Consider the following 266,387-nt stretch of genomic DNA (forward strand, 5'->3'; position numbering starts at 1 on the left):
ACGAATTGCCATGAAGCTAATTCTTGTTGCAGCTATTTTGGCAATAACAGCCTTTGAAACCGATGCCTATCTTTGTGGGTTTTGCTTGAAACAATGGTGGAGTGGATGTCCATATGGATATTACTGCATAGCTCCATATTATTATTACCCTTCTTACTTTAAACCATGTGGAAAATGCTTTGTGAGTCATCATATTACATTATAGTCCCCTGTGTGATATTCAGTTTTGAATCTATAGTAGCCAATATTTGACAAAACTATGGCTTTATATTTTATACATAAAAAAAATGAATTGAGTAGAGATTGCTTTGAAAAGGAAATTATTCATCCATTGGTTCACAATTAAATATTGAAATGTATTTGGGTATCTCTTTTCATTATATATCAACTAATACTAAAATAGCAAAGTTATGAAAAAATTAAACAATTTGTTCTTTTATAATTAATGCATAACATTTCATATTCGTGAATTTCAGCCATCCACGACGACTTCTACAAGTGCACAGACATCGCCAACAACATCTCCAACGACCGCAAGCACCTACTATCCATCCAGTCCCGATACAGAGATTCCCGATTATCGTAAAAAGTGATTAAAGCTGTCTACGGCGATATTGACAATATATATTCTTGAATGAAAATATATATGAAGAAATAGGTAGAAGAGTGAATTTTGTTTTTTTGCTGATATTGAAAATGTGATTTCTTGTAATAAACGACACATTGTAACCAATTTGGTCTGAATAATATTGTCTTGCTGGTAGGCAACTTCTTCAGGTAATGAGAGGACTGTCGGTCAATTTGGAAGTAATAAACTCAACCACCTTGTTATCTCAATGCTCTACTTCCGTATTGTGACTGTCTTAGTGCGGCGGCAGCAGATTTCTGTAGAGTTTAAACGAGGCAAACAATATCATTATTATACGACCGGCTCATACCAAATTCAAAATTCTTTCTGAGTTGAGGAAAAAAAAAACTAAATAACTAATATTAATTAAGGGTCTCAACACGTCGGATTCATTTAACCTTTTTAATTGATAGGGTTGTAACTATATTTGAGTCAGATTTTCTAGAACCGCTACAAATAAAAGTGATTTTGGTACCGTGTTTCCCGGCTAATAAGTTGGTCGGTATTCGAAGCCCCAAATTTTTAGTCTGGGGGGGGGAGGGCTTCATTTTCAGAAAGTCGAGTACTGTCTTGGGGTGTTCTTGTTATTCAATTCGGACCATAAATATCTTCCGCGAAAAACCCTCAATACGTATTCCAGATTCTAGTCCATTCGTGGTTTCTTACAGGATGCTATGAATGTCCATTATCTGATCTCGTAACTGCATGACAAATATAAAATCATGCCGGTCCGTGTTATACACGAAATTGGATCAAGATCACAAAACGAGTGGAGTGGAGTGTGGACAAAAAAAAAGCGCATAGTATGAAGATTTAAATTCTTAGTATTTAGTGACAACTTTACAATATCCAAGAAAGTGGTGAAAATAGAACTTTGAGCAATGGTCGAGATTCATTGTTGACATATAATTCTTGTTTCAAATGATATATGAAAATACAGGTGGTATATGATTGTGTTCCTTAGTTAATTAGGCTTTATACATTGAATTGAAAACTTTGATTGAAAAGTTATGAGCATTCTCGCAAATATGCTGCATAAATGTATTTTATTTATGGTAAAATATGAGATAAACTATTTTTCTGGTTTCCGGTCAAAACAATACAGAACAAATGACCCCTGCGTAATTTCCGTGTAGGAAACTTAATTTCACTATCATGCGTTCTATGTGATATAATACGTCACGTAATTTACAGTATTCAAAAACACTGCAAAACATTTGGAAATTCAAATAGGTATTATTTATCATATTTAAACTACTTTAAATTTACAAATATTTTTGCACGCTTTGTTTAATATTCAACTCTACTGTTTATTTGTTCGGATTAGGCACAAATTTCATTGACAGGATATTTTACCTATAAGGTGGACCTAAACCTAAAGAATGACATTTAAAATAATGACAATGTAGGGGGCTCCCGAAGTATGCGAACCAAGATGGCGGACATCGGAATGTAATATGTGTACTAGGTTAGGGTTAGGCCATAATTTTAGGTATAAATACTACGGGAGGCTCTTGGCTAGTCTTCGAACTAATAATAGGACTAAAATAGGAAAATTGGAAAAAAATTATCGCCTAACCCTAACCTGTTACCCATGTTACGTTCCGATGTCCGCCATCTTGGTTTGCATACTTCGGGAGCACCCAATGTAGTCTTCTAATACTTATTGATGAGTGAATCTATAAATGAATAAACAAGGTATTCAAGATACCGAACCTAATATCCGATAGAATAATATTTTAATATATTATGTAAAATATATTAGTGCAAATATATATATATATATATGTGAGTATATATTTCAAATAATTCATGGGACAATAGAGAATTTTTTTTTAAAACTTTCAGCATTCGAAATATGATTTAAATATTTTTGTACCACGCAGGTACATTAGCATACGACGGAGCCGATGACGCGTTTCCTGTCCGGATCTGTTTATATTTATAAGATTTAAGACACACAGAGGCAGTTCAGTTTGAATAAAAGGTGTATCTTGTCTATTATAAGTTTAACTCAATTCCACTTACTTTCTACCGCTTTAGTAATTTTGGAAAAAGTCAACATTTTATGGTCAAAAATGAATGCTTTGATAAATAAATTACAATTGAAATACATATTCAATGTTTTAAATGGCTACAAAAATTTATTCCATTAGAACGTAGAGCTATTTCCTAATCAAAATTAAACTAATGTTAACTACACAATTTGCAGCAATTTATCGTTCATAAATGGGTAACAGAAAACGAAGTTCAAGTAAGAAATTCTTTGGATTAAATCTTAATTTGACAAGAATGTTTACGGTGACATACTTGCCCGCCTTTTCGCTTTCAGCAAATTAAAAAGTGAAAGTCATCGTGATTCTAGAGAAATTAGGTCATTGAGTACTAATTGGTTAACGGTTGTCAATTGATTTTTGATAATTCGATGAAACAGGTTTTAAGGCATAAATTAATTGAATGCGCTCTGGGAGTTCCAGGAATTTCTCAGAGATACATTCTTCAGTAGAAATATGCTTTTATTCATAAGTTAAAGATTCGACGTATGTCATGTTACTATTTTAAATATGTTATGATATTACCAACAAACAATTACCCATTCAAATCGATGATTTATAACAATGTGATACAAAGGAAGTGCATCTTTCACGAGAAATAATTATAATTTTGTAATTCACGTTCCTATTTTTATCGAAAAATGAAAACACACCATGACAAAATCATTCGAGTTTACATAAATAAATCGTAAATTCTGCATCGTTTCGCATTAAACGTTTTAAAATTGGTCAGAATATTACAAATATGTCAACAAAACTAAACATCAATCAATGTTAATGTATTTAATAATAGATAATTAATTTTAAATATTTTATCGTGTTTTTTATGTATTTATTACCTGTCATAAAATGGCATATCGTGGTAAAAAGCAATATTTCCGAAACTAGACCTCACGTTCAAGAAACGCAGAAAAAAATGACTTAATTAAAGTTTCGGTTTTCAGATGCATTGCATTGTATTTATTAACGTACTTGACGATGCAAATTTGAATTATTGCTTTTAGTTTTGTTTTATTTCGAAGGTTAGCATTGTGATGGAGGTAGAGAATTTATACGTAGTTGGGATATTTTTATGACGTAAAAAAGTTTCACAAATTTATGGTACTGAGTTAGGAAGAATAGATTTATTTGTTCTGTCTGTCATATATGGTATATGATAAGAACCCAATAGTTATCTTTATCTTATACGTCGAGATAGTTTATAAATAGATATACTACAGTAAAAGAAGATGCAGATGGGCATGCAGATGGACTAGAGCAAATTGAATCTCCCCGCTTACAAGACACCGGTGCAAATGTTAAATCTTATTTCCAGAACCCAGAATTTTAATTTTTTAATTTTTGACAAAATTATTGTCATCACTTTTTACGCTTTGATTTAAATTTGAAAATTGTAAAAAATTAGTCAAGGTCAGAAATGATATTATACAATATACATTTAGTATACTATCACTTGGAATATTCAAATTTATCCATATTTGAATTTGAATTTTATAAATCTTTGGAATGTGATGTAGGAAATTTTGATGAAACACGACTATAAACATCAGCTTCTACCTGAAGGTATAGAACACCAGCATGCAGGGAAGCTCTTATTATTCATAGCAAGATCGCAATGAAAATAGTACTAAAAATGAGTCTGAACGTTTTATAAGAAAATTTTGCGTTTTAGATCTTTATACTGTAAAAGCCTAATTTAATCTAATATGAAGATTTTGATCATTCTTGCTCTATATCTGTCATTACTCACTGCTTGCCATGCTGTTGGACAAATGTGCGGTTGGTGCGTCACCAACATTCCACCATACTATGCTTACTTTGGATGCCGAAACGGAGAAGAGTGTTTTCCTGATTATGAATTTTATTGTGGGACTTGCATTGTAAGTAAAATATCAATGTGCAATAAAATCTGAGTTGAAAATAGAATACCAGATGGACATCGCTAAACCTAATACTAAATATTAGTGAATTTCAAAAATGCAATACATATTCTTTTCTTTTCAACACTGTGGTAATATTTCAAAATATTGTTTCAACTTTTTCAGGCAGTAAAGTAACTAGAGGAGGAATATCGCAAGTCAAGTCAGCAATAACAACAATTGAAAGCATTGCGTATTCCCATGTGTACATGAAACATGTATTTGTACAAATACTGACCAGTTTTAACTCTCTAGTTAGTTATATAACCTAGCCTTTTTAATGACCCGACTAAAGAAGTTGATTTAAAATTAAACATTTAATACTGGAATACTTTGCAAATTGTAATATAAAATTGAAATATTTATGGGTATAATTCAACTTTTTATTCGTACTATGTTTCAGGGGGTAAATCAAGTCCCTATGTGTAAATTACCTTATTTAAATACAACTTATTTCGATATTCTTTCGAGTCAATAAAAAGGTATTCTGAATCACATTCTGTTGACGCATGGTTGTGCAATCTTTAATATAAGAGGGCCAGATACAAATAACAGGGTGTAGCCTCGGGCCGCACTTTTATTTAACATGAACTTTCTAGTAGTTGCAGGCGCAACTATTTTGGTTATTGATCTTATGACGTGCGTTGTTCGTTTCGCACAAGCTAGCTGTTGGGCATTGTAACGTCATATAGGCATAGATAATAAATTAGACTCAGTATGGGCTTTGCAACGCAAAGGGGTTGGAACTACTGGCATGTATCAGATTGAACCAACCTAAAAACTCATTTCGCGAGCCGCACGTCATTAAAAATTGGCACTTCTCCACAGGGCAGCACAATATTACCTTGTGGACTGCATTTGGCTCTTGGGCTGCTGGTTGCACACCCCTGTGCTAACGGCCGAGAGTTCAAAATTCTAGTACTTCAATATTGCCACATTAATTTCGGCTGTCAGGCGGAGAGCACCTGTATTACGACTTACGAGGGGTAGTTATTTGAAATCCAGTCCTTATTGAAGAAGCATACTAAAAATATGGACTACAGTAGTGACACTATTGGAGTTTAAACTATACTAGTGGCATTTTGATGAAATTATATTGAAATATTTTAGTATGATCAGTGCAGAATGTCTCGAAGGTATTTAAGAAAAATTTATAGAATTAAAAAATTAAATCCTTTTGCGAAAGATAGATTTCATGCTCACGACATTTTGATGAGTTTAAATGGTATTATTTCAGTATGTTCAATGAAGGATTTCCTGACGCCATTATAGAAGAATTTGTAGAATTAAAAATGATTCTTTTGCAAAAAATGAATTTCATGCTCACGACTTCTATGCCAAGATGATAACATATTTATAAAATTCGGTGTCTTCGGCGTGTTTACTGTCTGGTTCTGTTTTTATAATTTGAGACGCATCGACAAATGGAGGCAATTAAGTTCGGCCCCCTTTTCGTCTATATTTTTAATTATAAATTTCTATTTACCAGAAGTGGGGGAAAGACTTATTCCAGCCTAACCATCCACATGAGAATTTTTAGATATTTCAAGCCGTAACGGTAAAAACACGAATGCATTATGCAATAATTTGCAATAGTAATTTACAAACGTTACATTAAAGCTGGTACAAACTTGTTTGGGCATATTCATACTAATATTTGTCACATAATTTGCAGCAATTTGTTGCTCATAAATTGGTAAGGAAAACGAGTGGCGATTCTTGGATTTGTTAAAGCTTTGACAAGACTGTTTGTTTTCACATACTTGCCCGCCCTTTCGCTTTCGGCAAATTAAAAAGTGAAAGTCATCGTGATTATCCAGTGATTACGTCATTAGGTTATAATTTAGTAACGATTGTCAACACCCAAATGTAGAGAAAATTTATATAGTAACCATTTTACATAAAATGGTATTGAAATTCCGTAACAATTTATTTTATATCGGTTTAGAATTAGATTATGCAGTTTTCCGTCGCAGTGAAAGCACTGCGTGCACTCTATATGAAAAAGGGTTTCACGTGAAAAGGGTTTCACGTTTAATGTGACCGTTAAATAGTTAAATATTCTGAATCAAATATTATAATTTCGAAAATTTGAAATATATTGGAACAGGATTTCGGCAAAAATTGCGGTGAAATGTGTCTTTCAGAAGTATTTTTATAGTGGATAATTTAAGAGTGATTTGCTTGGAACTGATTACTGCCCTACATAAATTATTGTCCAATGCTTTGTCAGAAAGCGTTGTTACGCATCTCCTGTACATAATCATGTTTAATATTTTTAGGTTGCAAAATTCTAGACAGCAAATACTTAAAATGTCCGTCTCGTTGAAGTACATAATTGTTGCCATTATTTTAGTAACTTGTATGGATGTTGCTGCAAGCCTTGTTTGTGGAATATGCCCTTGCTATGCCGGTGCACTTCAGCAGTGCTATTTCAGTTGTCCATCACATTTGTCTTGCTACAGACCTGGTTGGTTGTGCGGAACTTGTGTGCTGGTAAGATATTCTATTGGTTTATTTGGCATAAATATCTGAAGAGCATAACTGAGCAATGAGTTTGCTGAAAAATCGTCAAAAAGGTCCATCCATATAGGCCCACATCTTGTCGAAATCTAATGTTGCCGGCAATGTTTAAGTTTCAATAAAGGGCGGCAATACCACAAATCCAAAAAATTGTATTTCAGCACACATTTTCACTATAAATTAATTGTACGTATAATTTTTTTATTTTTTTTGTTTTGCAGTCCTGACTCCGTGGGAGAAAAGTTGGTGAATTATTCTGATCATCGTAAAAACAACGAAAAGCTCAAGTATATCTACATTTGCAATAACACTTTTTAATACGGAGAACTTTGCTGAACACTTTCTATTGTTATTCCATAAAAAGAAACCTAATAAATTATACAGTATCTTTATTGTGTCAATTTATTCAGTTATTGAGTATTTGATAGCTAAAAAATCGGGCAGTTAGAATTAGTAACATGGTCACTACAACAATAAAGAGCTTTTTGGGCGAGTACCAACCAAACCAGTGTCTCCGTTTGAGGTAAAAGATCAGTTTAAAGTGTTACTTCGCCTGCATTAATGCATATAAGCCATTCGTAGAAAGCAGTCGAGATTGAAGAAAACATTTTCATTCTATTCAATTAAAGATGGGAAACAAGAAGAAAAATTGATTAATTTTGGGCAGTACTGCTCGAGAACTATCTCAAAGTCACGCGCACTCACTCGGCAAGAAAAGAAACTCAGCTCAAAACAAAGTTATGATTAAATGCCACCGGACACTGAATCATACAAAATTATGGTTGCGCATTACGCACAACTTATTAACAGTCAACGGAAGACTCAAAATGCTAATTTCTGAAAAGGCTGTTTGGGATTCATGCGCAGATAACCTGTATTGCATATTTGATTTGTTATTAGCAATATCTCAACCATTCATGTGTTTTGATCGTGTTTTAAACAAAGAAATCAAGTGTTAGCGTCATCAAATATACGGAGTTTATAGTTACAACTTTTGGTCCTAATTTAAATGAATCATTCGATTTTAACGGCGAAAACCTAAATTTTTTTAGAATTACCTCGCTGTTTCCCTCAGATTGCGAGATCGGCCGCCACTCTATATTTGTATCCATGCGCATCCCCATTTTGTTGTTTTCAATCGTTTATCATTTTGCAGTTGATCATCCCCATGAATTGCGACGTTGTCTAAGTAAACGAGGGTGCCTTTACAATTTTCACACTCGATGAAAGAGTCCATGTATCTCTAAAATACCGCCAATCCACTATTCACCCCAGAGGAAACCCTGCAAAATTGATATAAAGAGCCAGCAGCTTCGAACCCAGTGCGAGGACCGTCGAGGTCAGATATAGGAATTTGGTGATAAGCTGAACGTAAATCAATAGTACTGAGGATCTTTCCTTTAGCAACCTTGTTAAGTGTAACTATTTTTTGTTTGTGAATAGTCAATGACAAGACGTTTTTTATGTCTTCGGTCTTTTGTGACCAATACTTGAGCGCGCCATGGCGACTTTGACCGTTCTATAATGCCTTCCTGTTAAAAACGAGCAATCTCATCAGGGCCATGGGAAGGTAACAGGCCACAGGTGCAAACAACATCATATATTTTTAATTCCGAATCCAGAATTATAGACTTCAATCTGCTCTTCTACAATGAATGAGTTCTAGTAGAAATCCGCCACTTACTTGGAGGTAACGAAAGATGGTCAGATATTCACGGTAGCCTGTAAGGCACCAAAGATAAAGAATTGCCGTGACAAGTAATAGAATAATAGCATTCAACGTCACAATACACCGCGCCACTCACCCAGAAGAACCACTGATATAGACAAATAAATGAACTTGGGCCTAGGTAAAACATTTCATTCGCGCATGTAAATCGGTTTATAATTGATATAAACAAATTACCAGCTATTCAGCAAGGTTTCAATTTTGGTTTAGCTTTACAGTTTCACGCTACTCCGATTGCAACAGCGTTTACATCCGACTGCTGAAATATGAGATAGTATTGATTGTCTCACCAATAATTGAAAATGCAAGAAGTATACTGAAACTGATGAAGCAAGCTTACAGTCTCTTTGAGAACATAGACTCCGTTAACATATTGTTCATTGTTCTTGTTGTTTTCGTTCAATTGAGATGCTTGCTTTCATTTGGCAAGGTAGTGTGTTTTTGGTAGCGCCTACTAATTCTGCCAGACCGTAGATCATTGTCGTCCGACCCGTTGCCCGTCGTAGGTTTCCGAGTGGCCGGCGCGGTATAATTCGCAGCCTGGTATCTTTCATAAATCTGAGCCACTATTGAAAAATTATTCCTCGTTCAAACGCGCAAGAAGCACCACTCATCTGTCGAAAGCTTTTAAGTATCTTTGCGAGCGTTATTGCTGGAGAGAGATATTTGAATTTATTTTTATCGTCTGCCGTGTATTTCAATCTGCTTTCCTGTTTTTTTTTTCTGTGAAGCTAGAAGAGGCAGTTTCCGTGACCTCAATATTTGAAAGCACTTTTTTTTACGGATGAACCATGTCGAATCCCCCGTGAGATCACTAATTCTGACAGTCATATGAAAAATTCGCTTCGCATTCCTACATCGCCCATCGCATCGAATATTGACAAACTTGTTGGATAAAAGCAGTGCCATACGTCACATTGAAATATCTATGTGATATAAAAAAAAATTGTTTTTTCATTAACCTGTAGTTGGTGTAGTGAAAACTAGAACATAATTACCATGTCAAGTGACCCGCGCAGTCATTCGTAAACTACATGCGGACCGTCGGCCATAAAGGTTGGACAACTCTGCCGTAGATGATCTACGGGGGTAAAGTATTTCCCTTCTTCGCTATTCTTCCACTTTTACTGCATATTTCAATTAGAATCTGTATCAATACTCGTTGTTATCTGAAAATACAAAAACAACGTTTTCACATTGCCGCAATTGCTACAAAATATTTCTGTTTTCACAATCTTAATTTTTTATTTCCTCAAGTACACCAAACTAAAATTAGGATGCACTTTGTATCTACTTCAATTTTGTATATTTATTTCATTTGATATAGATAATAACAACGAATGCTCGAAATAAATTTGACCACATCAGCCTAAACCGAACCTCAGAGGCACAATAAAAATTTTTACCTACCTGATCAGAAACTAGGGCATTTCACGAATAAGTTGTGTAATATAACACAAGTTGAAGGTGTACTATGTCTTGCTTCCATCAGTGTAGTGTTATACCTCTAAAAGTTTAAAAGTTGATATTTGAGTTCAACGACATTTAAATACTTGTAGCTGAAGATCATATTGGGTTCTATTTCCCAACAGCTCCTCATTTCCTGACGACGTCGCATTCACGACGATATTGTCCTGGATACAATGCTTCTAATGTGTGATTAATATAGGCGCGTCTCTACTGAACAGTGGATTCTGTTTTCAAGAGTATCTATATAAAACAAACATAACACATCAAATACATCCTAAGACAATATGAAGTAGGTTGTAGACAAATTTTAAACCTGATTAAACTCCGGCTGAAAATACCTAGTAATAATCCATAAATTTGGTTAGTCTTGTCTATCACCAAAGTACATATTTTCGGCTACATGCGATTGGAAATTGTTTGATTCCGTCTACAACTGAGCGACGGTCTGCTTAGTCTTACAAGCGTTATTCAATATCAACTCAACATTAAACGGAGTCGCAGCAAACAACCTAATGTTGCGTAAACAAAAACTACACCACCCAAGCGGCAAATTAACTAATTATCCACCCGCACATAATTGAGAGCATTGTGGCGCTCGCCAATTTTTTCTATTCCTGATTAATTACAAACGTTGATTGCAGGCGTTAGCGAGGCAACACTTGTGATGATCCCACACGATAAGAAGTTACTACACTTTCAAGTATCTATTTTCTATCATATGTTAATTGACAATTTCTTGCAGACCTAGTATCAAAATACGGACATGTGTGATAAATGTCGGAAATCAGAATTTAGATAGCAAGCCGGAAGACTGTACAATTTCAACTTAAATCTTCAACCGAGGCAGGATGAATCATGCCTTTATATCATTAATATAATTTAACAGATCGGGTTATTAAGTGAAGTTACCACAGGCAAAGTACAACTATCTTTTTGGATTATTTCTTATAATATTTTTGACATGAAATTACATTTCTTTTTTTTCGTATATTAAATTATGAAAATATTCTCATTACAAACGTAAGGCAGCGGTTCCCAAACTTTTTGCTCATGCGGCGCTGAATCATCAGGAAAAATATCACCGCAAGATTTCGCGAAAAAATATTGCTGCCTTGAAATTGAACTCAATTTTGTGATTGTTGATGTGTATTTTATGCTTTTTAAAATTTGTAAACTTGTATGCCTAAAGAACAAAGTCATTGTTAACAATATAACGTCATAAAATATACACTTATTTATCTAATGCAGAGGTGACGAACCTGCGGCCCGCCAAGAACTTCGTGCGCCCACGAAGCATTCGGGCAATTCAGTGTATGTTTGGCGTAAAGTCACAAACCTCCAAAAACTGTACAGAGAGAACGGGAGCGCAAGTGTTACCGTATTCATATTACTGGCAACAACACTATTTCCAACACATCTATTTTTTTGGATCATCGATACCTCTAACAATGGATCAAAATGACCATTGTCGTAGCATAGTTACGCTCTCTTATCGGCAAACGCATACGGTTTAATAGAGGAGTAATCACACTCTATGAAAATGTGATATTTTTGTGCACGATACACGTGATATTTGAAAGTAATAAAAAGTTTTATAACTTCTGCTCAATGATTAAAACAATGGTAAATCTCAAAAAATGCCTACGTTTTAAAATTCAGTTAATTGTGATTAGAAGAATTCGTTTACAATTTTTGTATCCGAAGGCCTGCGAAATTTACAAATTTATTATTTATAATTTACATTCAATTTTGAGCGGAGGCGGTGTTTTTTTAATCTTTGTACAAAGGGTCCCGAAATACTTTTCTGAGGCATTATCAGCCAGAATTTTGCATATTAACGCGACACAAAATGGCATGAAGGAAGATTTGATAATGCGTAGGTTGATATTACCATTGGGGGAAAGGGTAAATCGTAACGAATCCTAAAATTTTTATGCAACTGTCGACGCAATTAGGCAGGCCACTCGTGAAAAGAGCCCATCACTTTCTCGACGGATAATGTTTTTTACTGTTATGTTATGTTGTCGTTTAGCGATTTTGCAGTTGTGCAAAGTATTTCATTGGCGACCATTAGGAGTCTATTTTTAATTTATTGCTTTCTAACTTTAATTCTGTGTTTAATGTAACATGCGGCTGCGTCTACAAATTGAGAACATTACTATGATGAAATATCACATCAATCCATGGCCATAAAAAGTGTTTCCAACTATACCCGATTATATTTAGTTTTGATTCATATTTTTGCGATGTCACGAATTAGTTATACAAATATGATGTTCTTGCATCACTGACTGTCTCTATCACTAGATATTTATATCAACATCCGAGAAATCCCTAGACCTGCTATAAAATATCAAAGACTACAATTTATTTTAATCAGTACATTCTGAATTAATTTTGCATTAATACGCAGGTAGTAGATTCAAACTTTCGTGTTAAAATTGCTGTGGTATTCGAATGGAAATTCGGATCTCGAACATTCGAGCCGAGCGTTTATATTGCATTATATAATTGAACAACATCAGCTGTATGGATGCCGTTGTTCGTTTTGTAGATGAAAATCAACAGGTATCATAGGTGGTCTAAGGCATTTGTATAACAGCAAACAAACACACCTTAAATGACAAAATTGCCTGAAACGCCTCCATAGGCGTGTTCCAACAAAATGTTTGCTTGTATAACATAAACCAATTTACCTATAACTTTTATTCAATTGTGTTCAAATAGGACACAAATAACGGGAAATGCGTACGTAGGAAGGATACAACGGAACAAGAGTTCGCGCTTCTCATATATTTACTCATCTTATCAATGTAAGTTCTCGTGCGTAAGCGGAATTGCCATTCGTATTTTGCTATTGCATTAATCGACCATATAAAACTAAGTGAATGAGGGCCAAAGTGCTTTCTAGTGAAAGTGTCCCGTTGTGTAGTTGCGATGTTTTCACTTTGGTTTGTATTGGTGTTTTTGATTAGAATTGGTCTTGTTAAACCTCAATCAGGTGATGATGAAATAACGACAATGTTCGACGATGATATTCATACACCATCAGGTAATATTTTGATGTACTATACTCGGATTATATATAGTTTAAAAGTAAGAATACCTCCATCCAACATTTATTTAGTAGATGCAAATAATTTATGAATATATGACTTGTCTCAACAACAAAGAGAATATTCTCATTGTGGAAATCGACAAATGGTTTTAATATTTTAGAACATTGTCTGAACTCATTTCTAGATTTTTTGCGTCGCAATCTAAATACGTCAAACTCATTTTTCTTCTAGTGCCAATCACAATCGGACTAATGCCACATTGGTTTTGTTATATAATATTTTCAGCCGACGAAAATTCAAATTCTGCATCAAAGCCGAATCCATATGAGTGGCTTCCTCCTGCGCCTGTTCCCGGACCAAAATTTAGAGCCGATAAAATACAGATATATGGTAATTTGTGTAGCTTTTGGTGCCTATTATTTTATTTGCATGTTGCATCGAATTGAAACCGATCACTCAATTGCCCATACATTACTAGTGCTTCGGTGTTATTTTTTTTTTATTTGATTTCATAAATATTGATTTGTTACAATAAACGACTGTACATATGAACATAGTTTTACAGGCCCAGGCGAGCCTGTCTTCGGCAATGCAGTTTACTAGAACATTCAATGACAGACTTGCTATTGCAACATCTAATCATAAAAAAAAATATTCAAGTGAGACGGTATTATTGCATTCTCTGCCGGAACGAGGTTACATGTTTCTATATCTTACAATACATCTTTTCTGCTTTATTTGTTTGCAAAGAAGATACCTTACCTTTCACACCTTCCTACAAATTTTTTTTTTGAAACTCTGTGTTCTATATATCTGTCTCATTTTTGGTTGACACATTACTAGACCCAAAGCATCAAAATAAATAGAATGCATGGAAACATCTATGACAGAAGGTCACTGCTTTGTTTCACTGATTTGCAGTATAGTATTTATAGTTTACATAACAAGGTAATTAGTTTAATTACCATTTTGCATTCAGATTTAATGACTCAAATCAACAGACTACAACACAACAATTTGGTGTACCCTTAATCTTATTATATTCTCAATGGCATCCTGAATATGTAAAAAATGAAATACCACTAAAGAATATAATTAGCGACATTACAAAACCAAACACGAGAAAAGATACCGAAAATACCACGATATTTCTCGGGAAGCAATTTTAAAATAACTAAAGGCTTTATAAAGTTTTCTGCAAAAACTGATTAGAACGATAAACTCTCATTCTTAAATATATTCAAATTGAGTAAACTCGCGATGTTTCGATCACTTTTGGGTTTTCTCCGACTGCGCCCGCGAGACATCCTCAAAAGTTTTTACGGCTCGCCAACCTTGCAACCTTGGACCAACCACCCTGTATCAAAGTATTTGCATATCAACTGAAATCCGATAGAATTGTTATTTTTGAAATGCCAGGATGGAAAAAGGAATATTTTGTGCGCATCAGGAACGGACACCCACTCCATCTACTTGGCAAAATTTCCAAAGTCAAATTATATGCGATTGCGGATCAAATAAATACTATTCATGAACATAGAATCAAGTTTCAATAAAGTACGAGAGACAATGACATATTGTCCCAATAGTTTAACGCGGTGGATATCATGATATATATATATATATATAATGAGTCATGTTACCTTCCTACTTTTGTGCTTAATAAGCACACGCGTAAGATATTGTAATAATTTATACAATAAATTCAAAAATATACATTATGTACAATGCAAACTGTAATTTATATTCAGATAATTTTTATTCCCAACACGAAGTTTTTGATAGTTTCCGTTTTAAGCAACTGCTTGAATTTGAAATATTTTATGAAGAATTTTATGATTTGCAATAGGAAGTAATACTCCTTCCGAAAGCCTGAAGATATCACATGAAGACAAAAAAGCATTGTCAATCCTTTTAGAAGAAATCCAGAACTTTTTAACACTTAAGTACACCGTAGAGAGTCAAACACATCCAGGTGTGATATGCAAGTATTTTTATTTTCAATATTCCTAAAGTTCTTTTTTTGAGCGCTTATTACATCAGCATTGTGCAATTCCGCAATTTTTCGTAGGTCCACATTAATTTGATGGCTTCTGACGGACAATTAGCAAGCCATAAATATAGTTTGCAACATAACATATTGATAGCGATATGAGTGAATATAATTAAGATATTTTTCACTACTTTAGAGCACAGTATTTTTTATTTTAACACACATTGAACAACTGCTTGTACTTGATCCAACATCGAGCACGAACTATTAATTTCACTCATACTTGGGCTGGAAACAACCTTTCTTTGTCCGATAGTTGTCGGTTGCACCAATTGAATATTATTTTTAAATTATGCCAATTGTGATCTTTTATTCATTTCCAGGAAATCTAAAATACAACATGAATATAAAGTTATACAATCTGTTGTTTCAATCTCAAGAACTGCTTTGTCCGTATAATGTTTGCGAGTTCGGAAATTGTGAGCTTAGGGATATAGACTCGGTATCTCCAACAAATATTCCCGAAATTGCAGGAGACATGGTCATCGAATGGAACACGATGCTGTTACAACCGATGATGTTTTTCGGTATTAGGAACGAAAATATTGCAGTACTTGAAGATAACACTAATGAAGGAGATGATATTATTCACAATACAATAATGCAGGGATCCCTAGCCAAAAGGATTCCGCAAATTGATGATGGACCAGCAAAGTTTATTTTTTCCCCAGAACAAATAAACTTCCTGCAAATTTTAACTGAAACCTTGAATTCTTTGATATATAGTGATTTAGTGAACGTCAATGCCTTAGAAAAAATTGTTCGATGTGTATGTTGGGATGGATTTTTTGGAGACTACTGTGATTACTGCCTTATAGGCAACACACCGCCTCAACTTTGGGATTCAGGATTGAATTATTGACGAACAGCGAACGCAAAAATAGCAATGGCACTTCATGAAAAAAAAACTAATTTTGTCATCTTATGTTGAATATAGTAAGACATATAAACCATATCAGTAAAAACTTGCCCAATATCAAAAAATTTGTTTTATTTTTATTTGGGGATACATAAAAAACAAAAACGGAAGCAACAGAAATCTAAGAAAAAATATCAATTTGAACGCAAAATCTTGTTAGAATATGTGAACTTTCCAATAGATAGTTGCAATACGTTACGAGTCTTAGGGTTCTGATCAAGCGTGAGTTCGACCATAACATACAAACACTTAGTCCAAATTATTTGTCCAAGTGATTTGTTGCATAACAGATCTTCAACCCATTATTCCGCGTTATTTCAGTAATATATTTATTTGTTTTATTGGATAAATTTATTATTGTATCAATGGCTGTTTTACTTTTAACGCGTTCTCAAAAATGTATGCTGTATTTTATGGTTTGAACGACGGTCAGAAAGTGAGTACAAAAACAATTCTTTTCAGAATTACATTAATTAGTTAAAATATGGTGTTATATTCATCACGTAAGGATTGCATAATCGCATCATTTCGTCAGTTTAACTCGGTATATCAACGCATTTATCAAAAATAACTTTGAATACTGGCCTATATGTCTGGGACAGCTTTACTTTTCATTCAGTTTGCATTGAAACTTTGTTTTCTATGTTATATCAATACAAAATTATCTCTGGAAATACATGTCAAATCGTCTATTCGAAAATAAATCTCAACTCCGGTTGATTAAAAAGTCTGTAGTGTCTGTTTAATTTTTTGAACTTTCAGAAACGAGAAAATTTGGAATGAAGTTTTTTTCTTGTAAATAATTATTTATGGCCCACGTTATCTTTCGAATTCATTTATTTATATCCATTTTCGTCGGCTGTATAAATAAAATAAGATGCAATTTACACACTCAATACCGCTTTAATTGCCTGTTGAAAATCTCGTTAACCTCATTTCAGTCGTAATGTTGGCTCTCAAGTATTAACGAACTGAATTCAGCGACAAAGTAGAACCAATGTAAGTAGTTATGAAGAACCACTCTCCTTTTTCAATTGAACCATTCCATGAACCGACCTTAAAAAATATTACAGATTTTATCAAAAGCGTTATCTGGAAGTAGATATTTTAATTTGGATAAAAATGCAAATTGCCTGCCCACAGCAATTCACGATTAGAAGGGGTGAACAACTCAAAAATGAAGTTTATCACGAAAGTCATCGTATAAAAGTCGAATATTTTCACAAATTATTCTCATCAGACTGGTTCAAAGCAATAGAATAAGAAACACTTTGATCTTGGCACTGTATTTCCAAGAGTAATTACATATCAAACGCACAAGAGCAATAACGAGTTAAATATAGGTATATAGCGTAACTATCATACAATAGCCTTTTATAAATAAAATCTGAACACAAAACCGATTTATAAATTACGAAACTCGTTTTACTAATCTTTCGTTTATTGTGATTTAAGAGTTGTTTGTATTTCCACATAAAGTGAACACAATCGGAGTGTTTCGATAACTAGGTATTCTCATTCGATCGGTGTTGATTTGTCTATTTTTTCCTGATATTGAAACACTTATATCCTTATTTTTCATAAAAGCTTTTGTCTTTTTCATGAACTTTTCGTTTGTTGTTGAAATGGACTTGTTCAATTTCAAGACCATTTCCCTTTTTTGAATAATCATTTGATTCAGTTTTGCTTCCAATTCAAGATCAGCTTTTCGGTTCCTTGCTCTTGTGTAATTGCGCTCTTCGCTATATCGACCAACATGATCTTCGATTGTAGTCACGTACAACTGTCGAAGGCTCATATGAGGTGGTAGAGTTTTTTCCTAAACTGTTTTATTATATTAGGCAACTTTTATTCTAAATACAGAATTATATAAAATCAATGAGTTTTCTAGTTTGATCTTAACATAACTTTAAAGAATGCATGAAAGAATATTTCTTGGTTTTTATTTATTTACTTCTTCTCTCCACGTGTCATTTCTACATTATGAACACTCCGCACAGTTTTTGACGTTTTTGTATTTCCTTCATCGGAGTTTTTCGTTTTGTTTTTGTTTTTATTTTATTTTTGTCATCGAGAGTCGAATCATTGAATTCAATGAGGTAAAGGATCTTCTAATGTAAGTGTACATGAAGTACCACTTTTACGATTGAAGATGCTTATTGTGAAATAGATAAATATGCCTTTCGAGTTATACATGCTCATTGCAAAATGAAATTTAGGTGTCGAATGAGAAAACTATAATATCAAAAGCGGAATACATTTTAAATACACGTGTAAATAGCAACATATATTTTTGACGAACGCATATGAATAAAAGGGAAATGACATTCAAGATATCTATGTACCAGGATGTACTCGTTTTTGAGATTTCTACATTGTAGATTTGTAAAATATCAAATATCAAAACTTTGTTTACGAACATCGAAAATGGATTTATTTGTAAATTTACTGAAATTTGGGGGTTTTGTAATTGCCTAATAAATCTCAGCTCACCAGATGATAACCAGACATGACAGCTTCACCAAGATGTCGCAATATACATAAAATCATGACATATTTACCTACTGCATCAACCCACTGTATGAATATTATAAATTAATAAAAAATCTTGCATCAATGGTATTTTTTCAAAGGTAAACTGGACATATGTAGACAAAGCAAAATAATATTGACATTTTAAATTAATAAGACTTCGAAATAGGTGAAATACGTGGAATGACTGATTTGAAATATTTTTGCATATTTACATTGTTAAAGGTACAAGTTGTCTCCGAAAAATTTGCAACTGAATGTTAACGTTGAGCATAAAATTAGATGCGCAAAGGAATCAAATGTTAAATAATAATTATAATTCTATAATAATGTAATAATTTTAACATATGAATTTTCAGATTATGCTGTTGTTCTAAATCTAAACCAAACGCAAAGAAAGCGGGAATTTATGCTATCACAAAAAAGTATGTTCAAAATGTCAACCCTATTAGTCACGAGTGAGTTGTCTCGATACGAGTGAGTTGTCTCGACATTAGACACGAGTGAGTTGTCTCTCACTCCCCATTTCTAAATTTATTTCACACAGTCCGTAAAAATAGAAAATCACCTAATACCAAATAAAACATGTATTATCCAGAGACATGATACCACAGAAACTTTCAGTCAATTACTAAACAAGAAATCTGAATTTCTCATTGAAATCTCATTGCAATACCCATAACAACACAAAACAGAGATAAAAGACCTTCGGATGAAAAGCCGCTACGTGTTACACATGTTTTAATCGCGGTATTAATACACTTATGCTTTTTAATTTAAACCACCATGCTTGTCATTTTGCCTCATTTTCATACTATTGCACACTATGCAAAATTCTGTCCATCCTATCTTTCTGTATTTTGTGCACGAGGTGTGACAACGCTATCTTCTGTTGTCAACAAAGAAAACCACATTTTACATTCACCTTGTAGTCAAACTTTATTTACACGTTTTACACATTTTTATACCAATCATGCTGCGTAATTTTTCATTCCTAACTAAAAAACTGCATCTGATAGTTTTAGTTCTCGAAAAACGCTGGAGGCTGTGGTATATCAGAACTTCTGGATGGCACAGACTGATACAAACAAACATTACAATTAACGAAGGCCAAGCCAATTTAGGCTCTAGCTATGCATAGTTTATTGCGGGAAGTTTAGTTAACACGCATTGCTAGAAAAATTCCATGCCCGAAGGTGTTTCTATGCATAGAAGCTTGCAAAAAGTATTAAGATGAATCAGTAGTAGTGACATAGCTCATAAGCGATATATGAAAGGTCGTAGTGGTGAACGCAGAACGTGAAACGATATTTATTAGGTACTTTTAGTGAACGTTCACCCAAGTTCAGTGAGATTAGATTGCTTAAATACGGTAATATCAATTATAAACTAATGCTTTTTGTTATAGCCGGGAATAGACCTTAATCATTTTAAATCCATCCCACGCGCACTGAATTAGGTGGCATAAACAAACAAATCCAATCGCATCTTGTTGGCGAACAGATTTGTAAATTTTATTTAGTTCATGTCTTTTTTTGTGTTTTAGATCATGCAAATAGAAATCAAGTCAATTTCCCGTCAATATTCACGAAATTGAATTAATAGTAGCGGTTTCGCGGTGTGGCGCATTGTGCTAAAAGTTAGGATTAGGCTCGCCACCGCACCGCTGATTCCCCTACGGCGGTTCGCAGATTCGAATCTCGTGGGGAATAAATATGTGCGAGAGGATTACTGGACTCCTCGACGCCGTAGGGTGGCCCACGTAACCACTGGACGGTTACGGTTTTCTACACCAACAAATCCATGGATAACATGCGTAACAAACCAGACTAACTGAAACTACGGAAATATATAAATTTATCTCCCTGGTGACCACATTCCAGATAAAACCTATATTATGAATTGTTTGTTCATGCAATTTTATTTATTTCCGCGTGGGAAGGTTTTTAAATAACTACGGTGAGTTTGTGGTAGCCCCGGGGAAACTTGACAACGTATTCATTGATATACACTGCAGTGTGCTGCAATATATTTACCTATGCGCAAAAATCGCCGTCAATTTTTTATTTTACAGGGTGAAGTTCTAGTTTCTACATGTTCATGAAGCGTATTTTGAACGTTAAAATAACTGCATTCCTAAAATTATGTCTGCCTCATATACCATTCATGGTACAAATGTCTAAGGAACACATAGTTTTGTACCTCTCAAAATGGAAGAAACGTATTTAAGCACAATACAAAACAATATTTTTTTCGTCTTTCATGGCGATGTGATAAACGTTAGTCATACTTGATATTGTGACTGAAATCAGTAAAATAATGAATTTTATTTTTTTTCAAAAAATTATTTGCTTAGTCAATACTTCAACTGTGTATATGGGCATATTTCAGATAAAAGGAAAAGAAGTAAAAACGTTTGCCAGTAAGTTTGAACGCCGCATTCGAACATCGTTTACAATTGAAACTACTTTTTACTGTGTTTTACAGAATAGCGAGTATTGTTGATAAATATGCATCTTTGCAGTCATGTATCTGCAGTGAGTGTACTTTGTCTCATGCTGTCTAGACAAGTCATTGCACGTAAGCAAATGTATTTGTTTTGGTTCGCGCTAATCTTGCGCGCCATAAGTGCTTTATTCGTGTGTGCTATGTTTTAAAATGTTAAATTTTCGTGATTTATAAAGCAACACTTCTTACAATATGCAGTTGTTTGTGATCACAGTCCTAATGTCAACAATGATGCATGATAACTACGAATATTTCAACTCCACTGCAACCAATAAAAAAACAGACATCTGAATCTAATGAACGACATTCAGATAATAAAACATCTTGCTCTCCTAATTCGTTCTTCATCAGGTCTAAATTTTTTCAGTTACATGGACCAACGTCACAGAATGTAGTAAGACTTGTGGAACAGGAAAACAAATCAGACGAGGTTGTGGACAACTTAGCTTCTTTAAGACGGGATGCGAAAATTTTCATAAATATTGCAACAGACATGAATGTCCAAAAGGTATTACCAAATATATACCTAGAATTTAGAGATTTTTATAGAATTCGACTGACCAATTCCTACGCAACTATCGATTTATTTCACCACATTAAGTTTGCATTATTATACTTGCGTAGAATACACTGCCAAAGAACATAACCAATATCAAAATTTACTTTGTGTGTATTCCAACATTTTCTCCTAAAGATAGTTCATGAATTGTATACTGATTTTTACTCAACTCAATTGATAGTTTTTATTAGACAATCGATCAAGTCGATCCTTTAACAAAAGAATATAAATAGTTTACCACTGAAGTGATAAAAGATGTTTGTGGGTATATATCAGGGGATAGAAGTCGGCACGATAACAGGTGGAAATTTTCGATATGCATATAACTACTACTTTTTGATCTGCTTTACAACTGGAGAAGCAAAATATTTAAACGAATTACCTATAATACCTCTCAAATAGCTGATAATATTATTCCATCAATGATGAAAGATGATCCAATAGCAACGACTAACATACCGTCCAATAGTGAAGATAGTTTTAAAAGAAAGAAAGGGTAGCAATTGGAGTCCAGAGAGTCCTGTCATTGGTTCACCCAACCGTTAAACAAAGCCAGTCCACTTCCAGAAAGTTCCAGATGACGTTGTTTATTAATTGCAAATGAGATTATCTGGGAAGTCATTGGTGAATATTAAGAGCAATGAGGTCTGAGAATTGTCGCTGTGGAACTCCAAAAAAGATTGAGTATGCCCGAGAGCGCTGACAATCAAAAACAGCGTTAATTTTGCGATCAAAGAGAAACGATTTGATGTCAAAAATCTGACCCGATTGTACAAAAGGATCGAATTGTGCAAAGGAGTCCGGCATGCCAAACAACGCAATTGATTTAGCTTCACCGATTCGATCCAATTCGCGTATATTCATTCTGTCATAACCGTTAACAAATCGGCGGTATAACGTTCCCGACAAAAACTGTATTGTTCTTCAGTTTGAACCCATGCGGTTCTAGTTGACGCTTATTTATTGCAACTTATTCAAATACTTTGTTTTTGATTGGCAAAAAACTAATATGACAATCTTTAATAGGATTCATTTGGTCACTGCTGTTTTTCAAAGCGATACGTTTAGAAAACTTTGGAAGATTATTCTGATTTGGACCAAGACTGCAAAACAATTTAGCAAACAGTTCCGCTCTCCTATTTTTTTCGTTTTAAAAAGAATATTTTGAATATTGGGAATGCATTGCGCTGATTGCAGTCTATTTCGTTCCGCCAACGCCGCAGCACATTCCGAAGAATACCAGGAGGCAGAATGTGACTTCTACTGTCTATAGGAGATAAACTGTTCAATAGCAGTTCGAAGCCAATCTGCGATGTCATGCCATCCACCATGCCATGTCCATCTCATATTACGAATAAGTTTTCTAAATGAGTCCCAGTCACCTTCCTTATAAATGAAAGAGGTTCAAGTAAGGCTCATGACATGAATTTTTTCCAAATAAAGCTGTAAAAAGCATGGTCAAAATTACCGACAGAAGATTAAAAAGAGAATGTGGAGACAAAGGAAGAATGCGACACGATGCACAGAAAATTGCAGACAAATATAATTGGGTTATCCTGATATCGAGTTGAAACTGTTACAATTTAAAATACAAATAGAGAAATTATGTGTTGCTGTGCAACCAAATTTTCAAATATTACAAATTGACAGATGGACAGGAAATGAAGGTCGGAAATTTTAGCAATAACTAAACAGTCTTGATGAATCTTCCGTGGAATCGTAAGCATATGTACGAACTGATAGGAGCCCACTCCGAGCAAGAATATCAGGCATATTTGGCAGAAGTCTGAACAAATTTGTATTCAGAACCGTGACGTTCTTAACCCTCTCCCCATTTAAGGGGTGCATATGTCTGAGAGCAAGTGCATTTAGATGATTTATGGACTAAATAATATGAGAGGGAAACAGGTTCCAGAAACTACTCTCTAAACGGGAAAAAACTGACAACCACAATTACAGAATGCATTAAGTGCTACACTATAAACGAGTATGAGAACTCCATTTCACCATCACCATTTCTTTATTACAGTGTGGTTGCCAAGCTCTGCTGAAACCACAGAGATGCTTTTTGGCAGAAATTTTCCTGCATCATTACCCAACCTGCGGGGTGATCCACGTGAATCCACTGGCCTAGCACAAGACTGTCCTACCCGCGGCCCTCCAGGCCCTTTACCGTGGCCTGCGCTGTAAATGAGTTTCTATGTAGATTATTTGAATTATCAATATTTTATATGTTTTTCGTGACGTCTGTGTCTGTTAGCAAAAGGTGTGGGTAGATTCTTGTGTGTTTGTCAGAAATCCAAAGGCGCGTTGTGCAATCCAAGCATTTGGTGCGCAAGTGTCAGCATTTGCCTGTTATTCAAGTTTGATGAAAACGTTTGCGGGTCGCAATGAATTTACTATGTAAAAGTGGTCTGGCCTAGCAGGCTGCAAAGTTTGGTACCCATCGTTTTGATTTCAACGGGAAACAGATTGTGCTGGGTGTCCATTAAGTCTGGACACGTAGGATAATTAAATATTTTTTGTATGCAATGACAATTATTACCATTATCAGCAGTCATTCCTATTCAAATAACAAATTCAGATCTCCATGTCTAAAAAGCGTTTCAAGCTAGGAAGCTATGTATACTATATTACTATGTTTAATACAGAAACATGCTTTTCATTTTTCTACATTTCCCAAAAAAAGAGGGGGGGGGTCTGACCCCAACACTGCCCCCCATGGCTACGCCCCTGCTCCATATTTTTATTTCTAACTTTAGTTGTTTTCATGAACTCGATGCAATAAATATAAATTGACATCAATTTTGGTACATTCACTTTTTATTCGTTGAGTCAAGCGTACCAAATCTGACACCACTTGACATTTAAACAAGTTTAATTACATACTGAAATTATCATTTTTATGGACACGGTGTGCTCACAGCTTTTCATCATAGCAGTAGCACATCGACCTCACCCTTGATTTCTTAGTCATAAATTTTAACTAATTGCTGATTTACAACAATTTCAGTTACAGTTACACCGGCAAAAATGTTTTTCCTGAAAGTGTACGATTCTTCTCAATATGTTACAATTGATACCAAATCTCGCGTGGTTTGTTCAACATTGAAGAAAAAAATATCAACTTATGAATTTGTTCTTCAAAACGGAACCGTCTATAGTGGAAAATTACCATGGTGGATATTAGAATTTAAATCCTCATTGGAGTATTTCAAGCCCACCAGGACTTCTTCGGTACGTTTTCTGTAATTTTTGGAAATTCCTGTTGTTTTTTGCCTTTTCAAAATGACGTGTCGACAAAAGAATATTGTAGACGTCTCTAGCTACAGACAATGCCCATTATAACTATGTTTGTCGATCGATTGCAGAAGATATTTATTAATAATAGTTATTATAAAAATTAAGATTGGTTTTTTGAATATAAGGATCAATGGGGCAGCTAACTTGGCAAAAAGATTTTTTTTCATTTCCGCACTGATAAAACGCGATAAACTATCAATTTTTTGAGAAGCATTGGGTTCATCAAGCAAAAAATCTTTCGTTTTGTGTGGGACAGGATAACTCGAAGTAGTTAATTTTTGTTACAATACAGTAACAATGTTGGCTATTTAACATGACGTGCACAAAGTTGATTTTAACCAGTCTCTTTGTTCCCAACTTGAAATAAATATATAAAAATCGAATTCAGTTTTGGACTACATTTCCCACACATTAGGTATTTGATTTATTTAGGTGCATGTAACTGCCTAATTTTTTTTTAAAATATAATATTTTCTTAAAAAGTTCGATGGATGATGCCTTCACGAATCCTTGCGTTAAAATTCATGTTCTCTGGTGATTGGCTCGATTTTTAGCTGATCAACGTACCTTCAGTAGTTTTCGTGTTAAACAAATAAAAAATGTACATATTTGGAATAAACTAAACATGCAGTGCAAAGTTGCAACATAAATGCCAATAAAATTGAAATTAAAAAAAGTATAACATATTAATATTTACCAATCATATATTTTTATTTTCTATAAATCTAATTGAAGACGGTAAGGTTGATATCTACAAAGAGGTCGGATTACGGTCTTGTCTGTAAAGGTGGAAAACTCACAGTTCAAAAAGGAGGTCAAAAATTTGTGGTTTTACATGGTAAGAATAGCCTATGCAAGTATTAGTTTTTTGTCATTACTTGTTTTTAAACGTTCTCTTTCCTCTTGAATAATTTCTGTGTTCTGTATGTCAACTGAATCAATGTTTGAACCAATCATATTGAGGAGGAAATTTAAAGATAGCTACAGTGATATCCAACAGATATATCAATTATAACAAAAAGTGTGGGGAAACGTCAACATGTTCATACTTCTGAGTTCTGATTATGTGATATTGTGCTGTCTCTTGTGCAGTCTATAAATATGCCCATATTTACGCATTGCGTTCAAGCTCGGGAAAACTTACGGCAAAATCCTAAACTTTGTTAATATAAATACTTATATATTTGCATCTGCTGTAGGAAAATAAACAATTCTTTGCTGATGATACATAGTATTAGAAAATAGGGCTATGTGATTGAACTGTTTTAGTTTTAGAAAAAATCAGCATTCAGCACCACCTTGTTTAGCGGTTACTAAACGAGCTTTGTAGTCTGGAAACCAAATGTTATGTCCGAAAACCCGACAAGTTGTTTATGTCCAAATGGCAACATTTCTGGCCCGAAAAACATACTTCTTGTGAAACAAAACACTTTGGTATTCGCAAATATTTTTCAGGTCTGAGTGCTGCTTTTTGAATTTTTGCTATAATAACATGCAGTTTCGCATATTTCTATCCTGTCATATTCCAAAAGCAAATAACGACAGTCCTATTCCGCTAGGCAAACGTTGCAGTGATGTTGATCCTGCAGATTTGGTAGTACTTCCCGTGATGAGGGAATTTCGTTAAAATTCTCTGTGGTCGCATTACAGACTGGTAAAACAATATAATTTGGGAGTGAGAGATAGTCCACTCTCGCCAAAAAGCAGATACCACTCAATGTAGCCTACACTACAGAGATTTGGCCTATTCTTGTTATTATCTGCTTATAATGTAGTTGCTATGTTTGAAATTCACAATACAAAGAAAAAGCCAGAAGCCAGTAGTCAAAAAAGACAGGCGTGCAAAAAATCCCGTAGTTGAGATAATATAAGATGTTTCCCACAAGTTCAAGTCCATTACGGATAAACCATCAACTCTATTGAGTCATTTTTTCAAAAAAATTTTCGTAAAATTCATCTGAATTGTTTCTATGGTTATATGGTTATCATTCCAACAAATGTCCTGCAAATATTTCTTTAGACGAAATGTACCTCTCACAGTATTGACTTGAACTATCCTAATATTTATTAGATATGTGTGATCCTAATCCATGCAAAAATGGTGGTAAATGCGCATCAGATGAAAAGACTTTTAAATGTTCTTGCAAATCGGGATATATGGACAAGGATTGTTCAAAAAAAGGTATGTTTTTCTAAGGGTAAACTCAACAAAAGAAAAAAATAGCAAAACACTTTCATCTAGTAAATATAATTTTTTACACAATTTTGTTTTCACCTTTATTCAGAAATTTTGATAGCTCGTTGGTTCATAAAACCGTTCATATGTATAACATAATATCATGTACCTAAATAGTGTGAAATTAAAATAGTGTATACTACACATAAGATTAGTTATGGTGCATCAATTCAACGCTTTATAGGAAAAACCATTACCAGAAGTTTGAGAACTGAGAAAGTTTTCTAATAATTTGTAATTTTAGCAAAACTTTCTCGCGCTGCCAACTTGCAAACTGTGATACTCAAATGCGATAACTTTCTCTATTTTTATCTGACGGAGCCAAGTCAATTTTTCTCACCAGAATAAGACTCTCACTCCCTTGGCTTTCAAATGAGGTTCCTTAGCATCCTAGATTTGACTAATACAGTCCATAATATCCGTAAGTTTCCATTCAGGTCTCAGAGTCTACATTATTATGTATATAAATACTGTTTATCTATAATTGAATACCTATTATTAGGCTTGACACAATTATTAAACTTGTTACCCTTTGGAGATCATTCTATTTTCCTAGTACTAGTTTTTTTTTATATATATATATAGTTTATTTTATACAATTCAAACAATAAAAGAAAATTAAAAAACCATCAATTTGCTATGCACTTCATATACGCTGAAAAGCTCAACACAATAAAATATTTCTTATTGCAAAATCACTTCAAAAAATTATGAAGTTTTTTGAAACTTAAAATTTGACTAATGTTAAATTATTTCATATGCATGGATTTTATGTGAATAATCTTATTTGCAATACGGAAATAATAAAATTTCAAATTTCTTGAAGTTGAAATGTCTTCCATTTCTCGGTTGGAGAACAAGTGCTAAACCTCTAATATTGCAATATGTATCAAATCCAGGAATTCCAGGTAGTAATAATGTGACAGGTTTGTGCTCAACAAAAACTAGACATCTATTTATCCATCGTAGTCAAAAATAAAACCCAATCATCATCGACAAATTCATTAATTGCCCGTCCGATGTCAGAGTGTAGAAGATATTCGATCAATTCGTTCCAACTAAATTTAGTCCTTACTATTTTGAGTGATATACCATGGAATTAATATATATATATATATATGCGTTTAGTTTCATGAAATTTCAAACGAAACATAAATATTTTTGTATTTATATATTGTTATAGTTCAAACCGTGTAAACATATTCTTCACCTGAAAACGTTTCCTTGCATTCAATACAAAGGCCAAACAAACACTCTACTAGAGTCTACTTTACTGGATGTTGCTGATCCGCTCGACAAAATTTATTAACAATAAAAAAAAATATTAATGGAAAACTAAATTTATGTTTGGATTTTTTCTTTAGGCGAAATGTGCCTCTATCTATACAGTATTGACTTGAATTTTCTTTATATTTATTAGATATGTGTGATCCCAATCCATGCAAAAATGGTGGTAAATGCACATTAGATGGAACGACTTTTAAATGTTCTTGCAAATTAGGATATATGGACAAGGATTGTTCAAAAAGAGGTATGTTTTTTGGGGGTAAACTCAACAAAATATAAAATAGCAAAACAATTTCATCTAGTGCATTCTATTGGTGAACAATTATGCTGTTAACTTATTCAGAAATTGTGGTAAATCTTTGTTTGATGCTGCATCAATTCAACGGTTTATTGGAAATACTATTTCCAGAAATTTGAGAATTGATAAATGAATCCTGAAAAATTATCTTGAAAAGTCGTAATTTTAGCAATTCCCTTATTATCAATTGATATATTATAGAATGAATGCATGTGTATACTGTATGCGTTCATTGTCATGAAATTTTAAATAAAATTCAAATCTTCGTGTTTTATATATTGTTTTAGAGCTCGTAAATACATTTTTCACCTGAAAACGTTGCAATGGGTATTGAGGTCATACTACTAAAGTCTGGAGTTTATTGGATGTTTCTTATCCGCTAGAAGAAATTTAATAGTAGTACAAATAATATTGGGGAAAAATTTGATTCATATATGGAATGTTTTTCTTTAGGAAAAATGTGCTTCTACATTTTTGACCTGAATTTTTTTAAAAAACGATTGCGATATTTCTATTTGGATTTGTTCCATTTTTAGTTAAGGGCTCCGGGATCTTGTCCTGGGAACACTTGCATTAAAATGTTGGGGGAATTATTGTGACCGTCTGTTTCATTACTTTCATCAAGCATCAAGAAATATAAAGTGGCACACTGTAATATTTTCTTTATATTTATTAGATATGTGTAATCCCAACCCATGCAAAAATGATGGTAAATGCACATCTTATGAAAAGACTTTTAAATGTTCTTGCAAATCGGGATATATGGGCAAGGACTGTTCGAAAAGAGGTATGTTTATTGGGGGTAAACTCGACAAAAGATAAAAATAGCAAAACAATTTTATCTAGTAAATAATTTTGGGGAACAATTATGTTGTTAACTTATTTAGAAATGTTGGTAGATATTTGTTTGATAAAACCGTTCACATGTAAAACATAAGATCAGTTATGTTGCATCAACTCAACGCTTTATTGGAAATACTATTTCCAGAATTTGAGAATTGATAAATGTGGATCCTGAAAAAATATCTTAAAAAGTCGTAATTTTCTCAATTCCCCTATTATCAATTGGCATAACATTTCGTGAGCAATACATTGTGATAGAGCAAAAAAATATACTCAACTACATTTAGTTCTTACTATTGTAAGTGATATACCATAGAACAGTGGTTCTTAAACTGGGTTCAATCGAACCCCAGGGGTTCGATGAGTCAGTATCAGGGGTTCAGCGGAGAGGAAACACCTTTGTTATAGAATTCCCGCCCTGACGTTATCTGATTGTGCAATCGGCGCTGTTTTTAAAAAAGCGTCTGTTTTGTCTTTGTAAGTAATTTCGTTGTGTAAGCGTAGTTTTCTTTTGTTCAGAGTTAGTTGTGAAATATTACTTGATTAAAGCCTTATTAGGTTTTTAATGAGTCTGCATATTGAGTGAGTCTACTACAACAATGATCAGCATTGTTTTAATTGAAAACATCATTTTGTAGGGTTAGGATTAGTTTTAATTTCAGACATTAATATTTTTTATAATATTCTGTCGAAGAAAATAAGGAAGTGGTCAGATGAATATGTACAATATGGATTTACGTATATCACAGAACCTGATGGAAATCAGCGTCCTCAGTGCACTATTTGCGACGCCAAGTTGAGCAATTCTAGCTTAGCACCGGCAACACCAAAGGATCACTTTCTAAAGATGCATGGCAATGGAAAATACAAGAACACAACGCTCGCTGAATTTAAAATAAAAAGAGCCAGATATGATGAAAAGGCTACTCTGCTGTTTTCGGCTTTGTTCCCATCGACAAGCCGATCCTCACAGCATCGTACGAAGTTACATACCTGATTGCCAGACAAGTCAAACCACACACCATTGGGGAAAAACTCGTAAAACCAGCTGCGTTGAAGATGGCGAATATCATGCTTGGAAAAGCAGCTGAAAATAAATTATCTTAAATTCCTCTTTCGAATGACACCATCAGCAAAAGAATTGATAAGATGAGCGATGACATTTTGGCTCAAATAATTTCAGACTCGATTTTGAGCCCGCCAAAATTTAGTCTCCAACTTGACGAGACCACCGACGTTGCCAGTCTAAGCCAGCTTGCTGTATTCGTGCGCTATGTGAAAGAAGACGTGATAAAGGAAGATTTTTTATTTTGTCAGCCTCTAACAACATCAACTAAAGCTATTGACGTTAAGAAACTTGTGGATAATTTCTTCAGAAACAACGATCTTTCGTGGGATATGGTTTGTGCAATTTGTTCGGACGGAGCCCCAGCCATGTTAGAGCGAAAATCTGGTTTTGGTGCGCTAGTGAAAGCCGATGCACCACACATAAGTGTAACGCATTGTCTTCTGCACAGGCATGCGTTAGCAACAAAAACCTTCTCTCCAAAATTGGCAGAAGTATTAACAATTGTGGTGAATGTATGAACTATGTGCGAAATAGTGCTTTGAAGCACTGCATATTCAAGGACCTGTGCAATGAAATGGGCTCTGAATTCGAGGTACTTCTGTACTATTCTAACGTTCGGTGGTTATCCCGAGGAAAAGTGCTGAACCGTGTTTTCGCCTTGCGTGTGGAATTAGCCGTGTTTTTGCGAGAGCACCAACACTGTCATGCAGATTGTTTTGAAAATTCTGAGTTCATTCTCGTTTTGGCATACATGGCCGATATCTTCGGAGCTCTCAACCATCTCAACAAACAGATGCAGGGTGGTGGAGTCAACGTTATCGAAGCGGAAGAACATCTGAAGGCTTTTCAAAAAAAAAATCGAACTATGGAAACGACGAACAGAGAATGATAACTTCGCTAATTTTTCTCTGTTGGATGACTGTATAAGTGAGATCGAAGATGTGTTCGGAAATGGGAACATTTCCGTACCCACAGAACTGAAACAAGCAATTTCCTTGCACTTAGATGAGATCACAAAGTCTCTCGACGGATACTTCCCGAACAGAGAGTCATATCCAGCATGGGTAAGACAGCCGTTCACGTTTAGTGTTGATAAAGCAGATGTTAATGATAAATACCTTGATGAAATCATTGAACTTCAGCAGAGCCAGGTTCAACAGCAACTCTTCAGAACAACAACGCTCTCAAAGTTTTGGTGTCACCAAATCGTAGCTTACCCTCTTCTTGCTAAGAAAGCCCTTGAGATACTTATACCGCTTGTTACAACGTATCTTTGCGAGAAGTCATTTTCTACGATGGTAGACATAACAACTAAAAAAAGGAACAGACTTTGTTGCGAAAATGACATGAGAGTGGCACTTTCCAAGGTCAAGCCACGCATTTCTAGAATTGTTTCTGAAATGCAACAGCATAAAACGCATTGATTTGTAGTAAATATTTATTGAGTTGTGTTTTTCTGTGGAATTCATGTTTTGTTCGTTTTCTTTCTTTGAATAATAAGATCTTATGTGCAACAGATGCATAGTTCACTTTAGGCTCAAGTTTGTTAACAGATATATTTTGAATTTCAACGAAGGGTTCGGTGAATGCCCGCATAAAACTTGCGGGGTTCGGTTCCTCCAAAAGTTTAAGAACCAATGCCATAGAATGAATTCACGTGTATCCTGTATGCGTTCATTGTCACGAAATTCTAAATAAAACTCAAATCTTCGTGTTTTATATATTGTTTTAGACCGTGTAAATACATTTTTCAATTGAAACCTTTGGTACACTGTCATATTTTCTTTATATTCATTAGATATGTGTAATCCTAATCCATGCAAAAATGATGGTAAATGCACAGCTTATGGGAAGACTTTTAAATGTATTTGCAAATCGGGATATATGGACCAGGATTGTTCAAAAAGAGGTATGTTTATTAAGGTAAACTAAACGAAAGATATAAATAGCAAAACAATTTCATCTAGTAAATATCTTTTTTGAACTATTTTGTTGTTAACTTATTCAAAATTGTGATAGATAAAACTGTATTTATATTATTGAAACAAATTGTCATTATTTTTAATCAAACGTTGCCAGTTTATAACAGGTTACAGCTTGACTATTATTTATTGATATAGTCAAATTATCTATTTTTTTTTTATAACATAACTACTATTAGAAAGAAACCCGTGCCATCCAAATCCATGTAATGCGTTCAGTGGAGAATGCAAGAAAGTGGGAAAATCATACGAATGCAAATGCAAGTTTGGTTATACAGGCATTAAGTGTGATATACGTAAGTAAACTTTTTCAAATGCTATAACACAGTAAATCAATTGTGAAATACCTCAAATCCAGTGGTGGGATTCGAATTTTTTGTCAGCCGGTTCCAACATCAAAGTCATATTTTTCAGCCGGTTTCGTTACACAAAGTCATGTTTTTTTTTCAGTAATGCTAACCGGTTCGCTGATCTCATAAAATTCCGTAAGACCCGTCTATAGAACCGGTGCGAACCGGCTGAATCCCACCACTGCTCACATCAGTAATGCCATTTGAGAACAACTTATGGGTAAAATTTATAATTCATTGACATATTTTCAACATTTACTTACTTTCTTTGTAGATCCCTGTCGCCCTAATCCTTGTCTAAACGGTGGTCAATGCAAATTACGTTCTTCTTCTACAATATATTGTAGCTGTTCGAGGGGATACGAAGGGCAGTATTGTCACAGGAAAAGTATGTTGTTGTCAATTTAATAACCGTTTATCGATTAGGATTCACGGTTCCAGAATTCAGCACAAGGCATTGACTAGATGAGTTATTCAAGCACCACAGTTGTCCCACACGATGGTATATAGACGAGAACTTCATTATCAAAAAAATTAGGCTAGACCTCATCTAAACGTTGTAAAAATCAAGATTATGACTGGGATTGCATTCTATGGGTTGAAAATTTTTCGTCAGTCATAGCTGTTCCACCGCATGCACGATAGAAGGGTGTGTAAGACAACAACATTTGCGTACTTTTTTTAACTCCAACTTTGACTAAAAGCAACAGTGAATGAATACCAATGCAAAAAATGTAAAAGAGTATGCTTATATACAATAATATTTCTACGAATAATCATATAAATAGATTGATAGACAAATTACGTCTGAGGTTTTTAACAGTATTAGGGGCATTTTGAGGCTGATATGTTGATCGTTTTGGGAAGTCATCTACAACAAAAATTGATTATCCAATCGAATCAATACTACAATAACAATGTGTGCATATGTTTCAAACGTATTTCAATAACACAATATTAATTTTAATAAGCGGAGTGCTTGGGTTACTTTCTATGTGGTACATGTTTTGTTTAATATAAGCAATTAAGTTAGAATTTATACAATTAAGTAAGTTGCCATGGTGCTAGGAAACTTATAAATGTTACTTTCCAAAATATAGCAAGCATTCTAACAATCGAAGCTTATTTATTTTCCATTTCATTTTTATTGTTTTGTTTTTTCATTTCTTTTTACCGTACTTTACAACAAAAAATTCACGTTCCTACGTTGGACTTTCGACGTTCATATATCTAATGATTGATGTCACATATTCATTGTAAACATATAGAAATTTAATTAGGACAACATGACCTGATAAATATATTTCACCCTAACTTTGCAGTGCTGAATCCGTGTTCAAAAAACTTATGTGAAAATGGAAACTGCATAAATAGTGGACTTTCGTATAAATGTGTGTGTCGAGATGGATATACGGGACAATATTGCGACAAAGGTAAATGAAAAAAAATAAAAAATTATTCATGGAAGGTTTCATTATATAATGTAGAATTGAATTGAACATATATAAGTCTACTAACAAACATGTATATGAATTGGTAACATAAAAAATGGTATCTATTCAAGTAGAAAGCCAAATCAAGCAAATATGGTTCGACTTGATTTTTATTGAGAAAATTCAAAGAATTTTGATTTTTGCAAGAGATCGCCACTTGTGGGGTATGCTATCGTTATTTTGATCATTTTCTTTAAAGAATTTTATGTCACGAACAATTAAACTCAAGTCGAAAAGGACGATATTCGTTAAAATGGAAAAACCAAGTAAAGCAACACACCGTTCCATATTGCATTTCGGGCCTTCATTTGGGCAAAATTATATAAGACCTTCTATATAAAAAATATTTTTTTCGCTTCCTTTAGCATTGCACCCATGCAAGCAGAGTAAATGTGCAAATGGCGGAATTTGTAAAACAACAGAAGATGGTCAGTCGTATACGTGTAAATGCAAAAGGGGTTTCAGGGGGGAGTTTTGCGACTACCCAGGTAAGAGAAAGAGACAACTATAAGTTGTGTATGTAGCTTATCTGTCGTCCATATTTCTAAGAATGAATAGTAGTTCATATCAACAGTTGTATGTTTTCTCCCATTTGAAATATTTATTATTTTTTCATATTCCAAGGTAAAACTAGATTTGCATGTTTACAATTGTGAATTTAATCAACATTCGATATTATAGAATCTAGTCCATGCCCCTGCGATAATGGAAAATGCGTATGGACTGCAAATGCATATCGATGCGAGTGTTACCTTGGCTCATATGGCCCACGGTGCGATAAAGGTATTTATATTAAAACTATTGTCTTGCTCATAATACATTTACATATAAGTAACCCTTACAGGTCGTCCTCTACATCAGGGGTGTCAAACTCGTGAGTTTTCAAGGGCCGCATTGTATTTTGGGTATTGTTCAAATATATGGCCACAAATAGTTTTTGATATATTTTGGCAATGTATACTTGAAACCTATTTTTAGATAGGTATAGTTTGTGACATATATTGTGATGCAATTAAACAGACGAATGAAATTTTGGTATCTTCTCGAAATTCAAATGCCATTTACCTATTGATTTTTGCATTTCAATAATATTGCAATTTACTGTATTTATACAAAAAATCATAAATTTTTATTTACAACTATCCAAAACATTTTTGAACAAAGTTTTGATAAAAAAAAAATATTACATACACTAAAAATACTTAATTTAAATATAGAATGAAGAATTTGTTTTCATTACATATGCCCTGACGTTTGGCATCTCTTTTGTGCCACCAGTTAACTAATATCGGGCTGAAATGATTTTACAGTGCCAACTCTAATTAAAGAGGTCACATGAACATCGGTTATTCTGGATCGTTGAGAATGTTTGATTCACTTCAGTAATACAAAAATATTACGTTTATCATTGCATGTATAGATCGGTAAACAAACAAATAACTGACTTTTCGCACTAGACATTTCCTACCATTACGTGGCATACGTGGACCGATTGAGTTATGATTGATATTGATTTTCAGTAACTAGGTAGCCTTATACTTATGATAATATACAAACACATAAAAATCAAACAATGTGCTTTAGAATTTTGAGAAATGTAAAAATATTCCAACTCCCATTCTTCTTCAAGAATAACACCTTATTCATGTACTTTTATTTAATCCTTGAAGTGTTTTTTTAAAGTTATCCTCTGCTAGCTTGAAGTGTATCCAATTGGGTCCAATTGCAAACAAAAAAAATTGAATTTTTCAAAACTACTTTCAGTAAATTGTGGTTTTCTGTGTGAATAATCGATTTCAATTTAAAAGGTTTGAAAAATGTATTACATTTAGGTAAAAAAAAACAAAATATTACAAATATTGTTAAGCGTTCGAGGGCCGCACTGGAAGTGCTTTGGGGCCGCATGCGGCCGCCTTTTTGACACTCCTGCTCTACATCATTATTCTCCTTACTATCAGTGAAAAATAAGTTTTTGTTTTTAACATTATGCCCAGATTATGCCCATTATGTCTTTTGCATTAATAAAGAAATTGAAGTGGTTGAAGAATTGAAGGTCAACGAAGTAATTCAAAATAATGTCACGACAGGAGTTTTTTTACATGTATAATATGTATAACATACATGTGTAATAAATTTATGTTATGCGATATTAATCTTGACATTTATTCCTAATTTTTTAAATAGATCGTTGTCGACCGAATCCTTGTAAAAACAGCGGTACTTGCAGACTTCCTTTACTCTGGGTATTTAGCACCTCGGTTGAATGCGACTGTTTGGAAGGATTTGTGGGAGATTTCTGCCAAATAAGTAGGTAGCAAGAATTGCTACAAAAAGTGTTACATTTTTGTTAAAGTAGTAAAGTAGTTTTCCCCAAGCGATATACTTTTCGATGACTAATCAAACCTCGCATACAAACACGTGGCGAAGGCTTAACTGAATTTAATTTTTTCTGAATGCTTCAAAGTACAGACCCTGTAGTGTTTTTGCTCACACCGTCAACACGCTCGCTTAAATGCTCACCGATAAAGCACACCATCTCAATACTGGTATATATATATAATATAGCCTACAGATATTGGAAATTGCTCAGTGACGCAGAGTGCCTTCAGTGGTGTTGCATTCGATAGCTTTAGAGCTTCTTCTCCAATGGTCAAAAATTATAACTTTTTTAATAAATTGCGTTTTTTTTAGTAGTTTGTGGTTAATATTTCAAAATTCAATTCAACAATTTCGGTTATACTTCATAGCGAAAGCGCACTGGACCTATGGATAGTTTTGCTGAAATGTTCGCGTTTTTCTTGTTATTGTTCAATTAGGAAAATACTTATTGATGGATCAATCGATTTTAATTTTTTAGTGCCCAAAGAAGGACTTTAAATCTTTTAAACTTTCTTCGAGTTTTTTGTGACCCGTTATTTCATGCAGAATTTTCTGTTTCATCTTATCAGAAACGACCTCTTTTTCACCACGTTCGACCTCGTCCTCCACTTTTGTCCGCCTATCTTTTGAACAAACTATTGAAAACTGATATGAATCGCTAATTTACTGATTGCGTTTTTTTATTTCTGATTTCAAATCACGGTTATGGAGGCTTTTTCAGATCTCGTTGAAGATCTAGTGATAGCGTTTGTGTACATGTACCTTACTATTAATAATATAAAAAAGCACGTTATGAAATAAACAATATTCTGAGTTTAGTATGAATTAGAGCTGTAAGGATACCAGTATTTTCGACGATACCGGTACTAATGAGAAGCCGCCGATACTGGGGCGCCATTCGCCAAACTTCTTTATCGTTTAACGTGATAGTAAAGCACCCACTTTTTTCGTAAAAGGCAAAAATGGTATTCTCGAAGTATCGTTTTAATATTCGAAGGAATTTTTGCGCGCCAAAACAGCCGTCTCGTAAAGTGCCTTCTTCTCTCATTTTACCGAGAATCGGTATTCACTAAAGTTCTTTAACGCGCCGGAGTGCTCGCAAACTAACTGGGGGGGGGGAAGGGGGGGGGGAATTTTACTCCTTAACAGTACTTCGGCCTGTTTTTAGCATGAATTCAAGTTAAAATGTATGTGTGTTTATTTATAACACTATCTACATAATAATTAAACGGTATGACTAAGACGGGATACATGTTCAATACCTTACTGGCCTAAGACAAGTATGTGCGACATGCACCCCAACAAATGCTGTGGTGTTTGCATACAAAAACTGGTATCGAAAATCTTTAAATGTCTAACTTAGGTAAGAGTGACGTAGCTATAAAACCACCTATATAGGCCATCTAACAGCGTACCAACATCAAATATGGGATTACATATTCATCTATTTTGTTGTCTGTTACAGAAGTAGTTTAACAATATGTATCTCAGAATTTATTTCATTCATTCATAGATTACAGCAATATTCTTTAACTTTAAATCACAGGCTGCAAAAAGTAAAACAGAGATCATTGCAAAATGGGCTTATCCGCGCCGGGCGGCAGAGAGTGATAGGTTGAGTGATCATGCAGTGGTTTTTGTTCGACGACGACCGTGCGTAAGATTTCGAGAGAACTTGCGTGACCGTACGTAAAGTTTTTACCAGATGTTTCGTGAATCGCACTTAACGAGATTTAGTAACTGCGTTTTTGAGAGACACGGTTACCTCCTCGTAAACTCGACTTTTTACGAAGTTTGGCGAATGGGGCCCCTGATATGCTGATATTTGAAATTGTCGATATTCAAATAATATGTTATTAACATCAATGTATATTTGATTTTCATAAGTGAACGAGACGGACGGGATGAAATGATAAAATATTTGTCTGCAAACTCTATTTGAAATGAACAAACCGTATTTCGTTCTGCACCGGCGAACGAGGAAACAGATAATTAAAATTTTTGAACAACTGCTATTCTAGGACACAATTATTACGCTTCATTGTGTGTGAATAATGCTGCGTGCATATAATAATAATTTATATTTCAAAGCATTCTAGGAGCTGAATATATAAAAAATATCGACCATTTTTCGCTAATTTCAATACTATTATCAATATCGAAAAAATTGCCGATATTGCCGATAACGATACCTTTCTGAAGATAAGAAATGAAAATATTCGTTTTAGTAACAAAAAAGTGTGTTTGCAATTTGCAAAAAGTTAACAAACTGACCCTGTCCACAATATCAGGACTGCTGACAACAAAAATACCCACTTCCTTGTTTATATCTCCACATCTTTCACTAAGACATACTTCTAAACATGATTGTAAACATTGACATTGAAAGTACGAATCAGAACTGAGCCGCGGCCTTTTCCTTCTATAATGTTTTAGTTTAGATTTAGTATTGAAAAATGTCCACGGAAATACGAGATAGATTGGGCTCTTAAAATTATCTGGTGGTACTTCATAATTTTAGTGCCATGAGCAATTAGGGAACATTATAACCAGATACCCGGGTAAACCAGATTTCACGCACCAGCTTGCGAAAATATTCTCATAATAAACATTAGAAATTATACAATAATGAACCATTGGAAAACTTTTTCATCATATAACAAACAAGTTTATTAACTTCAGAACTTGACCCGTGCCGGTCGAGTCGTTGCATTCACGGAAACTGCATACCAAGTGCGAACTCCTATAGATGCGATTGCTGGTCTGGCTACTCCGGGAAATATTGTGAGAGAGGTACTATCTTGCTTGCCCTTTTATCATCTATTACCAAGTTTAATCCAATTAAAAAAAAAAATCCAATAAAAAAAAAGCTTCGTCATTAATTAAAACAAAATTAATATAAAATGAATAAAAAACAAAAATTGGCACACTTTATATATTTTTGCTAGTATATTTGTAAGCTCGGGATTTCAAGAATAGCTTTTATGATAATAATAATATGATCAGTAAAAATTTGGTTATCTCGGGATTTGCATCTGGATTTTTATTATTTAATCAACAGATTTTATTCTTGCTGGTAGTGCCACAATTTCAGCTATTAATTTTGATGTTTCTGCTAGCGTGTAGAGTAGACTGTAAGCTGAATGATAAATTATTAAACTAGTGAATTATTCAGAATTTGATCCCTGTCAATTGCTACCTTGCAAACACGGACAATGCATTGAAACCGGAAATTTTCATCAATGTGATTGCTTGGCTGGCTACTCCGGACAACATTGTGACATAGGTATGTATGTTATTCAAATTCCCGTCTATGTTGTATGTATTTTTGAACTTTTACTTTAATTGATTAACATTCAAAATTACAGAAATCAATCCATGTGTACCGAACCCTTGCAATAAAGGATATTGCTCAAGAGATGTAATTCCTTATAGATGTAACTGTTGGACAGGTTACACTGGCGAACATTGTGACAGAGGTACCACTAAATATGCATTTTGATCAATAATACTAGACTACGAACTCGTAGCCAGTGGTTGTAACAGATAAGGCACTCATAACTTAATATGGCACATGCAAAACTCAAACAGAACAATGAAATATTACTTTAAACTATCAGTGTCTGACAAACCAAACTCAGATCTGAATCATGCACATTTCTAAGCAATGAATTCCGGATTGTATTGAACTCCAAATATTTAAATAGTAATACTAGTATGAAATATAAAATAGGAATTTATGAGAGACCTGTACAGCAACCTGCTGAATTACCAGTCAAGTGTATACGATTTACAAATTGAAACGGCAAATTCAGCTAATTTCAGACATAATAAAATTCCAGACCTACTTGCTGCATTCTACTCTAAATCATAAACTTTTACATGTCTGTAACTTCATATTTTTATTGTTGCTATATTGTTCTTGGTACCCCAATCAAATAATCTCGGGTTTATTTTGTCATGTTTTTCTTGGTCGTATGTTAAGCGTTGTTTTGCCACAGTAAAACGCGTATTGTGACTGCTCTGAAGCGACACAGAACTGGATTATTTCTCTGTCCTTAAGTTGTGTATTCTTTCCATTCATATTTACAACTTGTACTTGTTCCTTAGGTTATATATAAATCAACCAACATTCATTTATCACAGAAAGTGATCCATGCTTACCGAGTCCTTGCAATAAAGGAGAATGCGTTCGATATGGAAATTCATATCGATGCAACTGTTATACTGGATACACTGGCCAACATTGTGACACAGGTACCACCGATATACAATATTGTCATTTAGTATATTAACAAGTAAAAGTATGGTATACTCGGCACTACTTTAGTATTGCATGTATTCAAAAAATGTTAGTGTGCACCAAAATAATGTAGCCTTTCGAACTTTCCAAGATACATTAATTTTATTCGAAAATCAAAATTGGAAAAAAGGTCGGTTTCATCAATATTTCACATAAGTGCAAATTTGGGCATGTTTTGAAGGGACCGAAAGATAAAATTGAAACAGCGATCGAACGGTCACGACGGGAGATAGCTTTTCAAACAAAAATGAACGATTCATCTCGATCTTTGGAACAGAAAATAAAGGATGATTACATAACAAAGAATCTCATTACATCTACTTTCATTTGTTATATGTAATTTTTATTATTCCAATCAGAAACTGTTTTGTGACCTACAGTCTTTTTTCATAATAAAAATATAAGTTTTGATCAATTTAATAAAACATTTGATCCTCCTTGCTCTATATGTATATTGAGTTTGCTGTATATGCATATGGTAGTGGTTGTATTTGTAGAGTCAGATGTATATGTTTAAAAATTAGCTGTATATTTATGGAACGTTACCTAACCTCGCGGAAACTGTTGGATTCTTCTTTACAATTTTGTTATACCCTGTCGTAACTCAGATTTCAGCTAAGCTATACACTATATATTCGTATAGTTTACAAAATATTCTGTAAATAAAAATATAAAGACGGAAGTATATATTCGTTTTTTATCTTTTCAATTTGAATTTTAATCCCAGAAACTCAATAATAATTTATTTTAGCTGCAGAAGTCTATGTTTGCTGGCCAAACCCTTGCAAGAATGGTGGTACTTGTGCAATGGTGGACGATCGCAATTTTATATGCATTTGCCCAGAAGGTTATGCCGGAACATATTGTGAACTTACTGTTTCACCAAGTAATTTTTTTTCTTGATTTTGGTACGATATTTCAATGTCTTTCGGTATGAAAATTTTAGTTGAAATAACACGAAATTCTAAATACAACTTCAATATCGAACCGTTTTCGAACAGGAACAAATTTTTGTTCGGTAATTCAATGCCAAAACGGTGGAATATGTGACGGAATTGCACAAATATGCACATGCTTGCCAGGATACAGCGGAAACCTATGCCAAATACATACTAACAACTTGAAAATGGGTTTGTACTTATTGTCTTTTAATTCACTAAGTGATGTTACGCACTGATTGACTCTAAACTTCAATGTCTGTTCTCACAATGGCATTGAAATTTATTTAAACAATACATTTGTAAATGACAGTGAATGAAATAATATACCGCGCACTAGATCGATGCAAAGAAATCAAGTCAAATAATTGCATACGATATTTCAAAAGCTTTGATGAAGCCGGGCACACACCAGCACAAAATTCGATCCTCGTTATATTTCTTTCTTTCATTCGAATGTTTGTGTGCTATGTAATTTGTAGGTAATACTTGACGATATCACAATAAAATTCATTGATATCGGTATCTGCTGAGTATGTTTGCTGACCGTGGACGATATTTTTTTTAACCAATATTTTTATATTTTTATATTTTTTCTTCAGCAAATTTTCGATTTTTTTGTTAATTTTATAAGATTTGATTATTTTTTATATCATTCGAATACTTTTCATTTATATATATTTTCTTCTCAGAAGCAAGTTCAATTTGTTCGCCAAATCCCTGTTTGCACGGGGAATGTAAGGAGACGAATAACAATTATAGATGTTATTGTTCAATTGGATATTACGGAGATACTTGTCAATTGAGTGAGAAAAATGTTATTATATTAATAATTAATTGTAATAGTTGATGGCTGAATATTTTCTTTCTATATATTAGTGAATGTTTCATGAGAAAAGTTGTCCGCTGTTCATTTGGTGGCTATCCATCGTTGCACCAAAGTTGATGGCGTCAGATCATCTTACGCGTTCTTTCCTTTACTATGTTGTTTACGTTAATGCAGGCTTATACCCCTTACAATGGACACCATGTACGAGGACATGCGGTGGTGGCACGAGATATAGGAGTGAATTGTGTAAATTTGGAAATGTAGTGGATTGTCCGCGAGTCTATGAAGATTGTAACACGCATGATTGTCCTAAAAGTAGGTAGCATATATTTGATTATGCTTGGTTATTACCTGACACTAACATATTTCCGGCTTCATTCCGTGTGTTGAGATATCTTCAAAATTCATGTGTTACATATGATGTCAGAGCGCTCTGCACAAAAAGATAATAAGCAGTTTGTGATGGCGATGATAAGGCACCAGCGTGATTCTGAAAGAAGAAGTAAATAAACTGTATGAAAATAATAACTCCAATACATAACTGATGACACCTAAAGAGACTGTAGCCGCCAGTAACAAAATGTTTGTTAGCAAATTATAATTTTGAATGATATAATAATTTCAATTGTTCTATATAAATTCCGAAATTGAATCTCAGTAACCTGTCCTTGGAACTCCAAACATCGCTTCAATTCCACATCGGAATGTTGTAGTAAAACAAATGGTAAAAATTGCATAAAGACGACTGATGATAACAATATGTTTACTCATCTTATCATTGGAGGAGTAACATCAAAACCAAAGGATTGGCCGTGGATGGTAGGTTCAATCGTTAGATACCTTAAATAGGTAATATCCATTTATCTTAATAGGCGTTTTGTCTGAAATGTTGCCGAACTCGAGATCAAATGTTATCCCCTGGTCTCTTTCCTATTTTCCATTTTGCTGTGAACAGTTTTTTATACCAATTTTCACTTGATAACTTACAAATTCTAATTTAAATTTGCAGGCAGCGTTGTATCTCCAAAACAAGGGAAAATTTGTATGCGGTGGATCAATAGTGGGAAAGAGTTGGGTATTGACGGCAGCTCATTGTGTTGAGTAAAGTTTTTGCACTGTTTCTATCTTTACTCTTTTACGTATAATACATTTATTAAAAAAAAGTATTATCATAGTAAAAAAGAATTTAAAATTGAATGATTTGACCACAACGAATACTAACATTTTAAACCAAACGGTATAATGAGTTCATGTGCAAAATGACGAACAAAGCAATTTTTGTTGATACAAATATTTTACGTGGAATATTACATTTTTTGCATAATTCACTGCTTTTTAGGTAAATTAGTTCAATTTGAATGCGACTATTAATAAGTACGGAGGGACCGAATGATGTTAAACTTAGCGGGGCCCTAAATCGAAATATCTTGTGGTAACATATTTGAGCAATTTCACTCATCATTCGAAATAGTACAAAGAATATTCCAAGATGAAAAGCCAACTACGCTGCTAAATATTTGGTATCTAATCATTATTAATAATTAGATGGCTGTATTTTTTGTTGGAAAACCTAATTCGACAACTTTTATTCTCTGTAATTGCAATATTGATGAATTTCCTTGAAACTCAATATCAAAAGTCACCGTTTTAATTTGTCTTTACAAACCCCCTTGTCTCTAACTTTAATTAGAAACACAAGCATAAATTAATCCTCGATCATTCAGTAAGCAGAATCCATCCAATGTACTAGTTCTCGTCGGATCCCGACATCACACTCAGCTTGATGCAGGGCATAGATGGATTGGTGCAAGTAGAATTTTTCTACATCCTACTTATGATGGTACTATTGGCGATGTAGCTTTAATAAAGGTATGATGATTTAAAAATTGACTTCGTTATTTTCATTTATATATAAAAATATTTATGCTCATATAGCTGGTAATATTCAGACTTAATATTATAAATATAGCTCGATAAATAACATTGAGAAATAGAATGAACATATGCACCAATCTCAAATCCCATATATATATGAATTTTGTCCAATCTGAAGTTTCAATGATATATCAGCAACCGCTTTCTGGGCCTATTCAAATAAAGAATAGTATTTCTTTGTTGTGTCTCTAGAATATATGTCAAGTATCACAGGTTTGACTAAAATTAGAATTACAATCGGTGATTGTTTAAATTTGCAGCTTCACTTTCAACTTGAATATACTGACAATATCCGACCGATATGTCTACCAAATGGAGAAAAAGTTGAGACTGATACTAAATGCTTTGCACCTGGATGGGGAATAGGTAATACAATTGCAAAATTCGACAAGTAATTTGATGTACAATTAGACACGTCAATTAGTGTATAACCCCTCACGATAAGCATACAGATAGAACGTCTCTCGTTGTGTGTATTATTATTATTTATTATGTTGAACTGTGTATGTCTTATTTTAAAAATGTGTTTGAAAATTGAAGGTTTTGCTATGGATATTAATTCAAAACAAGAAAGGAAATCCCCCCGAAGAATACTAAACTAACTGCATTCAGTGAAAAACGAATACATTCATTACGTAAAATAAAGAGTACCGAAATAAGTGCCATGTTTCAAGCAAAATGTTTGCCGCGTCATTCATATTCAATTTTCGTCAGCGAGAGAATCTATTGTCATATTATAAATCTTTTTCCTTCATTTCTAATCTCAAATTATTTCCTGATACTTCATGCACATTATATGATATTTCCCAATTTTAATTTCCAGCTAACAGAGAAGATATCCCAATAGAAAAGTCGTCCGCAAGTCTCCAACATGCCGGTCTACGGATTCTTCCTCGCGATGTATGTGCACAAGGATATAAAAACTCCCCATACTACAGAGCAGTAACAGATAATGTCATTTGTTCTGGATTACTAAGTGGAAATAAAGACACATGCCTGGTGAGAATTCTTCGATCGTTAATCTGCAGTTTCTTCCAGCCATAGATAAAATTCTGAACGTAAGCTTCCATTTCGAATTTTAGGGTGACAGTGGTGGACCACTAGCTTGTCAAAGAAAGGCATCATGCGACTGGTATATTGCTGGAGTGACGTCATTTGGTGCAGTAGAATGCGGTTCGAAAAATGTACCTACTGGATTTATGGACATTGTGCACTATGAGGCATGGATAAAGCAAACAATATATAAAAATTAATAAACTTATTGTTGAGGTTCAGTCATCGTTGAAGAACAACTTTAAACGAAGTTAGACACCTTTATCTTCGTGTTCATATGTTTGAGCATTGCTCCCCTGTTTGTCTTCGAAACAAAACACAAGTTCCCACAAGTTCGTTACAAACAATAAAACATGGCACCATTGTTACGCCCCACATTTAACATGTTCCTAAGAATTAAATCCACCAAAATGAAGCACCTTAAGTGGCTATGGAAGTTTTAGAAATATGAATTCCATTTATCAGATATGATACATACATGATAATAATATATAAACAACAAAGCAAAACGCTGACAATAAACGAAATTTTATGATGATATGATCAAAGTTATAATTGCCTCAGATAGTCTCCATAAGATCCATTGACTGAAGATACTTCAGCTCGTCGATTTCAATTCCATTCCAAGATACTTGTTGTGCTCAAAGCAAGTTGTACATACTTTGATATTCAGTTACCTTACTACATGAACAATTGACTCAGTCAATTTGTAGATTGTAAGATGTTTACATTGGAACATTTATTGCAATGCGTTGTGACATCCTTTTACAGGGTTTGTTGTTTTGTGGCCTAAGTCATCAATTCAATTTTTCCAGAATAGTTCCACAATCAGGGGAGAAACATTGCTTCTCTTAAACGTGAACTAACTTGAGTTTCGACGAATGTATGTAGATTTAAAAATTGCAAAAATTTATTTTATTCTGCAATTAAGCAAAGTGAAGACTTCGACAACCTCGGTATTGGGAACAAAAGCCAAGACTGTGCTTAGTGTCTCCGATTGGGTTTCTCTTAGAGCTAGAGTATTTGGCCGTTGTTTGCCCATGCCAGGTATATGGTGAAAGTGGAATTTTTTCTTAATTATAACCTTTTTTGAAACGATTTTTAAAACCTCAATGGTCGTAGTGTTTCCAATGGTTTCCGTTACTGGTTACAGCATGGTATTGTACCAACGACTTGCAAAAAAGTCAACAAAAATACTTGCGGCGCGATTACACGAATAATTTGCTGCCTCCATGAATAAAACTCATTTTCGTGATCGTTATTGTGTACTTTATGCCTTCCAAAGTTTGTGTAAACAATTAGGCATAAAGAAAAAAGGCAAATAGACAGTCAGCCCAGCAATCCTGTTTCCTATCATCATCCTCCACGGGATTCGAACCTGCGAACCGCGCAGGGTAATAAGAGATGTGGTGGTAAGCGCATTCCTCAATCTTGACACATTTAATGGCATTCATAATTTTCACCGACTTTCGTATTTGCTTAGAAAAATAGTTGGCGCCTGCGATATCCAGATTTTACTCTGAACGTTTACCCGCCTAGGTACTGAACGGTGTTTCGCAGCGGTATTTATAGAAATACTTTTGAATTGTTTTAGAAGAGTAATTTACTTATGTGAATACATGATGCTATAATGATTTTCGATCACTAAACATGAATATACTGATAGAGGTAGCTCAAAAAATATGTTGCAAAAAGGTTACACTATTGGTTTCTTAAAATTTATAAGGTAAGATTTCGAATATTCATTCTTGTTTACATGCAATGACACAAACGATATGCATATGCGAAAAGAACCCCTTTTTTAATGCAAATTGGCGGCATTTGCAATAAGACATAAATCCCTACGCTATTTCCAACACCATATTGCTCTATTCCTAAACGATTTAATGAAAATCAGGCGTTTCCTGGCTTGCTTGCTACCAATACCCTATTCAACGAATGAACCAAACGAGATAGATGAAAACGCGCGCTTATATGCATCGGTTAACTTCGATAGCAGTCTCACAGTGGCTACTTTTATTTGGCTTTGTTCGGAGCAAAAGGCACGAGCAATGCGTACAAGTTTAGCATGTAAATTGGAAATATAGCACGATACTAGTGTCTCTGTGAATGCCCAAGAGGAAGTTCAAGAGAACAAGAGATTTAACAAATTTCAGATTTCAAATTACTCTGGCGGTTATTTGTGAGGTACTGAGTGTGGGAGAGTAAAGAAGTATTACCACACTAATGTACACTAAATTCACTATTACACATTACCTAACCTGTGTTTACTGTGGAATTGTTTACGCATTGTGTTTGTGAAGAACACAAGAAAAAACTACTATTACTGTTTTTGTATTTATGCAAGTTTTAGGCAAATAATAAATTATACCCCACACACAACTTAAGTTGAGTAAAATTCAATAACGTATCCCATAGTTTCACTGAGAATGGCGTCCATGGTAGTTGTGAATATTATTCCTGAAACTATGACAACACAGTGGTTTTGTTATCTGCACCTTCAAAAACATTAAAAACAATTACAAGGTATTGGCGTAATCCAACGGTGCACAACCTGCGGCCGTTGCGAAAAAAAAATGCGGCCGTCCACATACAAAATCCTATGAAAAAAAAGTTCAAAATATAGGATTTGGCGGCTATGCTGGCGTATATTTAAGCAAAACAGAAGCACTGCAAAAAAGTCAGACGACACGATGCGTCACAATCTAGATGGTGTATTTGCTGCCAGTTACCTGACTTTGCAAGTTTATCTGCCCACATGCAAGACCAAAGGAGTCATTAAATTGCTACAATTCTTTGCAAACTTTTATAGAATAAATTCATAAAAATATCTGACATTTTATAATACTTTTGGGGACAAAAAAATGGGGGCGACCGCCCCTCCCCGACTTTCGATTTTTTTCAAAATTGTGCAACCATTATGCAACTTGCAGAATATATCTGCTCTAGAATAGGTCCACCGAAAAAAAAAATCCTTTTAAAATGCGAATATTATACTTCCAAGTAGTCCTACATACTCATAATTGGGCAGAGTGCACCTCGCACGGGTCAAATACGCGGTGATGACGTCATAAAGCCAAAAATTTCGCAAACCTTATTAACCTCCTGGCGGCCGTATTGTATAAAAATAAATGCAATGTGGCCGCCAATAGCAAAAAGGTTGTGCACCCCTGGCGTAATCTATATCCGAATGAAACAATGCTTCATGTCCTCCATCTATTGCATATAGTCGGCATAGCAAGAGTCTATATTTGGGCACAAACTGCTGATTGTGAATTCTCATGACTGAAAGGAAGGTTACCAGCAATCAGATACAAATCTTCTGTTCCTCAGTGAAGTGCCAAACTCGAGAGAATCGCAAGCGTCTAAATTATTTTTTGAACTTGTATCTTTCGGCTTTATGTTGTCTATGGTTATGGAGAACAAATATAAAATCAAGATTAGAGCTTGCCTCCGGGAGAAGCAGGAGTCGTCGTCGAGAAAATAGCTTATTGAAAAAGATAGCAAGTGTGATTGAGTCCTTGTGGTTCCAATGTTCCGAATTTGTTGATGTAGTATGCTTCTACTGTTTGGCGATAGCCCTGGTCTCTGAATAGTTTTTTTATTCCAGTTACTGAAAAGTCACTTATTGAATGTCCCAGTTTGTTGAAGTGTTCTCCCACTACTAAATCATATTTCCTTTTCGTAATACTTCTCAGATGTTCTGTTATACGATATTTTAACGACCTTCCGGTCTCGCCGATATACTGCATCCCACATTTCTTACAGTTTATTAGATAAATAACATTTTTTGATTTACAACTTATTCTTTCGTTAATGTTTATATGGACTCCCGTCACGTTCCCGGTACTTATTTTTGTTTCTTCGGAATATTTACAGGTGGTGCATGCTTTTCTATTACATTTATAAAAACCAGATTGTACTTTCTGTGATATTACTGGTTGTAGTTTAGCTCTAACCAGTCTATCGCGTAATGTAGGGCACTTTCTATATGCAATTTTCGGAGGTTGAGGGAAAATCTCTTTTAGTCGTGCATTGTTGTCAAGAATATATTGGTAGTCCGAAAATATTTTTCTAAAGTGCGGTTGGTTTGGGTGGTAGTTGGTAATAAATGGCAATAGTTGCTGACCTTGTTTTGTACTTCTCGGTGTTAAAAGGTAATCTCTGTTCATTTCTTTTACCAATTTTATTGTTTTGTCAATAGAAGTCTCTTCGTAATTTCGTTGCATGAGATAGCGTTTCATAATTCCTGCATGCTTGTCAAAAAATTCGACATTTGAGCACGATCTTCTTATTCTTATGAAGAGTCCCTTTGGAATGTTTGCAGTAATATGTTTGGGGTGGCATGAGGAGGGTAAAAGATATTGGTGAGAGTCCGTGTCTTTAGTGTAAATTTCCGTTTCCAATTTGTTGTCCATGATATGGACTTTTACGTCTAAAAATGTAATGTTTTCCGTTGAGTATTCGAATGTGAACTTGATAGAAGGGTGTATTGAATTCGCATGGTTTATAAAAGATATAAGCTCGGTTTCGCCGTGTGTCCAGATCAGAAAACAGTCATCGATGTATCTATAGTAGTATTGTGGCCTAATCTTGGCTGTTTCTAGAATCTCAGACTCTAAGTCTGCCATAAATATTATGAATTAATATTATATTTTAACGCTATTTAAGATCAAAATTCAGCAATAACTTTAAACCTTATTTAATTTTGAAATTGGTCCTCACCAGACTAAGCCTTGATTTATGTTTAAATGTTGGTTTACTTCCTCGTGGTTCTTTAAGTGCCCATAATTTCAATTACATTTAGTTACCCATCATTTTCGTAAATGCAATAATAAAACTTTTACATTCAATTACATCTAAAATGAGCTCCACTGATATTTGTGGTTCTAATCTTTCCATCATTACTTCTACGGCTAAATGCAAATTACATGTTTATGCATTGTTACGTCATACTTGATTTGATATTTCAAATTCATTTAGCAAATTTATTTCTTGCCATTGTTGTAAACTGCTTGTCTGAGGAAGTCTGACTCTGGTCGGACGAAACGTTACAGAAATACATTTGTGTTAGTGTGCAGCTGGACTCTTTAATTGAATAGATTAGACGGACTTGGTTGGTATTTGATGATGGCACTAAGCTTGCTCACGTTGCAAGTTTTTAAATTACTCAATATAACAATTTGTAATAAAATGAGTGTCGCAAGAAAGGTGACATAAGGAAAAACACAGCGGAAACGTATTTTCTTGTTCATCACACAGTGTCTGGTTTGATTTCAAGTAATGTCTGTCACGAAAGAATATAATTTGAAGCGACATTAAACGCGAGATGCGCAAAATACAACGGTAATTTCCGGGAATTAACTTTAAAATAACTGAAGGCTTTATATATCTTCTTTAAAAGAACGCCACCCATGCAACATAATAATAGTCTGATTGGAACGGTAAACTCTCGTTGTTTATTATTAAATTTAAAGTATGTAAACTCGCGATATTGCGATCACTTTTGGGTTTTCTCCGACTTGCGGCCCGCGAGACCTTCTCAAAAGTTTTTGCAGTCCTTCAACCTAGCAACCTTGAACCACCCTAAGGTAGACTACTGGGTACCGGTAAAATTTCAAACTACAGTTGTGACTTGTATACTTTTGGTATTTCGATTCACGTTGAGACTGGGGGCATGGATTTTTATTGTCACACTCCCTCGGGATTAGAGCTCAACCGATATATTGGCCCGATATTGCGTGTTTTTCGATATATCATATTGGCAGTGAATGGCCGATATATATATATAGATTATTATAATTCATCGCATACAACAATCTGTTTTTTAAAAGTACCGGTAAAGAATTTTGGCCTAGTCTATCACAGCTATTTCTACATTAATTTTTTATAACTGCAATTAAATTAAAACTCCTAGGAAGACAGAGTGATCATTGAATCATCTGATTTATATTTACGGTAAGTTTCCGAAACACAACTAAAAACTAACGAATAGAGTTTAAAAACACGAAAACGAGATAATGTTTACGACCACGCTTGAAAATCTGCCTGAGTGAGAAAAGTGTCTGAGCGGATACGAAGAGTGAACATTGTAACGTCACCTTTTGTATCTTGCTGATTGGCCAATGTCGCGAAGTAAACAAGGAAGTCGATGCTCAGGGAAAAGTCCATAGTAGACACACTCTATAGAAGGCAGAAGTGCTCGACGTGTACCCCTTCTCCTGCCTCCCTAATATTTTCGTTATTTTTCTTTGAGTGCAAAACTGGCTATTAATGATTTAGACTTGATTAGTAAGTGTTAAATATCATATACTTTTAGTCCTAATATATATATTGATAAGATTGAGTCGGATGTACAAAATCGAACATACAAAAATATTATATATATTTACCATGTCGCGCTCTTTATCCATTAAAATGATTTGGTACAGGTATATATGCAGCGTTAAATTCAACTTTACTTCAGAAAACAACAATACATTGATGTTAGTTTGTGACTAAAGTAATATTATATAAGACTATATGATAAAAAAATTTCATGATACATGATAAAAAGTTTCACTACGTAAATTACATTAACATTTATAACATGCTCTACTAATACAAAAAAGTTTTGGTTTTAGCATAGCGCTATAGAAGTAAGCTGAAGTACACATCGCATTTAATGTCTGAAGCAAAAACAAGGAAGGTTTGCTGATTATCGCGGCTTTCCATGAAACTGGTTCGCACGAACATGTGTGAATCCGACGGATTCTAATTACTGTAGATAAGACTACAATTCCTGAATGACATTTGAGAAAACCAATTAGAGTAGCAATTAAGGGAATGAGGACAACAAGGCTATTTATTGTGTGGTCCTAGATGAAGCAATTTCCAGAGACAAAGCAGTGAAGTGTTTCTTGCACAGGTAAGAATCGTTGGGATCAGATAAATGTCGTTAATCGCAATGTGGCGCAGTTCAAACAAAATTATCTATTTAGTTTTAGTCGTAATTGAACTAAACAAACAGCAACAATATAACAACAAAACGATGCGTAGGTCTACTTAGCATCCAACAAGTCAGTAGTACTGCCAGAAAACATCTTGTTTATTAATTTCAAAATCGTTTTTATTCGTTTTCTCATTGTTGATCTATGGGGTCGACAGCATGACCTGGTCAAGCAATATATGCATTGCCGCCTATTTCCACGTCACCATAAAACTGAAACGGAAGAAAAAAAATGTTATTTTATTTATTTTCAGGGTGTCCATGACTTATGGAGAAATTGAATATTGTTTGTACTACATATATTCTGTTATTTTTCTTTGAATGCAAAACTGGCTATTAATGATTTAGACTTGATTAGTAAGTGTTAAATATCATATACTTTTAGTCCTAATATATATATTGATAAGATTGAGTCGGATGTACAAAATCGAACATACAAAAATATTATATATATTTACCATGTCGCGCTCTTTATCCATTAAAATGATTTGGTACAGGTATATATGCAGCGTTAAATTCAACTTTACTTCAGAAAACAACAATACATTGATGTTAGTTTGTGACTAAAGTAATATTATATAAGACTATATGATAAAAAAATTTCATGATACATGATAAAAAGTTTCACTACGTAAATTACATTAACATTTATAACATGCTCTACTAATACAAAAAAGTTTTGGTTTTAGCATAGCGCTATAGAAGTAAGCTGAAGTACACATCGCATTTAATGTCTGAAGCAAAAACAAGGAAGGTTTGCTGATTATCGCGGCTTTCCATGAATTTGGTTCGCACGAACATGTGTGAATCCGACGGATTCTAATTACTGTAGATAAGACTACAATTCCTGAATGACATTTGAGAAAACCAATTAGAGTAGCAATTAAGGGAATGAGGACAACAAGGCTATTTATTGTGTGGTCGTAGATGAAGCAATTTCCAGAGACAAAACAGTGAAGTGTTTCTTGCACAGGTAAGAATCGTTGGGATCAGATAAATGTCGTTAATCGCAATGTGGCGCAGTTCAAACAAAATTATCTATTTAGTTTTAGTCGTAATTGAACTAAACAAACAGCAACAATATAACAACAAAACGATGCGTAGGTCTACTTAGCATCCAACAAGTCAGTAGTACTGCCAGAAAACATCTTGTTTATTAATTTCAAAATCGTTTTTATTCGTTTTCTCATTGTTGATCTATGGGGTCGACAGCATGACCTGGTCAAGGAATATATGCATTGCCGCCTATTTCCACGTCACCATAAAACTGAAACGGAAGAAAAAAAATGTTATTTTATTTATTTTCAGGGTGTCCATGACTTATGGAGAAATTGAATATCGTTTGTACTACATATATTCTGTTTTATCCTACAAAATAAAAGGTGTTGAGAAAAAGGAAGATTCTAAAATATTTTACTAACTAACCTGTACCGGTCGCGTTTCTGGCCTTTGTACTTCAATATCTATCAAAATAATAGCATAACATAAATAAACGGCAACTATTCTGCAAATCTAATCCTGTCTTAGATGCGGATATGATTTTCTGCAAGTTACTGCTTATGCTTCCCAAGTCCAGAGATAAAATCAATATATAATACTGAAAGCAGTGTTCACCCAGGTGCGCACCTGTTCTGCTTATCTCTCTTAGTAATGTACAATAAAATATATGATAGTTAACAATAATACTTTGTACAGTTCTCTGGATACAGACAAAATCAACAACATTGGTAAAATATATCAATTTCACTCACCCGTTGGCCAATCTACCACAAGTAGATATTTATCAAGTTCCTCTCGTGTTTCCATACTTGTCATTTTGTACGACAACATAATTTTCTACTGTGGAACATCGAGATTATCAGGAGTAAAATATAACTTGTAATCGTCGCTAGTTACTTTTGATACAGGAAATGTTTGGTATTCACCCTGAATAAATTGAAAAACCGCGTTTTGCTGGTCGCATTGTAAATCCAACCGAAGTGTATCCGACGTATTTGCTTCTATGTGATTGAGTGGTTGGATTTCTGAATGTTTTTCGAACTTTTTCTTTATCATATTTTCCAGCGTAATATTTTTTCTGCAAAAAGCCGCAGCAAAATGAGTACCACCCTTACGAAAAATGAATGGCTGAATTTTGAGTTTATAATTCATAAAAAAGCTCAAAGGCCAGAGCAACACTGCAATAATTGAACAGAAGTGGTCAGTTGTGAATTCAATTTTGCCGTCGACACCAAATCTTCCTTTGCACAATTCCATCCATGTATTATCTTTTGTCGATTTTCGCATTATTATCACTTGCATATTTTCATCACTTGGTACTATCCACGTTGTTAGCTTGACATGCACTGGATGCTCAAATTTCTTGAAGCCATCAACCCGGCAAGTGAGCATTGGCGAAGCACCGACAGAATTGTTTGGCCAATTCGATGAACTTGGGTCTACACTCGCAAAAGCTTCAACTCTTTTTGTAACGGCACCGCGTGGAAATTCAATTGATATGTCGTCAATTTCTAAAACATCACCGTCAGGATTCAATTCTTAAAATAAGAATTTGTTTTATCCAATTAAATATTGTAAAAAGGTACAAATCCTTTGCATCAAAGAGTATAATATACATATTCTAACCTTTAGTCACAAAAACTGTTGCGTTTTGAGGTTTTTCGAACTCGGTTTCATTGCGTTGTAAATTGTAGTCATCCAACACTAATTTCAAACTCTAAAAAAGGGAGATTGTATTGTTTTAAGTGTACACTTGTATACTTATAGCCTACATCAAATGTATTATTTTACAACGAAACTCTAAAATAATAGGTTTACAAATTTTTCAATAGGAATTTTGGTGAAGAAATTTATATCACAAAATTAGAAAAACTTTTTCTGTGTGATTTGATTAAAAAAATTACTGTTGGCTTTAGTTTCTCCAGTTCGTCTTGTAATATTTTTCTCTCTTCTGATTTTATCTGCCAATCCAATAAATACACTTGTCCTGATATATTTCGTAAGAGATTTTTAACTCCAATAACGTCGTCGTAAGTTGCAACTCTTTTCTCCACAAGACTGAGGTATTGGAACTGTCGGGTGGAATAATAATTTAGGATTTACATAACTCCAATACCCTACAGGCTTACAAGTTCAATTTATTGTGTATAAACATATAATTCGAGATGTCCTTGAAGTTGAAAAATGCATAATTACTTTTTATGGCATTGACAGCTTTAAAACGACAACTCGAATCGGGCCTGCACAACCTTGCTAAGTTTTCGTAGTGATATTTTCTATTTAGCCATGTTTTATTAAAGAAGTCAAACGATTTGAACGAATAGGTACAAAAGCAGAAAAAAAATAGAATCGTATTGTTATCTCACTTTTTTACTTCCCAAAGTCGATTGCAAAGATTCAAAATGACTCTTGTTCAATCCACAAAGTCCAATGCCCAACTTTTCAACGTTTAGATTCACACATAGTTGTCCAACAATTTTTAATCCATCAACACCCATATTCGGGTTTCTGCTTAACCATAGTTCAGACACCTGAAAATTATTAATATAATTGCAACTCAATTGTTAATTGGCTACACAAAGGAGCAAATGAAAAATATTGATGAAAACATTGAACAAAATACGAGTCATGCTTTCCATGTTTAATATTTAACTGTGATTGTTCACAAAATATATATATCTCTTGTCAATAAATATGCAAAAGGCGCAACAATCAAAAATAAAACAATTAATGAATATATATACATTTTATTAAATAAAACAATTCTGAATCCATTTGAGCATCTTGAATATTTTGCCGAATTTGCGCGACAGGTAAATTCTGGCCTACTAACATAAACCAATATGAGGAATACACATATTTGTTGCATAACAAATTATGGTACAAATTAATAAGATTGAATATTGATGTTTAACCAAAATACTTCATAACTTCTTTTTTTCTATTTAATGACATTTCAAACTAGTAACAAAAAGTGAAAGAAAAGTTGTGTTACACTTACATTAAGTGCACTTCCTTCTAGTAAAAGTGATAAAACTTTCATCGATTGAAGTTCTAAATTGCAACTGTGAAAGATAAGTCGTTTCAAGTAGATGGAACGGGAAATCACAGTTCCAATCACGTGCATGTCGCTCATAGTTAGGGAGAGACCATGCAGTTCCACATCATTCAAAGATGATTTTGCAATATTATCCATCCCGTTCTTAGCTTCGTACAGCGAATAAAGTATCTCCAGGAGATCTGTACTGTCGTAAATGCTTTGCAACAAATCGTGAAAATTTTTGTGTAAAATTGCTTTTTTTTCGTCGATGTCCACGATCATTCCTGTTAAATAAGAAAAACATAACATTTAAATCGATTAGTTTGTTGTTACATGTGAACTGGATACACTACACAAATATATTGAAGTCGTTTTATCAAAAATAAACACATTTATAACCAGATTTCACCTTGAAAAATTGAAAAAAAAAATTAAAAATAATTTAACCTTGAAACAAGCCATTTAAAACTGTATAAACTTCTTCATCAAGAACCACGCCATAAAGAAGTCTCCTGATTACCGACATTTGAGGAGTGTTAAGCACATTTACGACAGTTTTCCGAAATGATGCTACATTCATTTTAGCGATATAAAAGGCTGCAAGTAGTTCTTGAATGCTTTGATGAGGGAAAAACATAACGTTATCTTTCGATGCGAGACTGTACTGACATTTTTCAGGTGCAAAAATTACTAAATCTGAAGCATCTGTTGGATCCAATCCCACTGACTTTATTTCCTCATTCGTGAAAAGAACACGTCCTTCCATTGTTCCCGTGTACGACAGTTCCATTAGCTTTTCAGTGACTTCTAGTACATTCTCCTGGTGCGTATGAGGAGAGCGTAAAATATTTAGCAGCACTAATGTCATGATTCCTGTCATTGTGGTCGGTTTGTAGGTGGATTCCGTTTTTAAACCAATGAGGGTATAAACAAGAACAACGGGAATGCTACAGAGAGCAAGTTGAGCTGGAGATTCCGTCTGCAAATACTGCATGGTTTCTTGAGCGTCATCTGCGCCTAAATAGCCTTCCATGATTTCCATGATAGATTCTGTTGTTAAGCCCATAAGCGCTACAACTTTCTTGGGGCGAACTTTTGGTGAATAGTTTCTTATAGAATGTTCGCGACTCGACGTGATTAACTTGGATCCCGGAAAAAGATCACCAGCTAACAGACTTTTGACTATTTTCTGTGGACTTGCCTTCTCTTCAGCACCCACGGGTGTGTAGTCATTTCCAGCAAGTGTGAAAGGTACTGTATCCAGAGAATCCAAACAAAACAAGAACTGTTCAGGGTGCTTATTCAGGTGTTCTAATAAACTCTTTATTTCGTCACTTGTTAATATTTCGTCATTAGCATTCAACAGATATTGGAGAGCAGTCATGGGTTTTGTTTGCTGTAAGTCTTTTCCATGAAGAAAAATCACTATCTGTACATGCTTGAGGTTTTCGAAATCTCCTTCCAAGACTCTCCGTGCCAATGCTTTCATGAGAGTCGTTTTTCCGCTACCCGCTGGCCCAACAAAACATATGTTGCCATTGTTAAAATTCTTTAACAAGTGTGGTAGATCTATTTGTGATCTTACTTTTAATTTTCTATTCTGTACCAATTCTCTGCGAGACTTTGAAGTATCCGGATTGTAACTCTGCTCTGGTGGTCTTTGTCCACTGTAGAAGTTTATTTCTTCTAGGAGAGGTGTGACATGCACCTGAAGCTTATTAAATATTCCATGAGATTCGGCAAGATCGTAAAATTTAGTAAGCGATTCAGTCTTTTTGTTCAGCTTTTGTTTGATTTTGTCAATAGACATTTTGATTAAAACCCGATAAAAGCTATAAATGTATTAGCATAAATTGAAGAAAGTTAGCGTAGTGTTTTTAGCTATTGAAAATGAAAATCGGTGGACATGTTACATAATGACTTTTATAATTTCAATTTGGACCCCATTCGAATTCCATGAACATACAAGCAATTGCAAGCACAACATAGGCATGGTGGATCTAATCTAATTGAATAGATCCTCTGTTTCTAAGTCTGACATTTGAATAACTTTAAAACTTATTCATATGCGAGTACTTTTAGAAAGTAACATGGAATACCCGGATTAGCTTATTTTTTCATTTCCAGTGTATATCAGCTTTACTTTCTTTTTCAAAGTGATTACATATATTTTAGGTAAAATCGGTGGTAAATAATGCATGAAAATAATAACGTCTCGAAAATACATCTGACATATATGATAAAGATATCATACTTTGTCAAATTTGGTTTATTTTTGTTTTATATAAATATATAAATTTTGTCCCGAATGTCGAAGTTTTGAATGCCATATAAACATTCCTATTTTTCATCATTTCCTCGTAAATACAACTCCAAATGCGAAGTGCGAATATGACCATCACTCATAGAACACTTTCGTATTTCAGTACCAAAAAGGGAAACATTTATAATAATCGTTCGTAGCATAGAAATTGCTTTTTTAGAAACATTCACAAAAATACCCGAGAATAATTTGCCTAATTAAATAAGTTTTTTTTTACAGTAGACTGAACTGGATTGTACCAACTTTCAATATTAACGGATATGTGTTAATATTTAAGGACACATATTTATCCGTTTTGTCGACTACATGCGGTATTTTTCATGGTGATTTAAAAAAGGGATAAAATCCCTAAAATTATCGAGCAACTAATAACTAGTTTGGAAAATTCCTTATTTTTGATTATCTTTATATTGCCGGCTAGGTTAAATAAATAGCTTAACTCCCTAACTATGAACACATGAAGCGAAGACAGCGTTTCTGTCAGCTGCTACTTCTGCCACTAAATGCGTATCTGCTCAAGCTTAACAATGGTTATAAAACCTATTTAAAAGTAGATTGAAATTTCAATATTGCGTCGCCGCTTTTAAATTTGATTTCAATATCATATGCCAACTATGCCGCTATTCAGTAATTTGCCTGTGTTATTCATTCCACGTACTTTTTAATAATACACGTCATGTTTAGGCTCCTCGGAAATATTTTTCTTCCCCATTGTATCGAAGCAGCGATGCGAATATGCCAACTGTCGTTTGGTTGAGAAGCTTTCAAGGTCTTTTGGGCGTAAAATATCAGGGCTTTTTGAAAAAGAAAACTAGTAGACCGTAGCTCACATTGGTTTGTTGAATTTCCTGATAAAAATACGTGTGAGACATTGTGTGACTGATATTTATCGTATTGAAATATTTAAGAACCCAAACGTTCTTTTCACTTTGAACTCGGAATTTTACACAGAGAAAAATATTCTCGTCTTGCATATGATCAATAATATCTCATTAAATGGTTTTATTGGCCTAATCGCTGACATTTGATCTCGTCGTAATTTGAGTAATTCATTTTCAAAACGTTCTGCTCTGTTTTTTGCTCTTTGGTTACATATGAATGTTTTTCATATCATTGTTTTAAACTGCTAGTTTGCTTTTGAACCATTCAATATAAGTGAGTATTCCTGCTACAGTATCTCATGTTGTCGTATCTACACAGATACGAGGACAAAAAAGGGAGCGTAGTTCCTATAGTTAGGTACGCGATACGCTGATCAACCGTTAATATTATTATATATATCAGTTAACGCAGGAGTTCGGGAGACTTACTCTTATATATATATATAGGTTATTATCAGTAGGCTTCTTTGGTTTATTAAAAAGGGTTTTGCCGAACCATTCTTTGTTTAGGCCTACTGCTGACGCTGTATTACCAATTGTCGCTAAGTTTATTAACTATCGCGAAGTTGTAATATAGCAACTAACTTCCAACTGTACCCCATTTCATGTTGAAATCCTCAAAACAAAGTTAATTTTTCCCAAAATTTGAACAAAGACTTTCGCAGGAATCAAATTACACCAGTTTTAAGAACATAACATGTTCCACCCAGTCATTATCAAATTAAAATTTATATTCTCACCTTTGGCACTGATTGAAATAATTATATCTAAGTTCCCATCCGTACGATGTACATGATTACCCTTATTGAGATAATAGGAGTTTCTGTTTATAACGTGAATCACGAGCTCTCGTTTACAGTATTTAATTAGATGTATGATCGACGTATAAATACGACTCCGATATCTTTCGATAAGGACTATGTAAACCATGAAAAGCCAGTCTGGATTAATGTTTTAAGATTTGTATTCTGTGTGTCGTGGAAATTTACGAATAAAAACATATATATAGAGATTTTTAGCGTATCTTCATTCGCATGGGGGTTGAAGCTGAAGGGTGAACGGGCGACTGGCAGTTCTGAGACGGTCTAGGAAATAGCAATATACGGTAACATCACATTCATTTGCCAATTATATGTGCTATAGTAACATTCGCTCATAATATCTACAACAGGTTGCGTGTATGCAACAAAGTAAGCCTACGTGACGGCGTAGAGCTTGAATTGGACAAGAACATATTTATATTTGGGACTGTATAATTCTTTAATAAAAAAACGCTATGTAGTATGTTTATGTTGATTGCAAAAATATTTTGATATTTTTATATTGTGTTGACAAAAATGAAGCTTGACTGTATAATTTTTTCATCAAGATGTGTATGTAGTATGTAAATTTTTTCATTTTTTCCAATAAATACTTCCTCGAGCCTCGAAATAGTTTGGTTAGGTTCTGCTTCTGTTATCGAGGGGCTTGACTATAACGTAAAAAATTTTTGTCCGCTTCACACTTGTAGGGTATTCATATAATGTATACCGTGGGCCTACTGTATTTGAACCACTAAAAACAGGAACCATGCTCTGATTTCAGTAAGTTCTTGTAATGAAAGAAGTGTGCAATCTGGCAAGCCGCCAGTTTCTAGCATCAATATCCAATATCCAACGAGAAAAGCCTATATGCAGGATTGCACAGGAAAGTGGTCCGGAATTATCACGAAACCTGCCTGTTTGAAAAGGTTGTCTGCATGTATCAAAAACGACGGAAGCACCAATTGAATATTTCAAAAATTGCTTTGACTAATGTTATTCGGAGGTTGCGGAAACTTCCAACAGTGGAAAAATGTCTTTCTTTGTCTACTCAGATCGCTAATGGGTTGAGGTGGAGAAAGATACGTTAACTATGTCACCGATGCAATGACCTGTGCCCATTGAGAATTCATAATAAATATGGTTCATTTCAATATATATCAAAGTTTTATTTTGTAGCATTTTGATTTGGAACGATCATAAGCGATTGTTCAAAATACGACTGCCAGGTTTAGGTGCGTTTTGATGAGTTTTTAATATATGGGTAAGTTTTAGTAAGTTATTGCAAAATTTTGGCCACTGCTTCGAAACAATTTTATATAAAAAAATAACCGGATTAGGGCGTTTACGTAAATACTAAGGCCGAAACAATATCTTCCCCAAAAGCCTCACAAATGCGTACTTACGATTTTTATGTTGTGTGGTGGTTTGGTACACAACATGGAAATATTTACTGGAATGAAACAACTTGTTTCGGGTTATCACAATCTCGGCGCTCGTGCCAACATAGTCATCCAACTGAACGATAGCGTAGCGAACAATTTGAATCACATTTTATAAAGACGAGAAGGGACAATAAGTATTCGATCGACTACTTGAGGATATTCTTCAACATTGTTGATTTTTATCTTAAATAGCTGGGTCTCGTTGCAACCTGGTTCAAAAATCGACTCCGCTCAATTCACGCCCTCATATACATACATTTTGCACGATAAACTATCCTCGAGTTCAACTGATTGTGACACAGATATATATATATATAATCTATCTATACTATTCCTTTTAAATACTTCTCGTGGTTTCTGTGGCAAGTAATTGATTGCTTTTAAAATACTATGGACGAAACGGTTCGCCACTGTATAATGTGTGTATGTTCTGCGCCCTCTGCTACATTTTGATAACCAGACTTTGATGAATTTTTTTCGAATCTGTTGTTGTTACGAACAGACAGTTGTGCGAGGTAAGGCTATATATGGGTTGGTGTGGCAACAGGTAGGCCTAATTGTCCAACATGCTACATTAACAACAATAACACAAAGCTTTGTCTTTTTTGATATCTGCATTTATATTTGTTTCGACATAAATCTGAAAATTGATCCATCTCTAGTAATTACAGCTGATGTATTGGCGAAAATGATGGGCTTCTGCTGAACACCATTCAGATAAATAAATCAAATACAAGCACAACTATGAAATAACTGCTGATCGGTACGAACTCTGGCGAAACAGGTTCCCAAACAGACTGCTCTACTTAAAACACCAAAGAAAAGTCGTCCACGCAATAAGCAATCATGCATGTTAAAACATACTGGATGCTGGCTGAACTCTTGAAAATTAGATTAGTGAAGTATGATTGAACATCGATATTTATTGTCTGGAAATATCAAATTTAGCAATTCTGTGACATACACAAACCAATAAAGAAAATAGAATTAATCAGCGTCTCACAAACCACAAGTAGATATGTTCAAACTATGGTTCACTAGCAGTTCATGTAGAGAGGATAGGAATATCCTAACCCTAAATCATGGGTAAAGATAACTCTGGCAGTCAACACTTATAACTTATATACAAATAATAAATAAACACAAACAGCAACTCAATATTACTCCTAGTCCTCTGTGAATTAGAATCAGTAGCATTGCACTATCAAAATATTATTTAACCCACTGACCACACATTCTATGAAATATTGTTGTCTTAGCAGTTAATGAAAATCATAGGCAGGAAATGGAAGCGCAAATTTACATCATATAAAAATACTAAATACCATTGCTTGCCAAAAGTTTTGAATATTAAATGTTTCACAAATGTTAACCAGTTATTTCGCCTCCAATGAGACAGACTGAAAATGCAATGAAATACTCCACTACGATACAACACATACATAAACAAAAATCCTTCCACTGTGTATTAAGCTTTACAAGACATATTACATTAACTGGATCAGGATTCGAAATTTCATGTTCGTTTTTTGCCAAAACTGTTAAAGTACAAAATATACATTTTCCTTCAAATTTGTGCATTCTTGTGCGTTCCATATATAGCCAATGCTAAAAATATGTCTTCTTCATCTTCTGTTCCGAAGTCTTCGCATCATTCTTGCCGGAGTTTCTCCGACTCCGTGAGATGTGGCCATATCTCGAATATGTTCAGGCGAAGGTGTAGCTTCAAGAGGGAGAGAAATATCTTCAGGATGAAGTTTAACCATTCTTCTAGATTTCTTTTGCTTAATAGAATATAAATAAAGATGAAATTTAAATATTGTACCAACTTCATACAAGAACACTCTATATATTGCAAGTGAATATGCTATATTATATTATACTTTCTCAACACTGTATACTTAAACAGGAATTTTGGAGAATAGTTTGAACATTCATAAAATTTGTACAATATTTATGACTGATTAGGGACTATTTTGCATGTGCTGCTTAGATTACAGCGTGGTAAATACAAAATTGGCATAAGGTGATCAAAACTTGAGAGACCAAATTTTAAATCTAGGATAGCAACATAACACTATATTGTAAAAGTTACATTGCAGCAATATGTGATAGATGAAATAAGCGAAGCAATAGAAAGCAAATGATAGAGAATCTCTGGTACTCCTGTAGTATGTGTACCATAATTTTATTCCAATTTTTCCTACTTTAGTTCTATTATGAGTCAGGGATTGTCTGTGTTAGCCAAGTGGATATACCCCCTGCTCATAAGTTTCAGTCCCTTCACACAACTTGACATAAAATAGGCGAACAAAATAATGTAACTTCATATTGGTACACATATTTCTGGAGTGCCGAAAGTATTATAGTGTATTAGATCAATAAAATAGCAGAATAGTTCAGAACTATATACAACACATTCTTCTTCCTTCAAACATTAAGCATACAATACAGAATCCCTTAAGTGCATGCTGATATGATACCTGTTCTTCTGGTTGTTTTTTAGCTTTCTTAGGTGACTTGGTGGCAGGACCAATTGCATCTTTAGCAGCTTTCAAAGCTGAAAAAGATAAATAAAAATCAGAAATGCTTAATTGACAGAAAAATTAGAGTCTATTTCTAATGCTACATGGAACAGTAAGCGATAAAATAAATGAAACCCATTTTAAACTACCTGCTACTAAAATAGACAACAGAGAAGTAAACAATTATTGACACAGCAATATTTTGGGAATATATTCTAACTTCACATGTAAATTATTGAGTTTATATGGTAATAGTTACGAAGGTGTTGTCACAAGTTAATAATTCCAGGAAAAACTTGTTGTTTTTGTGCTATCGTACGCAACCAACTTCAAGGTTTCCCAACCTGTGACGAGTTTTGCGAGAGGAATTTTGCTTTGTATTCGCTGTAGTATTACTAGTATTCTTTAGTATTTACACTCTTGCTACAGCATCCTTGCGTAATACGCATACGGATCCACCTGCGCAAAGGCATAGAGAGCAAGGAAAGGTAGTTAGTTTCACGCAACCTCGACTGTTAGTCACGAATTCTTTAGTCAATTATTATTATTACTACTATAATAATAATAATACTTATTTATATTCACACAATAAACTATTTGAGCTGTGCAAAAACAGGAGTGCTACTTGCGCATAACACTAGTAAAGTATCTATTAAAGATTGAATAAATGAAGTATTTATGCATAGGGATTACCTTGAGCCACTGGTGAATTTTTCAGCATATCTCCAACTTTGGTAAAATTTTTAGATGCCGTAAGAGATAAAACTGATGCTGTGTCTTCATCCGATGTTTTAGAATTATTTGAATTATTAGCATTATTTGTACCACGAGTTTTTGCTCGCAGCGACCTTCCTGTCTTTAATGTTCCTGGTCCTGCATCCTCCTGAATTGAAAAATACTTTTTTAACAAATATAAATAAAAAATCAGAATACGTATTTTTTTTTCATGAAACTTCATTCAAATTACTAAGACTAAAAAGAAAATTAGAGTTTGTAAATGGAGTGTTAGTATTACAATTTCAATCATTCATGATGTTAAGATAATTAGACAGTAATGATTGTTTTTCTATTGATGCACTCGGTGTAATAATGCTGGTGATAATACTGCTGATCGTATAAGATTTGTATATTTAGTTTCAAGTTTCAACTATTGTTTGTTACAGTTGACACACTGTATGTATAATACTCTGGATTATGGAATTTCATTCTTTGCATTGCTGTTAGTTACATAGTTTTGCACAAAAATATCTGAAACCTAGTAAATCTAAATACATTATAAGATAATATTTTTAATTATCAATTTATAATTATAAAGATTGATCTTTGCAGATCAAAGATATTGAGATCAACCCCGCTAAGATTGCATCAGAAGTCAAAATGATAATGTACTTGGTCTGAATATCTGATATGTCAGAACATCACTCATTTCGAATGAATTTGAATATTGTAATAGTTTCAATAATTCTTATTCCATGCATAACTAATTTCCATATTTGTTTTTGCAATAGTTACAAAATTTTCTTCGTAACTTTTTATGAAAAGGAAATCTTTTTTTTTCAATATTAGTCAGAGATGTAGAAGAAATAGCAGAGAAAAATCAATGAAATACTAGCATAGTCTCTAATGCTTAATAATTGCTTGCTTGAATTGAAATGAATGAACATAATTTATTCACATAAAAATATCTAAGCTTGCTTGATTCATTGCTTATCCCTACGAGTGTAAAATGAGCAAATTAGTTTTAATTAAACAATATTAAATAATCTACTTGCAATATGCATCACGACTGTGGTGTCAGAAGATATGCTATTTCAGTCACAGACTGAGCCATACAAAGTATCTATTCTAGTTACGATCAAAAATTGCGAAGAATTCGATTTTTATAAGTCTGAAATTTTCAGTAAATCAGTAACTGCAAAAAATGGCTACACTCTTGATTCCACTGACCTGAGCTGTTGACTTCATATATTAAGTTGTTATTTATAGACAACAGACTGACAGAACAAAAGAGCAGAAAAGAAACGTTTAGTGGAAGATTAGAAATCTAATGAATTAAGTTCCACCAAGTACATAATACGGAAGGCTACTAGTATTATATAGTTCGAACTTTGAAGGCTGAAGCGTATGAGCTTATTATATATTGTACGAACTACCAAACACTACATGCTCATGCGTCTAAACATATGCCTTACATCATTACTGATAAATTTCTCAAAAAATTTGAATCGTTTCGAGAATGGAGATTCTTCTCGTGTTGCAGGCTGTAACAATTAAATCAGAAAGATTTTCGCATTTATTGAATTGAAATTTCTCTCATTTTTAACAATGCTCTAATAAGATTTCTACAGATTCAGCAAAGGAAAGCCCAATCAAAAGAAGTCAAGTCAAGAGTCCAAACTGTCGTTGAAAACTAGACTTAAACAAAACTTTAAAGTGTGAATGATTTCATAGAGCTAACAGACCATTATGGACATTGACATTAGTAATAACCAAGTTCCCAAAATGATAGACCTAATAAATCTTAGCAAGTCACAATACTTAAAATTAGAAATACATTCCATATCTATCATTCCATAATTTCATGCACATCTGGGTTTTTTTCAGAAAATTACTGCTTTTTATAAAAATTTAGACTATAGATTTCTATACCATGAAATAATTATGTGAAGATGGATGCCATCCTATGGCAATCCTGATATCACAATGTACCTTTTGGAATATTAAAAAAAAAAACAGTAATATCATTCTTACTGAATCATGCTCTTGGTCATCCTTTTTTGTTCCTCCTCGCTTTCTTGCTTTCTTCGTTTTTTTAACTTGTGGAGTGACATCTAGTTCTATTGTGGGTTGGGGAAAATGACGAGAATTACCTGAAATGTAATGTAAAAATTGAATGCAAAAAAAAAAACAGATGAATTCTCATTATTTGAATAATATAAATAAAATTGATTTTCAAGAGATATAAGATGACGTAACGTAAGAAGCTGATTAAATTACTAAACATTATTATTACAACTTACAAGTTATTTCCTGAAAGTTCCTAAATAATTGATTCAACATTTTTTCCAAAGTTAATATGAAGCTAAATAGTTTGCAACATCAAAAAATAATGTCAAAGATTTGAATAATTCTGAATAAAAACTAACCAGTTTCTCTCATCAATTCAGAATCATCCAGGACACCTTGTTCTTCCACCGCTTCTGCCTAAAAAAATGAAATATATATTTTCAATGATTACGTAAATTTAAACACGCAAATATTCACACACAAATTCATGTTTGGCTATAATTTACTATCAATCATTATTTAAAATTGAGAATCTATCACCTTTATATTGGTTTTTCTGGTTGTTTGACGTTTTTTCTTTGAAGATGAAGCTGCCCAATCATCATCATCATCATCATCGTCATCATCCTCCGCTATAAGTTAACAAAAATGGAAATTTGTTTTTTATTTTGTTCCACATTGTTTTTTCACTTGAATTATTCGACACGGCATTGATTATGACATTTAAAGAAACATATGAATAGCTGGATGCTAGTGAGACGCAAACGCATGTTATATTTGAACAATTGAAATATTTTATGCACAATTAAAAGGCGAAATACATCCAAATTGAAAAGAGGTGTATATCATAACCTGATTTGATCACTTCCAGTACCTATTTAGACTATTGATCTTAACCAGAGGTGTGAGCACCTTCAATGGATGCAAAAACTGTTCCTGGAAGTTCGAGAATGCTGAGTCATGAAGTTTAGTTAAAACTACAAGGCCATGAAAAACATGGAGCATTGGAAAAAATTCGTCACATGTTTTACTGCTATCCAATTTATTACACCCTTGGTCGAAAAGACTTCTAAAGTTTCTGATAACAACGCCAACGGCACATACATATACAAGGTAAGGCTAAAAAGAAACGGGACTGACATCACAGATTGCGCAACACGATTAACCATCGATAATCAACACTTTTGCAGTGTGGCGTACAATGTGTTCTTTGTTTAACAGCTGTTTTGACACAATATCGCAATTATTTTTGCTTTTCAGGATCCATAAGTGAATGTGATAAATTTCTTGTTGAAAAAAAAATGCTGTGCGAGGTCTGTTTGAGTTTTTTGGCGATAGGGGGTTCAATTAAAGACTGACGACTGAGCAAAGAATTAACATTAAATTTTATTATATAATTTACAAATGGCTTTTTGAGTGAATTCAAAATGAATACAAATAACCTGGTAAAGCCTCAGGTAATGGTGTAGCAGGCCTTCCAGTAACTCGTTTGGTTTTTCTCGAACTTGCTCGAGTTCCCACATTACTGCCTCCTCTTTTTCTTCCTCTTGTACTACTATTCTTTCTGCTCCCTGTATTAATTGAAGATATGGCTAATACAAATAAATTACATATCATAATATATAAATAACTGTCAGAAAATGACAGCAGAACATGCATAAATCCTACAACAGAAAAAAATAAGGAAATTACCTGCTGAGGTGCGAGTTGGAACTGTGACTTCGGCTTCTGATGCCCCAGAATGTGATTCTCCACCACTGCTGCCTTTCACAGGTGACAGTGTGTCAGCACGACGTTTCATTGCAGAAACAACTTGTTCCTAAATTGATTTCAATGCTTAAAAGTCGGTAGTTGAAATTAAGTTATAACATCAGTAAGTGAACTTGAAATATTACAAAATCAAAACTTAACGAAAGCGAGCTTATTCCAACATTCAGAATTTTGTGTTTAAAATATCCACTGTTTGAAATGACCACTATAGCAGTAACGTTCTTTTCAGTATTACAAGTATATTGTGAAGTTGATTCTTCTTGGATATCACACATATATATGTAAAAAAAGGCTATAATAACCATAGGAAAGTATTAATTATAAAAATGGAAATCATGATATCAGCGAACCTGATGCTGTGGAGACATAGGTTCTCTTTTGACGGCAACAATACTATCGGTATTAACAACCGCAGATGTTGATGCACTCTTGTTCTAAAAAATGAAACAAAATAAGTTCAGATATGCATCCGGACTGAAGTTTTTAAAATTCAATTCAAAATCAAAAATGAAATTCAACAGATGATAAAAAAAACAGTGGCAGAGCTGAATACCATATACATTTAGAGATAATATATAACATACTAAAGTTGAATATTAGAATTAGAATACAAAAGGGTTGGTATTTTATAAACTAGTGCTTTTTTGAATTTTCTGAATATGAAGAACCTATACCTATATAACCTAACCTATATGAAGAATTCGATACTAAACTAATCCATGTGGTAATACTGCTAAAAAAATTGAAATAATGATAATCAACTTCTGAACAACTATCATGCTGTGTGTGTAGTGTGCATGTATGTGAGTGGGTCTAAATTAATTTAATACTTTTAGTTGAGTGTTTACTTTTCTGATTCTGTAATCATTTTTAATTTATTTGTTTTCATCAATTATTTTATCGTCTTAACCATACTTCACAAACATGAACAGAAAAACCGGTTGAGAATTTCTACATAAAAACTAACCAATGACTGTTTTCGTGAGTTAGCTGACTTTTTCTCCAGTTGTTTTTTCAAATCTGTACTTTGGGCCAACACCGCAGCATTTTGACTTTTCAGTTGGACAACTTCCGCCATCTGTTCATCGAGATTAGCCTAAAAACGGGAGAGTAACCCAAATTACAAATTTGCAATATATTCTTCCATAAATCAATCGTTAAGTTCATAGAGTCCGAAGTAGAATATGAAGTGAGATTCATGATTAAATTCAATACTAATTATTATTAAAGAAGTTTTCTTGTAAAAACGAAGAATGTTCGTGCTATGCTCTAAATATCCAAATACAAAAAAAATTTTGTCAGTAAATCTCATGAATTATCACACCAATTTGAGCGTAAACAATGATACAGGAAACAAACCTTTAATAACTCATTTGTTGATTTGTCATTTTTAATCTGAACTTCGAGAGCAGCAACAATTCTATCTCTATTTTCACGGAATTGTGTCAGTTCTTTGTCTTTACTTTCAATCGCTTTTGTTAACTAAATAAAACATATTTAAAAACTTCATGGGCAGGTGTGAGCTATCGACAGAGAATATGTATTACAATTCCGAAGGATCAACTAAATTGAACCATTCAATTGATGTTCTAACTGAATTATTCTTTCACCAATATCAAATCAGCAACAGAAATATTTCTAAAATATTGAATCAGCTCATCAACAATTTTTGGTGCTCCAGAAGTATATGTACCAATATGGAGGTAAGTAGTTTTGTTCGCCTACTTCACATCAAGTTGTGTAAAGGGACTGAAACCTATGGGCAGGGGGTATATTCCCTTGGCTAACACAGACAGCCCCTAAACTCGTCATAGAACTAAAATAAGGAAAATCGGAATCAAATTAAGGCCTAACCCTAACATGGTACACATACTACGAGAGTATCCAATTTTTTGGACAACAGATTACAAAATTCAACAACATTAAAAAGGAATCACTTAGGATTGTTATCTCTACTCTTGCTACAGCATCCTTGCAATATATGCACACGAATCCACCGGTACAAAAGCATAGAAGAAGGATAAGTAGTTTATCTCGCAGAAACCAAATAATTAAAAAGGAACATGCAATATTGCTGCCCACTGTTATTTGACAAGCAAATCTTAAAAATAAATAGAGAATTAATGGAAGAAGCTGTTGTAACAGCATTCCTTTAAATAATCCCCAAAATAACTAGTTATATGAAAATAACTATATATTATGTTCTCCTACTCAAAGATATGACTGAAAACAAATTACCAACCTTAGTTTCCAATTGTTTCAATTCTTTCTTGTGTGTAGCTTTATCACTCGAAATCTCATTTTGTAATTTCTTTTTCATTGCTTCCATCTCTTGTCCAGATTTCTTTTTAAAATTTTCGAACTCCTTTTCTAATTTATGAAATTGGTCCTGCTTATTCTCCAGTTCTTCTGTTAGTTTTGCATTTGTTTCTTCTGCAGCTGATTTTGTTTTCGAATCCTAAGAATTGGGACAAATATGTTCAAAAAAATGTTAAAATTTAATGAATATTTCTCTATCCATACCTGTTTTTCATGTTGTTTCAACTCTCTTTCATAAAAATCTTTTTCCTTTTTCATCTGACTTTCGAATTCCTGCTTCAATTTTTTTATCTCCTCGTCAGAATTCACTTTATAAACTTCAAAATCTTTTTCTAAATTATTCAATTCACTTTGTTTTTCTTTAACTTGTTCAGTCAATTTTGTATTGGATTCCTCAGTTTCAGTTTTTGACTTGGAATTCTGTCCAAAAAAACAGAGATGTTTAACATGATACAGTTATAACCAAACGTGTATTAATGAATTACTGACTATTTTTTGCAATCTATTTAAAACTAGTGCTATCAATTGGGTTTCCACAAGACTAACTACTTATTCTTTTCCTATGCTTTGCGCTGGTGAACATTGACACTGTATTGTTGCTGTATTATATATATATTATATACTATCCTAAGTGATTGAAGAGTCTTGCTGCGTCCTAACAAAAATATATTTTTGTAATGATTTGTCTGACCGAAGTCTATCGTGGTCAGTTGAAAGATACAGAATCTTGAATCACTTATAAGCAACTAAAAAAGGTCACGTTTTTATCACCCATAGTAAGCAACACTCACCCTTTCACTCTCTGTCTCCAATTTTTTAATCTTCTGTTCCAATAATGATATGTTTTTCTGGAATTGTTTGCATTCTTTGCTAAGTTTATCACTTTCTGAATTTGTCTTCTTTAATTCTTCTTGAATATTCTTTGTGTAAAATTATAATAAACAACATTAAAAGTTGAAACAATTATTAGTTTCGAAATTGGAGATCAGCACGAGTTTACACTTGATATTAACGAAACAAATTGGAATTATTTTGCATTTTGGGAGTGGAAAAAAAGCCTCGTCACTTTCAAAAAATGGAACATTACTTTTACCTTATTAACATTTTCTATTGATTTCTTTTCCTTTTCCTTCTCATCCAAAATCTTCTTCAAATCACTTAGCTCATTTGTCATGTTGTCATGCTCAGTTCTAAGATTGTCAACATTCTGAAATCAAAGATAAAATTATGTAATAAGACAGTAGTATGTGTGGGAATCTTTATGTTGGCTGCAAAAGTACAGGGTGACCCCCAGAAATAAATAAAACCCATAAATTTATTAATTATTACAGGAATAAAAAAAAAATTATTTGACACTTGCACTTTCGATTGTGTATGACTGTACCCAAAAGTTTCAGTAACCTGGGATGCTTTGTGTAAAAGTTATTCTCTCTAGAATATGTTCCAAATGACCTCAGTTCTTTTTGGAGGGGGTTACGCTGTAATTGGTAAAACTTCATATTTTATGAAGAAACATGATGTTATCATGTCTAAAACTAATTAGATTATATTTCATGCTGTAATCTATGGGTCCAAGTCCAGCGTGTATATATCATACTTCCATCGTATAGATTTTTACTTAATTGTAATCGCTAAATACATCTCACTTGGTCTGTTCGTTTTTATTTAAAACTTGATGAGAAAGTTGCTATGAACTTGAAATTAGTCAGAGACTTTTTATAAAATATCTCAAAAACAAAAATAAACTAATAGTGTGTATTTTGATGTATTTCAATCAAAATTTGAAATAAAAACGCCACCGACTTGCTGTAATTTATCTGATTGATTCCCGCGTTCTTCCAGGTCTAATTCTAACTTGCTTTTCGATTTTTTAACATCTTCAATTTCTCTTTGTAGTTTTTCATTTTCCTTGAAAGTGAGAGAACAAATACACGAGATGGAAACATGCTCAAAATCAATGGTATATTAACATCGAATTACAAAAAAAATATAAGCAGTATGTTTTTTTAGGAGGATGATCTTGAACACAAATTTATTTTCAATATGTTATGTTTGAACATGAAATTATAATTTACAATTATTATTCGTCATAGCCCAAATGCATATTATTATTGACTAAACTGATGAGAATGAAAAACTGTACAAAATGTACCATTTTCATCCCTTTTTGTGTATCATCAACTTTTCTTTGAAAGCTAGCCATTTCTTCCTCCAAACTTGTGAATTTTGTTGACAATTCATGTTTTTCCGAATCTAGTCTTTGTATTGAAGCCTCTTTTTCTGCTACTGTGTTTTTCAGGACAGATAACTCAGTATTAAGTTGTACTGTAGTGGTATTGGCAAGGTTTTCCTTAATGCAAAAAAATTTATGCTATACTTTTAAGTGTAAGGTGCGTGCTATCATTTACTTATTTATATATATAGAAATTTTGACATGATGTGGCTTAATTCAGCAATCAGCATAAGCTCAATTCCTGATAATTGATGAAACAAATTATAGAAGATCTGGAAATCCCATAATACTCTGATTTATTCGTATTATTTAAAATAGTGCACCACGACCATGAATATAAGCAAACGTCCTAAAAATTTATGTGTAAAATTATCAAATATTTTTCAGAGATAATTAATTTGATAATTTGAAAATCTTACTCTCAACTCTTCCTCGAGTGTCTGCTTCTCCTTTTTAGAATCAGCGAGATGTTTTTGTAAATCCTCAACACGAGTCAGCAAATCATTTCTATCTTGGGTTAATATAGCAACATCCTGAATAAGATTTAACAGTAATTTAGGTACTTTGGGTACTTTAGGTACTTAAATTTTGGTGATCATATTGTGAACATGTGGCAAGCTTTGTGATAGAAATAATAGAAGTTGCATGTTTAGCGATATAGGTTTTGACAACCTACCCAAAATTGTGATTAACTTCATTATTCACACTCAAATTCCAAAAATATAGCTAAAATCTGACAAATAGCATGCAAAACCATGAAAACAAGGTAATGCTTACCAAAACCATGCCTTAAAATTTGTTAGAGTGACAATAATGTCTGAACATCTGCCAAAATTTCTATTGTAATACCACTTTTTGCATCCGGCTCATTAGCCAATGTCACGGAAGTAAACAAGGAAGTAGATGCTCTGGGAACCATCCATTTTATTGATTATAGAGTCGATGCATTGATAGGGTAATTCAATAACAGAATTGCTACCAAATTTTTATATACTAGCTAGATTATATAGATATATATATATACTTGATTTTATAGACTATATATTACCGGTAAATGAAAACCGAAAGTCACAATTTGAGCTGTAGTACATGACAAAGCAGAGAGAATTAATAATATGACTTCAAAATGCAATATTGTGACAAACACAAACTTGTTTTAACTCTGAAGCATCAGAAGTTCTTTTCATTGAATTTTGCTTAACTTCAGAGTTCTCTTTCTTTAATTTCTTCACTTCTGCATGAAGGCGATCAGTTTCCTAAACGAGATATTGAAACAAATCAAAAATCAATAGATCAGATATATTATTCAGGTACTTGAAGTTACCACCTCCCAATTTTAAATCATAACAGAAAAGACCACATCCATCTACCTAAAGTGGAAAATTAATTTATATACATGTACGCCGGTAAAAATATGAACTGAAATAATAATGTTGTCTTGCAGATTATCCCTAGCAGTTTCATAATAGAAGCATACAAAAACTACGTAGCACAGTGGAAACGAATCCCATTGACGCTATCCTGATAAGTTATATTTGAAAAATGGGTGGACCTAACATCCCTTTGAAGACTGTTATCGACTTGGAAGAAATCTTCCTAAGGCTGTATAGTGTATATATACCAATGGACAATGGTGTCAGCCCCTTCACACTCAGTCGATATTCATCTCTTGGATTCACACAGAATATGTTGTAGCCTATACCCTACATTAATGAGGCATAAGAATAACTGATGGTGAAAATATCACAAATCATGAAAATTCCTAATTCTATTATGAAAAAGACAAGATTATGTTATCATAATTATTACCTTCATAAGTTGTTGTTCAAATTTCTTTGATTCAAGGGATTCATTTTCCAACTCAGTGATTTTCTTCTTTGCATCAGAATATGCTGACAAATCACTTTCTGCTTTCTAAAAAGAAACAGAATACAAATGAATATGGGATTTTGACCTGCCATTTTAATTTGAACTGCTTTTAATGCCCAGGAGCCAGGACAAAACTACTTTTTTTGAAAATGCACAACTATATAAGTTTTTTGATATCTGATATTGCACTATATAATATTTAGATCAGGGGGTAATCAAAAACTTTTTCCATTGGCACTATAGGTAGTAGTTTTCAACTGGGGTTCTGCAGCATTCTAGGTTTCCACCAGTACAGTTCAGGGATTCTGCAAGTTTAAATTTCAAATCCGCGAGCCCATATTATTAACAAACTTTGTTTAACCCTTTCCATGCGATTTTTATTTTTTATTAAATAATCGTATTTGCTACGCCGATTTTATGCATTTGTACCCCCACAACTAATCGATCGACTAACGAAAAACTAATGATCCTCTGCTGCCCACTGACGGCTTGTTGGAAAGCTTATTTAAAGAGCTTGCAATTGGCGATTAAAAAAAAAGTTTTTTTTAAAAGTGGTGGTTTGAGTCACAAACCGGACAGAAAAAAGGCATTTTTTTTCTTGGGAGTTGAAACTTCAAACCGTGATAAAAAATAGAAATATTCGCTAAATCCTTTATTGTTACCGCTTCGTGGTTGGCAAACAATAGCATAATATTGTTGTAGCAATTTCGTGATCTAACTCAAAATACTTTGGTAGATGGAAGGGATAATATGTCTTCTATTACCACCCAAAAAACACCTAAATTTGCATAAATTTCAAAAACACTCACTCGTTCCGCCGCAAATAAAATTCCCGTCGAAAACCAAAGCGAGATTTACCGTCGCTTATGTTAATCTCGAAGAAGACTTCTTATCAATAAACTAAAACCCGGAAAAACTAGACCAACAGTTTGCGACCAATTGCTAAATAAAACATTGAAGTACATCAACGTACCCGCCGCAATATAGTGACTTTTGTCGTTGGTACGTATACGCGCCCACCGCACGGAAAGGGTTAAATATAATTAAATGCTAATCAGATCTGCCAATATTATTGTTAATCTTGCTATGCTACACTTAAAATTGTTTTCTTTTACCAATACTAGGTTTGGTTTTATTTAGAAGTTTACACAATTACATTTTATTATTAAAATGATGTTTTTGAGTTAAGACATTAAAACTATTGCACAGGGGTTCCTCTAGCATTTGGAATGTTTATTGAGATTTTGCTCTAAAAAAAAGGTTGAAAAACACTACTACAGGAAAACGAATATTCATTTGAATATTCCATTTTTTTTGTCCGAACGATAATTTCTTCTACAGTTTGACAAACACCACATGCATCTAAACACATTCAAAACATGATGCGCAATAGGCACCACCAGGTTTGAAACTGTCTATTTGATTTACAAAATATAATTAACAGTTTTGTTTTCTAATAGTTGTTATGATAAATTATTTTGCATCAATTCAAATTGGAATATTAGGCTATATACTCACATTCAACTTTTCTTCCAAACTTTCAATTTTCGACTGAAATTCATCTTTTGCCAATTTCATTTCGTTCTCTGTTTTTTGCATTTCTTCACAATGAACAACTTCTATTTGTTCTTTCTGTTTGGTGAAATCAGCTTTGATCTGTTCCATTTGCTTAACATAATCATCATGTTCGACAACTTTTTGAGCAAGTTGGTCATGGAGGGATTCAGTCTAAAAAATAATAGGACTAAAAGTTAGAGCAGATAAATTTACTTGAATAAATATTGATTGGAATAGAAAATATTGAAACATAAATTTCATTCAACTTAACATTCCTATGCTATTCTATAAAGACAAAGCTTGAAATTTGTTTTCAATCTTTGTACTGAAAAAAGTGAACATTTTGATAAATCTATCAATAAGGTTCCTGGGAGATATATGATACACAACCAAGCAAAGAATCTGAGATAAAAATCTATACCACCACTTACAGCGGGGAGGAACGGGGGTCGTAAACTAGTTAACTAGTGAATGTTTGGAATCATAAATGCATGACACTCTCTGACTGACGCCAGACTAGTATTGACAACATACCAAGCAGTATTTAGCTCTTCAATTCTGGGATGCCTATGACTTACGAATAGCACAGTCAACGCACTGTTTTATATTATTGTAACCTGCCTTGTTAAAAAAAAACTGGCTGCACCCGATCTACATACGAAACATAATAGTAGTTCGCATTATAGTCAGTTATATTTCCTAACCATTATCACACTACTAAAAAAAACTTGACCTACCGTACATAACATGGCAATAAATAAACACCAGCAAACCTGCAATTTCTCAGCTTTTTCCGACTCTACTTCAGATGTTAAATGTGAAATTGTTTCTTGCTTACTATCCATCCATTCAGGTAATTGTTTAAGTAAGTATTCAGTGTTCTGTGTAAATATAAAGTGAGATTAAAAGCTTGTTACAACTTGGAACATCATTATCACTATCAGAATGATATTTATTATTTACCCCAAGCACATTGTCTTCAGCAGCCGATTCATTCCTAAGTTCCAATTTCGTACAAAGTTGCACAGATTTTTCTTCCAAAACGACCATTTTTTCCTGAAGACTTTGGTGTTCTTTTCTCAACCTAGAATTAATCATATGTAAATAGAAACAGAAAAGTGAACTTATACAAATATCATATATAAAAGCACCAAAATAAACTTTGGTCAGACTCAGAGTAAACCCAGTACAACAAAAAGAAACTAATAATATTCTACCATCATCAATTTACATATTCAGTTAAAAAAATCCATATATTTTATCAGCAACGTTTGACAAATGACTTTGAAAATCTAGTGGTAATTTACAAGATTGAAGTGTAAATTGAAAATACATGATTGATTCAACTAATTGAGGATTTGAGATTACAATGTATCAAAATCATATTCTAATCCTGGAAGCGAATAGTTTGTAGATCTAATACACATTCATTACTTGATACATAAAAATTATTTAAAAACATAAAAACCATGATTTCTGTCTAAAGACTGAATGAATCATACCTCTCAAGTTCTCCTGTATCTATATCACTTCCTTTTGATTCTTGATCTTGACTAAGTAATTGCTCAATTTTCTGAAATAAAAAACAAAGTTTGAATTAAGGGTAGTTTGCTTATTAAGGTAAAACAAAAAGAATGCTTATCCAGTGTCTCAGACATTATGTTATTGTTGTTGTAATTAGTAGATTATCCTATACCATCGCTAGCCCTTTGACCGTTTTCGTTTTTCAATATATTCAAGAGTTAATTTCCACAATTCAAGAATCAATCAGTGTAAACTATGCAACAGATTTAAAAGTGTACAAAGACAGGTAACCAAAAGGGAGAAAACGTACAAGTGACCCATAGCAAACGACGAAAGCTAGCAAATGACTATGGGGTTAGATCAGTGACACCTATTTGTCGAGTTTACGAACAGATAGAGCAAAATTTACAAAAAACCTAATATCAACTTTAAAAAATTTCACAACTACGCAGAATGATCAAGTAATCAAAAGCAAATACTGAGTTTGAAGGTTATCTATTTATACCACCCTGTTAATTAAATGTGGTTTGTAATGGTATTTCATTAACTTCACATTAGCAAGATTTATCAGTACCGTAGGAAATATCAACAATTACTCATTTTATTCAGACAATTATTCTCACATTGCTTCAGCAAGAATAATTGATAATTATTTATGTAACCTTGTGGTGTAGATAGTCCCATCAAACATAGTCATTAAACAAATGTATAATCTAATATATATAAGAACATTGGTTGATAAACCTTGCATCTAGTAGGGTCCTATATTGCCTACTTGACATGTTGGCATATTACTACGAATATTACTCCAGAAAGAAAAAGCTATACTTGAAACCTTGTTTGCCGCTTTTAAACTTTCATTCAATTTGTTATTCTCTTCCTGTTCCTCCTCTACTTTTGATCTATGCTCATCCACTTCCTCCATGAGTTGCTTTATGAGAAATCGACCTTCAAAAATAAATATTCTGATGAGTCTGTTCAAATCATGTGTCGACAAAGACAAAACAACAACTAGACAACGAGAATATCGGTCAGAGACCAAAGACTTATCGATCGAAAGTTAGGGGATCCCCCAAAACAGAAACTGCGATTTCGATTCATCCGCTCTTACTCCATAGCAAGACCGTGTGCCCCATCACTAATTAATTGATAACTCGCTAATTAGACGACATAATTCATCTAAAATCAATAGGCTTCTGGTCCGAGATATGATGAATGCACATGCAAAATTTGGAGCAGATACAACCTCGCCTTCGTGAGATATCGCTTGCATCTAACAGACAAACAAACAGACAGACAGACAAATACCTATCAACATACTTATCATCGAGATCGATAAGTAACAAACCTTCTTCGTTTTCTTTCTCTAGATCCAAAATAAATTGTTCTTTATCCATTGACGAGTAGCGACTTGAACTTCTACGGTGACGATTTTTAAGTGTCACAATTTCTGAAAACAAATGTAGGCTTACATGTAACTGATTTACAAAAAGTTTGCTAATTAAACCGAATAAGAAACCTGAAATTCCTGCAAAAACAATATCAGACAATAGCTGCTATTTTATACCTTTTTCCTTTTTCTCCAAATCCATCTGCAACATGTTGATTTGCAAATCAGTTGCTGTTACCTTGTCTTCAACACTCTGGAGCTCAGTGGTTTTCGATTTTAGCTGTTCTTTGCATTCCTGGTAAATTGAAGGTAAAACTTTATAATTTACAAGAAGTGTCAGAAAAAGTGATTATTGAAAGCAATGTCAGATTTTCGAAATTCAATACTAACAATAATTGATATATATTTATTTATTCTAAAATAAAAGTTTCGCCAAATAAGTTTTAAAGTATTATATGACCTTTCATAAAGAGGTGTTATGTAGTCTATATTTACTTTGTGTTGTGACTGCAAAGGCGCATGTACAAGATATAAAATGAGGTGTCCCCAAACTAGGAACCTAATATGGATAGTAAACAAAAACAGAGTGAAATAAAAATATTATTTTTCAGAGTTAAGATTATGAAGAAAAAACGTCTGTGTTAGACCTACACCATAAAAATTTAAATCCCACATTGGCTATAAAGAAAATATTTGCATAGATATGGTATTCTATATGATGTAATGGAACATCATAAAATCAATTAATGTGAACATCAAATTTTAAGGATTACCGCTAGTTCTTGTTCCATATTGGTATTTTTTGCAACGACATCCCAATACTTTTTATCTAATCTTTCTTTTAATTTCCTGATATCTTCTGTCACTACATCTTTCACAATTCCAAGTCTCTTTTCTTGTTCCACCTGTAGAAGACTTATAGTATCTTCAATTTGTTCTCTAAAATCAGAATTTTGCTTCAATTAGAAAATATATAATGGAATGCTATAATATTTGAATTGATATTAAATAGAACTATGTAAAGGATCCACATTTTTCACAATTTCATAACTATCAGCAAATTAAAATTTCACAAAAGATTATCCGGCATACTACTAAAGATATTAGTAAAAATTATTCCGACCAATGTTCCCTCTAATTTCTTGTAGTATGTGTGCGCAGCAATTTTGGTGTGTGCGCACTTTTATAGAAATGGCTAATATTTGTGCAAAAACCAATGAAGAAATTTTGGCGTTCTAAACGGGTAATGAGTGGGCCAACAACAAACTTTCTCAACCTGCCAACCGAGAAAATTGTTACATTACATCGAAATACGTCTGTGCACAGTGAATCTATGCGTGTGCGCAGCCTCTAAAAGCTGTGTGCACGCGCACACCTTAGAGGGAACACTGATTCCGACATACTCATGACTGTTTTCAATTTGAACAATCTGATTTTGCATTTGTTGAACGACGTGTCTTCGTATTTCAGCTTCTCTCTTTTTACTGTTCTTTTGTTCCTGACTCACAGCTTTCTTCATCATTTCAATCAATTCAATGAACTTTTTCTACAATGGCAAATGATCAATTTTAAATGTCAATGACTCCAGGTGGAATAGCAATCATGTTTTATAAGTTCAAAGCTATTTATTGGTGGTTCGTATTCCTAATGCTTAGCATGATGCACCACATATCTAGCAGATTGATGCAGGCATATTCGATACAGACATACTTGTTTCATCAATAATTTTGAGTACTCCATGCAAGCATGAAAATTATTACACTGTGTACACCGGATCCCGATGACGGATTCCTTCTGTATTCAAATAATTTAGAACACACCTCTCTATTTTTCCAATAAGCTACATCTCTTTCTTCTTTATTATCTTCATCTTCAGAATCAGATTCATAATCTTCAGATTCTTCATATATTTCATCTTCTTCCTCTTCTTCTTCTTCTTCTTCTTCGGGATTCTCATTGAGATCTGAAACAATATTGTCAAAATAAATTTGATGAATGAATATTATTGCATGCATCATATGGACTCGCAGTGTTCACTATTAGCGCACTTTTTTGCGAAAATTGCGAAACACTTTCGCAACTTTTTTTAGGGACTGCGAAATAGCACTTTTTTCCGATTTTGAAGAGAAAAAGCACTTTTTTCCGATTTTGAATGGAATAAAAAATTCAAAGTTAACAAATATTTTCGAGTATTAAGTTGACAAATAAGTAACATACTAGTACTTTTGTAACTCAATTCTGCATATCATAACGATATTTATCGGAATTCTAACCTATGAGATGCAGACAAAGGAGATAAAGCTTTTGCATTAACGGCAAAATTCTTGTTTATAATATGATTATTATACAAGCACACCGATTCCGCTTCTCCCGCAAAAAACGCTCCCGGGTGTTTGGAACCAGATGTTGGAATACTAGGCAGTGCGTTTCTTTGAAGGTCATGTGACTATCAATGATATCGATGAATTCAAAATGACTATAAAAGTGTTAGTAACGTGTTATAGTCACTTTGGATGAATTGTGACCAAACTGCACGATTTTCAAATCAGACGAAACTTTTAGCAGCATGTCACAGATTTGCAAAATCACCAAATTCACAAAATACCATTAAGTGCCATTTTATTGTAATCACAATGTTGAAAGGACATGGCATTTTCCGGAATTTTGCGATATTTACACAACTATTCCTCATTGATATGCGAGGACTGGTGGGCAAAATTCAATATTTTTTTGAATCGAATATTTTTGAGGAGTACCGAATAAACGTGGTGGAAACATTAAAAAATCGGCAATAAAGCCTTTTTACTGGTTAATTCCGTTGTAATGGCTAATTGTTCTTGTCACCGATCGTTTTGGCGGCGATATCCAGGTTTTGGGTAATCTATATTCCCGCCCTCTCCTTTTTACAAATATGAATTCTTGTGGGTCGGCGGTCATCAAAGTTTTATATTTCGGGTTTACCCGTTCGTTCACATCGGCAACAGCCGTTGAAGACATTGAGGACTCAAATTAACATTTGCGTTGGCTTTAATATTACCTATCAAGATTTGTAAATTTACCGTCCCAATTTTATGGGAATGGTAATATTATTGTCCATACCGTGATGCAGATATTTATTAAGACGATAATTAACTTTGTCATGTATTTCTATGGTGATAAACTTCGCGAACCTGAAATTGTGCCAATCCTGAATGTTGATTTAAAATAGTGATTGAATAATTCGGCAATAAAGGCATTTCTGCGTGGTCATAAGACGAGATGGCGTTAATGAACAGCACTTCTTTTACAGGATATTTTACGTATGCGACTTAATGCTAAAAAGATTGGGCTCGAGTGCTTTTTTTTTCGAGTGCTCGAGTGCCTAATAGGGGTCAGGCGCTAATTGTAACTAATTCCCTCAAGTTTCAACGTGTTTTCAACAAAACAATACCCCGGCGATAATTATAGCTAAAATGTTACGGAGCAATTCACAATTTTATTTATGGAATTTGCAAATTCACCAGTTTCTTGACGATTTTGATATTGTCATGCCCTAAGTATTAGTGCAAAAAATACTCCCATTCTTCCGCGGCGGTTTGACGGGTTCTTTGTTCTATTCTTCAGAAAGTTCTGACACGGGGATATAGAATACTGAATCCGGAGGGTTGAATCCCTGTCCACTTACTGGTGATTTTCCGTTTTGAAATGCGTGAAACATTCTTTATTTTAAATTAAATGACGTTTCGCGGGCTAGAGTTCTCCCCGAAAATGATGTGTTCCAGACGTTAGTTAGACGATAGATAAAACATTAGATTATTAATTTTCGTGACGCCCCGTTTTCGAAAATACAAAGTTATATCGCAAAAAAGCGTTATGATACATTTGGAATGAAACATTATTTACCGTTAATTCAGATCATATTTTACTCTTCATGACACCCGGTATCCGAAAATACAGTTGTATCTCGAAAAATGTGTTTTGTTACATTTAAAATAAAACATTTTTGCGATTAATTTAGATCATATTTTACTTTTCAGGACACCCGTTTTCGAAAATACAAGGTTATATCGCAAAATGTGTTTTGTTACATTTAAAATAAAACATTTTTGCGATTAATTTAGATCAAATTTTTCCTTTCACGGCAACCCGTTTCCGGAAATACAAAGTTATATCACAAAAAATGCGTTTTGTTACATTTATTTTGCATTCCCAATAAAATACATAATTTCCCTAATTAAGGTCGTCGATGAATCTGTTCCTGTCGTTCAAGCTCGATACACGTTTGGACGAGTGTGGGGGCTTTTTTTTACGATTTTATTATACGATATATTACGATTAAGATTTTATGATAGAAGTGAATTTGTCTCAAGATGGTATTTTACGATTCCTGCCCACAGAAAATAAACACGCTGACAGGCTTGGTTATAATTGATATTCGTTAAATTTTTTTTTACACTATTAATAAACGCACCACACCAATTGCGACCATATAAATTGCAGTCGCATCGGTATGGACTGTATGTTTTTGGCGCTCTCACATTAATAATAATTTTCAACAAAACAATACCCCGACGGTCATTAAAGCTGAATTCGTTACCGAATAATTCACAATTTTATTTACGGAATTTGCAATTTCAAGATCTCACTTGACGATTTTGATGATGTCATGCCCTAATTATTTCTGCTTAAATGCCTCAAAATACAACAAATGTAATCATTTTCGACGATAACAGGCGCAACAATTCGTAAACGAGCCGTTATAACGAAATTCGCGATTGATTTTACCTCTCTCTTGTTTACAATTTTAACATCCCGCCGGCCATGTATGGTCGAATAAAATGTTCACATATTCGAAACATGACTTGGCCAAGGATGGAAGGGATCACTAAAGAGCTAATAGAAAGTACATACGCGAGGGTATGATATTAATATCGAGAATATTTGTGAGCATATCACAGGACTGAAATATTTTGCACCCGGCTGTTTGTTTGTTGGCAGAACAACGATACGCTAAAGTTAATTGATCGAATACAGGGAAGTATTTATTTATCATCTCACTTGCGAACATCGAGGTTTTGGCGGAATTGTACGATCATGTTGTCTTTCTTAAATAATAACTTTTTCAATAAATGTTCATTTTACTTTTGCGTCTTTATTATATGTCGGGTTTTCATTTATTTTAAATTCGAAATTGTCCGAAATACTCCCAACAGGTGTATAAGTACAATAATATTAGTACTTACCAAAGTACTTACCAGGGAAGTTTAATACACACGATGTGTAAAGGGCGTCGTAACTCCCGTTTATTAATTATAAATTATTTTTCATTCTGCTTAAAAATCAACGGCAGCATCTCACGTAACTCTCGCGACCAAATCTCTTTTGTTTTGTATGGCATCGTCTTGGCGATGAATTTATTGCCGACTGAATTTTAATTGTGTTTTGGAATAAGTTATTTTCTGTTTGTTGGTTTCTAAATTTCACAAACTTGGGTAGCAATTACTATTAATGTGAGATTTGTGCATATGAACGATTGAATATCGCGACTGGATGTCCGATATCTGAGAATGCGTAATTCTCTTTCAACATTAATTTTCAGAATATCAGCGTTCATGTGGTCGAATAAAAATTATTTATCAAATGGATTGGTATTTCGAGACACTGTCAAAATTATTTGGGATCCACTATCATATCATTCGTTTATTTTTTTTATTCATGTTTTTCTCAAGAATCACCCTCCTTATATTTAGTGTACCTTCGCAAAAGAAAACTCTTTGGTGTCATCGTTCCTATTAGTGTAATTGAAATATATGGAAACCTCGCAAGTGGCGTTGTGATGCGAATATTTGATACTAGGTCAGCAGCATTACAAAGAGTGCTATTTATGAATGTTGAAAGTACATGACATTACTGAACATTTTGCCAATATATGATGTTTTCTGCTCGATTTAAACTAACTCGCACGCAAACCAAGGCATGTCGACATTTAAAAATTACTTGTCTTTGGGTAAGCTCTGACATAGTATAATATAAATGTAAATGAGGAATTAGGTCACGCTAGCTCACGAAACGGGAGGATTTTCAAAGTGATCTTGTGTAATATTTCGGAGAAAAAAGTTTGAAAGGAAAGTAGGTCAACCTATCTCCTAAAACAGGGGAGTATCCTGCGTAATATTTCGGAGGGAACGTAGGTTAACCTATCTTTTGAAACAGGGGGTGGCGACTTTCAAAGTGGTTCAAAATCAAAAATTAATAATTATCAGATAAGGTTTAGGGATAAATCGAAAAGTTGAATATCCAGCGCACCTAACCCTAGTTAGGCTATTTATATTTGGGGGATTATTTTGCAGGGATATGTACAAACGATCCACCCTGTAACTAATATGGTTTCCAGCCTGCCTCGTGTCTGTTAGATGGAAGGAGTAACAAATGTGAAAGTCTTTGCTGCTTAGGCGAGTAAGCAACTGACACCGTGATACATTGCATGAAAGTTTTGTCCGCGGCAGGTGTTAGCAGATATTATTTCGTTGCCGATGAATTCGATTGTTTTAATTAAACATGAATTCGCTTAAAGGGAACTCGGTTAACGAAAAGGCTTCTCTTTAATTCATAATATTAACCGGAGGAGCGCTTTTTCGAGTATCTATGCCGTTTTAAATGGGTTATATGAAAGGCTAGGGCACATAACTTGTGAAAATCGGCAAAAGCACTTTCGCACTTTTTTTTTCGATTGCGAAGCACTTTCGCACTCATAATTTGCTTAGAGTTAACACTGATATGGAGTGAATAACTACTTTTTTTTTCCTTGGTTGTTTCAGTTAGTAGATCCGTATGCACTGACAATAGATAAAGTAAATACATCTGAAAAAATATAACTGGTGAAATAAAAATGAGCATATCCGGCATGGACTGGTAACCGGCTGACAGTTCATGAATCACCATATAATTCACCCTGGTAATAGTGTTGATGTACTCTGTAAGACAAGATTTTCATTTTCATTCAGGAAAGCCGATAAGCCGATAAGGCTTTCCTCCAACCAAATTTGAAATGAAAAGCTTGTCCTACAGAGTACATCAACACTATTACCAGAATTGTAAATACCAGACTGGTGTTTGTCAACTAACCAATCGACTCAGGGATGGCCAATATCGAATAGTTCACTATTTCGAATACATTCGAAATTAGTTTTTTCGAATATGAAATTTCGAATACTTCGAAAATAAAATCCACTAATTGAAGCTTATCTAAATGTATGTAGGAATTTCCATATAATAAGCAATGGAATAACTGCTATATACAAGTTACAACCTAGATATATTACCATGCATTTCATATTTGCAGATTATTGCAGTATATATTTTATATACCACGAGTCATGTTAACAGAATTAAATTAATACGGCAATAGTGGTATCGATGATGGATTTGGATATTTGCGTAACACAAAATCATCCTAGTAAAACGCCCATACTTTTAAATACCAACCATTATTCAAATTATTTGCCTAAAAGTGGGATAAAGTATGAGTTATTTTTCCGACTTGTGACAACTTTTTCGTGAGTACAAAAATACGAATCAAAAATTAATTAAATTCGGGAACTTTACCACACATTTTAAGTCCGCAGATCGCCGTTGTATGTTTGAGTAATAATACTTTTATTATTTTATAAATATGAAAATAGGAATCAAAAACTATTTATAATTGGGTAGTTTACCACACATTCTAAGTCCACAGATCGCCGTTGTATTTTGTAAATACGAAAATAGGAATCAAAAATTAATATTAATCGCGAGTTTGCCACACAATTTATGTCCACAGATTGCCGTGATATTGTGCCGAATATAATTAGTTTTTGATTCCTATTTTACGAAAATTTGTCACAAGACGGAAAAAGAATTTATACTTTACCCGCTCTTGGGAACTAATTTGGATAATGGTTGCCATTGGTTTGTATTTAAAAGTATGGACTTTTTACTAGGATGATTTTGTGCTGCGCAAAATATTCGAATCCATGACCGATACCACTATTTAAAATGCCTGATCCTGTTAATTTAATTCTATTATCATAACTCAAATGTCAAATCGGGCAATTTACCACACATTTTAAGGCCACAGATCGCCGTTGCATTTTAGAATTATAATAGTTTTATTATTTTGTAAATACGAATCCGAAATTATTTATAATTGGGCAGTTTACCACGTATTTCATGTCCACAAATATCCGTGGTATTTGGTATTAATACTTCCATTATTTTATCAATATAAAAATGGGAATCAATATTTAGTAATATCGGTCAGTTTACCACACATTTTATGTCCACAGATTGTCGAAACAACCATGAGTTACATTGAACAGAATTAAATTAATACGGCATGACATTTTAAATGCTGGTACCAGTCATGGATTGGATTATTTTGCGCAACAAAAAATCATCCTGCTAGGATCGATACTTTTAACTATCGTTAGGCTATCAGAATTATTTGCCAGAAATTATTTTCTAATAAATGACTTGTTTTTACAACTTGTGACAATTTATTGGATATCGTAACAATGACGGCTATAAATACCGTATTTCCCGGCTAATAAGTCCACATGGCAAATAGAACGATGTCTATTTTTAGCACTCAAAAAAGGGGTTTTTCCATACAGGCCTCCAATAAGACGGGTAGAAAAATTGTGTCCCTGTTGTTCAGTTATGCTGATATGCGCTAATAATTTTATATGTTTAGAACCAGATCATGTTAGTTTGGTAGAATCATACTTACAGAATTAACTATTTTTAACAGTTGAGCGGTAAATTTAAGTTGTAAAACGGCAATCATTTTGGACAACCTATTAACACGAATGTTGAAATAATTTTGGAATGTGATAAGTAATACACTGTATGTCCACGGGTTATTTCACAGCTGTGTTTTCCTGTCCCTGTCGTGTTCTGCTGAATCGGCAAAACGAAAGGGTCACAAATCACTTTATCTCGGTGGCCGTGTTTCTCTTTATTAAAGTAACGATAACCGGTCTGCGATTAAATATCATGATTGGCAGACCCTAGGACCCAAATATAAGGTTACACAAATCATGCTTGAGAAGACTCATGCGAATAAAAACAGACCACATAGAACTACATACTTTCTCAATTAGACGCCCCCCATAGAAAAGCGACTTATGGCCGGGAAATACGGTAATTGTCAATTTTTCGACGTAATGGAAATGAATTTGTAAATTAAAAGCCTCGTAGACGAATGTCGGCAATGTCCAGCCACGCAAACGTGCAAATGTGTCGCAACACTATGCGACGTACGGTCGCACAGAATATAAACAATCAAAGTGCCGATCGTCATTACAATATGTGAGACAGCGTAAAAAGTCGTTTGAAGATTCCCATAAAACGAAACACCACGATTACGGCGAGAAGTGGCTACTATTCGGAATTATTCGAAAAACAGCCGAAAAGGTATTCGAATACTTTGATATTCGAATACATTCGAATATTCGATTCGTTTTGGACAACCCTGCCAATCGTAATAACAAAGATTTTACCCAACTACAGGAACATACTTTGACTATTAAAATGAAAAGAATATTAAGAAAAGAACTACCTTTGACAGGAGTAAGTTTTCTTTCCCAGGCAATTGTATTTCGAGGTCTCTTAACCGCTTCCATTGCAGATTCGAACTTCTCCTCAAACAATGTAGCTCTAGACTTTATTTTTGGTTTTGGTTTGTTTATTATTTGAACCTGTCAAAAACAGATAAAATTACAACAGCTTGAAACAAGAATTCAATTTAATTATTTCCACTCCAGACCATGATGAAGATAAATGCAAATAGGGCGCTCCAGAAGTATGTGTACCAATATGGAGGTAACTAATTTTGTTCGCCTACTTTACATCAATTTGTGTAAATGGACTGAAGCCTACAGGCAGGTGGTATATTCTCTTGGTTAACACAGACAGTCCCCACACTCTCAACTAAAATAAGGAAAATCGAAATAAAATCATGGCCTAACCCTAACCTGGTACACACACTACAGGAGTACCCAAAATAGATCTAAGATAAAATATTAATTCGTGAAGCAATACGAATGTAGAACATAGCATCAATGCTTATTAAAGTACAAAAGTTTAATTAAATGTATGTTCAGTATAGCAAGTCAATTTTAAGCAACTTTAGTAGAATTCGTTTAGAGAGAATCTTCACACCACTCATAATTCAGAATGTTATTGTTTTCCATAAATGGACAAAAATTCCAAATATTTACCTCTTTAGCTATGGCAGAAAACTTGAGCACATGAGCAGTTTCATCAAATCCAGATGCACACATATTGGCATTAACTATCATGCATGCACGGCCTTCTCCCAAAAGATAACTTCGGAATAATCTTGTAAGCTTGGAATCACGAAATGAAACAGCTCTCTGTTTTTCTGCAAGTTCATAAATGAAAAAAAAGATAAGGCATAATACATAAATATATTTTGTTGTTTTTGAGAAAGAAATACAGATATATTACTTTGCATTTGCATGTAATTTCACTAATGTTACGTAGTTATTTAGTGTTATTGTAATTTGTAATACAAATTCATGGACACATTATTAAAAACCATACAAACTACGCATAAACCAGAGTTGTACGCAGTGAGATATTCGAATACATTTGGAAATGGTTATATTTAATTTAGTAAATTCTTGACTTTAGAAATAAATAGATGAGCATTTATCCTTTTTATGATAGACAAAAAATTATTTAACTTTTGACAGAATAAAATAGAGAATACTGATTAAAACAATGTTAATAACCTCAATTATTCTGCATAAACAAATTTAATTTCTACAAATTCACAATAGTCTTGAGAGAATTTCTCTTGTAGAACTGACCCATTTCAGGATATATTCACTATTTTATATCCAAAAATGTTATTTTAGAATGTATTCGGAATAATAAATTATTTGGTTTTGACCATCCCTGGATAGGCATCACCAGCCTAGGATCATTCAAAAATTTAGCAAATAGCGAAAACATAGTTTTTGTGCATAATGAGGGAAGAATAAAGGAATAAATAAATTGTCTTATTAAGCAAAGAAAAATATAAAATAGGTTAAGCCACCTACCAACCTTGCCAGGATGAAATATACAACAATATTACTATCCAAACAACTCACGTTTATCGTCTTTATATTGTTGATTATGCCTCAAAGCTTCAATACACATTCCCAGTTTCATAAGTGATGTGTTAATTTTTCCAGCTTCTTTCAATCTGTCACCAACTTCTTTTGTTTTGTTAGCTCGCTCCGAACCAGCAAGATCGCAAAAAGAAATCCTTCATTCGTGAAAATGAAAAAATAAGTTTACCTTATTAAAATATAATATTCGATTCATGAACTTTGCAAGAAAAAATAACTAAACCAACACTAATGCAGGGCTGAAGTGCATGATGAATATTATTGTAAAATTTTTTTTTTATATTTAGCTCAGAAGAGAGCAAAGTTGATGATGGAAAAAGCCATAACCGACCAGCGGATAAGTAAACCACTCAAGACTACAACAAGTTCAACAATCCTCTCGAACATAATTATCCCCCATTAGATCCAAACCTGCAAATCCGCAGGAGATACCTGGCGCTTAGCAAATATGTGAGCCCACGGAGCCGAAAGTCTAAAATGATACCACAAGAAACACCACTATACAAGGCCGATCTGTAGCAAATATCAAACAAAATAAGAACCTTACTTGGACACTCTGCCTCCAGTAGGATCTGGAATATCCATAACTTGTACTAATGTTATAGTGAATATACAATGGCTGAAAATGAAATATCAGATTAATATTGCTTCGGTTTAAAATACAGACAGGTCGAGACAGAAAACCAAATAAACTATCCATTTTAAGAAAATAAATAGAATATGTCATACAAACACTGTAGAACAAAGTTAAGAAAGAAGTATGATATATATTTATGATATATATCACCTGTATTCTAGCAATTCTTACCTTCTACTGGAGTCCTTATTCAAGTTGGTAGCTGCAACATGAAGATTTCTTTGTCCAACTTCTAATATCTTCATAACTTCTTCCGGTGAATTCACCTGTAAAGAAAATATAGATTGTGGTCAAATATTAAATATTAAAGTTCCCAATCTATTTAACATAATAATACGTAGAGATTAACAAAAAACAAATACTGGACTCTCATGCAGGGCTGGGGAACTAGTTTGAATCACAATGGCTCGATTGCAGTCCCGGAGTCCAAACAGTCCCTCCAGCTACGAAACTTTTTTTTTTATCTCTGAGCTGGGCTCCCGAGTACCACATCCATTGAGATTCCTTCGTATAACCACAACCATGAAACATCAGCCCAAATGCAGTTAAACATAAGTTGGAGTTAAAACTCAAATTTAAGGGTTCCTAGTTTTGAAATTGAACATTATTAAATTCAAATATACAGATTGAACTTGAAACTTTTGAATTAATATATGAGATGAAAATGCAGAAAAAAATAATAAAACGGAAAGGATTATTATCCGTATGAGGTACTAAAAAATTATAAATTGAGAAATTATAAATTGAGTTGAAAATAGATAGTTTGAGTTACTAAAATTTCTGGTAGCTCCAACTCCATTTATTATGGTAAGCTTCCAATCTACAAAAAATATAAGGAAGAAAATATAACCACGGTCTAATTTCCTGTACATCATGTACCTAATTAAAAAATTAAATAAACAAAACTCTTCATTAAAACTAAGTATTAGAATAGAACCAACTTGAATTTCTCTCATTCCCTTTACATAAGAAGCTCCTTTTCCATCATCAGAAATGACAAGTACAGGCCTCGTTTGTTTCTTCTCTTTTGGATATGCAGTGAGAAGATCGTATGTTAACTCCCTGTAAACTTCCACGAATGATACAAAAATTGCATACCTAGAAATATATCATAATCAGACGAGAATAAAATGAAATCAACATTAGTAACTAAACAAGAAATCATTGCAGGTATATGATGACATAGCCTACGCTATTTCGTGATGATATCAAGGTTTCACACCTAATCTCCACAAATGAGCCTGACATGTTTCTAATGAATAACAATTTCAAAACATATCATGACTTCATTCCCAATGAATGAATTCATCAACATCCATTTTATTGTGGTTGAAAGTATGTTCAGGCTGGAGTGAAAACTTTAACTTAGCCAATATTTATGCGTAGATCATTCTTTGCAGAATGGTATAATGAAAGTTTCCGTATTCAGTAATTTATTTATTTATCATTTGATATTGTTATTGGCATGCGATTACAGTAGAGAAAAAATGTGCACTAAAATACTGTAAAGGAAACCGCTTGAAAACGATTCAATGTTTATCAGATAATTACAAGCTTTTATTAAGATGAAGATGGGGATAAATTTTACAGATTATTAAACTAATAATGGTATTCAGAATGCATAAACAAAACCAGAAAAAATAAGAGTAATTACTACAATTACGTACTTTACAGGCCCATGGATTTGTTCTGATGGTATTGTAGATGAGCCTTCCATACTTGGATACCTGCAGATTAATTTGTATTAGATTTATAAAGATTTGGAAAGTCTGTTAAATCTGAATGCACCACCAAGTGGAGATACTAGTGATATGTAACTTGCCAAAAAGGCGATGCTAGGCGATCGACATCAAGCCAAGTGTTTCCCAACCAAAGAGGAATTTCCTTCCCATGAAGGAATTTCAGGAGGAAATTTGGAAAACATTACTTTGTAGTTGGTGTAGTTTGTTATTGTGATGCCTATTTACAGACAGCCAGTGTGCAAGTTGTGTGAAACACTAGCTAAAGCTCCTATAAAAATTAAACAAATAAGGGAAACCAAGATTTAATGCATAGTCAGGAAGTAGAATAGTTTTAAAGGGGGCAGTATAGTGAAAGAGAGTTGGGAAACGCTGCATTAAGTCAATATATGTATGTTGTTGTAGAAATCAACATGTCTATAAAGATGAATAAAAATAGTAGTATATGTTGCCAGACCACATATATAGGAAGTAAATCAGTAATATTCCATGTCCGAAATAGCTAAACCATTAAATTAGAAATCATCAATAAGGAACTCAACATGCTCTGTTATGGAAACAATCCTTTTTTAAACGACTGAACTTAAAACATTGAAGAAAATTTCTCCTACAAGTTAGATTCTACAAATTCATTCGTTCCCAGTATTCATTTTGTGTCATGTAAACAAATCATGCAATACCTTGATGTACTCAACAAAGTTTCTTCCGCAGATGTATCTGTCATTTCTGTTGCTGCTGATGATTCCAAACTATCTTGACCAAAAGAAGCTCTCGACTGCAAAAGAGTAAATGTAAATTAATAACATATTTTATCTGGTATTTGATTTTTTTCATTAGCGAATAAATATCCCAATATTTGGAGATTTTAAAAATTTTGCTTCAGTTTTACGTAGTGCAAATTAATCATATTGTGTATAGACACCAATAAAATTTATATGGATGTGTGTATTTCTTCCCTAACTTGATACTTACCAATTTATATGAAGTTTGTTCAATCAGAACATCGTTAAGTGTTACCCACAATGAACCACTGTCAAACTATCATGCACAACTCCAGCATTTATTTGCGACAATCTTTCGGCGGTGTCAATGACCGTTGCCAGAATAAAATCCTGGAATAGTCTCAATATTCCATAGATGTGACACACATCGAAAGATTAGTGATTGATATCTGTTTTTTTTTCATATTTATTACAGTTCTTATCAAAAAAGTAATACAATCCTTGGCTTGTCGGGCGATACTGAAATTCCGATATCCCCGGTATTTCTTGACCGTTTTTTTATAAACTTGGTTTGTTTTCTTATTTTCACTCAGATCTATCCACTGGCGCAGTTTTTTTTTTAAATCGAATGAACTTTTATTTTTTTGTAACATACCAACCATGAATATCCGCATTTAAGCAGTACAAAAATTAGTGTAACTTGTGAAATTGAAGCAGTACGCAAGGGATTACAGTACCGTTAGCGCAAAATGCACATTCAACGTTCATTTTAGCACAAGAAACAAACAGTTTCGTCGAAAGTGTCTGAGCAGATGTGAAAAGGCCTATTATCATGTCACTTTTTTGGATCTTGCTGATTGGTCAATGTTACGAAATAAGTAAGGATGACGATGGTCGGGAAAATCTCCCCTGGGAAAAAAATTAGCCATTTTTACGTGTTATTGGGGGCCCGGATGAAATCACGTCGCGGGCCGTAGTTTGGTCAACTTTGGTGACCCCTGAAGATTTATTAGATTTATATTTTTAAAATGAACATAGATAAGTATCTAATAGAGCAGGAACACAGACTACTTAGCCATCCATGGTAGTGGTGATGTTACAACGCTTCATATTCTAATGACAATGAGTACACATGGAAATAATTGTTGTTAACCCTTACCGGTGCGGTGGGCACGTATACGTACCAACGACAAAACTAGCTAGATCGCGGCGGGTACTTTAAGTTACCCATTGTTTTATTTAGCAATCTGTCTAGAAATTGCTACAGCAACATTATGCTGTTGTTTGCCAACCACGAAGCGGTAACAGTAAAGGATTTAGCAAATATTTCTATTTTTTATCACGGTTTGAAGTTTCAACTCCCAAGAAAAAAAATGCCTTTTTTCTATCCGGTTTGTGACTCAGACGACCACTTTTAAAAAAAACTTTTTTTTTTAATCGCCAATTGCAAGCTCTTTAAATAAGCTTTCCAACGAGCCGTCAGTGGGCAGCAGAGGATCATTAGTTTTTCACTAGTCGATCGATTAGTTGTAGGGGTACAAATGCATAAAATCGGCGTAGCAAATACGATTATTTAATAAAAAATAAAAATCGCATGGAAAGGGTTAAACGTACGTACAACTGTACCCAGCTAGCTATGCTTATAAAACAACACTTATCATTTTTTAATGCAATTTTGACAATCCAATTCTGCAGTCATGATGGAAAGATATGCAACGCCGTTGCCAAAATGAGAAAAGCAAATCAAAGCCTCCCAATTGAAAAGACCAACCTTTCTGTAAACTATAATTACAATCACCTCAGCAGCCATAGACAAAACTTCTTCTTTAATTTTATTTTGTGAAACCTGGTCTTCTTCAGTTAGAAAGCGTAGATTGTGAGCCATTTTTGGTTTAAATTTAACATCCTATAATGTAAAAGAGAAAAGAAAAATTCGGAATTAAAACATAAAGTGCCATATCATGTCCAAAACAGTGTTCTTGATGCATGATTCTACAAACTAATGTAAAATATCAAAATTTAGCCTCACATACAACAGAAAACTGTGAACACCCTAGTTTTGGGACTCAATACAAGCTCTACATTCCTCACCAAAATGGTCAAAACCCCAGCTTGGAAATCATGACAAATAATACAGAACTAATAATAACAGCTGCTTTCATGCAAAGGCAGCCACATGATAAAAAGGTTGAAGATATGTAAAAAGCAACAAATTGGCTTCACAATATCCATATCATACCTTCATAATTTTATCTCCTACATTATTGAACAAGACATCAATAGCTTGCGGGATGATTCCTTCATTTCCTTGTGACCCCTGTAGTGTGTAGGTTTTACCTGGATAATGAAAAAAAAGAATGAATATTAAAGTGGAAATTGTTATTGAATAAAAAAAGTTTCATACAAACGAAATGAACTTTTTTTACTTCCATTTTCAAATTTAAGCAGAGCAATGCAAGCACTATGGCAAAGTGAAGTCATTGAAGCGTTAGACGCAACTGTAATGGGACCGCAAGTTAAACTCTTGGGTTCAAATCTAATGCCTGCCCCCTGATCCAAGGCGTTATGAATTGAATAACCAGTGCCTTTTCAAACTATATTAGATCTAACTTGGCAGTAGCTGCGTGTGCCGAGCCTTGTTCACAGTGGAAGAGGCATAAATCACCTCATATATTGAAATCCCTGCTAAGCATGGAATGTTATTAGTTATTACTCAATAAAGCAACATTGTCAAAAGCCTTATTCCCTTTTTGCACGAGATACTGCAGTAAGATAGGCTGGTTGCACAACAGGAAACATGTTTCATTATTTGCTTGTTAAAAAACACTTAACTGCACTTAATATAATTTTCTTTCAACAGAGAGAAAATTAGTTGAGTCAATATAGTATAGTCGATATACGTACTAATAGTAATAAACTTATCACAGAAAATCACTAACCAGCATTGGTTACTCCATATGTAAATATCAGTGCATTATTGCCATCAATGAAATCCTGAACAAGTGGATGTGATGTCTCCCTGTAGAATTCCTTTTGACTGGAAATTGGGAATGAATTCTATTAGCGTATTTTCATAGGATGCATAGTTAAGTAAAAATTGAAAATAAAAATATAATAATAATAAGAAAGTACTCGAGAAAAGAAAAAGTCAAAATGCACCTTGTGGCTTGATCAAATATCTTTGTGAAAGTGAAATGTCTGACAGGTTCACCAATACCTCTGCTGCTTGTTTTAAATGTTTTGGAATCTTTTGGTGCCATTGCCGTAAGAACATGTCGGTCATCAGAAATCCGCATAGTTCTCTATAAAATTAACACAAACATGCTATTTAAAGTAATTGCTTTTGTTCCAAAGAACCTTGCTTCTCAATTTGAGAAGCTTGCCTAGTGTTTAACACCTTATTTCCAAATTTTTCTCATATTTACCTGGTCTTCATTTTCTTTCAATTCTTTTTCTGTGAAAGGTCGAAGCCGAAGGAAAACTTTCATATATTCCACTGGCAGTTGCTGAAAATTCTGGCTGAGGCGAGATATTCTTTTCTTAACAACGACAGGTGTATCAAATGCACTTTGCAGATTCTGAAAATTATTAGGCTAATTAAAAGATAATGATTCTCAAATATAGATTACATTAAATGAGTAGTGGACAACAATATCAGAATCTAGTGCATATTTCCAAATAACAAAAAAAATTTGTTACAAAACCCAGCTAAATTCCTATTCATGCACAGTTGAACATCATTATCAACAATTGTAATTTATGAAATGCAATCTACAGATCTATGTGATATAAGACAGTAAGAGTTCAGCTGCCCAATGACACAAATGCATTTTTGTAACTTTTACTCTGAGAGATGGCAGAATTTTCATTACAAGCAGACATCAATTACTGAACAAAAGAAAAGACTACAACATATATCAAGTCTGATTATCACATATTTATGAAATTGAAAAAAAATTAGACGGATGGGAGCTGGAGCCACTCAAATTTATGGTGACTTGACTCCATACTTTGTACATCTGCTGCATTATCGCAACATTGATTGAATCCTTAATGCAGTAATGGGGCACCAATATCATAATACTGTAATATTGAAAATAGGATACTGGGATAGGATAGGATTTGCATATTTATCATATATTATTATAAATAGCTTAATATACTTTTTTGACAGATGACTCTTGTAATAAATCCTCATCTTCTTCTACAACATCCAGTCTGGATACAGCAGGAGGAGGACAAGCAGTCATCTTTTCTCACAATATCCGAATGCAGGAATGATATGATTGAGAAAATCTGAAAATGGTGTCCTATCAGTCTGTCAGTGTATCACGTCGATAGATACCGTACTTTCTATTTCAGTATTTAACTCATCAACTCTGCAACTAGACCTACTGCCTAGACTACTGAACTATGTCTTATACGGTATTAATCAGTCTGTCAGTAGTAATGAATTACCGTAAATAAATTCCTGCAGTCATGTGTGACATCAGTTAATCAACATGTTAACCATTCAAAACTCACCAAAAAAATATAAAATGAACAATAATAAGGGTCTGGGGCTCTGGTGTAGTGTCGAACCACAAGTACGGTACCGTACGGTACCGTACTTTTTGTCGGCGTAGAATACCGATTCCCGGATACCTAAAATTGTTATCCCTGGCCGACCCCCACCTACAAACCTGATTACAGCTCTGTGGACCAATGACATTAAACAACATGATGCGCAACTCCGGCATTTTTGTCCGAAGATCGTATTCGATAGCACGCTCCAATGCACATACTTGACGAGACGAAAACGATCGGATGTGTGCTGCTTTCGAGGCGTAGTACGAATGGTGTTCGTGCCTGCTTTGACAGTTGTTGTCGATTTTAATGATATTTTTGAAAGTTGGAGTAAAAAGAAATCGGTAAAAGGTAAGGTGAATACTATTGTTGTATATCACACCCGGGCATCGCACTGTTAAGTACATGTGGGAAAGCCAGCCTTTGTCAAATACTACGAAGTTATTAATTCAGTACGGTACGTAGTTGCCTATTTGCCGAAATTACATATTTACTTACCCCTTATGGTTTCAAACAGTTCATGCACCTCCAGTTAGATTTTTTTAATCAGTGAAGATATATACTCATTGATTGCTGCTCATTGTAACATACTATTGCGCATTCACTTTTATTTGCGTATTGAATCAAAGTGTTAACAAGTTCACCTAACATTTCACTCATACCGGTCTATATTGTATAGTCTGATTTCTCAAGTATTTGGAGCCACGAATGCTTGTAATTTTCTGACTAAACCCTTTTATTAGTTGGTTTATATACCAAATTCAGTAAAATATTTTTTACATAAAACATGAGATATTGGATTTATAAGCTTTTCCATTCTAAATCATATAGACTGCTTCATTTATTCTTAACGAAAATTAATAAATCTCCTCTCTTTCTTCAGATGTGAAAGTTGTGGACAAACCTGTCTAAGCATTGTGAGACTCTTGCAGTACAAGAGGCAATAGCAGAAATAGTAAGTATATCAATCAAGAAATAAAGCCGACACAAAGCAAAACTTTCAACTATTCGTCTAATCTCAATTTCCTATTATTTATTCACAGGACAACTATAGCAGACGGGGAGATATCAGAAGTCTGGCGACATATCAGTGACAGTGTGATTCCAAGAAATATGTTTGCAATACAAAAACAACCTATGGAGGCATGCAAAGACATTTGACCCTCCGGTAGAGTTGTTTATGGCCCCCACATCCTGCAGGGCTTGAGGAAATAACTAAAAATTCCAAAGCGTAAGATTGCATAAGCGGTCTTATTTGTAAAAAGGCACAAAACACGCCAGACATACTTAAAACAGCTTTGGAAATGAGGATTACGGGTACCTCACTGCACCTGTGTTATATTTGGTTCATCAACTTTTGGTAGTACTATAGAAGAAATTCCGGAAGGGGTATAATCATCATTCATGATAAAATACTATCATATATTTTTTGAACAACTTCAATCTAGACCAGGGATCTCAAACTCGCGGCCCCAAAGAACTTCCAGTGCGGCCCTCGAACGCTTAACAATAATTGTAATAGTATTTTGGAAGTTTTTTTTTTATCTAAATGTAATAGATTTTTCAAACCTTCTAAAGTGAAATTGATTATTCACACAGAAAACAATTTACTGAAAGTAGTTTTGGAATATTAATTTTTTTTGTCCACATTTTGACCCAATTAAGAATACACATCAAGCTAGCAAAAGAATACTTGAATAAAACACTTGAGTGATTAAATTAAACGCAAAGTACATGAAGAAGGTGGCATTTTTGAAGAAAATGGGAGTTGTAACATTTCTGCTCTTCACAAAATTCTGAAGCACATTGTTTAATTTGTCATATTTCCATCAATACAATCAAAAAACACAATAGGCTCAGCAGTCAATATGACAAATTCGAAGACCAACTTCGAACAGAAAATTTCCATGTGTTTGTATATTAATATAATTATACAACGACTTAGTTACTAAATATCAATATCAATAATAATTCAAGCAATCCTATGCCACGCAATGTAGTGCGAAATGTCTTGTCGAAAAAATCTGTCATCTGTTTTTTTACTGATCTATACATGAAATGATAAAAGTAACTTTTTTACATTACTGGAATTGATTAAACATTCGTAAAGATCCAGATAAACCCATGATCATGTGGCCTCGTTAGTTAGAGTTGGTACTATAAAATCATTTCAGACTGGCCTTAGTATGCTGGTGACACAAAAAAGATGCCAAACGCCAGGACAAATGTAATTATTAAAACATTGAGTTTATACTGTAGTATTTTTGTTAATTTCAGGTTCATATATTTAGATTAAGTTATTTTTAGTGTATGTATTATTCTTTCCTTATTCAAAGCTTGTTCAAAAATGATTTTGATGGTTGTACATAGAATTTTACGATTTTTTATAATAAATACTGTAACTTGCAAATGTTGCAATAATAGTGGAATGCAAATATTAATATGTAATTGCATTTGAAATTGAAGAAAATAATAAAACTTAATCCAACTGTTTAGTTGCATCACAATATATGTCACAAACTAAAACTATCTTAAAAATATCTTTTAAGTATACATTATCAAAAACTGTTTGCGGCTCTTTTTACAATTTTCAAAATGCAATGCGGCTCTCGAAAACCCATGAGTTTGACACCACTGATCTATTCTAGACGATTCAAGCATTGCTTTGGGAAATTATATCACTTCAATTAAATTGAAATAATCTCGCTATATTAAATACAAAATCGTTGCTATCATAAAGGTAAACCAATTCAGCCACTCGAAATATATTGGCCTTCACAAAGCAATGGAGGCAAAATTGAGAGTTCATGAGCTATGAACATTTGTTCTTTTCTTTGTCTTGAACTTTTCATACTCCACAGCCCCTATTAATTTTTTTAATTTTAATTACCATGTGATGGTCATACATATCTTTAACTTGTATTTTCTGTCATGATGTATTATCTCAATGTGCCAAACTATTAATTAGTGTGCATATTCTGCTTCCAGATGACATAAATGTATTGTCATGTTTATTACCTCAGCTTGGAGTATTGACAAGAAAAAGGTGCCAGTAAATAAGGTAAAAAAATTTTCAACTCATTGTTATAATCAGAATTCACAATCAATAGGAATTATAAACAGCCAACAATCAGTGAGAATTATATGCGAAATCCCTCAGAATAAATTTGTCTAAAATCGGAGGAAGGCAAAAAATATAGGTAGTTTCCATCCACACAAGCATTTCAAGAAGACTTGCTCGAGCCAAACTAAATGAGCATCGTCAGGTGATCGGTAAGGCTGCAAGTTGAATTCAGCCCCGCAACCCCCTGCATAGAAGATAATATTAATTAGTGGGCTATGAGCTAAATTCCTAAATTTAAACAAACCTATCTACGATGCATTATGTACCAGCAATGTTACCTACGATTAACTGAATATGTAATATGTCTAATAAATTTACCTACAAAAGCAAGTTCGATAGGTGCAAACTTTGTGTTATGGAATTGTATCGCAGCACAGTTTTGTATGACACCCTCTTTAAATGAAATTTCAATGATTAAGCGCAAACATTAAAATTACTAACTTTGAACTTTGTCATTATCTGCACAATGTTCCACACAAATCTTTCCGCTTTCGCGTTTGTAATCTTCTCTGATAAAAAAAAACGTCTATGATGTCCAGAATTGCTCTTTACAGCTTGCCTGTTATTCCAGCTTTCCAAGGAAGCAAAACTTCTTAGATATAGAGATTATTTTGTTTCGTTACAGGCGCAAAAAGACAGGTACTACACGTAAAAAAGACGCCGAGTAGCAAAAGCGAGCGGAAAACGGACGCGAAAGGCGACGAGAAATATGTGCATTGGTGCGTATCATGAAATATAATGTTTCGCCTGTAGTCTTATGGAGTGACGTCAGAGTTGCCTATCATGTTGTTTAATGTCATTGTGTGGACCAATGAGCATATATACAATGAGTGGAAACTTGCAAAGATTTGCTCATTTTGGTATTGTTCCCTGCATTTTTACGTCGTCCAGCTAAATGGTTCGTTGCATATTAAGAAAACGCATTCTTCAGCCGAGTCGGGTGCGAAATTGGCCGTATTGAGGTCTGTAATTCTTCAATACATATTTGGTTTTGGGTTTCGAAGTATGGTACGCTGAAAGCATACAACTATGAGCATATGCTTATTGGGAATGCATATCTATTAGGCAGAAAACGTCTACAGAACAGAATATGAACCAGTCGCCGAGAGGGGTGCGGTTATTTATGTATTTATTCATTGATATAACATGGGATTTACATATTTATCCATGGGAGAGGAAAGCCGAGAAGAATGCCTAAATATACCACGGCCTCTCACAATCATAGCTCTGTCCTTCATATGAATCACATGGCTCTGCGAGCTATTCGTTTACTTATTAAAAATACTGATTTTAACTATAAATTACTCTGGGATATCTTGCCTTTGAAAACAAAAGCCAGAAATTGGAAGAAAATCAGGGAATGAAATGTGTGTATTATGTAATGAAGAACCTGAGTTTGTTTCACATATTTTCATGTATTGTAAATTACAAATAATATTTATGAAGAATTTGTTTTATTAGAATACATTTTGTTATCAATATGATTCTTGCATATCATTTTATTTTAACGATCCTTTATATAGTCTGATACTGTTGATTTGGATGCAACTATACTTTTGTTATCAATAGTGAGAAATATACTGCTATTAACTATGTGAGCTATTTTTTCTGCAATGCAAAATACATCTTGCGTCTGCTATTTACTATGTGAATTAATTTTTCTGTAATGTAAAGTATTTCCATAACTGCTTTTACTATGTGGGCTGTTTTTTCGGTACTCTTGTAGTATGTGTACCAGGTTAGGTTACGATTCTCCTTATTTTTGTTCTATTAAAAGTTCGGGAATTATCTGTGTTACACAAGTGAATATCCCCTACCGATAGAATTTAGTCCATTTACACAACTTGATATAAAATAGGCGAACAAAATTGGTTACCTTCATATTGGTACACATACTTCTGGAGCACCATTTTTTTTGTGATGTAAAATATTTAATATGTGAACTAATTTTTTTGGAATGCAAAATATTTTCTACAGCTTCTGTATTTTTTATATGTCACTTTTCATTTCATCGATAATACACATGGTCTGGCACATTGTTCATTCTTTGTGGAGATTTTGGTAAATTTACAGATGGAATAAGACCGACATTCAGCTTTTTTCTGTTTTACCACTGTAATTCAAATTGAAGTATGTAAACCCAGTTGGTAGACACCGGAACCATGTGTACCAGGTTAGGGTCTACTACATACAAACATTCCCAAACTTTTCAAGCCGCACCCCCTTTTTAGAATTTGTGAAGTCTTGCGCCCCACCTCAAAATAGTTAGCTAACAATAATAAGCTACAAATAACAGTAGTAACAGTAAGGCATAAGTACGTTTTATTGGAAAAACAGTTGAAAATGCATGGATGGAACGAAATAAATGACAAGTTTTGATATGCAAATATTTACAAGTTTTGATATGTATAAAATTAGCCAAGTCCAGAAGACAGTATTTTAAACTAATAGAGAGAGAGAGTTTATTTCGTTCGTCAAACCATGAACATATATAAATTATAATAAAAAAAAACAGATGCTCAGGTGTTTGACTGGGAGACAACGTTACAACATTTGGGGTCATTTAACAGGTTCGGTGTTAAATTCTTTAATAGCTCTCATATACCGTATTCACCATATACATTATTCACAAGAATTATTGATTTGGAAAGTACTAATTAATCATGTTTTGTCCTAAGATCATCATTTATTCAGCTGATAAGTTGACATGTATTGCATATCAACTGCATAAAAATGGGTTAGCAAGGATACCTATTATTTGGAAAATTTGTCTACTAAAAATGAATGTGATAGGACATGGTTTTTTATGAGCAAAGATGAGGAAAATTCTATTATTATAGCACTTTAATTATAAACATTTTAATAATAGTAATGAAATCATGAGTATATTTCTTTATACACTATAATTTGAACACATCAAATTATAATACTTGATTATGACTGGCAAGTGATTTGGAGGATAGTGACAAACAATAATACATGATCAGGATTTGACCCTTCTCCAGCAGATATATATATGAAATAAAGTGCTCATGTACCTATCTATATTCGGCTACAGAGCACGTATCATAGAATGAATTTTAAGGCGAAATATTGATAATATACTGAAATAGCAATGATAAACAATAGGTTATTTTTAAATAAGTATTACCGGTACTAAAAAATAAATAAAGTGCTCATATACATATAGATATTTGGATACAGAGCAAGTATCATAGAATAAAATTCAAGGCAAAAAACTGATTAAATACCAGAATAGCAAGTATAATAAACATTAAGATACTTTTAAATGAAGTATTACTAAAAAATAAATAATGTGGTCATGTACATATTTATTTGGATACAGAGAAAGTGTCATAGAATTTAGGGCGAAATATGGATGCAAGTATGATAAACAATTTGATATTTTTATAAAAAGTGTTACTAACAAATAAAATAATAGATTATGGAGTTCCAGCAAGTGTGCTCATAACAAATAAAAAGATAGCAATTCATTTACCGCAGTGAATTAAATTCATTACACATTACTACTTGCTATAACACGGCGGGCACATGATACTCATCGTGTTTTAAACTTTTTTAAAGGTTTTGCTCGCTCTCCAGAACTCTCCATTTTTTATTTGTTTGTATTGTCAGATTGTGAATACAATATCCCAGGTCACCACTTGGCTGGTTCATATTCTGTTCTGTAGTTAAGTTTTCTGCCTAATAGATGGTATGTATTCCCAATAAGCATTACAGTATGCTCATTCGTTCACTCAATGAGTGATTTTAATTACAGTTAATATAAAAAATTATATATAATATAAATAAGTTCATATTCCATTTTGCATCCATGATTCAGTATTTATTTTGTTCAATTCCAGTAGTAATCCATACCATAATTAGGTTATTTTAATAAATGCATTGATATAAAACAATAAAAATGAAATTAGTAAATATAAAATACATATCATAAACATATAATTTTCTTTTTGAAATAACGCTTTACATAAATTTTTCAATTCCCTCTCAAATGGGTTGTTTATTCTATAATTCTCTATATTTTTCTACATATTATGGCCATTTTTATCTGCTTTTTGAGAAAGGCAAAATGGGGTGTTTTATTTTCGAATATAATAGAATTTCTCATGGTCAAAATTTTATATCTCACTATTGATTACAAAAGTATAATTGCATCCAAATCAACAGTATCTATATGACTATATAAAGGATCGTTGAAATTAAATAATATGCAAGAATCATATTGATAACAAAATGTATTCTAATCAATTTTAATATATTTAAAACTAAATCTTCATAAATATTTTTTGTAAATTTACAATACATGAAAATATGTGAAACAAACTCAGGTTCTCCATTACATAATACACACATTTCATTCTCTGCTATTCTTCCAATTTCTGGCTTTTGTTTTCAATGGCAAGATATCCCAGAGAAATAGTTAAAATCAGTATTTTTAATAAGTAAACGAATAGCTCGCAGAGCCATGTGATTCATATGGAGCACAGAGCTATGATTGAGAGAGGCCGTGGTTTGCCATATGTTTAGGCATTCTTCTCGGCTTTCCTCTCCCATTGGATAAATATGTAAATCCCATGCGCGGCGGTGTGACTCAACGGGCTAAGCGTTAGGAATACGCTCGCCACCGCACCTCTAATTACTCTGCATGGGTCCGCAGGTTCGAATCCCATGCAGGGATGGTTATGTGCAAGAGGATTGCTGGACTCCTCGCCGCCATTGGGTGATTCACGTAACCGCTGGTCGGTTACGGCTTCCTCCACCACCAAGTCCATGCATCCGAAAACAAAGAATATAACTAATCCCATACCCGACTTGGAATGGTAACCGGACGAGAGGCCGTGGTTCGCCATATGGATAAGTCATCTTATTGGCTTTCCTTTCCCCCGGGATAAATATGTAAATCCTTATCCTTATCCTCATTATCCTAATAAATACATAAATAACCGCACCCCACTGGGCGACTGGTTCATATTCTGTACTGTAGCTACGTTTTCTGTCTAATAGATATGCATTCCCAATAAGCATATGCTCATAGTTGTATGCTTCCAGCGTACCATACTTCGAAACCCAAAACCAAATATGTATTGAAGAATTTAAAGACCTCAATACGGCCAATTTCGCACCCGACTCGGCTGAAGCAAGGGATTTTGGCAGCGAGCAATGCGTTTTCTTAATAGGCAACGAACCATTTAGCCGGACGACGTAAAAAATGCAGGGAACAATACCAAAATGAGCAAATCTTTGCAAGTTTCCACTCATTGTATATATGCTCATTGTGTGGACTAAGTAAGCTCTATGAAATAATTTCAAAATGATCCACTAGAGGGCGATAAAACTATTGTTTCGTAATTTAGGGATAGGATAGGATTTACACATTTATCCCGGGGGAGAGGAAAGCCGATAAGACGGCTTATCCATATGGCGAACCACGGCCTCTCGTCCGGTTACCATTCCAAGTCGGGTGTGGGATTAGTTTTACTGTATCGTTTGTTTTTCGGAAGCATGGACTTGGAATTTGGGTTCGATCCACAGAGATATAGATTATAGAGCAGCGGTTCCTAACCTTTTTTGCATACTTTACCCCTTTATCAAACAAGTGTACATAATTTACCCCCAATAGAGTCATTGATGATTCTTTATGAAAACTCGACTTATTTTAAAAGTGTTGGTTATAATTCCGGTGAAAATATAGGCCTGCTGATAATAATACTCTAATACTGATTTCATAAAACTTACCAATAACACAACGTTTCTCGCAACAAAACAGGAATTATTGTTTACCATTCTAAATCTTTTTTCCACAATAACAAAATTTACCCCTAAGAATGGAAAAATTTACCCCCATGGGTAAATTTACCCCAGGTTAAGAAATGCTGTTATAGAGTGTGCTTCTCTCCCATTTCCGCGAGATCATTTGAAGGCTCTCTCGTTTTGACGATATGCTTTCAACTTTCCCGAGGTGCGTAATGCATTTCTTTTAGGGGATTTGACAGAAATAAATCATTTGCTTCAGTTTTTCTTGCATATTCGCCTGGTCTTGAATCGTTTCCTATTATCAAGTATGAAGTGCTAATATATCTCAATCCACCATATGTTGGTGATTTTAACTGTTTTATCAATTTGCGTAAGTCGTGGATGATAATATGGCGAACGTATCAGTCAAAAGCAAACAATAACGACCACAGAACATTAGCCAAGATGGCTATCGGAATCGCTTCCCCATTTACATGTATTTGGCGATATTTTTTCGCCTGGCTCTATATTTTGCGTGATGATTTCGATTCTCAATATAATTGCGTGGCCTGGCTCTGTGGTATTAGAGCTATACATATAAATAGAACTAAAGTGCGCATCGCCCTCGTTTTGCGCGATCAATCGGAGTCTTTGCTAAAATCTTTCCCGCAGAAGTTATTGCATTTTTATGATATCAGTCTAAAATAATTGTATTTGACTTGTATAACGCGCAAATTTGAAATCGTATTTGAATATCACGAAAGTGTCGCATGTACCATTACAGATGGTCAGTCTTATCAACCCCGTGTAACTTCCGATATTTGGTCCCTTTGTTGGATTCGCCGTCACGCCCGACTAGGCGCAGACAGATTATTGCTTCCGAAAGCATCGTGCGTTTTCCTGTGTTCTTACGGCGTTGTCTCACGACAAGATTAAGTGAGTGGCTCTATAAATATTCAAATTAGTAGAGGGAAGGCCCTAGAACCGGTCCTAGCACTTGAAAGCATGTTGACAAATGACAGTAAGATCTGAAGATTTTAAATTCACTATAAGGCTCCAATGAGTAGATGTAGTAGAGAATCACTTTGTGCTACGATTATTCAGCATAAAAAGAGTAAGTTGTGAATGTCCTAGGTAGCCAATACAGTAATGATTTGTCAAGGAATGTAAGATCAAGATATTATGTAACCTATTATGTATATTTTCAGGAAGAAAAGGATCATAAAAAAGTTGCAGTGTGAGGATTTATGCTGTGTAGCAGTAAGCAAGGATATAAATTGACTAATAGATGATGATTTATCTCAAAAATTATAATCAATTTACCCAATACTGCCATATCAATGAAAATTTTTGATTGAGGAACCAAAACTTTCGGCAAAAGATATGTGGTGAACGATACCACCCTGAAATTGTAAGGTCGGTATGAAAACATAAATTGAACACGCATATTTTAACTTCAAATAATGAGTGTTTTATGATGGATTTTTTCCATTTATTCTGTCATTGTATACAAAGTCACCAGCTGCATATGACAACATAAGAGGTGCTTTACGTTTGCCATGTGAATCCATTTTGCTTGATTTCAGGCTGGTACTAATACCCTTATTCACATAAATTGGATACCTATCATTGCTATTATCTAAACATGGCTTCAACATATATATATTTATAATTTTAAATATGCCAAAAAAATTTCGCATTATTTTGTCGAGTGTTTTTAAATTATTGATTTGTAATAAATAGCAATAATTTTTTTGCTACTGCAAAATCCATCACATTCATTGAATGCATGAATATTTTTCCTGGAACCGTTACATTTTATTAATTCCAATTTGTTTTATGCGGTATTCACATTTTTGTTTCAAATAACACTTTGTCAAAGTGGCTGTTATACTTATATATATAAAACACACATGCTTAGATGGTGAACAAGGCCCAAGCTCCAATTGTTGTAGGCAATTTATTTCAAAATATCGTAACTAAAATATAAATTTTTGCAGACTGCTGGAAACTCACTTTTGAAGAATGATTTGCTGTCACCAGATCGGGGTTTTGGCATGGAAACACATCTAGAGGGAATTTATGAAGATATGTCTAAAAAACATTTGAAACAGCCATGTAAACTAACAGACCAACATGTTTAACTCAATAGCTTGACAAAAATGTCTGTTAAATATTCAGCACAGGTATAGCACAGAGTATTGTTTTAGATATTAATTTATTGGATCTGTCTTCTATTCAGCATTGAAATACTTGTAGCATGATTATTAATTCTAAAATTACCAGCATTATCCAGGTCATTAATAACAGATGAACCATGGAAATTTTTCTTTCTAGGTTCTTCCTGCATCTGTTGCTGAGATTTTGGAAATGTCTGAATTTGAAGCAACTGCCAAGTATTGCAAACTGCAGAATACCTTTCTTGGCATATGCAGCAGCACTACAAACGTGGCCTACCTTAAAAACGGAAATATACTCCCTCTGAAACATCTGAAAACAAAAGACTGCAGTGGATCAGCCAAAATTTCATAAATTATTTTACACACTGGAAGTCTACAACGGGTGATTAGCCCGAGGATTTTTTTTACAAAATAAATGCTATACAGCTGCATATGCAACTCATTTTGTACTCATATGTTTCTGTTATAGGATAAAAAACAATAACATTTCATTGCTTCTCCAACGTTGAAGGGCTCCAAATATACCATATTAGACCAAACATCTGTCAGACCACCCCTGACGTGGTATACACACTACGTTCCGGTGTCCTCAATTCTTAGTACGCATACTTCAGGAGTACAGAAACTTGACTGTAATCACATATATCTTAACCTTCGTTTTAGCTGCTGTTTTTCTTTAATTGTTTTCTTATTTCACGAATCCTATTGTCCATCTTGTTGCTATTATTTTGGCTGCAGTACTTTGCTTATACATTTGCTCTAATTGTTTGAATACTTTTTCAAGTAGTGTTGTTACATCTTGACATTCAGTTACATTAATTATTACATTGAGGTATTCGCTCATGAATGATTTGAGAATGTTTTTCGTTTTTATCAAGTGTCAGATGTTCAATGATGCGATGATGGAAATAAATTCCAGCTGCTTGCATGTGTTGAGATAGCCATTCCAATGTTCCCCATAAGCATGTCTTGTTGTGAAATCTTTTCTTTCTGTCACTCTCGTAAGCATAATTTTCTTAACAATATGAGTTTAAGACTAGCTGAAATTCCTTGACTGGGATAAATTTTTCTAATAACATATCCTGCTATGTAATCTAAAATTTCGATGTGAGACTGTGATATTGGTGGTTATTACGTTTTTAGATTTAGTATAATAGGCAGTGCTGCCATCGATATGAATCCCCAAATAAGGACTGGGAAACAGTAGGCCTAATAAGATAACAACGAATGAAATGTAATAAACAGAATGTATTCATGCAGCGCGACCCTTGTATAATCATTGACTCTTGGTTTGATTCAATTTCTTGAGCAGAGTCCTTGTGCTTCTGCCTTCTGGGTTGCATTGTGAGCAGAAATTGCTGCTTTACCGTAATATGGATTCCAGGTTAATGTCACATTTACGAAAGCTGCAGTGCGCAAATCACTGGCCCTTCGTTTGGTTTGACGCCGCTTAATTTTTTCTCATAATCATCCCGACAAATGTTTTTACGTTTACTCATTTTATATCTTATGAAGTTCCAGATCTAAACCAAATTCAAAGTTTAATTTACCGGTATATTCATTCATTAAGACACATGTCAAAATAAGGACGTTTGTTAAAAATAAGGACAAAAATATTTTCTAAACAAAGGCCTTCAAAATAAGGACAAATCTTAGAAATAAGGACGTTATGGCAGCCCTGATTATAGATCAAGTGGAGAGAAAACTTCTGTAAAAGGTACAATACTCGAGATAGATTGAGACCAAAACGCTATGCTGCTAATTATTTTTTTTTTTATATAAGGTGCAAAGTATTCATTTTCGTCACCACCTTACCTACATCTGATTGACATTTTTTACTATGCATCGCAATTTTGATGCCTTGCTTTCTTTCAAAAGAAAGTTGTCACATCATCCTGGTAATTTGCTAGACAGACTGTGTCTTCATTTTCACAATTATTTGTTCATTTTCATCAAATTCCACGTCCTTCAGCAAATATTTCGATCAGTCATCAACGAACAGGGCGAGTTTGCGAGCTCTAATGCAGGAGCGTAGTCGTCGTCAAGCACCTAGTCTGAACCTACCGACCGTGACGCCCGCCACATGGAGGTGCAACATCGCCTTTGTTTGTTTATTTTAGGGCGAGCGGAATTGGACATCTAGTAGTAGTATATATTTACGGTCTTATACATAATAGCAAAATAGTTACCACTCTCTAAATATGAGAAACACTTCCTTAAAATCTGAAGCTGACGAATATACTGCTTTTGTATAGTATAAGCAGTTGATGATTATAAAAATTTAAAATATAAATGTCCCAAACGAAATATTTAATTCAATCATCATCATAATCTCGCTAACTGTGCGTACTTTGCACTTATATATTATATTATCGCCACATACACCACATGATTGAGTGTAGGCCTACCTATGAATGATAGCGTTTTTTCTGCTTTCTGCTGAAGGATTTAAAATATCTTGGGTATGATTAGCTCCAGGATATTTAGCTGAACATTTGCGTGGCTCAACTTATTCACCACCTACTAATAAAATGTAGCAAGTTCACGGGCAAATTGAAAGGAGGATGTAACCTTGCGTGAATAAATATGAAATCAGAGTGAATTCATGGCAAAGAATATTTCATGCCAGAGCTTTGCTTAAAATTATAATCACCCTCAGGTGTTATTGTTTTGTTTTCATTAAAATTGACGTTTCTATCAAGTTATATGGAGTGGAAAACGTGAGTTAGCTAGCAGAAAAATACGTTGCTGTAGTAAACAGTATGGTGGACTAGGACAGTGGTCGGTAACCACCGGGCCGCGGCCTGTCGCCGGTCCGTGGAAAGGTTACTACCGGTCCTCAGAAAGGTGACACAAAAACAGACAGGGGCCGAATAACACCTCTACAATCCAATCACAAACCATATGACTAAAAACAGCAAACCAGACAAACACAGCGCATTAGTTATTGCTAAACCAACATCAAGCAATGCCCAGATATAGATTCAGAATCTGTTACCTTCCACAGCATCATATCCATTTGAGGCCGGGTTTTCAATATTGACAACTACAGAAAAGAAATATCGAAGTAGGCTGTATGTAAGAAACACGTACTTTATTACAGAGGCTTAGTCCATTTGTATAAAGGCGGTCCGCCAAAAATTTGATTAGGATATACCAGTCCGTCACTTAAAAAAGGTTGCCGACCACTGGACTAGGATGTATTGATATGGAGACACAAATTAAAAATATGCAAATTAAATGGATATTTTGGTTAGGTAGTGGAGCCTCATGGGCATCCAGAGCAAGAGTATTTAAAAATAATCATGACAGACCGCTGTTAACCTCAAATTTAGAAACGCTTCATTTTTTTTATTCATAATTATAAAAACAGTAAAATACCTAAATTTTAAACAACAATCGTTAATCATTTTAAAAGTTTGAGCTTTTCAAAAAAGTTATTTTTGATAAAAAACAAATAGTGAAAGAAATTTTATGGTGGAATCATCTTATCCCATTGTCTATTCACTCAGAACAGGTAAGCAATTGGATAAAAGGAAATATCATTTTTGTTAGTATCATTTTTCAAAATAATTGTGTTAATATTAAGGCTAGTGATGTTGGTCATGCTAAAGGGAACTCATTGTCTATTGATAGTAAAAAATGTATGAGAGAAGAATTTCCGATGCCATATTATATATATATATATATAGTAGAGGTTTTACCGGTAGAATGGAAATTGTTATTATTGCAAACAGATTCTCATAATAATGTAGAAAATGATATTCTCAATCTTTTTGATTTTGAAGAAATTCATACAACAAAAGAATCGCATATAACGTATGAGAAAGATACGTTAATATTAACGGAAGATAAGATAATATTATTTACAAGAGAGCGATGCTCAAATATATGAACAAGTAGACCAGAGCAAATCACTCCTTACCGGTACTTTTGAGGCTACCGGTACCCTCAAAAGAGTTCCGGATTTCCAGTAGCAAGAACTTTGCAGAATCAAAACGTACAGCCAGTCATCGCGCGGACTAAAATCCGTGTTCGCACAGATAAAAAATAATTCAGCGAAATTTTGGACGAAATATCAAATTTCATAGAATTCATGCAAAATTTAGAAATAAATAGAAGTAATAGCCTTCTGGAGAAAAATTCCATCTTCAACCACTGAAAATTTTGAGGCAATTGGTTCAATAATCGAAAAGAAAAGCGACTTTTTAATAACTATGTCAAAGAACAAGAACAAGCATACGAACAACAACAAAAATACCAAAACAGTCGTTATGTCCACTACGTGTCCAATAAGAAAGTATTGCATATTGCTCAGAGGTATAACATAACCGTAGACGATATAAAATGGATAGATATCTGAAATCAGTATATTCTTTAGGATGGAAAATAGTACATATGGCATTGGAAACGGGGGATAAAATCCGGTATTAGGTAGATAATGAAGATGGGTATTGTCAGCTTTGTAACAACAATATATAATTAGAAACATGTAAACATTTATTTTTTGAATGCGTTTTTGTTGGACAAATTTTGGGAATGGTGTAACATCGCACCTCTCCATCACAATATCAAAACTATAATTTTTCTACAAAGTGTAAGACCAATATTAGGACTAATTATTGCATCTGGAAAAGGGGCGAAATTTCCGAAATTATATTATATTTGAAGAAGGGGATACTTACCAATCAACCTTGCGAACAATGTTCCAATACAAGCTGGAAACTGCAATCAAATATATGGGGGAAGGAACAAAATTAAAAATAATAAGCGATGAATCCATTGATGTGTTATTTGATAAATCTGTTATGCTTTAAATATATGTACAGTTTTATTTCATTTAAATTTTGAAGGTATCTATTTATTGTGGATCATTGACAAAAAAGAGAATATGAATATACATGGAGAATTCCCTGTGGAAATATTTGCATAACTTAGACAGCAAAAAAGAAAATCCTAGTACCATGATAGGTTTTCGAATTTTCTGTCTAATTTTTTGAAATCTCCTTTTTTCATGCTAATATAAAATAAATATATATGTACATTATAATTCTATGCTTCTGATGGAATGTGGACAATGTTCAATACAAATGAATATATGACGAATACTGGATTATCAACATGGTATGTCATATGTATAATTAATTGTTTATACAACTGTTTTATTTTTCTTCAATTAATTGGAACTCAATACATGCAATTGTTTTCCAACAAAAAATTGTATAAAACAAAAACTGACACTTTAATTAGCTTAAAAAAATATAAATAAAAAATTCCATATTGGCTCTGAAAATTTAGTTTGGCACAAACACAGAATATACACAGCCTAATAGGATACGAATTTCACATCTACGTCAAGGCTGCGTTGATCTCAGAAGTTAAGCAACGTCGAGCTAAGTTAGAACTTTCATGGAATACAAGCTGGGATCCTGGTTGTCTTAGGCTTTTCTTATTTGCATAACATAATATTCATTTGTGCTGTTTGATTACTTAAATCCAATTAATTATTTTTTGGTCAACAATTACAAGAACTTCACACAAAAGCATAAATTAGATTAGAACATGGTACCTTACTGATTTATTATTAAAAAAATACTTGTTAACGGCTCCCCTATATTCTGCTTGACTTGCATGTCCCACACTCAACCTTTTTGTATCACAGTTGTACTCTTCAATAACCCAAATTTGTCCTGCTTATCTAACACTCTTTATTCTTCGTTCACACTTGGCCAGTTTATCCACACTTGTGTGCATAGTCCACCACTTGTAATGTTTGTGTCAAACTTGTCCACATTGTCCCACACTTGTTCTGCTTTTTATAATTTGTCTTGATAATCTCTAATGCTGGTCTAAAACTTCCCGCTTGCCCCACACCTATTATGCTTGTCTCGCACTTGTCAGGCTCGCCTCAAACTTTTCTTATTTGTGCTTTTCACAATTGCTCTGCTTGTCCCTCTCCCATATTATTCTTGAAACCAAGCGAAAATATCACAAAGTTGTTTCACTTATGTACTATTTCCACTTGTGCGATATTTTGAGAATTTATTCTGAATTAACTTTGTTTACAAGGTTACGCTTGGTAGGTTTCAACTTTTCAAAGCTGCTTCTTAAATATATAATATTAGATAGTGTTAGATAAGCAGGACAAATTTGAGATAGAGAGTACAACTGTGATACAAGAAGGATGTGTGTAGGACCTGCAACCGAAGCAGAAAATGGGGGAGCCGTTAAAAGTATTTCTTTAATACTAAATCAGTTGGGTACCATATTCTGATCTAGATTCAGATATTTTATAATCCAATTTATGCTTTTTTGTAAAGTACTTGTAATTGTTGACCAAAAGATAAATAATTGGATTTAAATAATCAAACAGCACAAATTATTATGCTATGCAAATAAAAAAAAGCCTAGGACAACCACGATCCCAGCTGGACTCCCATGAAAGTTCTAACTTAGCTCGACGATGCTTAACTTCTGAGATCAAACGAGATCAACACCGTCTTGACGTAGATGTGAAATTCGCTTTCTATTAAGCTGTGTATATTTAATGGAGTAGCTTTCAAAAAGTAGAAACCGCTCAAGCGTAACTTTGTAAACAACGTTATTTAAGAAGAAAATTCTCAAAAATATCGTTTTAAGTGGAAATAATAGATAAGTAAAACATCTTTGTGATATTTTCGCTCAGTTTCAAAAACAATGAAGGCGAGCGACAAGCAGAGCAATTGTGAGATCTAAGAAAAATTGGATTCAATCAGTACATTAGTCAGTCAAGCCTGACAAATATCGTGAATAGCAGGACAAGTGAGGAAAAAGCAAAACAATTATCGGATAAACAGTACCAGTGTTATGCAAACAGGACAAGTGTGAGACAATCAAGGCAAGTTTGTTTTAATCAGGACGTGCGTGAGAAAAATCGAGCAAATGTGAACCAAGCAGGACAAGCGTGGGACAAGCATTACAAGAGGTGGACTATCCGCAGAAGTGTTGAAGAAAACGGGACAATGGTGAACTAAACATGGCAGGTGTTACATAAAAAGAGAAAATGTGGAACAAGCAGGACATCTGGGATAGAAGCAGGACAAGTTTGGGACAGGGACGGTCTTAGATGACAAATGCGCTTTCGATGACAAGTGAAAATGTGGAATAAGCAGGACGGCTGGGATAGAAGCAGGACAAGTGTGAAACAATCAGAATATCGGGGTGCCCTTAAAAAGTATTTGTTCTAAATTAAATATGTAAGGAACATAATATAGCGTAATTGAAGGCTTTCAAAATTCCTGTAATTGCTGACAAAAAAATATTTAATTAGATTGAAATATTCAAAGGGCACAAACTAGTGTGAGACAGGCAGAATAAGTGTGGGACAAACGCGCAAGTTTGAGACAAGCTTGGGACTATCAGAACACATGTGGGGAAAGCATAAAAATTGTGGAACCTTCAGGACAAGTGTCAGACAAGCAGAACTATTTCGAAACAAGCGTGAAGGTTTGGGACTTTTAGTTGGACAAGCACCATATGCGTGGTAAAAGCTAGACACATGTAATGTGAGACATGCATAGCAATCAATCAGGACGAGTGTGAAACAATCTGGACAAATATGGAACAATCAGAAAAAGTAAAAATATCGTATAACTGACAAATCCGGTACATATCACCTTTATACTGTACAATTTAAGAAAATTATTACTTCATCGCAAATTTATCTCCACAGCGTTAAATTCAGAAGAATGTCACTAATTTTATTGGTAAGCATCAAGAAATGTGAAAAAATAATTAAAGTGCTAATATGTATATATGGCCGATTATGAAAATTTGACAATGATAAGTTCAGAATCAGTTTTGAGTCAGAATATATTATTTACGATTTTATTGCAAGATTCAATGTCATTCAACAAGTGCGCATTCTGTCACAGGAACTATTAGCATAGGTGACCGTACATTTGAACCCATGTACATTTGAACCCATGCGTATATCCACGGGTTCAATCTATATGCGGGTGCTAAAACCCATGGGTTAGGGTTAGTATGGGTTTAACTATCCGTGAAACAAAAAAAAAATCCATAGGTGCAATTGTTGCGCTCGATTCTATGTAGCCTGGTTACTTCTCACGCACATTAAGAGATTGGAGACTTCAAAAACGCGTCCCAATACCCCAGTCCTGACCCCAAACCTATATCGGTTAATTGTTACAACTAGTCCGTGCTTTCAAGCAATTAACGTCTGTAAACAGCGGTTAAAGTGCCGCCAGATCCTTCTGTGCCTTTCAAATGCTGCCCCAATATAATTCAACTTGAAATCGGTGAATATCTTTAATAACAATCAACAGACACTTCAAATCAAATCTCGAAACATGAATCAGGAAAATAGAACTTGCCGGGTACCGGAAACGGAACGTTGTTAATGGAACGTAACGTAAATCTTGATACCGGGTATGAGGAACGTAAAGGAACGTTGTTAATGGGACGGTTTTCTGCCAAAATAATAGATAAAACTAAATAGCTTATATGGCACAATTAATCAAATATAACAGCATTACCATTTTTACAAGCAATAACAATTCACATCAATTAGCAGATAACCATTTGTCACAATTATGTACGGATTAAATCACATAGGATAAAATAGTATGCACAATACTAAAATACAGAATAAATCATACAAGATAAAACAATATTTACATACCGAATGTTTAGGATCTCCAGGCAACTCAATTCAACAATTTATAATCCAAAGTAAATACAACTTAACTTACGTGACTAAATACAAGAAACAGCATTTATCATTCTATTTGGACTATAATACAACCCTAACCTGTATCCCTACATTATATTACAACTCCAGTATAAACCGTTGATTTTAAACCCAATTAATAACTTCAATTCGAATCGTTTATCCTAACCGCGAATAGTAAACCCAATATTAAACACGATAAACAACTCCTAGCGCAATAGATTACACTGTATACAAGGACAGAAGGTCAGGCCAACTCGTCGAAGCAGCGTGGCGATAATTTAGAATTCCCGGGATTAATCGAGAAACAGGACTCTGTCGCAATAATGCTGCGTCGATACGTTTGCAACGTCTGCGTAACAACGTAAAACGTCATCAAATTAGAAACACGTTATGATTCTCGCTAACATTCCCCGCCCCAGATGTAGGAACGAAGAGAATACATCTTACAATTCAAAAAGAAAAAGTGAGAATCATCACAAATAAGTAATACAACTAACAATGAATTACTCATCAGCTCTCTGAATCATACAAAGTTTTGCTATTGGTCTTCTTAAAAACCCATGAGAAGTTTTGACAGTCACTTGTCTGACAGCTCCAAATTTGTCTGGTATAACTTCCATAATTCTGCCTGTCAGCCACTTCCTTCTTGGTATTGTGTTGTCAACCAGTAACACAAGATCATTGACTTTGAAATTGTCTTCCTTCTTCAACCATTTATGTCGAGCTTGTAGATTGACGAGTACTTCTCTGGACCATCTTATCCAGAATTGGTCAGCCAAATATTGTATTTGACGCCATCTTCTTCTCGCATAACAATCTTTCTTGTCAAATATTCCTGGTGGTAAATTTGCTTTATGCTTCAGCAACAATAAATGATTTGGTGAAAGTGGTTCTTCATCCAAAGGATCCATACTAATAGGTGTAAGTGGTCTTGAATTCAATTGACTTTCAACTTCACAAAATATAGTAGACAATGCTTCATCAGTAACTAATTGATCATGCAATAACGCAGTCAATATCTTCCTTGTTGACCTGATGAGTCTTTCATAGAAACCTCCAAAGTGTGAAGCTGTGGGAGGATTGAACTTGAATATGATATCACTTTGTCTGCAAAATTCTCCCATTTTACTGGAATTCCAAATTTGAATTTCTTTCTTCAATACTTTATTTCCAGCTGTAAAATTGCTCCCATTATCACATATAATGGTTGACATCTTGCCTCTTCTGGCAATGAATCTTCTTAATCCATTAATAAATGAATTGACATCCATACTATGCACAATTTCCAAATGCACTGCTCTAGTTGTTGCACAGGTTATTATCAAGCCACATCTCTTCACAGAACTTCTTCCTTGCTTCACCAACAACGGTCCGAAGTTCCAACACATGTGAATGGTGGTTGATCTGGTGTCACACGCTCTTTAGGTAGGTCAGCCATAAATTGCTTACCCATCGAAGCATTTCTCCTTTTGCAAAAAATGCAATTACGAATATTTCGCTTTACAACAACAGCTCCATTGATAATCCAGAACTTCTGTCTCAGCAAATTCCATGTATGACTTGCTCCACAATGATGTGAACTTTTATGGTATTCTCTGACAATCAACTGTGTGATATGATGGTTACTTGGCAGTATTATTGGATGTTTAAAATCAAATTCTATGGGTGCGTTTTGCAATCTTCCACCCACTCTCAATATTCCATTAATTAAAATAAAACAGGATTCAACTTTTGCATTGAAGGTGCAATTTTCAAATTTCTAAGCACACTTTTCCCTTGTACATCAGAATTTTGTAACTTTGCAATAACTTTATTCAACTCACGATTTTGTAAATACTTTATCAGCTCATTTTCGGATCTTCTCAACTCTTCTGTTTGCAATTCACCTTTTTGAACAGTTGGTTTAGCTTGTAAATAAATTTTGAATCTGATAATCCATGCCGTAGCTTTCTTCAACTTATACCATGAAGAATAATAGTTGATGAACTTGTCCAAAGGTTCATTCTCTGTCACTAGATTCACTAGAACGTTAATTGGCTTCTTCAGAATAAATTCCAATGGTAAATGTGGTAATTTAACTGGCATTTGTGGCCAGTTCTCTTCATTCTGGTAGAGAAATTCTGGTCCTTGTAACCATGATTTCTTTGCAATCAATTTCTTTGCTGTCATTCCACGGGATGCATAATCCGCTGGGTTCAATTCACTTGGAACATAACGCCATTGATGTGGCTCTGAACCTTCTTCAATTTTTGCTAATCGGATAGCTATGAAAGTAGGAAATCTTTTCGACGAATTGTAAATTGATTGGATAGTAGCTGTGCTATCACTCCAGAATATAGACTTAACATTTTTCTCAAATTTTAATTGACGTCTTAAAAACATATCCACTCGCACACAAAGGGCAGCAGCTGTAATTTCCAGCCGTGGAAGTGAACATATTGTCTTGATAGGACACAATCTTGATTTTCCAAGTAAAAATGAACAGTGTATCTGACCGTTTTCATCTGATAACCTCAAATATGAAACTGATCCATAGGCAACTTGTGATGCATCGCCAAAATGATGTAATTCTTGTGAAACAATAACCCCAAATGAATTCGGTTTAATGTATCTTGGTAATTTGACTTCTGATAATTCTGGAATTGCTTTAGTCCAGCTTTCCCATGCTATTTGTTCATTTTCTCCGATAGTTTCATCCCATCCCAATTGTTGACGACATAACTCTTGGAATATAAGTCTTGCTTGCAATATCACAGGTGATACAATACCCATGGGATCAAATACGGAACTAAGAATTGCTAGAACTCCTCTTTTCGTAGCAGGTTTTGTCTTCAGCTTTGTATTAAATCCAAAGCAATCTTCTATCACGAACCACACAACTCCCAAAACTCGTTCAAAACGATTTGGGTCTAAATTTACGTTTGCTTCAATTTGTGCTCTATCCTTTTCTGGAACACAAGAAATAATTTCCTCTGAATTACTCCTCCATTTGTTTAAATGAAAACCTCCACATTCAGTAAGTTTTGAGGTTTGCTTGACAATTCTCCTCCCTTCAGATATACTATCTGCTCCAAGTAGGAAGTCATCTATATATGAATTATCTTTAATATTGTCACTTATATCTGATGGGAAGTCTTTTACAAAATCTTCTGCAGTTCTCCTTAAACAGTAATTTGCACAAAATGGACTTGATGTATTTCCAAAACAATGCACTAACATCTGATGATCGACAGGAGTTTTTGTCAAATCTCCATCAGGCCAAAATAGGAATCTCAATGCATCAACATCCCTAGGCGTTACACGAGCTTGTAAGAACATAGCTTCTATATCTGCAGTTATACCATATTTGTACATTCTGAAACGTAGCAAAACAGATAACAATCCATTTGCCATATCTGGACCTTGCAGTAATTGATCATTCAGTGATGTGTTCAAATATCTTGCACCTGCATCAAATACCAGGCGTACTTTACCAGGTTTCTGTTCTGATGTAACGAGTTGATGAGGAAGATACCACGCTTTACCAATGGGTGCTTCAAATTCAGCAGCAGGAATTTTCCATGCCCATCCTTTCTTTATAAATTCAGCCATGGTACTGCAATATTTGTCCCTTAAAACATCATTCCTCAACAAGCGTTTTCCCAAATTGTTGGTTCTTCTCATAACTGCATCACGATTATTAGGAAATTCAGGACATCCCGGTTTTCATGGTAACGGAGATTGGTAATGTCCATCCACCAATTTTATATTATCTTCCATCAGTTGTAATGCATACTCATCTTCTCTTGACAATGTTGGTGTGGGAGTCAATGATATATCTTTGAAATCCGTTTCCCACATCTCTCGAATTTGTTGTTGAAGATCTTCACTTTTCACTTCAACATGATTAACATGTACATAAAAACTTTCATTCCCAGAAGCTTTATTAAAGGCAGGCCCGACCAGTGACCAACCAAGAATACTTCTTTTTGCAACTGGTTCATTTGTAGTACCACGTCTTTCATCCTTTACCCAGAATACTTCAGGTACATTCACGCCAATCATGAGCATCACTCTTTCATCTGGTAATTTTGGAAATTCAATACCCTCGAGATATTCATGCCTTTGTAATTCAATCCTTTTAGGTAATTTATTCGGTACTGTCGGAATTTCATCCACAGTGAGCACACGATGTAATGTCACACAACCTTCCCCTTTCAGTGGTTTAACAGTTAAGTCAAGAGCGAATCCATCTTGTTTCTGTGGATTCGGTGTGTTTACAGTAGTAATGGAATAACTCATTGGTTCACCATCCATCTCTAAAAGTTCCATCAATCTTTTATCACATAGACAAGAGGTACTTCCCTCGTCTAGGAAACAGTATACTTCAATTTCTCTACCTTGAGGTGAGGATACTTTCACTGGAACTATATTCAAGTATACTCCAGCTGAATTCCTGGTATAGTTCGTTAAGGTTGATCCCGATGTAGCAGTTTGAGTAGCGGAACTTGTACTTTGCTCTTTTCGCTTAGTATCTGCAACATTTCGATGAAGCATCCTATGATGTCTGCCACCACATCCTCTCTCAGTACATGCAGGATTCTTACGACATTGCCGTGCCATATGACCAATGTATAAACAGTTTCTGCAAATATGAAATTCACGAATTGTAGCCTCGCGTTCACTTGCAGATTTTCTTTCAAACTCTGGACAATGAATAAGAAAATGATCTTTTGAACAGATAACACATCTGTATCTATTTCTCACAAATGTACCTTCTCTCTCGGTAGATTGTTCAGGTTTGCCATCACCACTTGTTGAAGTGGAATTTGCATAAATTCTTTTCTTTTGGGGGTGTTTCGCCTTTTCCCTCTCTTTATGAGCTCTCATAGCTTTGCCCATCGATGATTGTGCCGTAATTGCTGCTTTCTTGACAAACTTTAAAAGATGTTCAAATTTTAGTTCAATGTTTCTATTCTCATAATCTGCTGCCTCTTCTTCCCATTTATTATGGTACTTCAGGGGTAATCTACATGAAAGTTGAGCAATATTGTCAAAATTATTCAGATCTGAATATTGCTTCCAATGCGACAGCGTTAGGTAACATTCTTCCATTTTATGAGAAAGATCCAGAAGACTATCTCGATCATCTGGTTTCAACATTGGACCATGTACCAACTCTTCCATATAAGTTCTGGCAATCAACAATGGTCGTCCGTAAGCTTCTCTTAGAAGTCTCTTCGCTAAAGGCAATCCTTCTGTAGGAGGATATACAGAACATTGACGAATCAATTCTCTTGCTTTACCTTTGCAAAATTGTTGCAAGTAAGTCAATCTCAGATTGTCATCTGAAATCTTGTTCTCAATATTTATCTTGAAACTATTCATGAATCTTGTATATTCTTCATGAGAACCATGAAACGAAAGTAATTCGGGTTTAGGTAAATCTACCATGTCACGCATTGTAGATGTCATAGTAGCAAGAATTGAGCCAACATCTTGTGATGGCATATTAGGTACTGCTACAGGACTCGCCAAATTGGCTTGTCTCGTTCCACCTTGTCTAGTTCGAAATTCTTGATTAACCGGATTCATCACTTCCGCAACCACTTCCTGGACCGGGTCCAGGGATAATCTAACTTGTGGCTCTCTAGGAGGCACAATACAATTGGTTTGACCCACTTGAGGTGTGTTTACTTCAGCCCGTGCTGCTTCACATTCTACCAATTGTGCTATAGGTGGTCCAGATTCTATTTCTTGAAACTGGACTTCTTCATTGCGATTAGAGCTTCTTTCCCACACTTCAGCCTCTACACATGCGGCTTGATATTCGTGTATAGCTTGTAATCGCCTTATTTCTCTCTCTGATGCTGATTTTATTTCTTGAGTATTTCGTTCAGCCTGTTCCAACTCTGACAGTTGCTTCATTTTCAATTTTGCAAGTTCTCTGACAGCTATTGCCTCAGTTCTCTTGTAACTGGAACTTGTACTTTTGTAACTCGATGCTGTCCTTGCAGATCGAGGTCTTGACATATTAGATGATTTTCTACTAGCTATAGATTGTGGTTTTGATGGAGGATTCTCAACGATTTGTGTGCTTTCTTGTCTGGAAAGCCACTCTTCAACATGTGCATTGAACTCTTCATATCCATAACTTTCTCTCTGGAAAGATTCTTTAGCTACTCTTTGAGCCTCTTCATCGACTGGCAGTTCTGCAACATGTATTTCATAAGCTTTAGAATACTCCACAAACATTGCATCTATTTCTTTCACTTGTGATTGTAGAATCTCCTTATTTCTTGGATTCAACATCAATTCTTCTGCTGATCTATACTGACCATTCAGATCAGCCAATAAACGTTCCAGTTCTTCTTGTGAAACTGGTTTTGCAGCCATTTCGACTTTTAAGTGACTTTCTTCACTCAATCTAGGATCAATTGAAAAGTTTTGATATCTTTCAATTGCTGCTTACAATACTCTGGTTTGATTTCGAAATAGAAAACTTCAGTTTTCCTGCATTCGAAAACTTTAATGTTGCGCTCGATTCTATGTAGCCTGGTTACTTCTCACGCACATTAAGAGATTGGAGACTTCAAAAACGCGTCCCAATACCCCAGTCCTGACCCCAAACCTATATCGGTTAATTGTTACAACTAGTCCGTGCTTTCAAGCAATTAACGTCTGTAAACAGCGGTTAAAGTGCCGCCAGATCCTTCTGTGCCTTTCAAATGCTGCCCCAATATAATTCAACTTGAAATCGGTGAATATCTTTAATAACAATCAACAGACACTTCAAATCAAATCTCGAAACATGAATCAGGAAAATAGAACTTGCCGGGTACCGGAAACGGAACGTTGTTAATGGAACGTAACGTAAATCTTGATACCGGGTATGAGGAACGTAAAGGAACGTTGTTAATGGGACGGTTTTCTGCCAAAATAATAGATAAAACTAAATAGCTTATATGGCACAATTAATCAAATATAACAGCATTACCATTTTTACAAGCAATAACAATTCACATCAATTAGCAGATAACCATATGTCACAATTATGTACGGATTAAATCACATAGGATAAAATAGTATTCACAATACTAAAATACAGAATAAATCATACAAGATAAAACAATATTTACATACCGAATGTTTAGGATCTCCAGGCAACTCAATTCAACAATTTATAATCCAAAGTAAATACAACTTAACTTATGTGACTAAATACAAGAAACAGCATTTATCATTCTATTTGGACTATAATACAACCCTAACCTGTATCCCTACATTATATTACAACTCCAGTATAAACCGTTGATTTTAAATCCAATTAATAACTTCAATTCGAATCGTTTATCCTAACCGCGAATAGTAAACCCAATATTAAACACGATAAACAACTCCTAGCGCAATAGATTACACTGTATACAAGGACAGAAGGTGCCAACTCATCGAAGCAGCGTGGCGATAATTTAGAATTCCCGGGATTAATCGAGAAACAGGACTCTGTCGCAATAATGCTGCGTCGATACGTTTGCAACGTCTGCGTAACAACGTAAAACGTCATCAAATTAGAAACACGTTATGATTCTCGCTAACAGCAATAGCATACAGGTGCAATTGTCATGGGTTCAAATGTACGTGGGTTCAAATGTAATGGAACCATTAGCATATTGACATTTTTGAGAAGTAGGCAGGAAGTTTGATGCATATCGCTCGCAGTAGAGTGACTATGAAACTACACGTGAAATTGCTTTGGAACCATTGTGACGTAACGAGCGTAAAATATACGTCAAACTTATTATGTCAAACGTCACGTTAACGTTCGGTTAAAGAGTTTTACCTGAAATTCCCAGCCCTCATACCGGGGAAAATTGTTCAACTGGTACAGATTTCAAACCATTTTAAATTTAAATTATATTTAGGTATTCAGTATTTACTACATAAAATTCCAAAATACTGCAATTTTGGACAAAAAAGCTGTTTCAATTCATGTAAGAATGTCTACACTCTACAACATACCTCTAAAAACAAAGTTAGCTGTCCTTAATTTAAAAGTAAGCACAAAGAATAGCTTCCGTAAACAGGCATATCAATTTGTTCAGTAATAACGTTGACTTAATTAAGCCAGTTTACTGAAACCGAAGTGAATCCTATGGATCGTTTTGTTGAATTGTTTTTGTTTTCATGACCGAAATCGTTTTTGTCAACTGCTGAATCAATCTCTGCCATATTTCAACTGATTAGGAATTGAAGTATTCCATGAAAATCTATTGTTGGCTGTTGCTTTGTTTATATTACGCTCTTATTTTATATCATTGCGCTACTGCATGAGCTTCAATATGATCTATTCCCACAACGGATGTTCTAATACTAACGCAGTATGGTCAAGTATCTTGGTGCTCAACTCCATTGATGACAGTCTGTCTGCACATGACATATCCGGCATATCATTGAATGTTACAAAACAAATAAGGCGAATATTTTTCACATGTTTTAAACCAGGTGTGTACAACCTTTAATATGTGAGTGATAGATAGAGATAACTAGGTGAGACCACAAGCCGCACTTTTATTTAACATAGGCTATCTAGTAGTCGCAGGCACAAAATTGTTGCTTAGTTCACACAAGTTAGCTGTTAAGGCATTGTAAAGTCATAGGCATAAGTAAACATAAGGTTTAGGCTGTTGATTGGCGCCAGATGCTTCAAGTCACTTCTTTGCTCTTTCTTTATTGGCCTTAGCTGCTGCCTTGGTTTCTTTCACATTGCCGTAAGTAATAAATTGGACTCCGGTAGGAGTTTCGCAACGCAAAGGGATTGGAATTGCTCGCACGTACCAAATTAAATTAAATTGGAAATTCGTATCGCGGGCCGCACACCATTCAAAATTGGCACTTCTCCGCACGCCTGTTTTTAACAATCAAGAAGGCAATTAAAGCAAAATATCTTAGTATTAAAAGACCTAGTAAGTTCGTAACTCACAATTCAACTTTCTAACGTTAAATGTGTATAAGAGAACAAAAATTCATCAAATAAACAGATGGATGTTAGTTGATGGAAACAGCTTTAACTTTTACTAAGTCTCCAGTTGGTAATATGTACTCAAAAGACTGACAATAAATTAAAGCTATAAGAATACAAGGATTAACATTTTTAATATTTTTAACGCGGCTGATGTGTTTTATACAATCGGAGGTTACCTGCCGTGAGTGATTTGACGCAGCATAATTTGTGATGCTGGCTGACAAAGCCCGACAAATCAATATATTTATATTAATATGTTTTACGTAAAATCCAAACTGCATTCAATCATTGTAAATGTATTATCGTATGTAATTATTTGAATATAAAACATTCTTTAAAAAATAATCTGGTATCTAGCAATTGTAAAATCCACACCTTTCCCATAGATGCAATAAATAGCACTTAATAGAGAACAAAGAAAAAATGGTACATATTGCCAAATCCACACGCAACAATAAATTAGGATATTTTTGATTCGAGTGTTATATTTTTTATGACGAGCTATCTCAAATTTTACAACTTCTAATTTATAGCCTCTCAAATAGTTGAACATATAATGTTAATCAATAGTGCCAATTTTTAGAAAACAACAGAACAAACAATAGATGTTTGATACTGAGCTACGGTTTCCCAAATAAAGTTTTAGTACGAAACTTGTCACTAGCTTGAGTTTGGAACAAAATAGATCATGACTGACAAGTAAGTGTACTCATTAAAAAATGGTCAATTAAATTATGCTACATAGATGATTATTTACTCATAAACACTGAGAATTTAACTGAATCAAACGTTCTAGCTGACATTTCTTGACTACAAAATCATAACGATTTCATTCCAAATTTAAACCATGCAACAAGCTCCCTTTGTCTTTCACATTCTTCGATGTAGTTTTCATGTACAATAGGAAACTGAAAAACAATAAAATAAATTAGAGATATACATTTATTGTTTAGTGGATTAGACTTAGCTAAACATAAAATGATGGAATGGTCAGTATACAAATGAATAATGGGGTCACCGCAACTGACTGAAATTGTAAATATATTGCTACTGCCGGCCCATTCAAAAAATTGAAATTTATAAAGTGGCAATAACGTACATTTTTTTACGTATATCTGCCTATTACAGTGTGAATTGGAGATACTGATTTATGAATAAAGTATACACGAATTCCTATTTATTACTCCTTTTTGTTGGGCTTCCTCAAGTATGTGTCTGTTGCGAGGACCGTCTTTTGCGCAAATCACGTATACTCTTCGTCCTTTGCTGCTTTTTAGTGAATTCGCTTCAAGATAAAGAAAAGAATGGTTTTCTTTTTATTCGGCACAAAAATATTGTTTTGAACACATAACTACTTAAATAGTCTTGAACAATAGTTTAAACACTGCTCAACATAGAATAGGTTATTTTGGAAGATTCATGAAAACATTTTAAAATGTAAAATGGAATTTACTTTACAATAGTTGTTCTGCATTAAAAAAAACACTATTTCAATATTAAGATCGTTATATGTCGGTCAAAAAAGAGACTTTATATATGCATTCGTGATAACGTTTATGATCAATAAAAAAGTGTCTCTCGAGAGTCTGACGAGAGATACGCATTACTAGATAACATTTTGCAACCACATAAAACTTGCACCTCCTTTTACGTGACGGTTTTGTGGACGTCAGTTAGATTTTGTGTCTATATAGGTGCTGAATACATGACACACTGATGGCTGTGAATGATCTATTGGCATGATATAGAAGTATAAAACTATGTTCATAACTATACCTGAAGTTCCACCCAAGTTATGAATTTTGCTTTCCAATTCAGTCTTATTTGCATAAGACTCAGCAAGTACAAAATGAATGTTTTCAAATATCCTGCGTTTTTAAACATATTGTGGGTAATATTTGGTGGATAGGAAACACAACATCGTGGTTACAATATAAGACCAATTGAGATTTAATTTGAAATTGTAGAGATATTCTACTGAAGTCTTCAGAATAAGTTTTGGAATAACAAAATTGATTGGAAAATTCCTACATTTGTGATGTTTATCGCAAAAAGCAAAAAAGAAAAATAAACAACTTGATGAGTTTCCTATGCAGTAACTGACAAAATATAATATAAGCTATACAGTGAAATTTGCAAACGTGGCGTTTACAGCGATATATATCTTTACATTGTAGTGAGATTTCATTGAATGTTTCATGAAGAGTTATATAATCAGAATAAAAAGGAAACTTCAGGAAATAGATTTGAACCGACCAATTGCTTTAAAAACCTATACAAACCTAAATAACTAAAGTTAGTAATAGTTTCACGAAACATTTACCTACCACGTTGGTACGTTATCATCCTGCAAAATAAACAAAATGAAGTATTACATATAAATAAACTCACAAAAATGCCATAAAAAAATCATTACATACATACCTCTAATAATTCCATCTGTATTTCCTCATCGCGTTCTCCGTAAATTGCATTGAGAACTTCCGCCATACGTGCATAGTTTTGGGTCCTAGAGAATATTTCGTATAGATAATGAATATTAATAAAATAATTAATACACCCACGCATCAAAAAAACAGGCTGACAGAGAAGAAATAATCTAACTCCTATTTTCACAGTCACCAGTGAAACTAAACGGACTTAAAAATACATCAAAAGTATGATATATATTCTAAATAAAGATGTGAGATAGCTTGGTGATAGATTGATGCAAGGTGCAGGTTTCTGAACTAATTTTAATCCTAATGAATTATTGAAAATTCCGAAAAATGGAAGGTTATTTGAAAAGAAAAATATAAAAATGAAATAGGAAAATTCCCTAGTGCGGTGTTAATATAGACATAGAAATTAGCCCACTCACCTCGCGATTAGAAACGAGTACTATGAAGTCACTTCCTCTAGTAATACCATGAAATCGTAATACAACTCTGATGAGGTTTTTACTTGATTTTGAATACGAGGTATTACCAAATGTATTTGATCCTATGACTATACAACTGCGTATTTTTCATAAATGTAACATCTATTTATGTCCTTATACGACTGGATTTTATGAGAGGCCGATAAGACTGGACAGCCAATTTTCGTGCAAATAGAAATACAAAGATTACATTATCTTGTCATATAACAATTTAATGACACCTCCCTCCCAAAAAAATTCCTGCACACTCTACCGGATAGAGTAGACGGACTTGAGTAAACATATTTTTCTGGATTGAGTCGCCCTCAACCCGTATTTTTGTTTTGTGACAAGTCGAGAAGCAACTCAAATGTTTATTTTATCACAATATTCAAAATCTAAAGTAAGAAATGTAAGTGCAATAACGAATTTTGTGTACCCTTTGGTTAGCGATGTTTTACGAAGACGGGCTTTTGCGTCGATGAATACCTGAAATTTAAAGAAATTAAAATCAAATAAGTAACTTGATTTACATTTTCTTCATTAGGTTCGTTATTCCTCACTATACAACGTAACATTATTATACTGTATTATATGGTTATTTCTTAGGTGGCATAAATTGCATTTGAGTTTTCTCTTGAATAGGCGTTTTCACGCAAATTTTCGTCTGGTCCATATGTTTTAGTTTGGTAAACTTTGGTTGGAGTTTACCTATGGTTGTATCATCATTATGCAAGTTATAAACACTATATATACCTTAGTTATTTCAAATCAGTTCGTCGCGGCAAAAAAATATAGTGGCATAAATAAACCATTTTTAACAGTACGAGCAATTATGTTACCACAGCATTATTTGTTGTTTTTGGTCAAAGAATGTCTTCGTTGTTGGGCAGATTGGCGAAGTTTGATTAAGTATTTTTAATATAATAAGGCATTGAATTCGTCTTTATTTGAGGTTTAGTAGTTCTGTCAATGTCCAGGGAGTAGTTTCATAGTTCCTATGGTATTAAAATGGAATGTCGGCATGAGTCTTCCGTTGTTTATGCAGCGGTATAGATGGTTCAGAGTTGCAGAGAGTTACTATAGTTGGTTAAGATCGCCTTACTTCGGGATATTTTTTTTAATATAGAATAAATTTCAAAATCCCTATACATTTATACATACATACTACAATTCTTTATAGTCTATGTTTTACATAACTGTTCGTCCGTAAATATATACTACTGTTCGTCACTGTTCCACCATTCTCGTCAGTAACGCCATTGCCGCAACATACCAATATAGCTTGTACAGTGTACATGGGCATAACCAGAGTAGAAAACTTTTAAATTAAGAACTCAAGCGAAAGTGCCATGCATCCGGTTTTGAAAACTTGGTGCACAAAATTTTGCCTCTTATTTATATTACCAGAAATCAAAAAAAAATACTCAAACAATCTTAACATTAAGCCTAAAAACAAGCCGTTATCCGACAAATATTGAAAGTAATGTGATTTTATACTCCCTTGACCATATATCCCACGGCACCTATTGTTCATATATTGTTTATGTTTTTCAGCGTTTAGGATGGGTTTAAAATGACCAAAGCCTACTATTTACGCCGCGCTTATTGTTATGAGTAGAATATGCTTTGTCAAATATTGTCTTTATTGTTAATATTACTGTATTACTTCTCTCATAGATCAATCTCCCATATTTCTGAGTGAGTGCTCATGACCTGCAATTACTTTATGTAGAATATGTATTATGTTACTCACCTGCCGTAAATCGTTTAATTCATCGTAGATGTTGTGCTTTTCTCTTAAGCCCGATACTCCGCCGGTACCAGGACACTCATTTTTCAATGCTGAAGAGATTGCAGCAAGTTGAGAAAAGTTGTCTCTAGATAAACAAATATTTGTTGTGGAGATAATATATGCCGACAAATTTTAATTCATGTTGTATAAAAAAAAGTATGATAATGTGTCATACTCAGATTTCAGACATAGTGGTTATATTTCAAAACATCACAATTTTTGGATGAATCATGCATGAAACCCGAATATATATATATATATAATTAGCTGGATTGTTCATGGGACATATTAACCTGTCCCATTCCCATTCCATGAGATTCCCATTGGAATAAAATTTAATAAAACTTAGGTTAAATCTGGGTTTAGCGTCTACTAAATAGTACTACATTTACAAAGAGACATGCAAAACAACAAAATTTACGGACTCTGTCAACTTTATATTCATAACTATTATAAATGTGTCCATCAGCCCCTTCACGAAGTATTTTGTTAATGCTAAATACATTTTGCTCTTTATAACTATTAAGAGAGTTATGCTCAAATATATGGAATCGAAGTCCATAACAAATTGTTTTACCATCATTTTCTCCAAAATCATACGGTTTTCGTGTCCCACTTGTCCTATGGGAAATACAAATGTGTGTTGTCCCATGGGACGTTCCCATGGGACGTTCCCATAGGAATTTCATCCACATAGACAAGCCTGATATATACGGTAGGCATCTAAGCTTGCAAAATGCCTTTGCTTTCGAAACACCAAAATGTTCCGAGGTCATTTTGTCCAGGACAATTAAAATACTTGAAATACAAACAACCGTGGGAAAGTTAAAAATGCTAGATCGCTTTGTATTATGCAAAGTTCGGAAATTCAGTTTATGTATGTGTACATGGTAAAGGTAGCTTTTGGGCACAAAACAACAAAACAAAATGTACAGACAGACTTTTATTACATTATGATGGCATGGATGTATATGCCGGTGTTATCATATTAGACAGCAGGTAAAATGGATAACCTTGAACCGACGAATATTTTGAAAACAATGAATTTCTACAAGTAAGTATTTATACAGATCGAAACCCAAACAATGAAAAACTCCAATGTGAGTAACTTTTTGTGATATTTTTACTTGTCACATACCCGCTTTTGACTAGCACTGCCTGTCTTGCTGTCTCCAAGTGAGATTTGAGTTTATGCAAGTATTCATTCATACTATACAGCGCAATTTTGTCACCGCATACAAGTTTTTCAAATTGTTCTGATGCATGTTCAATTGACTGCAGCTTGTCCACAGCTATTTTGTTAACATTGTTGCTGCAACCGTAATGCAGCATTTTAAATAAAATGTGTTTAAACAAATATAAGAAACAGTAAATTAAGATAATATAAAATTGTTTTGAAAAAAATTATTCATGGTTTCTCTCACCAAGTTTGATTTTGTGCTTCTTGAATGACATCAATCGTATAATTCATGCAAGTCATTTGCACATTTTTTACCAATGCTTGTTTAGCCTGCTGCCAAGAATCTTCGGTCTGACTGTTTTTGGATGTAAAGAAATAACTAGACTCAGCATAAGCTTGCGTTTCAGACCCGATTGCTTCAATGACAAAATAGAACAATTTTCAATAAAAACAATGTGTAATTAACGAATATATATATATAGTATTGCTGTATTATAATGTTCAGTAAACTCGTTGCCTTTTAACGTAAATGCCAAATACCGTGTAGATTTTATAAATTTTCACGAATTATATATCTGCTCGACTGCCCGATATAGGTATATGTAAACTAAATATTAGATTTCGTACTGGATCAAATAACGAGCTTCCCAGCAGATTTAAAACCGGTACGAATATCGTTTGAGTTGATCGAAAATATTTGGCCAAATTTTTTTATTTATATGCCCAAATTAATTTACATACTACTATATTTCATAAACGATGTTGTTTCCATATAGTTCGGTTTTGGGCCACTGCGGATAAAAAATACTACGGCATGTATTCTATAAATATGTAGCATTTTTCTTGATAACAATTTTTATCGGGTTGTTATGAGTAATCACATTGTTGGAATTATTTCATTTGTGATTCAAAGTACCCAAAAATCTCAAATGAAAAAATCGATCGTATAACATTCGCATTATAAGTAATATTTTCTTACCTTGAATTTCACACGAAGGAAGAGTTTTAGACATAATTTCATACAAAGTTGAATGGGAGAATGTAATAGTGTCCTGAAACTCCACATTTGCTAAGTTTTCATCCAAGTAAGAAATATGCGCATTCAAAATAATTTGTCCGTGCAGCATCTGCATAAAGTGTTTAATTCATTTTTTTTAAATTTCTTCATTGAAGGGTATTGGACTGTTGCACAAAAATTTGATTTTGACCGTGTGACAAATACCGAAGGAATTGGGATATTGTTATCCTAGACTTCACCAGAATGAGTTTAACAAAATAATTAAAGCTTTGATATACGGGAAACACAGAGATAACAGATACAACTTTTATTTGCGTATCAATTTGAGTGTCTATCGGAAGCCGCAGAAATCGCAGAAATTCGAGACCCGCTTTGGTGCTTTGAATAACTTAGCCTTCGTGCAAAATTAAATTTTTTTATAAGATTTTATCATCACAAATTCGTCCATGTCTTCGTCAACGACACCTGTCATTTTCTACAAGCGATAAATTGTCAATAATCAAAGGCTTATGCAAAAACATGATCTCGTTAGATATACAAACTACTCATGTTTAGCTGATGTGATCTAATTCGATAGTTTTAATCAATATTTTTTATTGTGACTGAAGTACATTTATGAAGTTATAGATATGTTTACTCATACCGATAGCAATACCCCAGATCGAATCTCGAGATGTATCGGTATCGTTTTTGGCATATCATCCGGAAGAGAATGTAAAAAATATTCCAGATTGTGCATAGTTTGCCCCTGAAATAGAATATTTATAAAAATGAGATGATGTGGTAGATATTCATACTTACAAAATTTACGTTACAATCGCTCGAATCAAATATGTCATTTCATATGTCGTTTTTGAATCGTTATTTTAATATTATTTATGGGAAATTTATGATCGATATAGTTTCAAGTTGATGGCTCAAACTAATTTATATTATACTGGCATTGTATATAAAAGAGGAAAACACATGCAGCTAGTTTGGCCAGTCGGCCACCATTGGTAACAACACTTTATTTTATGTTCATTGAAAATAATCGAATTTTCCCCCTCTTTCATGTTTTAGAATTTTTGTCAATTTTCCAACAGCAAAACTAGTCCTTTGCCTTGGTGATGTATGTCTAAATTCATTTTATCCACAATGGTTTAAAAACGTTATGCAATGTATTTTCTCACCTCTACCAGGTGATCTTTTGAAGTTCGTGTTGGACTGAAGAAAACCTCATTATTTGATTGTAACCTTACACAAACATCGCTCACATGTGTCTTTTTCCTATTATTTGTAGAAATCAAAAACGTTTGAATCTAAAATCTATATTTGGAACCGCATAATTGAGAATCTTACGTCAATGTCTTTCTTGCATGTCTAGATAATGCTTGATATAACGATTAAAAAAGAATCGCATAACTATATGTCTATCGTTTCAGAGGGGCAGGTGACAAGAATCTGTATTGCCACCATGAACAATACTCGGAGTTTTTGTACTTGTCATTTACTTTTCAGATAATAAACTTCAACAAAATTTGAGCGATGCGATATTTTTAAATGTAATCTTCTCTTTTACCGCGCAAACCAAACAGTCATTCACTAAATGCTCAGAGTGTCTTGTGACGTACTTTAGTAAAAACGGAATCATCATTTCAACTTCAAAATCCTGATTTTCATCCAACCAATAGAATGCTTCATTGCTGAGATTCGATGCAATCTACAGGAAACATTTCAAATTTCAATTTATTCATCTGTCGTCTTTGATTTTCGTACCAAATCTATATATGAAATTCTCACTGATACAATAAGCTATATATATTTTTATGTGATAATTAGTGAAAAATATACAAAAATATATTTACCTCTGCAAGAACTTCAGATCTGTAATTGCCGATGGTAAACGCTGACAACGAAATACGATCTACATCTGGCATTGACGATTCAATTAATTTGTACTTGCTAATAATTCCTTCGGCATCTATTATTCCGCAAGTTGGTACTCCGTCAGTAAAAAGAATAATACTGGATCTTATATTGCTCTGTTGTAAAACATGTTCTTTTGCCCTGAAATGTACGAAAGTGTGTTTAATAATTCTTCTAAAACCACAATACTTCGGACATCAGCTCATATCGTCAAATAGGTTGCAGAAGAAACGGAAACATATTTTAGTTGAGATACGGAGGCTAAAAAAAGATGGCTATATTCGTCGTATTGTGATTTGCTGGGGATATATTAAATTACTTGTGTACAAAGCACAAACCTCTGGATTTCCTCGAGTGCTTTTGTCAAACCAGACTCTAAATTTGTTAAACCTCTCAGTTGAAGATGCAGTAAAGTTTTCTTCGCTGAATCCTACAAAATATTTTTAATACTACAAAATAGAATTTTTTTTACATCAAATAGGTATATGAACGTTATGCATTTTTCTATTTTCAATTGTAGGTTTGCCAAGCCAATATACCAAGTCAATATATATATTTGGGTTTCACAAAGTTGCTGGAATGTTTATAAACGTATAGAAAATTTGTCGCTTTATTGCACTACTCCAAGAATGTAACATTGTACCCCGATAAAATCTCAAGGAGTATTACGTCACATGAAAAGTACATTACCTTTCCATTCTCATCCATTTTTGTTATACCCATATCAAGTGTTGCATCTTTAGCGAAAGAAATTATTGCTAAATAGTCATCACTAGATAAGTATTGAATCATCATATGAGCAAACATCTATAAAAAAAACACAGTTTTGTGTTAAACTATATCCTTGTTTAATAAACTTTAAAAGTAATTGAATACAATATTAAGTTTTATACAACGCAATAACGCATATATAAAATGAAATATGGCCTATAGCCCCAGACGCGACCATTTAAAATCTTTAAATTAGAAGCAAGCGCATTATTTACAGTTTACGGTTTACTTACACATTTTTAGTAACATTTTTAGAAACAACTGACCTTCACTCTATCAAAAAGTGTGATGCTTTCACTTCCGACTGGTGCATCCATGCTAGCACTCACGTCAATAACAAGAACAAAACAGAGAGGAGTTTTGATGACATAGCGGGAAGGTGATTTGAGTTCGAGCGATATATTGATCTGAGCAGAGAAAAATTTACTAGGTATAGATATACTCAACCCTCAAAATGAAAATTGGGCAATTTTTAAAGCAGATTTTACAAACTTAAGGGATACGACCGTTGGTATGTAACAGCACGTCTTGTTATATCTTCTGGAATATCGAACAATAAACAGAAAAACTAATATCTTGCACCATTTACTAAAATCAATGAATATACAAATATACCTCATTATCTGAAGCTTGGCAGAAATATTTTGATTCCACTTTAGGGGATTTGTCATTCGATGTCGAAGGCAAAACTCTATGACGCTGAAACGAATTCATTGTGTGTCGGTTGCTCGAAAATTTCGTTTGCAAATAATATTACAGTATCAATAGGTGTTCCTTTATATGTAAAGTTTTTTCAACACCAAAGATAAATAATCAAGGTGCAATAGCTTTTCTAATACTCATCCATACCAAGCAGTGCAAGCACAGTGTAAATATTATAGTTCAGATGGCAGTACAGGGCAGAGATTCGAGTGAAGTACGTGAATCTAATACATAACTTGCCGTTTTACTTTAAATAACTTAACTTCAAACCAACGTTGATCAACGATTTTGTGGACGTTCTAATTCGGGACATTTGCTATCACGCTGACGACGACATATATGGAAAAATCTTTCAAATGCCCGAAGTCTATCAACCATTACGTTTAGATTAATATAACGGAACGGAAAAGCGGTCGCCCAAAACAACGGTACAGGACGCATTAGTATTAGTTCACCCTTTCGCAGCATGTCAAAACTTCAGCACTGTAATAATATTAAGTAGCATCGAATATCTTTGCTGCCCGTGTTCACTTAAGCGCTTCTATTAATGTTTACACAGATTTCGAAAAATATTGACAGGTTTTCGGTTCATGGAAAGCCAGTGGTCTTATGAGGTATATTCTTTCTCTTCTGTGTTGGTTTACGCAACTTCACAGTAAATATTTGAATAAATCATTTTAATTACATGAAAAAATGTGAGTGGTCGGTGTATTTACCCATCAAAATTGGGTGTTCCTCCTTCCTCGTATGATGTTTATTCTTTGAAATCACTTTCACTTTAATAAAAATCTCTCACGCATACAATGGTTCATGCAATACAGATAAAATACTTTCTCTTAACATATATATGTTATCAAAGTTGTACGAATGTTACTATATTCAAAACCATATTTATATGACGCGCACTGGGACAAACAAAATGCCTGTTGTGGTATATGATAACCATGCTGATATGACCAAACTAACCAGAAAATTTTTGGTCAAAGACGTCAAATGCATATTTGTTTTTATGAACGCAAAATTTATTATCATACACATTATCATTGAACATTTCTTGCTAGAATTTAGGAAGAGTTGGGCCCTATTTTTTGCGTGTTCTTTCCCCAATACTATTAAAGGTACTTTAGAGGAGTAAACCCACACTGACCCATTTAGAGGTCAAATAAGCACAGAGAGAGAGAGTGTTGCCCAATGTTCGTATAATGTAACGTTTCACAATCGAATTGAATTGAACCAAATACAGATAGAATGAAATATACACTGAAACCATAATACAAGTGTATTGCTGCAATCCCAAATTAGAACTGGAACTCAAGGAACATGAAAAACACTAATATTCCTAATTTTCGTAGAGGCAGGAATTCAATTTTCTCAACATACAGTGCGGCACTACATAACGTCTTATCGCGAACAAATCAACATTAGGGAAACAGGCTAAAATAACCTAGTTTTTATTCATTTAAAATACAAATAACACAAAGGTTTAAATGACAATAAAATTCAACATTCGCTGCAATGCAAAACATTCATTATTCTAATGAAACCATCCCAAGAATACAGCGCGCATCGCATAACGTCTTTTTGCGAATAAATCAATATCAGGGAAACATGCTAAAATAACCTAGTTTCTATTCATTTAAAATACTAATAACACAAAGGTTCAAATGACATTAAATTGCAACATTTGCTACAAAAGAAAACATTCATTTTCCTAAAGTAACCATACCAAGAATACAGCGCGCCTCTATACAGCACTCCCTGTTAGCGACGTTAAAGCATTAGCAACAATGTTTGTTGTTTAGTCATTAAACAAATATATTTACCAAACAAAATCCAATGGGGTATTTGACAAATCAAATGCATCGTTTTAAAACCATAGACTCGATAAGTTAAATAGTCTTTCAGATGTTCAATTTACAGCTTGAAGTTTATATGATATAAAAAACTAATTCGAAAACATTTTTTCAAGCCAAAAGAACACCAAGTACAACGCTCCATTCTTTGAATCCCAATTAGCAGTGCTCCATGATAGATTGTCACAGCTCGAGACAAAATAATTGATCGAACACCAAATTTCGGACTTGGTTATCATATTTATTTTGCACGATACAAATTCTAATACAGATTCTCGCGATATCTGAAATTCTGCTGGGTAATAAAAACTGGTTACTAATGGTATATTGGACAAACAGAGAAAGTGTGAGACATGCAAGGCAAGTTCTATTCAATCAAGAACATGAGTGAGATAAGTTGGAAAAGTGCAGAACAAGTGAAGAACTATTAATGCAATTGTGGGGGAAAAAGGAGAATTACTGGCCGCAGTTTGCTCAACAAACTAGAAAGAAACTAGATTGCACGGAAATTAGGTGAAAAATACGCTGTTAACTTTGCGAAAGAAATCACGATTGCTAATTTTACCACCATGCAAAAGCTTCCTAGAACTGCTTCTCATTCACCATTCACCATGCGTTTTGGCTCAAGTAAGGTTCCCTATGATAATGTGTTGCTTCGCTGAACTCACTACGGTTTCGCACGTTGATAAGAATTATGCTGTGATGGCCAATCGCAAAATTGTTTTATTATTAATTATTTTATAGCAAAATTTTGTTATTATTGCGCTTTTCATCTTTACTATTTTAAGTTGCTTTGCTCAAATATTTATATATAATTTGGATATGTCTAGTTAGCTGCGTTTTCGAGCACGTGTCTTCCAAGAATTGGTTTCCAGGGTAAAGCATTCAGGTTGTTGGATCTCCAGCGCCAATAGTGTCTATTTCTTTATAGCTGAACGTGTTGCACCTTTCCGTTTTTGGTAACGTCACAAACTTGCATTCCTCGCATATATGTTTTTTTTTTTATTATCTCTAGACCGAGCCGAGAAGGTTTCTGTCTAGTGAAATTTGCGTGTTTACATCGTTGTTGTATCGCCTCGCGTTAGGGCCGAAATTGTAAAATGTGCACAGCTAGTTTGCTGTTGCAATGCGTTTTTATACGGTATTTAGTATTAGGATGAGCTGTATCATATTAATTACAGTGGGCTAATTATGAATTCTTTCTTTCTTACATGCTTATTACTTATCGATCTTAAGATCGGTAAGTATGGTGATAGGTATTTGTCTGTTTGTCTGTTAGACACTTTCTTTCGTATGTTACTCGATATCTCACGAAAGCGAAGTTGAATTTTCTCTAAATTTTGCATGTGCATTCATCATATCTCGGACCAAAAGCCGATTGATTTGAAGCCGATTGGATGAATTATGTCGTATAATTAGCGAGATATTAATTAATAGGTGACGGGACACACGGTGTCACTATGGAGTAATTGCGCATAATTCGATCGATATGTCTTTGGTCTCCGACCGATATTCTCGTTTAACTTATTGATAGTTTAATATATTTGCTGCATTAAACTCTGGATTATTGAACTTCAGTTTGTGAATCTGTCCTGCATTTTGATTGTTTTGTGAAATATTCTTGGTGAGTTTTCTCTATTTCATTGCGTCATACTTGTAGTCTTATTTGGATGTAATACTCTTGGTATTATATTTATTGCCACAATTATTTCTGTGGGGTTCAGTACTGTTGCTGTATTCCTTATTTGTTCGTGTTTATTTCACTGTTCTGCAGTTACCTAAAAGATTCGATTTATTGTTGACCTTGGCTAAAAACAGTCGGTAAGCGGTATAATTTGATTGCATGTTGGTTATTTACGCGGCAAATTCATAGTATTTTAAGTGTATTCATATGCTGATAATATGGTGTGAGTAGACTTCAAAACTGCTTCTCGGAGCGGACGAGGTTGAACTGACTTTTTAAAAAATACTTATTTCACAACAGAAGATGGAATATTGATTTCTGCAAAATGCTTTCAATGTAGACATTTTTTAGTCTGCACTCTCGACGAGCTTAATTGTCGTGATTAAAATATGTGATTGCTATGCACGTCTCTTAAAATGAAAAGTATTCTCATTTCGACAATCCCAAATTATGCCAAAATGCCAATACATGAACTTGAAATCCATATTATAGCGTCATAAAATATTAGTTGTGGCGCTGCATTGAACTCTGGATTATTGAACTGCAGTTTGTGAATCTGTCCTGCATTTTGATTGTTTTGTGAAATATTCTTGGTGAGTTTTCTCTATTTCATTGCGTCATACGTGTAGTCTTATTTGGATGTAATACTCTTGGTATTATATTTATTGCCACAATTAATTCTGTGGGGTTCAGTACTGTTGCTGTATTCCTTATTTGTTCGTGTTTATTTCACTGTTCTGCAGTTACCTAAAAGATTCGATTCATTGTTGACCTTGGCTAAAAACAGTCGGTAAGCGATATAATTTGATTGCATGTTGGTTATTTACGCGGCAAATTCATAGTATTTTAAGTGTATTCATATGCTGATAATATGGTGTGAGTAGACTTCAAAACTGCTTCTCGGAGCGGACGAGGTTGAACTGACTTTTTGAAAAAATACTTATTTCACAACAGAAGATGGAATATTGATTTCTGCAAAATGCTTTCAATGTAAACATTTTTTAGTCTGCACTCTCGACGAGCTTAATTGTCGTGATTAAAATATGTGATTGCTATGCACGTCTCTTAAAATGAAAAGTATTCTCATTTCGACAATCCCAAATTATGCCAAAATGCCAATACATGAACTTGAAATCCATATTATAGCGTCATAAAATATTAGTTGTGGCGTCTTTGCATCAGTCGACTCTTACAATTAGCATAGGTTATGCTAGGGTTGCGTCTCATCGTTTATATATATCAGTAGATTGCCGCCGATGTAACCATATTCTTCATTACCTCAACCCACTCGTTTTGCCGAAGGCTGCCCTTGATCTAATTGCTTTTGTAGTAGGCTAAGTTTCATGATTTTTCTTACTCAAAACGTCTCTCTGATATCTCTGATAAAAATTCCGGTCAAAATTTTATGACTTTGGTGGAGATACAAAAGTGGCGATAAATTTACGCAATAGAAGTAAAATAAAAGTCCAAATAATAATTTTTACTTACATTTTTTGAATTATAATTCCGGCTGCGTGTGCAGCTGCCAGAATGAAACGTTTTGGCGTAGTTTCGCGGCGATGCAAGGGGTATTTCAATAAAAAATACAAAAAATACAGAAAAAAATTTAGGCCTTGTTTTAAAACACGATGTTTTTATAGAATTGATAAAAAACAAAACCCTATCTGGAAGTGATGTCAGAACGATCGATAAAATAAATGCAAAAATACAAACAACTTTCATTTTAAATGCAACAGCATAGTCTAGAATTATCATTCGAGTTTGCAACAGCGACCGATACTCCTATAGGAAATATTCCTGTCAAACCTAAAATGACTAACCTGCTGGCGATATCAATTGCCGTACTTGCAGTAGCAATACCCAGTAAAGTGGAAAGTAAATCATGCATCGCGCCACGAGCACATATAGATATCGACTGGACCAAGGTAAGTTCTGAACTCTTATATTTATTCATCTCAATCAAACATGTGCGACGTCAGTGCTTTGATGAAATGGCTAAAAACTTTTTAGTTGCACTTTCAGTTGCATGGATTCTGCTTTTATTTCGTACACGACAAATGTAATTTTTCGATAACTAAGCAAAAATTTGTTTTTTATAGGTTCAGGACATGCTCCCGCTTTACGACGTTATTGATGTTCCATCTCCAATATATCCCATGGGATGTTGGAAGTTTATTAACTTTACTGAAACCGAAAATACTATTACGGCGACAATTGAAAACTACGTGGCTGCGTGAGTATCCAAATTATGAAGAGTTGACTGGCACAATTTCGAAACAAATTTGAAAATTTTCTAGTTTAAAAAACTAAAACAGTTATAATTTTAGAAAATCATACATCAACAAAATTTATTACGTGAGACAAGAACAAACGGGAAAATATCTACTAAATTCAAAGGACGGTGAGAGCAGATAAAATTTAGGATATTCGAATAAATTTGCTACTGGTTTGTTGGAACGCTCATATACCGGACGCATGAAACTTTCAATGCTATAATTCAATACTATATCCAATTTAGAATCATTTTTCACTCAAATATTCACGGAATATGAAGAAGGAAAACATGTTCAGAACCCTGATGAAGGTGAATATAGCGCATAGTTGGAATCATATTCGACACCCAAAACAAACAAGTATCACATGTACATAAACGTCTTAAAAATCTTTCCTAGGTTTATATTTTATAGAAGTTTTCGTATAACTTAAATATTTTTTGTCACAAAAATGTCACTGTCATTTGCATAAAGTTTCTGACTTTTTGTTGTTTTTGTTTGGTATTTATTGTATCATAACGTTTTTTTTTCATAGAGATAAAAAAAGGTGTGCTGGATCACATGTCAGCAGGAGTCAGCTTTCTCACTGATTATGAGAACTTTTTTATATTAGTCTTTCGTCGTGAATCAGGTATTGACATTTTATTCTTATTTTGAAATCACATGGTTAACAATATATATCATGTCCAATAAAAAACTAAATCTCGATATTTATATTTCATTTAGATTGGAGCGCTTTTGTAAAAGCGAAAACCCCTCAAATCAATGTTGATCAACTTCAGTTGATTTCTGAAGCATTGATTGAAAATGGTCTTCAATCTCCTGTCATGACATTAAAGAATGAATGTGCAATCCCATACGTTGGAGGAAAAAATCAGGCCACCGTTGTTGTTGCTTAAATAAAATATCGAGGAAACAAATATTTATTCAGATATAAAATTATTTTACTAGTCAGTGTATCGTATAACTCATAACAATATTATGAATTACTAACTTAAATGTAGCCTACCACTAACATCGCGAAAAATGTATTGAAATGGTAACAACTTCGTTAGATTAACAGTTATTGAATTAAAACAATAACTATTAAATCTTCATAACGTTAACCGTTTTATTCTGAAAAAGAAAAAATAGTAAAACAAATTCATTAGATGCAAAGTAACAAAATGCCCTTCACTATATATACCGCCAGTATCACAGCGTCAAAAAAACATGAATTATGTTCTTAAAATTAAAAAAAATATATATTTTTTTCGTTTATATACAGAATAAAACGTATAACGGATAATATTTTTGTGAAACTGTGTTATTTTAAGTTAAAGTTGAGCATCGAGGACAGATTTTAACAAAGTCTCATTTGCGGAATGCAGACAAAACTTTATGGTGACATACGACAAGTCAATCAATCAGTTCACAGTGTTAACGATTGTTCAGTTGCATAGAACCCATAGATTACATATATGGCGATAGTCACCCAAGAGTTCCCAATTTCTTAGTTGTCATTTGTAAGGATTTTTATTATTCTTTTTCGTGACATGAAATGAATGGACTCTGTGTATGTGGACGGTCGGGAACGGTGCGCAATTTGCCTAACAAAGTGTTGCGCTCGATTCTATGTAGCCTGGTTACTTCTCACGCACATTAAGAGATTGGAGACTTCAAAAACGCGTCCCAATACCCCAGTCCTGACCACAAACCTATATCGGTTAATTGTTACAACTAGTCCGTGCTTTCAAGCAATTAAAGTCTGTAAACAGCGGTTAAAGTGCCGCCAGATTCTTCTGTGCCTTTCAAGTGCTGCCCCAATATAATTCAACTTGAAATCGGTGAATATCTTTAATACCAATCAACAGACACTTCAAATCAAATCTCAAACATGAATCAGGAAAATAGAACTTGCCGGGTACCGGAAACGGAACGTTGTTAATGGAACGTAACGTAAATCTTGATACCGGGTATGAGGAACGTTGTTAATGGAACGGTTTTCTGCCAAAATAATAGATAAAACTAAATAGCTTATATGGCACATTTAATCAAATATAACAGAATTACCATTTTTACAAGCAATAACAATTCACATCAATTAGCAGATAACCATATGTCACAATTATGTACAGATTAAATCACATAGGATAAAATAGTATTCACAATACTAAAATACAGAATAAATCATACAAGATAAAACAATATTTACATACCGAATGTTTAGGATCTCCAGGCAACTCAATTCAACAATTTATAATCCAAAGTAAATACAACTTAACTTATGTGACTAAATATAAAGAACAACAGGTATTATTCTATTTGGGCTATAATACAACCCTAGCCTGTATCCCTACATTATATTACAACTCCAGTATGAACCCTTGATTTTAACCCAATTAATAATTTCAACCCGAATCGTTTATCCTATCCGCAAATAGTAAACCCAATATTAAACACGATAAACAACTCCTAGCGCAATAGATTACACTGGATACAAGACAGAAGGTGCCAACTCATCGAAGCAGCGTGGGGATAATTTAGAATTCCCGGGATTAATCGAGAAACAGGACTATGTCGCAATAATGCTGCGTCGATACGTTTGCAACGTCTGCGTAACAACGTAAAACGTCATCAAATTAGAAACACGTTATGATTCTCGCTAACATTCCCCGCCCCAGATGTAGGAACGAAGAGAATACATCTTACAATTCAAAAAAGAAAAAGTGAGAATCGTCACAAATAAGTAATACGACTAACAATGAATTACTCATCAGCTCGCTGAATCATACAAAGTTTTGCTATTGGTCTTCTTAAAAACCCATGAGAAGTTTTGACAGTCACTTGTCTGACAGCTCCAAATTTGTCTGGTATAACTTCCATAATTCTGCCAGTCAACCACTTCCCTCTTGGTATTGTGTTGTCAACCAGTAACACAAGATCATTGACTTTGAAATTGTCTTCCTTCTTCAACCATTTATGTCGAGCTTGTAGATTGACAAGTACTTCTCTGGACCATCTTATCCAGAATTGGTCAGCCAAATATTGTATTTGACGCCATCTTCTTCTCGCATAACAATCTTTCTTGTCAAATATTCCTGGTGGTAAATTTGCTTTATGCTTCAGCAACAATAAATGATTTGGTGAAAGTGGTTCTTCATCCAAAGGATCCATACTAATAGGTGTAAGTGGTCTTGAATTCAATTGACTTTCAACTTCACAAAATATAGTAGACAACGCTTCATCAGTAACCAATTGATCATGCAATAAAGCAGTCAATATCTTCCTTGTTGATCTGATGAGTCTTTCATAGAAACCTCCAAAGTGTGAAGCTGTGGGAGGATTGAACTTGAATATGATATCACTTTGTCTGCAAAATTCTCCCATTTTACTGGAATTCCAAATTTGAATTTCTTTCTTCAACACTTTATTTCCAGCTGTAAAATTGCTCCCATTATCACAAATAATGGTTGACATCTTGCCTCTTCTGGCAATGAATCTTCTTAATCCATTAATAAATGAATTGACATCCATACTATGCACAATTTCCAAATGCACTGCTCTAGTTGTTGCACAGGTTATTATCAAGCCCCATCTCTTCACAGAACTTCTTCCTTGCTTCACCAACAACGGTCCGAAGTTGTCAACTCCAACACATGTGAATGGTGGTTGATCTGGTGTCACACGCTCTTTAGGTAGGTCAGCCATAAATTGCTTACCCATCGAAGCATTTCTCTTTTTGCAAAAAAATGCAATTACAAATATTTCGCTTTACAACAACAGCTCCATTGATAATCCAGAACTTCTGTCTCAGCAAATTCCATGTATGACTTGCTCCACAATGATGTGAACTTTTATGGTATTCTCTGACAATCAACTGTGTGATATGATGGTTACTTGGCAGTATTATTGGATGTTTCAAATCGAATTCTATGGGTGCGTTTTGCAATCTTCCACCCACTCTCAATATTCCATTAATTAAAACAGGATTCAACTTTTGCATTGAAGGTGCAATTTTCAAATTTCTAAGCACACTTTTTCCTTGTACATCAGAATTTTGTAACTTTGCAATAACTTTATTCAACTCACTATTTTGTAAATAATTTATCAGCTCATTTTCGGATCTTCCGAACTCTTCTGTTTGCAATTTACCTTTTTGAACAGTTGGTTTAGCTTGTAAATAAATTTTGAATCTGATAATCCATGCCGTAGCTTTCTTCAACTTATACCATGAAGAATAATAGTTGATGAACTTGTCCAATGGTTCATTCTCTGTCACTAGATTAATTAGGACATTCATTGGCTTTTTCTGAATAAATTCCAATGGTAAATGTGGTAATTTAACTGGCATTTGTGGCCAGTTCTCTTCATTCTGGTAGAGAAATTCTGGTCCTTGTAACCATGATTTCTTTGCAATCAATTTCTTTGCTGTCATTCCACGGGATGCATAATCCGCTGGGTTCAATTCACTTGGAACATAATGCCATTGATGTGGCTCTGAACCTTCTTCAATTTTTGCTAATCGGTTAGCTATGAAAGTAGGAAATCTTTTCGACGAATTGTAAAGTGATTGGATAGTAGCTGTGCTATCACTCCAGAATATAGACTTCTTCTCAAATTTTAATTGACGTCTTAAAAACATATCCACTCGCACACAAAGCGCAGCAGCAGTAATTTCCAGCCGTGGAAGTGAACATATTGTCTTGATAGGACACAATCTTGATTTTCCAAGTAAAAATGAACAGTGTATTTGACCGTTTTCATCTGATAACCTCAAATATGAAACTAATCCATAGGCCAGGGTTGTCCAAAACGAATCGAATATTCGAAATTATTCGAATATCAAAGTATTCGAATACCTTTTCGGCTCATTTCCGAATAATTACGAATAGTAGTCACTTTTCGCCGTAAACACGGTGTTTCATTTTACCGGAATCTTCAAACGACTTTTTACGCTTTCTCACGTATTGTAATGACGATGAAATAGAATCGGCATTTTGATTGTTTATATTCAGCGCGAATGTACGTCGCATAGTGTTGCGACACATTTGCACGTTTGCGTTGGTGGACATTGCCGACATTCGTCTTTTAATTCACAAAATCATTTCCATTAGTCGAAAAATCGACAATCACCGTATTTCCCGGCTAATAAGTCGCTTTTTTAGACCCAATTTGGGCTTGATTTTTGGGGGGGAGGGGCGCCTTATTGAGAAAGTATGTTTATTTTATTTCTATGTGGCCTGCTTATTTTTCGCATTAGTCTTCTCAAGCATAATTTGTGTTAACCTTATATTTGGTTCCTATGGGTCTGCCAATCATGATATTTAATCGTAGGCCGGTTATCGTTACTTAAAAGAGAAAACACGGCCACAGAGATAAAGTAAGTGATTTACGACCCTTTGGTTTTGCCGATTCAGCAGAAAACGACAGGGACATGAAACACAGCTGTGAAATAACCCGTGGACGTAATAAATTATTTCCTAATTCTTTTATTTTTCGCGTGGTACTTATCACATTCCAAAATTATTTCAACATTCGGGTTGATAGGTTGTCCAAAATGATTGCCGCTTTATAATTTAAATTTACCGCTTCATTGTTGAGAATAGATAATTCCGTGAGTATGGTTCTACCAAACAAACACGATCTGGTTCTGTTCTGACCCAATAAAATTATAGATTGTTCAAAATGATTGTGATTTTTAACTTAAAATTACCGCTTTATTGTTAAAAATAGTTAATTCTGTGAGTATGATTCTACTAAACGAACGTGATCTGGTTCTAAACATTATTATTAGCGCATATTAGCATAACTGAACAACAGGGAACAATTTTTCTACCCGTCTTCTTGGAGGCCTATATGGAAAACCCCCTTTTTTTGAGTGCTAAAAATATACATCGTCCTATTTGCCATGTAGACTTATTAGCCGGGAAATACGGTATTCATAGCCGTAATTGTTACGATATCCAATAAATTGTCACAAGTTGGGAAACAAGTTGATTTATCAGAAAAATACTTTCACCCGCTTTCTGGCAAATAATTTTGATAATGATGGTCAAAAGTATCGATAATGAAAGTATTAATACCAAATACCACGGGTATTTGTGGGCATGAAATGTGTGGTAAACTGCCCAATTATAATTAATTTCGGATTCGTATTTACAAAATATTAAAACTATTATAACTCAAAAATACAACGGCGATTTGTGGACTTGAATGTATTATAAAGTATAAATTATTTTTCCGACTTTGCGACTTCCGACAATTTTGGGCGTTTTACTAGGATGATTTTGTGTTGCGCAAGCATTCAAATCCATCACCGATACCACTATCTAAAGTGCCTTGTCGTATTATTTTAATTCTGTTAATTAATAACACGACTCATGTTATATAAAATATATATCGCAATAATCTGCAAACATGAAATGCCTGGTAATATAGCCAGGTTGTAGATAGAAGTTATTCCATTGTTTATTGTATGAAAATTCCTTCATACACTTGGATTCTATTACTGGATTTTATTTTCGAAGTATTCGAAATTTCATATTCGAAAATAATAATTTCGAATGTATTCGAAATAGTGAACTATTCGGTATTGGCCATCCCTGCCATAGGCAACTTGTGATGCATCGCCAAAATGATGTAATTCTTGTGAAACAATAACCCCAAATAAATTCGGTTTATTGTATCTTGGTAATTTGACTTCTGATAATTCTGGAATTGCTTTAGTCCAGCTTTCCCATGCTATTTGTTCATTTTCTCCGATAGTTTCATCCCATCCCAATTGTCGACGACATAACTCTTGGAATATAAGTCTTGCTTGCAATATCACAGGTGATACAATACCCATCGGATCAAATACGGAACTAAGAATTGCTAGAACTCCTCTTTTCGTAGCAGGTTTTGTCTTCAGCTTGGTATTAAATCCAAAGCAATCTTCTATCACGAACCACACAACTCCCAAAACTCGTTCAAAACGATTTGGGTCTAAATTTACGTTTGCTTGAATTTGTGCTCTATCCTTTTTTGGAACACAAGAAATAATTTCTTCTGAATTACTCCTCCATTTGTTTAAATGAAAACCTCCACATTCAGTAAGTTCTGAGGTTTGCTTGACAATTCTCTTCCCTTCGGATATACAATCTGCTCCAAGTAGGAAGTCATCTATATATGAATTATCTTTAATATTGTCACTTATATCTGATGGAAAGTCTTTTCCAAAATCCTCTGCAGTTCTCCTTAAACAGTAATTTGCACAAAATGGACTTGATGTATTTCCAAAACAATGCACTAACATCTGATGATCGACAGGAGTTTTTGTCAAATCTCCATCAGGCCAAAATAGGAATCTCAATACATCAACATCCCTAGGCGTTACACAAGCTTGTAAGAACATAGCTTCTATATCTGCAGTTATACCATATTTGTACATTCTGAAACGTAGCAAAACAGATAACAATCCATTTATCTGGACCTTGCAGTAATTGATCATTCAGTGACGTGTTCAAATATCTTGCACCTGCATCAAATACCAGGCGTACTTTACCAGGTTTATGTTCTGATGTAACGGGTTGATGAGGAAGATACCACGCCTTACCAATGGGTGCTTCAAATTCAGCAGCAGGAATTTTCCTTGCCCATCCTTTCTTTATAAATTCAGCAATGGTACTGCAATATTTGTCCCTTAAAACATCATTCCTCAACAAGCGTTTTCCCAAATTGTTGGTTCTTCTCATAACTGTATCAAGATTATTAGGAAATTCAGGACATCCCGGTTTCCATGGTAACGGAGATTGGTAATGTCCATCCACCATCTTTATATTATCTTCCATCAGTTGTAATGCATACTTATCTTCTCTTGACAATGTTGGTGTGGGAGTCAATGATATATATTTGAAATCTGTTTCCCACATCTCTCTAATTTGTCGTTGATCTTCTCTTTTCACTTCAGCAAGATTTACTTGTACATGAAAACTTTCATTCCGAGAAGCTTTATTAAAGGCAGGCCCAACCAGTGACCAACCAAGAATACTTCTTTTTGCAACTGGTTCATTTGTAGTACCACGCCTTTCATCTTTTACCCAGAATACTTCAGGTACATTCACGCCAATCATGAGCATCACTCTTTCATCTGGTAATTTTGGAAATTAAATACCCTCGAGATATTCATGCCTTTGTAATTCAATCCTTTTAGGTAATTTATTCGGTACTGTCGGAATTTCATCCACAGTGAGCACACGATGTAATGTCACACAACCTTCCCCTTTCAGTGGTTTAACAGGTAAGTCAAGAGCGAATCCATCTTGTTTCTGTGGATTCGGTGTGTTTACAGTAGTAATGGAATAACTCATTGGTTCACCATCCATCTCTAAAAGTTCCATCAATCTTTTATCACATAGACAAAAACAGTATACTTCAATTTCTCTACCTTGAGGTGAGGATACTTTCACTGGAACTATATTCAAGAAGACTCCAGCTGAATTTCTGGTATAGTTCGTTAAGGTTGATCCCGATGTAGCAGTTTGAGTAGCGGAACTTGTACTTTGCTCTTTTCGCTTAGTATCTGCAACACTTCGATGAAGCATTCTATGATGTCTGCCACCACATCCTCTCTCAGTACATGCAGGATTCTTACGACATTGCCGTGCCATATGACCAATGTATAAACAGTTTCTGCAAATATGAAATTCACGAATTGTAGCCTCGCGTTCAACTGAGATTTTCTTTCAAACTCTGGACAACGAATAAGAAAATGATCTTTTAAACAGATAACACATCTGTATCTATTTCTCACAAATGTACCTTCTCTCTCGGTAGATTGTTCAGGTTTGCCATCACCACTTGTTGAAGTGGAATTTGCATGAATTCTCTTCTTTTGAGGGTGTTTAGCCTTTTCCCTCTCTTTATGGGCTCTCATAGCTTTGCCCATCGATGATTGTGCCGTAATTGCTGCTTTCTTGACAAACTTTAAAAGATGTTCAAATTTTAGTTCAATGTTACTATTCTCATAATCTGCTGCCTCTTCTTCCCATTTATTATGGTACTTCAGGGGTAATCTACATGAAAGTTGAGCAATATTGTCAAAATTATTTAGATCCGAATATTGCTTCCAATGCGACAGTGTTAGGTAACATTCTTCCATTTTATGAGAAAGATCCAGAAGACTATCTCGATCATCTGGTTTCAATATTGAACCATGTACCAACTCTTCCATATAAGTTCTGGCAATCAACAATGGTCTTCCGTAAGCTTCTCTTAGAAGTCTCTTTGCTAAAGTCAATCCTTCTGTAGGAATACAGAACATTGACGAATCAATTCTCTTGCTTTACCTTTGCAAAACTGTTGCAAGTAAGTCAATCTCAGATTGTCATCTGAAATCTTGTTCTCAATATTTATCTTGAAACTATTCATGAATCTTGTATATTCTTCATGAGAACCATGAAACGAAAGTAATTCTGGTTTAGGTAAATCTACCATGTCACGCATTGTAGATGTCATAGTAGCAAGAATTGAGCCAACATCTTGTGGTGGCATATTATGTAATTCAACAGGACTCACCAAATTGACCTGTCTCATTTCACCTTGTCTAGGTTGAGATTGTTGATTAACGGGATTCAACTCTTCCGTAATCACTTCCTGAACCGGATCCAGGGTTAATCTAATTTGTGGCTCTCTAGGAGGCACGATACAATTGGTTTGACCAACTTGGGATGTGTCTACTTCAGCTTGTGCTGCTTCACATTCTACCAATTGTGCTATCGGTGGTCAAGATTCTATTTATTGAAACTGGACTTCTTCATTGCGATTAGAGCTTCTTTCCCACACTTCAGCCTCTACACATGCGGCTTGATATTCGTGTATAGCTTGTAATCGCCTTATTTCTCTCTCTGATGCTGATTTTATTTCTTGAGCTTTTCGCTTCTTTTCTTCAGCTCGCTGATTCATTTCCTCAGCTTGCTGGTTTATTTCTTCAGTATTTCGTTCAGCCTGTTCCAACTCTGACAGTTGCTTCATTTTCAATTTTGCAAGTTCTCTGACAGCTATTGCCTCAGTTCTCTTGTAACTGGAACTTGTACTTTTATAACTCGATGCTGTCCTTGCAGATCGAGGTCTTGACATATTAGATGATTTTCTACTAGCTATAGATTGTGGTTTTGATGAGGATTCTCAACGATTTGTGTGCTTTCTTGTCTGGAAAGCCACTCTTCAACATGTGCTTTGAACTCTTCATATCCATAACTTTCTCTCTGGAAAGATTCTTTAGCTACTCTTTGAGCCTCTTCATCTTCTGGCAGTTCTGCAACATGTATTTCATAAGCTTTAGAATACTCCTCAAACATTGCATCTATTTCTTTTACTTGGGAGTGTAGAATCTCCTTATTTCTTGGATTCAACATCAATTCTTCTGCTGATCTATACTGACCATTCAGATCAGCCAATAAACGTTCCAGTTCTTCTTGTGAAACTGGTTTTGAAGCCATTTCGATATTTAAGTGACTTTCTTCACTCACTCTAGGATCAATTGAAAAGTTTGATATCTTTCAATTGCTGCTTACAATACTCTGGTTTGATTTCGAAATAGAAAACTTCAGTTTTCCTACATTCGAAAACTTTAATGTTGCGCTCGATTCTATGTAGCCTGGTTACTTCTCACACACATTAAGAGATTGGAGACTTCAAAAACGCGTCCCAATACCCCAGTCCTGACCACAAACCTATATCGGTTAATTGTTACAACTAGTCCGTGCTTTCAAGCAATTAAAGTCTGTAAACAGCGGTTAAAGTGCCGCCAGATTCTTCTGTGCCTTTCAAGTGCTGCCCCAATATAATTCAACTTGAAATCGGTGAATATCTTTAATACCAATCAACAGACACTTCAAATCAAATCTCAAACATGAATCAGGAAAATAGAACTTGCCGGGTACCGGAAACGGAACGTTGTTAATGGAACGTAACGTAAATCTTGATACCGGGTATGAAGAACGTAAAGGAACGTTGTTAATGGAACGGTTTTCTGCCAGAATAATAGATGAAACTAAATAGCTTATATGGCACAATTAATCAAATATAACAGCATTACCATTTTTACAAGCAATAACAATTCACATCAATTAGCAGATAACCATATGTCACAATTATGTACAGATTGAATCACATAGGATAAAATAGTATTCACAATACTAAAATACAGAATAAATCATACAAGATAAAACAATATTTACATACCGAATGTTTAGGATCTCCAGGCAACCCAATTCAACAATTTATAATCCAAAGTAAATACAACTTAACTTATGTGACTAAATATAAAGAACAACAGTTATTATTCTATTTGGACTATAATACAACCCTAGCCTGTATCCCTACATTATATTACAACTCCAGTATGAACCCTTGATTTTAAACCCAATTAATAATTTCAACCCGAATCGTTTATCCTATCCGCAAATAGTAAACCCAATATTAAACACGATAAACAACTCCTAGCGCAATAGATTACACTGGATACAAGACAGAAGGTGCCAACTCATCGAAGCAGCGTGGCGATAATTTAGAATTCCCGGTATTAATCGAGAAACAGGACTATGTCGCAATAATGCTGCGTCGATACGTTTGCAACGTCTGCGTAACAACGTAAAACGCCATCAAATTAGAAACACGTTATGATTCTCACTAACACAAAGTACAATAAGCGCACTTAGCAAAGACAAAATTAGAAACAAACTCGAAAATCCTAGATTATGCAGAAATCACAGTAAAAGATTACGCATTTAACTATGCAATAGAAATCACCAAAGCTGGTTTCAAAGCATTGCAAAAGCTTTTATTTGCTCCTAGTGCGATGCGTTTTTCCTAAGCGAAATATTGTGTTGATATTGTGTAACATGACTGAACTCATTAATCATTGATAAATATGATGCTGCGACTGCCAATCGAGAAAGTTAGAAGTTTGTTATTATTGCGCACAATTACCCTTCCACTTAAGCTGCTATACTCAAATAATTGGAAAGGCTGCGATTTATCTTGTGAGCTGCGTTCGCGAGCCTGCGTGTTTCAATAATTCGAGTCCTGGTCAAAGTACTTAGGTGAAATATATTTTCATAAGTCTGTTAAGAGATAAAATTTATTATTTGCGCATACTGAACTTGCTCAATAGATCATCGTTTTATTTAGGTGTTTCATCAGTTGCTTTCTTTAGTAATTCAGGTAAGAATCGTATCTAATCTAATTGTTGAGAATGCGTAAAATTTGCCAGGGTGACCTCCTAATTTCCTTTGTCATGTAACACAGAGGACGTGCTGAAACATTTGGCTCATAAATCCCATTAGGGCGACCGTCAACAATTCTGATTACATTATTTATTGTGTCGCATTCTGGAATGCAATGCTACAAATTTTCTCTAATTCCACATTTTTTCATGAATATTGTATTTGTCTTAGAAATATTCTGATTCAAAATAATTTAATACTGCTATATGTAGGATTGAGTTTAAATCAAATATCAATCATGTACATTCATATATAACGACGTATATCATTCACGTCGTTGATTATAGAACCCATAATTCATGAGGGTATCAAGCATATTCAGGTGCGCGTGTGCAGATACCGGTCCTAGCAGGGGCGGACTAAGCCCCTTTGGTGCCCTAAGCACTGGAGGCTTTGGTGCCCCCATATGTGTCTTTTAAAATACATATAATTAAGTGTATTAACCATCAAAAATACTCACAACCAACAGTAAAAAAATACAACTTCTACGAACATTTTTAGGTTTTCTTACGATTTTTTGACTGTGAAATTTTGCTCATATTCCCAAAACCAATCTTATTCTTACATTATACATCTTTTACATTAAATAATGAACAACACAAAATTTTGAAAAGATGAAGTTGAAATAAAACAATACCAACAGTCAGGAAGCAAACGATGTTTTTCGGTACATTTATTTGAATTTGATTCTGATAAATTTTCTCATATTATCAAAACAAGTCTCTCTCCATACTAGATACTACGCCACTGACATTACAAAGGCACCACTAACATTTGAAAAGACAGAAGTCTTTCACTTACTTTCAAAAAGTTTTTTCCTAATTTTTTCAGCTGCAAAGTCTTTGATTAGATACTCAAAACTAAGCTTATGTAGCACATCTGCCTCCATACTCAACAGAGATAAAGCATCTAGTATTCTAGTCTGTCTTGTTTCATAGTTGTTCTGTAGGGGTTTTTAATATACTTCAGCTAAGAAAATGAACGTTCTGCTGAACAATTTGTGATCATTAATGTTAAAAATATTCGAAAGCTAGTGTCTACATTTGGAAAGGCGCACTCAATGTTATATTCTACAAGAATTTTGTAAAGTTCAGCATGACTGAATCTTGATTTTTTTTCCTGTGTCATTGAATTTATGGAGCACATATAAATGAAACTGCTGAAGCTCAGCTGAGAAATTACTGTTGAAATCTTCTGTATAAGCATCAATAAGCTTTTGACAACCCTGCGAATACCTTTCCTTCTCAGCAGATGAAGAGACATTTGGTTGCAGTGGTAGCGTGAGCGCTTCATAGCGTTCAAATTCATCTCGTGGAATGCACAGCTGGCCTCGTAATGATGCATACAGATGCGCGCATGTTTGTAAGTCTACATTCTCACTTTGCAGAACTTGACTTACTCTGTGAAAATTCTGTAAAAGTTCATTCCAAAACAATAACATAAAACGAATTCCAGCTCTTGCATTTTATCTGCAATATAAGTAGTCTAGCTGCCTAGGTTTGCATCAACTGGCTTAGCAGAATATGATTTCCATATATTCTGGGAATTGTCACGATTAAGACTCATGCGTCAAGTCTCAACGTGAATCGAAATACCAGATGAACCGAGTACAAACTGCAGTTTAAAATTTTACCAGTACTTATTAGTCTAGTCTACCTTACCAGAAAACTCCCCAACTTCGCTGACCTCTAGATTGCTGAAATGCGATCGCGGAACCGCCACATAGTGCGCCATTTTTAATTTTGATGATGTCGCTACACCAAACTTTCGACAAGTAAGTTTCAGCGTTCATCACTAATGTACCTTTCCCCGAGCATCAACCTCCTTGTTGGCTTCGAGTAATTGGCCAATCAACAAGATGCAAAAAATGACGTAACAATGCACTCTTTTCGCATCCGCTCAGACACTTATCTCACTCAGACAGATTTTCAGGCATGGTTGTAAACATTATCTCGTTTTCGCGTTTTTATCTCTATTCGTTAGTTTTCAGTTGTGTTTCGTGAATTTGAGTATAAATCAGATAATTAAATGATCACCATGTCTTTTTATAAGTCTTAATTAAATTGCAGTAAATGAAAAATTGGTGTAAAAATAGCTGTGTTAGACTAGGCTAAAATTCCTTACCGGTACTTATAAAAAGGTGATTATTGTACGCCATGAAACATAATGATGGTCTCAACAAATACCCCATTTTACAGGGGCCAACTCGCGAAACCACTCTTAAAATAAGCCCCGAGAATTTTGCAATTGTAAAGTATAGGAAGAATTTTTCGGGGGTCAAAGGTCGGGGAAAGGTCCATTGATGTACACGATTTTTTAAAGATAGTTCGCAAACCTCCAAACATTGATCGAGAAGCTTAATATGATGCTCGAGGAAAAGAAAATACGAACAAGTCTGAGTTGTCTTTTCAACTCGTAATATTTTATTAAATACCGATGAACTATTGAAAATTCTGTTATAAAAATTTTTTGTGGTGCCCCCCTTTGCTTGGTGCCCTAAGCACGTGCTTATATTGTTTACTGGTTAATCCGCCCCTGGGTCCTAGTGATAAGCCGGGTATATTGTTTACTGAATCTTCTTTCTTGGTTTAATCTCATCGATGTGTATCGTCGGTGTTATTACTGATTTTCCGTAATTTTCAGATTATTTGAATGAGATCGAAATCAATTTTGTTTACACTTGTTATTTAACAACCAACGATCACTCTTGTCGCGTCACCCGGTTCGCATCCAACATGATCTATGCATGACTTGTTTGTGAATGTATACTGGAATGCTTATTTTAATGATGCAGTGAAGCGGTTGATGATCCATCCATCTACATTTAACGCAATTCAATGCAGATAAGCTGCGTTAACTTGACTCTAGCGAAGTATACATATATATTGATCGTTTTTTTTTAAATGTTTTAAAGGTGACATTTTAAATGCTATCACGGAAGTGATGAGGTGAAGAATGTTCATTAAATCAAACGTTACAATATTACAATATTAAAATGTATCTGAAAATTGAGATTACAACGTATCTAAAATCATTGTCAGATCAGCATGAACATCTACAATATTGGTTTCCACCGTTGATCTTTCACTAAAATGATGGATGGGATGTGAGTATAGAATATTTTCAGTTCGCTGTCTAAAATCACCAGGGCTTTTATCACGTCGAACGTGGTTGATATCGAAGCTGATCGAACATATTATTCCTTAAACAGGAAGATTTTCACGTATGGCGGTCATCTTGAATTTCATGATGTAATCTATAGTTGTAGCTAAAATATAGTGCTTACAATTATTTTTTATAACGAATTCACCAATTACTAAAATCAATGAATATACAAATATACCTCATTATCTGAAGCTTGGCAGAAATATTTTGATTCCACTTTAGGAGATTTGTCATTCGATGTCGAGGGCAAAACTCTATGACGCTGAAACGAATTCACTGTGTGTCGGTTGCTCGAAAATTTTGTTTGCAAATAATATTACAGTATCAATGGATGTTCATTTATATGTAAAGTATTTTCAACACCGAAGATAAATAATTAAAGTGCAATAGCTCTTCTATTACTCATCCATACCAAGCACAGTGTAAATATTATAGTACAGATGGCAGTACAGGACAGAGATTCGAGAGAAGTACGTGAATCTAATACATAACTTGCCGTTTTACTTTAAATAACTTAACTTCAAACCAACGTTGATCAACGATTTTGTGGACGTTCTAATTCGGGACATTTGCTATCACGCTGACGACGATATATATGGAAAAATCTTTCAACTGATGCAAGAGCTGCTTTTTAATTGTCAAAATTAAGATCAAAATTTTCAGAACCCGAAGTCTATCAACCATTACGTTTAGATTAATATAACGGAACGGAAAAGCGATCGCCCAAAACAACGGTACAGGACGCATTAGTATTGGTTCACTCTTTCGCAGCATGTCAAAACTTCAGCACTGTAATAATATTAGGTAGCATCAAATATCTTTGCTGTCCGTGTTCACTTAAGCGCTTTTATTAATATTTAAACAGATTTCGAAAAATATTGACAGGTTTGTTTTCGGTTCATGGAAATGCAGTGGTCTTATGAGGTATATTCTTTCTCTTCTGTGTTGGTTTATGCAACTTCACTGTAACTATTTGGATAAATCATTTTTAATTACATGAAAAAATGTGAGTGGTCGGTGTATTTACCCATCAAAATTGGGTGTTTCTTGTATGATGTTTATTCGATGCTCCCGAAGTATGCGAACCAAGATGGCGGACATCGGAACGTGACCTGGGTAACAGGTTAGGGTTAGGCGATAATTTTTTTCCAATTTTCCTTATTTTAGTCCTATTATCAGTTCGAAAACTAGCCAAGAGCCTCCCGTAGTATTTATAGCTAAAATTATGGCCTAACCCTAACCTAGTACACATATTACATTCCGATGTCCGCCATCTTGGTTCGCATACTTCGGGATCCCCGTTTATTCTTTGAAATCACTTTCACTTTAATGAAAATCTCTCACGCATACAATGGTTCATGCAATACAGATGAAATTCTTTCTCTTAACATATATATGTTATCAAATATTTATCAAAGTTGTACGAATGTTACTATATTCAAAACCATATTTATATGACGCGCACTGGGACAAACAAAATGCCTGTTGTGGTATATGATAACCATGCTGATATGACCAAACTAACCAGAAAATTTTTGGTCAAAGACGTCAACTGCATGTTTGTTTTTATGAACGCAAAATTTAATATCATACACATTATCATTCAACATTTCTTGCTGGAATCGAGGGAAAGTTGGGCCCTATTTTCTGTGTGTTCTTTCCCCAATACTATTAAAGGTAATTTAGAGGAGCAAACCCCGACTGACCTATTTAGAGGTCAAATAAGCACACAGAGAGAGTGTTGCCTAATGTTCGTATAATGTGAAGTTTCACAGTCGAATTGAATTGATCCAAATACAAATATAAAGAAATATGCACTGAAACCATAATACAAGTGTATTGTTGCAATCCCAAATCAGAACCGGAGCTCAAGAAACATGAAAAACACTATTATTCCTAATTCTCGTAGAGGCAGGAATTCAATTTTTTCAACATACAGTGCGGCACTGCATAACGTCTCTCCGCGAATGAATCAACATTAGGGACACATGCTAAAATAACCTAGTTTCTATTCATTTAAAATACTAATAACACAAAGGTTCAAATGACATTAAATTCCAACATTCGCTACAAAAGATAACATTCATTTTCCTAAAGTATCATACCAAGAATACAGCGCGGCTCTATACAGCACTCCATGTTGGCGACGTTAAAACATTAGCAACAATGTTTGTTGTTTAGCCATTAAACAAATATACTTACCAAACAAAAGTCAATGGGAGTATTTGACAAATCAAATGCATCGTTTTAAAACTATACACTCTATAAGTTAATATAGGCTTTCGGATGTTCAAGTTACAGCTTGAAGCTGATATGAGATGAAACCTAATTCAAAAACATTTTCTCAAGCCAAAAGAACACCAAGTACAACGCTCCATTCTTTGAATCGCAATTAACAGTGCTCCATGATAGAAATTGTCACAGCTCGAGACAAAATAATTGATCGAACACCAAATTTCGGACTTAATTATCATATTTATTTTGCATGATACAAATCCTAATACAGACTGAAACTATTAGCAGTCAGTAACATTATTCATCATTATTACTCTATTTGCTCCAACCATTGGGAAATGGAAACGCGGACTCTGACAGTATTAAAAAATACATTTCCAGTGCTGATTCTAACGGTATCTGAAATTCAGTAGGCTAGAAAAAAATGGTTACTAATGTTATTTTTTCGGGAAACAAAGAGAAAATCGATTTTCTATAACGCGATCCCTACTTTAGGGTAACAGAAAGTGACAGAACAAACTATAATTAGCAGATCAAAAAATCTACTATACCAAATAATAATATAATGTGACGTAAAACTGAGGATGTAGAACACATTGCAAGGCGATTCGTGTGAAAATTGTCAGCTTGTACAACAGGATCTTATTATCGTGGATGAGAAATGTAAAAGACGTTGCAGACAAAGCATGTTGTAATTCACATTTTCCATCTCATATTATGATTCGAAAGATTACTATGTTGAACAACGCAAACACAAACCGTATTTATACATATTTTTGAACTTTTGTATACTTAGTAACTCCTCACCTACATACAATCTCATCTTCCCTTCTCGCTTCATACGGTAAAATTCCCAGTAGCTGCCAACAAGACTTTATTATGAAGTCAACTGTAAGATTATTCACTCACATTTATATTTGTTTAAATACCGTCAGAGCAACGTCTAAGCTGAGGTAATTCACGGTAAACAGGCATCAGTACATTGACTGTGTAATAAACACATTTTTGTTGTCAAATAATAAGATATAATACCACTGAATACAATTTTTGCAAATGTTGATATTATTAACATTCTTATATCGATCAATGCAATTCGTGGGTTGTTAAGACAAAATTTCGAAGTACATGACTTAATTACTCAGTTATTCTAGAATTCAGCCATCCAAAAAAATCTGGGTCTTGTCCTATAGCCATTGATAATGATTATAATCAGTTTCAGAATTTTGATTGTTAAAATTCAGCCAACTTCCTCTTCTAAGCAAGTAGACTAGTTGCTGAATTGCCACCGCTTCCAATAAGAGATTTTTGCAATAAAATCGATACATGTCCGTGCATGGGGGCCAAATTGGGATTTCGGCGTGGTCGACCAAGTATTGATAGTGATCACCTATAAACACCAAAAAGAGCTGCCATTAGTCCTCTTCCATCGCTGGATGCTCATTTCGATAAATTCGGGCATTGACCTCTTGTTTGAGCCAATAGAATGCGTAACGGAAAAATGGGATGTTAGATGAAAATCAGTATATAAAGCGTGCAAAATGTGGTGTATATCAAAACTGTTTTGGGAAATTTCATCAATAGAATTCACTTCGTGATTATTATTTTCAATTTCTTCTAATTTCTGATATTCAAATCGTATTGCATTATCAATTTTAGATTATTTTCGATCAACGTATTGCTGAAAATATCGTTTTGAAATAATTTCAATTACTTTTGAATCTTGTTTGGACATTTTAGGCAAGACAAAATGTACAAAAGTGGTTTTTAATGATCATGATTGTTTATTTTATACTTAATACATGTTTCGCTTGACATTGCTGCCTAAGAGAAGATTTTTTTTATAATACAAGCATTTTAGAGATATTGTGTCATTTTCCGTGACTGCAACGAGGGTCAAATAGGGTACATGAAAAATTTACCTCTCCCCATGGCAGTAGTTAGCAAAAGGAAAAAAATAAAATTGTTTTCTTGAATATCACACCCCATGCTACCACTAGTAATTTTTTTGAAAGGCTTCTATCTACAACGTGGTGTGGTGATATATATACAGAGAAGCACTTTATAAATATAGTTACTAAGTTGATTGACCTTCATTCTTATGTCGTTCTGAATAATTGTCCAACATAATTGAATATCCATCTCAATGTTAATAATTTGAGTTCGCTATCAGAACTCTCACTCGCCAGTGCTAATATTGCACCTGGGTGCGTCACTCGTGTATCAGACGGACTAATCGGAAACGATCAATAATTACGTAATTACAACATCTGTTGATATTAGGATGTAAATAACAGATCAATTCAAACCAATTTGGACATTCAAAAGACAGAACTGGAATAAATTTAGCCAACTTTTCAATACTTATATGTCAGATGGAATAATATCTAAAGACGTTGAAGAGTTTTGTGAGAAATTCGCTTGTTACGGTAGCTAATGTCTATGCTCAAAACGAAACCATATTTAAAGCCATAAACCCATTGGTGGAATAATGAATACTCCAAACTTATAAGACTGAAACAAATCGATTACAATAGGATAAAAAGCATTAGCTTGCTGAATCGCTATTTACATATTCCGTATTCCATTTTCTCGAGCCAATGTATTATAATAAGATTTTGCTTCTGAGGCGGAAAGTGGGAGCATTGCGTCAGTGGGGAAGGTGTGTTGATTGCTGCTTTCGCCAGATTATCCACTATTTCGTTTCCAACAATTCCTACGTGAGGTGGTGACTATAGGGATGTTTGGAAGCCGCCGGAAATCAAAACTGGTTATCGAGCAGCGACACCCAAGGTTTTAACATCTAATTTTACGGATTGGGGAGGAGAGTTTCAAGTGATAAATATCATATGAATTTTGCAAATTAGCCAACTAATATCAATTGTTATAGGTTAATGGAGATATATTCATTTTGTCATTACTTCATAGGGGAAAATAACAAAAACATGAAAAAGTTGATCAAAATTTAGGCTGGAACAAATAAGCATTTGTCGCTACTAACTTGTTTTTAAATGCGGAATAGTTGAGAAGCGATGAAAAGGTATTGAGACAATCCGTTATGGCGTTATTATCAATACGCGTGATAGATTTCCATAACGTTGACGATACCAGAAAGCCGTTCGAGCATTGGATCTTTGATTTCTGTAGTTGGCGTTGTAAACTCTGCCTCTGCTAAATGATAACTGACAAGTTTGCATATGGGCTGTCATGGTTGTTACTTATCGATCTTAAGATCGGTAAGTATATTGATAGGTATTTGTCTGTATGTGTGTATGTCTGTCTGTTAGATGCATGTGATATTTCACGAAGGCGTGGTTGAATCTGCTCGAAATTTTGCATGTGCATTCATCATATCTCGGACCAGAAGCCTATTGATTTTGGATGAATTATGTCGTATAATTAGCGAGTTATTAATTAATTAGTGATGAAGAGATCTGGATTTTCACAAATCGAGAGATTTTCGAGACGCGCTGAATGTGTGTGTGCGTATCAGATGCGCAAGTTTTCACGCTAGTGAGTCAGAGCGAAGAATACACACCGCTAGATCGTATCTCGTGATTAATCTTTGAGCCTTGTCTATATCTCTCTTGTAACTTTGACGTCGTCGCGATGCGCAAGTTTCCTTCGAGAAATTTTCCACACTATTGAGTCAGAGCGAAGGATACACGCCGCGAGATCGTATCTCGTTACTTATAATTACTCCTTAAAGTTTAAGCAATGTCCATATCCCTAAATCAGGTTCGGGGTTGCAGAATTCCTCACCAAAATATCGCTAGGCTGTGTTTGAATAGCCGTCGCAACCTGGGTTAGCGCCGTTGTATTTAACACAAACTATAGGATTGGTAAATACAGAAATAGGCTATTGGCTGGAAACTAATCGAAACAATCCAGTTCGGATTTGCAGAATTCTTCATAAAAGTATTTCCTCGAGTAGTATTTCGACGACATGGGGAGTTGGCTATTGTTTCCTACATTTCTGATATTGGCTGAAAACTAATCAAAACAATCTACACGCCGCGAGATCGTATCTCGTTACTTATAATTACTCCTTAAAGTTTAAGCAATGTTCATATCCCTAAATCAGGTTCGGGGTTGCAGAATTCCTCACCAAAATATCGCTAGGCTGTGTTTGAATAGCCGTCGCAACCTGGGTTAGCGCCGTTGTATTTAACACAAACTATAGGATTGGTAAATACAGAAATAGGCTATTGGCTGGAAACTAATCGAAACAATCCAGTTCGGATTTGCAGAATTCTTCATAAAAGTATTTCCTCGAGTAGTATTTCGACGACATGGGGAGTTGGCTATTGTTTCCTACATTTCTGATATTGGCTGAAAACTAATCAAAACAATCCAGTTCGGGTTTGCAGAATTTTTCGAATCGAAACCGCAGTTTCTGTTTTGGGGGATCCCCTAACTTTCGATCGATAAGTCTTCGGTCTCTGACCGATATTCTCGTTTATTATATTCTTCCATTAAAACGATAACGGTAAAATCGATATAGAAGTTCCAGTAAACGTAGGTATGACAGTAAAAGACTTAACTTAGTTTGAAGCAGAAGCTTGCTGTTGCAGTTTAGATGCGTGTCGCGAGAGATCCCCAGTCGAGTGCAATCTAGTAAACACGGCCAAAATCGAAACACGTTAACACGTCACTCGACCAATCAACGGTCGACGAGACCCGGACCTAGGTGTAGCTATAGAAGTATTGTTGGTGAACATGTTTTATCACGAATCGTTAATATGTGAATATGTTGTACATTTGTAATATGATATGCTTGTTTTGGATTTTATTTTTATGAAATCATTAAAAAAAAGAGCTTCTACACCAGGGTGGTCCAAACCCAGGCCCACGGGCCACTTGTGGCCCGCCGCTTCAATATATGTGGCCCGCGTCGCATTTGCACGAGGGTAAACAAAAAACAATTTAGTGTTGGTTTGTCATAAAAATAACCAGAAAACTCTTTGACACATTGATACATCACTAATATCACTGAATTGACTCGTGTTATGACTAGCTGAGGCAATTAGCGAAGATGAATATTGTGATTAGTTAGTCTAAATTATCAACTGGCTTTTCATTTTTGGTCGGAGATATATGCCAACAAAATATGCTTCATAGAAAACTAAAAGTTGAATGAAGAATCTATTGGCATGGGTTGGCTATGCCTGATAACTAAATAATAATGTAATGGCCGAACAATATAATTCCTGCTGTTTTTTTTGCAACCAGACTAAGCTGTCTATGGCAAATGTCAGAAAATATAGTAATTACCCTCCTGTATCTCAAACTTAATAAAATTCACTAATCAATCATTCTGCGGGTATTTGTAAGTTATTTTTTAAAAATGACTTGAAAATAAGACTGACTAATTCAAACATATTTTTGACTGAATATGGGAGTGGAAATACTACAATGCTTGCTTAATATGTCTGCGAGTTTTGTCAGTGACAATCGAAAACGGCATTTTTTCCTTAGGGCACTTTCTCCGTTATGAAGAGTTTGGAGTCTTACACTAAATATAGATATAGTGAGATTTTTGCACGTTTTAGTGAGTTTTTTGGCTGTTTTTGCATGTTTTAGCTTGATAAATGACGAATAATGATCAATGTGTTTGGACAATAAAACTGTTTGTTTTGTATTACACGGTTTACCTATTCTTGGCACTATTGTGGCCCGCGGACAAAACAAAAATAATAGTGTGGCCCGCGACTGTTCTAGACAGTTTTACATATTTACCTATTTTCATGCCAGAGAGATAATGTCATTAAATATGCCTTTAGTGCCTTATATCATTTTCAATAATGTTGGATGGGAATCATAGGATAGACATGATTGATGTTATAGCTTTACAATAGAACAAAAAAATGGGTGTTTTTTTTTCAATAGGTAATACCAAAGTTTGGAAAGTGGAAACTTGCTGAACTTAAATATTTAAAGAATCTATATTTCACATCCGGCGCTCCCGAAGTATGTGCACCAAAATGGCGCACAACCTGAACATACTATGTGTACCTGGTTAGGGTTCAGGTTGTACGTCATCTTGGTGCACATACGTCTGGAGGTCCTCACATCCTTGTTAAAGGAGAATTTATTCTGGAACTCCCGTTTAATGAAAATCAATCCATTTATCACTATCAGAGACATGTTATTCTACTAGTGTATCTTAAAAAATATTGTTACAAATATACATATACCTAATCAATCCACATGGTACAATAGAAAGTTAAGATATAGTAGAAAATTTTTTATATTTTAACATGGACCTTTTATTTCTCGTAATACATTCTATACTTCTTTTGAGCTAATTGATAAATACAGCATGCAATATACACTGTTGGTGATTATAGAAAAAAAAATCGTGAATCGTTAACGATGTATCGGATATTGCAAACGGTGTTTTGTACCTGAGACCGTAGCCCACTACCTACGGCATTGTCAGCAATATAATCATGATTCATGACCTCCAGTCACTCGCAAAGCCATAAAACTTGAATTGAAACTGACTTTGGAAGAAGTTCTCAATAACATTTACATTATTGAAACTGTTATCGAATTTGTTTCTTCTACGGGCAGAAATATTTAAGATTAGTTACTTATTGTAATTGATTTAATTTTGTAATTATTTATTTGTAAATATTGTATAATATTGGTATAGGATTTTTAGTTCGAATTGGTCAATGGCGCAATGGCGTTGAACAGCGGAATTCAAACGGGCCAACCTGCGCAGGCTAATCGAAGGTACGGTGGCAAGCGTATTATAACAGTGCCCCATACCGTTGATTTTCGCAGTCATGCATGCTTTATGTCGATACACATTGCAGAGGAAAGCAATGATTCATTACATCCTTTATAATTCACCTTAGAAATATTTCTTTGTTCGATATTAGTTGGAATCTCTTCTGTCAAATCTGATTATACGTTTCTTTATCCTGTGTATTCAAATCACTGCAAACGAAACCGTAACGGTTTCATTTTCCAAATGCAAATGAGAAGTTTTTATACCGAATTGCTATCTATTGATTTATTATTACACGAAGACGAAGTGGACCTTTGGATTGTTTTGTTAAATTGTTGTTGTTAGTGTTATTATTTTTATTTTTGTGGTTGTTGTTATTATTGTTGTTGTTCTTTTTTGTGGCTAGAAGGCTATCGCTTTTATTCATTTCAAAAAAAATCTGTGGGCTATATATGATTAGTTTTCAGAGTTTGAGCGATGACGTCACTAAAAATAAAAAAATGCGGACCGTATGGCGGTTTGACGATCGCATTTAATGATCTGCAGGTCATCAAAGTCGTTTTTTTCATATTCGAAGACCATCGGTATACTGTTGAAAATTTGTACTGTAAAGCTTGATTGTTGTGCCAATCAAAAAGTCCTTCAGTCTATTTTTTCAAATTTAATTTGAGCTCATTGATGGGAAATGACTATTTTATGTTATGAAAGTCTAAAACATCTTACTATTATTTGTATTTGTTTCTTGAATAAAAAGTAGTTTTATTAATAGTTATTTATTGGCATATGGTTTAAAGTTAACTACATTCCATTTGTTTGTTGGCTATTTCACGCCTTTTTTTTAAATATCAAAATTTAACCATCTCATTTATTATAAGAACTTCGATGATCAATTTACTACAAAGTTAACACGATTGAGAAGAGAAATCTCAGTTCTTTCTGGTTAAGACTGTAATGGATTTTGGTAATGAATAAAATAGCCTTTTGCAGCTGGTTTCGGGCCTAATAAAAAGGCTTGTCCGTGGGACCTTTTTTTCTGTCCCATCCCATTGTGATTTATGCCTGTCCCCATCCCGTGGGGTTCTCATAGAAATACTATTCAATAAAAATTGTTAAATTCAAGTTTACCTTCTACTGAACAGAACTACATGTACAAAGAGACCTGATAAACGACGAAATATTTGTTAACTATAAATATTCAGACATATTATATCACTAACGAGAGAGCAATTCTCAAATATATGGACACAAAATCCACAAAGAAATGTTTTATCATAAATTCCCCAAAAATCATACAGTTTCCTGAACAAGCCTGAACGGCCACGGTGAATTACCAGTACCTGTATTAGTTTCATAGAAATTTTAGGAATGAATAAAAGTAAGATCTCACTGAAAATTTCAAAGTAATTGGTACAGTAATTAAAGAGAAAGGTGATTTTTTTCATGAAGATAGGAAGAAAAATTCCAATAACAAGAACAAGTGCAAGAATAAGAACAGAAAGATAATAACAAAACGATCCATAGGTCCACTACGGCAATTATAAATCATTATGACGTTCTTATTCCATTCCTGAGTCACTCTGCTCATTCAGCAAATTATCAATTTCATGCTCATTGACTGTTGTTAATCCGGGTGAGTCTTGAACCATTTCCTTTATTTTCATTTTACACGTAAATCTGATAAAATGTGGCCTACAGAGATTATAACAGAGTTTATAACGAGTCACCAAACCGTCCATCCTAAATAAACACTACTGTCGCTCCACTAATCTTTTATAAAAATGGGGGCACTCCGGAAGTATGTGTACCAAGATGACGTACCACCGAAACCCTAACTTGGCACACATACTTTGTTCAGCTTATGCGCCATCTTGGTACACATATATTCGGAGCACAAAAATGGGTATCTTACAGACATCGTGTCCCACTTGTCCCTTATGTAAAATTAATGTGTGTTGTCCCATTCCATGGGACGTCATCCCATTCCTATGAACAAACCTGCGAATACAGTTACAAACAGTTACGAGCGCCGCAATAAATAGGGGAAAGTGGGGAAGGTTGGAACACTTTTTTTCTTTTGCATATTTTGAGCCGTTAATTCAGCATATTCACTTAAGTTGGCGGGACTAATGCATAGAGGGGTAAATGTAGTTTTTATTCAGCGACTAAGAAATTTCCTTGCGACACACATTTTATTACCAAAATGCTTTGAAAATCGTCTGTCAAGTGTTCCACTGTACCCCACTTGTGGGGCACATTCGAACAGACTCTGGGGCACAATGGGTCAGTCTGCCAAAATTCAACGAAGTATGCCCTTAAAAATAAGCACTTAATCAGCATAATCGTCTAAAGAACAGAGATACTCCAAATTTGAAGATTTAATATTTTTTAAATCAATGTTCAACTGGAATAGTTCAGATATTTGGACAAAAAATTTTCCAAATAAAACTGATTATTTCCTTCCGGGAATCTAAATGTGGAAATATTATTGATTCTCGAATATATTCCATATTGGGCCATGGGTCGAAAGAAACCATAATACTACACAAAATATAACTCATCTCTAGTTCTCTAAGCACTTATTGTATCAAACACTGTCGAATTGTGCCCTGTAGGGTATGTCCCACTGAACCCAGGTCCATTGTTCCCCATAGGAAACAAATATTTTCAGACTATCCCACGGCGAAATTCGGAAGGCACATCCACTCGCCAACGTTATGAATATTTTACAGTGGACTAAAGCTGAAAAATATCAGACGGTGGTTTGTCATGTTGGGAAGGCTACAGTAGAAAAAAGAAAAAACTGAAACGGTGAAATTTTAGTTTCAACCTCCCAAAACCAATTTCACCTCATAGCTTGCGCCGCTCTACCCGTCCGTTGTCCGTTCGCGGGGACGTTGTAACTCACCAAAGGGCGGATTGAAACATCGAACCGCGAACAGGATTGCGGATATAGTATCAGTGCGAGAGCTGATTTTCCACTGTGCCCCATGTCCCAACGTGCCCCACCTTCCCCTACTCGTGAGATACTAAAATACATCAACACTCATTTGGTCATACAAATTCGAGTGAAAATCCAATTCGAAACTCTTAATTGCAGATATACATCTACCAATAAATCACCCAGACGGGCGGAATCAAAACAATGATTTTTTCGCTTACCGGACCGCGCATTAGAATAAAAAATATGGGTATATATATACTGCAACCTGAAGGAAATATGAGGAAACATGACCAAAATTCTTTTGCAGTATCGCATGCTGTGCATACAGTAAGAATCATTTATAGCATTGGCAAAAAACAGTGATTTTTCATATACTTTACAATTACAAGCTCACAAATATATCCATTCTTTGTTTTCTGGTAATTAGGACCTAGTCTGCCGATTATGACCTGACATTTCCCCTTTCATTGTATTCACAACATTGGAAAAGGATAGAATGATTTCATCGCTGCAATGCAAACTCAGTCTGTTATATATTATACACATTGGGATATGAGTGCTTTCAACTGAAGGATTAGTGGCCATGCGCAATTTTTCTTCGGCCTTATTTGAAAATACAAAATGTAATTTTCAAATAAGTCTTCAGCCTTTTTTTCTAGCATGCGGTAGGAGGAGTCTATAAAAGGCATCGGTTCGGTTCATATCGAATATTGATAAAGAATTCAGCTGGACTCCGGTTACATACTGATCGACATTTAAAAGTATAAAGCATCATCGAGAAACAATGTTGGCAATTGTTGTTTTGGTTATCTCATTATGTATTCTTGCAACTGATGGTGAGCGAAATCAATTATATATTTTGTATATGCAAATTATCTTCCATTGTTTATGAAAAAACTATTATTTGTGGCCAAAAGTTGGCAAATTTAGTCGGTACTTCCCATCCTCCTTCCCAACCCCTAAACTCATGGTTCCGGTTTTGCGTAGTCTGCTCAAAGCGAGGTCTTGATATCTTCACGCTTTCTTACACTACAGTCCTATATATTTTCCAGCTTTGCAACCAGCAGAATGCGAAATAAGATTTGAGGATTTGGGGGGAAGTGTTTCCACTCTTGAATGCCCCGCAAATTGTGATATCGGAGATGTGTATGTTGTAGGTGGACCAGCTGCTTTTCAACCGGATTCTCTGGTTTGTGCTGCTGCGATACACGCTGATGCAGCCCCAGGTGATATTGATAAGTTGATATATTGTATAGCTATGAACTAAACACTTTGCGGGATTTCAAATTGATCCTACTACAGAATTTCTTGAATTTGATCTTTTGATTCCTATAGAATTTCGGTATTGAAACACCGATTATAGAAATAACTTTAGCGGGCCATAAGTATGCTGTATATGTAAGTCAAAAACAGTGGAAAAATGTCAAGTCCTACAATATTTCTTCTTCAATATATGTACGTTCCAGGTATATAATTGATCATCCCAGCTATCAATTCAAATCACCACATAGCAACGTTGAACAATTTATTAAAATGAATAAGTTAAGCCCTAAAAATATTATAATTGCCATTTAAATGATAGATGTTTTGTGTATCACAATAGCTGATCGCTCAACGCCACTACTTAATTGAATTACATTAATTGAAATTTTAATAACCAATAAGATAAAATGTTGTCGCTCGCTTCTCACCGCACTCTGCATGCTACAATTTAGTGATCTACTGGAGTTTCATAATTATAAAATCCGTACATGTAAGTATGAAATGCTGCTGGAAAAATAATATAAAACGCTAAATATTTTAACAGTTACAGGAGAAAAAGTCGTTTTCCTTAAACTAAGAAGAACCCCTCCTCCGACAATGTTGGCGGGGAGCGATAACGGGGTCAATACAATAGCCCCTGCCAGTGCACCATCCAGCGCCACCGTATTCTTTCGATATGAAGGTAAATACTATTAATTATTTCCCATAGCATTTTTGGGAAGTATTGTTCTTAGATGAAATTGAGGATTTCTTTTTTATAAATTTAAATAAAAAATGTTTTTTGACATTAATTTGTATCTCAAATGTCTTCACCAAAAAGAGCTCTGGCTTTTTTGTAATCGTTCAAATCCGGTCTATGTATTAGTAGATGTGCTCTCGTTTCATCCTAATCCAACTTGTCATTAAAAAAAATTATCCTACAATTTTGTCACTCGAACTTCCGGATTGCAAAATTTATTTCGTCTGACTACTCTTTTGTCATCATTGGTTTGAATTATTTCAAGTATTGCGTCAATCGCAATTACCAAACAAGTGACTATTAGCACGTCGATGGTCGCATGCTAATCTTTCATTGGTATTTGATTTGAGACGGATCAGGGCCTTGCTTTGAGATACATTATATTAAAAAAAAAATACATAACACAAGAAAGTGTCCTCTTAAAATCTTTTATGGTCTCGGTTGTTACTCGCAACTAAGAATTATCATATCACTTCAACTTGAAAGCTCGTGGTCACTCGTTATTTTATTTATCCCCTAACTAAAAGATTAAATGATGACGATATTGGTAATGATATTTAATTTATTAATTCTTGCATTGAATACGTTAAAAACTTGCTTCCGCAATATTCGATATTTAAATATAGATAAAAAAAATTAAGAGTTATTTGTCTAAAACTTATATATTGTATATTGAAACTGAATTAACTATTTGGCGCCGATGTCAAATGTACGAAATGTAACCTAAAACATCACGCTAACCCTGCCTTTTTTGTCATTGGATTTATTCTTGAATTAATATTCAAAATAACATTATTGATATTCACTAATGATTTCTTCAAATACAAATATTCTTCTATGTGGGCATTTTTGCAATCATCATTGATCACGAAATGTAATTTTTTTGCACAATTATGTCAGTTTTTGTTGGAAAGATAAGTTTTTTTGAAACGGAGACATCTTTGTACACATCAGTGTTTTTCAATTACGAGAACAAGAAATAGTATTCTTGATATTTTTTTTTTCGATGAATGCAAAAAAACTGAGATACACTATTACTATGAAACATGTAACAAAATGCATAGGTAGAAAATACCAACTGTTTACACAGGTTAGGCTCTATATATATTTTCAACATGCATATACTTGGTAGCAATAATGTGGTAAAGTGGTGGATATTAGATATATCTCTTAAAATGTTTAACGCCTGAATATAACAAAAGTTTAACTCAGGAGATCATGAGAAAATGTGTTCTCCACTCAGTCGTAACAGTATCACCCTAAGTATTAAAGAATGATTGAGATGAAAATTCTTCATTTCTAGATCGAGTTTCACCTGATTGTGCAGTTGCAGCAGAAGATATTGATCAGGAAGTTTTTGTATTTAACTGCCCGGCTGATTGCGAAAAGATTATCCAGCTTTTTAGATCTGACTTAGTTTATGATGAACAGGCTAACATATTCGCGATACGATCGCTCATTTGCATTGCTGCAATTTATGACGAAGCATTATCAGGTGGAAAATATATTTAAAAAGAATCAATAGTACCTTATAAAGCAGGGGTCGGCAAACTGCGGCCCGAGAACAAATTTTTTGCGTTCCTCGGATGACTTTTAATTCATAAAACAAGAATTGATGCTAAATGTATTGTATTCACATAGATTTATGTGGTAACAAGTGCCGCTGTACGTCGCATGTTTTATAGAAAGTAGCGTCCGTTGCAAGTCGTTTGCTTGATGAACGTCCCATTGTTGGTTGTAATTATAAGTCAAGTTTATTTGGATTTTCAAAATTTAAAAAAGTTTTGGAAACGGAGGGAAGTTTGCGACGAGGTGTCGAACATTCCAAAGTGCTTGAAAGGAAAAATATTTTTCTTTCTCGCGCACTTCAAAACCAGTTTGCTCGATATGCCAAGTCAGCATCGCAGTTATTAAGATATTTGATGTTAAACGTGCCATTGCAAAAACGAAATTCGACCCGGAGAGCCCGGGCTGCGCCACTGCTCATCTGTGCGACAGTGTAAAACGTGAAGTGAGCACATATTGCTGTGAGCAGTTCTATCTAAAATCGATTACGCTGAGATTAAATTTCGTAACCGCTTGGCAGATCGTCAATTGGACGACGTACCGCGGGGCAACGAAGTTCCCGTTTTAGCCAGGACACAGAAACAACATCATCCTTCACTCTGTTAATAAGTAAATAAAAACATAGAATTGTTTGAAAACAAATAAAAAAGGCCTTATACACGTCCAATTATTACAGGCGTTTAACACAGGAATAGAAGGTGCGATAGCGCCATAATTTGAAGTCAAATGTGGCGATTGTTCATAGGCGGAAATTAATGTGGCCCGCACGCTACCGGAAAAGTGGATATTTGGCCCGCAAGTACATAAAGTTTGCCGACCACGGCTATAAAGTGACACCAATTTTACATGTTTTATTCATATATATTTTGAAATCAACAGCCGGTGGAATCCAATTTACACATGGAGGTTACTAGGAGTTCGCTAGGTATGGAATAAAAAAATCTTTTCCATTCTGCGGCCGCAACATATGATTTTTTATGATATAATTTGTCAAAAAATGTACAATGTTTGTTTCATAAAAAGTGGCAAGCACTAAGTGTAATCTGCTAAAGAACATTTTTGCGCTATTACCTGACGCTTGGCAGACATGGCTCATATATGTCCAATTCTCTCTGTATTTTGGTCACGAAAATTTATACAAACGCTGATTTAACAAAATATTTTCACAGCTGGAAGTGCGGGTGCCGTCGTTGTTGAGAAACAACCAGGGATTATATTATACGCCAACGCTCCATTTTTACGTGGAATTAACCCAAGGCTGTTAACTACGTATGAACTTGCGTTCAGATTTTCAAGTAAGGAGTAACATTGTGTGCATTTTTATTTATGAATAATTGTCTTAATAATTAAAGATGCAGTAAGTTTCGTTTAAATCGGTGTGCTATAATGTGGTGATTATTAGAATGGCATTTTACTTATGCTTGTGTTAACATGAAAGTATGTAAGTATCTATGTAATTCGCCACTATAATGACGAAAAAAAATCATTGTAAGGTATATTTTGATTGGTGTTTTGACTTATGACATATGTTCGGTGTCTGAAAAAATCCGACACGTTTGAGATGTATTACTGTGGAATGTAAAGAAACGCACGCTTTAGACATGCATGTTGCATCCATTACGTATAGGCACCATAAGGGATACAAAAGATGGTTGCGATTTTTTTGATATTAGCCACAATAGATCCAGATTGCTTACAAACCGTGTCAGGCCAACCAAGTTCATTCATATTCACTTGCCCGGATAACTGCAGCCCGAACTTGGTTGATATCGTGGGAGACGGAATCTACAATGACAAAACACCAATATGCCTTGCAGCTATTCATGACGAACAGATAACTGGTAAGTCTCATCTTGTTTTTAATCCTTATTAAAATTGATATCAATTTTACAACAGAAATATCAATTTAGTGTGAATATAAAAAAATAGTAGTAATCGATCGAGTAGTAATAGTTCACACATCGTCACGCGAATTGCGTAAGTCATTTTTAGCAGTTTTGAGAAAAACGTTAAAAACTTTCTAATGATATTTCTATGCCATTGAGAGTCAATAATTTGCCATAGTTCAATTTTTTGATCGTAGCCGGATTTAAGTTGATTTGTATGACGCAGTCATGTGACGTCATAATGGCGCACTATGACTTAGGCAGAAATGTGTTTATGACTAGGGGACATACGCAATTTTGCAACTTGACTATATGTACCAGTCCTGAAAACCAAACAATTCAAAAACGAATGTAATCCTTAGTATATACGATGTCTAATCCCCAAAATAGCTAATCTGTTTCAATTACATTATTTTTTATGTTTCAAAATATATATTTCATCAATATAGCACGCTCTGCACATCCACCGAAATTAGACTAAAGTTAAATATAGAGAATAAAACAGCAATGTACCCTTATATAAAAGCCAACCAAGGTGAATTGGACTCAGACAGTGAATATTACATGTGCACGCCTTCCTATACTGTAGTACAAATTGAAATTTATAAGCGCCGAGCTAGAATCTGAGATGCAAAAACTCAAAAATCCTTCGCCGAGGTTATTTTGCCTTTGTGACGTCACAATAGTCCTGCGTTAACAAAGATAATTCATTGTGACGAAACAATTGAACAAATTTGCATATTATACAAAATCTCTATTTTTATGGGTTTCAGAATTCTTAAAATAAAATCTGAGTTAACAGACAGGTCTGCAGCATTACATAGATACCTATTTTATGAAAAACTCAAAACCGCCAAAAATGACTTACGCAATTCGGTCATTAGCGTGACGACATATAAAATATAATACATAATGAATTGTAATTCACTAAGTAATCCAGTGACAACGTTGATACTCAATACATAGAACCTGTTTGATAGCTTACAAATTTATCCTACAAATCATTATGAATGAATGACATATGCATATGTTTTATTCCAGCTTCTACCGGAGGTGTCGTTATTGTGAATAAACGCCCAGGCCATTCAGGATTTAGTGGAAGCACACGTAATGGTATCACCAGTATCAGTGGAGGACCAGACGATGGTTTTGATTTTTCCGGTAAGTAACTACAAACGTCTGTCTGCGTGGTGCACCGTCACATGTTTCTCTTTCTTAATTCAGTAAAACTTTCTTCATTAACCGTTCTGTAGATTTTATTATCGAGAGAAATGCTAACACAGTAGATGGGAGAACTGCATTTTCAATAGAACACGCAAATCATATTACGAAGTAATATTGCGACAATATATATTGAATTGTTTCAATACTTGAAGAGCCCATGACCTTGAAAAGAGTCGATTTGTTCCTTATTTGCGGACAATAGCGATGAATAATTTACTTTAAGTGAAATTTAATTGTGTCTGTTTGTGCCAATAGATACTGATGTTAAATATCAGTAACAGTTGCTTTTTATACGTGTAGACTGCATCAACGGATCTCCTACAAATTCTGCGTCGGTCGATTGTTCTTGCACTGCGAATTGGTTCGGAGAAGCGTGTAATATAAGTGAGTATACAGCTTGCTAAGTTTGAATTATGAATGATATGCGCATGTGAAAAAGATATTTGCGCGAATATATCATCAAGCATTCGGAAAAATATCAGATTCATTGAAGCTTTTTTACTATGGAAATATAAAATATTTTCTGTCCAATACAAATATAGTACAATTTTAATATAAACTTAGTGGAAGATTGTACTTTATATGTTCTGTCCATTGCTAGACCCAAATTGTTTCCATCAAACAAAACAAAGCTACGATAATGAAGAAGAAAATTAGAATTAGGTAAAAAAAAATTTACAAGGAATAATATTAATTCATAAAATCACCTCTTATCACCGAAGTAAAGGCAATATAAATTACTAACCGAAACATTATCCATATTTCAGATTTTCATTTGCAAACACAATGCCTGGTAAATTTACAATATTATATGGGTATAACAATATAAACGTTATTCAATTGACTATTTTTTAAATCGAACTTTAAAATAGTGCAACTTTCAAATTAACGTATTTTGTTGCATAGTGTGTGTTGAAGGAAGTTACGATGCATCGAATAATCCTGCATGTACCTGCAATTCTGGATGGGTTGGACCTATGTGCAATTTCCGTAAGTTTTATTATTAAAACTAAAATTATACTGTCTTATTATCACCAGTAAATCTATATTTACAATATAAACACATTTCAAATTCGTTTCTTCTCTTAGTTATTATTCATGAATAGTGAGAATTTGTGATTATGTTGATGTAACTTGAAATGGTCAATGTCAATTAATGCCTTATCTTTTATATTTACAGCAATATGTTAAGCTCTGCTGAGGAAGACTGAAGAAATTATAATTTTTTGATTCTGCTCATATACACATTGATGTTACTTGTTTCAAATCCACAATAAGTTCAAATCGAAAAATCCTCGTAATATTTTTTCGAGAACGTAGGTTTAGAAAGTAAGTTTCAATCCAAATATAAATGTATTTACTTATATATATATATACAGGGTGTCCAAAAAGTTTTGCCCGATTTGATAGTTATAACACTTGCAAGTTTAGATAAATTTTATTGAATGATAAATGAGAACTGTTATATAAGTTCGGGCGAATTTTTTTGGACACCCTGTATGTATATCACATTTCTACCATCAGACCCGATATTACACAACGATGATTGTAATGTGGAGTAGTAGCGGGGTTATTTATTAGAGGGCACCTGGAGTTCTTCAGTATATTGTCGTATTACCGTATCGTATTACCGTATTCTCACTCTAACACATTTTTCCTATTGTTCTAGTATGGACAAACTGTTTTCATGATATTTATGGGCACCAATTTAAAGATTATGAGTTTTAATTCCGACTACATACATTCGTTGTTTTCTTCCTATTATCTGTGTGATTTACTGAAATTCTGGCATCATAGAAGTTGTGAAATAGTACCTTCAATACGAGCTAACATAAAAAAGGTGTAGAATTTATGAGTTTGATAATCTACCAAATCAATGACTGCATTCTCGTATATTCTATTTCAAGAATGAATCTAAGCTTGCACCTTGCTAATACCAGATTTTTTTTATATATACATATTATGCTATTCTAACAATATTATGTAAGGGTAAATATAGGACTGTATTAAGGCTTTGTATCAACAACGCGTGTGGTGATATATATATTTATATACAGTGAAGCACTACATAAAAAACTATAAAAAATAATTTGTTTGTGTGATATAAAAACATTTGCAATACACAAAGGCTCATATCGATATAAAGAGGCTAGAATACTCTCAGACCAAAAGAAGTACAATAAGATAATAAAGGATGTTGTTCAGCGCATGATTGCCACCAGGTATATTCAAAACGATGTAATTTGCTGACGCTTCGAATTTCTATTCAGAAAAACTGCATCGGGGCATTTTATGGAAAGCACACTATCATATATCGTATCGTATATGTCAGGAGCGGGCAAAATTTTTTGGTATAAGAGCCGCATGCAGCAATTTAGAAATATGTGAAAAATTATTAATATCAGAGCTTATTAAATCATTTTGCATTGTTAATACTTATCGATCTTGATCGGCGAATTAGCGAGTTAATAATTAATCAGTGATGGGACATCCGGCCAAGAGTCAGAGCAAATGAATCGAACCCGCAGTTTCTGTTTTGAGGGATCCCCTAACATTAGATCGATAAGTCTTCGGTCTCCGACCGATATTCTCGTTGTTACATTGATACTAATTTGAGAGACGCAGAACCGCCACTTGGGCTATTGATTGCAACAACATCAGCAATATTTTTTTTTCACAAAATACAGAGTATTGATGTTTAACACGATTATGTAGTTGTTCCATCTTCCAATCTATGATAAATTTGGGCGCTATTGGAAAGAAATCCAAGCTTGAAACAGGGAGGAAATTTTGAAGAGCTGAGCAGCAAGGATTGGTATTCGTCATAATTAAATGAATACCGGATAAAGTGGATACAGAGCTCCGAAATTTTATGTTATATAGCAGTGGTCGGCAACCTTTTTCAAGTGACGGACCGGTAAAGCACGACCAAAATTTTGGCGGACCACCTCAATACATACAAACGAACTAAGCATATGCAAATTATTATACGGGCATTGGAAAATTTTCTGTTGACAACATACTAAAAGGTCTTACGTCCAGCCTACTTCGATTTTTCGTTTTTGTAGTTTTCAATATTGAAAACCAGGCCTCACATTAATAAGTTTTCAGGGAAAGTAACAATGTCCGCATACCTTCTGACTCTAGTCCGGGTATTGATAGATGTTTGTTTTGACAAACTAATTTTTTCACCCGAGGTGCTAACTTTATGATTATCCTGATTTTGAAGTATAGAATTAGCGCTGACTAGATATGAACGGTTAGCTTCGAGTCAGTAGTGGAGATAGTGAGAACCATTTTGTTGAAGAGATCTTATTCGTATTGATGAGAGACAGACATTCTTATACGGGCGTAGAGGAAACATTTGAACCAGAATCATTACGACATACTGACATGGCAATTGTTTGTGAAGTCAGACATGCTGGTCAATTGCGTTATGTTTGCCTGGTTTGCTGTTGAGTGCTGTTATAGTCGTAGGGTTTGTGGTTAGATTGCGGAGGTTTTATCACGGCTTTGTCCGTTTTGTGTCACCTCTCTGCGGCCCGGCAGTAACCTTTTCGCGGACTGGCAATGGGACGCGGCCCGGTGGTTGCCGACCACTGCTATATAAAATGAAAACCTACTACAACTCATAATAACACAATAAGGTGAAAACGAAAAGTTAGGCCAGGTTGCAAGGCAATACTCGCACCCATTGCTATATTGTGGTACATGAATAATTTGCATTGGTCAATGCATTTTTTATATAAATATGGCAGATAAGAAACTTATGTAGACAAGCAACTGTTGTTATTCAGGTTTTCCATTTCGAGTTAGGATAGGATAGGATAGGATTTACATATTTATCCCGGGGGAGAGGAAAGCCGATAAGACGGCTTATCCATATGGCGAACCACGGCCTCTCGTCCGGTTACCATTCCAAGTCGGGTATGGGATTAGTTTTACTGTATTGTTTGTTTTCGGAACCATGGACTTGGTGGTGGAGGAAGCCGTAACCGACCAGCGGTTACGTGAACCACCCAACGACGGCGAGGAGTCCAGCAATCCTCTCGCACATAACCATCCCTGCATGGGATTCGAACCTGCGAACCCACGCAGAGTAATTAGAGGTGCGGTGGCGAGCGTATTCCTAACGCTTAGCCCGTTGAGCCACACCGCCGCGCCGGAAGGATGCTAAGTATGACTACTTACAAGTATTACTACTTACAAGTATTCGATTCTTATCCGATTTCTAAATTTTCGATTCTGATTCTCGATTCCTCGACATATTTTACCCAGAAAACATACCCACCTAATCAGTATTATATAACCAGTGGATGGATTCAAAATTTTTGTCAGCCGGTTCCATCACACAAATGTCATATTTTCAGCCGGTTCTGTTACAAAAAGTCATGTTGTTTTCGGCAATGCTAACCGGTTCGCTGATCTCATAAAATTCCGTGAGACGGTTCTATAGAACCGGTGCGAACTGGCTGAATCCCACTCCTGATAAAACATCAAACAAGAGAGCTATGTTCAAAAATATGAACGGAAAAGAAAGCCCAAACTAAGTAGTATGGGTATCCAATCTGTCACAGGAGACAAAATCGCACAAAAAAAATCCCTCAGAACCCAAAGGGATTCTAGAAATAAATAAACGTAAAAACCTCCTGGCGAGATATTTATAAAGTGAAGTTTGCGGCGTCGTAGCAACTCAACAAACATAGCAGTAAGACAGTTTATACATATATGTGAAGGAATTGCCACAAAACGTTACACATTGCTAGCAATTCAAGTTTTAACCTCGAGAATCGATTCTAATGCATCAGAATCAATTCCAGTCGATTCCGCGAAGAATCGAATCTGTTTTCAAATCCGGACTCGATTTCGCCATCCCTACTTATGATTCGCTATTCGATTTTACAGAACAGATCAACAGACAAACTCCTTTATATATCTGTATCTATAATATATGAAGCTTTTCATGCTCAGTGACCCCCAGTCACATTCTCTCCTGCTCTGTCTCTCTCTCTCTCTATAATAGTAAAAATTTCGAATAGTGAATTTAATTCCCAACAAGGAATTTTATGTGAGAAACGCATGAAAAGTCAATGGTAAAATAATCCATTCAAAGTTATATTTGTTATTGTAAAGTTATATATATAATATCAGTTTACGAAAACCAAGAATGCTCCTGTATTCATAGGTTATTAAGTCACGAATAATATTTAGAATTCTTCTTGCATGTAAAGAAACATTTTAGGACTATCATCTTAAGTTAATCTACATTCTTTACAGTATTTGCGGAATTTCACCCCGCTAAGGAAAATTATTTTATATTTTCAGTAAATAGGGTGCGTATTGCAGTATGCTAATTTTTTAATTTTCAAATATGAAGTTTAAAACATCGTTAGCAACCTCTTAAAGTAAACCGTTTTCACGTGTTTTAGTTTGGTTTATTTAGTGTCTTTCGAGGAAACATTTGCTGTTTCTTACTTTTGAGCTACATTAAGTCAGAAAAAGTCTACAATATAATGCTATACGGATGTTTTGAGTCCATAAACTCGGAGAAAACTGAAATTGCAGCTTAGGAAGATATAATATTTATTTTTTGAGCGGTCAACAATCTGAAATAGCGTCCATGTAAATAGAGCCCCCATGTACGTGTCGCCTCTGTTATTGCCATAGCTTCTTTTTCTATTGCAGGATATCGCTTTTCACTATTGCCCAGTGCACGAGATAAACAGGTCACAAGACACCCATTGCGGGCCAACACAAAAGCGATATCAACATCGGATGCATCAGTTTCAACTGTGGATGGTTCTTTATCTGATGGGCTATTCCAAGTGACACTACAGGACAATTCCAGAAATTTTGCATGTTGTTGGATGAAATATATTTTTACATTTTCAGCTACATGTTTTGTTTCATTGTCCAATCAGTTGCTTTATTGAATATGTAAAAAATTGTACAAAAGATACACCCAAGACTAGGGATGGGCAATATAGAGTACCGAATCCGGAAGATTCGAATCCCAAAGTAATCGAATCCAACGGGATTCGATAACAAGATTCGGTTTCCGCCTCTCCGGCGCCATGCGTCAATTTTTGTAGTTCGGGTTTCTAATTTATCAATTACAGACGAGCTTGGGAAATCTCTCTCGTTTAATTAAACTTGCGTCTGCTCGCAAAGAACCCGTAAATCGGTTAACATCACAAACACTGTAATTTCAATCGGCATATTCAGGACAAGAAGTCGGCAATATAACCTCACGGCGAAGATTCGTTATTGCACCATTTTTGCGTTTTCCTGCTTTGCTATCTAGCTAGCGTATAATAATAATAATTATTTGTGCCGACTTACTGGTGATATTCTGATAATCTGAATGCAACAATCCTTAATTGTTTACAGACGTGCCTTACTTCATTTTAAATTGAATTTTCGCGACCTACAAGTTTTTCCAAAAAATGATGCACGTAAACCAAAAGCCAGGCGTTAAATGTTATAGCATTACTTGCGATTAATTTAGATCAAATATTAGTTACGAATAATTTTATCTTACTATTTTCCGAAATACAAAGTTATATCGCAAAACGCGAACATCTGTGACATTTAATTAAATTTCACTCTTAAAAGATTACATATTTTCCGGTCCGTTTCTATCGTTCAAGATAGACGCACGTTTGATCGAGTGTCTGTAGTATTTTAGTCGCTAATGAACTTCAAAAAAAGTTGTCGCGTCTGGCAAAGATAATGACATATTGAATTTGAGTAGAGCTAAGTCTGGTTATATAATGATTAATGATAACCTTTCTATAGTTCAAGATAGATGCACGTTTGATCGAATGTCTGTAATATTTTAGTCGCCAATAAATTTTTAAAAACGTTGGTGCATCTGGCCAAGCTAGTGACGTATTGAATTTGAGTAGGGCCAAGTCTGGGTAGATAATAATATGTAACGATAATCATAGAAAATGAATTCGTTTCTAGATGTTATTACCTAATAACTAAGTACCAAATGCGTTTAGAGGAACTTGGTTTCACATGTCTTGCTCGCACAGAATAAAAACTTGATTCTAATTGATAGTGGTTAAATTTAATATTTTACAACCTCGCATAGGTTGCCGGCCACACTGGTTCTGCATCTAATTAATTCTCAGCGGGTATGTTTCAGTACACTCGGCAGACTTACACTAATAATGATTTGACGCCGTTTCGTGTCTATTTTTGTATTTAACCGCTTACTATTAAAGTGTGTAAAGCGTGTCTTAATTTAGCATATCAGTATTTATAAGTATTTAGGGATTACACACATTTGGAACAATTCGAGGCGAAAAAGATTGTAATATTCTCCAATTTTATTGTCCTGGGAACTGCCTGTTTAGTATCAAATGAAATGCAATGTTCAGGGCCTTTCCAAATAAATAATACATTTAAGAAAGTAATACATTTGCAATTTTTTAACATCTAAATCCAGCATTGTGGAAATTCCCACTTTTTGAATAGGTATGAAAATAGAATAGGATTCAGTATTCTGAATTCGATTTAACTATTCTAGAATATCTAATTATTCTACATTGCCCATCCCTACCCAAGACTTACTTAGTATATAAAAAATATATAGTAAAATATAGCGTAACACTGCAGGACGGCAAATCTACCATGCACTAACAGTACGTTGTGTTGTGCTGTAAATTTATGCGATGGTACAGTAGAAGCCCATAATATTTTCTGGTGCAGTAGCTGAACTACCCCTCTATGTGCTGCTCAAGTTACTTAATGTAACACTGTATATCCATGCCAATAGTGTGCATATTCTATGTGACACTACAGGACATTTTTCCATTTCGAAATAGCGGCCTCTATCATCAAAACTCAGGTAATAAATCGTTAAATGGGTAAAGAAATGTCCTACAGCACTGCAAACATTTAAACTTTATTAACTTAAATCCAGTGCGTCAATTCCAAATGAAATAACTGTACCACACAATCAAACACTTTGTGTCAGGAATCATCACAAAATATGTCAATTAAACCAAAATTTCTACATTTCAGGGCATTTTTTATAAACCATCAAAAACCTGGGTGAAATTTTAAATTGTTCGATGAAATGAATGCAGTCCAATAAAATTCCAATGTCTTTTGATATAAAAAAAAAATACTTTCACTACACTTTTTAAAAAATTGATGGAATTCAACTTTTGCTTGGAATGGCCCTGATATGGTTTTTAAATACGCATAATCAAGGTCCTTATGCAGATACAAAAATGCAGTATATAATATATATATATATACCTAAGGCCTAACGGGCAATCAGACGCAACGGTTTGCAGTATCAGGTTGCCATCAAAAACGTAAACGGCGGTCTGTTTACAATTTAGTAGTGCCAAGATGGTTTCGCGTGCAGGCAGACTACTCCGATATTTCGTTTTTGTAGTTATCAATATTGAAAACCAGGTCTCACATTAATATGATTTTGGGAAAGGTAACAATGCCTGTAAACCTTCAGACTCTGATCTGGGTATTGCTTGATGTTTGTTTTGCCAAAACTATTTTTTTACCCGACGTGCTAACTTTATGACTATCCAGATTCTGAAGTATAGAATTAGCCGTTTTTGTGTCACCTCTCTGCGGACCGGCAGTAACCTTTCCGCGGACCGGCGATAGGCCGCCGCCCGGTGGTTGCCGATCACTAGTATGGAGGATAAAGCGTTGTCGGCATATTTCAGCCAACTCGATAATTGTTGCAACAATTCAAAGCTGCTCGCGTACCACTTGAAAAGCTCCCGCGTACCACATGTTGAGAACGGTTCCATTACATTTGAACCCATGACAATTGCACCTGTATGCTATTGCACCTATGGAATTTTTTTTGTTTCACGGATAGTTAAACCCATACTAAACCTAACCCATGGGTTTTAGCACCCGCATATAGATTGAACCCGTGGATATACACATGGGTTCAAATGTACGGTCACCGTTGAGAACCTGTGACTAAGGGAAAGCAATGTAGCTTACGCTGGGCAACCCGTTGAATATGCATCGCTCGGCGACAATTGACGTCAGAGCTTCGTCTTCTTTCATAAGATTTGTGCAAAATCTCAAAACTAATCTGTACGACTAAAATTAGATATTCGTGAGCGATAAGTATCGAGCGCGAAGATCCATTGGTTTAAATGTCCGCGGTATAAACCTCCCTCGAAGTGCAATAATAAAGGTATTTTCAACACGGCACGTTTTTCAACTGAGAATTCTTTTATTTTCATTTCTCAACAGAATGAGTCAATCTCAAGACGGAAACGTCCACACGCCACGCAAATAAGACAATCCTATCTCTAACCCTGGTTGTAAACAGAATTAAATGTTACTACACGTACAAGGTACTATATATATTGTCATGACTAACGCTTCAAAAATATGTATGCTAGTAGAACGCTATCCGCAATAAATAAAATAAGCGGGCATCAAACCAATCAATTCCTACAATATGTGGCAGCTAAAATAACAAGTCCGATGATAAACTCAAGAAAGGCAGTGAAGAAACTAATAATATGATCGCAAATAAAATTGGGAGGTGTAATACCTTAAGTCTATCAATACGGTATTCTTCGAAGTACAATGCTTAAAAACAAAAGATGAGCAATTTGTTTTTGAAATATATACATAAGATGAATTCAAGGATTAGCTTCAAGAACATAACATTCAAATTTGGATATAAATACTGCTGTCATACAACACGGCATTGTGCTTTGCTTGACAGTGTCTAAGCATTTCATATAACCATAATAGCAGCATGGATAATAAAATCTAACACTAAATATAACTATTTCCCAAAATCGTGACGACTTAAGAAAATGGCCTAATATACATTGGTTGATATATACAAGTTTGTTAAATTGTAGTTATATTATGCACCAGAACAATTCGGTAGTAAGAAGTGGTGTAATCAACATATGACAATACACGAGGATTGTTAGTATGGCCGCAACAATTGGTGCTTGACAAAAATTGTTAATGTTTTCATTTATGTCTCCTTGATATATAATTCAATCTTCTCTTAATGCAAGACTGGTGATTCAAAGAAATTTTCCTTCCTTTTTCCCCGGCCAAATCTAAAAAAATGACAAAATTGAAGTAAATGGACATTTTGGCATTTTTATTGCAATGAAATAATGCAGTTTTACGTACGGTGTTCCATGAAGATATTTCTTGGCACGTTCGGCAAGAGAAGTACTAGATGGCGTCTTCTTTGGAGAATATCCAACTGGTCCAAACAAAGAGCTTTCAGGAGCTATGCAAGAAAAGTTGTTGAAGAAATATTTTGGTAAATCTGATAAATCACCATGACAAGTTTTCATTTTCATATGAAAAAATAATCAAACTTCGTAAGCCAACTTCGTATGACTAATGTGCATTTTAAGACCTTAGTACCTAATTAGATATTGAGAATTTTATTCCTGTGCACAAGCTTCGGGATATAAAATCATTGTGCATGTACTTAATGAGAGCTCCTAAGTAAATTAAGATATTGCTCAATTTACAAGCATCAACTAAGAATTTAGTCTTATAATATACAACCTAGATACATACCCATGCAAAAATTCAAAATAATATAAAGCTAATAAGACATTGATAGATGACCAAATCAGTATGAATGAATGCCAATTGGAAACAAATAAGAAATAGATTGAAAAAACAACAACATAGAATAAAGTAACTTTACAGTGCCCTAAGCAATTTTTGTGAGCATTTTTTCGGAAGGAAAACATTTATGGTAAATAACTACCTCAAGTTGAATCTAGACAGCGGATTCAGGTTTAAAGAGATTTGGATTTCGAGAAAACCAAATTTGGACCACAAAAACTTTGGAATATGCAAGACATATTGGATTGTCTGCTGAGAACGAAGTTGAAAATAGGACTCCCCGTTTTTGACATCAATTAAAATAAGCCAAACTGTAACTCTACAGCCCCCGAGTTAAAATGTCTTGCATCTATATGTTCGATAATATGCAAATTAAATCATATCCTTAAAATTAGCAAAGAAAAGATGTGAAATGAAGCGAAATAAAGTAACATAAATTTGAATTATCATGATATGAATGCTCCTACCATGCGATAAGTTACCAGTGAAAATAGATTGCTCAATTTTTCAACCAAAATCAAAATACATATAGAGAGGTTATACAAAGCTTGAATTTGCAAAGGCAATTTAAATACATCACTTTGGAACAATGTTCCCTCTAATTTTTTGTAGTATGTGTGCGCAGAAATTTTGGTGTGTGCGCACTTTTTTGGAAATGACTAATATTTGTGCAAAAACCAATGAAGAAATTTTGGCGTTCTAACCAGGTAATAAGTGGGCCAACAACAAACTTTCTCAACCTGCCAACCGAGCACATTGTTACATTACATCGAAATACGCCTGTGCACAGTAAATCTATGCGTGTGCGCTGCCTCTGAAAGCTGTGTGCGCGCGCACACGCGCACACTTTAGAGGGAACACTGCTTTGGAATATTCAGAGAATAATTTACATTTATTATCCTGGCTAAACTCAGTAAACTGACTAACTTTTCATGCTCAGTTTAACATGCATTATTCATAAGAATGACTAGTATATATGGATTAAATTTCAAATACAGTATGTTATGGTTAGTTTGCATGCTACCAAGCATAGTTGATACCTTTTAAACTAGTGGTAGAATCTGCCTTTCCAAGTTTCTTGTTGTTACGAGTTGACCTCCTAACGGGGTCATCTGTTAAAATAATTACTTTTTCAAACCCCAACTTCAGTTTTATTAAACATGCTCATATTGCTCAAATCAACCTTCAAATTCTGAAATCTGTAATTTTTGCAGATTCAGATCTAAACAGCAGAATTCCTATATCCGATCAAGATTGGTAACCTGTCTGTCTCAATGTTGCTTTTTATACAAATTCAATTCAAGTTATGTCAAACATTATTTTGGTACCATTGTCTCAAATAAACATTTTGAAAAAAAAATATATTCTTAAATTTATGATAGAGTATTCCAATCGAGATTTCTGAGAGAACAACTACTTATCCTTTTTCAATACTTCCGCACTGGTGGATAGCCCAATGTAACAAATATTAAAACTGAATTACACCTGACCTGACCTTTGTTTAAAAATACCTACATCTCAGCTATAAACTATCTATCCAATCGAATATTTGATGTAACAATAGTAGTAACCAAGCATCAATTATTATAGTTTAGGAAGGACAGGCTATTGTGATACAGGAATACACTACTCAATTAATTTAATAAATGAAACAACTTAGAATTGAAATCAGCCTCATATATACAACATTTTGAAATATACTAATTTATCATTAATTTACTTTAAAAAATTTATTTTCGACGGACAGTGAAAATTATCTTATATGTGCAATTCCAAAATGTAGTTCATGGTTCAGACAATGATATGATACTATCAGTTAACAGGTTAGCAAGCTGCAAACACAACATTCCAAGTATTATTTGATACAATGTTATTCAATGCTGAAAAAATCAACATTGCTTCTATAAACAATTTCACTAGTCATCTTCTACCTGTCGATATGGCATTTAAATAGAATAAATTGACTGTTTCTGTACTTTATGATTTGCCACATGTATAACTCTAAACCCGAAGACTGTTATGGAGAGAATGAAAAATCTACAAAAATTGGGGAACACTGTTTCGTAAATTCAAATTCTTAGTGTCATGAACAAATAACTTTCTAGTTTAAGCCTACCTCTGCAAGGTTCTGGAGTGGCATTGACATCTCGAAGAGCATTCGAATCAGCAGCACGATTTCCACTATGCATTATGTTAGTGTAGTAGTCACTTGACAGGTTTAAAAGTCTAGTCAATATTTTTTCTTGATAACCAGATGAAGTCTTGACAAAAAATGAACAAAATTTTCGTATGTATATATTACATGATGGTATAAGGCAGATATTAAAACACTTGTACCATTGAATCCTTCCTTTTTCACCACCATTTGTCAGTTGTATGCCCTTATTCCAAATAAGCATACTCGTAAGAACACACTATTAAATTTGAGATATATTAAAAATATTTATCAGTGACGACATGTAAAGTGCTTAACGACTTAGTAAACGAATCAAATGAATTTTCCCCTTAGAGTGTTCATCTCAGAAGAAATTCTTCGATTATTTATTGCCTATGTAATTTAATTTGCTTAAAATATCCAGGTTACCTGAAGTTCATGGACTGATGGTTCATCTGACGAAAATCCGATTAAGGAAGGCCCCATTGCTTTTGACAGAGCTTCCGGACTCATTCTTATTTCTGGGGTTTCAACAATCCGTTGCAAATGTAGAAGGATGAACGCCAGAGTGTCCCTGTTAGCTTGTGGAAGTTCACTAATTGCTTGGAAAAGATCAGCATCATTGTCCTGAAAATTATGTAAGCAACATTTTTATGACAAAACAATGACATTATAAATTTGTTTGGCAACTTATAGAAAGCAAAGAATATGTGAACACAAAAAAGTATGACCCAAGGTCAATAACTGAATAAAATTGATTCGTTCCAAAATTCAATCTAAAGAATTCACAAATATTAATAATACAAAAACACAAATATAGCATTGAGCATCGCTGATAAATATTACAAAACTTACCTTGTCAGCAGCTGAAATAAATCTAGGATGCAAGTTGAAAGTCAAAATTGATTCCCTTAAAGTTTCCCTCAGAAAATCTTTTACCAATGAGCAGAGTGTATGAACATCTTGAACCTTTATAAGAAGGAAATATATATAAGTTGTCTTGAATCAATTATTGTGTTTAACATATGATAACAAATGGTTAAATATGCAAGCTGGGTAGAAATCGATGCTATTTTGCTTATATAATGAAAGTTCAAGTACATAATATTCTCCAAATTGAACATCTTCCCCAAAGGGTTTAGTAACAAGTGTTCTTGACAGCAGAGCCTTGAAGAGATTCACTAGTAGTTTGGGGTATTTGTATTTCATATTTGAGCTTTGTGATCATGATTTTAAATAATTTAAATAATATTCAATATAATTGATAGCTTCCTGTAAATTCACAGAACCGGGCAAAAGAAATAAAAAAAAATTTAAGGGCTTGAGCAAAAGTAAACACTTAAGAAACAGAGCTAGGCAGGAGATTCCAAAAAGTTAAAGGCAATTTAACAACATATACCTTCGATAAATCAGGCACCGTCTTTCCCTTCAAGAATTTTTCCTTCAGCTCACGTACTGCACGAACCATACCTGGCACTCGATAAAGTCCAACCTCCTACAATAGTTATAAAAAAAAAAGTCAAAATATTATACCAGTGAAAATTTTCCATGAAAATTCGATCGAAACAAGTCATGCGCATTCACTCAGTAGAAAAGGAGAATATTGTCTGAGTCAATTTACATACAAGTTGATACAACCAACCAAAATTATGCCCTTAAGTAGAATTGGGGCAGTTTATTATACACCAACAAATGCTGATTGATGTTGATACTTGAATCATTTTGAATCAATACAATGAAAAATATTTCCAATAAAAAGTTTCTCTAAAAGCAGTCAAAGTCCAATCACAATTTTAACATATTGCATTGAGGCCTTGATATAGCTGAAGTATAGGTAATTGAAAAACTTCCTGCAAAGTAAAACATTCACCTATATATACATCACAATCACAATATCCTGATAGTTGAAAATGATATGCTAATCCTGCATGTGAGACCTCCACGTTATTTGCTACTTTATACCAATTCTTATTCATAGTGAGTGTATATCTTTCTGCCCATGGTCTAAGCATTATTACCTGCATCCCACGCCGATCAATCTCATGAATTGTGTGGTAAATAATAGGTGGAATTTGTGGACTTTCATCCGAATGCAGAAATGCCTCCAATCCTTCCGCACCTTGAAATGGCTGGATAAGAAAGATGAAATAATAATGATTGAGATAAAAACTACAAAAAATTTAGTAATTACCAATGAATATAGAAGAATTTTTTTATATATACCAAAAATATTTTATCTAGTTTATTTATTATCTATATATATATAATATATATACATATGATTGATATGAATGCCATTTTTTTTATAAAGTCGCAAATTAACTTCCTGCAATCAAAATTACTTAATTAAGTTGTTCAGTAACAATAACAGAATAGAAAGAATAAGAAATTTTACCAATAGTATAAACGAGAATATCAGTCAAGGCACTCAAGACCGAAGACTTATCGATCGAAAGTTAGGGGATCCCCAAAACAGCGCTCTTACTCCATAGTGACACCTTGTGTCCCATCACTAATTAATTAATAACTCGCTAATTATACGACATAATTCGTCCAAAATCAATAGGATTCTGGTCCAAGATAAGATGAATGCACATGCAAAATCTGGCGTAGATTCAATCTCGCTTTCGTGAGATATCGCGTGCATCTAACAGACATACAGACAGACAAATACCTATCAACATACTTACCGATTAAAATCGATTAGTAATAAAACTCTAACACAGTGATTCTCATGGTGGTCCGGGGCCTGAGAATTTTCAAAATGGGCCTACAATAAGTCCCAAGAAATGTAATGGCCAAAATTTAGTCCAAGTGTTGAAGTTAATTTTTTATATTATTGAACAAAAAATTTTTTAATAAACCTTCCATGGGCCCAACAGTTTTTTGACACTAAAATGGGCCACAAGAGAATAAAGGTTGAGAACGACTGCTCCAACATACTTTATCGTTTGAATTTCCGCCCGAAGGTGAATACTGTGATGGATCACACTGGAATTCATGAGCCATGATTTCACATTCAGGATGCGTAACCAAGCGACATTCAGCACATTTCATTGCTCTTTTTCCAAACTGAATGCGTTTTCCACACTAAAATAAAAGTACTATTGATAAGAAGAGGTACCAATTCAATTTTTTTCCAAAAAAAAAAGTAACAATTTTCAATCAACTCACTGGTTTACAAGTTTCCTTCACAATAACACAGGGTTTAGATTGCATGTTGTGAGATCTTGCAGATTTAGTTGGTGTTGTCTAAAAAAAGGCTAAAATTATAATTGCTCATTTCCAGCAATGTCTGTATTTTCTCGTAAATACGATTCAAAATTATAGACTTGGTAATGAGTGAAAAGTAGCTGACTGCCTGTGTAATTACCAACCATGAAATACAATGCCCAATCCTTTGCAGTACGACCATCCCAAAAAACAGAATCCAGGCTATTTGGAACATGTCTAGAAAGAACGTAACTTTTTGCAAAATAATCCATGAATTCTGTTTCTTATAATAGAGCCTGTTTGGAATGTACAAGGCCATGTCCTCCTACCTGTATGCTTCTTAGTATTGACTTGGGCTTTGCGCTGGGTTCAGGTGCTGTTGGCCAGAATTTATCCACATCGCTCTGTGGAGCTTCTGATTCGGAAGATACTGAAAACAGAGAAAAGTTATGTATATGACAGAAGTAACATCTTTTTCGTTTAAATCATATTATTTTAATTTGAATTAAATAGGTTATTTCCAAAATTATATATTTTGAACAATATTTCAAACCACCAACCATCTGAAGAACTCAATTGATAACATTCTACCAACATTTTATCACAACAATATACCTAATTGTAGCATACAACACAAACTAGACAGGTAGTCGATTCTGACATACAGGATATTCGAACATACAGGTGAAGTCTAGCTATATTAGTTTTACATGAACTTTCATGAAAAACATGAATTCTCTTGGAAAATAAAAATCCAAGAGTTTTTGCAGGGCAATAAATTTACGAATAATTATATTGTTAACAATTAGTGAAGAGCAAAGCTATCTTACATCCAGCACTTCTTCTTCGATGTTCCCTAGATTGACGTCTTCTACCTTGATGTGGAGCAGGTCTCGTAAAACTCTTCTCCAACCTTTCAACACTGACTGTAGTTGGTCCATCCACAGTGCAACGAAATTGTTCATTCGTTTTCTGTGTTAAATAAAGTGGATGTTAAATTTCAATGTTATAACTGGAATTTACAGACTTTGGATCATAGTAGATATCTTCAGAGTTGGGTGTGCTAATTTATTTCGATCTATATTGTACTGAAATCTTGCTATATTTTCAAAATGGTAACTTTAAATATTAACAGAAAGTTTGAACTTGTATATTTATGCAATTAATTTCAACAAAATTGGGTTAGTCTGAATAAACCAACATGATAACATCATAGATTTATTCAACACCTACTTGTTTCATTTTGAAAAATATTATATATTTTTTATTACACACACAAAATTCGTCCCGAATTCCTATTTGCATACCACAATTTTGTCACATAATAAGTCTAGTTATCAACCAAAAGGCAGGTTGAGGTAAAAAAAAACTCCCACATTTTAAATTCAATAAAAAAGTGGGAGTTGCCCCACCCTGTATGATTACGGTAAATGGATTATGAGCTAAGATTTGAAAAACATCAAATGTATTAAGGCCCAAATTTCATCACACAGCTATGCATGCATTTAACAGTATGTACAAATTCGTGCCCATTATATACCAAAGTGCAACTTATTTTGAGTTGAGAATTGAGATTGAAAATACTGACTGATAGAATGATTTAAAAGCATGCGATTGTAAGAGAAATGAACTCAAAAATAAGGTCAAACCACATACCAAATAGTAATTGCCTCCCACCGCTGCTTGATAACTGTTGTTATGTCCAGGACTATGCTATGGACAAAATAGTCTTAGATCATGCATATGATAGTTGTAATTAATATTGATTTGGAAGTATTCAGAAAATATTACATTTTTAATCATAGAGTAGCTAATATTTCAATGATTTGATATTTTATAATGAGTTGTGGTCACACAATCCTCTCTCTATGTGAGTAGAAGAAATCTAAAACTCTCAAGAAGTAGTGGAAATCTACCACCAAGTAAATCTCTATCTATTCTAAACATCATAAAAAAAGGGATATCCGGATATAAAATGCCATGCAAAATGAATTACAAACAGTTACTTGTGTTAGGAATTTATATTCGAGTTGTAAGTATTATAAGAAAACAAGCATGAAGTAGGCAAAAATAGTGGAATACGTACCACATCATATCTTTGTCTCTTCGATGTTGAGAATTGGTCTTCATCATTGTATGCTGCTTTCTAAAGAATATATTGCAGAAAAAATCTTCAGACCAGAATTTTAAATTGAGCGAGCCTGAGTCTTTCATACTCAACATTGGCATGACACATTCTACTATTGAAATAAAATATTCTTTATTAAACGCCCATTAGCGAAGATTTTAAAAGCAGTCTAAACAAGCAGTCATAGAATCAATTGAAAAAAATTTAAAATACCGAGACGCTAAAATACCAATGATTCATACTCGTAGTAATATACATTTATACAATATTTTTGACGCTTACCCTTCCCATCTTAGCTCGTCTGTATTGCTTCCCATTGCGCAAAGTAGTCGCATCAAGATCGTCTTCTGTTAGGTCGAAAGAAATATCGGAATAATCAGAAAGAATGGATCCAGTCTCATCGATACGCTGAAGTCTTCTGTGCATAGTACGACCACCACGAGGTGACGCGAATCGACTGAAAAGATCATTACGACACATTAATAAATATGCACATAAGTTTAAAGAAATTCACATTACACCATTATAAGATAGTTCTAAATGATCATCAACACAACATCAAGTAACCTGGAGTTGAGAAAATCCAGCTTTCCACGTTGTTCTTCATTGAGGGGAACAGTTGTCCCAGTATCATCACTGAATAATAAGTCTCGCACCAGCATGATTTGTTGATCCTGAAAGTACAAAGTTAATTTCAATACAGAGTGTGAATTTCGAATACCTTAGTTCTTGGCGTCACAGATTACACATATCAGGATCAAATCCAATGTCCCCACTTTAATCCAAAATATTTAGGTCCTCTCAAAAATAGCAACACTTTACATGTATAGGAACTTGTTCAAAGCAAAAGACATGAATAAGTGAGGTATGTAAATGTTCATCTTTCATACCTATGAACATCTTATTAAATCAGCTATTGTTGAGCGAACTTTTTGGGACATAACAATGGATTTTGTTAAGATGAACGCTGGAAGAGTACAATTACTTGGTTGGATAGCTGAATTTAAAAAAAAAAAATGCAGTAACACCATTCAAAGCTTCCATACCTGTTAAGTATTTTATCATTACTCAGAAAATGAAAATCATATCAAGCAAATGTTATTTAATAAGCAAAAGTTAAATGGGAAATCTACATATTATTTCAACCAACATGATTCGATTTTTACTATTTTAATTAAAAGATATTGTGCCTGGCTTTTGGAGATATTCTTCAATGTGATTTATTTTATTCTAAATACTTTTGTATTCTGAATTATTACCAATTCATCTCTGTCCTGTTCAGCTTTTTGTCGTTGCTTCAACTCAACCTCGATCTGTCTTCTTGCATGTTTCAGTTTTATCATTAAAGCATTTCTCTCAGCTTCAGTCTGTAGATTTCAAAATTGATTAACAAATGAGGCATAAATGAGGATCAGGTTTGGGCATAACGTATGAATATGACAGTCTAAACTAAAGTTTATTCAAAAATTCTTGCAAATATTAGCAGTAAGAATAATATTTACGAGTAAAGACCAGTAACGAGATAGTATTTCAAACTTTTTGATGTAAACCATTTTATTTTTACAGATTGGAATGATCTAATAACAACTTACTCAAGAACAAACTCCAGGTACTGAGGTATGCTTTTTTGTGAAAGGCATTATCATTAGGAACGGAGGTTGAAAACTAGACAACAGCTATAGAAAGTTTGTGTAGATATAATGATATTAAAAAATAGAGTTCCATAATAATGCAGACATATAGTATTAATTAACCAGTCGAACTTTATTTACGGTAGTCAAAGAATTGAAATAAGCTTGACCATTTTCATATATAATGTAATATTACTTTTGTCAGCTTTTCCTGAAGGTCTTGCGCCAGTTGTTCAGCCTGATATCCTATTTTTCGAACAGATTCAAACTGACTTGCAAATTGTAAGAATTCTAAAAAGTAAGAGCTTTTATAATTTTGTTATTGACCTGGCCATTTAGACCTTAAACTTCTTATGAAATAAAAATATTTGAGTCACATTAAATACAGATACAATATTAATAAAAATTATACCAGGTTCACATCCACTGGTTGCCAAGATCCTATATCCTCTTAACACTTGGTCCAGTTGTGTAACAAGTGGTAGCTTAGAGAATGTTTCAATGGACATATCTGAGCAGTTATCAGATGTTGTCTACTCACAGTATTTGAAATATTTACAGATTTAGGTAAATCTGAAAAAATAAAGCAACAAATTAGGGCCAATTATATTGCATTTAATTCTTCTTTTTCGATACTCATGGCTGTATGTTGCAGAAAACAATATGGCCAACTCACGCCTCGATGGATATAATTTATTATATAAGCATGGCGTGTTATGAGTCATCTGCTGTCGTACCAGACGCCCTCACTTCAGAGATAAATAGAGTGTTTGTCCTTGAACCGAACCGTTTTATTGAACCAAATGTCAGGACATCTCGCAATCGGAAAACTGTGCCTGCTACTGCTTTAGGACAGTAGGAATAATTATCTACGGCAATGAGAACTTTAGACTACGAAAAATGATGTCATGCACAGATGCCTAGGACAGCATGATGTATGCTAGTCTATAAAATAGCCAAATATCAGTACGGCACACTTTACAGATAGAGGGACATTGTCTCGTTTCAGAGAATCCCATTTTGCCGATAAACCTTTGGGGAACGGCTGGACCTTGTTATCCCTCAATATCGGTAAAAATACAGCAAAATGAAGTTGCGGAAAAAACTACAAAGCACAATCTAAAAACGTCATCATTGAATTCCTTGAGAAAAAATAATCCGATTTACCATAGAAAAAAAATTTCTACTGTGACATTCGAGAGTTTTTAGCAAAAAACGGCTATTTTGATCATGTGACGGCCACGATTAATTTTGATTATTATCGAGACGAGGACGCCCGTTTGTGAGACACATGGAGTATTTGTTTTATTGAACCAAATGCAGAAATGACAATTCTAAGAATTTGGATAGTGCTGTAGTGTGCAGGAATGAATATGGTACAGTAAAAATATTCAACAACCTAAAATTTCATTACTGCATTATGACGTTGCCAAACACTTCGAAATTTCATATTTCACATCACATTTTTGTATGGCGTTATACAGTTATATAAGCACTTACATCATTCATTTTCACACATGATAGGCCTACTCATCTTGTTTTAATCTTTTTTAAAGGATTTGCTCCCTCTCCAGAATTCTCCATTTTTAATTTCAGAATTTGTTTGTATTGCAGTAGGCTATTCAGGTATTGTCAGATTGTGGAGCTTTCAAAATAAACCAACACACTTTTCGGTACTCCTGAAGTATGCGCACCAAGATGTCGCATAACCTGAACCCTAACCTGGAACACAACCTGAGTTCAGGTTGTGTGCCATCTTGGTGCGCATACTTCGGGAGGTCCCATTTTTCATTAGTCTGTTAGTGGAGGGAACTTTATACAAAAGATTCAATAATTAAGCTTTATCAATTCCATCTCTTATACCGTACAGACATTCCATGTCATTTCAGCATTTACTGCTGTACTGATTTACGTTACCGGTACCGGTATCTATCTAGAGATCTATCACACCACATTCTGACATTCGTGTTCAGGGTTATTTAAGCAATTACGGCGTTTGCTTCGCGAGACCGCAAACTTCTATCTACTTATTCCTATACAATAATTCCGACCAATAAATTATAGCCTAACTAGATCATCTACGTAATGACGATACCTAACTACCGAGTGGCAGCACAGCAGTATTGAACGGTGAGAAGCTACGCGTACCGGTGTGTATCTGTATCCCGGCTTCAAACAACAAATGTCCCGCCGCTTCTCGACCAATCAGCATATCGTAGATCATCCACATGACGGCGCCTGCAACAATCAATGGAGGGCATATCTGACAGTGAAATAGGGGTGCTCCCGAAGTATGCGAACCAAGATGGCGGACATCGGAACTTAACATGGGTAACAGGTTAGGGTTAGGCGATAATTTCTTTCCAATTTTCCTCATTTTAGTCCTATTATCAGTTCGAAGACTAGCCAAGAGCCTCCCGTAGTATTTATACCTAAAATTATGGCCTAACCCTAACCTATACACATATTACATTCCGATGTCCGCCATCTTGGTTCGCATACTTCGGGAGCCCCGGAAATAGGATAGGATTTACATATTTATCCCGGGGAAGAGGAAAGCCGATAAGACGGCTTATCCATATGGCGAACCGCCGCCTCTCGTCCGGTTACCATTCCAAGTCGGGTATGGGATTAGTTATATTGCTTGTTTTCGGAAGCATGAACTTGGTGGTGGAGGAAGGCGTAACCGACCAGCGGTTACGTGAACCACCCAACGACGGCGAGGAGTCCAGCAATCCTCTCGCACATAACCATCCCTGCATGGGATTCGAACCTGCGAACCCACGCAGAGTAATTAGAGGTGCGGTGGCGAGCGTATTCCTAACGCTAAGCCCGTTGAGCCACACCACCGCGCCAACCCGGAGATCTGTAATTTTAAATTTGCTGGAAAGAGGGAATTCTGTAATGTTCGACAAAGGATTTGCCATCGGGAATCTGCTGTAAGTAAAAATTGTAGATGTCCCGCCGCTTCTCGACCAATCAGCATACCGTGCTTGCAACAATCAATCAGACAGGGCATATCAGACGGTGAAAAAACCCGGAGATCTGGAATTTTGATTTTACTGGAAAGAGGGGATTCTGTAATGTTCGCAATGGATTTGCCATCGGGAATCTGCTGTAGGGCAAGGTGGGGCACGTTGGGACATGGGGCACGGTGCAAAATCAGCTCTCGCACTGTTACTATATTCAGATTCAGATTCAGATATTTATTTCCGTCATGCAAGAAATCCTGTCCGCGGTTCGATGTTTCAATCCGCCCTCCGGTGAGTTACAACGTCCCCGCGAACGGACAACGGACGGGTAGAGCGGCGCAAGCTATGAGGTGAAATTGGTTTTGGGAGGTTGAAACTAAAATTTCACCGTTTCAGTTTTTTCTTTTTTCTACTGTAGCCTTCCCAACATGACAAACCACCGTCTGATATTTTTCAGCTTTAGTCCACTGTAAAATATTCATAACGTTGGCGAGTGGATGTGCCTTCCGAATTTCGCCGTGGGATGGTCTGAAAATATTTGTTTCCTATGGGGAACAATGGACCTGGGTTCAGTGGGACATGCCCTACAGGGCACAATTCGACAGTGTTTGATACAATAAGTGCTTAGAGACCTAGAAATGCGTTATATTTTGTGTAGTATTATGGTTTCTTTCGACCCATGGCCCAATATGGAATATATTCGAGAATCAATAATATTTCCACATTTAGATTCCCGGAAGGAAATAATCAGTTTTATTTGCAAAATTTTTTATCCAAATATCTGAACTATTCCAGTTGAACATTGATTTAAAAAATATTAAATCTTCAAATTCGAAGTCTCTCTGTTCTTTAGACCAGTGATTCCCAAAGTGGGCGATATCGCCCCCCGGTGGGCGAAAACGATACAGAGGGGGGCGAAAAAGTCGAAGGGGGCGACAGGGGGGCGATTTCGCGAAACCCGTTTTTGTTCGGCGCATCGTACACTTGGTTACTGTACTCTGCGTGCTTTCATAAGTTTGAATCACGTGGGTGATTATCACAAGCGAAAGGATTGCTGGACTCGTCTTCGCAGTAAGGTACGGCAGTTTGCGTATCCCAGTGGTCGGCAAAATACGGCCGGAGTAAAATAACCTGACCCGGGATGCTTCACTGAATGGACCTTTCCCCGACCTTTGACCCCGGAAAATGCTTCCTATACTTTACCATTTTAAAATTTTCAGTGCTTATTTTGAGTGGTTTCGCGACTTGTTGCCTGTAAAATGGGGTATTTGTTTCAAACTATCATTCTAATTCATACCATTCAACAATTTGTTTTTTAAAAGTACCGGTGAAGAATTTTATCACAGCTATTTCTGTACTAATTTTTGATTACTGTAATTAAACTGGAACTTCTAGGAAGACAAAGTGATCATTGACTTATTCGATTTATATTTGAATTTCCGAAAAAACAACTAAAACTAACGAATATAATTCAAAAACGCGAAAATGAGGTGATTTTCACGACCACGCCTGAAAATCTGTCTGAGTGAGAAATGTGTCTGAGTGGATGTAAAAGGGAGCATTGTTACGTTTATTTTTGCATCTTGCTGATTAGCCAATGTCACGAAGTAAACAAGGAAGTATATGCCCGGGGAAACACCCAAGCGGCGGTTTTGACTAAGAATTAATTTTATTTATAATCTACGCTCGAGGAGTAAATTACATTTTTTACGTAACAGAATTTATCGTGAGACACGTTTAGACTGAATTTCATTATATCCTAAAAATTCTACAGCTACTCATTTAACGAGCCTACAATTTAATTATAATTAGACAAATGGAAACACGCAGAAAAGTTGATGTTGAGTGCAGGGGTTCAATAGCGCAGTAAATTTTTCGAATATATTGCAATGCAATGAGGAAATTAAATTCATAGCCTATTCAAGAGATTCGTTCACCGCTTAATTTTTGTAAGAATGTATCTTCTTTAAAAAAATCTTCATCAAAATTTCACAAACCATGCGAAAATATTCACTTCGATGTTTGAAAGTACATATTTGTGCGAACAATTATTTTCGAAAATGAACATTACAAAGAACTAGGATTAGTGATGTTCATTTAGAAAATGTTCCAATCTTGTCGTCGTAAGGCTATCAAGCGTAATACAGCAACAAGACAATGTCACAATAAATGTCATCGTAATAATTTTTCAATAGGACGACTGAGTTGAGATCACGAATTGTCGCAGTTTTCGCACGCTGTTCCGTTTTTAACTTTTTAAAAAAATATATGCGACCCGTAAAAGACTAGCAACCCTAAATTTTGTCCCGCGAGCGACATAAAATTTGCCGACCCCTGGGCCGTATCCGTTAGTTGGTCACGACTTCTTCCACATCCGAGTGCACGAATCCCAAACAATCGGCTGATTAATTCTATGGACTGGATGACGTGATAGGATGAGGAATCGGGGATGAATTTTACCAAAGGCCGTTATATATCATGTATTTTAGTGCAGGTCATCAGGCTATAGGGATGAACGAGATGTACGAAAATAATTAATATAAGTTTAGAAAGAGTAACTTTGTTTTCATTATTTTAATGTGAAATGGGGTGTATTTAAGGAGTTAAATGCTATAGGGCAAGAGTACACGGCGGTTTTTGAGAAGATAAAACCCTGGATTGTTTCATTTCCGACCTCTTATATGATGAAAAGGGATTTTCTGCCGTGCTACTATTGCTACCAAAACAACGAAATCGCCTTTCCATCAGTAAACGGGGTAATTTTAGATATAATAATAAACTCGCTGACGAACACCAAGCTCATCCATCTCATTAAAAAAGACTATAAACTATGAGTTGTCTTCTTATTTGGTCTGTAATATATGCGTTCTGGCTTTACATTTTTTTTTGTAGTGGAGGGGGGCGATGAAGTTGTATAAACTACTTTAGGGGGGCGATGGTCAAAAAAGTTTGGGAACCACTGCTTTAGACGATTATGCTGATTAAGTGCTTATTTTTAAGGGCATACTTCGTTGAATTTTGGCAGACTGACCCATTGTGCCCCAGAGTCTGTTCGAATGTGCCCCACAAGTGGGGTACAGTGGAACACTTGACAGACGATTTTCAAAGCATTTTGGTAATAAAATGTGTGTCGCAAGGAAATTTCTTAGTCGCTGAATAAAAACTACATTTACCCCTCTATGCATTAGTCCCGCCAACTTAAGTGAATATGCTGAATTAACGGCTCAAAATATGCAAAAGAAAAAAAGTGTCCCAACCTTCCCCACTTTCCCCTAAGCGAAAATTGTAGATCATAATATTCCTTCATTTCATTTTAACAGTAGGTTTACATGTGATGAGGCATTGCAATCCAGCAAGATTGCTTCACATACCAGTAGAAAGAGCTATCAGAAGAGTTGAAGAATATCAGTTATCTGGATGCAGAATACCACTGAATATGCTAGAAACAGTTAAGCAAATATGTACTGTTGCTTGCCTATTAACTAAATTCAGCGGCCCTTTGTTTTAAAAGTAGGTATTCAGTTTTGTTTTTGAGTTTTAGTTTGTTCATTGTTACAAATTATTTTAAGTTCAAGCAGTTTAGTTTATCAAATACATTCAGAACATATTTTATGTCTTTTCAAGAAAAATCTTAGATTTGTTTGTATGAGTAAATGGTGTGGGTGTTACAACATTATCAGATCAACAGTTAAAAGAAGAGGGAAAATTCAGAATAGCCTGTTATACCCCTTGTCACGTCTGTTTCCACTAATTGCACTATGGCAAATACACAATTGAAAGCCCAAAGCAACTGTAAATACATTCAAAAGCAATAAAATACATAAATGATTGGGCAATAAAACATTTACAACAGGCATATTAAATTTCTTCTCTTCATATAAAATTAAGCTTCAGAAGTTACAAAAAAAAAAAAATTGTTGTCCTCAAGATGACATGTTTGATGCAACCGTGTTTATGAAATGATAATAAAAAAAAGCATTCTAGACGCATTTGTATGTCCAGAAAATATGCATCATTAAAATATATAAAATAAATAAAACATGCACCTGAAGGTAGAGAAATAATGATATCAAACCACTTGAGTCCTGTGATTCCTAAACACCTCATTTTAGAAAATAATAATCGTGATTCATTTTCAATGTCCATTCCCCTTTATCATTTTTGAAAAGACGAGAAACCTTGTCAAAAGTGTCAGACAGCGGGCATTTGATTCTAATAAGCCATAGCATAGTTTGCCATCACAAGATGGGTTGTAAACTTTGCGATCTGGTGAACATCCCAACCAGGGACAGGTTGAGATATTACTAACTCACGTGGGGAACACTGGCATATTTTTATTTCCTCATATAATTTTTCTGGTTCCATTTGGATACCTCTTTTTTTATCGCTACAGTTTGGGAATTTTGAAGGAGTAAGATTTGATGCAAGGGAGTCGTAAATTTTCGTTGTTGGTGCCAAATTGGAGAGTTATACTGATTTGGAGTCATGCATTCAATGTGTTTAGAATCTTCTCTGCCCAAAGTAAGATTTGGCATCACTTGGTGTTGCATTTCTGTTAACACTGTGTTAGTTTGTGGTAACAAACTAGACAGAGGGAGAGTGGAAAATTAATAACTTTCCTCATCCCATATCTGTTGATATGCTATAGACTATAGAGGATTCCCAAATGGTGCTTGTCCAAAATTTATTAATATGTTTACAACAGAGAATGTATTTGACGGCAAAATTGTATTCAACTGAATATTATATTGATTCAAATTTAGACATCTCAGCCATTGCGTAATTCTTCCAGGTTTGTGTAGAGGGCTTCGAATTGTCCTGATGTTTTTGATTCTGATCTGACCATCGTCTGGTGCGGACGTGGTACCGGCATTTGGCGATGGAATACTGAAATAAGAGATTTTTTGGACTAAAACTTGGAAACCCGGACAAAAATAATTCCTTCAGTGAATCTGATTTCAGAACTGTACCTGTAACCGATTGGAGCCGAAAAGAGTCTGCAATCCTGGACAAAAATAAGAATGCTGAACTATTGGATCTGCGCGAAATCACTATAAAATACAAACAAATGTTCAGAACAATGAAGACCAAAATATAACCAACATATGATACTAATTAATGTAAAGAATGCCCTCGATTCATCCGAAATCTATAGAAACTTTGATTGTTAGTTTTTATGTGCAAAAATTGGACTGCCTTCAAATTTTTCTAGCTGTATGTATGCGTGTTCTGGAGTTTGATTGTTTTGCACTTTTTTTTCACATCTCATGTGATTATCGCCCAAATACGTTGATTTGGCTCAAACGTGTTTGTGACCGACACACTGTCGTCTTTATTGTCATTTTTTTACAACTTGAATTAGTGACTCACTTTTTTTCACATGGGACAACCAAGGAGGCTTTTACTGCTGCTCATCGATTTTTTTTATTATTTTTAAATATATATATTATTTGCGTTCCTTTTGGTAAGCGAGCACGTACATTGCGCGTTATAAACTTTGTTCTCAAGTTTCGCTCGTGTTCCGGGCATTTCTATTATATATATGTTTTGTTGGTTTCATCGTCAGTAGTTTATTTTTTTTTTTTTTTATCACATACCAAAAGTACACAGTAGACATCGAGTTTTGTGTTCCATAATGCCGAAATAAATTGTATTGTATTTTGAATAACAACTCAGTAGGCTACATTGTGCCGCCGCAAATTTACAAATAATGAATCGATGACATCTTGCTTTTATTAAAAATTCTGAACATCTTGGAAAACTGTAAAAATAATAATGCAAATTAGTGATGCTGTTTATGAGTTGCAACTTAATTTGCCATCAAGGGTTGTATATTCAGCATGGTTTAATCGAAACCTATTCGTAATGAGATTAGATAAAGTATTTCATACTCCGCCATTGTAGAAAAATGCCAACAACAGACGGAGATTTCAGGAAAGTTGTGTAATTTATAAGCTGCCCCAGCCTTATAGCTCCCCTTTAAAAATAATAAACAATATGCAATGCAAAAAGTTGGTAAAACTTCCCAGCTAAGCTCAATCAAATAAGCAAAAAATCTTAGAAATCTCTGTTTCCACTTCGGAAAAGCGACGTAACAGTATTCGATTTGCCAGCCGAACAGACAGATTTTCTGGCATGGTTGTGAACATGACCTCGTTTTCTCGTGCAATTTGTCAGTTTTTGTTTATGTTTCGGAAATTTCAGTACAAATTGAAATATTACTTAATTATTCTGTCTTTTTATATTTAATTACAGTAATCAAAAGTTAACTAACAGTTGAGGTTGAGTGAAACTTAACTACCTCTCCTTGCTCTATATGTCATTACGCAAGGATGCTGTAGCAAGAGTGTAAATGGCTATTGCACACGAACACAAATATATTTCTGTATCGTTTCGATAGGTAATTTGGAGACCTTTAGGAGATATCCCTGTTGCTACGAAGTGCCTTAGATTCCGCTTGTGGTGTTGTAGCCTGGTTTCTTTCAGTGTAATTTTCTTCGAATTGTTGAAGTCTATTTTGTGATGTTTGTAAATTCGACGAAATGTTACAGAAATATGTTTGTGTTCGTGTGCAGCAAGACTCTTGAATTGAATAGAATAATCAAAAGTTAGTTTAGAAATAGCTGCATGTGATATAGATCGGTACTTTTTAATAACAGGGCTGCCTATTTGGAATTGAAATGATTGTTTGAGACTTATATATCAACCATTTTAAGGCGTAAACTAGCGAAACCACCCTTAAAATGAGCATCAAAAATGTTGAAATTAAAAAATCTAGGTAGAGACGGTCGGGGAAACATTTATTGCTGACTCAATATTACCACAGTCAGTCGCACAATACTAAACACATAATGTCAGCTTTTGATAAAAAATATGTCTTATGTGTAATAACGCAGACTCAACATCTTGGTTTTGCTGCCCTCTACAACGTGCTGCCCGGGGCGGCGCCCCTCTCTAGGCACGCCACTGCCAATATGTTGCGGATACGAAATCTTTTCACAACAACAATGTAGCAAAACGATCCATTGGTCTACCTCGAGTCCAAGTCCTTCGATTTGTAAATTCGCTGAAAATGTGCGAATATTTCCCGTTTAGTTTGTCAAATTGTTTCAAACAAAAATAAAGTGCAGTGTTACAAATTTGCAACTTTAGTTCTAAGATACTCATAAGTAGGAATCCTCAATTTCCACAACTTTACTATAAAAAACGATAATTCACATTCTTAAATTGCAAAAATTGAGATTGTTAACTATAATGCATCATTCTATTTTGAAGCGAAGGTGCAGGGAAAGACTTCATTGAAATACAACGACACTTGTAATTCACAGCCGACGATTTGCAAGTTGGATCTAAGAAAGGGGGAGGAAAGGTGATCCTAAAGATAACAACGATCAAATTTTAAAGTTTTCAATTGCTCTTATTTTCTTTTCAGCTCTTGTCACATCAATCAGGTCAACCAACCACTATTGATTCCACTTTTGTTTGAGTTTTGCACTTTTTGAAGTATAATATTATGACCCTGTTTTAGCAAATATTCCTAAAAATATATATACAAATATTCTGCCCATCGTTCACCCACCAACACTATTAGGCTTATATATATATATAAGAAAATCACAGGAAACTTTTTATTTGATGTTCAAGATAAACTGAAGGGTATATTAACTTATAAATTTGTATGCCTACTTATATTTTATAATAGCAAGAGTCATAACTTACACGATACACACATTTTACACATCAAAGTTGGTTGCTTACTTTTAACGAAACTGATTAAAACCTATCAAATAGACATTTTTATGTTCGGTTTGCGGTTTTACGTTGAAATGCGACATTGAAGTCTAATGTTTTTCTTTTGTATCCAAATTAATTTTGTTTTATCTGTTCATCATATATATATGCAGATATCCACAGAATTTCTGTCTTTGAAAGCAAAACTCGTATTTGAAAATACGAAAAAAAACAATAACACCACGTGGTGCAACATATTGGCTACCACATATATATATAAAAATATTTATGAGTCAACACTATATCGATAAGTCAATTGATTATATTATTTTACAGTTTATACATTAAAGCACAGCATTAGGCACTTAGATTATACAAAAGCTTAACATAAGTTTAAATCAAGCATTTTCGGTATGCGAAACGGTATATGGTGGAGGTGGAGGTTCAGAAGATGGCTTTGAAACAGGATACGGGGGTGGCTGTACTGAAAAATTGCACTCATATTTTGATATCGATGCATATTCAGGTGGCGTATCTGATGGAAGATCTGCAAGAAAACTAAAAAGTTTAAAACACTTCAATGCTTTATTAAATTTCAAATCCGAAAAAAAAAACATCGAACGTTCCCAATTGATTCGTATGCAGAGCCGTTCAAAATACTAAAATTCCCAATTGCATCCGGGTATCCTTAATTAACTGCACGTACGGAACTCGACTCGCATAAATACGTGGAAAAGTAAATAAATAGAAGGTGAATTCCAAATCCTTTTATTAGCATCAAGGTTTATGCATATATATTGATAAATATTACATTGCGATATTGATAGCTTTTCAATATATATAATCTATATATAATTTCCATAACAGCACAAACAAAGAAATACCTACCTAAAGCTCTGTTCACGCGACCTTCATATTGAGTAGAACTAGTTGATCTTGATGATGTATTATGCTGCTCAAAATCAAATTCATTAGAGGTTAGCAAAAAAAAAATAGTGGAGAAATGAGTGAGTATATATATTAGCTGTTATCATTTACGTTTTTTTCGATTTTGTTTGAATAGAGACATATGAAGTATTCCAAGCATTGTAAGATTTTACCCCGTTTTTTTATGCATGATGACGCCCATTGCTTACAAACAGTATTATAAGTTCGAAACTTATCAATATCCAAAGAGGTGCACCACGGCGGTGCGTCCATCATCGCGAAATTCTTGAGAACTGATTAAAACTAAATTAAAATTGCATTTAATGCCAATCAAACTTTCATGTTCATATATTTTGATAAAACAAGGTCAAGAAAACGTGTCTTATCAGAACAAGATCAAAGCAAAATTACTAATCACTAATCTCACCCTTTCTGTAGTTCTGCTTTGAGTATTTTGATGCAATCTACGTGATCTTCTTCTTAGTCGACAGACAACAAATGCGATAGCCACGAAAATTGCTAAAGCAATGCAAACTGTCCACCAAATACTTAGCCTGTAAATTTGGTATTATTATTCAAAAGCTGTTTGAGTCCTATTCCCATGAACTAAGCTATTGCTGGTATTAGTTCTGTGATACAACTTCGGCTAGGATTTAGTTTGCTTCTAATATAAATATACATTTCTGATGTAGTTCTACTTAATTGACTTAAATAAAATTGATTATTGGTACTGTGAGAAATGTCTTGTATTATCTTCTAGATCAGCGGTTCTTAGATAGAATTGATCATATATATTAGTTGACCTAAAATTAGTTTCGTGACTCCAACTGATGGTTGATGTGCTGTATGACGTTAAATCTGATTTTGAGGTTGTTGTCGGCTCGATTTCGTCGCAACAATAAAAGTTCGAAAAGCCATCGTTGCAGCAGAATTTATCTTCATCATCACATACTCTTCCCCCACAGACATGTTCTGCGTAACAGAAATGAGAAAATTATGTTGCTGGAAAATATAATAAAACCGTCTATCTTACCTGAAGATTTTCCATGGCAGTTAGCACCATACGCTCTATTACAACTGTACTCTCCGAATATGACGCGTTGACACTGGTCAATATTCCTCTCATTACCGTTACATGAAACATTTTGCAACACCATCGGCATGTGGTCCATATGAGTGAAAAACATGTGACTCCGTGCTCGTTTGTAACCGGCCATACGACAGGCGACGTTGGCGAGAGACTTGTCGTCTTTTAAAATGTTATCAGCGCATATTCCTCCCCATTTTTTATCGTGATAAATTTGGAATATGCCAGAAGAACCAAATATTATCCGTATGCTTCCCTCTGCAATCAAATAATAATATTGAATGTTAATAATGAAGAATATATGAAAAGTTGAACAACCTCTCTGCATCTCTGTTACAGCTTGTTTCGCATAGGATCTATGCAGTGGCGGGATTCACATTTTTTGTCAGCCGGTTCCATCGCACAAATGTCATATTTTTCAGGCGGTTCTGTTACAAAAAGTCATGTAATGCTAACCGGTTCACTGATCTCATAAAATTCCGTGAGACGGTTCTATAGAACCGGTGCGAACCGGCTGAATCCTATTACTGGTTCTATGTAATTATATACAAAAGTAAAATAAGACGTGATCTCGGTTTTATCTGAAACATAACATAGGACCCCAGGGACTAGGACCCTAACTACTTTTAAGGGCGACTCAATTCGTTTATTACACCAGACAGACAGATCATCGTGGTCCATATCAAATACCACAAACAAACTAATTAACACGTGCCAATACAAAAAAAGCACAGTATATATAAATATCACAGTGATGGCGTTTTTGTCCTTCAATAAACAACGTTCATTAAGATGGATAAATCACATCGAATCTACAGACAGTTCTCAGCTTTATCTTTATTAAATGATGAACTTTTCCAATTCAATTTCTATGTTTTTATCAAATTTTTTTTTCAATAATATTAGAACAATATCAGCAAAGGTCTTGCAATTCCCATGTATGAGCAGGTTGAACTTGACAAAACTTGAACGTTTCAAATATTCATTTTATTTACTTATCGTAAATCGGTATCTTACCTTCGATGGCGCTTGCTCCATAAACAAGAATTAGAAAAAATGTTGCTATAATCCGTTTCATATTTATCTGTATACTATATCTGTAATATATAGAATTAGACACACATTTCCATACTCGAAAACGAATAGTTCACTTTGACAGGCCCTTTCCTAAAACATATTCACTAAGCTATGAGTGACTACTCAAGTGAAGAGTGTTGTAGTTTCTACGCCATAACTGTAATAGTGAACTTCTTCATTGCTTGTATCTTTTAAATAAACTATTTCAGTTCGGAGACTGTCTGTGTTAGCCAAGTGAATATTCCCCCTTACCCATAGGTTTCAGTCCCTTCACACAACTTGATGCAAAGTAGACAGACACAATTAGTTACCTCCATATTGGTACACACACTTCTGAAGCGCTTTTCTTCCTACCCAACCTTACCAATCTACGTCTATTTTTTGACTTATATATATGGATTGTTTCTCGACAAAAATGATCCAATTACGACAAAAGCCAAAATATAAATGCGATGTCACGGGAATGCCTTTCGTGGGATTGACAAACGTTATTTACTCAGTGAAACCTTCCCAATAAATCTTTTGTTCGTGATCTAGAGTTATGACGACCTGTGTTTACACGAACTATACCTTCATTGAGTGTTTTGAAGTCGTATTTTAATAGATGACGCAGTGTATTGAAGCCGCAGCACTAGCTCCCACAACATTTAATATTTGGATATCTTATCTAACATTTCTGCATTCAATATGCTTAATTAGTCAGTAATTACCCCAACTTCATATAAATGGGTAGAAAAATAAATTAAATCGAGTTTCTGCGAAAACTGTTTTCAGATTCACGTTCTCTTGCGAAGCTGAATTGGGAATTTTTTAAGAGAAAATGAATAGAAAATCATTCTGGTGAGATCAGAAAATTTTCTACACTTCATAGAATTACATTTAACTTGGAAGTTTTAATCAATAAAAAAATATTTTACAGCAAGCTAGGTGCTATAGCGCATCCGTTTTCAATGCGTTTAATAATACATATGATTTCAAATATTTTTTCCGATCACTAATGTTCAACTTGAGCTTTTCAATAATAATAAATTATAGAAACTTCTAAATGAATAATATTAAACATAAAGTTTCAATGGGTCTGTTAAAGCAGTAATCAATCGTTTGGTAACATTCAAAATCATTTTACAAGTTAGTTACATTTGATTTATCCGGATTAAATTTGCAATTCGATTGTTTTGATGCACTATCGATAAATGAATTGACGACCGAGTGGGATGCGGTTGAAATATGGTTTAATTAGCAAAATATTATTAATAAATTATTTCCGCTTCCAATTATTTTCAGAGATGAACTCATAAAGAGGCAAACTGTTTAACTTGAAAGTATAGGCAACGTGTTTTAGTTTTTGGCAGAGATAGCGAATCGTTTTCAATAAATAAGTCAAAACTTGGAAAAACAAAAAAATAAAAACAAAAAATACTGTAGGTTCACATATATTTAATCATCAGCATTAATGAAAAGCGGGGTGTTGCATCTTTTCCACGAGTACTATAATTCTTTGTTGGTATGGTGTATATTTGAGCTTAACAGGTTTAACGATTACATCAGGACTGAGGCAATTCTACAAAATTCATGTGTGAAAGCACTGCATGGTATGTATGCACAAGAGTTACCAAAAACCGTTATAATGCAGCGGCAAGTATTTTCATGGACTCAAAACTCAGAGAGAGTTATGTTTTTCAATCACATTAAAGTCATTACCACATTGATTCATTTGTATATGAGAATTAGAAAGTCGGTAATTTGAGTCTATAAAATAATATTTTCCAATCGGTATTATATGCGAGAAAAAAACTAAGTAGTGAGAGATGTCAAAATAGTGAAGTATCATTTTGTTCTCCCATGCCCCCAAAACATTCTGCTTCGGTACATGTATTTCCGAAAAAGACGCTATAAAAAAACAATCTATCAGAAATGAACAGATAAAATTGCATGGGTATATGACATAAAATTGCTACAGCCTAATTGCAAAAGTTATATACGAGTGTAGTTCTAGTAGTCCACTTACTGTCAGAATGAATTAAGGAAAAAATCAAAACCGGCCAAAAAACATGATGAGACATTGGTTCACCATCCCTGCTTTATGACATTCTTGAAGTAAAGAACCTTGCTCAATACTGCAAAGTTGATATATATACAGCGTAGCAAACTCTTTATAGTTCCAATTGATCTTACTGGAAGAATTTATTATGCATGTATTTCGTAATTTAAACGTGCTCGAGCAAGATTAATTTAATAGTTTTAAATTTTTTAGTGTTACTGAGAACCAGATGACCAGAACGACCCTATACGTTTTGTCGTGTAGCACAGTGGTTCCCAACCTTTCTTCCCTGGCGGACCGGTAAAATTAAATTAAATGTACTCGCGGACCGGCAAACATTGAAACGAAAATAGAAAGAATAGAAAAAGCATGCGTGCTGATTTTTAGGTTTCTGAATCTTGTGAGATTTGATTGAGCGCATTCGCGATGAATTGGATCCGAAAGAGCGAAAAGTGTGATTGCTCGGCGCCAAGATGTCGTGAAAGACGACGCAATATGACTGCGGAATTGTGTAATAAACAAACGTAGCCTCGTCTTCGGTAAAGAGATCGAGACGGCATCAAAACAACGAAATTTCTCGCGGACCGGCAAAAAAGCTTCACGGGCCGACGGTTAGGAATCACTGGTGTAGCGTATTGCAAGTCTATATTATAACAGATAATGCTCGCCTTCCTATGTTACTGCTTGAAATTTAAAGGTCGGTTCCTGTCTTTCGCCACTTGTGACAATTTACGATAAATTATTCTGTTAACTCGTATATTTCGGTGCTTTTCCATCTTCTTTATTCTTACAATTAAAGACACATAATTGATTCAAAAAGCAACAACAGAATATATTCAAAAATAACTTGAAATTTTGGGCTTAACGTTTTCGTTAAAGTACGAGACGGAATGGACAAACTGTTTATATATCTGAGAATGAGTTGAACATCGTTTCATTTGTGAAATAACAGACATAATACTGGATGAGGCGTATTCCAATATGATCATTGAAGTGTGTATAAGAGTAGAAGTATAAGTGTGTATAAGTAGAAACTTGCTAGATTTTGTAGAGAAAAATTAGCAAAATACCTATTTTTATTTGCAATTTTTTGCAGTTGATAAGACGTTAGCTCATTGGAAAACAGTAGTTTAAACTTATACTCGAAGCACTTAATGAGGGCAATATTTTTAAGACAATAAACTGTATAAGATTGGAATAAAACACATCAATGATTTTCAGAGAGAAAGTTGGAGTCAAACCAACATATACCCTTTTTAAAATAAGTTTATAACTTTATATTGATATTTATCAAATACAGATTAGCAAAAATACATTTTCGGTAACTGCAGTTAAAATTAGCACAAAAGTATTATTGGTTTAATATTGATAAAATCAAAATATTGAAAAATTAAAAACTTACCTTCTTCATTGCACAAGCCTTAAAAAAGAAAAATTAAATTGAATATAACCATTACATTTGTTGTTAATTTTTTTGAATTGAATATTTTGTTTACGTTTTCTCTTTTTTGTTTGTTTGGTGAATATTAATATTGTCCTCCAGATACACAAAATTACTTAGGCTCAAAAAGTCGTGTGCCTTCAAAGGGAAATATATGGAAGATAGAAAGCATTGTGTTTTGATCAATACTTTACCTAGATCACTCATATTTATCAAAAATGAACAGTTTAACATTTGAATTTTTTAATAACGACAATATTGTCTATAAGAAAAATAATACCAGGAAAGCTAACAACAACAACAAGATCTCAAGAGAAGGACTCATAGGTTCATTCCGTGTCCAATATCATTATATTTTCTTTGAAGCGTATCTGAATTGCTGAAGTCGGTCCCTTTCTGTTTTGAGGTTCCGCGGCCAAGTGACGATGGGGAGACGAGTTTAGTCGCAAAAGCAATTAGTAAACCGGGTTGAGTTAACTGCAGTATTTGAGCAATTTGTCTGTGATAAGTTTTTCCATGAGTTACCATGGACTTCGAACTCGAGGATACCCGTTTCGTCTGAAGGTGAACTATACAACACGTAGTTCGTAATTCAAAAACTGCCCTGCAATGCATTCAAATACTGCGTACTTGCATGTTGACTTTGTTTACTTCTCTTTATATACTGTATTTTCGCTAATATCAGGACATTCATCAGAATAGTTTCTACACTAATATGACATAAAATATCTCCAAACTCTCAGACTTTTGTAGAGAATGGCGCTCGTTTCGTTGTAATTTGTAAATAAGTTGAAATTGGTTTAGCGACCTTGACTTTCTGTTTTGACATATGGACGAATAAATAATGTAGATTAGGGCTGTTCCACATAAGCCTAGTTTAATGATATTTCTATGAGCATTAGATTGCCTTTGTGATTGTTTTTACAGTTATAGTTTATTTAATTGATTTGATTGGATTCCATTGACGAATGATTTCATGTTCAACTTATGATAACTTAAGCCTGGAATAGCAGACAAATTCAGTATGTCATAATTTGTAACTCTTTCTGATTTGAAGGCTGCAAGTTATTTAATAGTATTTTGGTTCGACTTGCTAATTAACTATGTTTTATAAATGTGTTCATAAATTTGAGTAGGCTTTCTGAAGGCCCAATTGTGTATGATTATTTATTTATTGCAAGTATTTTGTGCTGATTTGTTTTTACGTTTGTATTAAGATAACCGTGTCAACTGTATACTTCGAGTTGTGTGATTTTCTGGATTGAGGATACAAACTTGGGGCTTGAAAGACCGCGTTATTGAACTGTTATCGGTGTCGTCCAGGTCTCAAAAAACGGCTGTTACACCAAGTACGGTATATATATAGTAACCTCCAGACGTCTCTCCGCCTCTTGGTTATTAGGAGACTTACTGAACAGACCAGAGTTTATATCTAATCAAGCTGGGACAGCCTTACAAGCGAAGGTTAAATCCCAGTGTGACTCAAAGACCTTACCACATGCCGACATATACTTCGCTCGGCGCGACTGGCACTTCGACATGAAACACACTCTGCTCGCCAAACTGACAAACATTGTGTGCCGAGACAAGATAACTGTGAATTGCCCTTGAACGTGTAAACCTTTTAGTTTTATACACGTTTGTCCCGCCAGCCACGTTTAAATAATTTATCTCTTGCTCAGAAATGTTCCCCACTTCTTGCATATATTTCCTTTATTTTTGGAATACTTGAAATGCCGTAACGATAACTTTTTCTTTAGGTTCAAACTGGGAAATACTCAACAAAATGCATGCTTGTAGCAAATATGATAAAATCTGATACATTATATAAAGTCTGGGCGTAAGTGGCTATTTCATATGTCGAGATGAAAAGCTTTGAGGTTCTCTATACGGCTCTATAATTTGAATCCAGTCATGGAATTTTTCGGGAAGTGATGTCACAACAATCGATAGAATGAATGCAAGAAACGTAAACATCTTCCATTCTAAATGCAATATCATGGCCTAGAATCATCATTCAAGTTCGCAACAGCAACCGAGACGCCTAGGGATAACTGCAAAACCTATTCTTGCTAATATGTGGGCGATATCAATTGTCGTACTTGCTGTAGCAATATTCAGTAAAGTGAACAGTAAATCATGCATCGCACCACGAAAACAACTAGATATCGACTGGACTAGGGTAATATCTGAATTCTTGTCTTTAAATATTCACTTAGCTACACAAATGATTTTGTGTTTCGGGTATTCAAATTATTCTAAATTGGGCATGTGCGACGTCAGTGCTTTGATGGGCTGACTAAATTCTTATCAGTCCCACATGGATTCTGATTTTACGTCTTACGCAATAAATGTAATTATTCAAGAAATAACCAGAAAGTTGATTTTCATAGGTTCAAAATATGCTCCCACTTTACGACGTCATTGATATTCCATCTCCAATTCCTCCTATAGTATGTTGGAAGTATAATAATTTTACGGAAACGGGAAATACTATTACCGCGACAATTGAAGCCTACGTTTCTGCGTAAGTATTAGAAATTACGAATATTTGAACGGCACAATATCGAAACAAACGTGGAAACTTTCTATTTCAAAAAATATACTAAAATATTATTTTAGAAAATCATACAAGAACAAACTCTACTTCACAAGACTAGAACAAAAGGGAAAATATGTTCATGATTCAAAAGACGGTGAGAGCACATAAAATTTAAGGTTTTCAAATAAATTAGTTTCTGCTCTGATATAGCAAATATCTAGAAAAAGAATGAAACTTTGCGAGGGTATTGTGATATAATTCAGTACTATCCAATTCAGAATCATCTTACACCAACACATTCACAGACCTCGCAGAAGAACTACATGATATGAAAGCTTATGAAGGTAAATTTGGTACAGTCGGGTTCATATCAAATTTTGTGAAATTTGTTGTATTTCGGTGATATTTATTGTATAATATGTTATATCTCACAGAGATTGAAAAAAGTATGCTGGGTCACATGGCATCTGAAGTTCGCTTTCTCACTGATTATGACAACTTTTTCATATTAGTCTTTTGTCGCGAGTCAGGTAACGGTATATTTTATACTTATCATTTGATGGAGCTGTTCTATGTTATTGCAACTCAATAAAAGCACTTGTGCAACAAAAAACCATATTACAGAAGAGTTATACGACAATTTTTGGGAAAAAACAACGATTCAAAGTTGGTAATTTGATAAGTTTCCTCGGGGCGTCATGTATATACAACAAAAATATCATGTTTAGTGAAAAATAAATTGAATATTTTTATGTAATTCTAATATTTGTGGGTTTAAAACTATCGCACTTGAACAAACTGTTCATTTTATTTTTATTTAGATTAATCTTATTTAATTTAGATTGGACGGCTCTCGTAAAGGCGAGAACCCCTCAAATCAGTGTTGACCAACTTCAACTGATTTCTGAAGCATTGATTGAAAATGGTCTTCGATCTCCTATCATGACATTGAAGAATGGATGTGCAATACCATACGTTGAAAGAAAAAACCAGGCCACCGTTGTTGTTGCTTGATTAAAATACCATATAAAGCAAAAATGTATTATCCGAATTATGCAGATATAATAAAATATTATTATTGGTAGTATATCTAATATATAGTATTCAGTTAACTCATAACCGCATTTCGAATAATAAAATCAATTAATGTTACCACCATGATCATGAATATCTATGATGATTAAATTATGATATATTTTCAGTATTCTAAATTTTGCGTATGGCCATCTTCAATTCGTCTGTTCTATTATGAATGAGTGTGAAACAACAAACTATAGGTGCAACTTGCAACACACAATTACAAAATCTTGGTGTCAGCATATTTCGTAATTTAAGTGGGAGTACATAAATTCAATCTCAGTCACTCAGTCCATGATGTTTGTCGCGTTTTCAATATATGTCCAATTTAATAGATTACAACTATGAGGATCGTCACGAGCTCTGTATTTCTAAGTTACCATAAATAAAGATGTTTATTATCCTCGCTCACAACTGTAAAATGATGTATGGGCGACATGTTAAAATGTCAGGCTTGTCCATGGGACATATTTTTCTGTCCCATTCCCATCCACCCCATAGCAATTATGCCTGTCCCATCCCATTCCATGGGATTCCTATTGGAATACAATTCAATAAAAATTGGTAAATTTAGGTTAAGCGTTTACTAAATAGGACTACATGTACGAATAGACATTCAAAACAACAAAACTTACGGACTTTGTTCACTTTATATTCATAACTATTATACATGTGTCCATCAGCCCCTTCACGAAGTATATTTTTAATGCTGAATATATTTTGCTCTCTATAACTGACAAGAGAGCTATGCTCAAATATATGGACACGAAGTCTTTAACGAAAGGTTTTACCATCATTTTCCCGAAAATCATACGGTTTTCGTGTCCCACGGGAAATACAAATGTGTGCTATCCCCTTCCCATTCACAAGTCTGTAAAATGTTATAAATAATGCTTCCTATGCCCAAATTTAATTTAACGTTCATTTTGAATTCTGCAAAACTTTTATAACATGTCATTATCTGGATCGAAATGTCTGGCGTATGTGTACATTTTGTATCCGCGCACAGTTTTGCTTCAGGATTTGAGTTCACATGCCTATACGCTCATTAATTAAATATCACTTTGACTTGAATGTGTGACTTACCAATCACTCATCGTAGATCCATACTCAATTATTATATTCAATATGACACAGTAAATTACTGAGAATACAAAAAATACATACAATGGAGCAGCATATTTTTGCGATGTCCAAATCTATGGATAAAACATCTTTTTCATAAGCCGTATTCCGCAAGGTTCCAATCAAGTATGTAAATGTGTGAACCATACAATTACAAAGAAGCAATGCTCAAATATATGAACACGCAGAACAATAACCCTGAAATCATATGCGGTGACGTACCAGTACCTGTATCGGTGACCGGGGTGCCGTGACGGTACAGGGACGGTCATAGATATTTTAGGTCATGTGACAATGATCCATTCTTGTTAATTATATCAAAATATCAATTGAAATATCTCGTGATATGAGTCAACTATGTACCGTATTACCGGATCAAGTACCGAACCCCAGTCAAACATTTCACATAAAAACGTTTCTAAATAACATGCGTCAACCTAACACCACCTGAATTGGGGTTACAAATTTGGGTACAGTGACTGTCATGGCCGTTTAGGGCTGATGGACAATTCGACTACACGGACTACTCACCAGGTCTATCTGTAATCGAGTTGTCTCTGGTGAGTTGTCCGTGTGTAGTCGAGTTGTCTGCCTCCCATTTCACATGTCCCGTGACAATGATCTACTCTTCTCCATTCAATTGCAACATGAATTGAAATACTAAGTAATCAGTTTCATACCCTTCTCCATTATTTGAACAAAATTTAAAAAACAAGCCCCGCTTTTACCAGACAGCTACGAGTTAGTTCAGTGTCACTGCGCTGTGTTACGGTACCGGAACTGTCCTATCTTTAGAAGTTCCTATCTTGTAACAGCGCGAATTGAAATTGCAAGATGGTCGGACTCACAACTGTGGTAACACCAACGATCCGAGTCACTACTGTAATATAACACCAAGTACGGCACTATTCGCCATTCACAATTCCTCAAATCTCAGCAAAGCAAGGATTCAATTACGAACCACCGACGTTCGATGGCACGTGATCAAAAGACATGAAGAGGAGTGCCAGCATATGCGTCCGCAGAACGTTCGGTGACGTCATAGCAAACAAAAACAAATCTCACAGAGACAACAGAAATATTTGAAAAAAATTTCATCTTTAACCACTAAAAATTTCAAAGCAATTGGTCCAGTAAACAAAGAGAAAAGCGACTTTTTAGAATTTCCACTAGGTGTCCAAAAGTGTCAAAGAGCAACAACATAATATTGAAACGATTCATAGTTGTGTCCAACTACGTGTCCAAAAAATTTTTCATCGCAATACAAAATAGGCAAGGCACCTGGCAATATGAGTTGGCGTATCACGTTTTTCTGCTGTCATTCAAATCATCACAGACTAGTTATTATCCATATGATCAATACAAGGTTTTGAGTGGGCGAGATTGCATGTGATTATGCCCTATTACAGCAGTTCCCAAAGAGTGTGCCCCGATAATTTATAGAATTGTGTTAAAGGTAACTAATATATGATTGAATATTTTACATATTGTATTTATTATAAATGTTTTATTATTTCTTATTTTAAATTCTGTGTTTATGGATCGATAAATTCATTTACCTTTCTATGTCGTTTACTTTCTGTTACGTAGTGTCCACCTCTTTTGGTATGTAACTGTTAGCATTTTTTTCGTGTTGGGACGCCGTGAGTTTTTTTCCTGGTAATTTGGCGCCGCACAAAGGAAAAGTTTGGGAATCACTGCCCTCGGCGATACTGGATATTGACAAACATCAACATTCCATATTGAGCTTCTACTTGAAAATATCCATACGTCTTCAACATTCGTTTCGTAGAATATTTTCACTAATATTATCATATTTCAAAAAAACAGCAGGTCTTCATCATTCTTTTTGTAAAATATTTTCACTAATATTATCATAAAAAAGCTCATGCCTACTGCTTGTTGAGCCCAATCATCCGATATTCCACCTTTTACTTTATATTCCACCATCATATCTATTCGTGTCGAAAATTTTCAGATGACCATGAACAATTTCGCTTTCGACAGCATCTCAAATATCGTGGATTAGCTGCTTATTTTTAGGATGCGATTATACTGACAGGAGGTTTGTTATTGTTTTGCTTCCTGGAAATCATCACTGCTTCGCACGTTAACAATATAGCGCTGTGATTAACCAATTGTGGCGTACCGAAATTGGTCCTTTCTGCCAGCTTCACAAAATAATCTTCTTGCGGTTCCAAATACAGCAGAGTAACTAATTTAACTAACTAGATTAACTATACACCTGTAAGAACTTAATACAACCAAATACTCCAGTTAAGAAATACAATAAACAAATAAAAATACAGTACAAGATACCATACAGATACATAAGGAACACAAATAGGAATTGGTCTATGACATCTAAGTCATGAACTATCGACCTGTAATGGAATATACAAAAACCAGGCAAAACATACCTAGAAATACATAAGAATAACTAGTATGACACTGAAGATATACCACAAATCCTATCGACAAAAACTTAATATACCTGGTAATTCGCATAGAAATACGGAAATCGCACAGGAAATAAACTGCGAAAGTAGACTAGTTACAGAAACGTTAAATACAAGATAACTAGTGAACAGAGCTATGCCAAACTGGAGAAACACTAAATCTGTACTACTAATATCATTTTACAACAAAAATTACACAGATTAACGGCACTAAAATACTATAATAATAACCTAATACACAGAAAAAAAATCCACAATGCCGGCACTCTGGCAAACCAGCTAAAAAGGAAAGATACTCAGCTGCTCACTGGTGACTCAAGTGGTAAGAATAAATATGGCAATACAGAATCTCACAATTAATAAATTAGAACTTTGATATTACTGCGCACAATCTCGCTTTCGAGGATCCGCTAGTTGATCTATTTTAAAATTGTTAACAACGCTGTGATCTCAGGTTTCTAAGACTACATTTGAAAAGATTGTAGTATATATATAACGGTACTTGCTTCTATTTATATGAGGTTTTTCTGGATTTCAATAGCTTGAAAATGTGCTCACGTAGACTGAAAATGTTAAAAATACACACATCTATGTTAGTGGTAATGATGTGTAATATTACAAGAATCTCCATGAGATTTTGCCGATGAGAGTATAGAATTACGGAAATGCAGAACTGCTAACTAAAATCCTTATGCAAATATTCCAGCGTGACTGTTTTGATGAGCTTTGTATTTCGCGTTTTTGTGTTATATTTCAAAACAGTTGTTCTGAATATGCCATTTAGCAATCTAACTGCGAAAATGCGCGATGTAAATATCGGGGTACGGTCAGGCATCATCGAAGTTTGAGAAATAAACGTAGCCTACATCGTGGGACGAAGCCGAGGCATGATGCAGTAAGAAGTGGGAAAATTAAATGAGATATGGGGATCATGCAGCGCCGGATTACCCATTAAACATTATAAGCACGTGCTTAGGGCACCAAGCAAAGAGGGGCACCACAGAAATTTTAGAGCAGAATTTTATATAGTGTATCGGTGTTTAATAAAATATTACGAGTTTACCAGACGACTCAAACTCCAAAATATTCGCTTATTTTTCGTCTTCAAGTATATATCATTCTTCAATTAACCATCTTTTCTTAAATTGTTGTTGTTTTTCTTTCTAGTATTCTCCTTGTTGCTGCATTTTTGTTTTAAAAAAATTTCTTTTATTTTCAACAGTTGGACCAATGAACTATTTACACTGTGTGGCGGTTCCACGTCGCATTCCAACAATCTAGTGGTCAGCGAAGTCGAAAGTTTTTTGATAAGGTAAACCAGGATGGTCCCGACCCTGTCATGCTGATACATTACGTGCGGCTCACAGATCAATTTCAGCGTATATTTGTATCTAATGGAGAATGGAGAAAGACCCGGGCGAAAGAATTCTGATCCGTGGTTCGGCATATGAAAAGGTTATTATTTGGATGATTATTAGGCATAAAAATAAAGGATTGACTGCTCATTTAAAAAATATATAAATAGTATTGAATGGACGAGAGTATATCAGAAATAAATATAACAAGAAAACTAATTCTGCCGCAGTTTCGAAATGGCGACTAATTGAACACGCTCATCCAAAGTCAATGAAGTATTTATGATTTTTTTCATATTCTTCAGACATCCAGTTAGATGCCACACATCTAAGTTGAAAAGGAACCTAATATTTCTAAAATTTATATTTACAATTCTCTAACACATAATCTCAGAATCGGTTTTCTAAAGAGAACAATTTGTTATTTCATGCATTCTAATATATAACAAGTTATGACTATTTGAAATCGGCTCATACGTATTTTTAACGTATTTGATCTATTCTGCTCTTGTATAGTGTATACCGTGTATATCGTGGGCAAATGACAAAAATTGATAAATTTACAAAAATTTTTGACAAACAAGTTTTAAATAACGTAATAAAAGATAGCCGGTGTTTAATGTGTATAGCTAATAAAATCATTTTTAAGTTTTACATTACCTATTTCACTGAAAATATATTCGGTTAAAACTTATCATTTGTATTAAATAACTTAGTTGATATTCATAGTCAATTTGGATGAGTTTAGCAACATAGTTAAAAAATCAACCGCATTTTTTTCAAAGTACAATATTTTGTTTGAACTCTGCAGTAAGTAGTCAGTGTTATTTTCAAATAAATCCTTTTATATGATCGGAGAAATTCCAAATATCAATCTGTTTTTAAAAATCACAAAAAGGCATAGAATATAAGTTGCAGCACCAAACATCGTTTATATATATATAAAATACCGGTAATAGGCTACTAAGTACATCAAATAAGCGTGTTGCTGTTATTTTGCTGATGTCCTGTATTCGTTTGTGTCCATGCCGTCATCGGACAAAAATAATCGGTAATCCTGGCTTTATGCTCTGCCTCTGTGCTTTGATATCTTGTTAATTATTTGGTAGTCCATTATTAAACATAAATTATTTTGTGACAAAAGTGTGGCGATAATAAAGAAATTTTTACCACTTATAGAAAAATTGTCTGATAACAGTGTTATTAGTTTCGTGAATATAGCAAAGCACTATCACGGCAATTTCAAAAAAAAAATGAAATTTTGATCATGGAACATGTGGGATGTAGTTTATTATTCTCAAAAAATATGTATTTTTGGCAGGTGAAGACGTTTACAAAACTTTTCTTACTGCAATCGATGTACGGATTTCTATTTTCGTTTTAATATGAGTAAAACTTATTTACTTATATACGTTTTTCATATCATGAAATATTAGTAGTGAGGAAGTAGAACTGAACTTAAAATACTTAATTAAACTTAAATTAAAGAAATATTTTTCGCGACGTTCCAACCGCAGCCAGTCTACAGTTGCCAAACTTTTGAAGTGAGACGGGGAGGTCGTGTATATAAAGAAAGCATTAGATTGGCGTATGAATGCAGGTATACTGCTTATAGAACCACTGCGATTGAACTAGTATTAATACTTAATTAAAGCGTTTATTAACTCCCGCTAAAAATACGTTGTTTGTATCGGACTGTTTATACCTATTTTAAGTGGTGGTGCGATCGAATATCAGGTTTCCAGCTACAGGTACGGTACTGGTATGTTACCGTACCGCATATGATTTTCAGGGAATTGATGATGAAATATTTTATTTTTTCCCTTCGTGTCCATATATTTGAGCATCACTCTCTTGTTTTAAAAGCATTCTCAATTTTTATAAGCTTTACAGGCAAAAAATTCAACAATTCCCCAAAATAAAAACCGTTGAATATTGAATAGCAAATCACAATATGTTATGTTTAGGTGTGTAAGCAGTGATGAGCTGAAAAATCGTAACAACCGGAACGCACCTAATTCGCAAAAATGTAATATATTCACAACACGACGCGGACGTTTACAGAACTGCAATGAACTGTGGAGAAATTATATGAAATGTGTTTGTGTAAAATTACAAGAGTTTTCATAGCAATTCAATACAAATATTATTAATAGAAAGGTATAGAATGAATATTCATGGAGTTAATGGTCGGGCTAATATCTAATACACGTAACTACTGTACTAATTATTTGAGTGATGTGACGTAAAAAGACTTAATATGATGTAACAAAACATAAATTAATAACTAAGTATATACCAGAGAAAGTAGACTTTTTGTACCATAATTTTATTTCAACAAAAGGAACGCAAATGCAGTGAAATGGAACAACCGGAACGTCGTTCCGGTGCGTTCCGGCTACAGCTCATCACTGTGTGTAAGTACTGCTCCGCTTATCACACTTCAACAAATTCGATGTCAATAATTAACATACAATGTATATCAATAATTTTCTGAAACGTTTAAGTAAAGGAATCCTCTTTAATGTTCGCTAAATAATACTAAAATGTAAAGTATCTCTTTAAGTTGTTTATAATACTTCTCGTTATTACTGTCAGTTTGTTACCTAGTACAATAAGAATAATTTTCAACATTTAATATCTTCACTAAAAATCAAACACTCGTCGTCAATCTTATTTCTGTTACTAATATAAAGAAAAGTAAGGATTCCCAGTATTATCAAAGAAATAACATTCATTAATAATTTAAGCCACGGATGGGCAACCTGCGGCCCGCGGGCGCGCGGTTTCATCAAAGGTTGCACACCTCTGATTTAAAGCAATCGGCTATTGAATATTAACAATGGGTAATCTCAATTTCATAGTACGGCTCATGCGTTTTCACCTGTGTTCAGTTTTCTTCAATCTCAAGTTGTTTTATTTTTTATGTGTTATATAAATTTGTAACGGTGATATGAATAAAAAAAAAACTCTACATTATCATTTCCGCGACATTCCAGTATCATGACATTTCAGTATCATTACCAGGTTATTATATTTTGGGAAACGTACACTCATTGGTGGGCGGGCGCGTACTTTTACGTTTTTTAACTTTATTTTAAGTTATGCTCGCCTTCCAGGTATCTCTGTATTTTGTTTGTTCGTCTTCTTTTTGTGCTGTTTTGTTTTCATGTCAGAGTACCGAAATAAATGATTGATTGATTGATTGATTGATTGAAATGCTTGCAGTCTCATACCCAGGCTACTATATTTTGGAAAACATACACAAATAAATACATAAATGCTTGTGACGTTGCGTAGCTTTTTCCTAGAAAGATAGATAACTCCTCGCCTATGAGAAGTGTAAAAGAAAACCTTGCTCACAACGATCATCACGCAGACTACTATTGTCGATGAAAAGTTTTCTCTACTTAGACTATCAGAGCTAGAACAATACCAATTTTCTCGTGCTCGATGCCTACATCGAGTAATTCGTAAGAAAATTTCAGGCAAGGATGGTCAAAATATAATATAATTTATTTAACTTCACGCAACGAAAATTAATGGAAACTAATATATGATTGCATATTTTACATATTGTATTTAATATAATGAATATTTCATTGTTTCTCATTTCAAATGCTGTGAAAACGAATCAATAAAAGCATTTCACCTTTCTATGTCGATTACTTCCTGTTACATAGTATCTGCCTCTATTGTTAAATTGGGGATAAGGTACATATTATAGATCACAAAATTGAGTTTTATTTGAAGGGAGCAATTTCTTTCGTGTCAAGTGCGCCGTGAGTGAGTGTTTTTATCTGATAATTTAGCGACGCACGAAGAAAAAGTTTGGGGAACGCCGTAATACACAATATGTTGGGGCTTATAAAATTTATTTTTTGTTACATAAATTTTAGTTTGCAAAGAGTAGCAAACGTGTGAAGTATAGTGATACTTTTTACTTTAAATCAAAACGCTATTTCAATGCGCTTTATTACCGTTTGCGTCATGGTTTCGGAAGAAGCAATAACGAAAAATGGGTGCTCCTGAAGTAAGCGCACCAAGATGTCGCATAACCTGAACCCTAACCTGGTACACAACCTGAGTTCAGGTTGTGCGCTATTTTGGTGCGCACACTTCAGGAGGTCCGAAAAATGCAATGATGTTGGTTTTAATATATTGATATTACATTGCTAACCGAAAGAACGTTTATATTGACGTATTTATAAAACGTATTACCATTATAAAAAGTTGAACAAAATTTCCTTACGCATTGAGAAAATGTGAACGCAAGAAAAATTTCGATGAAACGTCTTGGTCCACTTGGAAATGCACATTTCCTCATACCAATAGATTTTTATATTCGTCATACTAATTTCTTAAAACAAATTATTCGTTATTAATACGTTGTCTAATAATAACCGCGACTAAAAATATCGTCAGGAAGAATCAACCTTCTCTAAAATTATTGAGCAGCATTGATTGAAAATTCTAATTCAACACGATTTAAGCCTTAAAAAAACTTAAACCCGCACTGATTACTGTTCAAAGTTCGACTGGTGTCGCTTGGAGCACAATGTCGTGTGAGCAGTTAAAACAATATTCAACACTAGCTATTTAGAGTTCAATAAATTATATTATTTTTTGACCATCATTTAATTTGATATTTTTACGAATTACCCAATGTAGGTATTCAAGCACATAAAACTGGGGATAGTTTTTAGCTCCAGTAAATCGAGCAAAAGAAACTTTCAATGGCCATCGTAATCCGAGTGATGATCGATGTGAGCAACGTTTTTATAGACGAGGAGTTAACTATCTTTCTAGGAAAAAGCTACGCAACGTCGCAGGCATTTCCAAAAATATAGTCCCTGGTCATGTTACTGAAATGTCGCGACAACGATAATGAAGCGGGTTTTTATTTTATTTTTATTACGGTTACAAATTGATATAACACATAAAAAAAAAAAAAAATGTGAGAACTAGGAAAAATATACATAAGTAAAAAAAAATAAATGAAAACGTCAGTGAAAGACAAAATGTGAAGTTATCATAATTGGGTAAACTGCCAAATTACCAAAAGATTTGTATAGAAACGCCACCATATTCGACAATATTGTTGATATGTGCACTATATTCCTTTACGAAATTTAAACGCATTTCAATGTACTTAGTGCAAATAGAAATACCAAAATCTTGAGAACATGTCATTATACTATTCGACGCAGCACACATAGCACGCATTAGCTGAGTTTCGAAATTAAGATTACCCATTGTTAATATTCAATATCTAATATTATTTTTTTGATAACGTTGGGAATCCCGACTTTTATCTATTTCAGTAACAAAACTGATCACAAGAGTAACGATGAGAGTTGAATTGTTAGTGAAGATATTAAATATTGCACAATATTTTTTAATAATCTAGGTAACAAACTGGCAGTATTATCGATAACAGTAAAAATAAATTCAAAATAAATATTATATACAACTTGAAGACGTACTTTCTATTTTAGTATTATTCAACGAACGACCCAGTATAAGGAGATCATTTGTCCAAAAGTTTCAGAAAATCAATGTTATTCATTCTTCGTCAATTATTGACATCGAACTTGTTGAAGTGTGATAGGCTGAGCAGTACTTACGCATCTGAACATAACATATTGTGAGTTGCTATTCAATATCCAATGGTTACTATTTTAGGGCATTGTCGGTTTTTGGCCCGTAAATCTTATGAAATTGAGCATTCTTTTAAAATAACATTTTAACAATACTATTTTAATCAGGAGTTAAACGGTTTAAGTATCAATACGAGTTCAATTAGTGGTTATTTAAAACAATATACCTGCATCCATGCGCCAATCTGACGCTTTCTTTATATATACGACCCCCCCGCCTCACTTCAAAAGTCTGGCAACTGTAAACTGGATGAGGTTGGAACGTCGCGGGAAGCAATTCTTCAGTTTCAGGATTTTGACAATTTGGAAGGCAAGTTGCATTCGAAAAAACCGATGGAAATATGTTAACGGCACATTCAATCCTAAAATACATGAAATTGAATTGGGATTTGTATTTTGGTCCCAAATATAATAAGCTACATATTCTCAAGTTGAGGTAGATTTGTACTTACCATTCCATTCTATAAGGAGCAAAGCCATTGTATACATCATATCGATTTTCTGTAGCTTTGCATTGGTGTATTTTGGCAAAGTCAGAACTGTTAAATATGGAAAATAATAATTAATGAAGTTTGAAACTGATATAATATTACACGTCTGATGACATGGATATAAATTAGTGTGAGCTGTTTTTTGTTCTGTTGCATTCAAATTTGTATTAAAACAAAATATTGCGGTAGATTCAAAACATTTCATTATTTAATCAGATAAATTTGGTTTTATTTCAGTTTCAGTTGCTGACTACCCATATTTTAATAATATAAAAATAATTGTAATATATAAGTCTCACTCATGTTCAATCGAAAATGAAAATCTGTACATCCATTGCAGTAAGATAAACTTCTGAATTATCGTCTTCACCTGCCAAAAAATTCATATTTTTTTAAGAATAATAAACTACATCTTACATATTGTAGGATCAGAATTCTCTATTGTGATCGAGCTCTTTTTGGGACAGAGATGCCATGAGCGTTGATAATATAATACCAAAAGATAAAAAAATAAAAAAAAGGATTCTTACCGCCATTTCCTTCCTATACTGAATTCGATTTGGTTTCTTGCTTGTACTGCAAACAGTCTCCACAATGACAAAAATTATAATTGAGAAGCAGCTCCATTTCCCGGCTATATACACCACAATTTGATGATGGGGAATATTTTATTGAAACGAAACAGGAAATACTGATATCGGTACAACTTTTCATTTTCTTGATGTCGTAAGAAATTGCTTTATTACCACATCTCTGTCACAAAATTATTTGTGTTCAGTGATGGACTACCTAAGTATCAACTTGATGGCAATGCACAAATACAGAGAATAAAGGCAAGATTACCGGTTATTTTTGTTTGATGACGGCATGGACAGAAACGAGTACGGAACATCAGCAATATCAGAGCAACACGATAGATTTGTGTTCAATAGTCGTACTTATTGATACGCATATTTTTTTTTGGTGCTGCAACTCTATATTTTTACCTTTTGATGATTTTTTAAAACTGATTATTATTTGTAATTTATTCGAACATATTAGGGGCTTTATTAGTTATGACACTCGCTACTTTCTGTAAAGTTTAACTAGAATATTGTACCACGGTAGGTTTTTTTAATATTGTTTTTTTCAATATTCAATATTTAACTGATTTATTTAACACAATTGATTAATATTTATCGAATAAATTTTCAGAAAAATAGTCAATGTCAAACAAAGAAATGACGGTACTAGCTGAATGCAAATGATGACAACTGTAGGAGAAAAAGTTCATGATGCAACTCATATCATAAAATTGTGGTTGTATTGATGGAGAATATTCGAAGTTTAAATCAAACATTTTGTGTAGCTTGCACACTTTCAAACCAAAATTAAATTTGGGACACGTTTTAATTCAATTTATGTAATTAAAAATCACCAAAACACTGATAATATTCAGTGATGCACGTAACGTACGTAGGTGTAACAAACTGCTAGAATCAATGTGCTGTTGGCCTATGGTCACAATTATTAGCTGAATACCGTGGCGCACAAACCTTGGTATCCAATAATATCAAATATATTCGTTAATTCATTATTTGGTAAATGTTGGCATTGGCAACTAGTGCTTTTGTTGCAACACTTTTTGGGCATATACATATTTATTTATATACATATGATTTATATATATATATCATTCATCACAATGATTACATCATAACATTTAACCAGATAAGTTTGCATTTTGGTTAGCTTATGTTCTGACTTGCCCTGCATTTATAAAAAGCCGTTAGAAAACATCAATGACGCTTAAATAGGGCTCGATCAACGATTATGTGACATGGCCGATGACCCATTATTTTATTTTAGATGCGAATATATTCCTAAACATTTAGCAATTTACCAAATTAAATGATGTACCTCGAACGCAACTGAAATCTGGACATAGCTATTTAGGGTATTTTAGCGGTACAATTCTTGTAAAAAACCTTGTAATGTGAGCAAAAGTGACTTGTCTGAGCTAGGTCGGTAAAAAAATTTTGAGTGACGAAATCAAAACTCAGTGTAAAAACTCAATATGATAACAATTGTCAAATAACACAACAGTTAATATAGTAATATTATATTATTACCTAATCTTTCGATTACATTTTTCGATATGTTACTTTGAAACAGTGACTTGTTGGCATGGCTTGATGGTAATGCGGAAATCATTGGGTACAATCATGCACATGATTTCACGATAAATAAAGAAATACGTCTAGTCTACACCGAGGTGTCCGATGAATGAAAATTCTTAGTTGCGGACCAAACTGTTACCCTAATGTTCTCAGTTTGTTCATAGTGTTCTCAGTTTACTTCCATCAGAACAATATTCCTTCGACTATCAAAATCCCTTTCAAAAATTTATGAAAAAACGAACCGATTAAAAGAACGTTTGATCTGATCCACAAGATGATTTTATGCAAACCATCGATGCTTTGGTGTGAGTCAACGGCCGGCAACCAACTTGTTTAATGTTAAACAAGTTCATGGACGCCATCTTGTGCCATATTTGGGAAACGCAAAACAACGAAGTCCTATGGGAAATTTTCGTCGTGTTGTTGAACCGAATAAGTCCGCTGTTATAAGGGCTAGAATGGTCGGCCGTTCATATCGACGAATAAATACAACTTTTCAACTGTGACGTCATAAGGAACGCCATTGTCAAATGATTAATTATGACGATTAGAATAGCAAATTTACTTCGGAAGCAACTCGGAACCGCTATACTTGTCTTCAAAGACAATTTAATGTACTATAAATGTAATTTGGCCAAGATGAAACGATTTAATCGTGTACGGCTAAGATTCTACTTCAAAACGCGACCTTCAAAATTTTTCTACCTAAAATATTATTGAAAATAATAGGTATGTTTCAATAATTGTGTTGGAACTTTTCATGAGACGCCGTGTTAAATTGCCGAGAACAATAGGCACAAGATGGCGTCCATTGTCTGAGCGTTGCCTCGCTTATATTATATATACGCTTTGGTAAGAGTCGCCTTCGGTAAAGCCTTTGTGAGGCTAACGTTTATTCATTCTTCCATCACAATTGCTTATTCGATTATACAATACTAAACCGACCACGACCTGTCCAAAGTTATTAAGTGTAAGTTTGAAATATAAATTTTAATCAACGCCAAATGGAATATCAGCGCTTCAGGATCGTTTGGTTCATGCGGTAAAAAAAAGCATTATTTTGGAGGAAGTCGGTATAAACGTAGATCACACGAAACAATGATATTTAGACTGTAAAAACAAAATTCCTATATTATATGTAATCAGAATAAATTCCGTGTATGGGAGTTGAGAATAATTTATTGTTCTTTTAAAATAATTAGGTACAACTTAAAAACATGATCTTTATGCAACCAGCAATGACGTCACAACATGGCGTGAATAAATTAGTAAATTACACTCTTTACAGAGGTCACTTTTTTATGGCGATAAACAATTAGTACACAACAAAAAATATCAGAAATATATTGGTATAAATCTTTTTTTCTTTTTATGGGAATATTGAGACAACTACGACATCTCTCAAACGGCAATAAATAATAAATTCGGAAACAAATCAACAACATTAAGACGCGACAACCATAAGTAACTGGATGGCAATGTTCATTATATTAAAACTGCATTGAATAAATAAATATAAGACAAAACCATCTCGTGATATCTTTAACATAGATACCCATCACGGATCTCATATTATGCCAAGATTGATGTGTTTCTGGATATCAAAGCCAAAGTTCCAAGTACAAGTGTTTCGTCTTATTTCATATTCACGAACCCCAAGTCCTCACTAGTTCTTTTGATGTTACTCCTCTCAATGGGCGGTAAATCTGCGATCTTAACATTTTGTTTAATTCCGAATGATCAAATTGTATATAGCGAATTATTAAAAAGACTGAATTTTGTCCGAGTAGTTGAAAAATCTTCAATAATTCAAACATTTTCTTTTTTATAGTTCATTGCTTGCTTGTATTAAAAATCTATGGAGATTATCAAACTTCCAAGTTTTATCAGTGGTTGTCAGCAAAATATATGCCGATTTTATGATATTGTCTTGTCATCTGCAGGTCTGTAATATTTTGTGTTACATTAATTCTAAATATGAGCTTTTTGAGCTAGATTTTCGACAGTTACCATATTGGATATAAACATGGACCGCAAATAAATCAGTCTCATAGTCCTAACTGTTTTGGTATTTGGAGATAATATGTAAGATTAAAGTGGACGATTATTTTTATTATTAAATCTTCGTGGATTAATCAGTATGGTATACGTATTATCGTTAATGAATTAATCCAATAGGCAAACAAATTCAAACTTTACCTTGTTTACGAAAGCACAGGAATAACGAATCTTCAATGAAGATTAAACATGTTGAATGCATTTTAGATCAAATGTAAAATTGTTGACTTCCTGATGAGCAAACGTTTCATAAAAATCAAACGTGAATTGGTATGGCTATCACTTCAAGATGATTTACTAGTGGACCTAATGTCTATATGACGTCACGATCAAATGTAATGATTTTTGTCACGTAACTCACCTTGGCTCACCGTTTTAAAATTTTGATAAAATGTCATAACCGCGTTTGAACATAAAGAGTATTTTTAATAATCATTCGTAACGCATTTCATAAAATAAAGTGATGATTCATGCATATTTTGATAAATAGCAAAAATCGCAATCTACATCGAACATCTGAAGCGTTTTGATTTGCCTTTGCTAACTAAAATTTGGGATTATATTCACAGTGTAAACCAGGGGACACCAACCCGTTGCCCGCGGGCACCAAGTCGCCCGCAAGGACCATATGAGTCACCCGCAGCTGTGTTTTGAAATAACTCAAATAACGGCGCTGATCAGTAAGCTACATCTACTAATTTTATTCTTGCTATTCTTGTTTAAACCATATATATATGAGAAATGAAAATCACAATATATTAATTATTGTAACGGTCAGCCTTTTCTATATGGGACATCGGTAAATGTCATTTCAATTATGACATCACACACACTAGGTCAGCTGGAGCCATGCGTGTTGTTCTTTTTTAACCTTTTTTTAATGGAACTTGGACATGTCAAGCATTGTTGAGCAACGTTCAGCCTTGATGCGGGAAAGGTAGAGCTTAAAATTGTAACACTGCTAAATGACCTTCACCTCAAAGCCAATCAGGGCTCCAGTTGACACAGAAAGTGCCGTGGTGTATGAACAGCAGCTTCGATAGTCGCAAGCTTGTTTGGTTCAACCTATCTTTGTGAATCAGCCTTTTATTATAATTTCATCAAGAACAAACACTGAACATGCCTCACTGATGAACATCTGCAAGACTCACTCAGAGTTTGGGGGTCAAGTTGCAAACCAGAGTACAACACAAGAGTGGAAAACATGCAATATCGGGTTTCCCACGTACTGAGGAGGAATACACCAGATTGAAAGAAAATATGATTTTCATGATTTGTTAAATGTTTTGGTGGAATTTAACATTTGATAGCTCAACCACTATTGATAGTTTCATGAATAATTATCAATATCAGTGTCTACCTGGCTAAATACCATTAATATCAAATTGGCTTTTCAAAAGAGTGTTATTAGCCTAGTCGGTACCCAGAAAGGAACCCGCTGCTTCGTAAAGGTGACCCCTGGTGTAAACATTGAAATATATATAACCAACGTAAAGTATATATCAACTAACTATCGAATTGGGATTCTTCTAAACATTTTATGGTTCAAATTCTGTTGAGTTCAGATCGAATTAAAATTAGAATACACTTTTGCGTCAACAAAAGAAGTGAAATATTGAGTGACATTGAGCATATGTTTATAATACAATATAAATAATATATAATATTACCTAAAAACCTATATATAATATTACCTAAATACCTATATTTTATTTCTTACCATAAACTCTTTTATTGAATGCATATAGACCCTCGTTGTACTAAAAGAAATTAAAACTTCTATGACGTGGATCAAAAATACAAAATGGTAATCGGCACTTTCATACATTTCTGTTAAATAACGACCTGAACATGTGAAAATGTTTGAATACAAGATAGCGTACGATTTAATTAAGTCATGTTTTCAGGATTTAAAATTTATGATTTGTTACCAAAAACGGGAATAATCTATCTTATGACCTAAATAATCTACCTCAAGGAAAACTGACATGAATGTTTTAAATGAAATAGTGCAATATGAACCAAAGATCCTTTATTTTATGAATAAACCTGACTAAGTGTGGAATATCAAAATACAAATCACGTCTGTCGGACGTTTCCGCCGTTATCTAATTATAGCCGTTCATATTTATAGGTTTTGGGTGATCTCTCCGTGGTCTCACCTCGTTTCAAAAAAAAAAATTCACCACAACAACGACACAACACGAATTTGTCAAAGTGGCTTATAAGTAGACTTTTTGTTCAATACCATTGAAACTTCCTTATTTTTATATAATTTCCTTATATTTTTACAAAATAAATCAAGTGATGAGGATTTCTGGAAATCGCTCTGATTGACCTGCTTTGAAAACGATATGAAATACTTCTGTTATCTCGCAAATTCTTAGAGTTTCAACAATGATCCAAAGTTTTACATAAACAGCTTCAAACTACTATTGCCTTGGCAAATAAATTAGGTGTTGGAATAATTGTTATATGTTTTTTGCGGTCGTTTATTTCCAGAACCATCAATCCGATTATTTTCTGTAACTGGAATGATTCAATTTTTTGAAAATAACTGAGTTTTCTCATGTTCCATACACAGACTGTATTATATCTTATGTCAGGCTGTTACCTACATTGAGCTGAATATAATAGGTATATGGCTATAAAACAAATTTGCGTATAATTTCATCCACCTACGGTACAAACTCAAATCCTATTTTTTTAAATTATATTATTATATTGATACCAGGCAACAATCAAATAACTTTCCATATAAATATCTATCCTCTATCACCGTGTAATTATATTTTATTATATATTCATGGAATCGACTATTTTCTCGTCTTGTTTCCCCACATGTGCACGTAGTCGGTGTATTATGATTACTGTACCAGGGTTTGCAATTTTCAGTAAAAAGATATATAAATTCAATGATTATTTGTAAATATGATCCACCAAGTAGTAGTCAGATCACCGAAGAGAGTCTTTCAAAAATATTTACAATTAATTTATATGCCAAAACAATTTCAATTTGAAACAGTTTATGCAAAACTTTGCCAGATCCAACCAGGAAAATAAAAACTTAAGGGGATATTAGTTTTGGAAGTATCCCATTACAGACTTTTTGCCAAAAATACTTCTTATATCTTAGCTTTTGTAAGTCAATCATAATTTCAATCTGTTTGTGCAAAACCGCATCGTGCAGCTAACAAGAAGGTTCAATAGTTGAAGAAATAAAATTCAAAGAATGTTTGGCATATACTTTACACTTAATTTTAATTCTCTAGAACAAATCACAATATAAGATGTTTTGCAACACTTTGTGTTCTATAAAAAATGAATAGCTAGTGCGAACAATTTCCAAGGAAATGGGAAATCCGCATAACGTTTTCCGCAAATATTGCTAAATACGCTACAAAAACATTATGTATGAGTTTTTTTTCGAAATGTATCGGTGTTTGTTAATAGCATAATAGGTTTTCAGAAAGCATTGGCCAATAAGCTGGTTAAAAATAATGATAGAATAGAATGAAATATGAAAACTTTTCCAAAAGTACTTTACCCTAAATTTCTATTTCTACAAATATATTCTTGCGACAAGCCACACGACAGAGATTTCTGGAACAGTTTGAAATTCGAATTTTTTGAAAAATAAATTGAGTACCGAGTATTTTTGGAAATCTCTCTGATCGACCTGCTTTAAAACGTTATGAAATATTTCTGGTATCTCGCAAATTCTCACAGTTTCAACAATGAACCAAAGTTTTGCATAAACAGCCTCAAACTACAATTGTTTTAGCAAATAAATATGGTGTTACATATTTTTTAAATGTTATCTGCGGTGATCGATTCCAAAACCATCAAACCGATTATTTTCTTAACCTTCATTGTTTACAAAATAATTCATTATATTAAAAATAACTGGAGAGTTTTCTTGTGTCCAATACACGGACTGTATTGCATCTTATATAGCATATGGCAGGCTGTTACCCACATTGAGATAAATATGAAACCAATATTTAAATAATTTTTGTTATTAACATCCTTTTCCGTATTTCCTAAAGAACCTGATGTTTAAAGAAATATACCGTACATATGATCCGCCAAGTATAGTCGAATCACCTAAGAGAGTCTTTCGAAAATATTTACAAATAAATTATTTTCCAACATAATTGTTATTTAAGGCAGTTTATGCAAAACTTTGTCAGATTCTGGAGAATAAAAAGCTGAAAGGTATATTAGTTTTAGAAGCATTCCAATGCAGATTTTTTTTCCAGAACTCCATAGCTGCCTTATTTTTTTAGTCAATCATAATATTTAAGCTGTTTTTGCAAAACCTCATCGTCGGCTAACGAGAAGGTTCAATGGTTGAAGATATAAGAAAAAATAAAAATTCTCAGAAATTTTTAACAAATACTTCACAATATTATAGAACAATCATAATGTTTTGCAATATTTGTGTTATATAAAAATGGATAGCTAGCGAACAATTGACATGAAATAGAAAATTCGCTGAACGTTTTCCTTAAATATTGCTAAATACGCTACGAGAACATTATGTATGAGTTTTTCTCAGAAATGTATCGGTGTTTGTTAATAGCATAATATGTTTTCAGAAAACATCGGCCAATACTGCCAGTAAGCTGGTAAGAAATAATGGTATAAGAGAATAAAATATGAGAACATTATGTATAAGTTTTTCTCAGAAATGTATCGGTGTTTGTTAATAGCGTAATATGTTTTCAAAAAACATTGGCCAATCCTGCCAGTAAGCTGGTAAGAAATAATGGTATAAGAGAATAAAATATGAAAACGTTTCAAAAAGTTTTTTACACTAAATTTATACTTTTACAAATATAATTTTCCCGCGACAGAGCTTTCCCGGAACAATTGAAAATTCAGTATTATTGAAACATAAATCAAGTGTTGTGTATACCTGGAATTCGCTCTGATTGACCTGCTTTAAAACATTATGAAATATTTTTGGTATTTCGCAAATTTTTAGAGTTTCAACAATGATCTAAACTTTTGCATAAAAAGCTTCAAAGCACTATTGCTGACTAGAACACGTCCCAATATAAAAGACTATATCGTGTAACCAATAGCGTTTTAACATTGCAATAGTTACAATGAATGACAACAATTTACAAATACTTTTGATGCATGTCCTCATGGTGTATTTCGGAATATTTACCAAAAACATTCTGAAAAAAAAGTTGGTAAAAAGAGCCATAATCTTTTCATATTTTGTAACATAATTAGATTGTAACATAGGTTTTGAAGTTTTGCAAAAATCTCGGTAAATTACAATCAATTTGAGAAACTAGGTGTAAAATACATTCTCATGTTTTATTTTTCACAATCATTGTCTCAGCTAGCTACCAGCAAAACAGGCTAAAATTTTCCAGAAGCAATTTCAAATATTAACAAACACCGCTGATATATAATGTCTATAAGTCTTTATAATTATATGTCGCAAACTTTTTTCGAATTTCTATTTCCCTGACAATTTGTTTTGCTAACGAGCCATTTCCTATTTACTCAATGAGTATATTGTATTGAACAAACATGTAAGGAAGGTTATATTTACTCGATGCGTTAAGAACACCAGTTTGCTCTAGTAGGTAGATACTTGAAGATTAGAAGAACCGAAATTAATACGTCGAGGCCTACATTTTTATCGGGGTCGGTATTTTATCAAGTAAACACCAAAATGTTTTCTTGCATGTGGTTTTTTTAAAATTTTTTCCATTCATTGAAGTTATTTCTCTTTTTATATCCAATTGATTATTCGTTTTCGTACAGCGCTTCATAAGAGTTTTCGGACCTCCTGAAGTATGCGCACCAAGATGGCGCACAACCTGAGCTCAGGTTGTGTACCAGGTTAGGGTTCAGGTTATGCGACATCTTGCTGCGCATACTTCAGGAGTACCGAGTTTTCCTCTTAGGGCTCTGTTCAAGACGTTTCTGGAAATGAGCTGTTAAATTTTGGATATACCGAAATTTGTCCGCTCAAAAATTGCCTACCATCTTTATTACGCCCCGGACGAAGTGAGATTAGAATTATAGATTTGCAGGCTGTGATACCAAATCACTGAATTTCCAACTCAAAAGTTAGTATATTTTGACACAAACTGAATTGAATTTGAAACGATCGCGACAAAGTTCTCTGAAATTCAAGAGAATGAATAAAAACTCAGAATTGAAAATTAGCAAAATAGCTATAGGATTCATCATTGTATTTTTCAATGATTTGGCTGACGGGTGACTTAATATTATTTGTATCTAATGCAAAACAAATCTGTACTATGCTATTCCTATTTTAAATATTTTGCTAACGGTTCATTTCATTGAAGTTCTTTGAAATTCAACTTGTACATTTGTCCTGAGAATGAATAAAAACCCAGAATTGAAAATTAGCAAAATAGCTAGGATTCATCCTTGTATTTTTCAATGATTTGGCTGACGGGCGACTTAATATTATTTGTATCGTTCGATAGACGAACCTGTACTATGATAATAATTCCTATTTTAAATAATTTGCTAACGTTTTATTTTGTCTAATCTCAGAAAAAACGATCTGAGCGCTCAACAGTTCTAAGTCACGATGCATAAATTTTTCTCATCTCTTTTGATGTTGGCTGCGGTAATATCTATGCTACTTGATCACGGGAAAGGTACTCAAAAATCTATTTGTCTAGTAAAATTATTGAAAAGAAAATATTTCGAAGTTCCATGGGTAACTACTCTCAGCCGAAAGAATTAAATCAACTACCAACAAAATTACTATTGTCTTTTTAGTTTTGTTTTTGAAAGAAGCTTGCAAACTCAAGTCCGGATCAACCCCAATTTTAGTAAATTCAACACCCAACCCGAACTCAGAGTAGAAAAAGTATATTTCTTTTGCTGTTAAAAATCACAAATGTATGACGAATCATGTGTGTTTGGTCTTGTAATGAATTTTCAACCTTGTTACCCGTGACCTAACTTACATCATATCATACTAAAAAAGAATTTGTTTGAAAATACTAAGTTATAAAAATTTTAGTCCATTTTTATTTAAGATCAAGTAATTGAATATTAAGTATAATAGCATTCAGATATAATTGAAACCATCGATCAAAAATTTTCTACATGAACCGTATTTGTCTCACCAGATTGCTGTGAATGTTTACGTTTCAATATATTTCTTATTTATCACAGCATGTTATAGAGATGAAGACTGTGATGATATGCACTATTGCGATAAATCGTCTAGGACGTGTGAAAGTTTGCGTAAGCGTTCATAATTTAAAACCAAGATTTTAATTTTAACAATTACCATCGGCCCTCAGTTGTTCCAAACAACCAAACTTCATTTCGAATTTATCGCATATATCCATAGCAGCATGGGAATCACTTTTATGCAACAGAATGGCAACATAAATTCTACTATCAACTAATTTACTGTTCTCTCGAATTGTATTTGAAGAAATCTTTTAAACTTAGGCCCGGATTCAGCCTATTTTCATGAAATTCTACACCCAACCCGGACTGAGCTTCGAAACTGTGTTTTATTGCCGTCATATTTGACAAACTCACTTCGTTCGACGTCAACGTCAATTGTCGCTGATGTCACTGTCATCTATCAGATTTTGAGTTCTAGAGTAAACTTTCTCAAGCACGGATTCTCAGAGTCGAAACTGTTTCCTTGTCAAAAATTACATATGTGTGACAATTGAGGAACACGTCTCAAAATTTCCTACTGAAAATTTTTATTTTCATTGGTCTTGCAGGGGAATATTGTCGAGTTTTCGTGGCCTCAAATGGGACATATCATACAACCAAAAAGCAATTGTCTGAAAATAGAAAGTTTTGGAACATTATGCTCATATTGGAATCAATAACACAATAAATGAATATTCAGAATTAAACCAATCAGATATAACTTAAACTATCGATCACCAGTTTTTCTGCATGACCCTTATTTGTTATACCAAATTGTTGTAAACTTCTCAGTTATAGTATATTTTTGATTTTACACAGGCTGTAGTCGAGACAATGATTGTGATGATCATCAATACTGCGATTAAGATTCAGGGGCGTGTTTTGAAAAAGGTTAATTTCTGATATTATGCAAAGTACTTTCAATTTCTATAATTACCATTAGTCGGTCAAACCAGCAAAACCTAATTTCGACTTCATTGCATATATTCACATAGCAGCATGCCGATCACTCTCATGCAACAGAATATGTTCATTAACTCAACCACTAACAAAATTACTGTTGTCTCTTAAGTTTTGTTCCATGTTCTGGAGGCAGCTTGTAAACTTAAGCCTATTTTTAGCAAATTCAACACCCAACCCTAACTCAGTGTCAAGAGAGTATTTTTTTGTCAGAAATTGCACACGTGGGATGAACCACGCGTCAAACCGGCATAATTAGGCTTCCCGCTGCTTGTCAGCAGGGAACCTATTGTATTCCTGTGTTTTATTATTATTATTATTTATTATTATTTATTATTATTATTATTTTTTTTTCAAATTGGTCCTACAAACTTGAAATTCACCTCAAATGTGCAGAAGTTCTCAGCTAGCAATAAAATGCAAATTTTATGCATGACTGACCACGCTTTCACGCTCCAGTGAGCAAAACGCGTATTCAGTTTTTTTGCGATTTCTCAAAATTGATACATGGTATTGGGTTGAAATTCATAACAATGATTAATGGACATGTTCCTGATACGATATGTCAAGGATACGCATGAGTGACCTAGGCGATACGCTCCAGTGAGCAATATAGGATTTTACATTTTCATCTTCTTCTCGAGAACAACACTACTTAGAGACTTGAAATTTACATCACATGCAGACAATAGGTCCCCCATCATAATTTGCAAATTTTATGCATGACTGACCACGCTTTCACGCTCTAGTGAGCAAAACGCGTTCTCAGTTTTTTTGCGATTTCTCAAAATTGATACATGCTATTGGGTTGAAATTCATAACAATGATTAATGGACATGTTCCGGATACGAGATGTCAAGGATACGCATGAGTGACCTCGGCGATACGCTCCAGTGAGCAATATAGGATTTTACACTTTCATCTTCTCCTCGAGAACGACAGTACTTAGAGACTTGAAATTTACATCACATGCAGATAATAAGTCCCCCATCATAATTTGCAAATTTTATGCATGACTGACCACGCTTTCACGCTCCAGTGAGCAAAACGCGTCTTCAGTTTTTTTTGCGATTTCTCAAAATTGATACATGCTATTGGGTTGAAATTCATAACAATGATTAATGGACATGTTCCGGATACAATATGTCAAGGATACGCATGAGTGACCTCGGCGATACGCTCCAGTGAGCAATATAGGATTTTACATTTTCATCTTCTTCTCGAGAACGACACTACTTAGAGACTTGAAATTTACATCACGTGCAGATAATAAGTCCCCCATCATAATTGTCTTCAGTTTTTTTTACACGGGAAGCCTGTTAAAGCTGCACGCAGCTCTAGTTGACAACTTGAATTCGTTCGTTTTTTCACGGATATTTTGAATTTGTTTTCAAGTTGTCGTGACCTAAATTAAATCATATCATACAACAAATACCATTTCTTTATAACTAAAAATCAATTAAATATTTCACTCCCATGTAAATGAAATATTCAATATTTCCATATTAAGAACAATACAGTTACAATGTATTTCTCAATTGTATTTTACGCAGAATGCGAAAAAGATGGTAATTTTGATTATTGGGAATATTGCGATACAACTTACTGGACGTGTGAGAATAGAGGTGAATACTAATGTTATGCACAACAACCATCAATTTCTACATTTATTACACCAATTTAAAGTTCATAGGAAGTATTCATAGAAGCACGCGGATTACTTTAATTCAATAGCATTTGTTCAAAATTCAACTTTCAAGATTATTATTGTCTCTCAACTTTTGTTCTGTTTTATTTTATGAGTATTTTTCAAACTCAGGCACAGATCATATCAATTTTACAAATTCAACACCCAAACCGTACTCTGCGACGAAACTGTACTTTATTATGTCAGAAATCATTCTTGCGTGAAAAGCCACGGGTCAAACTGTCGTATTTGTTAACTTCACCTCGTTCGGTCTTCCATGAAACTTTCAAATTTGCTCTCTAGTTGTCGTGACCTAAATTTCAATATATCATACAACAGCAAGAAGCATTTCTATACATATATGAATTTATTAAACATTATACACTCTCTTAAATAAAATAATATGTCTTGCTGTATTCATCATAATACAATTTAGATATAGCTAAACTATTCATAACTAATATGTCTGCGTGACCGATATTTGTCGTACCGTATTGTTATGAATGACTCTTTATAATCACGGTATATTTCTAATTGTTATTTACGCAGATTGCGAAGGGAGCGATGACTGTAAATATGGCAAATCTTGCAATACAAAGTCATGGACTTGTGAGGATAAAGGTGAATTTTTATTATTGTGAAACAAAATTTGGTGCTCCCGAAGTATGCGAACCAAGATGGCGGACATCGGAACGTAACATGGGTAACAGGTTAGGGTTAGGCGATAATTTTTTTCCAATTTTCCTTATTTTAGTCCTATTATCAGTTCGAAGACTAGCCAAGAGTCTACCTAGTATTTATACCTAAAATTATGGCCTAACCCTAACCTAGTACACATATTACATTCCGATGTCCACCATCTTGGTTCGCATACTTCGGGAGCCCCCAAAATTTATTATTTCTACATTTACCGTTAGTCCTTATTCGCTTCCAGTTAAAGTGCAAGGAAGTGTCCATAACAGCACCCCGATCATTTTCATCCAATTGAATTAGTTATGTGCAACAAAAGTTGAACTTTCTACATTTACTGTAAGCTCTTATTCGGCCCTAACATTCGAAAGTCATTCAAGGTCCAATAGAAGGATCTATCACGCGTCAAATGCGTATATTGCAGTGAATGTCTCGGTTACATTTTATTTCAAAACTGTTTTTTACACAGCCTGTAATGAAAACAAAGAATGCGATTCTTTCCAATATTGCGATGAATGGTCAAAGACTTGTCAAAATAAGGGTAACATTTTATGTTTATGCAACAAAGCTTTCAATTTCTAGAATAACCATCGACCCTCAGACGGTCCAAATGACTAACTCCATTTCGAGTTTATCGCATATCCATTTTAGGGAAAAGAATAGGGAAATAAAGTCAACTATTAACGAATTCAATGCTATCTCTCGAATTTAGCTTTGCTTTTTGAAGGAATATCTCAAACATAATCCCGGATTGAGCCCACGTGTGCATCTGCCTCGTATTTGACAAGTTCACTTTGTTCAGTTTTAAAGAGAAATTTCAAATTTGTTCGTGAGTTGCCGTGACATAAATTGTATCATATTGTTAGACAAAAAGTATTTATCAGAATTATTATACATTAAACCTTCAATTTGAATTCATGGTCCAGTAATTGCATTTTGCTGCATGACCGTTAGTTGTATTACCAGATTGGTGCGAAAATCTCAGATACAATGTATTTCAAATTGTTTTCACATAGATTGTCAAAAAAAAACGATGACTGCGATGACAAACATTTTACATCTATTTGAATGGAATATTCTATTTTTCCACAATACAGTTACAATGTATTTGTATTTTGTATTTTACGCAGAATGCGAAAACAACGATGAATGTGAATATGGGGAATATTGCGATACGAGTTCGTGGACGTGTCAAGTTAAAAGTGAATACTATTGTTATGCAACACAACCTTCAATTTCGACATTTACTACATTGATTTAAAATTTATAGGAAGTAGCTATAGCCGCATGCGGATCACTTTCATGCAACAGCATTGGTTCAAAAGTCAATTTTCAACAAGTTTATTATTGTCTCTCAACTTTTGTTATATTTTTTCATTTATTCATAAGTATTGTATATTAACATGTCAGAAATTTACTTCAGTCTGTCATGAAACTTTCAAATTTGATCTCGAATAGTCATGACCTAAATTGCAATATATCATGTAACAAAAAAAGCATTTCTCTGAAAATATTAGGTTATAAATTAAATATTATGCATTATGCAATAAAACGTTAAACATCTACATTTTGGCGTCAGTCCCTACCGTCAGCTTTTCGCCGGTCCTAACAATCAAAAGTCATTTAAAATCCAATAGTAGAATATATAGAACGCGTCAAAAGCGTATTTGACAACTTCGCATTGATCGGTCTTGCAGTAGATTTTCAAGTTTGTCCCCCCGTTGCCGTGACCTGAATTGCATCATATCATACAACAAAGAGCATTTGTCTGAAAATACAAAGTTATTGAACATTATACTCTCATTAAAATTCAAGATCTAGTGATTGTATATTCAGTATAATATCATTCAGATATAACTTAAACTATCGATTACAATTGTTCTGCATGAGCCGTATTCGGCTCACCAGATTGGTTGTAAATGTCTTACTTTTATTATATTACTAATTATTCTTCTACACAGCCTGCAATAGAGACCAAGAATGTGAATTTGACCAACATTGCGACGCATCTTCTAGGACGTGTCAAATAAACGGTAAATTTCTATGATTATGCAACAAAGCAATACCTATCGGCCCACATTTGGTCCAAACACTCAAACTCAATTAGCAGTTTATCGCATATATCCATAGCATGTGTGACGAACGTGTCAATCCGTCATATTTGCCAAACAACTTCACTTCGTTAGGTCGTTCACCGAAATTTGTTTTCAAGTTGTCATGATCTGAATTAAATCTTATCATACAACAAAAAGCATGTCTCTGGATATAAAAGTTATGAACTAAAAAATTATGTGATGAACCAATCTCATGGTCGAAACTATATTTCTTCGTCATAAATTACATCTGTGTAACTATTGAAAAACCACGAGGCAACTTTTCTTACTAGACAATTTTATTTTTATCGGTCTTGAAAGGACATATTGAATTGTTGCCGAGTTTTCATCGCCCAAAATGTGCCAAATCATACAACAAAAAAGAATTTGTCTGAAAATAGGAAGTTTCGAAACATTATGCTTATAATTTTTCTACATGACCGGTATTTGTTATACCAAATTGTTGTAAATTTCCAAGTTACAGTATATTTCTAATTTGTCTTTCACACAGGTTGTACTCGAGACAATGATTGTGATGATCATCAATACTGCGATAAAGAATCAAAGATGTGTTTAGATAAAGGTAATATATGATATTATGCAAAAACCAATTTCAACAATTACCATCAGTTAGTTCAAACAACAAAACTTAATTCCGACTTCATTTCATTTATTTCCACATAGAAGCATGCGGATAATTCTCAGGAAATAGAATTGGTTCATTAACCAAAATTTTGAATTTGTTCTCATGTTGTCTTGACCTAAATTAAATCATATCTTATAACAAAAAGCATTTCACTGAAAATGAAAAGTTATAAAAATAAAAAGGAATTAAATATTTTACTTCCATTCAAATGAAATATCTTATATCAGGGCTACTCAACTAGCGGACCGCGGTCCAAACACGGACCTTTCGACCATAAAATTTGGACCGCGTCTGCTTGTTTATTTTGGCAGGATAAGCATCGTTTTATAGGTTCAAATGATTTTGATACAATTTTAATACACAGCTATACAGTTTGTCGTACTGGTACCGATGTGCGATGCTTGTGTCCATATTTGCGAGCCAATCATTGCTCTTGTATTTAATTTAACATTGCATTTGAAGTTTCGTTTATTTGATGAAATGAATTTTTCTGTAATGTCCGGACCCCGGTAATTTTGAAGTTTTGTAAACGGACCTTTGGTGAAAATGGTTGAGTAGCCCTGTCCTATATTACAATATTGCGCACAATAAGGTTGAAATGTAATTCTAATTTGTAATTTTCGCAGAATGCAAAGGAGACGATGACTGTTATTCTAATCAATTTTGCGATACTAGTTACTGGAATTGTGAGGATAAAGGTGAATACTAATGTTATGCATCAAAACCTTCAATTTCTACATTTACTACATTCATTCAAGATCTATATGAAGTGTCTGTGGCAGCATGCAGATCACTTGTCTGCAACAATATTGGTTCAAAACTCAACTTTCAACAAGTTGTTTGTCTCCCAACTTTTGTTCTGTTTTATTATAATTTTTCTTCAAACTCTGGCCCAGATCAAAACAATTTTACAATTTCAACAGCCGAACCATACTCTGAAACAAAACTGTATTATATTATGTCAGAAATTGTTCATTTCTCAAGAACCACGAGTAGGGCGGCGGCAGTGTGGCTCATCGCGCTTGGGATTACGCTCGCCACCGCGTCTCTGATTACTCGCAGGTTCGAATCCCATGCGGGAATGGTAATGTGCGAGAGGATTTCTGTACTTCTCGCTGCCGTAGGGTGGTTCACGTGACCGCTGGTCGGTTACGGCTTCCTCCACCATCAAATCCATGCTTCTGAAAACAAATAACTAACTAATCCCATACCCGACTTGGAATGGTAACCGGACGAGAGGCCGTGGTTCGCCATATGGTTAAGCCGTCTTATCGGCTCTCATCTCCCCGGGATAAATATGTAAAATCTATCCTAACTGTCGTAATAGATAACTTCTCTTCGTCCAGTCTTTCATAGAACTTTCAAATTTGTTCTCGAGTTGTCATGACCTAAATTGCAGTATATCATAAATTCTAATTTGTATTTTACGCAGACTGCAAAGACAGTGATGACTGTTATAATGGACAAAGTTGCAATAAAATTCTTTGGATATTATCCTCCTGTTATAATTTAAGATCCAGTAATTGCATATTCAGTATAATATCATTCAGATATTACATAAACTATCGATCACAATTTTTTTTTTGCATGAGCCCCATTTGTCTTGCCAGATTGCTATGAAAGTCTCATTTACAATATATTCTAATTTGTCTTTTACCTAGCCTGTAATGCAGACAAAGAATGTGAATATTTCCAATATTGCGATGAATGGTCAAGGACTTGTCGAGAAAGGGGTAAAATTCTATGATTATGCAACAAAGCTTTCAATTTTTGCAATTACCATCGGCCCTCAGTTTATCCAAACAACCCATCTCCATATTGAATTTAGCGCGTATATAACCATAGCAGCATGCTGATCAATTTTATGCAATAGAATATGTACAAAAAATCAATTATCAACAAATTTATTGCCGTTTCCCGAACTTGTTTTTCAATTCCAAATGCATTTTTCAAACATAATCCCGGATTCGACCTATCAAATTTAACACCCAGTCCAAACTTTGCTTCATTGCAAGAAATCACTCATGTGTGATGAAAGTGCGTCATATTCGACAAATTCACTTCGTTCAGTCTTGAAAGAAAAGTATATTCAGCACAATCTAAATCATTTAGAAATCAAAGTATCGATCACCTGTTTTGCTTATTAATGATCGTTATTTGTATTACCAGATTGGTGCGAAAGTCTTAGTTACAATCTATTTCTAATTTGTATTTCACACAGAATGTAAAAAAGACGATGAATGCTATTCCTTTGAAAAATGCACGAGTTCAGGGATGTGTGAGCAAAAAGGTAGATTAATAATATTATGCAAAAAAAGATTAATTTCTTGAAGTATTCATAGCAGTATGCAAATAACTCTTTAATTAAGATTTCAAGCCTAACACTAAACTCGAACTCAGTTTCAAAATTTCTCTCCAGAAATCACTCATTTGTGAAAAACCACGTGTCAAACTTGTATTTGACATTTTCACGTCAATTTATGTTTCATTGAAGTTTCAAATACGTTTTCGAGTTGTTTTGGATTCAATTTATATCATATCATACAATCAAAACAATTTGCATGAAAATTGGAAGATACTAAAGATCATACATTCAATTAAATTAAAGATCCAGTAATTGTATATTTAGTATAATATCATTTATACATAACTGAAACTATCAATCGCCCATTTTTCTGCACGGCCGAGACTTATCTTTCCAAATTGTGGCGGATGTCTAAGTATAACGGAATATGTCTAATTTGACTTTTACACAAGCTGTATTGGCGACGATGAATGTTATTACTATCAATATTGTTCATGAATTTGTTGTTTACTATTGTCTCTCAAATTTTGACATGTGTTTTGGCATGGTTTTGCCAATTCAACTCATTCAGTCTTTCACTGAAATTGTTCCCAAGTTATATTGTCACATTTCCATATTAAGCACAATACAGTTACCATGTATTTTTAATTCGTATTTTACTCATAATGCGAAAGAGACTATGATTGTGACTCTGGGAAATTTTGCGATACGAAATTCTGGACGTGTCAGGATACAGGTGAACACTTTAGTTATACAACAAAACATTCTAACTCTACATTTACTACATAAATTTAAACTCCATAGGCAGTATCCATCGCAGCATGCGGATTACTTTGATGCAAAAGCATTGGTTTAAAAGTCTCTCAACTTTTGTTCTGTTTTTCTCAAACTCAGGCCCAGATCAAAATAATTTCACAAATTCAACTGAATTGGTCCATAATTTGTTGTTTACTATTTTTTTTCTCAAATTTTGGCATGTGTTTTGCCAGTGTATTTGATACATAATTCTTATCATATCATACAATCAAAAGTCATTTGTTTGAAAATATTAATTCACTGATCATCATACTCTCTTTTAAATTACAAGTCTATAAATTCCATATTCAGAATATTACCAATCAACTATAACTTTTTCAAGCACTAATTTTCAACAGGACCAATATATATGCTCTAACGGCGCTGCAGAAGAATGTGCATCGAGATGGCGCACAACCTGATCACCAGTACTATGTTCAGATTGTGCGCCATCTTGGTGCACATACTTCGGGAGCACCGCTCTATCTAATAGATTGTTTAGAATTATATCCGCTCCATACATAGACATAAGATATAAATTGATAAAGAATGTTTTTCACTTTTTTTTATTTGTCTGTTATTTTGAACAGAATACTACTACTACTCGTATTGAATATTGCTAAGAAGCGAAAAGCATCATAAAACGAGACATGTTGTAAAAGTAAGCAATAGAAGATAAAAACAAATACGATACAGAGGAAGTATTGATGCAATCAGAGATAATGAATTTGCTTTGCTCCTAATTTGCTGACTAGAAAATAATAAAATATTTTAGAACAATAATCGTTGTTGGCTTTGTAAACTTTGTATTCTGGTCATACTAGATGTTTCAGGCAAGCATGGAACAGCATTTATTTTTATATATACATCCATACGAACTTGTGTATTGTTTAATAACTTTCAAACATCTAACTATACAATGAAAGCGTCGTCCACGGTCAATTTGAATACAACTCCAGAAAGTTTAGAGATTTATTTAGAACTCTATATATCCGACCCTGAATATTTGTGATTTTCGAATCTGTTTGATGACACTGGTATGTTTGTAAACGACTCTGGCTCATTACTCTAATGACGACTCTGGCAACTCTTATTTTCTCTACTTTGCATCTATACCTACTGATTAATCTTCTCTTTTTATTATTTAACTTGAAACAAGAATCTGGTGTTATTTTCGGACTTCCACTTTAAATGAGGCTTTAAACATGACAAGTAAATTTCACACAATTTTCTCGAACATGGCTTTTAACTTTAATCACCGATACTTGGTAACAAGGCTTCAATTAAAGAGTTAATAAAGCGTACGATGTTACATTTACTCATTCTTTTTAAACAGACTTTGAACAAGTCTCTGCTGCTCCAATGATTCGCACGTATCTACTTTTTGAACTTTCATCTGGAACAAACTGCCACTGAGACCGATTAATCCTGTTTATTTTAGATACGTGGATAGGTTAAGTCAGGGTGGTCCAAGGTTACGAAGATGTTGGCGGGCCGCAAAAACTTTTGAGAATGTCTCGCGGGCGTAGTCGGAAAAAACCCAAAAGTGATCAAAACATTGCAGGTTGACTCAATTTAAATATAATTGATAATTAGAGTTTACGGTTCTGATCATTTTTTAAGGAAGATATATAAAGCCTTTAGTTATTTTAAAATTGTTTTCCGTGAAATAACGTGTATTTTTGGTATCTTCTTTCGTGTTTGGTTTTGTAATGTCGCTTACAATTACTTTCTTTCGTAACAGATATTACTTGAAATCATACCAGACACTGTGGTTCAACGTTGTTGTGGGTAAAGGAATACGATTCCTCCTGGTATCGGTCACCTTTTTTATTATTATACTCATTATATGATGAATTGTTTTATTACTTGTAGCGTGAGCGGGCCTGGGACTATCGTCAAAGAACAAACAAGACCGTCTAAGCTAAGTTAGGACTCTGGAAATGGATCCCGGGGCGCTAAGTCAGCTCTGCTTGTCACTGCTGTCACATGGTCAACGCTTGAAAATAGATTAGTGTTTTCACTAATATAAAGCACAAAACGTCTCTCAAAATGAGGAGTTACTTGACGGGAGCAGGCACAAAGTTTAGATAAAAAGCGCGACTAATCTCATCGACCTGTCTGCACAGGACAATTCATTCTCTTTGTACCGATCACTGGACGTCATTCCCATATTGGCACTATCTTGACGATTATAGATACAGCATTGAAATTCCGTGATTTTAACAAACTTCAATTTCGACATGGGGATTAGGAAAAGAGCTATTCCTAGTATAAATAGTTTAAAAATAACTCAAAAATGTTCTACCAATGGTTTAGGGTACGCCAAAATTGTTCTGCGGGTCTCACCTCACGGAATGTGTCTGCGGGCCGCGGTTTGGACCATCCTGGGTTAGGTTATATAGGTGAGGTCAGTAGTTTTGTTTGAGGATGAGGGTTGCCCGGGCTCTTCTATCAGTAAAAAACTATGAAAAAGAGTTACCAACTGTTATTTCATTCGCCAGACTCAATAATCAACTAGCAAAACAAAAGCAACGAAGTAAAAGAACATATTCACCTTAAATGAATGTAATATTCACGAATATTACCTAGTAAGGAGGATTACTAGTGGTCCGAGAGTGTGGTTTGCGGGCGCAAGCTTGATAATCCCCGTGTTAGATCGTCGTCTCTACCTTCTCAGTTTATCTCAACAAATATTAGCTCAATAACTCAACTAATTATGAACTGATATTCACTCAGTAGGGAATTTGATGGGGACACCAGGATACACGACTTTTTGAATTGCTTATTTGTGAAACTTCTGGTGATTCACGTCAGCAATGAGCATTAACAATGTAACACAAAACTAGATTTGGTTTCGACATGTTAATATATCTGTTTGTTTATTGTATAATTCAGGGATGTTTATGCAATCAGATGTTCGGAGTTGATAAAGGAGGTTTGTTAAATGATTCATAATAAAATAAATAAAGAAGTGGGGGAATAAATTTCTTAAAAGGTATGCGTACAATTATCTCTGAAGAAATAAAATTTTATTCAGGTAAATTAACTTTATTACTCGTGCTTATTTCCAATCTTGAGTTTTTATGTTTTATACAAGATCATAATTTATTTTGGTATTTACATTTTATGGGCTACTATAATTTGTTGGATATTGAAGATGCTTTTGGTGCGGAAGGAATAGATTTTTTGGTTTTTCTCTTTTTACCAAGTAAAATGTATAGATTAAATAAATTTTACCAATATTTGTTAATGAAATGTCAATATTGAGCGATGTTTTGTATAAAAGTCGCGCATTTTAGATGTTACTTGCAAGGATAGCTGTTTTTGTTTTTTATATTCAAAATGATGTAAACTACAAATAACATTAATTTTTGAACTTTTATTTGTCTACTATAATATTTTCAGGCTAAAAAGATACGTTTGCTAAACGAGTATCTATTTTAATCAAAGGCTAGCTAATAATACGTGAAATTAATGAAAGTAGGTAATTTTAAATACATTACTTCCGTGTGTACATTCCCGTAAATTTGTGTACTCAAGAAGCAAATTAATTTATCAATCAAAAGTAATGTATTCTATCAAGTATAACTGAAGTTTTCTAAATTTTGAAAATAGATATTATTTAAAGTTTTGTTTTTCAGCGAAACCGTATGAAGCATGGAAGTGAGACACAAGAGGTACGGTAAATTAAAAAATTAACTTTGCTCCCCAACACACCACTTCAAGCGGTTTAAAACGAATAAGAAAACAACGCGACCGCGGGTTGTTACAAATAAAATAATGTTAAGCAAACAGGAAAGATTTTATTCGTCATTAGACCATGCTTTCGTGGGTATATTTGAAGAGGATAAGTCATCATATTACCAATGAAGAATATGTATAAAAGCATTGCTAGCTTCAGAAAAGTCGCATGATGATTCTAGTAACTTCTGGTTAATACTTCATCCAATGTGGATTATTTTAATTTAGTCTTATAATGTACAGAACACATAGAAATTTTTACGATTAGAATTAAGTGTTCACAATTTTTTTCAAGGTAAACCTAATAGGCTAATTGTGCAATGCCTCAGCGCTTCAACAAGTTGTTTGTGTGTTACGAGATTTTTCTGGTCCTCTCTCGTATTTCTCACCCTTTCGGGGGGTTGTGACTACGAGCTAAAACAGTTAATTTTCTGATAATGATATGTTCATAAAAGTTAAGATCATTTGAACATTCACTCAAACAAAAACGAAAATTGCCTCATAGTACGTGATTTGTTTATATATAGGGCAATATGTCATACATCAAGTTGATGACGTAGCTGAAGTTTGTGAATGACATCATTACAAGTTCTAACTGCGCTAGACTCAAGCGATTATAGAAACAAACCATAGGTGACATTGCTTCAGAGTAAAATACAATTGTTTCTCTATTCGATCTTGATTGGGGTAAGTAAGATACCTGGATTCCCATGGGTCACCCAATAAATACCCCGAATTGACATGAAATATTTTCGGACTAGAATTTGGCTGTCAAAATTAGAACCAGATAATAAATTCCACAAACAATATATTGCAACTTCGCGATTACGACTCTACGATTCGTAATTTAAAATTATATTCTTGCAGATTCCAGGATAATTCTTTTGTGGTGTATCCAGAATTTAAAAAAAATATTATTTGAAGTATTTAAACCAATGGCAAAGATTTCGACTCATACAAAAATGTTGAAAATTAACAACGTTTAGAGCATTGATGTTGTGTTGAGTGCTGTTTAGAGCAGAAGTTTCAAAGAAGTAAATCAGAGTTTATATTTATATTTAGCGTCTATTATCCTTGGTTTGAATTTAACTTGCTAGTAAGAGATCAAAAGTTCGTTGCCTTGGTTTTATTATTTTAAACAATCGCATCTTAGGGGAACTTGAATTTTGTGTATTGAACTGCAGGTCCTTTTTCCTTGTTTACTTTCTACTTCGGATCCGTATGTGGAATTTGCCACAAGGATGTTTGAACGAGATAGTATTAAAGTGTTAGGTAATCTCTTTCAGCGAAATAGTGAGTTTATTTGTGAACTTCCGTTAGATCTAACTTCTTCAAAGAATAAAAGATATAACTGGGAATATAAAGATCATAAGAATTTAGTCCATAATTGAGTTTCTTATAACTGGATTTGGATGCTATGGGGATGTGACAATTTGGTCCGTATCGTCATCGCAGAACTCAAGTTATAGGAAACTCAATTACAGACTAAATTCTTGTGATCTTTATATTCACAGTTATTTAAATCTTGTATTGTTTGAGGAAGTTAAACCATGATCTAACGAGAGCTCACAAATAAACTTACTATTTCGTTGAAAGAGATCATGTTATTTTTACTGATCTCATCTTACTTTGCAATAACCACATATTATGAGGTAGTTTCAAGGAGTTTTCATACCAAACTTTTTGACCACCATTGATATATCATTGAGCCTTTACACTTACAGTATTTACATTTAGAAGGAATCTTCGAAATACGAAGACATAGAATTTATGGGGAAATATTGTTGGGATACACATATTATATTAGGGGTGATTGATTTAAATTCAGAAACCTCATGCTGTGCCCGACGATTGCAAAGCGACATTTAGGAACGTGAAAGATAATCAAAAAGTTGAAAAGCGAAAAGAAGTACTTTGATCATAAGTTTTGTTCCTTCATTTCGAAATATGTTGCATACTGTATGTGTATATCGTATTTTGCCCATGTACAGTACTGTATTCGTTCTGTTAAAACAGGCGCTACATAAAACTGGCTTACGGCAATTTTGGGGAATATTTTTGGGGAATATTTTTGGGGAATTAAATTCACCAATATCAGATGCGATCGACAAAAGACGTGGCGATCGACCGGTATTAAAGCGCCCGTTTAATTGAAAACTCAAGGCAATTTATGCCGCCTGAGCAATTAATATTATAATACAGTAAAATAATGTTACGTTTCACAGTGAGGAATACTGAACCTAATGGAGTAAATCGAATTTCTTTAAAATTCAGGTATTGATCGATACAAAAGAAGTCTTCGTAAAACATACCTCACCAACGGGTACACTAGATTAATTTTTGACACCTATATTTTTCACTTTAGATTTTGAATATTGCAATAAAATAAACATCGTCTGAGTTGCTTTTCAACTTGTCGCAAAACAAAATTATGGGTTGAACGCGACACAATCTGGAAAAATAAATTTACTCAAATCTATTTACGGTGGCGAGTGCAGTATTACGTTAAGATTTTTGAGGGGAAATAATTTATTAATGGAATACGTGGGACAAGTGGGACATGACATTTCCGAGATACCCATTGAATACTTGTTCCGTGATAATATGATGTAATCGCATGACGCTTGTATGTGTTCTCCAGCACAATGGGTGCAGCGCTTCTTACCGCAACAATGTTTCCCAATATGCCCATATATGTTACAATTGAAACACCGTATCGGATTTTATTAATGAGTCTTAAACCTCAAGTATCCCATTTCAAACGTTGAAGGCACAATATTTATCTGAAATTCAATAGGACCGTAGAGCAAGGTTGAGCCTTAGCTTTTTTGCGTGCTAGTCGCTTTGCTTGTACAACGCAAAATTTAGCAAAAAAGCAAGCTATTTCGTTGTTTAACAAATCTTCTGGAACGTGATTGATAACGCACTGTGCAGGAAAATCTCGATTTCGGTAGTTTTCTGTTTTGACGGGAATCGACATTGAAGCGTTTCCTAAATATTACATGCAATCACGATGCTAACTTGCTTTCTTGTGACGCATTTTACAAGCAAGTAGCCAGAAGATAGCGGGCGAATGCATTTTTGCATTCAGCTATTAATTTCCTCAGAGAACCAGATACAAGAGCGGATTATATTATCGCAACTGACGGCCTATCTGAGTAGCTTTAATTAACACACATAGTTTTGTGAAATCCACCTGTTTGAGACACCATCTGTTAAATAACAGGCTCGGAGTGGTTCTGTTTGGTGGTATCGTGTTGCATACTGATTTTAACTTCGCTAACATTGCTCGAATCATTCTCATCAGTCAATCTTCGCTTGAATGTTGTCGACTCTAATTCCATGTCGACATTTGCAGGTGATATGGTTAGCCAGTCCCCCCGGCCCATCAACGGCCGAAACTACCCGGGCATAAGTGTCGCCATAATATTATTGTGGACATGAATAATATCGTTTCTTGCATCCTTCAAATAGAATTATTGAAGAGCTCCGAACTCCAAAAATATTAGTTTTAAAGATCCTAAAATTACTTCATAGCGAACTTTTTTTTGCTGCATAAAAATCGATGAAATTGAGCGGAAGGTGTACGTAATTTGCTCGTAAAATTGAACGGAACCGCCATTGAAGCACAACAAAAAGGAGGGGGGAGGGGGGTAATGGAACCATATTTGAAAACAAATCACCGAAACACTGCTAAGCCTATGTATATTTGAAATCCCTAAATAAAAAACTCTATTTTCATTCATTCTGGTTTCCATGCTACTTTTCGTTTTATCGTATCAATATTATCATCATTTATATTATATTATCATTATAGTATATCATTATTTATGTCTTTTGCAATATTGGAATTAACAGCCCATTTAAATATTTCACACGCACCATCATCATGTTACGGATTCCAAATCTTATTTTTATCAAATCAAAATATGACGAACGAATGCAATAAATTGAAATTATTATTTTTCAGTCGCATAACCATTTTAGTTTTTTTTTTAAATATACGTCAGGGATGTATCTTACCAACTTTGAGTCGCATGATCATTTTTACCCTTAATGTATTCAAATTTGACCTGGAGTATTGATGCATTGGCGAATATTTAACATTGCAATACTATTATAGACTGCAGCTTTTGAAACTTTCTGTTCTTTCGTATACTATGACTTTTCGGATGTAATTCAAGGGCAGTATTTTTGGACACGTTAGTGAACATAACAATTATTTCCATATTATGCTGTTGTTCTTGTTATTCGTCGTCATTATCATTTAAAAATCGCTTTTCTCTTCGAACACTGGACCAATTGCTTTGATATTTTCTGTGGTTGAAGATTAAATTTTTTTGCCAGAAGGCTATTACTTTTATTTATTTCTAAATTTCGTATGAAATCCTATATTTCGTCCAAAATTTCGCTGTATTATTTTATCCATGGAAACACTGGCTGTCCGGTTTGATTCTGTAAATTCTTGATACGCGAAACTCGGAAATTTTTTAGGGTACCGGTAGCGTCAAAGGTAAGAACTGTTTCGCTCTGGTTAACGCGCGCATATATTTGAGCATTGTTCTCTTATTTCTAATACAAATGCACTGTTACACAACCTCATTCAACAAAAACAAACTCACTCACAACAAGATGAAGTACTAAGTGACAACTGGGAGACCGTGAAATGTGTTGCGCTCGATTCTGTGTAGCCCTCACACGCGTCCCAATACTCCAGTCCTGACCCCAAACCTATATCGGTTAATTGTTACAACTAGTCCGTGCTTTCAAGCAATTAAAGTCTGTGAACAGCGGTTAAAGTGCCCCCAGATTCTTCTGTGCCTTTCAAGTGCTGCCCCAATATAATTCAACTTGAAATCGGTGAATATCTTTAATAACAATCAACAGACACTTCAAATAAAATCTCGAACATGAATCACTGAATCAGGAAAATAGAACTTGCAGGGTAAGAGAAATGGAACGTTGTTAATGGAACGTAACGTGAATCTTGATACCGGGTATGAGGAACGTATATGGAACGTGAAGGAACGTTGTTAATGGAACGGTTTTCTGCCAAAATAATAGATAAAACTAAGTAGCTTATATGGCACAATTAATCAAATATAACAGCATTTCCCTTTTTTACAAGCAATAACAATTCACAGCAATTAGCAGATAACCAAATGTCACAACTATGTACAGATTAAATCACATAGGATAAAATAGCATTCACAATACTAAAATACAGAATAAATCAAGCAAGATAAAACAATATTTACATACCGAATGTTTAGGATCTCCAGGCAACTCAATTCAACAAATTATAATCCAAAGTAAATATAAATATAACTTAACTTATGTGACTAAATACAAAGAACAGCAGTTATCTTATAGCAACTAACCCCCAAATGTACCCCATTTCATGTTAAAAATATGAAAACAAAGTTAATTTTTCCCAAAATTCGAACAAAGACTTTCGTAGGAATCAAATTACACCAGGTTTAAGAACATAACAAGTTCCACCCAGTCATTATCAAATTAAAATCTATATTATCAAGACCTTTGGCACTGATTGAAATAATTATATCTAAGTTCCCATCCGTACGATGTACCTAAATACCCTTGTTGAGATAATAGGAACTTCTGTTTATAACGTGAATCACGAGCTCACGTTTACAGTATTTAATTAGATGTACGATCGACGTATAAATACAACTCTGATATCTTTCGAATGAGGACGATGTGGAGGAGAGAATACGATGAATACCATTCAAAGCTAGTAGGGATAAATGTTATAAGATTTATATTCTGTGTATCGTGGAAATCTGAGAATAAAATCAAACAGAGTTTTTTCAATCATTTATGCTATAAATGGTGACAAAGCCGACTTGAATTAACCTTCTGAAACGGACCAGATCAACGGACAACAACCAGGACAAGCAACAATTGGACGGAATCAACAGAAAAAGCTGACCAAGCAGAAGCTTCCAACAATTGCCGAGAAACCGTCTCTACAAAACGTGCAAAAATCAAATTCGACCAACTTACGAACGTCGGGGAGATTCAAATTGCCTGGAACAACGATTGGAGTAGCAAATTGCTGACAAGCCGAAATAATCAAAAACATTATGAAAAGACAATAATCTCAATTGAAAACAGTTGAACTATGGTAACGGACTCTGGAAACGTTAAAATCATGAATATGGACTGTATTGCCCATCGATCGAAATGAACTCTTTTAGAACATGATATATGTTCGAGGTGAAAAACCTAATCAAAAACGAACTGTTGAAAACAATGAACTATATGGACTGTTTTACGGTAAATCACGCGCTCTATTCCGAATAATAGAGAGAGGAATTTTCGCGCATACCTAATGGATATACAGATCAGGAGCATGTAATTCTACAATTTGTTTCATGATTTGCAGGTTTTTCTCCTCATTGAGACAGACATTTTTCATTCTTCCACTATTACTAAGGTAAAGTACTTCTTTTTCTTCTTATATATATACATGGCGTTTCATTTGGCTTTCAATTTTTATAAATTATTTAATGGTAACAACTTTGAATATTCTAATTTCAAATACCTTTAAAGAGATTTATATTATTGAATATTTGTGGTTAGCATTCCTTTTCGATTAAATAGATTTCGTTAGAACTAAAATGCTTTCTAAAAGTAGATTCGAGCGAGTCATGCTTTTAATTATTTACAAAGCCGTCATATAGAACGGTAAAATAATAAGCTCGTTTAACAAAAATTGTATCCAAAAGCGTTATTTTTTCAAAAAAGCCCTGAGATGGCATAAACTTAAAAATGCGTTTTTTCATCCCGACATGGGACAAATATATAGACCAACTAGGTCTCAACGCGTTTTTTCTTCCCGACATGGGACAAGCATATATTGACCAACTAGGTCGCAACGCGTTTTTTCTTCCCGACATGGGACAAGCATATATAGACCAACTAGGTCGCAACGCGTTTTTTCTTCCCGACATGGGACAAGCATATATTGACCAACTAGGTCTACAAAATCGTAACAATGCGATAACGCGAGCATTGAGTATTTTAGCGTAGCGAAATACATTGAATTGAAAATATGTTTTAACCGTTCAAACCAAAATTTTTAAAATAAAAATACGCCATCCTTCTGTAATTCTACTTTACAGCCTTTACTCTTTCTATAAATTCTTCTTTATTTCAATGTCGTGTCTCATTGTAGATCATATACATGTAAATATTTTTTTTGACCTATATCATTAATTTTAGCATTGTGTATTGTATTTTTTTTATATATTTTCGATTTATTTGAGGTGCCAAATCTTGAAACTTCCAGTTAGTAAGATGGGGAGATAATATAGCAACTAACCCCCAAATGTACCCCATTTCATGTTAAAAATATGAAAACAAAGTTAATTTTTCCCAAAATTCGAACAAAGACTTTCGTAGGAATCAAATTACACCAGGTTTAAGAACATAACAAGTTCCACCCAGTCATTATCAAATTAAAATCTATATTATCAAGACCTTTGGCACTGATTGAAATAATTATATCTAAGTTCCCATCCGTACGATGTACCTAAATACCCTTGTTGAGATAATAGGAACTTCTGTTTATAACGTGAATCACGAGCTCACGTTTACAGTATTTAATTAGATGTACGATCGACGTATAAATACAACTCCGATATCTTTCGAATGAGGACGATGTGGAGGAGAGAATACGATGAATACCATTCAAAGCTAGTAGGGATAAATGTTATAAGATTTATATTCTGTGTATCGTGGAAATCTGAGAATAAAATCAAACAGAGTTTTCTAAAGTTTCCTTCATTCACGTGGGCGTTGAAGCTGAAGGGTGAACGGGTAACTTGCAAGTCAGAGACAATCTACGAAATAGCAATATACGGTAACATCACATTCATCTAACAATCATTTGTGCTATAATCTTTCCATTTGGACTATAATACAACCCTAACTTGTATCCCCACACTATATTACAACTTCAGTATAAACCCTTGATTTTAAACCCAATTAATAATTTCACTCCGAATCGTTTATCCTAACCGCAAATAGTAAACCCAATATTAAACACGATAAACAACATCTAGCGCAATAGATTACACTCGATACGAGACAGAAGGTACCAACTCATCGAAGCAGCGTGGCGACAATTTAGAATTCCCGGGATTAATCGAGAAACTTCTGACAGGACTATGTCGCAATAATGCTGCGTCGATACGTAAACGTAACGTAAAACGTCATCAAATTAGAAACACGTAATGATTCTCGCTAACAAAATGTACTAAATATCGAATATTAAAGAACTTTGTGTATCAACTGATTTTTGTCCAGATTTTAAAATTTGAACGAATTTGTTACACTTGAGATATTTCTAGTCAAAAGATTTTACATTCGCTCGGACGATTTTGCCTAACAACTCTATGCATGCTTAAGCTCAGAAACAGTTTTATTTCAATAAATAAAGGTTAGCTATTTTTGGTTAATATTTTGCGCAATGTATTTCCTACGTCTATGAGTCAATTGTCATTTACAACTCATTACATAATCAATGCTCTACAATGGTAAGGTAGTAGATTACGAAATCTTTATTTAATACACAATCGAAACATGATCTCTCATACAGATTTTACTGCGTATTTAAAAGTATTGTATTTGTATTCGCCACGCATAATGCTAGATTTGATATTTATACGTTGTTTAGGTCAGTGCTACAAAATCAATGAAGTTATTTGCTTTCGAGATGACCGATTTTAACAATTCCCGTTTTGATAACACTCTAAAATAAATGTGACTAACAGTTGAGGTTGCGTGAAACTAACTACCTTTCCTTGCTCTCTATGCCTTTGCGCAGGTGGATCCGTATGCGTATTACGCAAGGATGCTGTAGCAAGAGTGTAAATGGCTATTCTATTCAATTCAAGAGTCTTACTGCACAAGAACACAAATATATTTCTGTAACGTTTTGTCTGACCGAGGTCAGACTTCTTCAGACAAGCATTTTACAAATCGTCAGACTAATAAAAAAATTGCCTAAGTCAAATTTTAACATTTTGAGTAAATAAAAAAAAAAAAATAACTTTCCCATTTTTCAATCTATTTCAAAAAAATTTTTATCTAGATTTATCTTATCAAACTTTTAATTATTTTAGGATATCTATAACTTCCAAATTCTATTTTATATGCGCTAAAATTGACTTAGGCATTTTTTTATTCCCGCACCCTGAGTTAGGCAATATTATCCACATCTTCGCCCTATATTTTCTCTGTACATTCGCTTGACCTATATACTTTGTAAACGTCCATTCGGCAAATAATGAGAGAGTGACTTCCAATAAATTAATATGACACGAAAGCCAAGTCAAAATTCGATATTCCTCCTTGGTCATAATTTGGCTTTGATGGACATAAGAATAGATGTCAGCCCACAGGCCAGATGTATTGTATTCAATTGATACAAGGAATGTAAAATTTCACAACTCAAGCAACAAACAATATAATAGAATCAAAACATAAATAACTCTTTTGAACCTAAAACATCAACATAAACAAACAACTGTAATCATGAATTTATAGTAGTATACTTCATTTAAGTTTGTATAATCTACTCGTTGAGGAAGGTTGTCATAAAAAGGATGACAGTCAATTGGCATAATTGATTTCATTTCTTGAAGATCATTAAATTTCCTTGCACAAACTGGAATACGAGATCTGAACATTGGCACCCATTGACTTTGAACATTCTGTACACGGTGTGGTAGCGCTTTCCAAATTACTTTCTCAAACGAAAGCTTGTAACGAATACTACCATCACTTTCGTACTTCAGGGCACGCAAATCATGCACTCTGGAATCTCCTACTCTTTTTCCGGGTCTAATGCTTTGAAGGAACAATGGATTCATTCTTTTGAAATCAGTGTGCCTCATTTGACGAACATGAAAGGGTGATGGATGGATTCTTGCGGATTCCATGAGTACGATCAAATCTCTTTCAGAAAAAATGTCGCCTACGATCTTTCGTTCAATGACGCTGTGCATCGAGTCACATTCCATTTGTGTATGTCCAGCCACCAAAAATTTTTGCTCTATATCTATGTTGTAAGTTCTTGCCAGACTAGAATATGCATTGGCTACCGTGCTATTCCTATTTTGGTAACCACATCCATCGCTCCAAACTATGATATGCTTCAGCTCGGGATTATTACAAATGATTCGCTTAAAATGCTCAAACTTCAAGTAAGCAAATACTTCACTAGAAAGATTGCCTTCAGTTTCATTCCAGACGTAGCAGTAACCTGCTTTTGATTTCGTATCATATAAAGTGAAATTGTGTACCTGTAGCTTAGTTCTGTAATATGAGGTACTAGCTCTCGTTCTAGGACATAAAAGCACGGCCTGTAGATCCATCGTCCAAACGGATTTATTTGCACTTGCAGAATCTTTGTCGGTTATTATTTCTTTTCTAGCATCATCCTTCAGTTTGATATGCAAGCTATACTAGACTGTACTCATGTTACCATGTTTGTAACCTACACACTTATCACACTGATCCTTTCGGGGAATGAAAACTGAGTATTTATATCTGTGGAAAATCTCGTTGAAATAAGCTTCACTAACGACCCTCCTGTTTTCTTCCTCTGCAACATTTTGGTAATGTCTGTGGAGGGCAGATATTGTGGTGCCTGGATACAAAAATTTTATGTTTCTGTAACTTGGCAATTTTCTGCAATAATGGGAGTCTACAGTTGGTAGTGTGCTGAGCCACTCTTTTATGGACTCTCTATCCCTTTCACTTACTTTTGCACACTTTCCACTTTTCGGACCTGCTTGAACAACAGCTGTTTGGTTAGAAGAGGTTTTATCTTTAATCCAAGATACCTAAGTTCTGCAAGGCATCCCAAACGTGGAAGCAAACATTTCTTTGCAGACTGGCTGATCAGAACCATTCGAAAGCTTTAGTTTGTAAACATATGAAGATTTTCTCCTAGATACACCGGAAGATCTTTGTTGTTTAACCTCATGTGTCCCAACCAGAGTATTTATGAATATTTTGCGTTCATTCCAAGTCGTCATAGACCAAAATTTAATGAACATAGCAAGTCTTTGATCTTCATCTACAACGTTACACTGGCGAATTTGGACTTTGCTACAGAATGCAGATCTACATGGTGGCCCTGGTTGACGATTGGGCACATTCTTTTCTTTCCAGTTTCTATATAATTTTCCACGGAGGCGCCTGATTTTTCCTTCATTTTGTTTCCATTTATCGTGCACTGGTCTCTTTTCTCGGTTAGGTGAGGGCTCGTCATAGGTTTCAATAGTGCCATCTGATCTTGTGAGCCTTCATTGGTATTGTTCGAAATACTCGTCGTGTCCAGATTATCGAGACTTACATCAATATCCAGTATTTCGTGGAACGGTAAATAGCCACTTTCACTTTATATAAATATGCATCGGAGTCCCCCTCGAAACCATCGAGCTGAAGCTCTATAAAACTTCCAACTTCATTCACCTCATCTGTGAAAATTAAATACGAATATATATTTAGATCGCTTGCTACTATCGCCGTATAAATCCGCATTTTTGGCGTTCAATAACTTACCACGTGTGACACTATCATTTGCAGAAGCATTTCCAAGTAGAGCATAGTTTCTCAGCTTCCTGGACTCCATACTGTTAATATTCGACCACTACAATTACTTGCCGGTAGCGTCCAGATGTTGAAATAAATATATATTTTAGTACACCCTACTTGAACCAGAAAGCGTTGCTAGTCGAAGAGTGTCGTAACGACACCAGAACGTACAAAAACTGGATGCGGACAGGCGTGTTTAAATGTGCCTATCTCAATTATAGTCAGTTTAGGCAAAACCAAAATCTGCCCAAGTCCACTTCCTGAGATAGGCAGATTCGTTTTTG

The 266,387-nt window shown here is 34.3% G+C and overlaps 17 protein-coding genes and 4 long non-coding RNA genes across 27 annotated transcripts in view; 9 read left to right on the forward strand and 12 right to left on the reverse strand.

Annotated features, from left to right (window-relative positions):
• LOC120337659 (4-galactosyl-N-acetylglucosaminide 3-alpha-L-fucosyltransferase FUT6-like) overlaps positions 1-707 on the forward strand; it is an 11,719-nt gene extending 11,012 nt beyond the window's left edge. The window contains exons 7-8 of the transcript XR_013478191.1: positions 33-181; positions 477-707. The gene's annotated coding sequence lies outside the window, so the exon portion shown is untranslated. The remainder of the gene's footprint in view (positions 1-32; positions 182-476) is intronic.
• Positions 708-4,372: 3,665 nt separating this feature from the next.
• On the forward strand, positions 4,373-5,077 carry LOC144428099 (uncharacterized). Its single transcript, XR_013478086.1, has 2 exons — positions 4,373-4,562; positions 4,728-5,077. It is a non-coding gene; the product is annotated as an uncharacterized LOC144428099 (long non-coding RNA).
• An 8,013-nt stretch (positions 5,078-13,090) lies between these two features.
• Positions 13,091-17,842, forward strand: LOC120338034 (uncharacterized). The gene is made up of 4 exons (XM_039405959.2): positions 13,091-13,375; positions 13,668-13,772; positions 15,232-15,357; positions 15,759-17,842. The coding sequence occupies exons 1-4, from the start codon at positions 13,261-13,263 to the stop codon at positions 16,295-16,297; spliced, it is 885 nt and encodes a 294-aa protein (XP_039261893.2). The 5' UTR covers positions 13,091-13,260; the 3' UTR covers positions 16,298-17,842.
• Positions 17,843-21,784: 3,942 nt separating this feature from the next.
• On the forward strand, positions 21,785-46,759 carry LOC120338020 (uncharacterized). The gene is made up of 27 exons (XM_039405941.2): positions 21,785-21,902; positions 24,967-25,190; positions 25,992-26,094; positions 27,328-27,438; positions 28,913-29,023; positions 29,754-29,864; positions 32,788-32,898; positions 33,151-33,267; positions 33,596-33,709; positions 34,644-34,754; positions 35,180-35,302; positions 35,496-35,597; positions 36,999-37,121; positions 39,876-39,986; positions 40,369-40,479; positions 40,562-40,672; positions 41,340-41,450; positions 42,248-42,382; positions 42,498-42,626; positions 43,127-43,240; positions 43,438-43,578; positions 43,922-44,082; positions 44,273-44,364; positions 44,988-45,132; positions 45,459-45,564; positions 46,022-46,197; positions 46,281-46,759. Exons 2-27 carry the CDS (start codon positions 24,987-24,989, stop codon positions 46,449-46,451), a joined length of 3,255 nt encoding a protein of 1,084 aa, XP_039261875.2. The 5' UTR covers positions 21,785-21,902; positions 24,967-24,986; the 3' UTR covers positions 46,452-46,759.
• Positions 46,760-52,501: 5,742 nt separating this feature from the next.
• On the reverse strand, positions 52,502-59,151 carry LOC120337783 (uncharacterized). Its single transcript, XM_078117441.1, has 8 exons — positions 57,726-59,151; positions 57,240-57,562; positions 56,605-56,769; positions 56,143-56,310; positions 55,865-55,955; positions 54,991-55,776; positions 54,665-54,702; positions 52,502-54,506 (listed from the first exon to the last, which is right to left on the reverse strand). Exons 1-6 carry the CDS (start codon positions 59,086-59,088, stop codon positions 55,076-55,078), a joined length of 2,811 nt encoding a protein of 936 aa, XP_077973567.1. The 5' UTR covers positions 59,089-59,151; the 3' UTR covers positions 52,502-54,506; positions 54,665-54,702; positions 54,991-55,075.
• A 4,479-nt stretch (positions 59,152-63,630) lies between these two features.
• Positions 63,631-99,610, reverse strand: LOC120337487 (uncharacterized). Of its 4 annotated transcripts, none has more exons than XM_078116922.1 (46): positions 99,483-99,610; positions 99,122-99,254; positions 98,384-98,536; positions 98,118-98,260; positions 97,898-97,995; positions 97,198-97,295; positions 96,757-96,864; positions 94,917-95,011; positions 94,165-94,224; positions 93,439-93,595; positions 92,669-92,763; positions 92,408-92,479; positions 91,840-91,997; positions 90,940-91,103; positions 90,279-90,417; positions 82,522-82,664; positions 82,105-82,247; positions 81,475-81,640; positions 80,879-80,996; positions 80,660-80,761; positions 80,147-80,259; positions 79,290-79,360; positions 78,751-78,871; positions 78,561-78,668; positions 77,749-77,958; positions 76,171-76,275; positions 75,513-75,617; positions 74,781-74,894; positions 74,281-74,478; positions 73,932-74,036; positions 73,222-73,335; positions 72,920-73,048; positions 72,333-72,548; positions 72,052-72,267; positions 71,169-71,291; positions 70,777-70,905; positions 70,160-70,243; positions 69,732-69,858; positions 69,482-69,610; positions 68,580-68,671; positions 68,399-68,456; positions 68,004-68,122; positions 67,445-67,513; positions 65,946-66,135; positions 65,211-65,287; positions 63,631-64,511 (listed from the first exon to the last, which is right to left on the reverse strand). In XM_078116922.1, the coding sequence occupies exons 2-46, from the start codon at positions 99,206-99,208 to the stop codon at positions 64,353-64,355; spliced, it is 5,580 nt and encodes a 1,859-aa protein (XP_077973048.1). In that variant the 5' UTR covers positions 99,209-99,254; positions 99,483-99,610; the 3' UTR covers positions 63,631-64,352. The 4 variants fall into 4 exon arrangements, with proteins under 4 accessions (XP_077973048.1, XP_077973049.1, XP_039261212.2 ...); XM_078116923.1 differs by lacking the exon at positions 99,483-99,610 and adding an exon at positions 99,417-99,435; XM_039405278.2 differs by lacking the exon at positions 99,483-99,610 and having other exon boundaries at positions 99,122-99,453.
• Positions 99,611-109,374: 9,764 nt separating this feature from the next.
• Positions 109,375-112,039, forward strand: LOC144428344 (uncharacterized). The gene is made up of 3 exons (XR_013478293.1): positions 109,375-109,821; positions 110,406-110,591; positions 110,743-112,039. It is a non-coding gene; the product is annotated as an uncharacterized LOC144428344 (long non-coding RNA).
• Positions 112,040-119,822: 7,783 nt separating this feature from the next.
• Positions 119,823-120,707, reverse strand: LOC120337134 (uncharacterized). The gene has a single exon (XM_078117131.1). It carries the CDS (start codon positions 120,705-120,707, stop codon positions 119,823-119,825), a length of 885 nt encoding a protein of 294 aa, XP_077973257.1.
• A 319-nt stretch (positions 120,708-121,026) lies between these two features.
• LOC144428215 (uncharacterized) lies at positions 121,027-122,910 on the reverse strand. The gene has a single exon (XM_078117132.1). The coding sequence runs from the start codon at positions 122,908-122,910 to the stop codon at positions 121,027-121,029; it is 1,884 nt and encodes a 627-aa protein (XP_077973258.1).
• A 5,696-nt stretch (positions 122,911-128,606) lies between these two features.
• LOC120338009 (uncharacterized) lies at positions 128,607-138,659 on the reverse strand. The gene is made up of 18 exons (XM_039405930.2): positions 138,507-138,659; positions 138,158-138,298; positions 137,811-137,927; positions 137,459-137,550; positions 137,060-137,261; positions 136,826-136,914; positions 136,385-136,481; positions 135,856-135,960; positions 135,174-135,321; positions 134,439-134,610; positions 134,153-134,326; positions 132,976-133,099; positions 131,659-131,708; positions 130,745-130,829; positions 130,648-130,667; positions 130,097-130,188; positions 129,505-129,605; positions 128,607-129,228 (listed from the first exon to the last, which is right to left on the reverse strand). The coding sequence occupies exons 1-18, from the start codon at positions 138,603-138,605 to the stop codon at positions 129,139-129,141; spliced, it is 1,998 nt and encodes a 665-aa protein (XP_039261864.2). The 5' UTR covers positions 138,606-138,659; the 3' UTR covers positions 128,607-129,138.
• Positions 138,660-142,659: 4,000 nt separating this feature from the next.
• On the forward strand, positions 142,660-145,686 carry LOC120338001 (uncharacterized). The gene is made up of 7 exons (XM_039405917.2): positions 142,660-142,723; positions 143,771-144,055; positions 144,230-144,363; positions 144,458-144,531; positions 144,649-144,714; positions 144,939-145,034; positions 145,130-145,686. Exons 2-7 carry the CDS (start codon positions 143,858-143,860, stop codon positions 145,300-145,302), a joined length of 741 nt encoding a protein of 246 aa, XP_039261851.2. The 5' UTR covers positions 142,660-142,723; positions 143,771-143,857; the 3' UTR covers positions 145,303-145,686.
• Positions 145,687-147,151: 1,465 nt separating this feature from the next.
• On the reverse strand, positions 147,152-148,093 carry LOC144428216 (uncharacterized). The gene has a single exon (XM_078117134.1). It carries the CDS (start codon positions 148,091-148,093, stop codon positions 147,152-147,154), a length of 942 nt encoding a protein of 313 aa, XP_077973260.1.
• Positions 148,094-148,100: 7 nt separating this feature from the next.
• LOC144428217 (uncharacterized) lies at positions 148,101-152,502 on the reverse strand. The gene is made up of 3 exons (XM_078117136.1): positions 151,833-152,502; positions 151,002-151,789; positions 148,101-149,087 (listed from the first exon to the last, which is right to left on the reverse strand). The coding sequence occupies exons 1-3, from the start codon at positions 152,500-152,502 to the stop codon at positions 148,101-148,103; spliced, it is 2,445 nt and encodes an 814-aa protein (XP_077973262.1).
• A 2,721-nt stretch (positions 152,503-155,223) lies between these two features.
• LOC144428009 (uncharacterized) lies at positions 155,224-155,962 on the reverse strand. Its single transcript, XR_013478014.1, has 2 exons — positions 155,609-155,962; positions 155,224-155,396 (listed from the first exon to the last, which is right to left on the reverse strand). It is a non-coding gene; the product is annotated as an uncharacterized LOC144428009 (long non-coding RNA).
• Positions 155,963-172,512: 16,550 nt separating this feature from the next.
• On the forward strand, positions 172,513-179,712 carry LOC120337927 (uncharacterized). Its single transcript, XM_078117137.1, has 10 exons — positions 172,513-172,564; positions 172,781-172,954; positions 173,536-173,673; positions 175,034-175,225; positions 176,466-176,591; positions 176,970-177,137; positions 178,224-178,343; positions 178,707-178,790; positions 179,313-179,396; positions 179,587-179,712. The coding sequence occupies exons 1-10, from the start codon at positions 172,513-172,515 to the stop codon at positions 179,595-179,597; spliced, it is 1,149 nt and encodes a 382-aa protein (XP_077973263.1). The 3' UTR covers positions 179,598-179,712.
• Positions 179,713-187,759: 8,047 nt separating this feature from the next.
• Positions 187,760-198,747, reverse strand: LOC120337850 (rac GTPase-activating protein 1-like). 3 transcript variants are annotated; one of them, XM_039405749.2, is made up of 19 exons: positions 198,569-198,747; positions 198,353-198,447; positions 197,785-197,892; positions 197,093-197,199; positions 196,808-196,982; positions 196,484-196,543; positions 196,054-196,110; positions 195,228-195,369; positions 194,727-194,827; positions 194,359-194,436; positions 194,128-194,274; positions 193,203-193,313; positions 192,584-192,679; positions 192,040-192,153; positions 191,614-191,811; positions 191,146-191,290; positions 190,070-190,141; positions 188,574-188,676; positions 187,760-188,497 (listed from the first exon to the last, which is right to left on the reverse strand). In XM_039405749.2, the coding sequence occupies exons 1-19, from the start codon at positions 198,663-198,665 to the stop codon at positions 188,443-188,445; spliced, it is 2,061 nt and encodes a 686-aa protein (XP_039261683.2). In that variant the 5' UTR covers positions 198,666-198,747; the 3' UTR covers positions 187,760-188,442. The 3 variants fall into 3 exon arrangements, with proteins under 3 accessions (XP_039261683.2, XP_039261684.2, XP_039261685.2); XM_039405750.2 differs by lacking the exon at positions 196,054-196,110; XM_039405751.2 differs by lacking the exon at positions 190,070-190,141 and having other exon boundaries at positions 198,569-198,746.
• A 10,067-nt stretch (positions 198,748-208,814) lies between these two features.
• Positions 208,815-211,966, reverse strand: LOC120338115 (uncharacterized). The gene is made up of 6 exons (XM_039406051.2): positions 211,891-211,966; positions 210,820-211,131; positions 210,590-210,758; positions 210,214-210,340; positions 209,748-209,811; positions 208,815-209,406 (listed from the first exon to the last, which is right to left on the reverse strand). Exons 1-6 carry the CDS (start codon positions 211,949-211,951, stop codon positions 209,258-209,260), a joined length of 882 nt encoding a protein of 293 aa, XP_039261985.2. The 5' UTR covers positions 211,952-211,966; the 3' UTR covers positions 208,815-209,257.
• A 5,501-nt stretch (positions 211,967-217,467) lies between these two features.
• Positions 217,468-219,527, forward strand: LOC144428316 (uncharacterized). The gene is made up of 6 exons (XM_078117397.1): positions 217,468-217,614; positions 217,826-217,959; positions 218,055-218,128; positions 218,253-218,318; positions 218,409-218,504; positions 218,816-219,527. Exons 1-6 carry the CDS (start codon positions 217,510-217,512, stop codon positions 218,986-218,988), a joined length of 648 nt encoding a protein of 215 aa, XP_077973523.1. The 5' UTR covers positions 217,468-217,509; the 3' UTR covers positions 218,989-219,527.
• A 9,539-nt stretch (positions 219,528-229,066) lies between these two features.
• Positions 229,067-230,511, reverse strand: LOC120338383 (uncharacterized). The gene is made up of 4 exons (XM_039406368.2): positions 230,441-230,511; positions 230,103-230,189; positions 229,818-230,012; positions 229,067-229,621 (listed from the first exon to the last, which is right to left on the reverse strand). The coding sequence occupies exons 1-4, from the start codon at positions 230,470-230,472 to the stop codon at positions 229,570-229,572; spliced, it is 366 nt and encodes a 121-aa protein (XP_039262302.2). The 5' UTR covers positions 230,473-230,511; the 3' UTR covers positions 229,067-229,569.
• A 13,555-nt stretch (positions 230,512-244,066) lies between these two features.
• Positions 244,067-247,092, forward strand: LOC144428320 (uncharacterized). 2 transcript variants are annotated; one of them, XM_078117405.1, is made up of 5 exons: positions 244,067-244,134; positions 244,746-244,817; positions 245,356-245,427; positions 246,017-246,088; positions 246,848-247,092. In XM_078117405.1, the coding sequence occupies exons 1-5, from the start codon at positions 244,075-244,077 to the stop codon at positions 246,914-246,916; spliced, it is 345 nt and encodes a 114-aa protein (XP_077973531.1). In that variant the 5' UTR covers positions 244,067-244,074; the 3' UTR covers positions 246,917-247,092. The 2 variants fall into 2 exon arrangements, with proteins under 2 accessions (XP_077973531.1, XP_077973530.1); XM_078117404.1 differs by lacking the exons at positions 246,017-246,088; positions 246,848-247,092 and having other exon boundaries at positions 245,356-245,604.
• A 12,234-nt stretch (positions 247,093-259,326) lies between these two features.
• LOC120338500 (uncharacterized) lies at positions 259,327-259,838 on the reverse strand. The gene is made up of 2 exons (XR_005569107.2): positions 259,732-259,838; positions 259,327-259,518 (listed from the first exon to the last, which is right to left on the reverse strand). It is a non-coding gene; the product is annotated as an uncharacterized LOC120338500 (long non-coding RNA).
• Positions 259,839-266,387: the final 6,549 nt, after the last annotated feature.

The sequence above is a fragment of the Styela clava genome, chromosome 10 (genome assembly GCF_964204865.1).
Source record: "Styela clava chromosome 10, kaStyClav1.hap1.2, whole genome shotgun sequence".
In the NCBI taxonomy this organism is placed as follows: domain Eukaryota; kingdom Metazoa; phylum Chordata; class Ascidiacea; order Stolidobranchia; family Styelidae; genus Styela; species Styela clava.

Coding starts and splice junctions, on each gene's coding strand:
- LOC120338034 (XM_039405959.2), top strand. CDS start 13,261: ATGTTTTCACTTTGGTTTGTATTGGTGTTTTTGATTAGAATTGGTCTT. Junction 13,376..13,667: donor TGATATTCATACACCATCAG/GTAATATTTTGA, acceptor TAATATTTTCAG/CCGACGAAAATTCAAATTCT. Junction 13,773..15,231: donor CGATAAAATACAGATATATG/GTAATTTGTGTA, acceptor GATTTGCAATAG/GAAGTAATACTCCTTCCGAA.
- LOC120338020 (XM_039405941.2), top strand. CDS start 24,987: ATGTTTTTCCTGAAAGTGTACGATTCTTCTCAATATGTTACAATTGAT. Junction 40,673..41,339: donor TGGCGAACATTGTGACAGAG/GTACCACTAAAT, acceptor CATTTATCACAG/AAAGTGATCCATGCTTACCG. Junction 41,451..42,247: donor TGGCCAACATTGTGACACAG/GTACCACCGATA, acceptor AATTTATTTTAG/CTGCAGAAGTCTATGTTTGC.
- LOC120337783 (XM_078117441.1), bottom strand. CDS start 59,088: ATGTCTATTGACAAAATCAAACAAAAGCTGAACAAAAAGACTGAATCG. Junction 55,956..56,142: donor TGGAGAAACTAAAGCCAACA/GTAATTTTTTTA, acceptor TCCCTTTTTTAG/AGTTTGAAATTAGTGTTGGA. Junction 55,777..55,864: donor AACAGTTTTTGTGACTAAAG/GTTAGAATATGT, acceptor TCTTATTTTAAG/AATTGAATCCTGACGGTGAT.
- LOC120337487 (XM_078116922.1), bottom strand. CDS start 99,208: ATGACTGCTTGTCCTCCTCCTGCTGTATCCAGACTGGATGTTGTAGAA. Junction 95,012..96,756: donor TTTTGTCTATGGCTGCTGAG/GTGATTGTAATT, acceptor ACTCTTTTGCAG/TCGAGAGCTTCTTTTGGTCA. Junction 92,480..92,668: donor AATAAGGACTCCAGTAGAAG/GTAAGAATTGCT, acceptor TTTCATTTTCAG/CCATTGTATATTCACTATAA.
- LOC120337134 (XM_078117131.1), bottom strand. CDS start 120,707: ATGTGTTGGAACTTCGGACCGTTGTTGGTGAAGCAAGGAAGAAGTTCT.
- LOC144428215 (XM_078117132.1), bottom strand. CDS start 122,910: ATGGCTGAATTTATAAAGAAAGGATGGGCATGGAAAATTCCTGCTGCT.
- LOC120338009 (XM_039405930.2), bottom strand. CDS start 138,605: ATGAATTCGTTTCAGCGTCATAGAGTTTTGCCTTCGACATCGAATGAC. Junction 135,322..135,855: donor GATCTGGGGTATTGCTATCG/GTATGAGTAAAC, acceptor CACTTTATGCAG/ATGCTGCACGGACAAATTAT. Junction 130,189..130,647: donor GATGATAACGTACCAACGTG/GTAGGTAAATGT, acceptor TTAAAAACGCAG/GATATTTGAAAACATTCATT.
- LOC120338001 (XM_039405917.2), top strand. CDS start 143,858: ATGCAACAGCATAGTCTAGAATTATCATTCGAGTTTGCAACAGCGACC. Junction 144,364..144,457: donor ATTGAAAACTACGTGGCTGC/GTGAGTATCCAA, acceptor TTATAATTTTAG/AAAATCATACATCAACAAAA. Junction 144,532..144,648: donor TCTACTAAATTCAAAGGACG/GTGAGAGCAGAT, acceptor TATCCAATTTAG/AATCATTTTTCACTCAAATA.
- LOC144428216 (XM_078117134.1), bottom strand. CDS start 148,093: ATGGCTGACCTACCTAAAGAGCGTGTGACACCAGATCAACCACCATTC.
- LOC144428217 (XM_078117136.1), bottom strand. CDS start 152,502: ATGCTCATGATTGGCGTGAATGTACCTGAAGTATTCTGGGTAAAAGAT. Junction 151,790..151,832: donor AGATAAATGGATTGTTATCT/GTTTTGCTACGT, acceptor GTATAACTGCAG/ATATAGAAGCTATGTTCTTA. Junction 149,088..151,001: donor ATTTTGGCGATGCATCACAA/GTTGCCTATGGC, acceptor TGTCCTATCAAG/ACAATATGTTCACTTCCACG.
- LOC120337927 (XM_078117137.1), top strand. CDS start 172,513: ATGTTGGCAATTGTTGTTTTGGTTATCTCATTATGTATTCTTGCAACT. Junction 172,955..173,535: donor ACACGCTGATGCAGCCCCAG/GTGATATTGATA, acceptor ATATTTTAACAG/TTACAGGAGAAAAAGTCGTT. Junction 175,226..176,465: donor TTATGACGAAGCATTATCAG/GTGGAAAATATA, acceptor ATATTTTCACAG/CTGGAAGTGCGGGTGCCGTC.
- LOC120337850 (XM_039405749.2), bottom strand. CDS start 198,665: ATGTCCATTGAAACATTCTCTAAGCTACCACTTGTTACACAACTGGAC. Junction 196,111..196,483: donor AGAGACAAAGATATGATGTG/GTACGTATTCCA, acceptor TTTTGTCCATAG/CATAGTCCTGGACATAACAA. Junction 191,291..191,613: donor CATCAGTCCATGAACTTCAG/GTAACCTGGATA, acceptor TTTTTTGTCAAG/ACTTCATCTGGTTATCAAGA.
- LOC120338115 (XM_039406051.2), bottom strand. CDS start 211,951: ATGAAACGGATTATAGCAACATTTTTTCTAATTCTTGTTTATGGAGCA. Junction 210,759..210,819: donor CTGCCATGGAAAATCTTCAG/GTAAGATAGACG, acceptor TCTGTTACGCAG/AACATGTCTGTGGGGGAAGA. Junction 209,812..210,213: donor AAAGCAGAACTACAGAAAGG/GTGAGATTAGTG, acceptor GATTTTGAGCAG/CATAATACATCATCAAGATC.
- LOC144428316 (XM_078117397.1), top strand. CDS start 217,510: ATGTGGGCGATATCAATTGTCGTACTTGCTGTAGCAATATTCAGTAAA. Junction 217,960..218,054: donor ATTGAAGCCTACGTTTCTGC/GTAAGTATTAGA, acceptor ATATTATTTTAG/AAAATCATACAAGAACAAAC. Junction 218,319..218,408: donor TGATATGAAAGCTTATGAAG/GTAAATTTGGTA, acceptor TATATCTCACAG/AGATTGAAAAAAGTATGCTG.
- LOC120338383 (XM_039406368.2), bottom strand. CDS start 230,472: ATGTACAGATTTTCATTTTCGATTGAACATGA. Junction 230,190..230,440: donor TCATTTTCGATTGAACATGA/GTGAGACTTATA, acceptor CATATTTAACAG/TTCTGACTTTGCCAAAATAC. Junction 229,622..229,817: donor AGATTGGCGCATGGATGCAG/GTATATTGTTTT, acceptor TGTTATGTTCAG/ATGCGTAAGTACTGCTCAGC.
- LOC144428320 (XM_078117404.1), top strand. CDS start 244,075: ATGGTAATTTTGATTATTGGGAATATTGCGATACAACTTACTGGACGT. Junction 244,135..244,745: donor CTGGACGTGTGAGAATAGAG/GTGAATACTAAT, acceptor TTATTTACGCAG/ATTGCGAAGGGAGCGATGAC. Junction 244,818..245,355: donor ATGGACTTGTGAGGATAAAG/GTGAATTTTTAT, acceptor TTTTTTACACAG/CCTGTAATGAAAACAAAGAA.